The sequence below is a fragment of the Trichomycterus rosablanca genome, chromosome 9 (genome assembly GCF_030014385.1).
Source record: "Trichomycterus rosablanca isolate fTriRos1 chromosome 9, fTriRos1.hap1, whole genome shotgun sequence".
Taxonomy (NCBI): Eukaryota; Metazoa; Chordata; class Actinopteri; order Siluriformes; family Trichomycteridae; genus Trichomycterus; species Trichomycterus rosablanca.
The window spans coordinates 24,131,038-24,418,140 of record NC_085996.1 but is presented as its reverse complement, the minus strand read 5'-3'; the positions used below and the strand labels follow the sequence as shown (position 1 = coordinate 24,418,140).

The following is a 287,103-nucleotide window of genomic DNA, read 5'->3' as shown; positions in this document are numbered from 1 at the left end:
GCAATGAATCAAGGGCTTTGTTAGTTGCATTAGGTGTGCTTTTAATAAAACACATCAAATACCTGGACTGGTCAGGGGTTTGTTGACTGTCTTTTAATTGCACCTTGGCTTAGTCAAGAGAGTTGTCCACAGAAGTAAGATAAATTGCCTTGCACAAACAATGAATATGACACAAAAAAAAACTGCAAAGGCACAAACTGTTTCTAGGGAGTCTGCAAGTTCTTAGTTTGCAAGTTTAAATGTAAAGGAACACTGGCTACACTACCTGGACATGGCAGAAAGAGGAAGCTGTCATTGGCTGCCACCAGATTTCAGAGGAATCTCAAGTGACTGCAAAAGACCTGCAGCAAGATTTGGTAGCAGCAGGCACTGAGGTTTCAGTTTGCACAGTAAGGCACATACTAAATACTGAAGGTTTCCATGTACGAACTCCAAGACGTACACCTCTACTGACCTAAAAGCACAAGAAAAGTCAACTTCAGTATACTTAAAACTACATTAATAAAACAAGTTGTGGGATTCAAACAAACTGGAACCTTTTGAGCCTATGGATCAGCAATATAAAAATAAAGCTTACACTGAAAAGAACTGCCTGCCTACAGTGAAGCAGGGTGGTGGCTCAGTGATGCTCTTGGGCTGCTTTGCTTCCTCTGGCCCTGGAATCCTGCAGCGTGTGGAGGGCAAGATGGATTTAATTAAGCATCAGGAAACCCTAGAAGAAATCAAGTACTGAGTTTGAATATTTCAGATTGCAACTACATACAGTACTTCCACATACAGGGTGAGTCAAAATTATGTTAACACTTGAATGGTGAAAACCATTTATTTACAAAACATACTTTTATATGTGTAAGATGATTTACAGGACAGTCTCAACCTGTTCACCATCATGTTCAACACACAAAAACCAGGGAGCAACAGTACCATTTAAAGCCCGGACACACATTTTGTGGAGAACAGATCCATTAGTGTTAACATAATTTTGACTCACCCTGTACTTTTTGGATTATAGCCTTTATGTCATTTTACAAACTTGAAGTGGATCAGTTGAAAAAAAAATGCTATCGGGTACTCGCATGGCACAGAAGTCTATTACAGCAGCCCACCACCACTGTGATCTGGGTCTGAAACAGGCTGGCCAGATGTCTACACAGACATTGCCATGTCCCGGTGGAGTGGCACTGTGTCCAGGGTATTCCTGTTGTGTGCCCAGTTTTCCTTTTGTGAAATAGGACCTGATGTGACACTGACCAGTATAAAGTCGTTGATTAAAAAAAAGAAGAAAAAAAAATGCTATTATACATTTGATTTCAGAATTATTGCCCCCTTCCTGCCAAAATGCCATAACAACGATGATTCTTACCAGCCTACTTACTGTGCATGAGGACTAAATACACATGTACACAAGTACAAATGGAACACTGGATATTGGCATTTTCAGGTGATTGATTTTATAAATTGATATAATAAATTATTGCTTGATTGTTTTATTACCACCATTTTAAATTTTATTTTGAATGTTGTTACTGGAAAGGTGTTTCTTATAAAGCACAACCTTAAGTTGCTTAAATTAGCTGACTTCAAAAAGTTTACACATTTTTATATTTTGCTTGGAAACTGTGAGGGCAGGAGGAGTAGTAATTGGTCGTGTCTCGGAGACTGAGAGAGAGTTTTCAGTCCAAATTTAGCGCCATCTGATTTCCACCTTTTTGGAACACTTAGGCTTCAAGGGGAAGAAGATTTTCATGTGATGATGATGTGAAAGCAGTGGTGCATCAGTGGCTCAACCAAAACATATTTTTTGCTGATGGCATTAAAAAGTTGGTACGACGCTGAGAAAAATGCATAGGAAGGTGACTGTGTAGAAAAGTAATGTCATTTGTTTTTGAAATTCTTAATATGTAAATAGAGATTAAAAAAGTGCAGAAACTTATCGAAGAACCCTTGTAGATATGTGAACAGTTTTACCTGACTCACTCAAAAACTTAACACAGTGCAAAAGTCACTTTTTGTATTTAAGACTTGACATACCTTTACACCTAGAAAATACTTAATTCTAGGGGTGATTAAATCTGTTACAATAAAAGTAAGCCTATCACATCTGATTTGTAAATTATTAGAAAATGGCAAGGTTCCTGTTTATTACACAATAAATGCTAGCTTGTCTGCTATAAAGTTTTCAGTGTAAAAAAGGTGATTATAATAAATGTTTGCTGTTTTTAAATTATATTTAAATGATGTAAATCATGTCACATGTAAATCAGTGTGCTACAGTATTTACTATAAAAGTCATACACAGTGACCTTAGCTAAGGCTAGAGACACCTGAAAGTCTTTAGATTTTAATTATTTAATGTTCCCACTAAGCTCTTAGAGAAATTTCAGTATGCTGCCAACTTCTGGGTAGATAATCTGTTAACTCTACTCTTTAGAAGTTATAGTCCTTACTGGGGTTCAGAAGAGTCCTAGAATCCTAGATGTGGCAAGAAAAACATGTACATAAAACATACAAAATCAATTGTACATTTAGTTTTTTTTTATTATGGTGGTCCTGAAATAAAATGACACATTAAGGAATACTTAAACATAATTGTCTCTTAGAAAGTGATGAAATCAATATTTGAAGGTGTTCTTGACAAGTTTGTAAGTAAATTAAAAAGTTTAAAGTTAAAAGAATTCCAACCTAATCTTATGTTTATCCACTGTTTATGGCTATGTTTGTTTATTTGTTTATTAGGATTTTAACGTCATGTTTTACACACTTTGATTACATTCATGACAGGACAGATAGTTACACAAGATTCATCAGTTCACAAGGTTATATCAAACACAGTCATGGACAATCTAGTATCTCCAATTCACCTCACTTGCATGTCTTTGGACTGTGGGAGGAAACTGGAGCACCCGGAGGAAACCCACGCAGACACCTTCTTGCTGTGAGGCGACAGTGCTACCCACTTAGCCACCATGTTTATGTAACTATTCACCAGGTTTTTTTTCTAAAACACACTCCTGTGTAATGTTTGTAATCTAAAATGCTAACAAAACAACATCTCAACTTTAGTAAACAAGCCAAGTCTTCAAAAAGATTCTTTCAGAAATGGTCTTATTGTTTGACACAGTTCTCTCCACTGTGTTTTAATACACTGACACATGTTTTGCATCCTTTCGTACAGCTGACAGCTCACTGATTAGCAATACAAATTATAGTGTTATTTCTTACTTAGGTTGCTATTTATGTTAGCATGTATTTACTGAAACTGTATGGTTTTCTCTATTAATAAGCATTGACATCACTGTTATTTCCTTTTACAGAGACATCATCATCTGTCTTAACTGAACACTGTGTTTTAAATAAAAAAATAAATTGTCAATATATACTTTCAACCATCTGGCATTTTTTTCTAAGCCATGGAAGCTTACATTCATGATTATGACAAAAAGGCAATATTTACATAACAGACATAGTGATTTTCTGTGCTCCAAGCCTAAACCATTAGAAGATTCTTTTTTTTTTTAATCTTGGTTTCTTCAGATGTTATCTTGTTGGAGATGACTGCTGGCCTTATATGACTTATTTTGTAAGTGTTATGTTTTTATTTTAAGGTATGTGTTTTGATATTTAAAAATAGTTCAAGAACCCAGTAACAGGCTTTACTTCCAATAACAGTGTTAGTGTTTCCTGGGTTATCTGTTTGTGGTTATTCTCCAGTGTATCTGGGAGGTCTCTTCTCTATAAAAGCAGCCATTCCTTCTTGCCTGTCTCGTGTTGGAATAACCTGTAAACAGTAAAACATTAGAAGCAGCTCTAACACTTCAAATAAAATTCAACAAAAGGTCAAATGTTGAAATACGTGTGATGTTTAAGCATCGTTTTCTTACCCGAGCATAGCACATGCCCTCAATAGCCATTCCTGAGGCAATGTCCACCTCTATTCCTCGATTCATGGCCTCCTTGGCCATCCTGACTGCAATTGGAGCCTAAAAACAGCACAGCGGGAGATGTAACAGACTCAGATCTAATTAATAACGTTACAAGATGCTGATACTAAGAGCCTTGTCAGACTTTCATGCTGCTATAAAGTTCCCACTTTATCATGAATATGTGATAGCAATGCTCTGTTTAACTGGGTTTCATCAATGAGATATAAATAATCCACTCATCTCTTGCTCCATCAGTGAGGATTTAAATAGGCCTTTTCTCCCTGGCATTGTTTTGTCAAAAATGAGGACAATTAAAGTTTTGATTAATTATGTTTTGACACAAGGCATGAGTATGCCTTATGACTTTGTCCTAGATTCCAGCATAAAGTTTGTCAAATCTGGGAAGTCCTTGTTTAAAAGTGATCTTTCTGTCCTTTGGCAGATACTCTTATTTTAAAACTTCTAATATAGAATTTGTATGTCCCATATTTATGTAAAGTCTACAACAAAAAATACACATTTTTCCTTAAAGCCATTTATGGGGAAAATATAATAAAATCAGAATCAGTGATGTCATTGTGTCTCTGTAATGCAGTGGTGGGGGAGGGTGTAAATGATAAGCCATGTTTCTTCTTGTCTATGCTGCAATGTTGATTTTTGGAAGTTGTTATCTTGCTTTATCCAGACACAGTGATATCAGTGGTCCAGGTTTCATTTTCTCATTAATTGTTTTGAAGAACACTGAAGCAGTGTATTTTTACACACTTATAACTTGTAACTGTATTCCCTTAGTTTGTGCAACATCTGGGAAGTTCTTTGGCGGATTGGCTTTCCAGGGATTCAGTCAGTGTGGACACAAAACTATATACAAAGGAGTTTTAATAGGATGAATAGAGTTTGTCCAGGTGTTGAGATGGGTGTCAATGAAAAGACATTTCACCATCCCAGCACAAGTACAAAGAATAATCTTGATGCTTGTCTTCCCTGAGTCCTGAGAGTGGAAGGTCAAAGCTAACAGGAAAGATGTACTGGAGCTCAAGTGACTCAAGGTATGGTGCAGTTGATATTGCCATCAATTGAGAAGAGGTGAACATGCCAGTAAAGTGGCTTTGATAAAATAAGACCCAGAAGATCCAGAATAAGATCCAGAAGACGGACGAGTATTTTGGTATTTGAGACAGAGCCTCACACTGGATGTTGCAAGATGTTTTAGGTTTACATTCAACCATTAAGATCGGCTGTGCTGTGTATTGTTGCTTCCATTTATTCTATCATTCAATTTATGAGTGTAATTTAATAATCTGTGAAATCTGTGATTTTTTAAAAACGAGGTCCGTGAAATTAAGTACATTTTCCCGTGAATTTAGTCGGGCCCTAGTTATACTGTTAACATGTATAGGTGCCCGATACAATACAGATCATCTGTATCAAAACAGGGCAGAAACTTTTATAAAGCCTGAATTATCACATTGTTAAGGTCATCAGCTTTTTAAGCCTTGTCTCTAGTAATGTAACAATGCATTGCAATGCAGCAACATGAAATAATGCATTGTGGGGTTGGATATCAGGTCTGTTGATAATTCTACCAAGTGCACTTCACTAATGATTTTTAGAGAGATCCTCAAAATCTGCTTCCTTTGGCCATATGGACTTTTTTTAATGTATGTATAGGACCACATATAATTCTTATTTAATTGTTAATCTGACAAACTGAAGAACTGTACAATAAGAAATGTGCCAAAATGCACCATCACTTTGTGTAAAATTAAGTCAATCACTTACAAAAGTTTAATGGTTGTAACACTGCTGCCGAAGATTGCTAAATCAAGTCATTTTTGTCTGTTTACACTTTAGGTTTGTCATTATTGTGGTTTTTATTTTGTTAAGAAAATGTCTCATTTAAAAATGTAGTAATACGAGTAAAAATACTACTTTGTGATCATTTCTGTAAAACAAAAAGAGGGGGTAGTTATACAAGCCACTGTGTATACTGGTGATAGCAGTAGTATCGTATTAGAGCAAGTGTACATGTGTGTGGGTTTGACAGTGCGATCCACCTGAGGAAGAATTTCTCTGGCCAGGTTCAGAGCTTCTCTATACGCCGCATCCCCGCTCTGGTTCTGTGGAACAGTACGATTGACCAGGCCGAGCTCTAGAGCCTGCTGCCCATTCACACGCCGCCCTGTAAAAATCAGCTCCTTGGCCACGGCAAAGCCCACAGTCCGAGGTAAACGTTGACTTCCACCTTGTGAACAGAATGGAGAACACACACTTATAAAACCAGCTGGTGGAGCTGTTGTATGATGTGATTGTATTGAGCTTTAGGCTTGTTTGTCTGATTTTCTGCTTCTCCCTTTATCTGATGGTTAGCACGCTTTTCTATCATCTTTGTAAACACGGCGCTGTCTCTCACCCCCTTTTCCTTTTCCTAATTTTCTTACCTGCCCCTGGGAGCAGTCCTCGTGTCGTCTCTATCAGGCCCATCTGTGCTGTGTGTGCTGCAAAACATACACAGAGAACAGGGAGAGTTCAAGGTCTTTGGCTCTGCACATCCTTCTGTAAGCACCCCACAGGGACTGGGGGCTGAATAATGTGTCTGTGAGGTGAAAGCCTACGTAAATAAATATACACAGTCTACTAACATCTAACTACATATTGCATATATTTAAAAAAGCATGGTTCTCCTGTCACTCAGCTGCTATGACCTGCCCTTGTAGGGTCAAAGCAAGTACTTACCCGCCGTGCGGAGGTCACATGCAAGTGCCAGCTCCAGCCCGCCCCCCAGGGCAAAGCCGTCTACTGCGGCGATGGTTGGCATGGGTAACGCAGCTGGCACAGAAAAGATGCAGAACATATATCAGACAGATCATTTATCAAACCAGAAGGCAGCTGAGCTATTCCCGAGCAATAACATTCCGAAATCCATTCTGTTTCTGTACAACCGGTAACAACATGATAAGTATGTGATTACAAAAGAATGATGAATGATGAGTAAAAGCTTACTGTTTAAATTTCTGCAGAATGTACCTGTACTTTCACATACTGAAAATAAAATATCTGCTTAAACAAAAATTAATTATTCAAAAATAGGAATGTCAATAGTGTTGACTTGGATTTACCTATCTCATTCATTAGAGAGCGGAGACCATGCACAAACAGTTCAGCATCTGAGTTATCCATCTCTGACCTTTCCTTCAGATCTGCCCCTGTAACAAAAAATATGGCTTACTTACTAAATACTTGCCACTATAAATATACTCACTCACTTCCTTAACCTCTTATCCAATCAGGGTCGTGTGGGGTGCTGGAGCCTGTCCCAGCTTTTCAATGGGCGCAAGGCACACAGTAACACCCTGGACGGGGTGCAAGACCATCTCAGGGCAAACACACACACACACACACACACACACACACACACCCATTCACCTATAGGGCAATTCAGCGTCTTCAATTAACCTGACTGCATGTTTTTGGACTTTGGGAGGAAACTGGAGTTCCCGGAGGAAACCCACGCAGACATGGGGAGAACATGCAAACTTCACACAGAAAGGACCTGGACCGCCCCGCCTGGGGATCGAACCCAGGACCTTCTTGCTGTGGTGCCCAGGACCTTCTTGCCGTCCAGGGTGTTACTGTGTGCCTTGCGCCCATTGACTCCAGCACCCCCCCACGACTAATTGGATAAGCGATTAAGAAAGTGAGTGAGTGAGGTTTTCAGAATGCTGTCCCCTTTATGAAGGTCTTTGAGATGACATGCTATCTCAGAGGTAAAATAAAAGACTTTTTCTGTTTTCTGTTGTAATCATAGCTGACCTGCACAAAAGACTCCAGGCACCAGACTCCTGAAGATCAATACACGGACGTCTGAGTCATGATGCAGGCCTGACACCAACTCTCGCATCTACACAGAAATATAAAACAAGTGGGAGAAATATTGATAGAGCCAGAGAACTTGAGCCAAAAATGATAGGTTAAACAAAGAAAGTACGTTTCTCATATTGATTTAGTGTTGCTTTTGACCTGATATAAATTCTGATTTGCTCTACATATACTGATCAGCCATAACATTAAAACCACCTCCTTGTTTCTGCACACACTGTCCATTTTATCAGCTCCACTTACCATATAGAAGCACTTTGTAGTTCTACAATTACTGACTGTAGTGCACCTGTTACTCTGCATGCTTTGTTAGCCCCCTTTCATGCTGTTCTTCAAGGGTCAGGACCCCTATAGGACCACTACAGAGTAGATATTATTTGGGTGGTGGATGATTCTCAGCACTGCAGTGACACTGACATGGTGGTGGTGTGTTAGTGTGTGTTGTGCTGGTATGAGTGGATAAGACACAGCAATGCTGATGGAGTTTTTAAACACCTCACTGTCACCGCTGGACTGAGTATAGTTCACCAACCAAAAATATACAGCCAACAACCCCATGAGCAGCGTCCTGTGACCACTGATGAAGGTCTAGAAGATGACCAACTCAAACAGCAGCAATAGATGAGCATTCATCTCTGACTTCACATCTACAAGGTGGACCAACTAGGTAGGAGTGTCTAATACAGTGGACAGTGAGTGGTCACGGTATTTAAAAACTCCAGCAGCGCTGCTGTGTCTGATCCACTCATATCAGCACAACACACACTAACACACCACCACCATGTCATTGTCACTGCAGTGCTGAGAATCAACCACCACCTAAATAATACCTGCTTTGTGGGGGTCCTGACCATTGAAGAACAGGGTGAAAGCAGGCAAAAAAGGTATGTAGAGAAATAGATGGACTACAGTCAGTAATTGTAGAACAACAAAGTGCTTCTATATGGTAAGTGGAGCTGATAAAATGGACAGTGAGTGTAGAAACAAGGAGGTGGTTTTAATGTTATGGCTGATGAGTGTACATGATGTGTGACATAAAGAAAGGACATAAAAAAATAAAGAGTGAGTTTGTAAGAGGATGGGAGGGCTAAAGTCTGCTCGGCTTATTCAGTTACAAATGCAAACACACACAAAGATGTGATCTTACCTGAGCCACAAATACACGGCCTAAAGAGTTTCGTTTCTGCTCCCGACACATCAGGACCTCCACAATGCCTGAAAGAGATTGAGATTTACCAGGTATTTACTTTAAGAAGTCTTGCAGGAACTCAAAACAAACACCTTTAGTTATGTATGTACATTTAAACAGTCAGTGTTTATATTTTTTTGATTGATTTAATATCACTCAAGGCTTGAAGTTTCCCTTTTACATTCATGATTGTCATGAAACTAATACTGCTTAGAGTATAGCAATATATTGAACTTAAGGTGTAAAAACTAAAAGCTGTTCAAAACCACTGTGTCATATTAATAAGTGTGCAAATTTCCATGGTTTAGCTTTTTTGTTTAGCATTCTGACAAATGCTGGCATCAAGTGAGCATTAAGTCCAAGTTGAGTTTCAGGTCAGCAGCTCTCTAGTCCTGAATGGAGTCCTTAAGTGGGGGGTTATGGTTTTACATTTAAAGTTTACATACCCCTATCTTAGTAAGAGAAAAGCAACTGTTATTTTACTGTGACTAAATAATTAAAAATGCTTTTTTTTTGTTCATTTCCTTTTTATTATAAGTTTTAAAAGTTTTGAGCTTTCTAACACACACCAGGTGGTCAAAATACAAGCTTGTCCATACATAATAATACAATATTATTAATTGTGGTGTGTAATCATGTTGGTGGTCAGGATAAGACTAAACCAAGCAGAATGTACTGTAAATATATCTAGATAGATTACCACCAAACTAATAATCAAATTTACTGTCTTTGACCCAGTATATCTGTCAGACTCAGTATATTCCCCCAAAGAGGAGTTTCATTAATTTAATAGCAGAAAAAAACTATAGCTTGGTGAGTAGAGCTTGCAAAATTCAGTAAAGTCAGAGTCTCAAACTTAAATTCAATAACTAAATAAATGCACATAGCATTTTTGTCAAGAGACGTAAAATAGCTACCAAATTGAATGCAATAGGTAGCCAAGACATCTGATGGAGTGCCTTACACACCACAATTATTATTAGTAACCAGCATAAATAATTAACTGCTAAATGCATGGATGTTGCGTAACTACTCATATCCATTACTAAATTCAACACATGCGTAACCTTCAGTGTGAGGCTCTTTGATGCATATCACATCATGTGATGGCTAAATCCCACACAGCCCTCTATTAAGTTTTAAACTACATTTTGGAACTAACAGGACATACAGACAGACCACTGCTATGCTACAGAAGCCATTGCAAACTTATATCTGTACAGACATACTGTTTCCAGTTTATAGTTACACCTACCATGTTATCAGATACACCAACTACGTAAGTGTACTTCGTAGGTACAGTGTATCACAAAAGTGAGTACACCCCTCACATTTCTGCAGATATTTAAGTATATCTTTTCATGGGACAACACTGACAAAATGACACTTTGACACAATGAAAAGTAGTCTGTGTGCAGCTTAAATAACAGTGTAAATTTATTCTTCCCTCAAAATAACTCAATATACAGCCATTAATGTCTAAACCACTGGCAACAAAAATGAGTACACCCCTAAGAGACTACACCCCTAAATGTCCAAATTGAGCACTGCTTGTCATTTTCCCTCCAAAATGTCATGTGATTTGTTAGTGTTACTAGGTCTCAGGTGTGCATAGGGAGCAGGTGTGTTCAATTTAGTAGTACAGCTCTCACACTCTCTCATACTGGTCACTGAAAGTTCCAACATGGCACCTCATGGCAAAGAACTCTCTGAGGATCTTAAAAGACGAATTGTTGCACTACATGAAGATGGCCAAGGCTACAAGAAGATTGCCAACACCCTGAAACTGAGCTGCAGCACAGTGGCCAAGATCATCCAGCGTTTTAAAAGAGCAGGGTCCACTCAGAACAGACCTCGCGTTGGTCGTCCAAAGAAGCTGAGTGCACGTGCTCAGCGTCACATCCAACTGCTGTCTTTGAAAGATAGGCGCAGGAGTGCTGTCAGCATTGCTGCAGAGATTGAAAAGGTGGGGGGTCAGCCTGTCAGTGCTCAGACCATACGCCGCACACTACATCAAATTGGTCTGCATGGCTGTCACCCCAGAAGGAAGCCTCTTCTGAAGCCTCTACACAAGAAAGCCCGCAAACAGTTTGCTGAAGACATGTCAACAAAGGACATGGATTACTGGAACCATGTCCTATGGTCTGATGAGACCAAGATTAATTTGTTTGGTTCAGATGGTCTCAAGCATGTGTGGCGGCAATCAGGTGAGGAGTACAAAGATAAGTGTGTCATGCCTACAGTCAAGCATGGTGGTGGGAATGCCATGGTCTGGGGCTGCATGAGTGCAGCAGGTGTTGGGGAGTTACATTTCATTGAGGGACACATGAACTCCTATATGTACTGTGAAATACTGAAGCAGAGCATGATCCCCTCCCTCCGGAAACTGGGTTGCAGGGCAGTGTTCCAGCATGATAATGACCCCAAACACACCTCTAAGACGACCACTGCTTTATTGAAGAGGCTGAGGGTAAAGGTGATGTACTGGCCAAGCATGTCTCCAGACCTAAACCCAATAGAACATCTTTGGGGCATCCTCAAGCGGAAGGTGGAGGAGCGCAAAGTCTCGAATATCCGCCAGCTCCGTGATGTCGTCATGGAGGAGTGGAAAAGCATTCCAGTGGCAACCTGTGAAGCTCTGGTAAACTCCATGCCCAGGAGAGTTAAGGCAGTTCTGGGAAATAATGGTGGCCACACAAAATATTGACACTTCAGGAACTTTCACTAAGGGGTGTACTCACTTTTGTTGCCGGTGGTTTAGACATTAATGGCTGTATATTGAGTTATTTTGAGGGAAGAATAAATTTACACTGTTATATAAGCTGCACACAGACTACTTTTCATTGTGTCAAAGTGTCATTTTGTCAGTGTTGTCCCATGAAAAGATATACTTAAATATCTGCAGAAATGTGAGGGGTGTACTTACTTTTGTGATACACTGTATATAGTTTCTGACTGTACCTGTAACTTTGCACAGTGTCAGTTAGAGGTTAATTACAAGACAAAATGTATACTTTCAGTTTTCTTGGCAGTATAAAACTATTTGTGGGAAATATTAGTGGACAGATTTAGGAGTGGGAAGTAAAAAGAATGGGTATGTATTATAATACTAAGAATGATTTGTTTATATATATACAAAAATTATGGAATCACCACTCTTGGAAGATGTTCTTTCAATTGTTTAATTTTGTAGAAAAAAAATAAATCACAGACATGCCACAAAACTATCATTTCTCAAACTGTCAACCCTCTGGCATTAAGAAACAATAAAAAAAGAAACAAATATAATAGTTGTGGTCAGTCACAATTGCTTTTTTTTTAGATCAAGTAGAGGAAAAAAATATGGAATCACTCAAATCTGAGGAAAAAATTATGGAATCATTAGAAAACACTGCACCATTATTACTTTGTTGCACCACCTCTGGCTTTTATAATGGTTTACACTCTCTGAGGCATGGAGTTAACTAATGACAAACAGTATTCTTCATCAATCTGCCTTCAACTGTCTCTTGCTGTTGCCAGATCAGCTTTGCAGGTTGGAACCTTGTCATTGACCATTTTCTTCAATTTCCACCAGAGATTTTCAAATGGATTGAGATCCGGACTATTTGCAGGCCATGCCATTGACATTATATGTTTTCTTGAAGGAAAGTTTTCACGTCCTTTGCCCTATGGCAAGATGCATTATCATCTTGAAAAATGAAGTCATCATCACCAAACATCCTTTCAACTGATGGAATAAGAAAAGCGTCCAAAATTTCAATGTGGACTTTGGCATTTATTGAAGACCATCTCCCCTGTGCCTTTACCCGACATGCAGGCCCATATCATCAACAACTGTGGAAATTAACATGTTTTCTTTAGGCAGTTATCTTCATAAATTTCATTGGACAGACACCAAACAAAAGTTCCAGCATCATCACCTTGCCCAATGCAGATTCGCGATTCATCACTGAAGATCACTTTTATCCAGTCACCCACAGTCCACGATTGCTTTTCTTTAGCCTACTTTAACCTTGTTCTTTTCTTTTTAGGTGTTAATGATGGCTTTTGTTTGGCTTTTCTGTATGTAAATCCCATTTCTTTTAGGTGATTTCTTACAGTTCGGTCACAGACATTGACTCCACTTTCCGGCCACTTGTTTCTCATTTGTTTTGTTGTGCATTTTCTGTTTTCAAGACATATTGCTTTAAATTTTCTATCTTGATGCTTTGATGTCTTACTTGGTCTACCAGTATGCTTCCCTTTTACAACCTTCCCATTTTGTTTGTACTTGGTCCAGATTTTAAACACAGCTTACTGGGAACAACCAACATCTTTTGCGACATTCCACAATGATTTATCTTCTTGAAGGAGTTTTATAATCCTCTCATTTGTTTCAACTGACATATCTTGTATTGGAACCATGATTCATGACAATCTGCTTTGTGCAACAGCTCTCCGAGGTGTAAGCACTCTTTTTAAACTGAAGAATAATTAGCAAATCTAATCTGCTGCAGATGTTTTGTTTTTAAACTGCAAATTACAGAGTGATTCCATAATTTTTTCCTCAGATTTGAGCGATTCCATATTTTTTTCCTCTACTTGATCTAAAAAAAGCAATTGTGACTGACCACAACTATTATATTTGTTTCTTTTTTTTATTGTTTCTTAATGCCAGAAGGTTGACATTTTGAAAAATGATAGTTTTGTGGCTTGTCTGTGATTTATTTTTTTTCTACAAAATTAAACAATTGACAGAACATCTTCCAAGAGTGGTGATTCCATAATTTTTGCCAGGGGTTGTAGTATATTGTACAATAATTATTAAAACATACATATACTCTTTGTATTTTGTCACTTTTTTATATACATACATACAGACATATAGACACATCTTTTATGCAGCCACTTGGGTTTTCCCACTGCATGATACTGTCACAGTGAATTTACTGGCTTATGTAAGGATTTTGAGTTCCTTCACTAGAATAGATAATTGGGAGGGTAGGTAGACAGATAGACATTCACGGTCAGGGGCAGTATGGCTGATTGCATATGGCACTAAATGATTGATCAGAATGTTGCAGGTTCAACACCCCCATGTCCAAGCTGCCAATGTTAGGGCTTGAACCATCAGTTGTTGGATTGTATCTTGTCTCACAGCAAGTTGTTTTGAATAAAAGAAAACATAGGATGCATAAATGTTGATAGTTTGATAAGTTAATCACGTACATAGTAAGATGTTTGGAGTTCTGCCACTGACTTTGGAAACTGCTCTTGGTTCCTAATGTTCTGCAGCTCATGTTAAGCAAATACACTGCCTGGCCAAAAAAAAGTCACACACTAATATTTTGTTGGACCGCCTTTAGCTTTGATTACGGCACGCATTCACTGTGGCATCGTTTCCACAAGCTGCAATGTCACAACATTTATTTCTGTCCAGAGTTGCATTAATTTTTCCCCAAGATCTTGTATTGATGATGGGAGATTTGGACCACTGCGCAAAGTCTTCTCCAGCACATCCCAAAGATTCTCAATGGGGTTCAGGTCTGGACTCTGTGGTGGCCAATCCATGTGTGAAAATTATGTCTCATGCTCCCTGAACCACTCTTTCACAATTTGAGCCTGATGAATACTGGCATTGTCATCTTGGAATATCCCCGTGCCATCAGGGAAGAAAAAATCCATTGATGGAATAACCTGGTTGTTGTTCAGTATATTTAGGAAGTCAGCTGACCTCATTCTTTGGGCACATAATGTTGCTGAACCTAGACCTGACCAACTGCAGCAACCCCAGATCATAGCACTGCCCCCACAGGCTTGTACGGTAGGCACTAGGCATGATGGGTGCATCACTTCAGAAGCCTCTATTCTTACCCTGATGCGCCCATCACTCTGGAACAGGGTAAATCTGGACTCATCAGACCACATGACCTTCCTCCATTGCTCCAGAGTCCAATCTTTATGCTCCCTAGCAAATTGAAGCCGTTTTTGCCGGTTACCCTCACTGACAAGTGGTTTTCTTAAGGCTACACAGCTGTTTAGTCCCAATCCCTTGAGATCCCTTTGCATTGTGCGTGTGGAAATGCTCTTACTTTCACTATTAAACATATCCCTGAGTTCTACTGTAGTTTTTCTATGATTTCATTTCACCAAACGTTTTCATTCAAGTTTTTTTCCGACCACATTTCTTCCTCGAAGATGATGTTTCCCCACTGTCCTTCCACTTTTTAATAATGCGTTGGACAGTTCTTAACCCGATTTTAGTAGTTTCAGCAATCTCCTTAGATGTTTTCTCTGCTTGATGCATGCCAATAATTTGACCCTTCTGAAACAGATTAACATCTTTTCCACGACCACAGGATGTGTCTTTCGACATGGTTGTTTAACAAATGAGAAGCTACTCACTGCATCAGTTAGGGTTAAATAACTTGTTGCCAGCTGAAACATAATCACCCATGCAGTAATTATCCAATGGGAGGCTCTTACCTATTTGCTTAGTTAAATCCAGGTGGTGACCTTTTTTTGGCCAGGCAGTGTATATTGTGACATTGGTGAATATGGGGGATCACCCACATCGGACTTTTATTGGCGTATGATGCCTACTGTGGTTGTGGTGGTTGCTGTGCATGCAGCCACATCTGCCCTCTGAAGAACTTTCCTAAAACATTTAACCATGAGGTAAGATGGTTGCATTGCTTTCTACTGTATGTTCCTGAATACACGTTGCACCTACCATTGTTTTCACCTTCTAGGCGACTCAAATCCACTTCAGTAACGTCTCTGGGTCCCTCAGTGCAGAAAGCTCTCCTGTGTGCAGTGTTAATAAGCCTCATACAGTGTGTACTGCTGTCTGATCCATAGGATTGCTTCTGTGCAGAGCTGTGAAGTGAAGAGAAACGCCAATCCAGTTTACATCCACCTCTAACAAACCAACACGTTCCTGCTGTAAACCTCCGAAACACCGTCATGTTCTGCACTTTCGGTATGTTTCCACAGTTTAAACCGAGGAAAATAATACTGAACTGGATGACTCTAGGTTAGTTTTTGAAAGCTTATAGGAAGGACATTCCGAACTTGCAAAATTCTGGTGCCTGTTGCTCTTCCAGTTTCACTTGTTCACTTCCTACACACACACACACACACACACACACACACACACACCGCCTCAGAAACTTTGCACGTCAACAGTGACACAGCAAAAACGTTCTGATATTTAAATATTCTAATGTATTCTACTATTATTAATATACAATTATCTCCTTCTATGTTTACTAATATAATCATTTATTTCAGTACTTTGTGTATCACACTTTAAATACTGTATTCCCAAGACATTTGTGATGTGCTTGTGGAACGAGGTTTTACCAACAGAGGGAGGTAATGTTACAAAGAAAACTGCAAAACTAAACCGTTTAATACAGTTTAACTATCACACACACACACACACACACACACACACACACACACACACACACACACACACACACACACACACACACACACACACACACACACACACACACACACACACACACACACACACACACACACACACACACACACACACACACACACACACACACACACACACACACACCCCCCAAGGTCCTGGGTTCGATCCCCAGGTGGGGCGGCCTGGGTCCTTTCTGTGTGGAGTTTGCTTGTTCTCCCCGTGTCCGTGTGGGTTTCCTCCGGGTGCTCCGGTTTCCTCCCACAGTCCAAAGACATGCAAGTAAGGTGAAATGGAGATACTAAATTGTCCATGACTGTGTTTGATATAACCTTGTGAACTGATCAATCTTGTGTAATGAGTAACTACCGTTCCTGTCATGAATGTAACCGAAGAGTAAAACATGACGTTCAAATCCTAATAAACAAACAAATACTCAATGGAACAGTTTACCTCATTCATTACAAAAACAAGGACTACTCTAAATAACATTAGAAAAACCCCAGCAAACAAAAATAGCCAAGATATTTGATACACACCACAATTATTATTAGTAACCTGCATTAATAATTAACTGCGAAATGTATAGTTGTTGCGTTACTTCTTCTTCTTCTTCCTCGGCCTTTGTCCCGTTCGGTTACGGGGTCGGCTCTCTGCGGATCATGAGCCGCATTGATTTGGCACAATTTTTACGCCGAATTCTTGTCACAACCCTCCCTATTTTATCCAGGCTTGGGACCGGCACTACAATGCACTGGTTTGTGCATCTAGCGGCTAGGTATCTATAGGACAATTCAGTGTTTCCAATTAGCCTGGTGGCATGTTTTTGGACTGTGGGAGGAAACCGGAGCACCCGGAGGAAACCCACACGGACACGGGGAGAACATGCAAACTCTGCACAGAAAGGACCCACCGTGCCGCCCTGGTTGTTGCGTAACTACTCCTATCCATCACTAAATTCAATATGCGGGCTACCTAGCAGCAAGGCTCTTTGATGCATGTTATCACATGATGGCTAAATCTCACTTAGCTCTCTATTTTTTATTATACTGTACTTCAAAACTAGGAGGCTTTTATTTGGGCAGACAGACTGCTGTGCTACAGAAGCCATTAGAACCCTTTATCTGTACAGACACACTTCAATTTAGTACTTACACCTACCATTCTATCAGGTACAGGCACCACGTAAGTGTATTTTGTAGGTATAGCTACTGACTAGCTCATCAAAAAGTATTCTTAGGCACTTTCAGTTTTCTTGGAAGTATGAACCTATTTCTGGGAAACATTAGTGAAGGACCATTCTCCTTTAGCTAGCTAGACAGATTGAGGGTGGGAAGTAATACAGGATTGGTAACCACATTGATTCTTGGGTTTTCCCACTGCATGATATTGCCACAATGACATCACTGATAGAGTTTTCTTTGGCTTTTGTAAGGATTTTGAATTTCTTCACCACAATAGATAAATGGCTAAGTAGGTAGGTAGGTAGACAGGCAGACATTCACTGTTAGGGGCAGTATGGCTCAGAAAGTTGAGGGTTCAAGCCCCACCACTGCCAAGCTGCGAAATAATGGTCTACTAAGCAATAGGGCTTGAACCATCAGTTGTCGGATTACATCTTATCTTCATAGCAAGTCGTTCTGGATAAAAAAATGTTAATTTATGAATGTAGATTATTTAATAGCTCGGTCACATATGTAGGGGGCGGTACGGTGGCTAAGTGGGCAGCACTGTCACCTCATAGCAAGAAGGTCCTGGGTTCGATCCCCAGGTGGGGCGGTCCGGGTCCTTTCTGTGTGGAGTTTGCATGTTCTCCCCGTGTCTGTGGGGGTTTACTCCGGGTGCTCCGGTTTCCTCCCACAGTCCAAAGACATGCAAGTGAGGTGAATTGGAGACACTAAATTGTCCATGACTGTGTTTGACATTACCTTGTGTAATAAGTAACTACCGTTCCCATCATGAATGTAACCAAAGTGTAAAAAACATGACGTTAAAATCCTAATAAACATAATAAACAAACACATATGTAGGAAACTGCTTGGAGTTCTACCACTGACTGCTAATTCTGCAGCTCATGTTGAGTAAAGATATATACAGGGGTTGGACAAAATAACTGAAACACCTGGTTTTAGACCACAATAATTTATTAGTATGGTGTAGGGCCTCCTTTTGCGGCCAATACAGCGTCAATTCGTCTTGGAAATGACATATACAAGTCCTGCACAGTGGTCAGAGGGATTTTAAGCCATTCTTCTTGCAGGATAGTGGCCAGGTCACTACGTGATGCTGGTGGAGGAAAACGTTTCCTTACTCGCTTCTCCAAAACACCCCAAAGTGGCTCAATAATATTTAGATCTGGTGACTGTGCAGGCCATGGGAGATGTTCAACTTCACTTTCATGTTCATCAAACCAATCTTTCACCAGTCTTGCTGTGTGTATTGGTGCATTGTCATCCTGATACACGGCACCGCCATTGGATGCACATGGTCCTCCAGAATGGTTCGGTAGTCCTTGGCAGTGACGCGCCCATCTAGCACAAGTATTGGGCCAAGGGAATGCCATGATATGGCAGCCCAAACCATCACTGATCCACCCCCATGCTTCACTCTGGGCATGCAACAGTCTGGGTGGTACGCTTCTTTGGGGCTTCTCCACACCGTAACTCTCCCGGATGTGGGGAAAACAGTAAAGGTGGACTCATCAGAGAACAATACATGTTTCACATTGTCCACAGCCCAAGATTTGCGCTCCTTGCACCATTGAAACCGACGTTTGGCATTGGCACGAGTGACCAAAGGTTTGGCTATAGCAGCCCGGCCGTGTATATTGACCCTGTGGAGCTCCCGACGGACAGTTCTGGTGGAAACAGGAGAGTTGAGGTGCACATTTAATTCTGCCGTGATTTGGGCAGCCGTGGTTTTATGTTTTTTGGATACAATCCGGGTTAGCACCCGAACATCCCTTTCAGACAGCTTCCTCTTGCGTCCACAGTTAATCCTGTTGGATGTGGTTTGTCCTTCTTGGTGGTATGCTGACATTACCCTGGATACCGTGGCTCTTGATACATCACAAAGACTTGCTGTCTTGGTCACAGATGCGCCAGCAAGACGTGCACCAACAATTTGTCCTCTTTTGAACTCTGGTATGTCACCCATAATGTTGTGTGCATTGCAATATTTTGAGCAAAACTGTGCTCTTACCCTGCTAATTGAACCTTCACACTCTGCTCTTACTGGTGCAATGTGCAATTAATGAAGATTGGTCACCAGACTGGTCCAATTTAGCCATGAAACCTCCCACACTAAAATGACAGGTGTTTCAGTTATTTTGTCCAACCCCTGTATGTGGAGAATGTATCAAATACTAAATTCAGTATGCTCGTCACATGATTAATGACATGGGATCAAAATTGAAGTTCATTAACTGTATGATAATCTCTAAATATGGACTGAACCTGGAGCTGTGTGTCACCACCACTACCTCCAACCCCAAAGGTTTGAGAAAGGTTGACTATAAACAGTGCTAAACATAAGTTTGGCTATGCTAACAGAATTTTTAATAAATTAATAAAAATAGGCATATTGGCCAACCACAAAGTAACCAATTTTAATATTTCCCCCTAATTTTCCTAAGGTTTAAACCTGTCTTTGGATTACAGGTAGAGATTCTGCTTGTGCTTCTCGTGTCTACAGTGATTTTATTAACAACTGGTTTTGCAATGTAATTGTTGTACATACAGAAAAATCTAGCACACTCACACCCTATATTTGCCACTATAATATGTAGAATACACAAATATACAATATATATTATATTTGTTAGTATATACTGTGTATATAAATATAAACTTTTTCACATGGGTATTACATATGAATGTTCATGCAAATATTGTTTTGTTTTTTTATTTACTTTGTTTACTTTATTTTTAAGTCGATTTGAGTCATTGCTGCATTCACTGGGAAAAGAGCACCAGTAAAAGCAACCAAAAAATACAATGTATATTATTATTATGACAAAGAAAAGAAAAATACATACAGTATTATTGCAACAACTAACTTAAATGTATGCCAAAAGCATGCCAAACCACTCTTTGTCTCTCTGTTCTCATTGTCTTTTATAACCAAACTACACTGCTCAAAAAAATAAAGGGAACACTAAAATAACACATCCTAGATCTCAATTAATGAAATATTCCAGTTGAAAATCTTTATTCATCACATAGTGGAATGCATTGAGAACAAAATAACATAAAATTGATCAATGTAAATCAAAATTATTATCCCATGGAGGTCTGGATTTGGAATCATACTCAAAATCAAAGTGGAAAATCCAATTACAGGCTGATCCAACTTCAGTGGAAATTCCTCAAGACAAGTTAAAATGAGGCTCAGTAGTGTGTGTGGCCTCCACATGCTAGAGGTAGCATGAGACGGTGTCTACAACCCACAGAAGTTGCTCAGGTAGTGCAGCTCATCCAGGATGGCACATCAATGCGAGCTGTGGCAAAGAAGGTTTGCTGTGTCTGTCAGCACAGTGTCCAGAGCATGAAGCAGATACCAGGAGACAGGCAATACACCAGGAGACATGGAGGGGGCCGTAGAAGGGCAACAAACCAGCAGCAGGACCGCTACCTCCTCCTTTGTGCCAGGAGGAACAGGAGGAGCAGTGTCAGAGCCCTGCAAAATGACCTCCAGCAGGCCACTAATATCCATGTTTCTGCTCAGACTGTCAGAAACAGACTCCATGAAGGTGGTATGAGGGCCCGACGTCCACAAGTGGGGCTTGTGCTTACAGCCCAACACCGTGCAGGGCGATTGGCATTTGGCAGAGAACACCAAGATTGGCAGATTCGCCATTGGCGCCCTGTGCTTTTGACGGATGAGAGCAGGTTCACAGTGAGCATGTGACAGACTTGACAGAGTCTGGAGACGCCGTGGAGAACGTTCTGCTGCCTGCAACATCCTCCAGCATGACCGGTTTGGCAGTGGGTCAGTAATGGTGTGGGGAGGCATTTCATTGGAGGGCCGCACAGCCCTCCATGGGCTAACCAGGGGTACCCTAACTGCTATTAGGTACCAGGATAAGATCCTCAGACCCACTGTGAGACCATATGCTGGTGCAGTGGGCCCTGGGTTTCTTCTGATGCAAGACAATGCTAGGCCTCATGTGGCTAAAGTGTGTCAGCAGTTCCTGCATGATGAAGGCATTGATGCTATGTACTGGCCTGCCCGTTCCCCAGACCTGAATCCAATCGAGCACATCTTGGACATCATCCACCAATGCCACGTTGCACCACAGATTGTCCAGGAGTTGACTGATGCTTTAATCCAGGTCTGGGAGGAGATCCCTCAGAAGAACATCCACTGCCTCATCAGGAGCATGCCCAGGCGTTGTAGGGAGGTCATACAAGTACGTGGAGGCCACACACACTACTGAGCCTCATTTTAACTTGTCTTAAGGAATTTCCACTGAAGTTGGATCAGCCTGTAATTGGATTTTCCACTTTGATTTTGAGTATGATTCCAAATCCAGACCTCCATGGGATAATAATTTTGATTTACATTGATCATTTTTATGTTGTTTTGTTCTCAACGCATTCCACTATGTGATGAATAAAGATTTTGAACTGGAATATTTCATTAATTGAGATCTAGAATGTGTTATTTTAGTGTTCCCTTTATTTTTTTTGAGCAGTGTATTTTAAGCAATGCTAGATTTAACATTCCAAATAGAAGTGACAACTGGATTGAGCTGCTAGATAAACATAACCTAAGAGCATAAATGATGACTGTGCAGTACTGAAAGGACAGATTGATTAGTAAGTGGTGGGTGAGTCTTTAGAATTCTTTGAGAATATCTCTCTGATACTCAGCTCTTTCTCACACAAAGGCTGTCCATGGTGTCGTATGTACCGGGCTTTGCGTGCCTCCACCAGGGCCTGAGCAAAGTTTGGCAAGGTGTGAACCATCCTTTTATGGCTATTAGGCGCAACATACTGTGAGACACTAGAAGGGGTAGAGGGGGACATAGTAACTTCCATATCCTCTCTTTCTCTGTTTTTGTCTCCTGCAACTATCAGCTCATTTTCTCTCTGATTTTCTTCATACGAGAATGTCTCTGTTGTCTGTTCTGATCTAGGTCCCTGCCTATCTCTGTCCCTGTGTGCCTCCCTTTGTCCATCCCTGTCTCTGTTTCTGCCGTTGTCTCTGTCTGAAGCAGCTGGAGGGAGTGTAGTGCAGTTTGTGGGCTGCAGTTTGAGATCTGGCAGACAGAAGGGAACTGTAGAATTATCGACTCTGCTTTCACCACTGCTGATAAACTCCTGCACACGAGCCTGCAGAGAACAGACTGACTGCGGCTTTCCAGATCTGCTGGGAGAGAAAAGAAAGGAAAAAAAAAAGAACAGATTCAAACTAATTTCCCATAGCTCAGTGTAGAATTGGCTGAATAAAATTTGCTCAATAGAAAATAAAAGCCACAGAAATGTAATTCAAGTCTTTGAATTTGGGTGCTTGAGTTGCATTACTTGTAAAATGTGAAATAAATTGGTGTTGTATAACCTTCTTGCTGCTGCAACACCGACTCCTAGTGTCCGGTCCAGGTGTTAGCGCGGAGGTATCATACATGCTAAGACTCTGTAAGAATCCACTGCTGCATTGTACAAATGTGGCTGGCAGCTTCATGCATGTCAGAGGAAGTGTGTGATAGCCTTCGGCCCTACTCAGCCAGTGTGGCTTCCATGCGAATAGAACAGGGAAATTGTCATGTACACTGACGAGGCATAACATTATGACCACTGACAGTTGAAGTGAATAACACTGATTATCTCTTCATCACAGCACCTGTTAGTGGGTGGGATATATTAGGCAGCAAGTGAACATTTTATCCTCAAAGCTGATGTGTTAGAAGCAGGAAAAATGAACAAGCGTAAGGATTTAAGTGAGTTTGATAAGGGCCAAATTGTGATGGCTAGACGACTGGGTCATAGCATCTCCAAAACTGCAGCTCTTGTGGGGTGTTCCCAGTCTGCAGTGGTCAGTATCTATCAAAAGTGGCTCAAGGAAGGAACAGAGGTAAACCGGCGACAGGGTCATGGGCGGTCATTGATGCATGTGGGGAGCGAAGGGCGGCCCATGTGGTCCGATCCAACAGACGAGCTACTGTAGCTCAAATTGAATGGTATTGAAGTTAATGCTGGTTCTGATAGAAAGGTGTCAGAATACACAGTTCATCGCAGTTGCAGGGCTGTTTTGGCAGCAAAAGGGTGACCAACACAATACAGTGGACCCTTGGGTTACGAACGATGTTTTTCAATGTAACGTACGAACAAATTTCGGATTACGAACCGAAATTCGCGAAACACGTGTGTGTATATATATACAGTATATATATATATATACACAGTATATATACGTATATATATATACACATACAGTGAGCGGACTGCGGAGTGTTTTTTCTGTGTTTTCTTTATATTTTGTAAAATTCAATATTAAAATGGCCTCAAAGAAGGTGCAGGGGAAGCGTGGAACTGAGAAAAAAATTACTCCTGCTAGTATAATTACTCCTGCCAGTAGCTGCCACTGTGTATCAGACAGAAGGGACAGTGAGTGAGAGAGAAGAAGGAAGTTGGCTGAGTAAAGTATTCTTTCTTTTGTACAATTACACCTTCAAAATACAACACTGTTGAAATAAAGAAGGAAATAATAGAGAAATATGAGAGTTATTGTTGTTTCTGGTAGATACATTTTATTAAAAAAAAGAAGAAAATGTATTATGGTGTATAGTAAAGCACATGTACTGTATTGAAATGTGATTTGTGTTTATGTACAGTACAGTATTACTGTGTATTGTTTATTATTGTTTATTACAGTAATGTCTACTATAATTTAAGATTTGAGGGAAAATATACTTGTATTTATAACAAAAAACACAATTTAAGACATTAGAAAGGTTAGGTAAGGAGGTGGTTTGGGAGGTCTGGCACGGATTAATTCTATTTACATTATTTCATATGGGAAAAATAGATTTAACTTACGAACATTTTGATTTAAGAACAGCCCTTCGGAACCAATTAAATTCGTTAGTCAAGGGTCTGCTTGTATTAGGAAAGTGGTCATAATGTTGTGCCCAGTCAGTGTATATCCAAGTTAGGACAATGCAAATCCAAATGAAATAAAATGAAAATAAATAATAATAATAATTGTTAAATATGTTAGTTTACATTAAGGCTCAAAGTGGAGAAATAGAAATAGACTGCAATAAATAAAACCATCAAATAATTAACATCATATAATGTTTTAAGCAACATGAATTCAGGTACATTTTATTAACCTCCATATGTAAAAGAAAGTATACGACCTGACGATTTCTAAAAGGCAGTTATCTATATTAATTATTAAACACAATCCTGTCCCAAAAACAATGAAGCTGATTCCAGTTGGGTGATGACTCATCTCAACACCCGGAAGATACTGACGTAATATTGAGACAAATATTGCAGCACGGCTGTGCCTCTGTAACATGAAAATGGGTTTCATTGTCTGATATAAATGCCTGATACAATGCTATCTGTCTTTATCAGCCTGAATTCTCTGAAGCTAATAAGCCTGAATAGGTAATGCTATAGGGACAGGACAGCCTGACACTGACTAAAGTAGTCATCTAACTCAATCTCCATCACTTATGCAGCATACTTAGCCCACTGGTGTCAGGGCAATAAGCCTGGCACTGTAGCAGGGGAGGACTGCTGCTGAAATGACTTTCAACCCTGATTGTAATCATTGAAATCAATACTCCAGCTGATTTTCACCCTAGTTTTCCACCACCATGTCTCTAACGTAATGCCAGTTACCACAGACAATTTTTACACATTTGGTTCTGAGAGCAGAAACATAAAGACAAAAACAATATCCTCTAAAGCTTATTTAGCATGAATATGTCCTTGTGCACATAGCATACACATACACCAACCAGCCATAACATTAAAACCACCTCCTTGTTTCTAAACTCACTGTCCATTTTATCAGCACTTTGTAGTTCTACAATTACTGACTGTAGTCCATCTGTTTCTATGCATACTTTGTTAGCCCCCTTTCATGCTGTTCTTCAATGGTCAGGACCACCACAGAGCAGGTATTATTTAGGTGGTGGATCGTTCTCAGCACTGCAGTGATACTGACATGGTGGTGGTGTGTTAGTGTATGTTGTGCTGGTATGAGTGGATCAGACACAGCAGCGCTGCTGGAGTTTTTAAATACCGTGTCCACTCACTGTCCACTCTATTAGACACTCCTACCTAGTTGGTTCACCTTGTAGATGTAAAGTCAGAGACGATTACTCATCTATTGCTGTTGTTGCAGTTGGTCATCTTCTAGACCTTCATCAGTGGTCACAGGATGCTACCCACGGGGCGCTGTTGGCTGGATATTTTTGGTTGGTGGACTATTCTCAGTCCAGCAGGGACAGTGAGGTGTTTAAAAACTCCATCAGTGCTGCTGTGTCTGATCCACTCATACCAGCACAACACACACTAACACACCACCATCATGTCAGTGTCACTGCAGCGCTGAGAATGACCCACCACCCAAATAATACCTGCTCTGTAGTGGTCCTGGGAGAGTCCTGACCATTGAAGAACAGCATGACAGGGGGCTAACAAAGCATGCAGAGAAACAGATGGACTACAGTCAGTAATTGTAGAACTACAAAGTGCTTTTATATGGCAAGTGGAGCTGATAAAATGGACAGTGAATGTAGAAACAAGGAGGTGGTTTTAATGTTATGGCTGATCGGTGTAGTTCATACAGACCCTGACCCTGACCTCGAACACTTATTAGATTAAATCGAACGTCAGTTGCAAGCCGGGCTCCTCCGACATCGGTGCCTGGTGTTCCAACATTCCAACAGACACGGTGCAAAATCATGAAAAGCCTTTTAAAAGTGGTCCACAAAGGAGGAGAGTAGAGGGACCCTATTAGTGTCTATGGTTTTGGAATGTGTAAGTTTACACATACTTTTGATCATACAGTCCAGCTACAGCTTGCTACCACACTAATGCACAGCAGGGTTCATTTTTATAGAGACTAATATTCATATGCACAACAATGTCAGTGTAACATGAAGCAGGGAGAAAGCTGAAGTTGGGACAGCTTTATTTACAACACAGTTCACTTATAAACCTGACAGACAATAGCATATTTACAGTATGTAATGAATATAATTAGTGCACAGAGCTGCAAGCTGTGCAAACATAACATTCTAGATTAAATATTGCTCATGCTGTACAGAATATGAGACTGTTAATGTGCTGGTATAATTTTTGGATAGTTTAAATACCACTAATGCAAGCAGAAAAATGAAACAGACACAGTGTAAAAATGCAACTTTTGTCGTTATTATGTTTGATTAGGGGCACAGCTGGTGGACAGGGTGTCGCACAGCATCATGGGGACCTGGGTTTATCCTAGCTTCCAGTCACTGCCTGTAAGGAGTTTTTCCTATGTTTGCCTGAGATTCCTATCTCGACTATGAGACAGTCCAGCACTGAAAATACATTTGTCCGGGTCTTTTCTGTGTGGAGTTTGCATGTTCTCCTAGTGTCTGTGTGGGTTTTCTTCCAGGAGCTCCGGTTTCCTCCCACAGTCCAAAGACATGCAAGTGAGGTGAACTGGAGATACAAAATTGTCCATGACTGTGTTTGATGTTAAACTTGAACTGATGAATCTTGTGTAACCAGTAACTATCTGTTCTGTCATGAATGTAACCAATGTGTGTAAAACATGACATTTAAATCCTAATAAATAAATAAATAAATAAATAAATTCTATTCAGGGGCTGCATGGTGGTTAAGTGGGTAGCACTGTTGCCTCATGGCAAGAAGGTCCTGGGTTCGATCCCCAGGCGGGGCGGTCCGGGTACTTTCTGTGCGGAGATTGCATGTTCTCCCCGTGTCTGCGTGGGTTTCCTCCGGGAGCTCAGGTTTCCTCCCACAGTCCAAAAACATGCAGTCAGGTTAATTGGAGACACTATAGGTGAATGGGTGTGTGTATGTGGGTGTATGTATTTGTGTCTGCCCTGCAATGGACTGGCACCCCGTCCAGGGTATTACTGTGTTCCTTGCGCCCATTGAAAAGCTGAGATAGGCTCCAGCACCCCCACGCGACCCTGAGTGGATAAGCGGTCAAGACAGTGAGTGAGTGAGTGAGTGAGTGAAAATGAATTCTATTCAGGGTTGCAGTGGGTACAATTCACCAGGCAAAAGGTAGGAAACACCCTGGGCATGTTGCCAGTCCATCACAGGGCAAACACACGCACAAACACATTCACTTATATACTTAGGGCAATTTTAGTATCTCTAATTTACCATACTTGCATGTCTCTGGATTGTGGGAGGAAACCGGAGCTCCTGGAGGAAACCCACCAAAATTTTTGATATTTATCATCTTTTTGTTATTTATTTGTCTTTAAAAAATTTATTTCATTTTAACAGCTCCAGTTGCATTACGGCAGCTGCTGAATGTAACTAATAAAGTAACTTGTAATCTAACTTAGTTACTTTTAAAATCAAGTAATCAATAAAGTTACTGAGTTACTTTTAAAATAAAGTAATCAATAAAGTAACTAAGTTACTTTTAAAATCAAGTAATCAATAAAGTAACTAAGTTACTTTTTAAAGGTAACTATGCCATCACTGAAACCCACACAGACATGGGGAGAACATGCAAACTCCACACAGAAAGGACCCAGACCGCTCCACCTGGGGATTGAACCCAGGACCTTCTTGCTATGAGGCTACAGTGCTACCCACCTATGTAACTACATGCCACTCTTCATTTGCTTATGCACTCATTTATTTACCATTTAACTGATCATATATGTAAATAGCAAAGCTGGAATGAACTGAAGACCTGCTCTCCAGTTAGTCTAGTTTCTTTCTCTGGCTAGTTGAAAGTCTGCAGCACATAGAAGCACTAGGGATGCCAGCCAAAGAGAGAGGCTGAAGCTGTAATTTAGCAGATGTTGGCTTAGAACTTCACTCTCATAAAACAATGTGTTAAAAATAAGTGTGAAAAGATTAAAAGTGAAAAAGGGCCAAGAGTCAGCAGTTCATGAAAGACGATTTACAGATCTGGTGGTCCAAATTTAATTGTAATTATTGAACAGCATAACTCATCTGTAGGTCGCAGACTGAAACATTTTGTACCATTCAAAGGCTAAAAAGCATCATAGCCATTTTTATTACCATCATAAATACTGTGCTATAAGTGGCACAGCAAGTGGTGTGGGTGTCAAACAGCAACAGGGGCCTAGAAAACTAGGATCAAACCTCGCCTCTGATCACTGAAAGTAGCTAATAGTAATAGTGAAATAAGGTATTGAACAATTATTTAACATGCCTCCTTTTAAAGTGCATATATCTTCTTTAAATCTGACATTTTCACCAAATACCCCAAAGGTTTTGTGCATTTAGAAACAAAATATATATATATATTAGGGCTGTCAAACGATTAAAATTTTTAATCGCGATTAATCTCAGAATTTCATATAGTTAATCGCGATTAATCGCATTAAATAAAATCTGTGTAAATGTTATAGAAAACAAGGTATTTTAAGTGAAATGTGAAAAGTGGACGTTTCTACACGAAGTGAGTGTGTTTTGACCCTTTTGGGGCTTCCATAGTTCATGGACTAGCGTGCTTGACTCCGGTATTCAGTGCCGTAACAGATTGTTAATAAAGTGTTTTGCTCCCGACAACTTGTGAATATACCGTGTATTTATTTCTTTATTATGCAAGTGCATCCCTACGACGCTCAGTTATATTATTTTAACAAACCGCAAATGAACAACGGTGGCAAGTCCGACATTAAAACGTTTGTTCTACCAGTCAAGTCTCAACATGAACTAGAATCTGCGTTAACGGCACTATTATTTTTAATCGCGTTAAATTGAGATTGCGTTAATGCGTTATTATCGCGTTAACTTCGACAGCCCTAATATATATATATATTTATACAATGACCCTGAATGCGTCGTCTATAGTGATTCGACCCTTCACCGCTGACTCTGGTACGCACAGTATAAATAGTGCATTTTTCACCTGCACGAGTCAAGTTCATACACTTGATGGGCACTGTGTACGGAGGGACACACCCCCATCAGCATTATTCCTCAGCCCTGTGCAGGCGCCATCAGTCAGCCAGCAGGGGCCGCAGTCGCACCAGTTATGAGGACCTATGATCCGACTTTCTTACCCTCTAACCCTGAACAACAGCCAATCGTTGTTCATGCAGCCACCCAGCCCAGCCAGAAAGGCAGAGCTGAGATTCCATATGATGTATTTGAAACCCCAACTCTGGTGAGCTAGCGTACTTTAATGCCGCGCCACCTGAGCGGCAGCATAAATTTTATTTTTAACATCGTTTTGTTTAGGTGCTCAGGTGGCGCAGTGGTAAAACACGCTAGCACACCAGAGCTGATATCTCAGCGATCTCAGAAAACAATTGGCTTGTCACTTCAGGGAAGGGTGCTGATTGATGGCGCCTGCACAGAGACGAGGGATAATGTGATCAGGGTGTGTCTCTCCATGTGCAAAGCTGATCCACATATGAACTCGCCTTGTGCAGGTGAAAAGATGCAGTCGGCTACTGCACACGTGTCGGAGGGGGCGTGTGTTAGTCACGGCTCTCCTCAGTCAGACTGGAGGTCAACACTTTTAATAGAATGAATTGTACTCACAGAATGGGACCACAGGGTTCTGTTAGTTTAGTGTTACAAATTGTTTACATGGCACACTCACCTTAAATCAGCATGCTCAAGGCCAAGTGTAAATTGATTATGCTTTTTACCTTCTGCCTGTCTGACAGACTGGGTTTAGTGGGTGTCAAGAAAATGCATAGTGCCAAGAGTAAAGTTAGTAAATGAGGAATAATGGTCTGGGCTATTTTTATGGTTTTGGCTGGGGTTTCTTTCTCACTCAGTTCATTGGGATACTATAAAACACCTGCCAGAATGTCACAGCCATTCATTCAACTCACCTGTGTCTCTCTGCTTCCCTGCCTGAAGGTGGGATTATGGGCAATAATGTTTTTTTATAGGGCACAGCAGGGTGGCTATGGTTCTGACTGGTGGGTTGAAATCCCACAGTGTTTAAATTCCTCCACCGGTTACCTGAGGACAAAGTGATAAATACAAACATTGATTATAAAGGTAAATAATAACTGCTCCCTCAAACAGAGAGAAAGAGTAGAATACACACCACATATTCCTATACACACCTGCCTTCAGAGCAAGAAGATGTCTGTGTATCGCACGCTGTTCTCTGGTCAGTGTGTTAATGTGGTAACGTCTGACCTCATCTAATCGCTGTAACCCATCAGCCAGCCTGGCTTCAGCCCTCCGTTCCTCTCTCCTCTGAGCCTCGCTCGGCACCACCAACCAATCAGCACGACGCATGCTTCACAAACCATTGAACCAGATTCAGTACATTCATCTTCCCAGCCATCAGAATATAGATAAATTAACTTTCCTGAGTCATTAAACTCCCGAACAGCTGGAGCTACCAGAACTGTTTCAAAGGTAATACTGAACACATTGACATTTATATAATGCCTTTGTTTTTTTTAAATATGGCTGCATTTATTTCTCAAAACATTTTGCCTTGGCGCTCAGGTGGTGCAGTGGTTTAATGTGCTAGACCACTACACTTGTCATAAAGTGGTTGAATTCCTCGGTGTTGTTATTGAAAAGTGGAAGCGTTTAGGAACCACAGCAACTTTGCTTTAAAGTGGCAACCATGTAAAGTTACAGTGTTCAAGTGTTCCTGGAACAATGTTCTGTAAACACAGAATATTCCAGATTTTAATTAAATTCCTACTCAGAGTTGTGCAAGAATGTTCGACAGCTACTTAAAACATTATAAACAGATCTATGTACTACCAGTTATTATATAGTGGGGATCACTATTTATTTTAACGCAGTATGTGAATAATAATTTAATGCCTTTATTAAAGGGACATGTTTGCCTGTTATGAGCTAATACTAAAATGTTTACATTTAGGTTCTTTTAATTCCAGATTACTTATTGGATTTTTTATTGCAACATGTTGTAACTGTAACGGTTTGTGGGCTAGACGGACAGGAGGGGCGGACACAAACGCGGAGATGTGTGACAGAAACTATATTTAATAACAATAAAGACAAGACAGGGTAAACTGACAGAACAGGACTGAACAGGACTAACGGACAGGCGAAACAAAGACTAAACCGGCTAAACAGACTAAACAGGCTAACGGACAGGCTAAACAGGCTAACGGGGCTAAACAGGCTAACGGACAGGCTAAACAGGCTAACGGGGCTAAACAGGCTAACGGGGCAAACAAACAGGCTAAACAGGCTAACGGGGCTAAACAGGCTAACGGGGCAAACAAACAGGCTAAACAGACTAAACAGGTTAACGGACAGGCTAAACAGGCTAACGGGGCTAAACAGGCTAACGGACCGGCTAAACAAAGACTAAACAGGCAAAACAGACTAAACAGGCTAACGGACAGGCTAAACAAAGACTAAACGGGCAAACAGGGCAAACAGAGCAAACAGAGCAAACAGAGCAAACAGAGCAAACAGAGCAAACAGAGCAAACAGACAGAGTACCAGGAGCAGAGCAAACAGACAGAGTTACACTCAATAGTCTCCAACCAGCCTTTCCCTGAGCCTCTCCTAAATAGTAGCAGCTGGGGCTAATTAGCCCCAGCTAACCAATCAGGAGAGGGAGGCTGGCTGGAGACTGGGGAGAGAAGGGCGTGGCACACTGGAGCACAGGATCACCCTGAGGCTCCAAGCGTGACAGTAGGCCCCTCCCCGAAGGCACGACTCCTGGCGTGCCCAAATACAAAAAACAAAAACAAAAAGGAGGTCCTGGACCCTGAGGGGCAAATTTGAAGTCATTTAATATGCCTTGCGGTAGGCATGATAGGAGACCAGAAGCGCTGTCGGGGAGCGCTGACGAGAGTTCAAAAGCGCCGTCGGGGGGCGCCATCGTGGGAACAGAAGTACCATCGGGGGGCGCCAACACGGAAACAGGAGCGCCATCTGGGGGCGTCATCTCGGAAACAGGAGCGCCATCTGGGAGTGCCGACGAGGAAACAGAAGCACCTTCGAAGGCCACAAACTCTGGAACAGGAGCGCCATCAGGGGGCGCCAACTCGGGAACAGGAGTGCCGTCGGAGGACACCAACTCTGGAACAGAAGTGCCGTCGGAGGACACCAACTCAGGAACAGAAGTGCCGTCGGAGGACACCAACTCAGGAACAGAAGTGCCGTCGGAGGACACCAACTCAGGAACAGAAGTGCCGTCGGAGGACACCAACTCAGGAACAGAAGTGCCGTCGGAGGACACCAACTCAGGAACAGAAGTGCCGTCGGAGGACACCAACTCAGGAACAGAAGTGCCGTCGGAGGACACCAACTCAGGAACAGGAGTGCCGTCGGAGGACACCAACTCGGGAACAGGAGTGCCGTCGGAGGACACCAACTCGGAAGAGGCGTCGGGAGTCAGCTGCGGTGAGCCTGGCGAAGAGGCTTCGGGAGTCAGCTGCGGTGAGCCTGGCGAAGAGGCTTCGGGAGTCAGCTGCGGTGAGCCTGGCGAAGAGGCTTCGGGAGTCAGCTGCGGTGAGCCTGGCGAAGAGGCTTCGGGAGTCAGCTGCGGTGAGCCTGGCGAAGAGGCTTCGGGAGTCAGCTGCGGTGAGCCTGGCGAAGAGGCTTCGGGAGTCAGCTGAGGTGAGCCTGGCGAAGAGGCTTCGGGAGTCAGCTGCGGTGAGCCTGGCGAAGAGGCTTCGGGAGTCAGCTGCGGTGAGCCTGGCGAAGAGGCTTCGGGAGTCAGCTGCGGTGAGCCTGGCGAAGAGGCTTCGGGAGTCAGCTGCGGTGAGCCTGGCGAAGAGGCTTCGGGAGTCAGCTGCGGTGAGCCTGGCGAAGAGGCTTCGGGAGTCAGCTGCGGTGAGCCTGGCGAAGAGGCTTCGGGAGTCAGCTGCGGTGAGCCTGGCGAAGAGGCTTCGGGAGTCAGCTGCGGTGAGCCTGGCGAAGAGGCTTCGGGAGTCAGCTGAGGTGAGCCTGGCGAAGAGGCTTCGGGAGTCAGCTGCGGTGAGCCTGGCGAAGAGGCTTCGGGAGTCAGCTGCGGTGAGCCTGGCGAAGAGGCTTCGGGAGTCAGCTGCGGTGAGCCTGGCGAAGAGGCTTCGGGAGTCAGCTGCGTTGACCCTTGAGAAGAGGCTTCGGGAGTCAGCTGCGGTGAGCCTGGCGAAGAGGCTTCGGGAGTCAGCTGCGTTGACCCTTGAGAAGAGGCGTCCGGAGTCAGCTGCGTGGACCCTTGAGAAGAGGCGTCCGGAGTCAGCTGCGTGGACCCTTGAGAAGAGGCGTCCGGAGTCAGCTGCAAGGACCCTGGCGAAGAGGCGTCCGGAGTCAGCTGCGTGGACCCTTGAGAAGAGGCGTCCAGAGTCAGCTGCGTGGACCCTTGAGAAGAGGCGTCCGGAGTCAGCTGCGTGGACCCTTGAGAAGAGGCGTCCGAAATCAGCTGCGAAAACACTGGAGAAACGTCATTCAGCTGCGAGGACCCTGGAGAGGCGTCCGAAGTCAGCTGCGAAAACACTAGAGAAACGTCATTCAGCTGTGAGGACCCTGGAGAGGCGTCCGAAGTCACTTGGGAGAACACTGGAGAGGCGTCCGAAATCAGCTGCTTGGACCCTGGATATGCGTCAAAAGTCAGCTGTTTGGACCCTGGAGAGACTGGACTCGGCTGCGAGAACACTGGAGAGGCGTCCGAAATCAGCTGCTTGGACCCTGGATATGCGTCAGAAGCCAGCTGTTTGGACCCTGGAGAAACTGGACTCATCTGCGAAAACACTGGAGAGGCATCCGAAATCAGCTGCTTGGACCCTGGAGATGCGTCAGAAGTCAGCTGTTTGGACCCTGGAGAAACTGGACTTAGCTGCGAAAACACTGGAGAGGCGTCCGAAATCAGCTGCTTGGACCCTGGATATGCGTCAAAAGTCAGCTGTTTGGACCCTGGAGAAACTGGACTCAGCTGCGAAAACACTGGAGAGGCGTCCGAAATCAGCTGCTTGGACCCTGGATATGCGTCAGAAGTCAGCTGTTTGGACCCTGGAGAAACTGGACTTGACTGCGAAAACACTGGAGAGGACTTGGAACTGTCACGAGCTTTATAATCGGGCACTGGCACCCGGACCACATCCTCAGTGGGCACTGGGGGAATTTTAACCTCCCCAGTGGGCACTGGATACCGGGTATAAGCTGCAGTGGGCGCTTTGCTGCGTGAAAACTTGGCTCTCATGAGGCCCTCAAAATCCTTCACCGAGTTCAGCACAACTCCCCTGTCAGACCAAAGCTGCTTAGCCCACTCACGAGCAGCACCCCTCAGTCTAGACATCATAAATCGTACCTTGTCGATTTCAGTTGGCTGGGGGTCCAGAAGGTTCTGCAGGTAGAGCTGGCTCTGTAGAAGGAAGCCTTCAACACTATGGTTGCTTCCATCATAAGGAGCCGGCCTACTAAGCGGGAAGACCAGAGGAAATCTTATAGAGCCAAAGTCTGGGAATGAATAAACTAGCAACATCTCGCTGTGTCCTATAAGGGAGACTATTCTGTAACGGTTTGTGGGCTAGACGGACAGGAGGTGCGGACACAAACGCGGAGATGTGTGACAGAAACTATATTTAATAACAATAAAGACAAGACAGGGTAAACTGACAGAACAGGACTGAACAGGACTAACGGACAGGCGAAACAAAGACTAAACCGGCTAAACAGACTAAACAGGCTAACGGACAGGCTAAACAGGCTAACGGACAGGCTAAACAGGCTAACGGACAGGCTAAACAGGCTAACGGACAGGCTAAACAGGCTAACGGGGCAAACAAACAGGCTAAACAGGCTAACGGGGCTAAACAGGCTAACGGGGCAAACAAACAGGCTAAACAGACTAAACAGGTTAACGGACAGGCTAAACAGGCTAACGGGGCTAAACAGGCTAACGGACCGGCTAAACAAAGACTAAACAGAGCCAACAGAGCCAACAGAGCCAACAGAGCCAACAGAGCCAACAGAGCCAACAGAGCCAACAGACAGAGTACCAGGAGCAGAGCAAACAGACAGAGTTACACTCAATAGTCTCCAACCAGCCTTTCCCTGAGCCTCTCCTAAATAGTAGCAGCTGGGGCTAATTAGCCCCAGCTAACCAATCAGGAGAGGGAGGCTGGCTGGAGACTGGGGAGAGAAGGGCGTGGCACACTGGAGCACAGGATCACCCTGAGGCTCCAAGCGTGACAGTAACTCAAACACCAAAGTCAGGTAAATAAGGAAAAACACAGAATGACAAATAGTTTTCATTAATATCAGAGAGAACCATAATAACCTTGTGGTGATGTAAACTCAGTAAATGAGAAAAAGAAAGAAGACATGCTGAAAAAACAACAATATAATACAGCGATGCTCTATTGATGGCCTGGATCAGTCACATTTGAGTGATATTGCACTCTGGTTGTTTGGGCCACTGACAGTGAGGGATGGAAACAAAACGTAAAATGCCGATCCTTCAATAAACTTTAAAGCTTGGAGCTGCATCAGCTTTATTAACTTATATAAATAATCAACTAACAGTGTGTTGTATTGATACAAGCCCATTTTCCAGAGAAGTTGGGACATTTTGTACAATATAATAATAACAAAAATCTGTGGTTTTATTTATCCAAAAAGTACAAGGAAAGAATTTCAATGTTTTCACTAACCAACTGAGAAAAACAACAACAAAGGAAACCCAATTTTTTGTTATACGAAGAAAAGGAAACAAAAAGTCAGATCATTTATCCAAATAAATGCTAAAGCTTAATATGACTCAGAATATAAGAGAGCTCTGTATAGCAATACTAAGAAAATGCAACAACAACTGTTTACCTTACCGGCTGTACCGTACTCGAGGCAAAGACTCAGCAGCACTCTGAGTTACTGCTACTGTTGTATAATGCTGAGCTCAGGTGTGGTGCGTTAACTGTAATGAGCGTGGTAGCACCTGTAGTGGAAATGTAGTTTACCTGTGTGTCTAAATGCGCTTGCTTTTGCTGTTGATTGTGGGTCGACACGTTACAGTACGTTAATTAAAATGACAGGTTCAATTAACCATCTACTAACATCTTAAACTGGTAATTATCTGAATGTTTTTGTTATCTTGATTTCCAAAGATATTTGGAACAGGAGCTTTAGTATTTAGTGACAGTGTTTCACGTCTTCTTTCAGTTACTTTAATAACTCTTCTATAAAAACCTTAAGGCTGAGGATTTGCCCTGATTAAATATTTAGTGTTAAGTAATGATCATACAAAACAAGATCATTCATTTCAAGCCCAGTAGGCTTATGTACTGGTACAAACAGATCACAGTGGCAGCAATACCTTTAAATATTGCATTTTGTACTGGTTATCGGCTCACTTAAATGATTCAGTCAGAATAGGCAAAGAGTGTAATACATTAATTGCACATAGAGTTGAAAATTATGTGAATTGTTTGTGTACTGTAATATTGTAATGTTTCAGTGTTGATATGACATTTTTATTACTTGGGGTTTTGTGAGTGTGCTTACTGCCTAGCTAATATTAGCTGATAAAAAACAGGAATATTCTCACAATTTGTTAAGGGTTAAGACTGACTCTGTCCTCCTCACATTATTTCATTTTGTTTTGTTTCTGTTAAGTTGCTATTAGACACAATGCTTTTAGGTTAATATTTACTGGGTAGCTGCACTGTTGGTATAAGTGAAAAGGTTCCACAGGGCTCTCAACAACTAGCCCACTAGGCCCAAACACACCCTGGACTGGAAAACCAAGGCAGACACCAAAGAACATGCCAGACTAGTCACAGATAATGTCTGTGGAGGAGGTGAAGAACAAACCCAGGTCCCCAAGACGATACCAGCTGTGCCACAATGTCATGCCATTGTTTAGTGCCACGTTTCTCCACTACATTACATGCTTAGTGGTTGAAAACCAATTCCACACTTGGCAACACACTGTTAACCATTAATGAAGGATTGCTCTGAGAAGAGTGCACTGCATGCCTAAAACATTTGGAGCTAAGCTGTCTGGAACTGACCCTAGTGACACAAAACAGCTACAGTGAGGAAAGTGCTTCAGTCCTTGAGTTATGTACTGGAGAGTTATGTTTAATGCCTTAATTAAAGATTAAAGCTTTAGAGGTGCTTTACGCCCTATTTAGAGTTAATTTATCTAACTGCAGTGCAGTACATAAAAACAGATATAAAAGCCAAGTAGTAAAATGCTTTGAGCTGGTAAAGAACAAGATAGGGAAAAAACAAATGTGATAGGGAAAAAACAAATTTTATCAGCATTTGTTTGTCGCTTGCCCAGCAGGCAGTGGTAAATAAAATGTGTTAGTCCGGATCCAAAAACCTTTTCCTGTGTGCCAGGGCTAGTAATACTGTGCAACAAATTTGACATCTTTATCCAAATATCTGTGTTAAATATCATCTGTGATAAAGTACACTCTTTTCTATATGTGACATTAATTTAAACTATATTTCTATTAAAAACAGTCACAAAAGAGGGTCAAAAACATATAAAAACAAATCTACAACAAGCTCACTGGAACATACTTTTGGCCATAAAGTTTATGTTGAATTAACACCAATTAACAATTAAATAGTTAAAAACGTTTCCTAACCTTAAATTCCATGCCACTATGGAGAAGGTGAGACACAGATTAAATACTACTGTGATAAAAAACAACTACAACCTCCATATTCCTTAAATTGTTTAATAATATTTTGCACTGTAGTGGGAGAAATACGCAAATCTCCTTCAATCTTTCTTCAAGGAACATTGTTTTTAAACATGTTAGTAATTTTCTACCGCTTAGGTGGTGCAGCGATAAATTAAATACATCATATTGAATCTGAGCTCTGCCATTCGGCTGGGCTGCGCAGCTGCATGAACAACGATTGGCTGTTGTTCATAGGGTAGGATAAAGCCACATAGGGAGCGAAATACGACCTCTGCTGGCTGATTGATGGCGTCTGCACAGAGTCAAGGAATAATGTTGATCAGGGTGTGTCTCTCCATACACAAAGCTGATCCACATATGAACTTGCCTCATGCAGGTTAAAAAATGCAGTCGGCTACTGGAGGGGGCTTGTGAAAAAGGGAGAAAATGCAAAAAAAAAATTTACAGTAATTTTCTTATGCATTTGTTGGTGATCCTCTGCCTTTTGTACCAAATCATGATTACAAATACCCATTTACATCACCTGTTTGAAATCATATCATTTAGTTTTTTGTTACCTCATTATTAGTGCTAAATTGCCTCCATCTCAAACATTTGTGTAATGTGTTGCCTGTCTGAAATGAAGGAATGGATTTATAATACAAATGAGATGAATTTGATCAAACAAAACATGAAAAACACTACCTTGTTTCCACACTGTCTCAACTTTTTCTGATTTGTGGTTGTTTATAAAACCTATTGAGATCTGTCCCTCTCCCTGGATTAGGCTTGTTATGAAAGCTGGTGGGTAATGCATGTTTTGTGAAGCAATTCAGAATTACTACTTAAAACGCATGGAAGATACACTTTCATTGTGGCAAGCCATTAATTTAAGCAGAAATGAGGAGCAGCAGTGCAGAGGAAGACACATTAATTTAACTCTAATTAGCAATAATTATCTAATATCAAATCAATTACACATTGTCAAATGTATTGGCCTGTGGTTAAGGCATATTAATGAGGCCACATGGTGTACCTCCTACCTCTGTAGCAAATAATTTTTTTGTCAAAGTAAAGAAAGTAAAACTAGATACTTACATAGAACATGTAAAAATGCCACAGCAGATGTAATGGTTTGAAATCAAATGTGCTTGCTTCTGAAGGTCAGAAAACTCTCAAAAAGTCTGGGAAAAAATAAGTTTTATGTTAGTGATGGGTTTTTGCATTTCAGACATTTTAAGTAACATTGTCCTTATCTGTTCTTTGTGAATACTGTTAAATTGTAGAATTCAAAGTGGATCCTGGAATTACCAATGTATCAAGCAAATAGGGAATAAAGCATATGACATGCTGTTGTAGGAAAACATCTGGGTGGTGTGAGGTGACATGGTGGAGTTGGTTGCACTACAGACCTGTTTGTCCACCTATATTGGCTTTTGTTTTCCTACAAATTTAAGTTGACCTGTTTATAACAATTATTTCATGACAATTTCACTACTGTTAAAAGAATTGGGGTGGAAAGTGCCGTGTGACAGAAGCGCCTGGTATGGCTCAGCATCTGAGATATTACAGGATAAACCAAAGTCCAGGAGACTTAACCAAAGAAAAAACAATACTGTAGCTCAAAAGCCACTTTAATTAAATGAACAAAATAATTAAACTTATAAACAAAAACTAATAAAAATGAAATTAACAAATCAAAACCAAACCAATGCGGCAGCCCAAAGCAAGCCTCGGGAATAGAAAAGATGGGCAATTGTATTACTGGAGCAGAAACAATATATTGCAGAGATTTACAGTACATTAAACACAGGAAACAAAGGGAATGACTGGAGAACAGACATAAGAGTGCTTGGGTGCAACTACACCAGCTACTTACTCCACCAGCAAGTTAAAATTCAAATGCTTACAAGCTAAAGAACTCAAGATGCTGTCAATCAACCCATTTTAAAAACATGAGAACAGAAGGGTGCCTGTGGCAGCTGCAAAACCAGACCATTGCTACCATTTACTGACTGAGTTCCGGTAATAAACGTTAAAAAACTCTAGCAAGAGTGCTAGCAAGTAGGTTGAGTGTGCATCAAGGAGTCAGAGGACTGAGAGCTGAGTCCCATGAACACTTTTAAAGCATTGCACTCAGGTGTAGAGTTACATTTACTGAGGTGCACAGAATGCTTTGAACTGTAGTTCGGAAAGAACTATGTTTTCCATTCACCTGCTCCTCCCCTACCTTTCAGCCAGCATGTTCATGGCAGGTTGGGATGTTAGAGCTTGTGTGGGATGATGGCTGGCCCTTGATCACAGCAAAGAGCAGTTTGCTTGGTTAAGCTATGCTGGGTTCATGTATATTTAATATGTTTATTTTTAAGGCCTCATTAAAAGGCAAAGACTTTTCACCATTAATAACGATTAAAAGTGTAGATTACTACATTTCACTTATGAATACCAGGTGATTACATTGTGATTAGTATAGTGGATTAGATTGTAAGTGATTAGTTGACTTTGTGAACCTTATGTAAAAGATATCACGCAACAGCCACCAATCTGGTAGGTTGAGGGCTAGCACATACCTCCTCCAAAACACATGACATCAGCCACCGCCTCTTAAGCTGCAACTCATGAGCTGTGACTCATGCAATGTCAGTGGGCAAATTGATGTGCCTAATATTGCCCTTATCCAAATATGAGGTGACAGAGGTTTTAATTGGCTAGTGTCACATGCTTGATGGTGGTGACATTAAAGACATCCCTCTTACCTAATGAGCAGGGCCAATTAGCTACTACCTTCCTAGGCCTTAAAGATTTTAGAGCATGAACTAACAATGTCTGAATTATGGAGCAAATGCTTTTCTTTTGTGGTAGCCAAAGTTTGGATATTTTTAACTTTGGAAAATATTAATGCCATATATATATATTAAATATATATATAAATATAATGCCAAGCTTCCATTTTTCTCTATGAGCTACTCAGATTCTTGTGCAGTCACTTGTAATCTCACGGTTGGACTACTGCAACTCCCTGCTGGCAGGTGCTTCCATGTCCACTATTAAATCCTTGCAGCTCATTCAAAATGCAGCTGCCGGTCTGGTTTTTAACCAATCGAAACACTGCCACATCACCCCACTGCTGCGTTCTCGTCACTGGCTTCCTGTAGCTGCACGCATTCAGTTTAAAACACTGATGCTCGCCTACAAAGCCAAAAATGGACCAGCCCCAAGCTACCTTAGAGGTCTAATAAAACCCCGCTCTGTACCACGCAACCTCCGAGCCACCAGTCTCGCTCGATTTGATCCTCCACCCAGAACTCGAGGAAGACCGGCATCAAGGCTCTTCTCTGTACTTGCACTCAAGTGGTGGAACGAACTTCCTCTGTCTGTCTGAACTTCTGAGTCTCTTGCTGTCTTTAAAAAACTATTAAAAACCCAGCTCTTTACTAAGCACTTAAGCTGAGTTGTACTTACTCACTAACACTCACTAATACTAATTCATTTATGCACTTCTGTACGTCGCTCTGGATAAGAGCGTCTGCTAAATGCCGAAAATGTAAATATATTTATAAGTCATTAGGGACTGAGGACATGGATTTGCTCTGTATCAGTAAGGAGGGATCTAAAATACCTCAAAGAATGAATGCAGTTTTAAGAATTTAGAAAGTAATACTGTAAAACTATTGTAAAATATCATTGTGTTTTATCTTGAATATCGGCTTAGTGGCATGGACTACCTTTTCTGTGTTTCTCTAAAGATTCTACCTAAATTCTACCTATAAATCATTTTTTTTCTTATTCCTGTTCATTTGATGTTGGCATTGCTTGGTTTTAAGCTGTTAAATGTTAAAGTGCAGTGTACACCAGTATCAATAACAGTAAATCCTACTGAAAAAATGTATCCCATATCAATGTTACATGTTATAAAATATAAACATAAACAGAAAATAGATCAATTTAACTTACCATAAATCATATCATGAAGTGTTGGTCTAATTGGAAATCCACATTAGTTTGACCCTGATACAAAGAAGTCCTGAAAAATGTACTTGTCCACCAGGAAACATATCTAAGCTCACTGCTGCATTTAAAAATCTCTTGAATTAGTTTTAAAAAGTTGTATAACTCCACTGGTAAAGACAACAAACATCTCATATATGATAAGTAAAGTTCAAAAGCTGATGATTTTAATCTGGTTTACTGACTGACAAGGATCCAATCTAATGTGCAGAAAGTATCTTCCTTGCCTGCTGCTGAATGTTTGTTCTTTTCCCATATTCCCCTGCCTCCAGATGAGTTACCAGGAGTAACTGGGGCTCTGGGTAAAGAAATGTGGCCAGTCCCACTAGCAGGATCTCCATAGCAACCAGCAAACTATCTCCATGGACTGTGTCTAAAATTGCTAACACTGTTTAAAGTGTAGTTAATAAAAGCAGTCTTGGATTTTTTTATTCTTCTTTATTGGACAAGCATATGAGCAGGTTGGAGTTCAGTTATAGTCTTATGGAAAGTTAAAGAAGTTGTTTTTCAATTTAGACAATTATTTTTTGGTGTCTGGAAGTGCTGGTACCAGAGCTTATTGAAGCATAGACATGCATAGCCCACTTGTTGTCTGATGAAGTGAAGTTAGTGAAGCATTCATTAATGAAGTAAGACATAAGTTTACAGGCTAAAATTAAAGCATGTTAAGTCTATCCACTATGTGCTTTGTTTATATTTTGTAAATATAAACAAATGTATGATCTGCATACCAAGTCAACATCTTGAATTCCTCAAACCACTCCTGAACGGTTTTGCAATGTGACACGGTGCATTATCTAGCTGAAAGAGGCCACTGCCTTTAGGGATTATCCTTGCCATGAAGGGTGTACTACACAACAAGTAGGTGGTACGTGTCAAACAGGAATGCCAGGACCAAAACTTTCCCAACAGAACATTTCCCAGAGCATCATACTGCCCACACTGGCACATTTCATTCCTAGCTAAACAATGTGCAATGTAAGGGAAAATACCGTCTTCCATTCTTAAACGGTCCAGCTTTTGACTCTGACTGGTCTGCAGCTAATCAGACTCATATCAATCAATCAAGCTGTGATTTACTGTGTGTTTACATTCATAATTACAGTATTTAATAGATGCTTGTGTCCAAAGCAACTTACACTGTAAACCAAATACCTCACAGAACAGCTTTGGAATGAACTGGAACATTAATTAAAGGCTTTCCTGGCCAACATCAGTGCCCAACCTTGCCCAACCAAGTCTTGTAAGATACCTTCTCAAAAGTGTAACTGTTGTTATAACTGAAAATATCACATTAAGGGCACTCTAATTTAATACCATTTGTTTTAGAATAGGTTGTGAAACAAGCTCATGGTCAGGTGTCCAAATACTTTTGGCAATAGAGTGCATGTATGAGTTCTAAATTTAAGCTATCAGTTTAAATCTCTCACTAAGGGTCTAATCTGCCATCCTTATATGCCTAAAGACTAATTTAAGTTAGAATTCAGTTTTTTGTCATCATGCAAACAGCCTTAGGTGTGTGTGTGTGTGTTTGTGTGCAAAATTATATTTAAATTTGACTTTATAACTCAGTGGCATTCATCTGCATGTATTCTCCCCCAAGGCCAGTCATGCTACACACATGCACAGCAAAACTGACACACATGCGGAGAGTAGACTGTTTGAAGTAGAAAGTTAAATGAAGCTTCTTGGATTTCTGCTGCTTATCAGTGAACTAAGTGTGAATCTGTGCCAATTCTGCAGTTAGTTCTTCCCAGCTGCAGTGCATTTGGGCTTTTCTTTGGGGCTCTTTTTTTTTAAAGCATCAGAACATGAACAGGATGCACAGTGCATCTGGATGTGACTCAGTCAGTCAATACAGTCTTATATGCTGATAGGCCTGCGTGAATGAGAATTCCACATTGAATGGGAATACAGTTTATAATCAATTGTGTTTATAAGACGATTTAGAGCACATTTACCTTGTGTATATTTTAGGACTTGGAAGGAAACCAGCCTATTCAGAGTACCCACAAATGGCCATGAGGAGAACATAAAAATGACCCATGGGATCCCTTTTCTGCATGAATGTGCCTCTGTGCACAAAGCAAGGTCAATAAACAAATGGTTTGCCAAGTGTGGTGTGAAGGAACTACTTTGGACTGCACAGAGCCTTAACCTCAACCCTAATGAACACTTTTGGGAAGGAATGAAACAGATCGATCATAAGCAAGGACTTGTCATCCAATATCATTCAACTTAATTCACACTTAACCACACATATGACATAAAAAATGAAATATTATAGATGTGGCATTTTTGAAGTCCCATATTCAGGAATTGCCATAGCTGATCTAGTCTGCATACAAAACTTTTTTATGCCAGATACCCTTCCTGATGCAATCCTCACAGTTTTTCATCTGGGCTTGGGACCAGCAATGATAGCACTAACAAGTGCACCCCCCAATGTTTAGGCTGTTTCGCTTCCACCCCTGGACAATCATGTCACCCAGTTGGCCAACAGCATCCGTAAGATTTGAACCCCGGACGTAGGGTGGCCAGCCGTCCGGCTTTAGGTCGGACAGTCCGGTTTTTAAGCTGCCAGTCCTCCGCCCATGCAACGCTAGGACGGACACTTAAAAATCCTCCTTTTGGAGTGAACTGGTTACATTTTTGATCAGTATTATCTGTCATTGGCTCAGGTACATGTCAAAACAAATGCTTTGTATTTCATTGGTTTAACGGCCTCATTTGACTGCTTATAGTGCATGCTAGTCCGTGATCGGGTGGTTGAATTTCGCCTGCTCGCTCTGTTCTGCATACACCTCTACTTGAGTCAATTAGGCAGCTCTCATGCTCAGGAACGCTGTGAAAATGCCAAATATATCAAAAGTAGACACAACATTTGGTGAGTAAAACAGTAATTTGTTATAGAATTCTTGCTTAAATTGGTCAAAAACTCTGTTATATGGGTTATGGTTTCATTCTGTGTGTTGCAGTATCATGTCCCCCTGTTCCTGGTATGACGTCCTCCTTTTGGGGGTGTAATGTTCTCCTTTTTGTGACTATGAATGTGGCCACCCTACCAGGACGTCAGCAGTAGTGAGCTAGCGTACTTTACTGCTACATCACCTGGGTGTTCACTTAGTTCACTACATCACCTGGGTGTTCACTGGGTAGAGTATTCTTTTTTGTTTTTCTTTTGGCTGCTCCCATATTCAGGAATCGCCATAGCAGATGTGGTGTGTGTAAAGGCATTGAAAGTGCACTGACAAATGCACCTCCCAATGTCTAGACTGTTTCTTACCCCCGGGTATTAGCCAATCAAACGGCCGATAGCACAGCTAAGATTTGAACCCTGGATCCCTTACTACTTTTACTACTATTACTACTGGGCCCTCAAAATGCCCACTTAGCTAAAGACACATTAACAAACCTTACTGCACACCAGTGACGCAATGTCTTTCCTCTTCTCTCTGTCCTGGGGGGTGGTTAAGTTAGGAAAGAGACAAGATTGGGGTCGTGAATTCTTGCCAAAGCGGTCCAAATCAGGAAAAAAGTGTCAACAGAGGCTGACCTGCAGAAAAATCCCAAATGAAGCCCGCAGACCCAGATGAGTTGCAGATTTATAATGAGCTTCACATTCCCTAGAGAGCTACTTCCCTATTAATGAACACAGTCTGCTATAAAAAGAGCCTGGCACACTGAGAGAAGCCAAATTGAGCAGAATGCATCTCATCCAGGCTGAAAAAATAGCAACATTAAATGTGAGATTGAAGTGTATAAAAGGTCGAATGATACCAAGGTCAGGATGATAGGAAACTGAAAAAAGAAACTTGACTTTTGGTCTTGGTTTCTTTCAACGTGTTCTGTTTTTTTCATTTGTGCTTTCACTCTATACTGCATATTTCATTTCTCTGTGACATCTCTCTTTCATCCTCTCACTTTAGATCTTTTTTCTTTTTACTGTAGCAGAGTCAGAGTGTATTAGAATACATGGATACTACAACCCCAAATCAGAAAAAGTTGGGACAGTATGGAAAATGCAAATAATAAAAAAAACACAGAGTTTCTTACATTTACTTTGACTTTTATTTCATGAGATATTTTATGTTTTGTCTGGTCAACTTCATTTAATTTATTAATAAACTTCCATTCCTGCATTTCAGGTCTGCAACACATTCCCAAAAAGTTGGGAAAGTAAAGCATTTACCACTTTGTAATGTTGCCATTCATTTTCACCACACTAAAAAGACGTTTTGGCACCGAGGAGACCAAACGATTTAGTGTTTTTAGATTTTATTTTGTCCCATTCTCCCTGCAAACACGTCTTAAGATGTGCAACAGTACGGGGTCGTCGTTGTTGCATTTTTTGTTTCAAAATTGGGGACAGGTCAGGACTGCAGGCCGCTCAGTCCAGTACCCGTACCCTCTTTTTTTCACATGTATATTTTCATACATACAGCCTTTATACAGCACATTTTATGGTACAACTACATTGTATGGTATGGTGGCATGCTGGTAGATTGGGTGTTGCAAAGCAAAAAGATTATGATCATCACCTCTGGTTACTTTCTGTGAAGTGTCAGTGTAGGTTTCCTGTCACCTTTTTCAAATCAAACAAATTAATAAAAACAAAAGAAACGTATGTGGAAACGTATTGATTGGCTACTTTATACTGTGACTCAGTATGAGTGTGTATGTGTGAGTGTGTCTCATTTCTAAATGACTCAGAACTGTTGAAGCATTATAATCCTGAAACATAAGGTGCACTTGGTTTGTTGGCTGCAATGAAAACAAAGCTGTTATTAATGATACTTTTTACCAGATGGCTGGTCAGACATTCATGCATCTTTTACTGTACATAAATTAACCTACATTTTGTTAAAGGTTAAAGGCCTCCTTAGGCCGACAGCATCCCTGAGATTTGAATCTCAGCGGTAGTGGGCTAGCATACTGCTGCGTCACCTGGGTGTCCACTTAGCTAGAGTGTTATTTTTTGTTTTCCTTTCGGCTGCTCCAGGGCCGGAGTGGGCCCCTTTTTCAGCCCGGCAGTTTCATGCCCAAACCCGGCCCACTTTTTCCATGGAGGAGGAATTTGAATAAATAAAACAGCAGCTAGCTCTTACAATGCCCTTTTATTGGGTATATAACAGAAAACACTTCACTTAAACATGTTTAATTCAAATTTAAATCAGTTAAAGATTTAAAAGGTAAAAAATGGGATAAAGACGTATTTACATTTGTACAGGAGCAATAAGTTGAAATAAAAATTATTTTAAATTAAAATTGCATTTGTCTTCCAAACAGAGAGGTGCTCTATTGTTAGGTGTTAAAATAAATTAGGCTAAAGTGCTGACATCTTTCTGAATGTCTGAACAATTTAACACATATCATGTATATTCTCTACGTTATATTTTACATTACAAATAACTATCTTAGTTTAAATAACTCTGTTAGACTATCCTCTACCTGTCCCTTCAGTAGTCATGGCCTTCTTGGGATCATCAGTACAGTAGTGTTGGAACAAAAACATTCCATTAATGAGTTAGGTTATTTAATATATTACACTACACTACACTACACATGTTTATTATTTTCAGCTTGAAACTGGATATTTGTCATTAATGGTGTGTACTGGGTTCTACAAAATAAACTACGATAAGTTGACATTGCAAATGTTGCGCAATAGCCTTACAGTGACAATACAAAATTATTTCCATATTTCTCTTTACCGGCTGCAAATGGGGTCTGTCCTCTGGAATACAGGTCTATTCATTTGGCAGCTTTTTTTAACCTGGTCTTCCTGCCCTCCATCACCACTGACTGATGGTTTGTGCTATTCTGTTTACTTTTACCGGCGCTCCAGAAAAGACGCCTCGTGGGCCAAACCAACTTAAACATTTGGGAGGGGAGAATTCCCTCAGATGGTAGAATCCATCTAATCTACTGCGATGTAGGGGCTGCGCTGTCAGATGAATGGAGAATTAATGCAAGAAGAAGATTAGATAAGTGACAAATAAGTGTCAAAATTATTTTTCCCAACCGGCCCAAACTTGAGATTGACATGAGCCGGCCCATCGGGAATCCTCCCGAATCTCCCGATTAGCCACTCCGGGCTTGGGCTGCTCCCATATTCAGGAATCACCATAGCAGATGTGGTCCGCATATAGAACTGGGGACTGGGTGCCCAGTCCTTCTAGTTTTGGGTTTGGAAACAGCAATGAGCACACAAGGACATGTGCACCTCCCAAGGTCTAGATTGTTTCGTCTCCCCCAGACATTAGCCCTGGACATCCCTGTGCAGACACACAGGAATGCACAGTTGAGATTTGAACCCTGGATCTCAGTGGTAGTGGGCTAGCGTACTTTACTACTGGGCCCTCAAAGTGATTCATCACTTCATAGAACACATTCACTGCTCCAAAGTCCAGTGGCTATGTTCTTTACACCACTGCACCTGACGTCTGGCATTGTGTTTGCTGATGTTAAGGCTTGCATGCAGCTGCTTGGCCATGGAAACCCATGCCATGAAGCTTCCAGCACACAGTTTTTGTGCTGATATTAATGCCAAAAATGTTTAGATTTCTGCAGCTACTGAGTCAGTACAGAGCCTCAGAACTTGGTGACCCCACTCCAAGTGGCTTTATATGGTTGCCACTTTGTGGCCAAGTTGCTGTGTTTCATAAACACTGACTACAGACTACATGGCTAAGTGCTTCAATTTATACACATGTGGCAGTAGGACTGAATGAGACATCTGAATTCAATGTTTGAGGAGTGTGTCCCAATACTTTTGGTTATATAGTGTATAACGGGGGTACTGGAAAGTGAGGCAGTTACTTTTTTACTGCACTATAACTGACAGCCACAAAAGAGCAGGCACCAAGAAAGAATACTAATGCGTGGGGATTGACCAACCATTTTCAAAGCACATCATAACAGTTTTGTTGTTATAGATTTTATGGTAATACTGAGCACACCAAATCTGGACTATTTCATAATGTAAGTGGACACCCCTCCTAACTGTTGAGTTAAGGTGTTTCAGTCATTTCCATTAGACACAAATCCCAACAGACATACATGAAAGTGAAAGGTGGTCAGGGGTCCATATGTTCTTGGTTATGTAGTGAATGTTAGAACTGGTAATAGAGACAATATCAGGGTAAAAAGATTTAAAAAATGTTTACTTGCCTGTAGTGCTGTCACACGATTAAAATTTGTAATTTATCGCGATTAAAGAACCAAATTAATTGCGATTAATCGACTGCAAAAATAACTAAGCACAATTTGAAGTTATGCACATTTTTATTGCAAGAACATGTTAAGCAATAAAAAAAAAATACAATTATGATACAATTATTAAATCTAAATTATCTTTAGAAAGCCAGCCAATGCCTGTATAGAGTTGTTAACAGCTAGCCATCTTTCAGCCAGTTATTTAAAATGACAAGTCTTTACATTATCTGGCAAACGTGAGGATCTTTTTCTGTTCATAACCCTGCCACTGAAAACAGGCACTCGGGGTACTACAATGAACCATTTCTAGATGCAACACGTATAATGTCATGTAGACCCACATCGTTATCTATGTTAAAGCGTCTACAGTTGCGATCCATTTAACACCATTGTTTGTAATGTTCCCACGATGTGTATAGTTCATGGGCTTTCCATCCAAATTAATCTGAAATAAAGTTGTCTGAGCTCATTTAGCCTGTAACGCATATTTGTGCGCGCAGACGCCTGACGAGACAAAGGTGTGCTTTGACCAAAGATGATATTGAAGCGTCAATTAATAACTGTAATTTTGTCTACTCATGATTTCTCACACTTTTCGAAAACAAAAATTATAATTCGAAACACCCTACATTTCACAATATGTAGCAGCAGCAGCTAGAGTAATTTCTAACTTACGACCGCAAACTGGAAAAAGACCCGTTATCGTATATATCGTACCTATATAGTATAAACACAATGTTGCTACGTTAAAGCAGCGCAAATTACCACAGTGATGTATGTTTAAAGTGGCACAAACATAGCCCGATAAAAATTTCATTTCATTTCATTAATCGCGATTAAAATTTTAATGCGTAAATTAACGCATTTTAACTACAGCCCTACTTGCCTGCCATCTAAGGGTGACACTGGCTATAAGAGTGGGACAAGAAATTTCTGGCTGAATAAATAGGCAATGAATGCAAGTGACAACTAAATATTAATAAAATGTATAGGATAAAGACATTTTTGTCTCCCATATTTTTCATTTTGTAGAATAGATTTAAAATAGAATAGTGTGTCCAGAATGGTAACTGATTTTTTTTTGTCCAGAGAGACTTAACATTTTTGACCATTCAACATGCTGGAAGCATAAGTGTGTTTTAAGGTGTTAAGGGTAAACAGAAAATGAGGCTGGGTAAATGTCTCCCAACTGAAAAGTGCCATTGTGCCATGTAATAATAATAATAATAATAAACATATATTTGCAATGTCTTTACAGTAAAATTTTAGAGAGACTGTGTGTATTAGTGCAGTAGGAAAGTGTGTATATGACAAGCATAGTGCTACAGGCTGGTGGGTAATAAATAGGTCAGGACCCTTTTGTAATTCTGGATGTCATCTTTTATATAACAAGCTGGCTAAGAAGTACATGAAATCTTTACTGAGCATGCATCAGCCACACAGCTAAAACGCTCATACACATAGACAGAAAAAGCTTTTACGAATTCTTTGGGGGTTATTAGCTGCTCCTAAATGTATTATACGATGCTAAAACTGCAATAAACAGCTGTTTTTAAGGATGTCCCTATATATGTTTAGATACTTAGCACTGTTTTGAGTTCTATAAAACACCACAAATCTGTTTGGCGTAACAACAGTGTTTAACCAGTCAAGTATGGTGTGTGTGTTTGTTTGGTTTTTGCATCTTTTCCTAATTTAGTCATTTCCAATTCCCTATTACAATTCCTCTGTCTCTTGTACCACTCCCACTCTAGGCAAGGATGTTGCCTATTTTAACACATGTGAGGTCAGCAGTCACTTCTTCACACCAGTCAGTGGTGGATTTTAACAGAGAGCTGTAGTGCATACAGAAGCACAGCCAACTGGCACCTAGCCAGGTCGACTGCACCGCTGACACATTTGAAGTTTGAAGTTTTTAACTCACTCTCAACCATGCTTTATGATTTACTCATTCAAAAGCCCAGTTCAACCCACTGTTGGATCATAACTTTGCCCCAGTAGACTTTTGAATCTTGGTTTATGCTTTTATCTTATCATGTTACATACAGCTTCAGATGATCAAACAGCTGCTTTCGAGAGCTGGGATGCATAATGCATTTTGGGAAAGTCACCAGATGTCTTCCAGTATTTGTATGGCAAGTGCCATATCACAAGCCAGATCTGAACTCCTTATTTTTCTAGCATGACTGTACCTCTGTGTAGGTCCATAAAGCCTTCACAGAGCCCTGATCTGAAAACTTTTGAGATGAACTGGAACCATGATTTTAAACCACATCAGTGGTCAACCTTAGAAAAGCTTCACAAACACACTATAAAATGTTGTGGAGAGGCTTACAATACTATTGGAGGCTTTTATGGAAGGATGTCAATTCCAAATAAATGTTTTGGAGTGGAATATCCAGCAGTCCTATGATCAGGTGTCCAAATACTTTTGGCCATATAGTGCCGAAATATATCTTGCCGAAACATTGTGTCTTGTCTCTGTTAAAGCACAGAAGCATTTCATTTAAATGGACCACACCACAGGTAAATATGTTTGAACCAAACATGAACCATGTTATGGCTCTCACAATGGCTACCAGGCATAAGATGCACAGACAACCTGGGTGCTTTATACTTAATTGTAGGAATAAACCAAAGCAAAATATTTCTGCAGCTGAGAAGCAGCCCTGGGTTGTTTTTACTGAGCAGGATACTGCATCTGTAGCTTTGGCATGACAAAATCTCTAATATTCAAAGGTCTTCCCCCAGTTTCCCTCCTACTGCTGCAATCTGAGCGAGGAGTGACAAAATGAGAGAAAAAGAGAGAAGTTCTAAAGAAGAGAAACCAGATAATAATAAACCTGTGTCAGAGGTGACAAGAAGCGGGTATGTTTGTTCACCTGAGTTTATGAAAATGTCAGTTTTTTTCCGGCCTGTATGCTTCTTCCCCATCCTTCTTCAGCAACTGCAGGCTATCAGAGTAATAAGCCTTTCTTGCACAAGCATTCATGCATTTGCATAAGCTTGTGTCTGTGTCACCACAGGTATCTAATTTCACCAAACATTGCAAAGACCCTTCATATAAAGACAGATCAGACTCCCGGGACAGTCCCAAATATGCTTTCTGTTCAGATAGTTAATTGTCTCTACTCAGGTGGAAAGAACATATTGAAACCCCAGGAGAGTCATGAGTTATTTCAAGAGACCTTAAAGATGTGCAAAATCCACATTGTAACAGTACTGGATCATTGGCTTTATTATCAGCAGACTGTTCTTGGATTAATAGGACCCTAAGACATGTCATTTTTAACCTTAATAGCTGTTCTTTAAACTTTAAAAATAAATAAATAATATATATATATATATATATATATATATATATATATATATATATATATATATATATATATATATATATATATATATATACCGACTAGGCATAACATCTCTGACAGGTGAAGTGAATAACACTGATTAAATCTTCATCACAACACCTGTTAGTGGGTGGGATTTATTAGGCAGCAAGTGAACATTTTATCCTCAAAGCTGATGTGTTAGAAGCAGGAAAAATGGACAAGCATAAGGATTTGAGCGAGTCTGACAAGGGCAAAATTGTGATGGCTAGACGACTAGGTCAGAGCATCTCCAAAACTGCAGCTCTTGTGGGGTGTTCCCGGTCTGCAGTGGTCAGTATCTATCAAAAGTGGTCCAGGGAAGGAACAGTGGTAAACCGGCAACAGGGTCATGGGCAGCCAAGGCTCATTGATGCACGTGGGGAGCGAAGGCTGGCCCGTGGGGTCCGATCCAACAGACGAGCTACTGTAGCTCAAATTGCAGAAGAAGTTAATGCTGGTTCTGATAGAAAGGTGTCATAATACACAGTGCATCTCAGTTTGTTGCATATGGGGCTGTATAGCTGCAGACCAGTCAGTTAGGAAGGTGGTCATAGTGTTGTGCTTGATCGGTGTAAATAGGGGACACATCCTCCCAATATTCAGATATGCTCAAAAGGCAAGGTAATATTAGGGTCCAGATAATATATTTGGTCACCCCCAATATTTAGTTCATGGCTACAGCATTAATTTAAACCATACAATATTTAAGCAAAGTCACAAGTTTTGGCTGCTGGCCGACTCAGAGCTAATTTCCTGAGAAAAATGTAGTATCTCTTCTAATTTTGCCCTACTCCTCCTCAAAACTTAATTAAAGCTGCTTCAGAGACAAACATTCCCTTATCTGATTTTAGAGAATTAAGCACAAGTGTAGGGCAATGAGAACGAATATGAGAAGAGGAACAGGACAGATACAACTGCAAACCCAGCGAAATCCTATTTTACTTTTACCTTACTCATTTATTACCACCTCCAGTGTTTAGTTACTGCAAATACTAAGTTAATAGTTCACGTAGTACTTTGAAGGGAAAAGGTGGGGCACCAATGAGATGACAGAATAAAGAAAAAGAAGAGGGAAAAGACTACAAATAAGGACAAAAACCATTAAGGCTCCCAAGTGGCGCAGTGGGATATTCTGAACATTTCGGTTTGAATTTCGGCTCTGCTACTGGTCGGCTGGGCGCCATCTAGCAGGCACAATTGGCAGTGCCTACAGCAGACAAAATTGGCCACTGAGTCTGCTGGGTGGCAAAAGGCCAGACTTAGTGGATGGGATCTTTAAATGCTGTGCAAGAACCCTGGTTAGCAAACCGATACGCCTTTGCAGAAGTGGATGAGCCTTATGTGCAAATCCACCAAAGCACAGGCGAAAAAGAAGCGGTTGAGGACTGGCAACGTCGGAAGAAACTTGGAGCAGGCAAATATACAATCCTCGAACAAAATTGGGATCCCCAGCAGCAGAAGACTAATTGGCTATGCTAAATCGGGAGAAAAAGGGAGAAAATGCATACAGTAAATAAATAGAAAAAGAAATTAGAAGTTATAAAATTTAAGAAAACAAAATAAAAAAACAAACAAAAAAAAGGAAGGGAAACAAAAATATAAAAAAAAAAAAACACTATATAAAAAACACAAGAGAGGAAGAGATAACAGAGATTACAAGAAAACCATATCATGAAAAGTCAAAAAGACAGAATAAGAAAAAATAAGAGAAAGAAAAAAAAAATAAAGAAGATATAAAATAAGAGAAGACAAAAAATTATGAAAAAAATTAGAAGTCAAGAAGAAACATAAAAGATTACAAGACAATGTAAAAAAATAGGAGATCAGAGAAGATCATGGGAAAAATAGGTAAAAAGTAAAAATGCAGTAAGGTAACAAAATAAAACATGAAAAGATTAAATAAAAATGGGACAAAGTGAAATTAGACATTACATAAAAATAAAGTTCAATTAGCACAAGTAATATAAGAAACCTAAGAAAAAAACAAGACAAAAGAACAAATGTGAGAAAATTATGTAAGAAGACTAATAAGGATAATGTAATAACAAAAAATATGAGAAGTGAGAAGACTTCCGAAAGAAGTGAGTTCCAGTTATGGCGGGCACCATTTAAAACATATTAAGCACTGGTCCGCTGCAAATTCTGGTAAATACTACTGAAAACACTTGGTTCTGCAAAAAATAAAACAGTTATTTGTTTGGATATTGTGATGGAAGAGGGAAAAATAGTGAAGCAATCAAGGCTGACTAACTTTGGTACCAGTGCATCTCTGAAAGCTAGCAACAACAGCTGGGACCACAAATGCTCCTAATGATGCACAATTGGACACAAATGGATGCACAATGGCCAATAAACGCCATGAAAACCAGGTTTTCCTTCAAATTTGATGGGATCAATGCAACCACTGTAGAGAGACGGAAAGGAGTCTGAGGTTGGTAAACTTGCCAGAATCAGAACCATAATCTTTTTCTGGAAAAATGGATACCAGAGATACTAGAGGTTGATGCTAACGCTCCAGCAAAATCATTAATAATGAAGTTCCTCAATCACAGGGATAAACTGAAAGTCATCAGCACTGCTCAGTCTAAGAAAGGCATTTGTACAAGAATCGGCCAGTGAGATTTTACTTGGATCTGACTGCGGGAATACACAAATAGCAAAAAGAGGATGACTCAGTTTGCCAGCAGCTGTGAAGCCTGGGTATTTGACATGCAGTGATCCAACCATCAAGGCTCTTGGTAACGTATAAAGAAGAAACCTGCATTTTCAACACTCTGACAGAAGCACAGGACTTCATTGACAAAATCAAGGGAGAACGTGGTGAGAGCTGAACAGTAATCAACATAGAGAAAGTAACAGAAGAAATGAAAGGAAAGAGAAAGAATTCAGTAAGACCAGACTGTTGGTCAGAGTTAGGAAATCCTCAGTGTGGGCAATGAATGCAGAAGGACTGCGTGCAATGTGGGACAGCGAGTAAAGGGCAAAGCTTGGCAGACAATAAATCGATTCAGTTAATCTTCAAAATCCTACACCAACATATTTGGCCTCAGTAAGATAATGCCAGTCCGCTAATCTACAGTGCTACTCATTCCAATCCTCCAGGTCTCCATGTCAGATCATTTTTTATTCTGTTCCTATAGCAGACTTAAGCCAGGTAATAAAGTCTGCAGAATATTAATGATCTGGATTAGATGTTTTGAAAGTGTTACACCAACAAATACAGATTGACTGGAGGTCTCTGTAGACTGGAATTAGACCTCTGTATTTTTTATCCTGTGCATGTTTTCTGAAAATGAGAATCTTTTGATCCAGGCCACCACTGCTGCATTTTAATGAGAGATGGTTTTTAGCCTTCTGTGGATGCCAAGATTTTGGCTATAGTGCAAAAACAAATGTTTACGTAAGCTTAGATACAGTGTATCACAAAAGTGAGTACACCCCTCACATTTCTGCAAATATTTTATTATATCTTTTCATGGGACAACACTATAGAACTAAAACTTGGATATAACTTAGAGTAGTCAGTGTACCACTTGTATAGCAGTGTAGATTTACTGTCTTCTGAAAATAACTCAACACACAGCCATTAATGTCTAAATGGCTGGCAACATAAGTGAGTACACCCCACAGTGAACATGTCCAAATTGTGCCCAAAGTGTCAATATTTTGTGTGACCACCATTATTATCCAGCACTGCCTTAACCCTCCTGGGCATGGAATTCACCAGAGCTGCACAGGTTGCTACTGGAATCCTCTTCCACTCCTCCATGATGACATCACGGAGCTGGTGGATGTTAGACACCTTGAACTCCTCCACCTTCCACTTGAGGATGCGCCACAGGTGCTCAATTGGGTTTAGTCCATCACCTTTACCTTCAGCTTCCTCAGCAAGGCAGTTGTCATCTTGGAGGTTGTGTTTGGGGTCGTTATCCTGTTGGAAAACTGCCATGAGGCCCAGTTTTCGAAGGGAGGGGATCATGCTCTGTTTCAGAATGTCACAGTACATGTTGGAATTCATGTTTCCCTCAATGAACTGCAGCTCCCCAGTGCCAGCAACACTCATGCAGCCCAAGACCATGATGCTACCACCACCATGCTTGACTGTAGGCAAGATACAGTTGTCTTGGTACTTCTCACCAGGGCGCCGCCACACATGCTGGACACCATCTGAGCCAAACAAGTTTATCTTGGTCTCGTCAGACCACAGGGCATTCCAGTAATCCATGTTCTTGGACTGCTTGTCTTCAGCAAACTGTTTGCTGGCTTTCTTGTGCGTCAGCTTCCTTCTGGGATGACGACCATGCAGACCGAGTTGATGCAGTGTGCGGCGTATGGTCTGAGCACTGACAGGCTGACCTCCCACGTCTTCAACCTCTGCAGCAATGCTGGCAGCACTCATGTGTCTCTTTTTTAAAGCCAACCTCTGGATATGACGCCGAACACGTGGACTCAACTTCTTTGGTCGACCCTGGCGAAGCCTGTTCCGAGTGGAACCTGTCCTGGAAAACCGCTGTATGACCTTGGCCACCATGCTGTAGCTCAGTTTCAGGGTGTTAGCAATCTTCTTATAGCCCAGGCCATCTTTGTGGAGAGCAACAATTCTATTTCTCACATCCTCAGAGAGTTCTTTGCCATGACGTGCCATGTTGAATATCCAGTGGCCAGTATGAGAGAATTGTACCCAAAACACCAAATTTAACAGCCCTGCTCCCCATTTACACCTGGGACCTTGACACATGACACCAGGGAGGGACAACGACACATTTGGGCACAATTTGGACATGTTCACTGTGGGGTGTACTCACTTATGTTGCCAGCTATTTAGACATTAATGGCTGTGTGTTGAGTTATTTTCAGAAGACAGTAAATCTACACTGCTATACAAGCTGTACACTGACTACTCTAAGTTATATCCAAGTTTCATGTCTATAGTGTTGTCCCATGAAAAGATATAATGAAATATTTGCAGAAATGTGAGGGGTGTACTCACTTTTGTGATACACTGTAGCTTTAGTTGTGTTGTTTGTTGCACGTAAATCACACACACAGACTTCACACTCGACTCGAACTTGTTTCAAATGACTCGGACTCGACTCATGACTCATAAATATGACTCGTAAAAATGACTCGTAAGCAACAAGAGTCCCTAGCGTCAACATTAGTTACGTGTGACAATTATATAAATATAATTATTATTATTATAAATATTTTGCTCTCTAATAACGCTCCGGCCGTCTTAACCTGCAACGCACGCAATGGGTAAATGTACAGCCAGCTTCCAGCGTAGTGATGAAGCATCGCTCCCTACTATATATGTGTGTTTTATGTTTCAACATGTACAGCACTTTGGTTGTAAATGTGCTTTATAAATAAATTACTTACTTACTTACTTACTCCCTACACAGTTCGAAGTTCACTTCATTTGAACATCTTCGTTACCTTTGGATTGGAATCTCACTTAAAATGGTGGAATTCATAGTGCACTTCACAAGAACAACTGGGGTGAATGGAACGCTCCTACAGAATTGGCGCTAATGGTTGAAAGACCGCTTTCTGAACCAGTCAGACCTTCTGATTTAAATTTTTAGTAAGAAATGCTGTTATTTGCATTTATTCAGTTTGCGTCACACAGATAAATGTCAATGAAACGCTTGATTGGCTTTCTAACGTGTTCGTGTTTTACTTCACAACCAGGAAAAGCTTGGAGGTTTTTAAGTATAAGCACATTTACAAAATAAGGGATTCTATTCCTAATGGGACAACACACGGTTATAAATGTAATAGCATCTGGAAGACCATAAGCTAAGGTAAGCAGTGGTTATGATTTTTTTTGCTGTGTTTTGGATTTTGGCTGCTGTGCCGTGATTTATCGTGCGCTTTTGTTTAGCAATGAAAACAAAACGTATCAGTTTAAGCATTTAACTGGTACCTTCTTGTTATGGAAATTACATTAATTTGCACAATGACTAGGAAAGAAAAGACACTAAGTAAAACGACAAAATACAGTTGCTAATTTTACGTATTATTTGTTTATTTCTACGCTACATTTCCAGTATATGTTTTGTGTATATTATATTGACTCGTGACTTGACTCAGACTCTATTCTAAAGACTTGTGACTTGACTCGGACTCGTATTTAGTGACTTGTGAACATCTCTGCTATCTGCTTAACAACTACACATTAAAAATAACATGGACAATTACAGTGGACAATACAGTCAGTAGTCAAAAGTATCCAAATCATTTAAAATCATGACACATAATCAGATGCAGTCTAGAATAATTTTTTTAAGTATGGACACCTGTGTCCTAGCACTTGGTTCATTGTCTTTTTTGCACATGCAGACAGTTATCAAGTTACCAATATGTCGGCCCTAATATTTTAACTTTAAAGCATCATTACCTAACATATAATATATTACACTATAGCCTGTAGGCAAAGATCCTAGCAACAGCAAAATGAGATTATAAATTTAAAAGCAGATTATTAGTTGCCAGGAATCCTAGAGAACATAGATTGCCTTGCTTTTTGGATGGGATAGATTGGGACTCATCTCTGCTCTATAGACAACTATTTTTACTCTACCCAATTTCAGGCATTCTAAGGCTATGTATAAGGCTATATAGCAACACTGGAGGAAATGGCTCATCCTTTCAAGTTAGTAGCTGTTGTTTGTAGAGGAGACTTGCCAAATTTTTGCTAAATGTTAGCAAGCCTAACTACATTAGACATGGTCACATGATGTTAACAGCTGACTTAAGCTAATGTTAAAGTGAACTAATTTCAACTATAATTTAGAGGGTTAGCACTTGACATTACATTGAAATGCACTAATTATAAATAAACTTTGTGAAAACAAGCAATAAAGCTACAAAAACACCACATGGTTACTGTCCTGTTATTAGTATCTGTCCTTCACTACGCCCCTGTGTGATCTGAAATCTGAAACTCCTGCTTTCAGCTATACAGAGAGGAATAAAGAAAACAAATTAAATACAATGCATAAACAGCTGGCAGGTCTGAATCAGAGACAAAGGAGATAACAGATCTGTGGGTGTGTTAAATAGTCTTGAGGTAACCACAGACAATACAAGCACATGCACTCTCTTTTTCTGACCCCAAGCTTGGAGTTGGCAGGGAAGTGACGTTATATTGTAGGTAATAGTTGAATGCAGGGGTGAAAAACGGGGAGCTACATAGTACTTAACTCTTTAAACCATTACAAATCATTTACCAGCTTACAAACAAACAGATCTTCATGATGGTGATTTGTAAATGTTTGTACTAAGAGATGATTAAATTAGGAATAGATAGTCAAAATGGTAAATGAATATGGCTGGTTGGAAGCTTTATTTTTACATTCCTTTGTGCTTAGAACTAGGGTATTACTAAGTCGGTTTTAATGCATTCCAATGATTCTAACTGAAGTCAGCATACTAATATCTGAAAAGCAATTGTAGTCCAGTGGTTAAAGTGATTAAAGTTCTAAGCTGAAGAATGGAAGATATAATCATCTATTGTATTGTAAAACTTACACAAGCACAGAAAGTGTACATTCATGTATACCATATACATTGATCAGCCATAACATTAAAACCACCTCCTTGTTTCTACACTCCCTGTCCATTTTATCAGCTCTACTTACCATATAAAAGCACTTTGTAGTTCTACAAATACTGACTGTAGTCCATCTGTTTCTCTGCATGCTTTGTTAGCCCCCTTTCATGCTGTTCTTCAATGGTCAGGACTCTCCCAGGACCACTACAGAGCAGGTATTATTTGGATGGTGGGTCATTCACAGCACTGCAGTGACAATGACATGGTGGTGGTGTGATAGTGTGTGTTGTGCTGGTATGTTTGTTTGTTTGTTTATTAGCATTTTAACATCATGTTTTACACTTTGGTTACATTCATGACAGGACAGGTAGACCTTCTTGCTGTGAGGCGACAGTGCTACCCACTCAGCCACCGTGCCGCCCTGTGCTGGTATGAGTGGATAAGACACAGCAGCGCTCCTGGAGTTTTTAAACACCTCACTGTCACTGCTGGACTGAGAATAGTCCACCAACCAAAAATATCCCGCCAACAGCACCCAGTGAGCAGCGTCCTGTGACCACTGATGAGGGTCTAGAAGATGAGGGTCACAGTCATTGTTTTTGTCACCGATTTATCTTCACTGTTTTTTTAATTTTATTTTTAAGTTTTGCTAGCCAACGGTCCTTTTTTCAGACTGAGCTGGATAACATTAGGCATGCATGTGTGCAATGGTCAGCGAGACTAATCAAATATGCCTCCTGTGGGTGAAAAATTAATATCTTTAGTTTTAGAAGTGAAAAAATCTCATAATGTCAGCCCCCCTGGACAGGTACTCAAGTATGAAAACCCCTGGTCTAAAGCATTAAATATCCCAAAATAAAGTATTTTCATAACATTATACAAGATGAAAAAAGCATAATTGGACATTGGACATGAAGAAAGCATTGACTGGACTTATTAAGACATGTTTTTTCCACTTCCCTTGTAGTTCAACCTGTGTCGGCCTTCACTTGACTGTTTGGTAGCTGTTGAGCAATTGGAAGACTAGTGAAAATTAGTGAAATTAATAACTGGGAGCAAAAATTAATTTTAAACATTTCAACTCACACTTTTATTGCAATGAAAAACAAACAAAAATTTAATTCAATTTTTATTTTATATTTTATAATATAATATCATTTTAATTTAGGTTTCATGTAGGATTTTTAGTTTACTACAATGTTCCTTTTGTAGTTTACATTTGTATTGTATTTTAACTAAAATGCATACAGAATACAGTAAATGTCCCTCTGCAGGTGGGGATTTAGCTGTTCATTTATGTTGCTTAAACATTTTTTAACTATGTATAATATTACTTTTGACAGTTATATCAAGAGTTTATAAATCTAGACTTGGATTAAATTGATCTTAGTCTTCAGACATCAGTGAGTATTTCATTGCACATTTTCAAGTCAGAGGTCGTTTTTTTCCTGAGCTCAGAGTTTGGTTCAATGCAGCATTATGCATCATTATTTCTGCATCCCAGAGTGTGGAGAGGGAAGCCATTCGTCCAACAGTCCCGCCAAAACTATTAAACTATTTTCTTCACCCCTTAGTGCATACACAGACAAGCACACGGGTGCAGTCACTCGGTCAAACACAAGCCCTCATAAACACACTATTGCTCTCAGGGTCACCTATGTAGGTGTTAATGCTGTACTTGTGTGTGTAAGGCGTTGGGGTACAGTGCATACAGGCCTACTGTATCAAACAACCAACACACCCTTGGTACAACAGGATCTTCAAATATCCTTCAGTGCACCCCTTCATTTTGTGGCCTACTTTTTTTTCCAGTGTCTGAGTCATTCATATCAGGCCTCGTTCCCGCTCTGTTTACAATGACCTGACAGAGAGACAGTCAGTCTGACCCCTGATTCACTCCATCTAATCTCTTTTAATTACCTTCTAAACAAAATGTGCTTCATGTGTGCAACAGAAAGAGAATGTATAAGAGCATTATTTTTGTGTGATTCACTCAGCCCAGACATCGATGATCAGTGACCTGTGTGCACTGTGTTCCCTTTTTAACTCTGGGACCTGTTAAAGTGCCTTAATGCTCTGTATTAATATTAGCTTCCTCACACACAAATGCACACTGTGTCCAGGTTTCTAACCAGTTATAATGGAGTTGCAGACTCCTTATTACTACTTGGAAGTGGAAGAATCCAGCATGTTCTATGGATGACATGCTTTTTGTCCTTAATGTCCCCATTGCCTATTCTTCTTTTCACCTCTCCAGAAGAGTACAACACTGAGAGATCTATGATCTATCATTTAAAACTTAAAACTCCCAGCATATTTTTTGTGCAGATGCTGCTATTCTTGTTTCCTGCACTATCCAAACTGGTTAATCCATACTTGTCCAGTTATGCATTATCAAGTGTTATAGTTTTTACTCTTGTCCTTTTCCAGTCTGACATTACACCTGCATGCTGGGTTTGGTCAGGTCCCCATTGCCGTGGTTACTCACACAGCTTCGGATGGCATTTTTCTCATCGTCCTCACTGTCCACATCCTCACTTTTCCTCCTGCTGTAGCGCTCATAGAGCACCATGAATACACCCATGACCCAGGCTGAAACTGTGCCCGCTGAGAAGATGACAAAGCCAATGGCAATGAAGAACAAGTAGTCCCAGTAGCCCAGGCCCTGGTGGCACTCGGTGCGCAGTTGCATGCCCATCTCAGCCAGGCGTCGACCCCGCATCTCTACAGGACTCTGGCATACCGTCTGTCCCTCATCTGGAAGAGTGGAAAATACAAAGTAGTTAAAAAATTGCTGCCATTCATGCATTCATTATTTTGTGTCATTAATTTTAACTCCACCTTGATACAACCTTAAACCTTTTCTAACAAGTTCCTTACAATTAATATACAATTATATATATACAGTGTATCACGAAAGTGAGTACACCCCTCACATTTCTGCAAATATTTCATTATATCTTTTCATTGGACAACACTATAGACATGAAACTTGGATATAACTAAGAGTAGTCAGTGTACAACTTGTATAGCAGTGTAGATTTACTGTCTTCTGAAAATAACTCAACACACAGCCATTAATGTCTAAATAGCTGGCAACATAAGTGAGTACACCCCACAGTGAACATGTCCAAATTGTGCCTAAAGTGTCAATATTTTGTGTGACCACCATTATTATCACTGCCTTAACCCTCCTGGGCATGGAATTCACCAGAGCTGCACAGGTTGCTACTGGAATCCTCTTCCACTCCTCCGTGATGACATCACGGAGCTGGTGGATGTTAGACACCTTAAACTCCTCCACCTTCCACTTGAGGATGCGCCACAGGTGCTCAATTGGGTTTAGTCCATCACCTTTACCTTCAGCTTCCTCAGCAAGGCAGTTGTCATCTTGGAGGTTGTGTTTGGGGTCGTTATCCTGTTGGAAAACTGCCATGAGGCCCAGTTTTCGAAGGGAGGGGATCATGCTCTGTTTCAGAATGTCACAGTACATGTTGGAATTCATGTTTCCCTCAATGAACCGCAGCTCCCCAGTGCCAGCAACACTCATGCAGCCCAAGACCATGATGCTACCACCACCATGCTTGACTGTAGGCAAGATACAGTTGTCTTGGTACTTCTCACCAGGGCGCCGCCACACATGCTGGACACCATCTGAGCCAAACAAGTTTATCTTGGTCTCGTCAGACCACAGGGCATTCCAGTAATCCATGTTCTTGGACTGCTTGTCTTCAGCAAACTGTTTGCTGGCTTTCTTGTGCGTCAGCTTCCTTCTGAAATGACGACCATGCAGACCGAGTTGATGCAGTGTGCGGCGTATGGTCTGAGCACTGACAGGCTGACCTCCCACGTCTTCAACCTCTGCAGCAATGCTGGCAGCACTCATGTGTCTATTTTTTAAAGCCAACCTCTGGATATGACGCCTCACACGTGGACTCAACTTCTTTGGTCGACCCTGGCGAAGCCTGTTCCGAGTGGAACCTGTCCTGGAAAACCGCTGTATGACCTTGGCCACCATGCTGTAGCTCAGTTTCAGGGTGTTAGCAATCTTCTTATAGCCCAGGCCATCTTTGTGGAGAGCAACAATTATATTTCTCACATCCTCAGAGAGTTCTTTGCCATGAGGTGCCATGTTGAATATCCAGTGGCCAGTATGAGAGAATTGTACCCAAAACACCAAATTTAACAGCCCTGCTCCCCATTTACACCTGGGACCTTGACACATGACACCAGGGAGGGACAACGACACATTTGGGCACAATTTGGACATGTTCACTGTGGGGTGTACTCACTTATGTTGCAGCTATTTAGACATTAATGGCTGTGTGTTGAGTTATTTTCAGAAGACAGTAAATCTACACTGCTATACAAGCTGTACACTGACTACTCTAAGTTATATCCAAGTTTCATGTCTATAGTGTTGTCCCATGAAAAGATATAATGAAATATTTGCAGAAATGTGAGGGGTGTACTCACTTTCGTGATACACTGTATATATATATTATATATATATAATGTAGAATATGTATGGTACACCATTTTGAAACATTCCACAATAAGCAGATGAATTGATAACAGATGAGGAAATCATAATTGGGTATAAAAGGAGGATCCACAAGTCTCTGCCTTTATAAGCAATGACAGTTTGTAGCTTTGTGCAAAACTGCATGAGGCAATTGTCAAAAAGAACATTTACTCTAGAACCATCTTCTATTCATAATGGTATGAAAAGATCCAGAGACAGGAAATTCTGAGAAATCTTGGTCCATGTCAAAAAAATCACAAATGCACAGATTATATCTTATATGTAGGGATGTAATGATACACTCTACCCACGATGCAATTCACGATACTGGGTTCACGATACAATTTTTTTCTCGATTTTTTTAAACAAAATTAAATTGAAGACAAATTATGACAAAGTTTCCTTTTACTAATTCTCTTAAAAAATTAAATAAAATACTGTATTTGTGCTTATCTATTATTTATTGAAATAATAAATGCCCTTTTATTTTTGAGGTAAGTACAAACTATGCAAACCAATGCTGCACATTTCCCTTTTTGTGTAAAAAAAACTGAAATGAAATAAATTCCACATTAAATAAATAAATGAATAATACAAATAAATAAAGTATCCTCACATAAATAAATTTAGCTGAAATTTCCGAACCTGGCAACCCTGTAGTGACGTCAACCAGGTGAGGTGAATAGTGCCCTCTGCTATTTAAAGTGAATATCGATTCATTATACATGTAAACCGATTTACATCGTTACACATATGAATCGATTTTTAACTGTCTTGTGGTGCATCGTTACATCCCTACTTATATGTGTAAAGAATATGGCATAGATGTAACTTTCCTTACTCTCTTTCCATTACTCATCACACAAACACACATCACAAACATGACACGCAGCAGATGATCCAGGTCAGTAACCATCATCCTAAAGCAGCAGCCTGTAAGCTCAACAGCTCGACATATAATATTGACAGAAAGATCTAGTGAGATTACACACACACGCACATACACACACACGCACACAATACATTACATACATTAATACGCATTTCTTTTTTTAGTTTTAATGATGAATCTGCTCTTAGAATAGGTCATCAATTTAATGCATTTCTATAATAAATTGAGCAATACAAAGATGTTCACTTAAAAAAAAAAAAAGCAGGACAGAAATGACAAGAAGACAGAGCAAGCCAGAGAAATAGAGAGATGGGTGATAAATAATCTATGGGTCACACTGTCTGACTAGCCCTGGACTGAGGTAAGACTGTTATATGGGGAACATGGCTCAGGCTTTCTGAACTCTGCCACTGCTGCAAATCCAACACCCATTGTGTCAAACATTTCCATTGTACAGTGTTGGGCGTTTGCATTAAGAATTTCAGTCACACAATTGCTTAAAGAATGCATAAAATCAAGCTCACAGTCTTCACAGACAAACAGTATAGTCAAATGTAAGTGATGTTATTGTGAAGTGAAAACATCTAGGAGTAACAACAGCTCTGCCACACAGGCCACACAAGCTTATAGAATCAACGACTAAGTGCTGAAGCACAGATAAAGTTCTGATCATCTGTTCTCAGCTGGAACACAATGTCAGCACAAGAACTGATATTGGGAACAAGTCAATGATCTTGATGGATTGGATTTCTATGGAAGAGTAGCTGTACAATGCCAAGCATCAGATCAAATAGCATACACACTGCAGCACTGGATTGTGAAGCAGTGGAAATCTCTTCTTAAAAATAACAAACTAGCTATCTGCTAAAATTCAGGGAAAAGCTACCTGCTTAAATGCATAGTGCCAATTGTGTGTTTGGAGAAGGAGGATTAAAGGTCTAGAGTTAAACAGTTTGGCATTTAGTTACAGCGAAGCAAACTAACCGCTACAGCATACAATTGCTATCTACAAACTTACTTCTAGCTTGGCAAAAGTTTGCGGCAGACCTGTTCCACAATGAGATCTCACTAAAAATGGTTTGCTGAGGTTAGTTTGAAGAAAAAAAATCAAATGGTCTACACAGAGCCCTTAAAATGGGTAAATTGGGCTTACAACTCAACCCTGCATGTTAATGTTCAAGTGCATTCATACATTATGTATAACATTCAGTTGTGTAAAAAACTAACAAACGTAAAGATTGCAACAGTAAATTATAGGCAGCTCAGTTCAGACTTCAATATTTTTTCCAGAAATGTCTTCCAGCTATTTCTAAGAAACTTCATGTCCCATGATCATCTGTACAAATTGTACAAAATCAATTGTCGGTACAACAGAGTACATGGGACCTTTTAGCATTAGGTTAGGGTCAGTGTTTTTCCCCAACATTGGCAATGAACGGGTTTGCCATGGAACACAGGTGACAAACCAGATGTACATTATATGCAAGTGAACATGTTCATTAGAGAAGTAAGTAAATGTTTGACTTTAACTGTACAGCTATGATACTACTAGGTAAAGGTATACAGTGGCTATGTCTAATGAAAAGGGATGATCTACTCATAACACATCCACTGAGTATCATAAAATATATATTTTAAACTACTGCCACTGTTCTGGCCAGCTTTCATGGGCAGCTACACTCATGATCATTTTACTGTGTACAGACCTTAAATTATACTTTTAAACAACTCAACAAACCCAACATTTGCAAGACAGGCTTGAGATTAGTGTGGATAGCTGGCATGGAGTGCTCATTCCAATGATTACACATTATTACAAATACATTACAAGCATTTATTCACACATTTCATTTAATTTTAATCAACCGCTTTATTTTCCATTGGGAAACACTGGCCACAAGCAGGAAAACCCTGGACAGGACACCAATCCTTTGTATGGCTTCAGCCACCCCTTCTTAGACGTAGCCAATCATGTCTGTGTAGATGTCTGGTCGAATGATAGCACCAGCTGGTTGGCTCAGTAGTCTTACGCTTGCCCACCATTGCTGAAATCTGGGTTGGAATCTTAGTGGTGGTGGGCTAGTACACCACTGCACCACCAGTGTCTATTTATTTAAACATTTCTTTTTAAAATTAGACCAACAATAATGATGATAATGATTACAGTAACAATAAATAAATTACTAAATAAATAAAACTGGTTGTCAACATCTAAAAGTCAAATAATCAAAAGTAATTCAATTAAAATTATAACAGCTTTATGTAGGCAACCAGTCATAACTAAACTCATTTTAGACTCATAACCAGGACTGTTCATGATTATTACTTCAACATTTTTATCTCTTGGCTCTAAAGATATATTAACTAATCTGACACCTAAATTTAACATTTGCAATAAAAAAAATTAAACTGGCAAAAGAAAAGAAAAGAAAAGAAAAATATGATTATATTTGAAGATAACCAAAAACATCTCCATATGTACCCCCAGGTCCCGTTGTTGTTGTTATACAGATACTTGCTTGTTTGTTTGTATAATGTGAATCTCTGTCGTGTGTACTATGACTTTTGACTTTTTGATAAATGTAACTTGCTACTGAGGCCTTAATTTCCTTCGGGATTAATAAAGTATCTATCTGTCTGTCTGTCTGTCTGTCTGTCTGTCTGTCTGTCTGTCTGTCTGTCTGTCTGTCTGCCTGCCTGCCTGCCTGCCTACCTACCTACCTACCTACCTACCTACCTACCTACCTACCTAAAGATATAACCATATTTAAGCTTAGACTTGCTTCTCAGTGTATGTAAGAGCAATTACTTAGTGTGCCTTCAGGTTCAACCCCAGAGCTTTCTTCAGTGATGATTAAGTGAGGAAAATTTAAATATACTTTTTCAGCCCTCTGTGATTGCTTCACTCATGCTGTGCCAGCATTAGCGCAATCATTTAAATGCACATTCTATACATTTGGCTTTGGACTACAGATCGTTATAGGCTTTGGAGTAGACTCAGGTATACTCAGGATGTGTGCAGATACCTTTAATCCAAACATTATACATATAATATATATCTTTGCCCCCCAATTAAATGTAATTTAATTTTTAATTTTAGTATGGCATTTGCATTAGGACAATCTGGCATTAAACTAAACATCACTTCCTGTAAAGCCTGACTGTACATCACTGACCTGAGACAAAAATACAGAAGTGATTAAAGGATAAACCATTCTCATAATCAGTATATAGGGAATGAAGTTGCTTTTTAGCATCTCTGCCTGAGTGGAGCTGGTCCCACCACAGCCCTGACAAGAACAAATAATATGAGTTAATAGTTAAAAATACATAATTGAATTTAAAAGGTTGAGGCCTCTAATTAATACAGTTCAATTTCTGATAAATTAAGACTGCTAAGGATCCAAGCCCACCATGTAAATTAATGAATATGTATGGATGAATAGTACTGGTTGTGACATAAACTGCAGTCAGGCAGCAGACAGGGTAACCCTAAGGCTGATACACACATACACACACATGCCTAGGAGGAAAATTAACATCTAGCGACAACCCCACACAACAACCACAAGGCAAAGCCCCAGCTTGGGTAGAAGCTGAAGAGAATATTGGACACTTTAAGTTTAAACAGCAGTGAATGATTAATGTACATGAATAATTTAATCTGATAGATAGATTATTTTATTCATACTTCTTTTTATCTTTACTTGTTTCTATTCTTACTTCTTTTTATTCTTACTTTGCCCCTTCCTTTTTGAGTGAGTGGCAGAAATCAAATTATAATTAAATAATTAAATCATGTAATAGAAAAATATCATTAAACTTGTCGATGAAAACACTGTAAATCCTTTCTTTCTGTCTTTATCAATTAAATAAGAATTCAAGACAATAAACAATTCACAGATTATTCGAGTTTTACAAAATTCCAAATTTTTTCGGAAATGGACTTTGTACTCCTCTGATGAATCATGGTAAATTATCAGTCACAGGTATAATGTTAAGTGCTTTTGAGGGCATTACACACACTAATGCAGGATTCAACAAGCTTCAAGTGCTTCATGTGCATCACTCGCTTTTTGGTGGTGCTGCATATGCACGAACACGGCTCCACTACCCACACACCATTTACCTCCAATGAGCCAACATTTTATAATGAAAAGAAACACCAGACCACCAGAGTGTGATCTGAGTATCACATTATGACTATGCAGCCTATACCTCATGCAGTAATAATGTACATTAAGCTTACTCTAATAATAATGAGTTTGATTTCGATAGCGCCCTCACAATCTCAAGGTCACTGTACAAAAGAAGGGGAGGAAGAAAAAACACCCTAACAGACAGAAGGAGGACAGAAATACTGACTGAAAAGAAATGTCTTCAAGAGAGACTTCAAAGAGGAAACAGTCATTAAGAGATTTGGGCAAGGAGTTCCAGAGCTTAGGGGCTGTAGCACTGAAAGATCTTCTCTCCATTAAGGAGAGTCTAATAAAAGAAACAGTGAGAAACCTGCCACCAGAGGACCTTAGTGAGTGATGAGGTGTGTAGGGATGCAGGAGCTCTCCAAAATATGCCAGGGCTTAACAGCTTTGAAGTAATGAGCAGTATTTTGTGCTTAATAAGCAACATTACCTGCAACCAGTGTGGCTCCTTAAGAGTAGGGTTGATATGAGCAGATTTTTCGTTGTAATAGAATAGTATTGAATAAAATACCTTTATTTGTCATATATACATATACAGGTGTACAGTACAACGGAATTTTTGTTTTGCGTATCCCAGCTTTTTTAGAAACGAGTCAGAGCGCAGGGTCAACTATTGTACGGCACCCCTGGAACAGGGTACATGAACTGCAGAGTTTCGGATGTATTATATTTTATTGATTGTTTTTGCCAGTAAACCATAGTTAAGAGAATTGAATTGATTTAATAGTTTTTTACATGCACAAATGCCACTTAAAACTTTACTGTGCAAAAAAGAAGCCTTATGTTAACCATGTCCAGAGGCAGTGTCAACTTCTCTGGGCTCTGAGAAGTGGAAATGTGTACTGTGGTCAGATGAATCAGCATCCCAGGTCTTTTTTGAAATAAATGGACGCCGTGTGCTCCGGACCAAAGACAAAAAGGACCATCCAGACTGTTATCAGCAAAAAATCCAAAAGCCAGGGTCTGTCATGGTATGGCGCTGTGTCAGTGCTCTTGGCAAAGGTAATTTACACTTCTGTGATGGCAGAATTAATGCAGAAAAGTACATTGAGATCTTAGAGCAACATATGCTGCCTTCAAGATATCATCTTTTCCAGGGACGTCCATGCATTACATGTGTGCAGAAGAAGAGGGTACGGGTACGGGTACTGGACTGGCCTGCCCGCAGTCCTGACCTGTCACCAATAGAGAATGTGTGGAGAATTTTGAAACGAAATATGTGACAACGACGACCTTGTACTGTTGCACATCTTAAGACATGTTTTCAGGAAGAATGGGACAAAATAAAAGCTGAAACACTAAATCACTTGGTCTCCTTGGTGCCACAACGTCTCTTTTGAGTGTGGTGAAAAGAAATGGCAACATTACAAAGTGGTAAATGCTTTACTGTCCCAACTTTTTTTGGAATGTGTTGCAGGCCTGAAATGCAGGAATGGATGTTTATTAATAAATTAAATGAAGTTGAGCAGATAAAACATGAAATATCTTGGGTTCATCCTGTCTGCAATCAAATAAAAGTCAAAGTCAATGTAAGAAACTCTGTGTTTTTTAAGTATTTACATTTTCCATGCTGTCCCAACTTTTTCTGATTTGGGGCTGTAGTTTAAAGACTAGCTACAGAATTCACACAGTGTAAAACTTTGCTGAGGAGTCAGCACTGTTCAAGCTTACTGTAAGGGGCATGTTTCTGGTGGGACTCCCCATCACGGTCTTGGACCAAAAACTGACAAAGTGGCAAAATATGTCTACAGTGATCAGAATACAGAAACTTTCATATAAATAGGATCACAGCACTCTACTCAAGTCCTAATATAAACAGATAAACCTGAACTGCAGAGGAACCTAGTGTGACATCCTGCTGGGATGTTTTAGCAGCCATAATTAGGAACTCACAATATGAAGCTGCTTCTAGCAATGCTGGCACTAAAACCAACACTAATGCCAGTACTCCTGTGAGGTATGCCACCTTGAAATGACCATCCATCTAAGTTGCAAACTTCTCTGGCTAACAGAGCTGCAAACACTGTGTCAGAAAACATGCTGCTCATAAACCATCCAACTAACGTACTATTAGTGCAGGTGCTTAGGTACATATACACAACATATAGTTGTATGCAAAAATAGGTACACAACTCTTTGCAGATGTTAGTTTAAAGCTACTTTATATTTGATTAGTTTAAAAAAAAACATTTGGGTAGAAACTGTGGACACCCCACTAGATCAGAACTTAATAACACCTTCTTTGGCAGATATCACAGCTTGCAAATGCTTTTTGTAGCCAGCTAGGATTCTTTCTGTTCTTGTCAGGGAATTTTTACTCACTCTTCCTTGCTGTAAACCTCTGAGATATTACCGAGCTGTCTTGCATGCATTGTATGTTTAATATTTACCCACAGATTTCAGTAATCTTAATGTCAAGGAACTGTGAAGGTCAGTAAAAGTTACATCTTATGTGTCTAGAAGTTTAAGCTGAATTTCAAGGCATGTTTTACATCACAGTAGAAGCCAGTATTTTTAAAGCTTAGGTTTTTAGTCTGAATGTATGACAGCTGCTTTCCAAATTTGTTGATATTTGTACCCTCAAAATATTCTCAATTCACTACCACACTTAACACCTGGCAAGGCATTACTTTCATTAAATGCTGTATTTTTTTAAGCCGCTCAAGTGGCACAGCGGTAAAACACGCTAGCACACCAGAGTTGACATTTCAAACTCATCGGTTCAAAACTCAGCTCTGCCATTCGGCAGGCTGGGCGGCTACAGGAACAGCGATTGGCTTGTTGTTCATACAGGGTGGGAGCCGGAGCCGGGACCTCAAAACTGATGCAATTATGACCTCTGCTGGCTGATTGATGGTGCCTGCACAAAGTCGAGGAATAATGCATTGATCAGGGTGTGGCTCTCCGTACACAAAGCTGATCCGCATATGAACTTGCCTTGTGCAGGTGAAAAGATGCAGTCGGCTACTGCACACGTGTCGGATGGGGCATGTGTCAGTCTCGCTCTACTCAATCAGACGTGGAGATCAGCATCAGCAGAGAGGATACGACTTATACGTATTGGATACGACTAGATTGGGAGGAAAATTGGGAAAAATGCAAAAAAAAAAAAAAAGTGTATTTTTTACCTCAAATCATATCTTTGGAATGTATGCCCTAAAAGTTTCATTTTTGCTTTATTAATCAACATCAGCATGCTGTTTTGCATACCTGTGTCAGTAAAACCTTTCTGCAAGTAAATTGCTCTTATATAAGAGTTTTACCTTTTTGGTCAGCATTACACACAAGATTGAGGGATTTTGGAGTGGCAGCTCAGCGATTACAGTACTGGACTAGTAATCAGAAGGTTGCTGGTTTAAGATCTACCACTGTTAAGTTGCCACTGTTGGGTTCCTGAGCAAGACCCTCAACCCTCATTTGCTTGAATTGTGTTCAGTCATAATTGTACGTTGCTTTGGATAAAAGCTACTATTACTTAATGATATTTCAGAAAGCTGGGCACATGTTGATATATTTCTATATTTAATCCCTGCATAGTACTCATTACTTTATTATATTGTACATAGTACTCATTACTATTATATTGGTAAAGCTTTTTTTTTTATCCACTAAGAAGTTATTTGAAGTGACTATTCGTTCTTCAGGTTTTGAGTTCCTTACCCCATGTAAGTGGCCTGTGTATGTACACCGACCAGGCACGCCTCTTAGTGGGTGGGATATATTAGATAGCAAGTGAACATTTTATCCTCAAAGTTGGTGTGTTAGAAGCAGGAAAAATGGACAAGCGTAAGAATTTAAACGAGTTTGACAAGGGCCAAATTGTGATGGCCAGACGACTGGGTCAGAGCATCTCCAAAACTGCAGCTCTTGTGGGGTGTTCCCAGTCTGCAGTGGTCAGTATCTATCAAAAGTGGTCCAAGTAAGGAACAGTGGTAAACCGGCGACAGGGTCATTGATGCACGTGGGGAGCAAAAGCTTGCCCGTGTGGTCCAATCCAACAGACGAGCCACTGTAGCTCAAATTGCTAAAGAAGTTAATGCTGGTTCTGATAGAAAGGTGTCAGACTCCATGCCGACGGGTCAGGGCTGTTTTGGCAGCAAAAGGGGGCCAACACAATACTAGGAAGGTGGTCATAATGTTATGCCTTATTGGTGTACATTGATATTAAGGTTTTTGAACAGCTGAGCTGCCATGAATTCCAGCTCTGTACAAATTACAACATACAGTTTTTATTACCACTGAGTCAAAAGGAGAAATTTCAGGAAAACTGTTTGTAGTGATTACTGTCTGATACTGTATATGCTGTTGTATTGGTAATAGGGCTGGCACGGTGGCTTGATAGCACTGTCACCTCACAGCAATAAGGTCCTGGGTTCGATTACCAGATGGAGCGGTCTGGGTCCTTTCTATGTAGAGTTTGCATGTTCTCCCCATGTCTGCGTGGGTTTCCTCCGGGAGTTCCGGTTTCCCCCACAGTCCAAATACATGCAAGTGAGGTAAATTGGAGAAACTTAATTGTCTATGACTGTGTTTGACAAAAAAGACGTGAACTGATGAATCTTGTGTGATGAGGAATTACCTGTCCTGTCATGAAGTGTGTAAAACATGACGTTAAAATCCTAATAAATAAATAAATAGTATTGGTAATAAGTGTAACGGAACTATTTTGTTCACCCTCTGTACATTCTCTGCTCTGTCAGTCAAATTAAAGCTAATCGTTGAGTTTAATAGGCTTGGGGCTTTATTACTCACTGAGGCCATTAATAGTACTTTGTAACCTAATTAGAATACCAGTGAGATTGAAATGGCTCATTGTTCAAGTTCTAAATAAAGCCTTGCATGTGCACATGCTCATACACAGACAGGTACCCACAACAAACAGGTCTGAGGAAAAACACAGCATCAAACATGTATCAGATTTGGCAGATTTGACATTTTCCTTTTTTTCTGTCTTACAGTCTAGCACTTGCTACTAGACTATTGAAACATCTGTCATCCTAGACTATGTTTCTATTATCATGCAACTCACGTGTCCCCATTGCTTCTCATTGGCTTTGTTCTTATTGTTTCTCGTTAGTAGATCGCAGGGGTTTTGGGAAGTGCAGAAGCTTTTCTATTACACCTTTTATTTAATTAACTCTATATATAATGTAATGAATACAAATACTCACTCACTTTCTTAACTGCTTATCCAATCAGGGTCGTGGGGAGTGCTGGAGCCTATCCCAGCTTTTCAGTGGGTGCAAGGCACACAATAACACCATAGACAGGCTGCCAGTTCATCACAGGGCAGACACATACACACACACACAACACATTCACCTATAGGGCAATTCAGTGTCTCTAGTTCACCTGACTGCATGTTTTTGGACTGTGGGAGGTAACCGGAGCTCCCGGAGGAAACCCACGCAGACATGGGGAGAACATGCAAACTCCACACAGAGAGGACCCGGACCGCCCCACCTGGGAATCAAACCCAGGACCTTCTTGCTGTGAGGCAACAGTGCTACCCACCGAGCCACCAAAATACAATTATGCTTAGACAAAAAATTATGAACATTTAAAAAATGTTCCTCAAAGTAATGTATAAAAGGTGAGTGGAAAACGTTCTTAATCCCTGTAATGCTTTGTCTGTTTAGTAATTACAAATCATTTTACTATCATAATCATGCAAACAGTAGCTTTAGCTTCGCCTACAAATGCCATTATAGTTAAGTCATTAGTAATGACATTTTTCCCTAGCATTTCTATTTCCCAATGCCTCTTGTGCTGGTGCGTCAACCAAACAGAAATCACTGTTGCATCAGCATGGAGATGACTTTCAATCTTAGAGAGTACAATTGTTTGTCACATCAAAATTGCTACAGAAATACAGCGGTAAAAACACACGCTGGAACCAGAGCTGGGATCTCGAATACATTGTATTGAATCTCAGCTCTGCCTGCCAGCTAGACTGAGCGACCACTTGAAAAACGATTGGCCTGTTGTTCAGATATGGGCGGGACTAAGCCGGATGGGGTCTCTCTCTCTCATGACTAATGCAATTACGACCTCTGCTGGCTGATTGATGGTGCCTGCACAGAGATGAGAAAAGAGTGCTCTCAGGGTGTGTCTCTCGGTACACAACGCTGAGCTGCACTGCACTCGTCAAAGTGTAGGTGATAAGATGTATATGGCATGCTGTCCATGTGTCGGAGGGCACGTGGCTTAGCTTCGTTCTCCTCAATCAGAGCAGGGATTGGTATTGGTGGAGAGGAAGCATGACGTAATCAGACAATTGGACACGCTAAAAGGGAGAAAATGAATAAACTATATATATATATATATATATATATATATATATATATATATATATATATATACTGTATATATATATATATACAGTGTATCACAAAAGTGAGTACACCCCTCACATTTCTGCAGATATTTAAGTATATCTTTTCATGGGACAACACTGACAAAATGACACTTTGACACAATGAAAAGTAGTCTGTGTGCAGCTTATATAACAGTGTAAATTTATTCTTCCCTCAAAATAACTCAATATACAGCCATTAATGTCTAAACCACCGGCAACAAAAGTGAGTACACCCCTAAGAGACTACACCCCTAAATGTCCAAATTGAGCACTGCTTGTCATTTTCCCTCCAAAATGTCATGTGATTTGTTAGTGTTACTAGGTCTCAGGTGTGCATAGGGAGCAGGTGTGTTCAATTTAGTAGTACAGCTCTCACACTGGTCACTGAAAGTTCCAACATGGCACCTCATGGCAAAGAACTCTCTGAGGATCTTAAAAGACGAATTGTTGCGCTACATGAAGATGGCCAAGGCTACAAGAAGATTGCCAACACCCTGAAACTGAGCTGCAGCACAGTGGCCAAGATCATCCAGCGTTTTAAAAGAGCAGGGTCCACTCAGAACAGACCTCGCGTTGGTCGTCCAAAGAAGCTGAGTGCACGTCTTTGAAAGATAGGCGCAGGAGTGCTGTCAGCATTGCTGCAGAGATTGAAAAGGTGGGGGGTCAGCCTGTCAGTGCTCAGACCATACGCCGCACACTACATCAAATTGGTCTGCATGGCTGTCACCCCAGAAGGAAGCCTCTTCTGAAGTCTCTACACAAGAAAGCCTGCAAACAGTTTGCTGAAGACATGTCAACAAAGGACATGGATTACTGGAACCAAGATTAATTTGTTTGGTTCAGATGGTCTCAAGCATGTGTGGCGGCAATCAGGTGAGGAGTACAAAGATACAGTGTATCACAAAAGTGAGTACACCCCTCACATTTCTGCAGATATTTAAGTATATCTTTTCATGGGACAACACTGACAAAATGACACTTTGACACAATGAAAAGTAGTCTGTGTGCAGCTTATATAACAGTGTAAATTTTTTCTTCCCTCAAAATAACTCAATATACAGCCATTAATGTCTAAACCACCGGCAACAAAAGTGAGTACACCCCTTAGTGAAAGTTCCTGAAGTGTCAATATTTTGTGTGGCCACCATTATTTCCCAGAACTGCCTTAACTTTCCTGGGCATGGAGTTTACCAGAGCTTCACAGGTTGCCACTGGAATGCTTTTCCACTCCTCCATGACGACATCACGGAGCTGGCGGATATTCGAGACTTTGCGCTCCTCCACCTTCCGCTTGAGGATGGCCCAAAGATGTTCTATTGGGTTTAGGTCTGGAGACATGCTTGGCCAGTCCATCACCTTTACCCTCAGCCTCTTCAATAAAGCAGTGGTCGTCTTAGAGGTGTGTTTGGGGTCATTATCATGCTGGAACACTGCCCTGCGACCCAGTTTCCGGAGGGAGGGGATCATGCTCTGCTTCAGTATTTCACAGTACATATTGGAGTTCATGTGTCCCTCAATGAAATGTAACTCCCCAACACCTGCTGCACTCATGCAGCCCCAGACCATGGCATTCCCACCACCATGCTTGACTGTAGGCATGACACACTTACAGTGTATCACAAAAGTGAGTACACCCCTCACATTTCTGCAAATATTTCATTATATCTTTTCATGGGACAACACTATAGACATGAAACTTGGATATAACTTAGAGTAGTCAGTGTACAGCTTGTATAGCAGTGTAGATTTACTGTCTTCTGAAAATAACTCAACACACAGCCATTAATGTCTAAATGGCTGGCAACATAAGTGAGTACACCCCACAGTGAACATGTCCAAATTGTGCCCAAAGTGTCAATATTTTGTGTGACCACCATTATTATCCAGCACTGCCTTAACCCTCCTGGGCATGGAATTCACCAGAGCTGCACAGGTTGCTACTGGAATCCTCTTCCACTCCTCCATGATGACATCACGGAGCTGGTGGATGTTAGACACCTTGAACTCCTCCACCTTCCACTTGAGGATGCGCCACAGGTGCTCAATTGGGTTTAGTCCATCACCTTTACCTTCAGCTTCCTCAGCAAGGCAGTTGTCATCTTGGAGGTTGTGTTTGGGGTCGTTATCCTGTTGGAAAACTGCCATGAGGCCCAGTTTTCGAAGGGAGGGGATCATGCTCTGTTTCAGAATGTCACAGTACATGTTGGAATTCATGTTTCCCTCAATGAACTGCAGCTCCCCAGTGCCAGCAACACTCATGCAGCCCAAGACCATGATGCTACCACCACCATGCTTGACTGTAGGCAAGATACAGTTGTCTTGGTACTTCTCACCAGGGCGCCGCCACACATGCTGGACACCATCTGAGCCAAACAAGTTTATCTTGGTCTCGTCAGACCACAGGGCATTCCAGTAATCCATGTTCTTGGACTGCTTGTCTTCAGCAAACTGTTTGCGGGCTTTCTTGTGCGTCAGCTTCCTTCTGGGATGACGACCATGCAGACCGAGTTGATGCAGTATGTTGCGTATGGTCTGAGCACTGACAGGCTGACCTCCCACGTCTTCAACCTCTGCAGCAATGCTGGCAGCACTCATGTGTCTATTTTTTAAAGCCAACCTCTGGATATGACGCCGAACACGTGGACTCAACTTCTTTGGTCGACCCTGGCGAAGCCTGTTCCGAGTGGAACCTGTCCTGGAAAACCGCTGTATGACCTTGGCCACCATGCTGTAGCTCAGTTTCAGGGTGTTAGCAATCTTCTTATAGCCCAGGCCATCTTTGTGGAGAGCAACAATTCTATTTCTCACATCCTCAGAGAGTTCTTTGCCATGAGGTGCCATGTTGAATATCCAGTGGCCAGTATGAGAGAATTGTACCCAAAACACCAAATTTAACAGCCCTGCTCCCCATTTACACCTGGGACCTTGACACATGACACCAGGGAGGGACAACGACACATTTGGGCACAATTTGGACATGTTCATTGTGGGGTGTACTCACTTATGTTGCCAGCTATTTAGACATTAATGGCTGTGTGTTGAGCTATTTTCAGAAGACAGTAAATCTACACTGCTATACAAGCTGTACACTGACTACTCTAAGTTATATCCAAGTTTCATGTCTATAGTGTTGTCCCATGAAAAGATATAATGAAATATTTGCAGAAATGTGAGGGCTGTACTCACTTTTGTGATACACTGTATATATGTATATGATTTTTTTTTATTTTTTTTTTTATTGCTACAGAAACAATATGTGTAATGAGGCAGTGAGGAAGAGCTATACAGTGGACTCATTACCAAATTGAGTCTGGAACCAAGTGCAGTGGCTGAACAGAATCAGAAAAAAGGAAGCTTGAAAAATAAATAAATGTCAGCCACACTACAGAAAGTGTCTGAAAAGGGAAAAAAACTTAAAAGGAAAAAAGAAACAGAAAAAAGGAAAAACATTTATTTGCCTGAGGCGGGTGTTAGAGATGAGCACTCGACAGCATGAGCTAACCAGTTTAAAATTTTAAACAAGGCTAAAGGCTTTTATCGGTTCCTGTGCACACCAATCAGTTTGCAGAAAAATAGAAATAAAGAAGTAACAATCTTGCAAAAATAGTGAGCATGTTGCTGGTCGAAAATGTATCTACACATTTACATCTAAATGGCTGTAAATAAACTGCTCAAGTTTAAATGTTCTAGTAAAATTACACCACTTAAAACTAAAAGTTTTGGCATGCTCTGATTCTATTTTAGTCTTATAGTTTAATCTGGGACTTATCGAACTGTAGCACTTGGCACATGCTATTAGAATTGCAAACAAATATTCTTTTTTTGTTTTCATATTTTTAGAAAAGACTTCTTTCTTGCTACCAGGCCAAACCAACTTGTGTAACGCTTGTGAGAATGCAGACTGGAGTGGCACAGTGGCACAAGGGGTGGTGCTGTCATCTCACAGCAGGAACAGCCTGTGTTTGATTTCCCAACAGGTTAACCAGGATCGTTTCTGTGTGGAGTCTGCATGTCCACATGGTTTTCCTCAGGGTACTCTGGTTTCCTCCCACAAGTCTGAAGACATACAGTCTGGCCAACTGGAGATACTAAACTGCCTTAAAAGTAAGTGTGTGTGTGTGCCCTGTGATGGACTGGTGAACTTACCAGGGTGTTTCCTGCTTGTTGTCCAAAGAGTCTGACCCACCACAACCCTGGCCGGGATAAAGTAATGGTAAAACAGAAAATAAATGAATAAATTAATTCATAAATGCCCAGACTGACCAATCTTAGCCATGAAGACTTGTAAGTTCTTTAAAGCCACTGGCCCATTGGAAGCTTACCTTCTGGCTCAGTATTCAGTTTGGAGGAAGAGTCTAATGTTAGGTAGTGCAATACACTTTCCACCTCCTAACAATGCTCTGAACAGAACTCAATGCTCTGAAGAGAATATGGAAAGTTAAAGTATTCAATTTTTTGTATCTGTCTACTAACTCATACCCTTTTAAACACACCAAACCCACTATATTGAATTCTTTGCATTACTGATACTAATCAAAACCACTACAATTGAAATTTGGTGGGAGTCTATTGGGGTCTATTAGCCTGGTTAACCTGGTGTGATTGGTTGTACCGAAACCTGTTTATAATGGTTACTCTAAGACGCTAATCACTTATCCACCTGGTATTTTATAAATTTTATTATTAATAAATTATTTATTATTAATATCATTATTCAGAAAAAAATTCAAAGTAATCAAAATATTATATTTTAATTAATCCAGATTTTTAAATGTTATTTGCTTTAAGCAACACAAGAAACAGGGCACTAGAGAAAGCTCACCCATTTCTGCAGCCAACCATTGCAAGGAGATGATATAGTGACAAATGACATCACATATTTTTACTTGGTTGTTGGGGGTTATAATGTGCATGTGAAAAGCTGTTATTATATTTATATAAAATGTATATACATTTTGACTGGTTACGATAATCTAGGCACTGTATGGAATTTTAGTAAGTTATTTTAAGTAAGTACATTTATTTTGTTTGACGAATATGCAAAAGAGAGGCAAAATGTGTAGTTATTTTTACATAATGGATGGATGGATGGATGGATGGACTGATAGATAGATAAATATCTATTTAAGGACATCATACACTTCATAGTTGGATCACTCATAGTTAGGGGGTAATAATGGTAGCCAATTCACCAGTGTTTGGGAAGTGGAAGAAAACCAGAGCACCCACAGAAAAAACCCACACAGATATGAGGTGACCGGAGCAAAGTATTTACCCAGAGGGCCCACTCTACCAGCTGCACCATTATTCCATCAATCTGTACTCATGTTATATAAATAGAACCCAGAATTTCATCCAAGATTTCCATCTTTGGAACAGGGAAAAGCAGTCAGAATTCTGAAAATGGCCTTTAACGGTATTTCTAACATTAAGAGCCTTACATAATCCACCCTACATGGATCTCCACATGACTCAGAAAAACGGTATCTGTTCAAGTATCACAGTGCTGCTGGGCAATATCATCCGTGGTCTATCAGTGTGAACAATAAAGTATCCTAAAACCAAACGACTCCTTTGTGCATTGCAGTTGTAAAAAAACTGTGCAAGCAGAAAGCTGAAATGTTCAATTACTACGGGTGTGAAACAGTAATAGGTCCTGAAGAAACTCCCAGAGTGAATAAGTGCTAGATGATTTAGGTTGTTGTAGTGTTTTCAGTATATTGCACATACACACACACACTCAGCCTAGGGGGTTGTTATCGATACTGCTGAGGGTGCAGAAGTATGACTGCTCCATCACACAAACTAATGAATACCAACTCTGCAAGTGGAGCAATGCAACATCCACCCGAAAGACATTTACCTTAACAAAGTGATTACACAGTTCTTTCAAAGTTTGTTTCTTTTTGAAACAACTAAAGCATATCATTATAATCGCAATACATATTTTCATAAGCACATTTTAACCTAGAAACTACTATCTGAAAACAAATTGTTTATGCTTTGGCCACATCTATATTTTCAGTCAGTTTGCCAAAAGTCTTCTGTCCACAATGACACTTAAAAATAGAAAAAAACACTATGAATACACATGCTCTGTGATGCTGAAAAGGAAAAAAAAACACCACAATGTGAAGCATTGTTTTAGATGTATCCAAATTAAACAGTGGATGAAAAATGCAAAAAGGCAAAATGCTAATAAGTCACTGTTTCAGTCCAAGTCAGCAAAATTGCAGGCCAGTCTCTGACTAATCCAGCTCACAGTTACACCTAAACTCACTCTCTCACTCGAATGTACTGGGGTGATTTTGAGCAGCCATATGCATGTTTTTGGGAAGTGAGAGTAAACCATAATACCTGAAGGAAACATCAAATCAATAATGAAGGATCAAATCAATAATGCACGACATGATGAACTTGTGAATAAATTGTCTGTCATAAGTGTCATTTAAAGTAAAAAAATTATTCACATCACTATTTTTTCACAGCTGTTACTTGTAATGTGTGTTTTTTATTTTTTATTTTCCTAACAAATTTTCAGTTTTAATTAGAATTTAAATTGATGATTTTAAAGAAGAATTTAGAAGACAAAGTTAAAATAACCTGTGCTTTTGTTAAAGAATCATTTATATAACAAGACCTTCGTAGTTTAATTGAGGTGGGTATTTGTGCAGTGTTATGGATCAGATTGAAGAACACATTGTGCTTTTAATATCCTAATGAATATAATTATAGAGATGAGTGAGCTGATCCTATATGGGCACACTTTTGCTGATAGGTTATGCACCAGTGGTTCTCAATCACACTCCTGGGATTCTCTTGTCCTGCACAGCTCAGCTCAGTTTATCAAGGGCTTTATAGGTACAATCAAGCGTGTAGGTCAAGAGAAAACAAAAAGTTCATATAACAAGTTATTATAAGAGATAATACATTAAATTATAACATAGTTAGATGTAGCCCACTAATGGATTTACATAATGTAATAATCCATTAATCTTTTAAGGCATTTTTATGGAAAAACAATCAACCAAGCAGCTGCTATGCAAGTCATTTAATCATTAATTCATTGTCTGTTTTACCAACACTTCATCCTATATAGGGTTGTGGTGGGTCCATCTCACTGTGTAAGAGGCAGGAAATACCTCGGACATGCACACACTTATACCTAGGGGGACTCCAATGAACCTGACTGCATGTCTTTGTACTGTGGGAGGAAACCAGAGCACCTGGAGGAAACCCATGCAAACTCCACACAGAAAGAAGACAGACCGCTCTACCTGGGAATCAAAGCCAGGACCTTCCTGCTGTGAGGCAACACAGAGCCACTGTTCTCCCCTGCTGTGCAAGTACTTTGTTCATATCAAACTTTTACATTTTCTGTGCTTTAGACATTGAAGTTTAGTACACATTGTTTGCACCGTTTGCTACTAAAGTGATTAATGCTGGGGAAAATGTTACCAGGCACCAAATAACTCTGTTTCATAGTTACACGTGGTTGCTATAGACTCTGACTAATTCAGCGTACAATTACACATAAACTCACTCACTCGAGTGCACTGGGGTGGTTTTGAGCAGCCATCTGAATGTTTTTCGGGAAAGTGGGAGTACACCATAGTACCTGAAGTAAATTTACATGAATGGAAAAAACATGCAAACATGCAAGGACCCTTTTGCTGTGAGGCAACAGTGCTACCCACCAAGTCATCATGCTGCCCTGCTATTGAAGTGTTTTGTTCAAATCAAAGTTTTACATTTTCTGTGCTTTAGACATGGAGTTCAGTACACATTTTTTTGCATAGGGGGCAAGTGTAGCCTAGTGGTTAAGGTACTGGACTAGTAATCAGAAGGTCGCTGGTTTAAACCACACCACTGCCACGTTGCTGCTGTTGGGCCCTTGAGCAAGGCCCTTAACCCTCAATTGCTAAGACAGTGTATTGTCACAGTACTGTAAGTCGCTTTGGAAAAATGCATCTGCTAAATGCCCAAAATGTAAATGGATACAAAATATGCCAAACTCTATATGCATGCACACACACACACACACACACACACACACACACACACTTTTATCTGACTCAGCACAGACACCAAAGAAACAGAATTTGAATTATTATATGAAAGGCTGAGTAATTCAGGAAAAAAAAATAAAACAACTATTATTCTACAGTGGCATATCAGCAGTTTACAGTACTGTCCCTATAAGTGAGTCACACTCTACTATGACTACACAAATTTAAATAATAAACTGTTTCTTTATCTCCAAATACACACAAAACATACAATTATTACATAATTGCCCACTTGCAATTATTAAGCTAAACATGACTCATTTAGCTGACCGCAATTCATTTTCAGATTACACTTACATTTTCAAGTACTGGCAGACACTTGGTCTCATGGAACTTCATCTCCAACAGAAAGTCATAGTGGGGCAGGACCAAAGTCAGTTTGAAGTTTATTTAAAATAAAAAAACTATGCCTTATAAAGAGTGAGCTACAAAATAAATCAGTAATTCAAAGATGCGTTCAAACCCCATATCACTGTAGTAAATAGTGTTTCAATTAATGCGCTACCAATGATATAGCCACAATGTGGTTTTGGATGCAGCAAGAAAATGAATGTAAGCTACCATGGCTTAAGAAAATAAGAGAACATAAAAAAACATATTTTTTCTGCAAGCCACAAATGGATTAGAACTAATCCATTAGAAAAAATCATCGACCAGGAGATAATATTTAAAAACAGTGCTGTGTTTCAGTCGATCACTAAAGGATCCATACAATGAAAGTAAATACACTGATCAGCCATAAAATTAAAACCACCTCCTTGTTTCTACACTCACTGTCCATTTTATCAGCTCCACTTACCATATAGGAGCACTTTGTACTTTTACAATTACTGACTGTAGTCCATCTGTTTCTCTGCATTCTTTGTTAGCCCCCTTTCATGCTGTTCTTCAATGGTCAGGACTCTCCCAGGACCACCACAGAGTAGGTATTATTTAGGTGGTGGATCACTCTCAGCACTGCAGTGACACTGACATGGTGGTGGTGTGTTAGTGTGTGTTGTGCTGGTATGAGCGGATCAGACACAGCAGCACTGATGGAGTTTTTAAACACCCCACTGTCACTGCTGGACTGAGAATAGTCAACCACCAAAAATATCCAGCCAACAGCACCCCGTGGGCAGCATCCTGTGACCACTGATGGAGGCCTAGAAGATGACCAACTCAAACAGCAGCAATAGATGAGCAATCGTCTCTGACTTTACCTATACAAGGTGGACCAACTAGGTAGGAGTGTCTAATTGAGTGGACAGTGAGTGGACACGGTATTTAAAAACTCCAGCAGCGCTGCTGTGTGTGATCCACTCATACCAGCACAACACACACTGACACACCACCACCATGTCAGCGTCACTGCAGTGCTGAGAATGATCCACCACCTAAATAATACCTACTCTGTGGTGGTCCTGACTATTGAAGAACAGGGTGAAAGCAGGCTAAAAAAAAGTATGTAGAGAAACGGATAGACTACAGTCAGTAATTGTAGAACTACGAAGTGCTTCTATATGGTAAGTGGAGCTGATAAAATGGACAGTGAGTGTAGAAACAATGAGGTGGTTTTAATGTTATGGCTGATCAGTGTATATGCTCAGGGAATTGGCAACTACAGTCATATAATAAATAAAACTAGAATTTGTATAGCTCAGTATTAAACTATGGACTGTTTTTTTTGCTGTTTAACAATTATATTTACTAGAGTTCTTATAGGATATAGGATTCTTATAGGATCGTTATGTTATGTAATCTCTGTATTTTAATAATAGGTTATATATACAGTGTATCACAAAAGTGAGTACACCCCTCACATTTCTGCAAATATTTTATTATATCTTTTCATGGGACAACACTATAGACATGAAACTTGGATATAACTTAGAGTAGTCAGTGTACAGCTTGTATAGCAGTGTAGATTTACTGTCTTCTGAAAATAACTCAACACACAGCCATTAATGTCTAAATAGCTGGCAACATAAGTGAGTACACCCCACAGTGAACATGTCCAAATTGTGCCCAAAGTGTCAATATTTTGTGTGACCACCATTATTATCCAGCACTGCCTTAACCCTCCTGGGCATGGAATTCACCAGAGCTGCACAGGTTGCTACTGGAATCCTCTTCCACTCCTCCATGATGACATCACGGAGCTGGTGGATGTTAGACACCTTGAACTCCTCCACCTTCCACTTGAGGATGCGCCACAGGTGCTCAATTGGGTTTAGTCCATCACCTTTACCTTCAGCTTCCTCAGCAAGGCAGTTGTCATCTTGGAGGTTGTGTTTGGGGTCGTTATCCTGTTGGAAAACTGCCATGAGGCCCAGTTTTCGAAGGGAGGGGATCATGCTCTGTTTCAGAATGTCACAGTACATGTTGGAATTCATGTTTCCCTCAATGAACTGCAGCTCCCCAGTGCCAGTAACACTCATGCAGCCCAAGACCATGATGCTACCACCACCATGCTTGACTGTAGGCAAGATACAGTTGTCTTGGTACTTCTCACCAGGGCGCCGCCACACATGCTGGACACCATCTGAGCCAAACAAGTTTATCTTGGTCTCGTCAGACCACAGGGCATTCCAGTAATCCATGTTCTTGGACTGCTTGTCTTCAGCAAACTGTTTGCGGGCTTTCTTGTGCGTCAGCTTCCTTCTGGGATGACGACCATGCAGACCGAGTTGATGCAGTGTGCGGCGTATGCTCTGAGCACTGACAGGCTGACCTCCCACGTCTTCAACCTCTGCAGCAATGCTGGCAGCACTCATGTGTCTATTTTTTAAAGCCAACCTCTGGATATGACGCCGAACACGTGGACTCAACTTCTTTGGTCGACCCTGGCGAAGCCTGTTCCGAGTGGAACCTGTCCTGGAAAACCGCTGTATGACCTTGGCCACCATGCTGTAGCTCAGTTTCAGGGTGTTAGCAATCTTCTTATAGCCCAGGCCATCTTTGTGGAGAGCAACAATTCTATTTCTCATATCCTCAGAGTGTTCTTTGCCATGAGGTGCCATGTTGAATATCCAGTGGCCAGTATGAGAGAATTGTACCCAAAACACCAAATTTAACAGCCCTGCTCCCCATTTACACCTGGGACCTTGACACATGACACCAGGGAGGGGCAACGACACATTTGTGCACAATTTGGACATGTTCACTGTGGGGTGTACTCACTTATGTTGCCAGCTATTTAGACATTAATGGCTGTGTGTTGAGTTATTTTCAGAAGACAGTAAATCTACACTGCTATACAAGCTGTACACTGACTACTCTAAGTTATATCCAAGTTTCATTTCTATAGTGTTGTCCCATGAAAAGATATAATGAAATATTTGCAGAAATGTGAGGGGTGTACTCACTTTTGTGATACACTGTATATATAATGTTTGTTTTGTTTTGAAATAATGAGTTTATAATAATGAGTTTAAAATCATGAGTCTTTCCAACATGCAATTCTATTATTAGAGAACTATATAATATAATACAATATAATATGAGGCACTTAGTTGGTGCAGCAGTAAATTATGCTAGCCCAGTACCGCTGGGATCCTGGGTTCAAATCCTTACTGCCACTATTGGCTGGTCGAAAACCTACATACAGATTTGACCGGCTATGTATCCCAAGGCTTCGCAACAGACTGGCATCCTGTACGGGGTGTGTTGCAGCATTGCACCTAGCGTTTCCAGCGAAACCTGACCCACCACATCCTTGACCAGGATAAAGCAGTGGTAAAACCACAATTATTGGTTAGACAATGTTAAAACTTAAATCATAACAGGGCGCCCCATTACACAGAACACTGGCAAATTTTTATGCTGCAATGTTGGTCATAAATCTACTTCAAATCATAGCATTTACACACCAAAACAGAGACACAAACACCTACCAATCTGCTGTGGCATCTTTTTAGCTGTTAACCCTCTAGGGGTCGAGTCTGAGCACAGATTGGCTATCAGACAATTTGACAAACTGAAAAATTTAAGTCAGCCTGTAATGTTACTGGATGTGTAAATTTTTTAAGGAAAATGCAAAGGTAAGACATAATCGACTTTTCCTTTGCTTCCCTTTCGCACATCAATAAGGATAAAATGGGACAGATAGCAGCACAGTGGAAAGAATTACTGCACAAATAAGTTTTTTTAGCTAAACTCAGCTCAAAATTTTAGATTCCCCAATAAATACGTATATCTGCTTCTAGAATTCATGTCTGCTTTACTGAATTTACAATTGAAATGTTTATTCATGAATTTCATCATTTGTTGTTACATTACTGTAAAAAGTACCTGAGACATCACTGGTTTTTTTTGCTAATTTTTCACATGTAAATGTCTTCCACATCATAATAATATAAGATAAAGACAACAATAGTAAACACAAAATGCTAATGAAGTAATCACTTCATTAACTGGAAAAATTATTTATTTAAAATTAATATTACCTATGTATAAATTGCCCCACATAAACCTAATAAAATTGGTTATGTAATTGGTGGAAACATGCCTATGAGCCTTTAGATCATTGTCCTGCTGCATAACCCAACTGCGCTTGAGCTTTAGGTCAGGATTCTTTGACACAGAGCAGAATTCATGGTTCCATAAATTACGACAAGTCATCCAGGTCATGCAGAAAAAAGCAGCCCCAGAGCATCACACTGCCACCACCGTGTTTGTATGATGGTATGATGTTTGTACCGTGAAATGTGTAGTTAGATTAAAGCCAGATGTAAAGAGACCCATGTCTTTTAAAAAGTTCCAGCTTTGACTGATCTGTCCAGAACAGTATTCCAAAAGTCTTGGGGGTCATGTAGATGTTTTTGAGCCTATGTATTCTATTGGGTCAGCAGTGGTTTGTGCCTCACAACTTTCCCATGGAAAAGTTGACTGGTAGTTCAGTTCAGTCTGGTAGATTTCATTGATTTTGTGTTGCAGCAGTGTTTGAGTAATCATGCTTGGGTGTGGCTAGTAAAAATAAATCCAACTGTCAACTGAATTCGGTTAAGTGGTTGATTTAGTAGCTAAGGAGGCAGTTACTTTTTGTTACATTGAGCCGGGTGCACTAAACAGCATTTTCCTTAGATGAATAAAACCATCATTACAAAGCCTTTTGTGTTTTTTTTTAAATGTCCAAATGCTTTGGCCATATATTGTATGTTAGAACTTTTTCTGTCACTGTAAATTTGAGAGAGGTGATCCAGGTGCTTTTTATCTGACAATAAACTGCTACAGAATGTGTCAACTTGCACTTTTGTCTTATTATTTGTGACATATCTGTATACAGCATGCTGAAACATTATGTTTGTTTTGCACATTAAGGCATCTGCCTCAAGCCAAATAACAAAAATAACCAAATGAACAAATATGAAAATGCCAAGCTGCACCAAGCAGAAAAGTGTGTGGGGTACAAGTACAAAATAAAAATGCATATTTAATGTACGCCTATAATCATAGCAGTGTGTGTGGATGTACACTGGTAGAAATCACTGACCATATTTGAAACTGACTACACCAGAGGAAAATGCAACCTTTATATTAAACTATTTAATAATTATTGTCTTTAATTATGGTATTTTAATGAAATGGTAGGTTTGGTAGAAGAATTATTGGTAGCAGTAGTAGTGGTGACAAATAATAATAAACTACCACTTTTTTAAACTACCATCTCTAATTCCAATACCACTACTACTACTATTACTATCACTCCCACTACAACTACTAACATCACCACTCCCACTACTATTTTGTTCTCCAGCTGCTTCTTTATTTTGGGACTGGCTGTTTGGCCACCCATACATAGTCAATTATGTATTTGTAGATGCCCGACCGGCCGATAGTGGGCTATTACTAACACTACCAGTGATACCACTTCTACTACTACTACTAGTGCGACTCTTAGAACCACTGTTACTACTACTATTAAAATCAACACTACTAACTAGCCAACAGGACTCTGATCAGAATAAAATATTAGAGTCCAAAAAGTTTCCACACTTTTTTAAATTCTATTTATTAAGAATTTTAAAAACAAATGACATTACTTTTCTACGTAGTCACTGTCCGATGCATTTTTCCCTGTGTCGTAGCCACTGATGCAACGCTGCTTTCACATCATCATCACATGAAAATCTTCTTTTCCTTAAAGCTTTTTTGAGCGGTCCAAAAAGGTGTACATCAGATGGCGCTAAATCCGGACTATAAGCTCTCTCTGTCTCTTAGACACGACCAATTACTACTCCTTCCACTTACCACTCCTTCCACTCTCACCGCAACGAAAATATTGTTCAATTTAAAATGCATTTCTCAGACCTCTGCTTCTTCTGTACCTAGTCCCTACTAAATAACAGATTAACATGAGCTTAGGGAGTAAAACATGATGCTCCACTAAAAAGCAATCTGAAAATTGTCCAAGAGTTTCCTTCTGTACTTGCAATCTTTTCATCACAGATCATTACTGACTCATGCAGAACACATTTTAGCATTTACCTATGCTCAGGACAGATGAATTCATTACTACACAGATTGTGGTTGCTATCTGTCTGCTGACCTTTGTCTGGATCTGCAGGGTGTAAGCTTTTGCAGATTACACTAGGTCATTACCAAATGCCCCAGAGCACCTAAGACAGAAATGATGAATGACTATAATGTTCAATCCAGCTACATCAGGTGAAAAATAATTTCTATTAAAATTAATGATGAGAACTGTCAATCAAATATTTGAGCATTAATCATTATTATCAGGATTTGCTTTTTCAATTTGGTCAGTTTCAAAAAATTGGAAAAAACATTTCAAATGACCTGTTTTTACAGTAATTATTTTAAAATGTATTCTAATAGTATCAGACAGGTAGTGCTGCACAGTATCAGGGGTTTTAGCCATATGCATTTACATTTGTTGCATTTAGCAGACACCAGTAACCTTCTGATTACTGTAACCTTAGCTACCACTGCCCTTGTTTATAGGTTACATCTAATAGAGAGCTTGAGTTGTCAAATTTAATTCTCAGCAGTACTATCAACCTGGGCAGGTCATGTCAGAGTGAGGGAAGGTCAGATGCCATTTCTCCCCAAAAATGTGACCTTTGCTGTTTGGTTGAAGCATCTGCATGAATGGTAGGGGATTCACATAGCAAAATGTTTCTAGAAACATTAGCACAGCTCTTGAACACAATGTCTAATGTTGAAAAAAAAAAAAAAAAAAAAGAATCTAAAGGGTAACAGCAAAAAAGAAAATCTGTGTCAAGATTAAAAAAGAAAAAAAAAAAGATTGGCTATGTCTGAGGGGGGGGGGGGTAGCCATGGCCCTGCGATGGATCGGTGTCCTGTTTGGGGTGTGTTACTGCATGTCTCCTGCATTTAGAACCACCTGAGCTTTTGTGGTACGAGAAAAGCTGTTTATGCAAGAAATCCAAAAATTATCTTGGGCAAAAACATCTGTGCAAATCTGATAAGCAGCTATAAGAAGTGTTTCTGCTTATGAAAGAAAATTATATGTTATCAAGAACAGTAATTCACATGACTTTCTGATAAATGATGATGAATTAGTGTGTAATATAAAACACTGTAAGGAACAACTGTTTGTGTGTTTTTACTTTGAATAGGATGTGTTTTTCCTATGCAGGAACCCATGAGTTACAGTCGACCCTTGAGTTACGAACGGTTTACCATACGAACGTTTCGGGTTACGAACGATCTGTTTCAACTTAACGTACGAAGAAATTTCGGATTACGAACAGAAACTCACACGCAAATAAAACATGCGACGTCACGAACAAGTGGACTCTCTCTCTCTCTCTCTCTCTATATATATATATATATATGTATATATATATATATATATATATATATATATATATATATATATATATATATATATATATATTTAAACAGTGAGCGAACATTCGGATAGCGGATAGTGGACGTTTTTTTTTTTCCGGTGTTGTCTTTATACAGTATTTTGTAAAATTCACTATCAAAATGGCCCCAAAGAAGTTGCAGAGTAGTGCTGAGAAAATGAAAAAATCTATTACTAATCTATTACTATTCCCTTCCAAACAATAATCCCCTTCAATTCTTCCTCCCCCTCTTCCCTCCCTGCAAGCCAAAGATTTCAGCTTAAATGGTGAGTACAGTGTAAAAGTTATTGTTGTTTCTGGTAGATACATTTTATAAAAAAAAAAGAAGGAAATGTATTATGGTGTATGGTACAGCACATGTACTGTACTGAAATGTGATGTGTGTTTTTTATGTACAGTACTACTGTGTATTGTTGTTTATTGCAGGAATGTATATTCTATAATTTAAGATTTAAGGGAAAATATACTTGTATTTATCACAAAAAAAGACAATTTAAGACATTAGAAAGGTTAGGTAAGGGGTCTGGCACGGATTAATTCTATATACATTATTTCTTATGGGGAAAATAGGTTTGAAAATATGTTCAAAAAGTCCACACATTTTGCTCGCAGTATGTCATATGAATCAATATTCTACTGAAACAGATTATTACATAGCCTTAACTATCATTTAAATAGTTAAAGCGGTCATTCATTTATCCCTAGGGAAGTTCAAAAATCCTAGAAATCCTACTTATTTAAAATGAAGTCCAGGTGTTGTGTTCTTCTGGAGGTTTACAGTAAATTTAATTTAGAGGAACTGTTTTGCATGCAGTAGATTTGAATATTTACATTTTTTGTTCATACGCCCTCATTTTCCACTTAGCTCTCATGTTGTTGGACACATGAAACGTGCACTCATGCTCTCCTTTCCTCATGAATATGGAACAACTGTATGTTCACCTGTTCTTTGGCTTAATGCCTAGCTCCATGCTAGGGCACTGATCATCCAAAATTAAAGGTTTTATAGTGGAAGTAAGCGGACAGGGGAAAAGGCAGTACACAGATGCACAGTACAATTCAGAGACATGGTACAGTTCATAGAGAGAATAAAAACATATCATAGTGCGGGTACAGCACAAATTTATTTCATTTTGTTCCCTCATGCTAGACTGACTGAGCACTGTGTTAGTTGCACCTATCTGGCATATACATACAATTACTGGCAATAGCCTATCTAATGCGCTGACACCACCTGTACCTAATTAGGCAGTCAAAAGGGACCTGCATAGAACTCCCACTGAACAGATGTTATTTGGGTGGTGGAGTATTCTCAGCACTACAATGACACTAACATGGTACTGTGGTGTACAGTAGTGTGTGTTGAACTGGTAGTATACACCGATCAGCCATAACATTATGACCACCTCCTTGTTTCTACACTCACTGTCCATTTTATCAGCTCCACTTACCATATAGAAGCACTTTGTATTTCTACAATTACTGACTGTTGTCCATCTATTTCTCTACATACTTTTTCAGCCTGCTTTCACCCTGTTCTTTAATGATCAGGACCCCCACAGGACCATCACAGAGCAGGTATTATTTAGGTGGTGGATGATTCTCAGCACTGCAGTGACAATGACATGGTGGTGGTGTGTTAGTGTGTGTTGTGCTGGTATGAGTGAATCAGACACAGCAGCGCTGCTGGAGTTTTTAAATACCGTGTCCACTCACTGTCTGTTTGAGTTGGTTATCTTCTAAACTTTCATTAGTGGTCACAGGATGCTGCCCACGGGGCGCTGTTGGTTGGATATTTTTGGTTGGTGGACTATTCTCAGTCTAGCAGGGACAGTAAGGTGTTTAAAAACTCCATCAGCATTGCTGTGTCTTATCCACTCATACCAGCACAACACACACTAACACATCAGTGTCACTGCAGTGCTGAGAGTGATCCACCACCTAAATAATACCTGCTCTGTGGTGGTCCTGTGGGGGTCCTGACCATTGAAGAACAGGGTGAAAGCAGGCTAAAAAGGTATGTAGAGAAACCGATGGACTACAGTCAGTAATTTTAAAACTACAAAGTGCTCCTATATGGTAAGTGGAGCTGATAAAATGGACAGTGAGTGTAGAAACAAGGAGGTGGTCATACAGCCAACAGCCTTGTGTGATCAGAAAGTGTTAATTGACTAATACAACTAGACTTTCACTGTGATGATGAAAGGAAAATAGCTCCAGTCTCTACCTATTCAATAATAGGGCATGTGTTCCTAATAAAAAGGCCAGTAAGTTTAAACAGTGTTTAAAAATCCCGAAAACACTGCACATGTACCAGATCAACATGCACTATCATGTGTTTACCATGTTAGTGTTAATGCATCTGGTCTGTCGCATCGAATGGGGGTACCTTTTGTTAAATAAATGGGGTACAGTAAGGTGACAAAGTATTCAGAGTAATAAATCACTATTTGTTGTCAGTAACTGTATATGCTCAAAGTTAATCTGTATGGTAAGTGTAGCTTAAAAAATAATCAATGTATGTACATGTTAAATAGGTGTACAAACCCAAATGCATTTAAAAATGCATTTGCAAAGTTGATCAACAACATCAACAACAAATTCCAAAGTCAGGGTACTGTATGTCTAGTTTTGACAGCTATCTGAACAAGCCTAGTTCCAGTGTTTAAGGGGGGTTATCTCTTTATCTCTCTTTTTATGTCTCTTTCTCTGCATCAGGCCGAAGCAATCAAACAGACAACTGCAGCTTTAAACTGTCAATCAGAACAAAGTGCTGACCTAGCAATCATCTCAAAGCCTCCAAAGTGTAAAGTGTAACCAGACAGTTAAAAAAGTTTGAGAAATATAGTCACAACTGTGGTACCAACATAATGATTGCAATTAATGGGTAATTATGACACTCTGGTAAGTTCTCTAACCAAGCCCTTTGTTAGAATAATTGCAAATTAATATTGTTATCACAAATGTTGAATGTTTTTACTCTAGACTTGCAGTAATTTGACGCTGTAATGAGCTTTGTGACCTGCTGACTCTATATCTGCATAAACTGATAAGCTGTTAATATAAGTTGACAGATGATGAGCTTTCTACATTAGTGTTACTGTCAGTCTGACTGAGGCTGCGTATCGTGCAATACCCAATCTCCACACACAAAAAGTATTTGCTCTCAGTCCATTGTCAGATTTATTAAAATCTGACTGGTTCTTGAGAGGAAAGGGAAACAACTTCTTTCTCTGCTGTCTGTCAGTTTGATTAGAATCCAAAATCCTAAGGTCAGATAAGTGAAGGGCAATTGTATTTAATGGTGAAGCATATCTTAGCAAAACTCTGGAAAAAAAAATACAGAGGGAATCGGTTATAAAAGGTTTCCATAAAGCTTTGCCCTTAAAGGTAATGACTCATGTGAAAGAATGTGAGGGGTAAAGGCAGCCCACACTCCACTCATCCTGCCATATTTACAGCAGATCTACAATTTGCATCACAACACTGAATAATTTATAAAAACAATAAAAAAGCAGTTGTTTAGACAACATTTTTCTTTCTTTACTTGAGCAATAATTACCTGCAGAGGTAATGTAAGTAACAAAATTACTTATAATAGTATAACAATCTGAGCATAGATTGAAAAGACACTTTAGTCAGTTGTCTGTACCTAGCAATCTGGAATAAATGTCTTTGTTTACATATATTCCACGAGAACATGTTGTTCTGAATGTCCTCATTGTGACGCAGGTGCCACCCTTAAAATCAAACTCAATTAACCTGAGCATCTGGAGCTCCCACATGCCTCCCCCATTCACTCAGTAGTCATCAGTCAGATTCACTTATATAGTGGTTGCTGTGCCAGAGGTCATTAAACTCATTATCCTTGTTTCACAACACATACTTGCACTGCAATAAGCATTGTAATTTAGTAGAAGCAATTCTGAACCACAATGATTTACTTTTAAAGCATTTAGCTCATGACTTTATTAAAGGTGACTTACAATTTAAGCGAATGAGGGTTGAGGGCCTTGCTCAAGGGTCCAACAGTAGCTCTTTGGTGGTGGTAAATTTAAAAGGAAAATATATCCAATACTTGTTTAATTCCAGCATTTAATTCTAATGATTAGTTTTTAAAGTTTTGCACTTTTACAATTATAAAAAGTTCATAACCCTTGTTGGGCCTTGGGCCCTTATACTCCCATGTGTGTGCATTTTCAAACTATGTCCAATTAATTCAAAATGCAACAGATTGCTTACTTTCTAGACACATCTCAACGATAATTATATTTGGAGTGCTAAATGATTTTGTGAGTAAAAGATTTCAGTTTTGGGCGGGACGGTGGCTCGGTGGGTAGCACTGTCGCCTCACAGCAAGAAGGTCCTGGGTTCAATCCCCAGGCGGGGCGGTCCGGGTCCTTTCTATGCGGAGTTTGCATGTTCTCCCCGTATCTGCGTGGGTTTCCTCTGGGGGCTCCAGTTTCCTCCCACAGTCCAAAAAAATGCAGTCAGGTTAATTAAAGACACTGAATTGCCCTATAGGTGAATGTGTGTGTGTGTGTGTTTGTGTGTCTTCCCTGAAATGGACTGGTGCCCCATCCAGGGTGTAACTGTGTGCCTTGCGCCCATTAAAAAAAGATGGGATAGGCTCCAGTACAACCACCCCACCATTGCCAAGACCTGACATTTATTGCTTAAATAAAAATAATGAACTAAAACAGAAATGTATTTTAATAATCCCACTGTTACATGTACAGGCATATTAGTTTAAATAAATATTTCAAATTTGGAGAAAACAACAAAGCTGCAAAGAACACAAAATTACTCACAGGGGCTCAGGTGATATGAATCACCTACTATTTACCAAATCCACCCAGCAAACCCTGGTATTTAACGAACTACACACATACACAAAGTCTCTACAGTCTTTAATCTTACACAAGTATTTGGACACCCCCTTTAGTTACTTACTACTAAGTGTTTTTGGAGTCAACAGCACAAGAATTGTTCATCTTTATTCAACCTTGGCTAAACAGCTGCAAACAAGCCCTGGTTCCTCTTGTGCAATTCCACAAAATTACTACATTAAAGTGGTAAAACACTGTAAAATCATTGAAATAATTGAACACCACTTTTCCAAATCACACTATTTTGTGCACTGATGGCTAAATGTGGCTTTGGCAGATCCCAAAGGAATTGTATTTGACCCAATAATGGCAACTGGGGTTGAAGCTCTTGTTACCAGTAAAGGTAATCTTAAGATTAATGCAGTATTATTACTGCAGTATTTTAATTAGTACAAAACTGTGCTTCTGGTTGTGGCAAGTTTTGTGTCTAAAGAAGGACTTTCCTGTTTTAGATTTACATACTTCCATGCACAAAATAAGCTCCATGAAAAATATCTTCTATGGCATAGTGTCACCTTAAGGCAACTAACCACCTTTTTAATTTGACACCCTATTTTATTTTTATTCCAATGTCACATTAAATGTCTTCAAGCAATAAACAGAGGGGCTGAGGTGGGTGCCATTATTTATCTGTCAGTGGCACAGTCCTTTCAGAAAGCAAAGTTGTATAGGACACAGTGCTAGCAAAGGATGAGAAATATACTAAAACGTTTTGTCACCTCAAGGCAACCCTGAGCAATTAGGCTTTTTAGGGCAATATCCTGCAATGTGATGGGATGTGGAAATGGACACAAGGATGATCTATTGCCTAAAGGCATTTAATTAAGCAGGGTCAATCCTTAAGATACTGGGGATAGTAAGCTTGATGATAGTGACAGCGAGAATAGGCAGTTCCCAGAATCAGGTTTAAGGGGCAGTAAGGAAGTCAAGAGTCAATCAGAGAGTAACAAATGTATATTTAGAACATTTGTAAAGTAAAAGAAGCTTTGTGTGTGCAGCTTTGAGAGAAATCTAAACTATATGATTTGATTTAATGCTTCTGTATTAACCAACTGTGTGTCATGCAGTGATCTGACAGCAGGTTAAAAGATGGAATGACTTTTGCTCCTGCTGGTCAAGGAATAAAATAAGAGAATGGGTGGGGTATATCTGCTTAACTCACTGATCATGCTGTATCAACTAATAATAAGGTCCAAAAAGTGGTGACCACCTGACCGCTTTACAGAAGTGACTGTGATAGCAGTACATTTCCTCAAATGCATATATTTCTTATTTCACCTATTATATGTACCTATGCATTATAGGCATCCTAGGTGTTTTCTTAAACTTGTAGCACAAGAGAAAACAAACTAGTATCTGTTTAGGGGGTGAGGATAACAAAGTTTATAGATGGTTTGGTTTGAACTTGAAGTTTTTACTCACCATTTTGAACCTCAGCCCATCTAACAAATTAGACTGCAAGCAAGTCTTACTGATCAACATCATATTCTATTGCAGATTAAAGAAAGTTGATTCCTTCAGTCATGTTCCAAATGCTATTAAAAATAAATGACCTAAATCTATCAAAACAGCTGTTAATTGACAAGAATGCTAAGTTACAGTTTTATATGGTTGCCATATTAACATCAATGTACTTAGTAGATATACCATAATAAACAATAGTTTATATCTAACTGGTCTATGGAAGCATGGTGGCATAGCTGGTAGAGTGGGTCCTGCAAACCTGGGCTTGCTCATCACTTGACCCGTAAAGCAATGACTGTAAACATTTAAATGTGTTTAGCCCATTTAAGCATTTCTCCAAGTACTCTGGTTTTCTCCAACATAATAAAACAGACAGTGTGGAAAAGCTGACTTTAAATTGTCTCAAATTTAAATGAGTTAGAAAGTGAGCAAATGCAAAGAAAGTGAGTAAATGCATGGTGCCCTGCCCAGGGCATATTTCTGTATTGCTTCCAGTGCCAACAAATGCTAGCAGGCAGACTAACTAACTGCTAACAGTTGCTAACCCTGTCAATCTCCAATTTAAATATCGTGCTGTATTTTTCTCTTGTGATAGGTTCTCCAACCAAACAACTAACTCACCAAACCTGTTAGTGCAGTGCACTCTTATGACAGAGGTTTTCTTCTCATTAGTGAACGTATTCTACCAGCACTCACCATTTGCTTATTACTTGGGCACTGCATCAGAAAGTGGCCTGGCTGATTTCAGCATTGACACTCTTCTAACAACACAGACACTCTTCTAACAACACACACCTTACATGCCAGGTTGCATTGATTGCCCACGATGGCTTCCATGGCTAGCGCTTGCTTTTACACTAATTGGTTAGGCTAGCTGACGCTGTTGTTAAAGGCATGTTGGCTTCAGTGCCAAACACATCGTGCATTCAACGTTGATGGCAAGTAGGCCAAGCTTTTCCCCTCACCACTGTTGAGTGGTGGACCAAGTGACAGACATGTGTTGGCCAAGCACGCTCTCCAAACCACCTCCCCTGATTTTCGGTCAGATGTTACCTTGCTATGTCGTCCTTCTGTGGAAAATCTAGCAGGGTTTGCGGCACTGGTTCCTTCAACGACTAGCTGTCAAGAACATCTTAAATTGTTGGACATCTACCATCAAAATCCAGGCACTGTTATAGCAACACACCTTAGGCAGTTTGTGCACCTAATCTCTTTATTGCCGCTGCAGGTCAATAATCTCCAACTTCGAGTAAACTCTTCCCTCATGAAGCTTAACCAAGTTCCCTGCAGCATCCCCTTGCACTCTGTGTCAGCTCATTCGCCCAGTTTCCAGCATTGTGATGGGAATCAGCCTCAGTCCATTTCCTTTCTTTCAGTCTCACTTCTGACACCACTGTAACATAGTGGTTGATTAGAAGAAAGGAGTCTAGAATTAATTAATTTCACTAGGCAGAATGGTGGCCGCCCTGTGGGGGAATCAAACACAACTCCTTTTTGCTATGAGGTGACAGCGCTGCCCACTGTGCCACCCACCTTGCTGGCATAGCAAATGACTTTACATTAGGTAAAAGATGCACTACATATGATGTAAAAACATATAGGGTGTAGCATATGTAGAGCACCAAGGTATAGGATAAGAAGCTATTTGGAATTTGGTTTACTCCACATTACAGCATCAAAAGACATTGATAACAGAAAAGTGGCAGAATTGTGATGTCATGGCACTGTATGCCCAGGGTGTGATTATATTGTTGTATTTTACTGTGGATAGTAAACCCTTTTGTTTTTAAATAGCTTATTCTACACACACACACACACACACACATACACACACACTCAAATAAAAAATGGGGGGAAAGTTATAACTGCTTTAGTGAGTTGATGTAGCAGCAGAGCTATGACTGAATTGCGTAACAGGACATAAATTCACACTCATCATATCCACTTAAAAAAAGATAAAATTAGCTCTCTATTCCCAACAGAGACAACAACACCAAAACGTCAGAGCAGCTTATCAAGACAAAGAGAGATGTACTTTTAAAAAGACAGAGATGGTTTGTTCTAGGCTTTGCCCTTGCTTTTAAAAATTGACTTACTGGTAAAATTAAATCTACATGCGAAATCTAGGAAACATTTTCAAGACCTTTGTGATAAAATTGCACATATCTCTGCAAAAGAAAATAATTTAACTGGCATGATATACATACTTCTCAAACTAAAACCCATTCTATATACAGGTATATGTACACTGATCAGAAATAACATTAAAACCACCTCCTTGTTTTTACACTCACTGTCCATTTGATCAGCTCTACTTATCATATAGGAGCACTTTGTAGTTCTAAAATTAATTACATACTTTTTTTAGCCCCCTTTCATGCTGTTCTTTAATGCGTCAGGACCCCCACAGGACCACTACAGAGCAGGTATTATTTAGGTGGTGGATCATTCTCAGCACTGCAGTGACAATGACATGGTGGTGGTGTGTTAGTGTGTGTTGTGCTGGTATGAGTGGATCAAACAGGAGCACTGCTGGAGTTTTTAAATATCGTGTCCACTCACTGTCCACTCTATTAGACACTCCTACCTAGTTGGTCCACCTTGTAGATATAAAGTCAGAGATGATCGCTCATCTATTGCTGCTGTTTGAGTTGGTCATCTTCTAGACCTTCATCAGTGGTCACAGGACGCTGCCCACGGGGCGCTGTTGGCTGGATATTTTTTTGGTTGGTGGACTATTCTCAGTCCAGCAGTGACAGTGAGGTGTTTAAAACCTCCAGCAGCGCTGCTGTGTCTGATCCACTCATACCAGCACAACACACACTAACACACCACCGCCATGTCAGTGTCACTGCAGCGCTGAGAATGATCCATCACCCAAATAATACCTGCTCTGTAGTGGTCCTGGGAGAGTCCTGACCATTGAAGAACAGCATGAAAGGGGGCTAACAAAGCATGCAGAGAAACAGATGGACTACAGTCAGTAATTGTAGAACTACAAAGTGCTTTTATATGGCAAGTGGAGCTGATAAAATGGACAGTGAGTGTAGAGACAAGGAGGTGGTTTTAATGTTATGGTTGATCGGTGTATATAGAAATAACTCTAAACTTTTCTTCTAAGCTTTAATTTTGCTTTAAATGAAGTCTTTAAAAGTTGAATTTGTTAATATTTTGTTAATATTGTAATGTCACAATTACTCAACCCCTAAATAAACTGATCTTAAAACCTGCTAGTCTGCATGACCTAAAGTTGTGTTACAACCAGATTAAACCATTGAGACTCAATAACCACCATTAATTTGCTTCAGCTATGGTGTGTTATATAAACACCATTGAAATATTACAACCACATTGAAAACTAAGAAAGGAGCTGAGAAAGGAGATATTTTGACCGTGTGACTGGCATCATGAATTTACAGTAATAACAAGCCATTTTGAGGAGAAACGTTATGCATTGCGTAGTAAAATTGAACCTTGGTGATAACTGGACTTTCTAGGTAGACAGTGATCTTAACCACACTTCCAGGTCAATCAAAGCTTGGTTAAAGAACCATCCTTGAATAATCTGGAGTGGCTTCTCAGTATCCAGATTTAAATCCCATAGAAAATCGTTGGTGGGATTTAGAGAAAGCAGTTGTAACACAAAAGCCATCAAACCTCAATGAGCTGGAAGCTTTTGCACAAGAAGAATGGGTAAAGAGAGGTGTCAGAAGCTTTTCAGCATTAACTAAAATTGTTTATTAGAGGTTATCAAGGCGAAAGTATGTTCTACCAAGTACTGAGGCTGGGGTTTGAATAATAATGCACATGGACATTTGTCAAGAGAGCAGAATGTTATCATTTAGTTGTCAATTCGTGCGGCATGGTGACTTGGTGGGCACTGTCGCCTCACAGCAAGAAGGTCCTGGGTTCGATTCCCAGGTGGAACAGTCCAGGTCCTTTCTGTGTGATGTTTGTATATTCTTCCCATGTCTGTGTGGGTTTCCTCAGGGAGCTCCAGTTTCCTCCCACAGTCCAAAGACATGCAAGTGAGGTGAAATGGAGATACAAAATTGTCTATGACTGTGTTTGACATTTAAAACTTGAACTGATCAATCTTGTGTAAGCAGTAATTACCTGTTCTGTCATTAATGTAGCTAAAGTGTTTAAAACATGACGTTAAAATCCTAATAAATAAATAAATAATGTCAATTTAATGAATTGTCAATTTATCTTATTCTCTGTTTACTGAGATATCTTGCTATATGTATTAATTTATATACACATTACCATAACAGATTTTTGAGAGGGGTTGAATATAGTATATAGTAATATAATAGCATATAGTAACTGCTTCCTTCTAGTTAGGGTCACTGTGAGTCCAGGGCCTACCCAGAAATATTTACTGACATATCCATACTATCCATTAGAGGGCATCTAATGGATTTAGAATCTAGTTTAGAAGCTGTCTGCAAGAAAAAAAATCTTGTTCCCTGTTTCAGCACCTTAAAGATAAACTAAAGTCTGTTTCTGACAACATAAAAACTGGTGTTTCTTTTGACAGCAGGTGATTCTTTTTTGCTCAGCAGTCTCTCGTCCCATGGCAAAGTAAACCTTACTTGACCGTGGGCAGTGGAACCTATGTAAGAACAGCTTTTAATTCATGACAGACCAGTTTTTGTGGTTCTAGAATTAAATCTATTAATCTGGATGAGTTACTCTTGCCAAAGAGACCACTGTTCCATGTAGACTGATGATAAATTAATAGGTGCAGTCAAAATACCAATTATTTAGTCACAGGAAAAAATATGTTCTATGAATTAATAAAATTACTTTAACATACAGGTCATGCTCCCTACAAATGTGTGTAAACTTTTAGACATGCCCCAGTTTAAAGTTTCTTTTGATAGGTAACATTTTATTGTGAGTATAATGTTACTGTAACACATTATCCAAGATGAAGACATACTATCCTTATCCCCAACCTCAGCTTTAGTAAGAGCCACTTAAGATCAAATTAGCGACCTAAATAAAGTGATAAAGTGATCTGGGTGTGATAATTCTGATAAAGAGCCAGCACCTCTCAGTCTTAATGAGTTTATTATGCTGATCGCTCTTTCCGCAGTCCCTTACACACACCCACACACAGAGACATAAAACTAAAAGAAAATGGGTGCTTCTGAACTCTGGGTTGATATGCACACAACAAAATTCAAAGTGCTGAATTTACACCAATAAGTATAAAGTTACAGAGTTTGTATTTAGATGGTTGAATAAAAAGTATGTGGATATATTATTATGTCAGTTATCACTGTAGCTAAAATTGTATCAACATTTCTGTAAACTGAAAAAGGAAATTGCATTAAATATGACAACTAAATTACAATACAGGTATGTAGTGCTATTACAACTAATTTAGTGTTATAAAAATGTTGGAAATGGTCAGCACTATTGGAACAACACATAACATGATCATTCAGATGTAAACTTGGTAAAGCATATTTAGTATGAATTCTTTGTACTATGAGGTGAAGTAAACATTGCTTATGCGAGAAACTATTTAAAACTTTACATTGTTAGTCAGATAATACCTTAATTTTAAAAAAGCTCAAAACTCCCCCACACTATTTAAAAGCCAGTCACTACTCATTACTTAACAAAAAATTATAATCCTTTTTTAAAGTTTTGCTAGCAATTTTTCTGATTTTTAATGATAGAAATATTTAAAAGGGTATGAAAATACATCATGGTAGAGTACCGTAACAGCATTGTAATGGTCTATTTCCTGACGTTCTTATATTAAAAGGCATGACTATTTATATGTATGTATTATTACTTTATACTGTATACTGTTTTTTCTGCAGCTTTATTATTAATAGATTATCACCATATTTAATTAGCTAAAGGGATGGTTTTTTTTTATTATTACTGCCTAATTTTGACCCGGCAAATTACTCTTTGTAAACTGTGTACCCTTCAGCTGTTTCGTTTCCTTTGCTTACTTTTTTCTCTTTAGTTGTCCATTTTAGTCTATTTCAGTCTGATTTAGTTTCCAGCTGGTAATGAGCTCAGTGCTTATTTATTCTACTATAATGCATCATTTCTGTGTTCAGAAATCAATACAAAACCACATTGGTGTTGTATTCCTGCTAAAAATACAGTTAAATAAAGCTTATTATGAAAGCTTATTGACTGAATGTTGGATAGGGTTCCAGTCCATCACAAGGCACTCACATATTTAATCACGCATTCAAACATTTACTCAAACACTTACACCCAGGGGCAATTTAGAGCAGTTAGTACACAACCTGGAGGTTTTCAGGTGATGTGAAGCAGCAAGTAAAACTAAGTCTCACAGAATTTTAGAACTGGAGACAAGGATCAACCGAAGGCTCTCAAGACTCATGCTGCTATGTGGCACCCTCTCTAACAGTTGCACCACTGTTATAAATAATAAGATAAGATATGTCATATGGAGTTTCTTATAAAATTCATTTTAAAAATAATAAGCTGTGTTAATAAAATAAGTATCTTGTGGACACAGCGAACAGTGAGTCGGTCAAAACGGCAAAGAACTCGCTCCCTCTAGTTCTGTATTGTTTACGAACGCGTCGCTCTTTGTCTCGGCTCCTTTATTTTAGCTCTATTGTCAATAGATTATCAAAAGATTTAATAAGCTAAAGGAATGTTTGTTTTTATTGCTGCTTAATTTTGGACCTGCAAATTATTCTTTGTAAATTATTCTCTGGTAATGGGCTCAGTTGTTGCTTCTTACCTCTGCTCATTTAGTCTACTATAATGTGTAATGTCTGTGTTTAGAAATCAATACAAAACCACATTGATGTTGTATCCCTGCTAAAAAAAATACAGTTAAATAAAGCTTATTATAGAAGCTGGTTGACCGAATGTTGGACAGGGTTCCAATCCATCACAAGGCACTCACACATTTAATCATGCATTTATACAGGGCCAATTTGGAGCAGTTAGTCCACATCCTGGAGGTTTTCAGGTGAAGCAGAGCCCCTGGAGGAAAGTAATACAGACTAATGTAAAACTCAGTCTCACACTTAGACACTTAGAACTGGAGACAAGGATCAACCAAAGGCTCCCAGGACTCATGCTGCTATGTGGCACCCTCTCTAACAGTTTCACCACTGTTATAAACAATAAGATAAGATATAGCATATGGAGTTACTTATAAAATAATAAGCTGTGTTAATAAAATAAGTATCTAATAAACTACTGGCTTCCTTTATGTTACTGTAAATTTGCATGGTAATTGTGTGGGCGTCACAAGTGGTCATGGACCTTTTAATGTTAGTGATGTGGACTGCAGGCAGCTTGGATGTGCAGCTGGTGGAGTAGGTGTGTTGGTACTGGAGAGCAACATGGGCTTTTAGGACCTGGGACCTGGACTTTTTTTTTTTTTTTACTGTATTCAGATTCATATCACCTGCCAAAAACATGCAGAAGTTGTATCGGTTGTTTTAAATTGTCCCTAGGTCTGAGAGAGTCAGTGAGTGTGTGATAGCCTGTGATGTCCTGACGCCCTGTCCGGAGTTCCCAGGGCGTCTGTCTGTCTTGTGCCCAGTTTGGTGTTTTTCCCGTGTGGCGCTGAACCAGCTGAACAGTAATAAATGTGTACTGGGTAAAATAATGTCCAATATTCAATATGGTCTGCTGCAATGAACGGAAGAAGTATCGCTTACCTTGAAACTTGAAGCCCTCGATGTGCACCCACAGACACAGGTCTTCGGTGTCACAGTCACACCGCCACGGGTTTCCGCTGAGCCCGAGAGCGCGCAGAGCGGGCAGGGCGACCAACGTGCTCACGTTTAGCACCGTCAGGTTGTTGCGGCTTACATCCAGCACCTGCAGCGCTTCATTCTCGGCGAAAGCATCGGGATGGATGTCGGACAGATTTGGATTGTCGGTGAGCCGCAGCATGACGAGACTGGCGAGCGCACCGAACGTGCGGTCTTCGATGTGCGCCAGCGCGTTGAACGATAGGTCCAGGTAGGCGAGCTTGCGCAGGTTGCCGAACGTAGACTCGGAGATTTCGGTCAGTGAGTTGTTGCTGCAGTCTAGGTACACCAGGTCGGACAGGTAGTTGAGCTGCAGCGGTGGCAGCTCGCCGATGCGGTTGTTGCTCAGGATGAGCTGGCGCGTTGCGAGCGGCAGGTCAGAAGGGAAGGTGGTCAGGTGCTGACCGGCACACTGTACCACCAGCTGCTCGTCGCACACGCAGCGCTCCGGACAGCCCGCGCTCAGAGCTGGAGAGGGCGCTGCGCCCGCCGCCACCATCAGCACGAAGGCGAGCCGCAGACACTGAGCGCTGGCCTCAGCCAAAACACGCATGGTAGCTCTGACCGCCTCATGGAGCCCGCGCCGCCCGCGGAACTGCCAGATCGAAGCTCGCCAAGGCACTCGAGTTTCTTCGCAAGCTGGAGGTCACTTTAAGAGTCCCACAAACAGACAGGAGCAGCATTGACTACACCAGCGGGTCTGCAACACACTCTAGTTTAGTGATATTTAAATGCCACGTATAATCCCAAATTACTGGGTACAATTCGGCTTTGTTTAAATCCCATTCACGCATCACCTGTCATCTCTACGTTGTCAGGTCTGGTTCCCCCTTTCTCGCTGAAGCCTGGTGTCCTTTCGTCTCAGATCTGAGATCTCCAAAGTCCTTAAAGCACCCAAAGACCGCCACAAGACAGTTTAAACAGCCATATTCTGCGTGCGCAACTGTGTTTGCGTGCGTGTGTGTGCGCGCATGCCATAAAGAATAAAGACAAGGAAAAAGAATAAACATGCACGTTCAGTGTCAATTCTTTGTTTTTATCGCAAGCCTGTCATAAGTAAATATATAACCTGCCATCTGTCATGGACACAGCGGACACTGAGTCGGTCAAAACAACGGCAAAGCACTCGCTCCCTCTAGTTCTGTATCGTTTACGAACGAGTCGGCTCTTTGTCTCGGCTCCTTAAATTGTACGTTGCAACCGACTCGTGCAAAGCCAAATAGATCTCTAGACTTAAAATAAAAACATATAACGATTAGCTACATTCGAGTTAAATATATTTTTATCTATCGACTGATACAAAAGACTATGCAGCATGGAGGTTAGTACATCACCAGGGTCGTACCTGGTTTTAAACCTCACCTCTAGTCACTGTCTGTGAGGAGTTTGGAAGGTTCTCCAAATGTCTGCCTAGATTTTCTCTAGCCACTTCGGTTTTCTCTCACCCAATGGATCTACTTGTGTTTAAGTAACTGACTGTGCGAAAGGGGATGTCTGACAACTGGTTGGCCCAACATTGCCAAAACCAGTTTCAAGTTCGACCCAACAGCTAAGGCCACAGTGGCTCATGTGTCAAAGTACAAGTAATCTCAAACTGGTTCCAAGAACATTACATAAGATTCAGTGCTTGAATTGCCTCCCTAATCACCAAATCCAAATACATATAAACATAAATCAATGGATCAAACCTTAAATCATGGTAATGGGTGTATTTTATTTGGTCTGTTATAGTTCTTCCTAACAGATACACCAGGGGCTTCATTAGACCCAATTTACTGGGGCATGTGCCCAGAACTGAATAAGGTAGCTAATTACACAGTTTCTTTTTACATCTTCAAGTGTTCTATGTGTATGTCAGGAAAATGTGAATGCAGTTTTGGTAAATATTGGTGCAAAACCTAATAGATTTAAATGTTTCTGTTTTTATATAAGAATCAGCACAGTAACAAATTCCTTTAGTGTTAAATAATTCTTCATTTCTCATCCAGGGAAGAGTAACAGCCACTTTAGTGCTAATTTACTTAATCTATTTCGTGTTTAACAGGCTTTTTACCTGATGCACAGCCCCTAAGACTGATTGGCAAGCAGATAGGTACAGCTGTGCCCCATCTTAATTCTGTGTGTGTCCCAGTACAACAAGTAGTATAGAAACACCCCTGAGATCATATGTCGAAGATCATATGATCTGGAAATAATAGAGCACAATATTGCTATTTTTGGCTTGAAGAACCGATCATTATTGGTGAACTGAGCCCATTGAAATGAGTCACTAAAACACACACCACTAATTCCCACTTGAGATGGGAACAACAACACGCTTTCTCAAGTTCACACTTAAGTCCACGTGGAACATGATCGCTAAGAAGACAGAGTCAAGTTTCAAGAATCTCTCTTGGCCTGGTTTCTTAAAAAAGAATCACTCTGAATAGGAGCAGGAACCCAACCGGGCACGATGAGCCGAGCGGCTTTATTATTTAGTGCACGGCTTATCTGCGCCGCTCGACTCGTCTGTGTAATTTCATTCTGCAGCACGTGTGCCTGTCTGTCATCAGCCGGACTGTGCGAGCGGTCATTTCATTGTCACTACTGCTGCAAGATGGGAAAGCCAGACAATGGGATAGGGGTGGGGGGTAATTGAGAGATAATGGAGGTGTGGGTCAGCAAAGAAGACAAAATGGGATAGAGAGTGTGTAGATGCGTCCAGACAGATGTACTGCATAATGCAATTAAAATGAACAGCCTAACGTGCTTGTGGTATGCAATAACATTTCAATCAGGTCCAGTTGACTTTGGTTTTTAAGATAGCAGGGGTAAAATATCTAGTGTGTGTTCTGTGGTGCAAAAACAATTGGCCCTGGTTGTGGCATGCATCCAGAAAATGGCACAGGTCTGAATGCTTGGTAAATGCTGTGGACAGTTAATACAGACAGGTGCAATGTGATAAAGGAATTTATTTATTAGGGTTTTAATGTCATGTTTTACACACTTTGGATACATTCATGACAGAAATGGTTACTCGTTACACAAGATTCATCAGTTATTTTCATCAAGTAAGTCGAACACAGTCATTGACAATTTTGTATCTCCAATTTACCTCACTTGCATGTCTTTGGACTGTGGGAGGAAAGCGGAGCTCCCGGAGGGAGAACATGCACACTGTACAGCATGATCAAACTAACATCTCACCTCCATGGTATGTATAAAAACGCGAAAAAAGAGTAGTTAACTTTAACCTTAGCCTGACTTTATAAGAGATGTATAAACACCACAAGTACAAGTATAAAGTGGGACCAGATATGATCAGTCCTCCCTTGCCATATTTTTTGACAAGTGGTTACATTGTGGTGAACACCAAAAGAACAGTACAGACCAGGATGCTTGAGTCAAATAACACTGTTATCCTGGGAAAGGCATTTTGCTTGCATGGGTTGGGCCAACATGCCCCCTTAAAGTGAAGGGTCACAGAACACGTACAAGGTTATTCTGACTGGTCACTTGATAAAACATTTTTATATTGCTATAATTGGTTTCTTTAATCCTGGTGAGGTTTCCAGTAGGAATGTAAACAATGTGTAAATAATAAGAGAAGAAAAACCTAAAGTAACTGTAGCAAACCCACATTAATGTAGAGAACATGCTAAACGTCCAGGGGCAACCTGGTGCTGTGCAGCACCCATACTGTACCACTCTATACAAAAAGACATGAAAGAGTCAATGCATGATAAGACATTTAAGAAGACTGGAAATGGAATGCAGTAGAAATACAGTAAAGAAGAATGCCTTTATTTTCATATACAGTGGGGCCAAAAAGTATTTAGTCAGCCACTGATTGTGCAAGTTCTCCTACTTCTACACTTCAACTATGAGAGACAAAATGAGAAAAAAAAATTCCAGGAAATCACATTGTAGGATTTTTAAAGAATGTATTTGTAAATTATGGTGGAAAATAAGTATTTGGTCACCCACAAACAAGCAAGATTTCTGGCTCTCACAGACCTGTAACTACTTCTTTAAGAAGCTCTTCTGTCCTCCACTCGTTACCTGTATTAATGGCACCTGTTTGACCTCGTTATCTGTATAAAAGACACCTGTCCACAGCCTCAAACAGTCAGACTCCAAACTCAACCATGGCCAAGACCAAAGAGCTGTCGAAGGACACCAGGAAGAAAATTGTAGACCTGCACCAGGCTGGGAAGAGTGAATCTACAATAGGCAAGCAGGTTGGTGTGAATAAATCAACAGTGGGAGCAATTGTAAGAAAATGGAAGACATACAAGACCATTGATAATCTCCCTCGATCTGGGGCCCAACGCAAGATCTCATCCCGTGGGGTCAAAATGATCATGAGAACGGTGAGCAAAAATCCCAGAACTACACGGAGGGACCTGATGAATGACCTGCAGAGAGCTGGGACCAAAGTAACAAAGGCTACCATCAGTAACACACTATGCCGAGAGGGACTCAAATCCTGCAGTGCCAGGCGTGTCCCCCTGCTTAAGCCAGTACATGTCCAGGCCCATCTGAAGTTTGCCAGAGAGCATATGGATGATCCAGAAGAGGATTGGGAGAATATCATGTGGTCAGATGAAACCAAAATGGAACTTTTTGGTAAAAACTCAACTCGTCGTGTTTGGAGGAAGAAGAATGCTGAGTTGCATCCCAAGAACACCATACCTACTATGAAGCATGGGGGTGGAAACATCATGCTTTGGGGCTGTTTTTCTGCAAAGGGGACAGGACGACTGATCCGTGTTAAGCCAAAACCTCCTTCCATCAGTGAGAGCATTGAAGATGGAATGTGGCTGGGTCTTCCAGCATGACAATGATCCCAAACACACCGCTCGGGCAACGAAGGAGTGGCTCCGTAAAAAGCATTCAAGGTCCTGGAGTCTCCAGACCTCATAGAAAATTTGTGGAGGGAGTTGAAAGTCCGTGTTGCCCAGCGACAGGCCCAAAACATCACTGCTCTAGAGGAGATCTGCGAGGAATGGGCCAAAATACCAGCTACAGTGTGTGCAAACCTGGTGAAGACTTACAGGAAACGTTTGACCTCTGTCATTGCCAACAAAGGTTATGTTACAAAGTATTGAGTTGAACTTTTGTTATTGACCAAATACTTATTTTCCACCATAATTTACAAATAAATTCTTTAAAAATCCTACAATGTGATTTCCTGAATTTTTTTTTTTCATTTTGTCTCTCATAGTTGAAGTGTACCTATGATGAAAATTACAGACCTCTCTCATCTTTCTAAGTAGGAGAACTTGCACAATCAGTGGCTGACTAAATACTTTTTGGCCCCACTGTATACACACACCGGTGTACAGTACAATAACATTTTCTGGTGTAATAATATAGATTAATATATCCCAAGACTCAAGCTTTTTTAAAAGCTTAATGCCCTTGTTAAATGGTGCTAAGGTTAGTCATTTAAGTGGGCCCAGACATTAGCTGGTCAGTGCATTCGTGGCAGTCCTGGAACCAGGTGGGTGGTGTTCTCTGATCAATGTCAGCATACACTGAACGATTTCACTCATTAGTGTAACTTTCATCCTTGGGCTGGCGCCAGCGGCTCGTCTTGCAGGGGGAAGGGTGTCAGGTGAGGGTGAGGAGAGAATCTTCATTACTTTTTAATGCAGGGGTCACCTGTCAGTGGACTGCATTTCCATCCATGAAATAAAAAAGAGGGAGTTTTCTGTGGAAAACCACAAGGTTAGCATGATTTGTACCTTTACCCAGAGGCAAAGACGATGATTTACATAATATAAATGATCAGCCAGGTGAACAGAAATACATTCCTGTGCTGTCATAAAATAAATTATTAGATGATTTACATGCAAGTCTTAACAGCCTCAAGTGGTGCTGAAGCAGATTGAAATCATCCTATTTTTGTCCAGATAAGAAGCAGGCAACTATTCTTTGCTGTGAGAAGAGGAAATGCTGCACTGCTGAGATCAATGGTTCACAATACTGCATGAGCAGCTTCCAAGTAATCTCTGAACACGGCCACTAATTCTTTTTGCCATGTTTTATAGCAGAGATCTCTGAAACACTGTAAGGAATGGAGCTTACAGTGTAGATCTATCTGCCTTGGCTGCAGTTTTATGATATGAAGAAGTCATTTTTGTCTTAAAGTAGGGGCAGCATATCAACCACGACTTTGCTCTATTGCTCATGTTGATAATAGGATGGTTCCAAGGGCTATTGATCTGCAGCTGTTCTCTAACACCCTTCACTCTCCTACTCTAATGACTTTACAGACTGTACTGATGGTTTTACAGCAGCTGCTTAATGCTGTAAATGTATCACTGTTTTTCTGTCTGGGTTGATTCTAAAATACCTTCTGCTTCATTTATAAATTCTGTATAATTGTCTAATGCTGCTTCCCAATTTGTAAATCCTTGTCTTATGAAAGCTAAATCTTTGTCACTTTGCCTCTAAATATGTGATATGAAAAACAAAATAACTTTTGAACAATATTCAAGCCATAGTCTGGACCAATAACAACCCAAATTAACAGCCTGTGTGTCCAAACTTGTACTTTCGTTTAAGCCATAAGCTGCTGTAGCTTGCACCAGGGAAAGTGTGGTGTTAAGGGGTCTTCGGGTCTGAGATGGTGTGGAGGAGCTAGCAGAGGCGGCGAGAAAATTATGCTTTATGTTTTCTTAGCAATGTGTTTGATAATTGTAAAATTCAAAAAACAATAAGCAAAAAGATAGTTAATTATAGTCATAGGCAGAGTTAACAAAGATTAGTTGCCTGTAGCAGCTCTAAATCTAACAGGTTTATGAATTAATTAACAACAAGATTAAAGGATAATTTAAGAAATAGCCTTTAATCAAGGCTAGTCAAAATTTAGCTGCTGTGTGGGTGTCAGTTTGAACTTATATAGTTGTTTAAATGATCCAAAACACTCTTCTCTCATAGTCCTGTCATGTCTCCATTTGCCCTATCATCCTTGCAGAACTGTTCAATTTCATTCAAAGTTTATGGTGAGTGGCAATGAATTGCTCTCAGTATAGCAGGCATTGTTGTGCTGGAAGGTAAACTGCACATTAACCTTTAGCTGTATAGCAGAGGGATACATTATCACCTCAAGAATTTTGGTAAGCTTGGCAAAATCCATTCCCTTTCAATCCTGACCAATTGCCCAGTTGCCACTAAAGAGAAACACCCCACAACAGAATGTTACCACCACTATTACTTACACGTGCTGCAGGGTTGTGCACTGTGTATTTGGTTCTTGCCAAACAAAGCGCTCAGAAAATTATGGGCTCATCTGATCATAAAACTTTTTTGTCATATGGCATGAGTATCTTTCATGTGTCATGTGCACTGTGCACTGGTTTATATACAGTGCCATGAAAAAGTATTTGTCCCTTCTTCTATTTTTGCATATTTGTCACACTCATGTGTTTTAGATCATCAAAGTACAAAAAATATTTTTAAATGAGGACTGACTGAGGGGAACATTTTTTTTTTTGCAAACCACAGTGAGAGCCACAGAAGTAGAAAACTTAAAACAGTGCTGAACCTTTAATGGTTTGTACTGTATAGTTTCATGCTGCAGCCTATTCCAGAGCTATCATCCTTAAGGACTTCACTTCAACATGAGACTGCCCACATTTATAGGGTCATTCCAAAAATCACTTTAAAGGGCTTTTCAAAATCAGGTCTTATTAAAAGTAACAACTGTACAATTTAATGTGCATGTACCAAGGGTTTTGTTTAGTTGAACTCGTAACACTTTTGGACAGTTTCAAGGATAAACACTGTACACCATGCCCTTCTGTGCACTTATTTTTCTACCTCTACAAATAGATATGAGTAATTTTTAATCTCTACAGGTCACTTTTTTTGCTATTGCACTTTATAAAGATTTGTTGTATATTCATATCTATCTATCTATCTATCTATCTATCTATCTATCTATCTATCTATCTATCTATCTATCTATCTATCTATCTATCTATCTATCTATCTATCTATCTATCTATCTATCTATCTATCTATCTATCTATACCTTTATATTTTAATTCCTGCTATTTATTTCTATATTCATATACTTTTATTTTAATTCTGTGCTGCCACTTACATCATATACTTTATAGTTCACATCTATGTTGCTGTATATTTCGTTTGATATACTTTCATATCTTAATTCTATGATACTATGTATTAATGCTTTTTTTGCCTACTTTTTTAAATTTCGTTCTGCGTACACTTGTGTATAATGAATGACAATAAAGTTTGTCTAAGTCCTAGTTAGTTTTGTGTCCTGACATCCAGGCTGTGGAGGCTGTTATAGCTGCAACTGGACCTATAAAAGGCCTGCAGCTTACAATGTATGCACTTAGGTTACCTTATATTACACACACATTGCTTTGTATTATTCACATTGTAAAGCACTTTAAGTCACCATAAAATCACTGTATTGAAAATAAACCCCAAAATATTATTATTGACATCAAATATGAACTAAACCGTGGTGTGGCTGTTCCTGCCATATAATTTGCCAACACAAGTCGCGGTGACGGTTAACGCTTAGTTTAAATTGATTGGTTACTTAATAAAAGCAGCTCAGCCAATTGAATGTGCGAATTAAGGATGATAAACAAGCTCTGCAATGGCGGTTATATTTGTGTAACATCATGGAAGTTTCCAAAGGTGAAAAAACTTAGATAATGTGTAAAAACTAAGAAATAAACAAACATGGTAAACGATTTATAGAGGAGGGATGCTGATGGCCATCCTGACGAGGTAACATCTCGGTATTTCGTGTATTTTACTGATTACGTTGTAAATCTCTGTGTTTTGTTCTGTAAATGAAAGCAGATTATTTCTCTTTTTGGAGATTGCAGTAATTTGTTCACCTTCAAGATGTTAAGTGTGAGTCAGATCTGTTTCAATAACAAATGTATGTTTACTTTGACTGGATAAAGTCAGAATCAGAGTCAAGTTGTATTTTTTGTTATAATTTTGTTAAGCCTAAGGCATTAAAATAGGCTACATATGATTGTCCTTTTTATACTTTTAGGATTTATGATGACCATTTATTAATACTATAGAAAGTGTTTTAATATTTATTTTTAATATTTAAAAAAAATGTTAACATTCACAATTAAAACTTTTTTTGTAATAAAAAACAACCTTTGACCAGTTTTCATTCAGTTTAGTTTTGTTTGTATCTAAGAAAAGACAGGTTTTGTCTACAGCAATTACTTTAGACCTAGAGAACCTATTACATTTTAAAATATTTATTTGTTTGCCTTCCAGGCTAAAATCAAACAAAAAACACTTCCAGCTTTATTTACACATTTTTCAACATTCAAAAGAAGAGGGAAAAGGAATCCAGCTAATAAGTAAATAAACAGTAGAATAACAATTTGCTACAGACATCAATTTGTTTGGATATGTCTAGCAGTTTTGCACACCGGGCGGCATGGTGGGTAGCACTGTCACTTAAAGCAAGAAGGTCCTGGGTTTGATCCCCAGGCAGGGCGATCCGGGTCCTTTCTGTGAGCTCCAGTTTCCTCCCACAGTCCAAAAACATGCAGTCAGGTTAATTGGAGACACTGGGTTGCCCTGTGTGTGTGTGTGTGTGTGTGTGTGTGTGTGTGTGTGTGTGTGTGTGTGTGTGTGTGTGTGTGTGTGTGTGTGTGTGTGTGTGTGTGTGTGTGTGTGTGTGTGTGTGTGTGTGTGTGTGTGTGTGTGTGTGTGTGTGTGTGTGTGTGTGTGTGTGTGTGTGTGTGTGTAATTACCCATTAGAGTCCAGATTTCTTAGATCACAGTGACTGATCTCATGTCAAACAACAGACTTCTACAATTCAGTATACAATATAACTCTGTATAATAATAAAATCTAATAATATTGTTTCAACCGCTATGTTTTATAGAAGGTATGTTTGGTATTTTGGTTGCATGCTGTGTTTGAGTCACAGCCCTCCAGGCCCTCCTTGCTGTGAGGCGACAACGCTACCCACTGTGCCACCCTTTCTAAAACTAATAAAAAAATACATAGTAAATAAATGAACATTCCATAACCTTTGCCTATGCCACATTTAATTTACTTACTTGCTCAGTCTTTCATCGTGAACTACTTATGCACTATTTGGAACGGCTATAGGTATGCATGGGTTTATCAATTGTACCCACGTGATGCACTAAATGTCTTATTAAAACTGACTTTTAGCTTTATCATGAAACGTGTTTTAGAAGATACTTGCTGCTCTGAATTACAAACTAATCCTTTGGCTGGTAGGATTTTAGTCAGGTGCCACTGACTATTCGACTGCAATATATTCGCTTGACCTGTAAAATGCTGCCCCCTGGCTTCCACCAGCGTTGTATGGGAATTATTATGCACTGTTCCCATAATGCATTGTGCGCATAAAACGAGGAAAAAAAACCTCGCACTATTTAAATCTTTGTTGTTTCTAGAGGAAAATGCAATACGTATAATGTCTAAATTTGACCAGCTGTACTGTGTTGTTGTTTAAAAAGTACATTTTATTGGTGGTCAGCTTACCGTTATGTAGAAACTCATTGTCTGTGGTGTGGTAGGGATCTCGACAGCCGCTTAGTATACACTCTTGTTTCTCTTCATCTCGTTTAAATCTTTCGCCTTTTACTAAAGATTTCCGTGGGGAGGAACATTATGAGTATTAATTAATTTTTTGATGCCCTGCTTCACTGCGGGGCTTCCTATATTGTTCAAAAATAGATTTTAACGTTTGAAATAAGTTGGTTGTCATATTGGTCCAAACAGCTTTATAACCAAGGAAATAATTAGTAAGGTCAAATAGAACAAAAACACATTAGCTCTGTGTGGGTCTATCAGGGCTGTTCCGTGTTTGGGTGGATCAGTCCATGTCCATCAGGGCTGTTCTGTGTTTGGGTGGATCAGTCCATGTCCATCAGGGCTGTTCTGTGTTTGGGTGGATCAGTCCATGTCCATCAGGGCTGTTCTGTGTTTGGGTGGATCAGTCCATGTCCATCAGGGCTGTTCTGTGTTTGGGTGGATCAATCCATGTCCGTTGGGGCTGTTCTGTGTTTGGGTGGATCAATCCGTGTCCATCGGGGGTGTTCTGTGTTTGTTTGGATCAGTCCGTGTCCATCGGGGCTGTTCTGTGTTTGGGTGGATCAGTCCGTGTCCATCAGGGCTGTTCTGTGTTTGGGTGGATCAGTCCGTGTCCATCAGGGCTGTTCTGTGTTTGTTTAGATCAGTCCTTGTCCATCGGGGGTGTTCTGTGTTTGGGTGGATTAGTCCGTGTCCATCAGGGCTGTTCTGTGTTTGGGTGGATGAGTCCGTGTCCATCGGGGCTGTTCTGTGTTTGTTTGGATCAGTCCGTGTCCATCGGGGCTGTTCTGTGTTTGGGTGGATCAGTCCGCGTACATCAGGGCTGTTCTGTGTTTGTTTGGATCAGTCCGTGTCCATCAGACATAAAAATAGAACAAAAACACATTAGCTCTGTGTGGGTCCATTAGGGCTGTTCTGTGTTTGGGTCAGTCCGTGTCCATCGGGGCTGTTCTGTGTTTGGATGGATCAGTCCGTGTCCATCAGGGCTGTTCTGTGTTTGTTTGGATCAGTCTGTGTCCATCAGGGCTGTTCTGTGTTTGTTTAGATCAGTCCGTGTGCATCAGAGCTGTTCTTTGTTTGGGTGTATCAATCCGTGTCCATCAGGGCTGTTCTGTGTTTGGGTGGATGAGTCCGTGTCCATCGGGGCTGTTCTGTGTTTGTTTGGATCAGTTCGTGTCCATCGGGGCTGTTATGTGTTTGTTTCGATCAGTCCGTGTCCATCGGGGCTGTTCTGTGTTTGTTTAGATCAGTCCGTGTCCATCAGGGCTGTTCTGTGTTTGGGTGGATCAGTCCGTGTCCATCAGGGCTGTTCTGTGTTTGGGTGGATGAGTCCGTGTCCATCGGGGCTGTTCTGTGTTTGTTTGGATCAGTCCGTGTCCATCGGGGCTGTTCTGTGTTTGGGTGGATCAGTCCGCGTACATCAGGGCTGTTCTGTGTTTGTTTGGATCAGTATATTGGATCAATATATTCGCTTGACCTGTAAAATGCTGCCCCCTGGCTTCCACCAGCGTTGTATGGGAATTATTATGCACTGTTCCCATAATGCATTGTGCGCATAAAACGAGGAAAAAAAACCTCGCACTATTTAAATCTTTGTTGTTTCTAGAGGAAAATGCAATACGTATAATGTCTAAATTTGACCAGCTGTACTGTGTTGTTGTTTAAAAAGTACATTTTATTGGTGGTCAGCTTACCGTTATGTAGAAACTCATTGTCTGTGGTGTGGTAGGGATCTCGACAGCCGCTTAGTATACACTCTTGTTTCTCTTCATCTCGTTTAAATCTTTCGCCTTTTACTAAAGATTTCCGTGGGGAGGAACATTATGAGTATTAATTAATTTTTTGATGCCCTGCTTCACTGTGGGGCTTCCTATATTGTTCAAAAATAGATCTTATTGTTTGAAATATGTTGTTTGTTATTTTGGCCCAAACAGCTTTATTACCAAGGAAAGAATTAGTAAGGAAAAATAGAACAAAAACACATTAGCTCTGTGTGGGTCCATCAGGGCTGTTCTGTGTTTGGGTGGATCAGTCGGTCCATCAGGGCTGTTCTGTGTTTGTTTAGATCAGTCCGTGTCCATCAGGGCTGTTCTGTGTTTGGGTGGATCAATCCATGTCCGTTGGGGCTGTTCTGTGTTTGGGTGGATCAATCCGTGTCCATCGGGGGTGTTCTGTGTTTGTTTGGATCAGTCCGTGTCCATCGGGGCTGTTCTGTGTTTGGGTGGATCAGTCCGTGTCCATCAGGGCTGTTCTGTGTTTGGGTGGATCAGTCCGTGTCCATCAGGGCTGTTCTGTGTTTGTTTAGATCAGTCCTTGTCCATCAGGGCTGTTCTGTGTTTGGGTGGATCAGTCCGTGTCCATCAGGGCTGTTCTGTGTTTGGGTGGATGAGTCCGTGTACATCGGGGCTGTTCTGTGTTTGTTTGGATCAGTCCGTGTCCATCGGGGCTGTTCTGTGTTTGGGTGGATCAGTCCGCGTACATCAGGGCTGTTCTGTGTTTGTTTGGATCAGTCCGTGTCCATCGGGGCTGTTATGTGTTTGTTTCGATCAGTCCGTGTCCATCGGGGCTGTTCTGTGTTTGTTTAGATCAGTCCGTGTCCATCAGGGCTGTTCTGTGTTTGGGTGGATCAGTTCGTGTCCATCAGGGCTGTTCTGTGTTTGGGTGGATGAGTCCGTGTCCATCGGGGCTGTTCTGTGTTTGTTTAGATCAGTCCGTGTCCATCAGGGCTGTTCTGTGTTTGGGTGGATCAGTTCGTGTCCATCAGGGCTGTTCTGTGTTTGGGTGGATGAGTCCGTGTCCATCGGGGCTGTTCTGTGTTTGTTTGGATCAGTCCGTGTCCATCGGGGCTGTTCTGTGTTTGGGTGGATCAGTCCGCGTACATCAGGGCTGTTCTGTGTTTGTTTGGATCAGTATATTGGATCAATATATTCGCTTGACCTGTAAAATGCTGCCCCCTGGCTTCCACTAGCGTTGTATGGGAATTATTATGCACTGTTCCCATAATGCATTGTGCGCATAAAACGAGGAAAAAAAACCTCGCACTATTTAAATCTTTGTTGTTTCTAGAGGAAAATGCAATACGTATAATGTCTAAATTTGACCAGCTGTACTGTGTTGTTGTTTAAAAAGTACATTTTATTGGTGGTCAGCTTACCGTTATGTAGAAACTCATTGTCTGTGGTGTGGTAGGGATCTCGACGGCCGCTTAGTAGACACTCTTGTTGCTCTTCATCTCGTTTAAATCTTTCGCCTTTTACTAAAGATTTCCGTGGGGAGGAACATTATGAGTATTAATTAATTTTTTGATGCCCTGCTTCACTGTGGGGCTTCCTATATTGTTCAAAAATAGATCTTAACGTTTGAAATATGTTGTTTGTTATTTTGGCCCAAACAGCTTAATTACCAAGGAAAGAATTAGTAAGGAAAAATAGAACAAAAACACATTAGCTCTGTGTGGGTCCATCAGGGCTGTTCTGTGTTTGGGTGGATCAGTCGGTCCATCAGGGCTGTTCTGTGTTTGTTTAGATCAGTCCGTGTCCATCAGGGCTGTTCTGTGTTTGTTTAGATCAGTCCGTGTCCATCAGGGCTGTTCTGTGTTTGGGTGGATCAGTCCATGTCCGTTGGGGCTGTTCTGTGTTTGGGTGGATCAGTCCATGTCCGTTGGGGCTGTTCTGTGTTTGGTGGATCAATCCGTGTCCATCGGGGCTGTTCTGTGTTTGTTTGGATCAGTCCGTGTCCATCGGGGCTGTTCTGTGTTTGGGTGGATCAGTTCGTGTCCATCAGGGCTGTTCTGTGTTTGGGTGGATCAGTCCGTGTCCATCAGGGCTGTTCTGTGTTTGGGTGGATGAGTCCGTGTACATCGGGGCTGTTCTGTGTTTGTTTGGATCAGTCCGTGTCCATCGGGGCTGTTCTGTGTTTGGGTGGATCAGTCCATGTCCATCGGGGCTGTTCTGTGTTTGTTTGGATCAGTCCGTGTCCATCAGGGCTGTTCTGTGTTTGTTTAGATCAGTCCGTGTGCATCAGAGCTGTTCTTTGTTTGGGTGTATCAATCCGTGTCCATCAGGGCTGTTCTGTGTTTGGGTGGATCAGTCCATGTCCGTTGGGGCTGTTCTGTGTTTGGGTGGATCAGTCCATGTCCATCAGGGCTGTTCTGTGTTTGGGTGGATGAGTCCGTGTCCATCGGGGCTGTTCTGTGTTTGTTTGGATCAGTCCGTGTCCATCAAGGCTGTTCTGTGTTTGGGTGGATCAGTCCGTGTCCATCAGGGCTGTTCTGTGTTTGTTTAGATCAGTCCTTGTCCATCGGGGGTGTTCTGTGTTTGGGTGGATTAGTCCGTGCCCATCAGGGCTGTTCTGTGTTTGGGTGGATGAGTCCGTGTCCATCGGGGCTGTTCTGTGTTTGTTTGGATCAGTCCGTGTCCATCGGGGCTGTTCTGTGTTTGGGTGGATCAGTCCGTGTCCATCGGGGCTGTTCTGTGTTTGTTTGGATCAGTCCGTGTCCATCGGGGCTGTTCTGTGTTTGTTTGGATCAGTCCGTGTCCATCAGACATAAAAATAGAACAAAAACACATTAGCTCTGTGTGGGTCCATTAGGGCTGTTCTGTGTTTGGGTCAGTCCGTGTCCATCGGGGCTGTTCTGTGTTTGGATGGATTAGTCCGTGTCCATCAGGGCTGTTCTGTGTTTGTTTGGATCAGTCTGTGTCCATCAGGGCTGTTCTGTGTTTGTTTGGATCAGTCTGTGTCCATCAGGGCTGTTCTGTGTTTGTTTAGATCAGTCCGTGTGCATCAGAGCTGTTCTTTGTTTGGGTGTATCAATCCGTGTCCATCAGGGCTGTTCTGTGTTTGGGTGGATGAGTCCGTGTCCATCGGGGCTGTTCTGTGTTTGTTTGGATCAGTCCGTGTCCATCAAGGCTGTTCTGTGTTTGCTTGGATCAGTCCGTTTCCATCAGGGCTGTTCTGTGTTTGTTTGGATCAGTCCGTGTCCATCGGGGCTGTTCTGTGATTGGGTGGATCAGTCCGAGTCCATTGGGGCTGTTCTGTGTTTGGGTGGATCAGTCCGTGTCTATCGGGGCTGTTCTGTGTTTGGTTGGATCAGTCGATCCATCAGGGCTGTTCTGTGTTTGTTTAGATCAGTCCGTGTCCATCAGGGCTGTTCTGTGTTTGTTTGGATCAGTCTGTGTCCATCAGGGCTGTTCTGTGTTTGTTTGGATCAGTCTGTGTCCATCAGGGCTGTTCTGTGTTTGTTTAGATCAGTCCGTGTGCATCAGAGCTGTTCTTTGTTTGGGTGTATCAATCCGTGTCCATCAGGGCTGTTCTGTGTTTGGGTGGATGAGTCCGTGTCCATCGGGGCTGTTCTGTGTTTGTTTGGATCAGTCTGTGTCCATCAAGGCTGTTCTGTGTTTGGGTGGATCAGTTCGCGTACATCAGGGCTGTTCTGTGTTTGTTTGGATCAGTCCGTGTCCATCGGGGCTGTTCTGTGTTTGTTTGGATCAGTCCGTGTCCATCAGACACATAAAAATAGAACAAAAACACATTAGCTCTGTGTGGGTCCATTAGGGCTGTTCTGTGTTTGGGTGGATCAGTCCGTGTCCATCGGGGCTGTTCTGTGTTTGGATGGATCAGTCCGTGTCCATCGGGGCTGTTCTGTGTTTGTTTAGATCAGTCCGTGTCCATCAGAGCTGTTCTGTGTTTGTTTGGATCAGTCCGTGTCCATCAGAGCTGTTCTGTGTTTGGGTGGATCAGTCTGTGTCCATCAGGGCTGTTCTGTGTTTGTTTGAATCAGTTCGTGTCCATCAGAGCTGTTCTGTGTTTGGTTGGATCAGTCCGTTTCCATCAGGGCTGTTCTGTGTTTGGGTGGATCAGTCTGTGTCCATCGGGGCTGTTCTGTGTTTGGGTGGATCAGTCCGAGTCCATTAGGGCTGTTCTGTGTTTGGGTGGATCAGTCCGTGTCTATCGGGGCTGTTCTGTGTTTGGTTGGATCAGTCTGTGTCCATCAGGGCTGTTCTGTGTTTGTTTGGATCAGTCTGTGTCCATCAGGGCTGTTCTGTGTTTGTTTAGATCAGTCCGTGTGCATCAGAGCTGTTCTGTGTTTGGGTGGATCAATCCCTGTCCATCGGGGCTGTTCTGTGTTTGTTTAGATCAGTCCGTGTCCATCTGGGCTGTTCTGTGTTTGGTTGGATCAGTCCGTGTCCGTCGGGGCTGTTCTGTGTTTGGGTGGATGAGTCCGTGTCCATCGGGTCTGTTCTGTGTTTGTTTGGATCAGTCCGTGTCCATCGGGGCTGTTCTGTGTTTGGGTGGATCAGTCAGTGTCCATCGGGGCTGTTCTGTGTTTGGGTGGATCAGTCCGTTTCCATTGGGGCTGTTCTGTGTTTGGGTGGATCAGTCCGTGTCTATCGGGGCTGTTCTGTGTTTGGTTGGATCAGTCGGTCCATTTGGGCTGTTCTGTGTTAGTTTAGATCAGTCCGTGTCCATCGGGGCTGTTCTGTGTTTGTTTGGATCAGTCCGTGTCCATCGGGGCTGTTCTGTGTTTGTTTGGATCAGTCCGTGTCCATCTGGGCTGTTCTGTGTTTGTTTGGATCAGTCCGTGTCCATCGGGGCTGTTCTGTGTTTGGGTGGATCAGTCTGTGTCCATCGGGGCTGTTCTGTGTTTGTTTGGATCAGTCCATGTCCATCAGGGCTGTTCTGTGTTTGGGTGGATGAGTCCGTGTCCATCGGGGCTGTTCTGTGTTTGTTTGGATCAGTCCGTGTCCATCAGGGCTGTTCTGTGTTTGGGTGGATCAGTCCGTTTCCATCGGGGCTGTTCTGTGTTTGTTTGGATCAGTTCGTCTCCATCGGGGCTGTTCAGTGTTTGGGTGGATCAGTCCGTGTCCATCAGTGTTTGGGTGGATTAGTCCGTGTCTATCAGGGCTGTTCTGTGTTTGGATTCATCAGTCCGTGTCCATCAGGGCTGTTCTGTGTTTGGGTGGATCAGTCCATGTCCATCAGGGCTGTTCTGTGTTTGTTTGGATCAGTCCGTGTCCATCAGGACTGTTCTGTGTTTGGGTGGATCAGTCCGTGTCCATCAGGGCTGTTTTGTGTTTGTTTAGATCAGTCCGTGTCCATCAGAGCTGTTCTGTGTTTGAGTGGATCAGTCCGTGTCCATCAGGGCTGTTCTCTGTTTGGGTGGATCAGTCCGTGTCCATCGGGGCTGTTCTGTGTTTGGGTGGATCAGTCCGTGTCTCTCCAACCGTTGCAGTCAGATACGTACTGAGCTGCTACAGTGCTGCTCTCCTTCTCCTCTCCCAGCATGATGATCAGTTTTTGGCTGTTGGTGAAGGGAGCAGAATTTAGGGGTGACGTTTCTGAAATTTTTTGTATTACACCTCCCGTATGTGAGTGTATTTTGGACACTCAGTAAAGAAGTGCAGCTCAGTCTCTGTGGTGTTGGTGTTGCACTGTGTACACACTCTTTGTTCTGTGGGGAGCCAGGAGTTCTTGTAGCGTCTGGTCTCGATGGCCAGCTTGTGAGCACAGAGTCTGTACTTAGTCAGTGTGGTTCTGTGTTTGATGTCAGTCACTGTACTCATTTAGGGCCGAATAACACCGCATTTACTCTGTGTTTGGATTCTCCAATAACTAAAGTACTTTTCTTTTGAAGAGCTTTTTTAATTTTGTTGATGTTGATTGATTTAAGGGAAGGCTGGTCCTAAGGTGCATTGACTGTGTGTGTTTGTGTAGTGTCTGTGTGTGTTTGTGTAGTGTCTGTGTTTGTTTGTTTGTGTAGTGTCTGTGTGTGTTCGTGTAGTGTCTGTTTGTTTGTGTAGTGTGTTTGTGTAGGGTCTGTGTGTGTTCGTGTAGTGTCTGTTTGTGTAGTGTGTTTGTGTAGTGTGTTTGTGTAGTGTCTGTGTGTGTTTGTGTAGTGTCTCTTTGTTTGTGTAGTGTATGTTTGTGTAGTGTCTGTGTGTGATTGTGTAGTGTCTGTTTGTGTAGTGTCTGTGTGTGTTTGTGTAGAGTCTGTTTGTTAAGTCGGGTGGTCCTGAACAATTAATGAAAGGGGTAAAGTGTTACAGGTAGCATTGATTCCCTGTTAAATGTATGTTAAGAAGCGCTTATTATAAAGATGCACTTTGTTGGTTTTTTGTATTGTATATTCTCCTCTAGTACAGATGAATATAACAAATGATCAGTAATGTTTGTATAAAAATCTTAGCCTTAATTTAATAAAGTACATTGAAAAATATGTGGTTAACAAGAACGTGGCCTTTAGAAGACCGAAATTGTTTAGAGAAAATGTTTTAAATGTCACATTTCAGTGACATCTGGTGGCAAATTGCGCTCAATACACCTGTGTATATATTTTATGTCATGTAATGTTTTTGTAAAGCACTTTGTGATTCTTATCTGTGAAAAGTGCTATATAAATAAATTTTACTTACTTACTTACTGTTTGTTAATGCTTCAAAACATTCTTACATCAGACACTCAGTAAGATTGTCGAATTTTTGTAAAACCAATTATGGGTGTTAACGTTTAAACAACTTTGAAACTCCTTGTTCCCAGCTAACAATTTTTGGTTCCCAGAACGTTCCGGGAACGTTAGTTTTTGGTTCCCAGAACGTTCTGGGAACAGATCATTTTGGTTGCCCTTTGGTTCCCCAGGAAAGTTTTCTTTACGGAAATAGAACGTTCCCGTTTGGTTGTGCATTATAGTTGTGGGAACGTTCCCCTAACGTTCCCGTAACCTTAAAATTATTGAAACCTTAAGGGAACCTTGTACTAACCTTTAAATTATTGAAAACTTTAGACAACCTTGCAATAACACTCCGGTAACACCGGCAGCCCGTGTCGGCTCTGACTCTTTTTAAATGACTGCCCAGAATCGGGCCAAATACACTGGCCCAAATCCGGGTGCCAGATCTCCGCTGACTCTCCCATAACTGGGCCGGAATTGCCCCCAAAACACTACGATACTATTTATTTACCGTTTTCTTCTCCTTTCACATCCTCATAGATAAAATAGTAGATTTATGCTACAGATTAACTACAGATTGTGCAGTAGAAAGTATTTTATTAAGATAATTGCAGCAAGTAGTATAATAATAATAATCAGAATATTATAAATAAGACCAATTACAAAAGTGAACCAAAATGACAGCTATATGAATACTATATATAGAAAATAACATATAATTGCATATAAGAATAATAATTATAAAAGTAAACTATATATACAGTGTATCACAAAAGTGAGTACACCCCTCACATTTCTGCAAATATTTTATTATATCTTTTCATGGGACAACACTATAGAAATGAAACTTGGATATAACTTAGAGTAGTCAGTGTACAGCTTGTATAGCAGTGTAGATTTACTGTCTTCTGAAAATAACTCAACACACAGCCATTAATGTCTAAATGGCTGGCAACATAAGTGAGTACACCCCACAGTGAACATGTCCAAATTGTGCCCAAAGTGTCAATATTTTGTGTGACCACCATTATTATCCAGCACTGCCTTAACCCTCCTGGGCATGGAATTCACCAGAGCTGCACAGGTTGCTACTGGAATCCTCTTCCACTCAAGACCATGATGCTACCACCACCATGCTTGACTGTAGGCAAGATACAGTTGTCTTGGTACTTCTCACCAGGGCGCCGCCACACATGCTGGACACCATCTGAGCCAAACAAGTTTATCTTGGTCTTGTCAGACCACAGGGCATTCCAGTAATCCATGTTCTTGGACTGCTTGTCTTCAGCAAACTGTTTGCGGGCTTTCTTGTGCGTCAGCTTCCTTCTGGGATGACGACCATGCAGACCGAGTTGATGCAGTGTGCGGCGTATGGTCTGAGCACTGACAGGCTGACCTCCCACGTCTTCAACCTCTGCAGCAATGCTGGCAGCACTCATGTGTCTATTTTTTAAAGCCAACCTCTGGATATGACGCCGAACACGTGGACTCAACTTCTTTGGTCGACCCTGGCGAAGCCTGTTCCGAGTGGAACCTGTCCTGGATAACCGCTGTATGACCTTGGCCACCATGCTGTAGCTCAGTTTCAGGGTGTTAGCAATCTTCTTATAGCCCAGGCCATCTTTGTGGAGAGCAACAATTCTATTTCTTACATCCTCAGAGAGTTCTTTGCCATGAGGTGCCATGTTGAATATCCAGTGGCCAGTATGAGAGAATTGTACCCAAAACACCAAATTTAACAGCCCTGCTCCCCATTTACACCTGGGACCTTGACACATGACACCAGGGAGGGACAACGGCACATTTGGGCACAATTTGGACATGTTCACTGTGGGGTGTACTCACTTATGTTGCCAGCTATTTAGACATTAATGGCTGTGTGTTGAGTTATTTTCAGAAGACAGTAAATCTACACTGCTATACAAGCTGTACACTGACTACTCTAAGTTATATCCAAGTTTCATGTCTATAGTGTTGTCCCATGAAAAGATATAATGAAATATTTGCAGAAATGTGAGGGGTGTACTCACTTTTGTGATACACTGTATATATATACATTATAAAGAAGTACTGTTTGTTTGTTTATTAGGATTTTAACGTCATGTTTTACACTTTGGTTACATTCATGACAGGAACGGTAGTTACTCATAACACAAGATTCATCAGTTCTCAAGGTTATATCAAACACAGTCATGAACAATTTAGTGTCTCCAATTCACCTCACTTGCATGTCTTTGGACTGTGGGAGGGAGCCGGAGCACCCGGATGAAACCTACGCGGACATGGGGAGAACATGCAAACAACACAGAAATAACCCAGACCGCCCCACCTGGGGATCGAACCCAGAACCTTCTTGCTGGATCTTGTGACCTTGGCTGATGATCTACACCGGCTGTTAGATGCTGCAGAGTAGTGTTCATAGTTTTTACTCATGTATGAGAGGTGAATAAGCAAATGTGGCTCTTGAAAAGTGGACACTTGAATATCTACAAAAAATACAAGGGACAATCTTTGGGTTATAAAATTATATACGATCAGCCATAACATTAAAACCACCTCTTTGTATGTATACTCTTTTTCTATCAGCTCCACTAACCATATAGTTTACTAACCATTTACTGATTTTCCCTTTGGGATTAATAAAGTTATCTATCTATAGGTGCACTTTGTAGCTCTACAGTTCCACTGTCGTCCATCAGTTACTCAGCATACTTTGTTAGCCCCCTTTTACCCTGTTCTTCAATAGTCAGGACCACCTCAGAGCAGGTATTATTTAGGTGGTGGATCATTCTCAGCACTGCAGTGACACTGACGTGGTTGGTGGTGTGTTACTGTGTGTTGTGCTGGTATGAGTGGATCAGACACAGCATCGCTGCTGGAGTTTTCAAATACCGTGTCCACTCACTGTCCACTCTTAAATTATACACACCTGCTTTGTTGGTCCACCTTGTGGATGTAGTCAGAGATGGTAGGTCGTCTGTTGCTTATTATTGTATTACTATTATTATTGTTGTTGTTCTTGTTGCTTATTGTAGCTTTTAAGTTTACGTTATCCACAGTATTCAATGAACTTTAATTATTTAGCAGCTGTTGTCTAATGCTAGAAACTGTTAGCCTTTTAGCTAACGTTACCTGAAGTGTTTCAGTTCAGACTACCAGTTAACCTGAAACTCACTAGATAACATTACCATAAACAGTTTCCATTTCCAAATTGTTCTCTATCTTAATCCAAAACTCATTAATATACTTTCTGCTTACATTTTACTAAGTAAAAAGTTGTTAAGATTAAATGTTTATTTACCTCACACGAACGAACGATTCCTCTTCTTCAACGGCTCGCGTTGCACTGTTGCTATGGTGACGCTCGTTCTGCCGCCGCTGAATCAGAGACTGGACGCTGGGCCACAGCCGGACAACCAGCGTCGGCGCGCACGCGTTTCTACGAGCACCAGCCAAACCCAGCTGTGGTAACAATTGGGCCGGATCTGGCTACATTGATTCTGGCCGATTCTGACACTCGGCCGACTGTGCCGATAGAAAAGTGGGAACTGGGCCAGATGATTGTGCTAGCTGGGTTAACTTAGAAACCTTCCGGGAACGTTACTGGAACGATACTTTATACACATAAGAAATAAAACCTTATACAAGCTTTACCTAACGTTCTCTGTTAGTTCTCATAAAACCATGAGAGAACGTTAGGTTTCATAGTTTTATAGTTGGTACTTGTAAGTAAAGGTTGATCTACATGGACCGTCCCAAGCAAAAGGCTGTTTTTTTGGTAAGTTCCTACCAAAAAACTTTAAAGATCATAAGAAAACCTTCCGGGAACGTTACTGGAACGTTACTTTAAACACATAAGAAAGAAAATCTTAAGGCAACTTTTAGATAACGTTCTCTGTTAGTTTTCATAAAACCATGAGAGAACGTTAGGTTTCATAGTTCCCGGAACGTTCAGGTGTTACGGAGAATTCAGTTCCCCCTGTTTCCCCTTTAACGCGCATGTGCAAAAATCATGACGTTTTTTTCAGTCGCTTCGTTGAGCGTCGGTTTATTTGGAATATGTATTTATAGCGGTATGTTCTTTTCACATTTCATGTTGTATGTTAGGTAGTTTGTGATTAAATACATACTTTACAGTATTGAATGAACTACTGTCAGAGGTTGTATTGCTCCACCGCAAGTCAGAGGTTTTCACACTGCTGTCTTCAGCCTTGCTGTCAATCAACTAGAATTAACGTGTCAGATTTTTTTGTAAATAAATCCTAATACAGGACATGCTCTTATTCACACACTAGTTTAAGGTTATTCATCTCAGCTGCACTACCATTTACTTTCAAGAATAGTTTCATTCATGGTGATCTCTCGTTCATTTAAACTTCACAAACTGCATCCATGTGATTTAAAATTAACAAACAGTATGTAGAACAAGTTTAACCTATAGACCAGTCCATTACACTAACAACACAGGGGGGAACACATTTACCTGGAGACCTGGAAAAAATGGTTCCCCACATGTATATCACTGTGTGTGTAATTATAAAACACTACAGTGATGCTGGTGATGTATTTACCTGTTGTTATTATGTAGAACAAGTTTAATCTATAAATCAGTCCATTATACTAAAAACACAGGGGGGGGAACACATTTACCTGGAGACCTGGGGAATATGTTTCCCCACATGTATATTACCGTGTGTGTAATTATAAAACTCTACAGTGATGCTGGTGATGTATTTACCTGTTGTTATTATGTAGAACAAGTTTAACCTATAGATCAGTCCATTATACTAACAACACAGGGGGGAACACATTTACCTGGAGACCTGGGGAATATGGTTCCCCACATGTTTATTACTGTGTGTGTAATTATAAAACACTACAGTGATGCTGGTGATGTATTTACCTGTTGTTATTATGTAGAACAAGTTTAATCTATAAATCAGTCCATTATACTAAAAACACAGGGGGGGGAACACATTTACCTGGAGACCTGGGGAATATGTTTCCCCACATGTATATTACCGTGTGATTATTCTTTTTTTTTTTTTTTAATGCAAACTACAGGCACACACACATTTTAAGAACAAAATATCTGTATTAGAAATGAGTGTTAAACTAAATTATGCATATATTACAATTATGCAAATATATAATAAAGAAATCCACCTCAATGCAAATTAAAACTTAAATACATATTTATAGCTTAATAGAAATATATATATTTTTAAACGAAATAAAATAAAATCTGGGATGGTGCCCTGGGATTGACTAGCATCACATCCATGGTGCACTCCTGCCATACGTCCAGTTTCCCCAGGAACAGTTCTGGATCCTCCACGGCCATGACCAGGATAAAGCAGTTACTAAACAGAAATGAATGATTAATTTACTATCTACTTTTTAAATAAACTAAAAGAGCAACATAAAATAAAATACAGCAACAAGCAAACTTTTTAGAAATAACGTCCCAGTTAACCTTGGTCTAATCTTCAGTACATGCCGGACAATGAAGGTCTTCCTCTACTGGTGGGTTGCCAACACATGACTGGTGGTACCATCTGTCACATCCATCACAGGCTATAATAGATAGATCACTTTATTAATCCCAGAGGGAAAGTCAAGGACATATATAATAGCATGGTGCAATGAAAAAGCCAATAAAATTAAGGCATTATTACTATTTCTTTGGTACCACCAGTCATGTGTTGGCAACCCACCAGTAGAGGAAGACCTTCATTGTCCGATATGTACTGAAGATTAGACCAAGGTTAACTGGGACGTTATTTCTAAAAAGTTTGCTTGTTGCTGTATTTTATTTTATGTTGCTCTTTTAGTTTATTTAAAAAGTAGATAGTAAATTAATCATTCATTTCTGTTTAGTAACTGCTTTATCCTGGTCATGGCCGTGGAGGATCCAGAACTGTTCCTGGGGAAACTGGACGTATGGCAGGAGTGCACTATGGATGTGATGCTAGTCAATCTCAGGGCACCATCCCCAAACAAATTTGCACGTCAGATTTTATTTTATTTAGTTTAAAAAAAAAATCTTTTTATTAAGCTATAAATATGTTAGTTTTTCAAGTATTTAAGTTTTAATTTGCATTGAGGTGGATTTCTTTATTGTATATTTGCATAATTGTAATATATGCATAATTTAGTTTAACACTAATTTCTAATACAGATATTTTGTTCTTAAAATGTGTGTGTGCCTGTAGTTTGCATTAAAAAAAAAGAATCATCACACAGTGATATACATGTGGGGAACCATATTCCCCAGGTCTCCAGGTAAATGTGTTCCCCCCCCTGTGTTTTTAGTATAATGGACTGGTCTATAGGTTAAACTTGTTCTACATAATAACAACAGGTAAATGCATCACCAGCATCACTGTAGTGTTTTATAATTACACACACAGTGATATATATGTGGGGAACCATATTCCCCAGGCCTCCAGGTAAATGTGTTCCCCCCTGTGTTGTGAGTGTAATGGACTGGTCTATAGGTTAAACTTGTTCTACATAATAACAACAGGTAAATACATCACCAGCATCACTGTAGTGTTTTATAATTACACACACAGTGATATACATGTGGGGAACCATATTCCCCAGGCCTCCAGGTAAATGTGTTCCCCCCTGTGTTGTGAGTGTAATGGACTGGTCTATAGGTTAAACTTGTTCTACATAATAACAACAGGTAAATACATCACCAGCATCACTGTAGTGTTTTATAATTACACACACAGTGATATACATGTGGGGAACCATATTCCCCAGGCCTCCAGGTAAATGTGTTCCCCCCTGTGTTGTTAGTGTAATGGACTGGTCTATAGGTTAAACTTGTTCTACATACTGGTTGTTAATTTTAAAATCACATGGATGCAGTTTGTGAAGTTTAAATGAACGAGAGATCACCATGAATGAAACTATTTTTGAAAGTAAATGGTAGTGCAGCTGAGATGAGTAACCTTAAATAATAACACAGACTGCTTATTGTCCTGTACGATATAGTTTATTTGTATCTGCACCAAAACTTTATCTTGTGCCACAAAACGAGAAGAAACAAACTAGTGTGTGAATAAGAGCATGTCCTGTATTAGGATTTATTTACAAATAAATCTGACACGTTAATTCTAGTTGATTGACAGCAAGGCTGAAGACAGCAGTGTGAAAACCTCTGACTTGCGGTGGAGCAATACAACCTCTGACAGTAGTTCATTCAATACTTTAAAGTATGTATTTAATCACAAACTACCTAACATACAACATGAAATGTGAAAAGAACATACCGCTATAAACACATATTCCAAATAAACCGACGCTCAACGAAGCGACTGAAAAAAACGTCATGATTTTTGCACATGCGCGTTAAAGGGGAAACAGGGGGAACTGAATTCTCCGTAACCGGTGTTAGCGCTAATTTTTTTAACGAAAATAGAACGTTCCCATAAAGTTATGGGATGGTTCCCTAAAAATAACCATAGGGGAACCAAAATCTAACGTTACGGGAACGTTCTGTGTTAGCTGGGTTGTTTAGAGGCAATTTTCTATATGACTAAATAAGGTAGGTAGGTAGGTAGATGATTCTTTATTGATCCCAAAGAAAATTTAAGTCCCAGTAGCATTATACATCAATGAAGGTACACACTATAAAAATTCAACAATATAAATTCGGAAAAACAGCAAAAACATAACAACATATAAAATTGTAAGGTATATTTTTGCGGATTTTGTGCAGTTTTGCCATTCGATTAATTTAAAATCGTTTTGAATTAGTTGCAGTATTTTAATTCTAAAAACAAGTCACTGTTTATTAAAGGGTGATGAATCATAACCTCACAGTCTCCACATTTTAATAAGATCCTTTAACCTAAACATTGAAGCAACCATGAATTTTGATTTTATACATCTCCCAGCCATGTACTTTAACATTATGTTTTAATGCTTTTTTGCATATATGGGTAATTTTAAATATTTTTTATTCATAAATTACGGGATTTTTCATTACTGGTTTAATTTCAGATTAAGAGTGATTAGCTGTATTTTCTTTCATTTGTCGAATATCAGATAACATGGATGGATGGATGGATGAGTATTGTGTTAATATGTTGTATTACATTTATAATACAGAAGATTTATCTGTATTTATCTGTAATTTTTTAGGTGGATTTCAATAATGTAATAAATGACTTGGTGTATCTTGAGGGTGTATGTACGGCTAGTGTTCATTGTCTCCTCGTTAGTATAGTGGACAGTATCTCCGCCTGTCACGCGGAAGACCGGGGTTCGATTCCCCGACGGGGAGTGAAACATTTTTTTTGTTTTGTAGCATGTTAACTTCACATTATTTATAGATGTCGATCTCTACTAGTAGGTGAAATGTAATCATTGGACTGAGCTTTACAAGAGTTACTTCTCACTAGAAGGAATTTCTGTCTTTTTGACCTGAACTGCATTTTTAAAGTGTAAATAAATGGAACTTCAGTTGTTGCTCATATTAATTCAGTGGTTAATGACAAAGTGGTTAGTCGTTTTTCTTTTAATAAAACTTGCAAAGTGGTCATTATTGTTTATTACAATTTTAACATTATACACTTTAGTTTCATTTCATGACAGGATCAGTAGTTACAGGTTACATGTAATTCACCTTCACGGTCAATGCTGTATCTCCAATTCTTCTAACTTACATGTCTTGGATTGTAGAAAGAAACTGGAGCTCCCAAAGGGAACCCACACAGACACTGCAAGAACATAGAACCTTCACACTGTAAGGACCTAGACCGCTCCATCTGGGAAACAAACCCAGGGCCTAATTGCAATCTGTAGTTAAGCAGATCTGCATCTGTTTATTTGGAGTAACCAAATGCTTTGTTTTTATATTTGTATTATTATTATTTCCTTTATTTTTGCATATTTCCCACACCAATATTGTCAGTCAGGTATACCTAACTATTCGACTGCGAAATGCTGCCCCCTGGCTTCCACCAGCGTTGTATGGGAACCATTTTGCATTGTTCCCATAATGCATTTCGCGCATAAAACGCAAAAAATTGCACTATTTAACTCTTTGTTGTTTTTAGAATCATTGCAAAAAACAATTGCGTATGATATCCTAATTGTTACCAGCTATACAGTATTGTTGTTTAGCGAGGACATATTTTGGTGGTCAGCTTACCGTTTTGTAGGAACTTATTGTCTCGGATCTGGACGGATCTGGACAGGAACTCAGTATACACTCTTGTTTCTCTTCATCTCGTTTAAATCTTTCGCCTTTTACTAAAGATTTCCGTGGGGAGGAACATTATGAGTATTAACTAATTTTTTGATGCCCTGCTTTACTGCGGGGCTTCAATTAATGTATAAAAACAAAGTTTTAAGAAGTGAAAGTATTATGCTGATCCTCATAGTTTATGTTTAGATCTGATCCTTATAGTTTAATATCTGATCTCAATATGGGGTTAAATCAAGTTGTAGTTAGTCAGTACACTCTGTAACTTAAATAAATACTTATAAACCAGCTAGTGTTAGTATTTCTCAATATGCAGTATACCACCTTATTCAGATAAGAAACAATAATAATAGATAGAAACAAGGTAGACAGCTATCAACTAATGTTGCTAGGCTGTTAATGTATTTCCAAAATGTAGAGATCAATTTAATTACAGCTTTTTTATTAGCGTCTAATATATGAGCTGGTATATCTTTAGGGTTTATATCAAGTGTTCACTCGTCATCTCCTCGTTAGTATAGTGGACAGTATCTCCGCCTGTCACGCGGAAGACCGGGGTTCGATTCCCCGACGGGGAGGAAAAATGTTTTTTTTTTTTCATGACCGATCTGTAGTAGTAAGGTTTTTTTTTTTGTGAGAGCGCCTTACTGCGATTAAAAAACTGTTTTTCTTGTCTATAATGGTAACATATCTACATCTTTAGCCTAATCTATTTATAAGCATTTGCAAATCCTACCAAGTTTAAACACACCGTGACATTTCATTTATTTAATTAGTAAAAAATATTTATCTACAGATTTGGAAAACAAACATTTAATGCACAATTACTTTAAAATGTTTGTCAATGACTGAGCAAACCACTTTTGGTACCAAATTTCTGGTATAAGAAAGTAATTTAACCACATAGCACCTTAATCTGTATATTATGTCTATAGCACTCCTATCTGATAATCATGTTTATAGTACATTCAATAATATATTCACCCATATATCTTGTCCATACCACTGCCCGTATCATGTAAATAATGTATACCATTGATACTGTACATCTTGCACTTGCTGCTTATTGCACTTCTGGTTAGATGCTAAACTGCAATTCGTTGCCTTGTACTCGTACATGTGTAATGATAATAAAGTCGAATCTAATCTACTGCCCCTGAAGAGAACACTGAGTGTTATGTTACCTATACCACAGCCAATTTTACACAGAACAGATTTTTTTAAATGTTTTAGTTCTTTATATATAAATGGTATTATAGCACTTAAATCATACATATTGCATCAGTAACTTTCTAGTCCTAGTCTTCTAGTAGTACTCTAGACCTACTCTTTAATTAACTATTTTCAAACAACGTAGCGTAAATACTTACAATACTCCACTGCCTGGCCAAAAAAAAGGTCACACACACTAATATTTGGTTGGACCGCCTTTAGCTTTGATTACGGCACGCATTCGCTGTGGCATCGTTTCCACAAGCTTCTGCAATGTCACAACATAAATTTCCCCCCCAACTTGTATTGATGATGGGAGATGGGGACCACTGCGCAAAGTCTTCTCCAGCACATCCCAAAGATGTGATCTCAATGGGGTTCAGGTCTGGACTCTGTGGTGGCCAATCCATGTGTGAAAATGATGTCTCATGCTCCCTAAAACAATCTTTCACAATTTGAGCCTGATGAATCCTGGCATTGTCATCTTGGAATATGCCCGTGAATCCATTGATGGAATAACCTGGTCGTTCAGTATATTCAGGTGGTCAGCTGACCTCATTCTTTGGGCACATAACATTGCTGAACCTAGACCTGACCAACTGCAGCAACCCCAGATCATAGCACTGACCCCACAGGCTTGTACAGTAGGCACTAGGCCTCTCTTCTTACCCTGATGCACCCATTACTCTAGAACAGGGTAAATCTGGACTCATCAGACCACATGTCCTTCTTCCATTGCTCCAGAGTCCAATCTTTATGCTCCCTAGCAAATTGAAGCCGTTTTCGCCGGTTAGCCTCACTGACAAGTGGTTTTCTTAAGGCTACACAGCTGTGAAGCTACTCACTGCATCAGTTAGGGTTAAATAACTTGTTGCCAGCTGAAACATAATCACCCATGCAATAATTATCCAATGGGAGGCTCTTACCTATTTGCTTAGTTAAATCCAGGTGGTGACCTTTTTTTTGGCCAGGCAGTGTATATTACTATACTATTATATACTTAAAATAAAGTACAAAAATGTTACACTATTAAAATTACATGAATACCAAATGTGCAGACAAAAATGTGATAAAGATAAATTTTATTACAGAACAATATTTATATACATTAATAAAACCTTAATGATGCTGTTCTGTTGATTTTCCAGTGTACCCCTCTTCCAAGTAGATGTTAAAAAACATGTAATTTATTTTAGTATAAATCATTATTCAAACATATTGTGCCAGCCCATCAGAAATAATGACTTTTTTACTAGTACTGGTTGTGGGGGGGGAAATTAGCTCTTATTATCTGAATTAGTTGGGGAAATTAACCGTAGTATTTGGTAATCATAGCGAATTTAATAAGTGAACCACAATTTAGAGCTTCTTCTGCCATAAAACTGCCAGTTCCAGTGTGGCCATGACCACATTTTACAGCAGCTTTTAATAATAATCATAACTTCATTGATGACATTGGTGGGTCAAGTCATGTTGTGGTCGGTGTCTCAGGAAGAAAGCCCCACCGCCTGAGCAGCGCCCCTCGCTCGGCTGGAGGTGTATTAAAGTACTCTTTCTGCTGAGCTGAGTATTGCTCCTCAGTATGGATTATGTCCCTGAAGGTCCAGTCTTGCCAGCGCAGGTTAAACTCTTCCAGCAGCTCAATCCTAGCCTCTTGTGAGCTAACACAGTCTGGTGGATCTGTCTGCTGTAGAGCCTCTCCCACCTCTACACCCTTTAGTACCAATAGAGCCCGAATAGCAAACCAGCCACCCAGCCGAGGATGAATACACACGCCAAACATTTTCTGTAGTGGAAAGGACAAGAGGTCTTTAGGAATCAGGATTTAAGGGAGTTTAAACAAATACAAAAGTGAAATTAGTCTATAACATATGTTTTGTTTCAGAAATCAACCATTAATTTTCTAACACCAGTTACTAATTACTTACAAATGTCTATTGTTTGTTTGTTTGGATTTTAACATCATGTTTTACACTTTGGTTACATTCATCACAGACACACGGTAGTTACTCGTTACACAAGATTCATCACTTCTCAAGGTTATATCGGACACAGTCATGGACAATTTTGTATCTCCAATTCACCTCACTTGCATGTCTTTGGACTGTGGGAGGAAACCGGAGCACCCGGGGGAAACTCACGCAGACACGGGGAGAACATGCAAACTCCACACAGAAAGGACCGGGACCGCCCCACCTTGGGATCGAACCCAGGGCCTTTTTGCTGTAAGGCGACAGTGTTACCCACTTAGCCACCGTGCCACCCTACAAATGTCTAAAAGGCATTATTTAAAATTTACCCAGTGTTTTTAATACAGAGCGTCAACTCTTATGAACCATGAAAAATGCCTTAACATAAATATACTATAGCTCGTCATCATAAAAGTGAGACCGGTTGTACAGTAGTAAAGTTAGTAGTACCTATGCATGGAAAGAGTAGTTGCTCTATGTAAACGTCATATGCAGTACCATCGACTAGCCAGTGTGTGGTGCTATTGTCTTATTTATTAGAATTTTAACGTCAATGTTTTTACACACTTTGGTCACATTCATGACAGAATAGGTAGTTACTCGTTACACAAGATTCATCAGTTCAAGTTTTAATGTCAAACACAGTCATGAACAATTTTGTATCTCCAATTTCCCTCACTTGCATGTCTTTGGACTGTGGGAGGACACCCACGCAGACATGGAGAGAACATGCAAACTCCACACACTCATCAGCCGGGGAATCGAACCCAGGACCTTTTTGCTGTAAGGTGAAAGTGCTAACCACCGTGCCAGCCCTACTGTCTTATGTAAATTGGTTATTAATGCACTTGTGATTCTCTTCAAAGCGTCTTGTTTCCATTAAGACATTACAATTATTCAAGAGGTGAACATCACAAGAGGTATAAAGGAACAAGTTTATACCTCTAAATCAGTGAGATTAACAAGGCTAGAAGTGAGATTAAATCAGAGGCAAACTAAAGTGAGGAGGACTGGCCTATTTATTATGTTAAGGTGTTTCAGCTACAGTTATATAACGTATATGCTTCTAACTTTATAACAACAGTTTGGGGAAGGTCCTTTTTGTTTAAGCATGACGTGGTTCGATTAGTTTGGTATGGTGAAATCCCAGCAGCCTTCAAAGAGCCCCAACCTCACTGAAACCATTAAGATTGATTGAAACATTGATGTAGATGTTAAAGAAACATACACTACAACTTTGTCTACAGTAGAACAGCATCATTAGTACTGAGAGCTTGGACCTTTTGTTGCAGTGAGGTTTACTATACTTAGTAACCAAGTAATAAAGCACACTAAAAGCAGGCCTCATAAAGGGGCTCCTAAAAATGATAGTGAGCTGTTACATTTGTAAATTGTTACATGTTTATACAAAACCTAACTCAGAGCTTTGAACGTATGTGGGTAAACTCAGAATAACTGTAGTTAAAAAGGTCAAGTCAACACATCCTTTACCAGCAAGTACACAGCTGCAAAGTGTTAATGGATTCCATTTCTTTACCTTGTTTCCCCATGGTGGATCCTGAATGTCTGACGACTGGTAGTAGCGTGCAGCTCCTGCTACGTGGGCGGCAGTTTGAGCCAAAAACTTGGGCTTTCTGCTGGGTAGCATCTCATAGTCAAAACTGATGTTTACACAGTATCCAGGAAGACACTAAGACCACACAAGAGTATACATGTAAAAAATACATGTAATTACTGTCTCAAAAATACATGTCATTTATGCAAAACATTTATGGCAGTTAACTTATAACATCAGACTGACATACACAGAGCCCTGATCTCAACGCCATCAAACTATTTCAGAAATAATAACACAGACTGTGAACATGGCTTATTGACAAACACAAATACTAGCAGTGAATAACTGCAAAATGCTGAAAAATCAAGAGGGGGGCTGTCACACTACCAAAACCAACTCCATATTAAATCCCTGGTTTTGAAGTTAGCTGATATTTTCAGCAAGTTAGTGTGACTGAATAAAGGCTTTTTACATAGAAGACATTGACTTAGATTAGCTTTTTTTCTAGTTTTTCTTGACATTAATCACTTTTAAAAATAAAGAAGACCTCATATTGAATATACCTTAGATACACAGGAGTTAATGGCATCAGATACACATTGATCTATAGGATCTCTGATGCCCTCACAGCTGCAGCTCTGGAGGAAGGGCAGAAACACCTTCTCAAACATGGAAGGGGTGCTTAGGACCACCAGTGCCAGTGTATCTGGAGAATATTGGAGCTGGTGGGCCTGGGAAACAACTGCATTGTACCATCCAATCTGTACAGAAAGACATCAAGACAATTAAGATGCATGCTACATAAGCATGAGTGTCATAGACTTCTTAAGAATTATGCTTGTATCAATATGCATGTTAGTAGAATATCTAAAGTCACTTAAAGTACATAATATAAACATGCAGATTGTATGCAACGTGTTTACAGCCACGTTTTGTTAAATTATTTACGTTTTAAAACACGGCAGGACTTAATACACGGATATTAAATGAGTAGCAGGTCAACCTATCTAACACTTTGTCATTTATCAGCCTATAGAAAAAACATTATCTGTTTTAGATCAACATCAAACCAGTAAATAGCATGACCATACCTTAAAAGGATAAACTTCAAACCCTAAAGAGACTAAAGACTCTTGCAGAGGCTGAATAATATCTTCCACATTGGTACAGAGCGTCGCCATATTGAATCCACAACGGCTGGTGAGTCGATACCAAAAAGAGTCGATTCCAGGCATGTGGAATCAAATGCAGAGTCGGTGACGCAGTATTTTATCTGTACTATTTTATCTTGGACCTGGAGTTGGCATTGTACATACAGAGGTGTTCAGGTTTCTAACCATGCAAATTCTTGTGCACCTTTTATTTGTACATACCAACCTGAAATGTGTCAAAGACTTATGTGCTTAAACAATCAGACTAGTGAAACTACTGAATGGGCTGTGTACCACTTACTATGAACAGTAAAATGTTAATCTTTGGACTTTTTATTACTTATAGCTAAACTTTGTTGTAGCCACTGATGCATCATGATTGTTGTTACATTTATCATATTTTAAGCAGGCAGTTAGCCTTATCAGCTTGTCAAAGTTAACAAGTAATGTATTTAAACCTGTGAATACATTGTGAACAAAATTTCCAAATGTGTCTTTGTTTTTTGCATGATTTTGGATTTGATTGGAAGCTGTGCAACAAATGGCCTGTCTAAATCTGGTTTAGATCTGATCTGTATCTTAACTGGATGTATAAAGTATATGATTAAATCTGGGCCTGAACTGGGTCGCTATATATCAGTTTGGTATGTACTAAAAATGTGAATGTACTACATTTGTTACTTCATCCTTACTGTCACTCCCGCTGGTTCTTGACTGCTGGTTGTCCCACATATCAGACTTGTGTCAGCAGGTGGCAGGTCCCTCAGTTCTATTGCTCCCAAATTCTGAAACTCTCTCCTACAACCTCTCTATGATGGCACTTCTATCTTTGACTTCAAAGCTCAACTAAAGACTCTTTACTGCTCACTATTTTTCTTTTTTCAGGTCTTAGTTTTTTCCCTTCCATGTTGCTGTTTTGCCTTTATTGTCCTTCGGTATGTGATAGGTGCTACATTTATACTTTATTTTATACTGTTACTATTTTAGACCTACATACCTATAGATTTATTTACACATTTTACAACGTTCAAGTGAAAAGGACAAATAAATCCATGTAATAAGTAAATGAATAAAATCTAGAATAACAATGTTTAAAAAGTAATAAACGTACACTTAGGACTTTAAATGGTTAGGGAGTTATAAAGGTCACTCCTGAATTAACTGTAGCCTCAGACAGCTATGCACTTTCAACATTGTAGTAATACTTAAATACGTGTCCTAGAATATACACTATATTGCCAAAAGTATTCGCTCATCTGCCTTCAACGCATAAAAACTTGAGTGACATCCCATTCCTAATCCATAGAGTTTAATATAATGTCGGTCCCCTCTTTGCAGCTATAACAGCTTCAACTCTTCTGGGAAGGCTTTCCACAAGGTTTAGAAGTGTGGTTATAGGACATTTTGACCATTCTTCCAGAAGCGCATTTGTGAGTTCAGACACTGATGTTGGATGACAAGGCCTGGCTCACAGTCTCCGCTCTAATTCATCCCAACAGTGTTCTATCAGGTTGAGTTCAGGACTCTGTGCAGGCCAGTCAAGTTCTTCCACACCAAACTCGCTCATCCATGTCTTTATGGACCTTGCTTTGTGCACTGTTGCGCAGTCATGTTAGAACAGGAAGGGGCCATCCCCAAACTGTTCCCACAAAGTTGGGAGCATGAAATTGTATAAAATGTCTTGGTATGCTGAATCATTAAGAGTTTCTTTCACTGGAACTAAGGGGCCCGAGCCAATGCCTGAAAAACAACCCCACACCATAATCCCCCCTCCACCAAACTTTACACTTGGCACAATGCAGCCAGACAGGTACCGTTCTCCTGGCAACCGCCAAACTCAGACTCGTCCATTGGATTGCCAGAAGGAGAAGCGTGATTCGTCACTCCAGAGAACATGTCTTCACTGCTCTAGAGTCCAGTGGCGACGTGTTTTACACCACCGCATCCGATGCTTTGCATTGCGCTTGGTGATGTAAGGCTTGGATGCAGCTGCTCGGCTGGAAACCCATTCCATGAAGCTCTCTACGCACTGTTCTTGAGCTAATCTGAAGGCCACATGAAGTTCGGAGGTCTGTATCGATTTACTCTGCAGAAAGTCTGTGACCTCTGCACACTATGCGCCTCAGCATCCGCTGACCCCGCTCTGTCATTTTACGTGGCTACCACTTTGTGGCTGAGTTGCTGTCATTCCCAATCGCTTCCACTTTGTTATAATACCACTGACGGTTGACTGGAATATTTAAGAGTGAGGAAATTTCACGACTGGACTTGTTGCCCAGGTGGCATCCTATCACGGTACCACACTGGAATTCACTGAGCTCCTGAGAGTGACCCATTTTTTCACAAATGTTTGTAGAAGCAGTCTGCATGCCTAGGTGCTTGGTTTTATACACCTGTGGCCATGGAAGTGATTGGAACACCTGAATTCAATGATTTGGATGGGTGAGTGAATACTTTTGGCAATCTAGTGTATGTCATAGTATGATGTGCATGTAGAGAAGGTTGAGTTAGTTTGGAGGGATGCTAAATACCAAATAAACTATAATCTTTTTTCCTAGTACTATAAGTAGCCTAGAAAATGCAATAAAACAGCATAAAAAATACAGTGTTAAAAACAAATCAAAATTATTGTAAACATTATAATGAACCGCGGTTTTGCTTCTCCTGCCACGTGATATCATGTAGCGGTGACGGTTGACGCTTAGTTCAAATTGATTTTAAGAGATGACGATATAGTATGATTTTACAACCATATATTGATACTAAGATTATTAGCAAATAATTTGTTTGTAGAAGGGATTTTAATATGAAGTTATTCATTTTTTAAATATTTTTAAATAAATTAGTAATATTCATAATTACTCACAACTCATAACATTTTGAATTAACATTCTTTAACCACTATATGTTTTCTGTAGATTTTAATGTTCCTTTCTTAGAAAAGACAGTTATTTTATACGGCAATTATTTTTAGACCACACTACCTATGAAAATCATTATGGCCCTTTTAAAGGTTTACTTGTTTGCCTTCCAAAATAAAATCATTATGTACATGTTCATATAAAGAGGAAAAATGTTCATTAGAAAGGTGTGCAATATGTAGTAAAATCCATCTGTTTATATGCAATAGCCTAATCAATGTACGGTGCAGAGAAAAACCATTTGTCTGTCATTATTAGTATTATTATTATATCTTCTATTTTAGCATATTATTTAATTGTCTCATTTTTTTAAAATCCTTTTTAATAGGCTGCTTAAACTTTCTTGCATTTTCGACTGCGAGGGCTTGACCTGTAAAATGCTGCCCCCTGGCTTCCACCAGCCTTGTATGAGAATTATTATCTATTTTCCCATAATGCATTGTGCGCATAAAACGCAAAACAAACTCGCACTATTTAACTTTCTGTTGTTTTTAGAGCAATAATTCATTACGTATAATGGCCTCACTTTTACCAGCTTTACTGTATTGTTGTTTAACGAATTTTTTAATTTTATTTTTAAAATTGGTGGTCAGCTTACCGTTTTGTAGAAACTCATTGTGTGTGATCTGGACGGATCTGGACATATGCACAGTATACACTCTTGTTTCTCTTCATCTCGTTTAAATCTTTCGCCTTTTACTAAAGATTTCCGTGGGGAGGAACATTATGAGTATTAACTAATTTTTTGATGCCCTGCTTCACTGCGGGGCTTCTTAACATGTTGAATAGAAGAAAATATAAATGAATTAGAACTGTAGATGTGAGCTTTAGAAAATGTTGTAGTGATGGGACTTATGGATCTTCTAGAAGTGCGTTTTGGTTTGAATTTCGACAATAAATAGCTCTATTGATGCGAAACGGAATGGGTGGATTACAGCCCATAAAAAACTGCTCTTAAATAAAAATATATATAATTAAAACTCGGCTCCTTTCGTATAGAATCGGATCGTTCGCGAACGACCCATTATTAGGATGTGGGGCTCTAATTAGTAGTGCGTTCTTAAGGTGATGCGCTACAGTTAACGAAGTATTGTAAATACTCACTTTGTAACGGGTGAATAAATATAGTAAATAGCCAGTAATGTTTAAAAGACAGTGCAATGTATTGAGCTTGTACTGGTTCAATAAAAAAAACTCTTTAAAAGCTTTAATTGTTGGGTTCTGATAATATTTTCTGGTGTGTCTGTTTTCAGTACAACGCTTATGTGTTACAAATAATTAATATATAATTCTGTGTATATACAGTGTATCACAAAAGTGAGTACACCCCTCACATTTCTGCAGATATTTTATTATATCTTTTCATGGGACAACAATATAGACATGAAACTTGGATATAATTTAGAGTAGTCAGTGTACAGCTTGTATAGCAGTGTAGATTTACTGTCTTCTGAAAATAACTCAACACACAGCCATTAATGTCTAAATAGCTGGCAACATAAGTGAGTACACCCCACAGGGAACATGTCCAAATTGTGCCCAAATGTGTCGTTGTCCCTCCCTGGTGTCATGTGTCAAGGTTCCAGGTGTAAATGGGGAGCAGGGCTGTTAAATTTGGTGTTTTGGGTACAATTCTCTCATACTGGCCACTGGATATTCAACATGGCACCTCATGGCAAAGAACTCTCTGAGGATGTGAGAAATAGAATTGTTGCTCTCCACAAAGATGGCCTGGGCTATAAGAAGATTGCTAACACCCTGAAACTGAGCTACAGCATGGTGGCCAAGGTCATACAGCGGTTTTACAGGACAGGTTCCACTCGGAACAGGCTTCGCCAGGGTCGACCAAAGAAGTTGAGTCCACGTGTTCGGCGTCATATCCAGAGGTTGGCTTTAAAAAATAGACACATGAGTGCTGCCAGCATTGCTGCAGAGGTTGAAGACGTGTGGGAGGTCAGCCTGTCAGTGCTCAGACCATACGCCGCACACTGCATCAACTCCGTCTGCATGGTCGTCATCCCAGAAGGAAGCTGACGCACAAGAAAGCCCGCAAACAGTTTGCTGAAGACAAGCAGTCCAAGAACATGGATTACTGGAATGCCCTGTGGTCTGACGAGACCAAGATAAACTTGTTTGGCTCAGATGGTGTCCAGCATGTGTGGCGGCGCCCTGGTGAGAAGTACCAAGACAACTGTATCTTGCCTACAGTAAAGCATGGTGGTGGTAGCATCATGGTCTTGAGCTGCATGAGTGCTGCCGGCACTGGGGAGCTGCAGTTCATTGACAGAAGCATGAATTCCAACATGTACTGTGACATTCTGAAACAGAGCATGATCCCCTCCCTTCGAAAACTGTTTTCAAAATTTTCCAACAGGATAACAACCCCAAACACAACCTCCAAGATGACAACTGCCTTGCTGAGGAAGCTGAAGGTAAAGGTGATGGACTAAACCCAATTCAGCACCTGTGGCGCATCCTCAGGTGGAAGGTGGAGGAGTTCAAGGTGTCTAACATCCACCAGCTCCGTGATGTCATCATGGAGGAGTGGAAGAGGATTCCAGTAGCAACCTGTGCAGCTCTGGTGAATTCCATGCCGAAGAGGGTTAAGGCAGTGCTGGATAATAATGGTGGTCACACAAAATATTGACACTTTGGGCACAATTTGGACATGTTCACTGTGGGGTGTACTCACTTATGTTGCCAGCCATTTAGACATTAATGGCTGTGTGTTGAGTTATTTTCAGAAGACAGTAAATCTACACTGCTATACAAGTTGTACACTGACTACTCTAAGTTATATCCAAGTTTTATTTCTATAGTGTTGTCCCATGAAAAGATATAATAAAATATTTGCAGAAATGTGAGGGGTGTACTCACTTTTGTGATACACTGTATACATATGTTTATAGAATATAGTTATATATTGTCTGTAAATTTGCTAAAATATTTTTATATTTTATCTTTATTCACTTTTATTGTTTTACTGTCATATTTTGCTTTTATATTTATATATATAATATAATTTCTATATAATTTTATAATTTTATTATCGTTGTAATGCTTTGGCAACATTGTTTTTTTTTCACAGTCATGCCAATAAATGAAATGAAATGAATAAAGCTACTTTGAATTTTGAATTATTAAATGACTTAGTGTATCTTGGGGGTGTATGTACGACTAGTGTTCGTCATCTCCTCGTTAGTATAGTGGACAGTATCTCCGCCTGTCACGCGGAAGACCGGGGTTCGATTCCCCGACGGGGAGGAAAAACATTTTTATTTGGGCTTTGTAGTTTGTTGTTAATGTTATCTGCTCCACAAGATGACATTATTTTTTGCTTGCTTGGTCACTAGTGGATGTTCATATATTACTGGTTGCCAGTGGTCGTGGCAATTATGTGATTTTTTTTGCTGCCACAGTGAATATTAAATCTATTTTCTTTTTTAGTCTTTTCTACTGATTTACTGTACATCTGTGTAATTGTAATGACTACGTGAAGGCTATTTGTTGATCGTTTTGTGGAATTTTATTGACTGTGATCCGGTAGGGATCTCACCGCTGAGCTCTGTACACACTCCTGTTTTTCTAAAGTTCAGATAGTTTACGTTTTTGCCTTTTACTAAAGAATTTCGTGGGGAGGAACATTATGTTTATTAACTTGTTTTGCATGTATGTATCGACGAGTTAATATAGGACCTAGTGTATCTTGAGGGTGTATATAAGACTAGTAAACGTCAGCTCCTCGTTAGTATAGTGGACAGTATCTCCGCCTGTCACGCGGAAGACCGGGGTTCGATTCCCCGACGGGGAGGAAAATTGTTTTCGATCCTGTTTGCAAATGCCAATTTCTGCTAAATAGTACAGTTGTATTTGGAAAGTTTTAACACCTATGCTTACATTTAATCTTTCAGTTATTTTATTAGTAAAATAATTTAATTTATTTACATAGAAGACCAAAACGAACACATTCTGCACAATTACTTTGGAATTTGTGTCACTAATAAGCGAAGCTAATTGGTATTTTCAGATTTGTAAAAAGAAAGACACAACAAACCTGAGTGTGCACTACATAATAGTGTAGATTCAGTGATCTCGTTCATGCATTAGGAGCTTGTTCCCACGCCTTAACACTCCGTGGCCACGCATTATTAAAGCAATAAGCCACGGGAGACCGTGCGTTACTGCGATTTTAGTGCCTAAAACGTCTTTCCCCGTGATAAAATCATAGCAGTAACGCACGGTCTCGAGTGGCTTATTGCTTTTAAAAAACGGCGGTCAACATAAAATATAATAAAATACAACAATGTTCAATTTATAAATGTTTTTATTTACAAAAAGCGTTCTTCCGCGAAATCAGGTAGTCCGTTAACAGTGTTGCTAGGCAACATGAGGGCGAACATAACATTAGCAATAAACATTTCTCCGAAAACACTATTACACTATTTCTTGGACGAAACACCCACTTAATGATTAGGATTACTGTTTATATTAATCTGGACATTTCCATGTATAGTACATGAGTTAAAATAGTGTTCAACCAAGTTTGGACTTTTTCTTTTCAGTGGCGTATTAATATGGAATGATGTGAGGTGGTCATAGGTGGGGACTTTACAACGGCTTCGAACGCGGCTCAGCCAATCAGATTTTAGAACCGGAACTATCCGTTTTATAATTTGATTTAAACGGGGCTCAGTAGTTTCTTGACCGAGAGAGAACATGATAAAAATATGAGGCTAATGCTCACTATAAAACCAACTTTACCGCAGTCTGAATTAAATACCGAACGGCTCATGTTAAACTCAAAGTTGGCTTTACTGACCTGGTGGCAGTGAGTGTATAGTGTTGCTTGTGTGCAGCTCTCTCTCTCTCTGAGCACCCCAGTAGGTGGGGCAGTTTGTCGAGGTCCGGGAGGGTGTTCGGGGATATAGCGTTGAATCTGGGAAAGAATTACAGACTATGAATTACACTATCTTTAATTATTATTAATGGTTTGTGGTTTTAAATGCTTATCTAATAATCACATAGCATTGTGACTTGTGTTCTCTTAATATAATAACGAACCAACTGGAAATAACCGAAAGACCGCAAATTCCTTCTTAGTACTTTATTTCCCAGAATTCTCCACGACTACGTCTTAACAAACCGACGTCTAGGATTTAAAAGTGGCTCAGCAGTAAGTCAATTGTGTGATCAAACTGTAATATTCATTATTTATGTAGTAATGATATGACTGTTTCTAACGGCACGTGTCTTAGTTTGAATATTGTGGAGTAAAAAAACAGATTTACTTTTTAAAATGAAGCGTATTATTAGTTTAGCGATTTAACGGTTAGCTAGTCACAACACCAGTCAGCTGTAGAAACAATGCTAACTGTTACAACGTTAGCAAAAACGTAACTAAATATGCCCTAGCAGTCATGCTACCTTCCAGTGTTACTAACATTATCGTAAATAGAAGTTCACCAGCTAAACGTTTTTAACACTATGATCAAAAGGCGACAAATGCTGAGCAATACAATAAAATAATTATATTAAACCTTATGACGATTTCAGTGTGTAACTAAATATTTAAATTCATTTCATTTATTAGTTTAGGATGGTCACGAAATTATATATTTAGGGCACCAATGTGCAAAATAAACAGCAAAGGGATTTAAGTGAATTAAGATTGATCTGTCCTAATCACTGTATTTTAATATAATTTAAAATAGAAACATACAGTGCCATCAGAAAGTATTCACACCCCTTCACTTTTTCCAGACATATTTGAAAACCGATTTGAGTATAGTTTTCTTTTAAAAAAATCTACTCGAAATAGCCCATAATGACAAAGTGAAAACATGTTTTCAGACATTTTTGTAAATGTATTAAAAATGTAAACATTTAAACATAATAGGTACATAAGTATTCACACCCATGGCTTAATATTTTGTTGAAGCATCTTTGGCAGCAATCACAGCCTCAAGTCTTCTTGGGTATGTCTGTACAAGCTTGGCACACCTGTTTTTGGGCAATTTCTTCCATTCTTGTCTGCAGATCCTCTCAAGCTCAGTCAGGTTGGATGGGCAGCGTCTGTAGACAGCAATTTTTAAGTCTTTCCAGAGATGTTTAATTGGATTCAAGTCCGGGCTCTGGCTGGGCCACTCAAGGACATTCACAGACTGCTCCTGAAGCCACTCCTTTATCTTGGCTGTGTGCCTTGGGTCATTGTCATGTTGGAAGATGAATCGTCACCCTAGTCTGAGTTCCAGAGCACTCTGGAGCAGGTTTTCTTGAAGAATCTCTCTATATTTGGCTGCTGTCATCTTACCCTCTATGCGGACTAGTCGCCCAGTTCCTGCTGCAGAAAAACATCCCCACAACCCCACCACCATGCTTGACAGCAGGGATGGTGTTAGCCAGGCGATGAGCAGTGCCTGTTTTTCTCCAGACATGACGCTTGTAGTTCAGGCCAAAAAGTTCTATTTTGGTTTCATTGAACCTTTAGGAATCCTTAAGGTGCTTTTTGGCAAACTCCAAGCGGGCTGCCATGTGCCTTTTAGTGAGGAGTGGCTTCCATCTGGCCACTCTACCATAAAGGCCTGATTGGTGGAGTGTGTTAGCAATGGTTGACCTACTGGATGGTTGTACTATCTCCACAAGGGAACACTGGAGCTCTGCCTTAGTGACCATTGGGTTCTTGGTCACCTCTCTGAACAAGGCCCTTCTTTCCCGATTACTCAGTTTGGTCGGGCGGACAGACCTAGGGAGGGTTCTGGTGGTTCCAAACTTCTTCCATTTCCAAATAATGAAGACCACAGTGCTTTTCGGGACCTTCAATGCTGCCGAAATTTTTGTATCCTTCCCCAGATTTGTGCCTTGACACAATCCGGTCTCGGAGGTTTAAAGACAATTCCTTTGACTTCATTGCTTGGTGTCTGCTCAGATATGCACTGTCAACTGTGAGACCTCTTTATAGACAAGTGTGTGCCATTCCAAATTATGTTCAATCAACTGAATTTACCACAGGTGGTCTCCAATCACGTTGTAGAAGCATCTCAAGGATGATCAGTGTAAACTGGATGCACCTGAGCTCAATTTTTAGCGTCATAGCAAAGGGTGTGAAAACTTATGTACCTATTATTTTTAAATGTTTACATTTTTTCAATGATTTACAAAAATGTCTAAAAACATGTTTTCACTTTGTCATTATGGGCTATTTCGTGTAGATTTTTAAAAAGAAAACTATACTCAAATCGGATTTTGAATATGTCTGTAACGTAACAAAATGTGGAAAAAGTGAAGGGGTGTGAATACTTTCTGATGGTACTGTATGAGTGACAACATCATCAAGAAACTATTAAACTGCAATTTACCATTATAATTATAAAAGGCATAAAAATGTGCATTTAAATGTAAATAGTTTATAATTATGATTTGGGAAGTAAAAATATGTAAACTAAACAAGGCTAAAGAAGGCTGCATTAACAGTGACTTTCAGTGGTGTTCAGTGTAACATGTACATAGACAGGCACTGTTTGTAATTTTCTCGGTCCCATGGCCTTGTTTTATATACTTTCGGCATATTACACTTTATTTGACTTGTACTGTGTGTATTATTTGGGTGGTGGAGGGTGTCTCCTTTTTGTGATTGTAATATTGTATGTGGTTTCTATTGCAGATGAGCAGAATGAACTGGGATAATCAGTTAAGTTCCATTATCTCAGCAGCTGATGGCAGTGTTGCTAAAATACGAGTAAGGATCTTTACTTATTGTTTAGATCAGTTTCTCAACCGGTGGGGAGGGAGAAAGAAGAACATTAAATGAGAAGCCTATTGTAGCTAAATAAATTATTTAAAAGAATACCCCACTTAAACAATAAAAGACAATAGCACATAAATCTGTTTTTACTTTGCTTACTAGGAGGCATTTTTTTATTTAAGCATTTTCCAACCCTATTATTTATTTATTAGGGTTTTTGTCATGTTTTACACTTTGTTTACATTCATGACAGGAACGGTAGTTAGGTTCATCAGTTCAAATCGAACACAGTCTTGGACAATTTAGTGTCTTCAATTCACCTCACTTGCATGTTTTTAGACTGTGGGAGGAAACCGGAGCACCCGGAGGAAACCCACACGGACACGGGGAGAACATGCAAACTCCACACATATAGTAACCAGACCGCCCCACCTGGGTATCGAACCCAGGACTTTCTTGCTGTGAGGCGACAGTGCTACCCACTTAGCCACCGTGCCACCCTTTTTCAACCATATTTAACATTATTATATTGTACTTTGTCTTGAAAGGAGCGTCTTGCCATGCACAGAAGGCTTACTAGAGGAGAAGGTAAGACTGTTATATAGTTTGGTAATTTTTTATTGTTTATTTTCCTCTGACTATATTATCAAACCATGTAACCATATGGATTTGTACATGATAGCAATGTCAAATACTAACAATTGATGTGTCTATAATATACCTTCATGCAGCCTTCATAGGCAAACACTAAGTCATCCTGTAGAGCTTAGTAACTTCCAATTCGCTACTTTCTGAGGATGCCACATTTCCCTTAAGTTGGTTTGTCAAATTTCTGTTGTGTTAAACCTGACCTGGTTGGATGCAGATGCTTGGCTTACAACATAGATTAAAAATAGTCATTGTGCCATGTTCAAAAGTGTAAACACTCAACTAACCAGCAATTACAGCTTGCAAATACTTTTAGCCAACTAAAAGATGAAGACATTTTGAACCACTTTTCTGTGCAGAGTGCCTGTAGTGCTCTGATATTCTTGGCCTCAACCCCATGACTCCGAGATTAAGTCTCATGCAGTTACAGTTCCATATCACTGTTCTTAGTTTTGGATGTAGTGTTGTGTGTGAACAATTCTTTTTGCTAAAGTGTATATTAAACTCAATTGTGTTAGCTCATGCTTTTGCTTTCTTTTATAGATATGTATCCGGTGAGGGATCTGAATCGGACTGCAGGTTTGGACACCTTTACACCTCCCTCTCCCTCACAGACTGCCTCTGCACTTAGTGGTGCTGTTCAGTGGACTGATCTTGCAGCCATACAGGCCCAGCTTCGGAGCCAGAGCCAGGTCCGAATTATACCTTACACAACTCACAATGTTTAACAGTGTAGTAACAGGGTGTCTAAATGGATACTGGTATCCTGTTTCTAATAAAGTTGCCCATTTGCTTCATACTTTGACACATTGTTCTCTGAGTGGTTTGTCTTTTTGGCTTGCCACAATTTCAAATAGTGGTTGGGTTACCGTAGCCTCCTTGTCAACTTATACCAGTCTAGCTATTGTTCTCTGCACTCTCTCTTTAGCAAACTGGTTCTGTCTGCTGTTTGTTTTTTGTATCATTCTTTCTTAGCTGTTTTGACTGTTATGTCTGAAATTCCCAAATAATTAGCCATTTCTAACATTCTAACCACCGCCTGGCACCAACAATCATGATGTGGTCAGTGATCACAATTTACATTATTCTGATGTTCAACTGAAACATCAACTAAAGCTAATGTACAGTACTATGATATGTGGTTTTGCAATATACATTTATCTAGCACATCTGTACACATCTGTTAAATAATGAAATCACAGATTCTTGTTTGTAACACATTTTACAACTTACAATATCCCAACTTGTCTGCAAATGAGGTTTGTATAAAAATGCTATTGTATTTTTTATATACTGATATACTGATCTGTATTATAGTTATGTATATTTGTCAGTAACATTGATAATCATTATAAAATATTATTTTGCAGGCTATTGAGTCTCTAACACAGACCTTGCAGTCAGCTGAAAGAGAAAGAAAAGCTCAACAAAGACAAATACAGACATTACAAGGTAAACATTTACTCTAATTTTAATTATTACATACATACCCCAATACTTTGAAGAATGAAAAATGGCTTTATTTGTTATATATACAGTGTATCACAAAAGTGAGTACACCCCTCACATTTCTGCAGATATTTAAGTATATCTTTTCATGGGACAACACTGACAAAATGACACTTTGACACAATGAAAAGTAGTCTGTGTGCAGCTTATATAACAGTGTAAATTTATTCTTCCCTCAAAATAACTCAATATACAGCCATTAATGTCTAAACCACCGGCAACAAAAGTGAGTACACCCCTAAGAGACTACACCCCTAAATGTCCAAATTGAGCACTGCTTGTCATTTTCCCTCCAAAATGTCATGTGACTTGTTAGTGTTACTAGGTCTCAGGTGTGCATAGGAAGCAGGTGTGTTCAATTTAGTAGTACAGCTCTCACACTCTCTCATACTGGTCACTGAAAGTTCCAACATGGCACCTCATGGCAAAGAACTCTCTGAGGATCTTAAAAGACGAATTGTTGTGCTACATGAAGATGGCCAACACCCTGAAACTGAGCTGCAGCACAGTGGCCAAGATCATCCAGCGTTTTAAAAGAGCAGGGTCCACTCAGAACAGACCTCGCGTTGGTCGTCCAAAGAAGCTGAGTGCACATGCTCAGCATCACATCCAACTGCTGTCTTTGAAAGATAGGCGCAGGAGTGCTGTCAGCATTGCTGCAGAGATTGAAAAGGTGGGGGGTCAGCCTGTCAGTGCTCAGACCATACGCCGCACACTACATCAAATTGGTCTGCATGGCTTTCACCCCAGAAGGAAGCCTCTACACAAGAAAGCCCGCAAACAGTTTGCTGAAGACATGTCAACAAAGGACATGGATTACTGGAACCATGTCCTATTGTCTGATGAGACCAAGATTAATTTGTTTGGTTCAGATGGTCTCAAGCATGTGTGGCGGCAATCAGGTGAGGAGTACAAAGATAAGTGTGTCATGCCTACAGTCAAGCATGGTGGTGGGAATGCCATGGTCTGGGGCTGCATGAGTGCAGCAGGTGTTGGGGAGTTACATTTCATTGAGGGACACATGAACTCCAATATGTACTGTGAAATACTGAAGCAGAGCATGATCCCCTCCCTCCGGAAACTGGGTCGCAGGGCAGTGTTCCAGCATGATAATGACCCCAAACACACCTCTAAGACGACCACTGCTTTATTGAAGAGGCTGAGGCTAAAGGTGATGGACTGGCCAAGCATGTCTCCAGACCTAAACCCAATAGAACATCTTTGGGGCATCCTCAAGCGGAAGGTGGAGGAGCACAAAGTCTCGAATATCCGCCAGCTCCGTGATGTCGTCATGGAGGAGTGGAAAAGCATTCCAGTGGCAACCTGTGAAGCTCTGGTAAACTCCATGCCCAGGAGAGTTAAGGCAGTTCTGGGAAATAATGGTGGCCACACAAAATATTGACACTTCAGGAACTTTCACTAAGGGGTGTACTCACTTTTGTTGCCGGTGGTTTAGACATTAATGGCTGTATATTGAGTTATTTTGAGGGAAGAATAAATTTACACTGTTATATAAGCTGCACACAGACTACTTTTCATTGTGTCAAAGTGTCATTTTGTCAGTGTTGTCCCATGAAAAGATATACTTAAATATCTGCAGAAATGTGAGGGGTGTACTCACTTTTGTGATACACTGTACATGTGTACAGTACAATGTAAAGGAAATTAATTTTCCGCATATCAGAGTGCAGGGTCAGCCATTGTACGGCGACCCTGGAGCAGACAGGGTTGGGCCTTGTTTAAGGGTCCAACAGTGGCTGCATGGCCTGGATTCAAACCGACAATCCTCCAAATGATAGCCAAAAACTCTACCCACTAGACTACCACTGTCCTAAAAGTGGGGCTTTATGTTTCATTTTCAATGTTTATTTTTATTTACAATTAGCTTATACACTGATCAGCCATAACATTAAAACCACCTCCTTGTTTCTACACCCACTGTCTATTTTATCAGCTCCACTTACCATATAGAAGCACTTTGTAGTTCTACAATTACTGACTGTAGTCCATCTGTTTCTCTACATACTTTTTTTTAGCCTGCTTTCACTCTGTTCTTCAATGGTCAGGACCCCCACAGAGCAGGTATTATTTGGGTGGTGAATCATTCTCAGCACTGCAGTGACACTGACATGGTGGTGGTGTGTTAGTGTGTGTTGTGCTGGTATGAGTGGATCAGACACAGCAGCGCTGCTGGAGTTTTTAAATACCGTGTCCACTCTATTAGATAGTCCTACCTAGTTGGTCCACCTTGTAGATGTAAAGTCAGAGATGATCGCTCATCTACTGCTGCTGTTTGAGTTGGTCATCTTCTAGACCTTCATTAGTGGTCACAGGACGCTGCCCACGGGGTGCTGTTGGCTGGATTTTTTTGGTTGGTGGATTATTCTCAGTCCAGCAGTGACAGTGAGGTGTTTAAAAACTCCATCAGCATTGCTATGTCTGATCCACTCATACCATAACAACACACTGTATCACACCACCACCATGGCAGTGTCACTACAATGCTGAGAATGACCCACCACCCAAATAATACCTGCTCTGTAGTGGTCCTGTGGGGGTCCTGACCATTGAAAAACAGCATGAAATGGGGCTAACAAAGCATGCAGAGAAATAGATGGACTACAGTCAGTAATTGTAGATCTACAAAGTGCTTCTATATGGTAAGTGGAGCTGATAAAGTGGACAGTAAGTGTAGAAACAAGGAGGTGGTTTGGATGTCATGGCTGATCGGTGTATGCTCAACTTCTTATTCTGATGCCTGCATCCCCATTGTACGTGCTTTTTGATGCCTGTGTGGTTATTGTAGGTGCTTTCAACAGTGGACAAAAGTTAGAAAACAGAAGTTAATAAAACGTTAGGGCCACTTCCCAAAATGAGCATGTTGATGTCTATTTTAAGGGATATGTTATAAGTTGGGCTGATGGTAGTTACTGGTAGTGCACATGTTAAATGCAGCAGATATGATCAGCATATAGACCTGGGTGATTTTGATGAGGGCCAAATCAATATGTCCAGACGACTGGGTTCAAATACGTCCAAAAAGCAAAAAGTTCTTACAGTTAGCTGTGGTGAGAACCCACTGACGGTGGTCTTAGGAAAGTCTAGCTTCAAACTTCCAAAGTTGTTGGGAGGCCAAGACTCAATAATGCAGATAATTTAATAATACATTGCAGATCACTTTAATACTTGTGATAAGGTAAATGTGGGACACCTCACAGTGCATCAAACACCTTTGTGTATTGAACTTTGAAGTGCTAATTTATGTCCACCGTCAAAAGCACCTACAGTGGGCACGCAGACATGAATCGGACATCTGAGCCATGAAAAAATGTTGACAGGTTTTGATTAATGTTTTCTACAAGATTTTGTAGACCACTGGGCACACTTGCATCATGTGCTCACGGACAAGATGGCACCAGGATTGCAAAAGTGGGTGTCAAAACCCATTTTTGTTATTGAACTTGCATGTATTAATGGACAACCCATAATACATGATGCCTTGATGCATTAAATTGTCCAGACACCACAAAGTGTGACCCAGTGATTGAGGCAACCTGTCCTGCATGACAAGGTTCTGTGAACAGTAAACTTTTCTGTCATATGTGGTGTAATTACCTTAATTAATGTTTGTATTTAACCTCCTACCCTATGCCAGGCACTACAAAGCCCTGCAAACAGACACCAGCAGGCACAGTAACGGTTTTTTTCCCAAGTGCCGACAAACTCTTTAATAACTCTTACTGACTTGTTGTTTATATCCCACACTATGCTGCTGTTTACATGCCACTTTGCACCTTACATATACTGTATTGTATTATACTGTAATTTCATTTGTAATATTTCTGTATATCTATCAGGTTATAATTTGTTCTTTGTCTGCTTATTGTTTTGTCCATTTACTGTGTACACTTTCTGATTCTGATGTTTTCTTTTTAATATTGTAAAACTCTGTTGGGAAGATGTGACATCTGGGTAAATCAATAACTGTATGCTTCCAGAGGAAGTGAGTAGACTTGAGGAGAGACTGGAGGACAGCAAGACTGAGCGAGAAAGAGAGCACAACAGGAAGGCTGTGAAAGACCCTTCGGAGGAGAGACGGCTTGAGCAATTGAAGAGTGAATTGGAACGAGAAATGAGTGTGCTTAGAGACCACATTAACAGGGCCAGGTTTCTAGGCAACCAGGAGGAAAGGTCAGTTTCATGTAGCGTGAGCATTAGAGTTCAGGTGTGCTGTTGAAGGCAGCGTCTGTGGTGCGAGAGTTTTCAGGCTGCAATTAAAACATAAAAGTTTAGAAGTGAGGTGTGTGTAATGATCTCTGTCGTGTGGCTTCAGTGTGAACTTCAAGTTGTGCAGGGAGGAAGTGGAAGAGCTCAGGAGAGAAGTGGACCTGCTCAAAATCAAACTGAGTAAGTTCACTTTAGACCACAGGTTTCCAAATTTTAGACAGATCAAGAAACTCAAGAAAGTTCAACATAATGTTAATTCAACTACTTAAATACAAAGACAGCTGCCTCTGATACTACTTTACATAAAGCAGGAATACTACAGTACATGCCCCAAACCAGTAGATCTAATCTGCAAGCAACAACAACAAAAAACACAAAATCTAAATTTGTGCAAAGTAACTAAATCTCAACTAAGCACTTAGGATATACTTTCTAATACTTGGTTAAATTTCTTTATTAATTATTAATATGTGTACCCTGTAACTACCTGATGGGATGGTGTAAACCATGACATTATAAGTCTAATAAACAAACATCATTACAAGTCTAAACCTTTATGTTTTGTAACTTTTAGTATGCACTTTTGAATATAGTGTCATTTTTTTAAAATACATTTTAAAATTCCATTGTTTTAGTTTATTGCTCCACATTCAGGAGGCAGAGATTGGCTTATAAAACCTAAACTCACTTCGTCTTGCACTACTACTACTTTGCTCCCACATACTTTACAGTTTGTTCAGGCTGATCACCTTAGAGACAGTATGACCCTTTATTCAAGCACATTCAGCTGCCCTGTGTTGCATTATTGTTAAAGAATAACAGGGGCTGGCTTGATGTCTAGGTGGGTATCAACAAAAAAACAACACAAATTCAAAATTTGTGCAGAGTAAACAAATCTCAACTAAGCACTTAGGATATATTTTCTCATACTTGGTTAAATTTCTTTATTAATTATTAATATGTATTCTATTACTAAATATTTGTTTTGTGTCGGTCCTTATGTTGGTTTCATAATAACAATAACTATGATAATTATAATGTTAACAGTAATGATGCCTATAATAATTACAGTGATAATAGCAGTGATAATGTAACAATAATAATAATGAAAATAACAATGGTGATAATAATGAGGATAATAATAATTATAATAATCATGATGATTATAAGAGGCATAAGTAACAGTGCTATTTTTTTATCCCATGACCGTTTGTTTCACATAAGTTGTGAAAGAAGCACTGCTTCACTTCCACTTCTGTAGGCTTTAAATTAATGGCCACACACATCTGCCATTGTTGTGCTGTAGATCCTTTTTTGCTTTACCCATCAATTTATTTAAATTCTTAAAACATACACTGCATTGTAGTACATCTGTTGTGTTTTGAATGTTTTAATTTTTTTAATTTTTTTTTATTACTGTTCTGTGAGCTTTGTGTGAAAGATCCACTAAGCAAACCCATTTGTACATCAACTCTGCTTACACATTTGTTCTGTAGCGTCAGTGAAGAATAGCCAACTCAGTTAATAAACAGAGCTTACCTGATCGCCTATAGTAGTGTATGTTTGACTAGCATTGATTTTAAGCAAAAAAGTTGTTGAATTGTTTTCCAGCATGTCTGTTTATAGTGTTGTCATACATATATCCTCTGCCATTACATTATATTTACATATTTAACTCTGTTTGGTTGTATAGTAAGGCAGGAGGAAGATGTTTACCAACAGCACTCAGAAGCAAGGAGGCAGTGTGAACGTAGCTCCAAGGTATTGTTTCCCTCAGTAATAAATGAATAAATACACCTTTAAAGAAACAGTTTAGTTTTTCGAACTCACATTTTTAACATGTGTATTTATCATCTTACACGATTCATCTAACCTTTACCCGTTAGAGTAGAGTGAGACATGTGCGTTTTGGGGCACTCATTAAATGTTTATTGTGAATTGTTTATTTCATTGCATTGCTTCATCACCCAGTACCCAAATAATGATATTGCATTCACCATACACACCACACATATGGGTATGTCATTCTTTCAATTGAGGACAACTGTTGATAATTGTGTCCCTGCAAGCTCTATGGCAGCACGATGGCTTGGTTGGTAGCACTGTTGCCTCACAACAATGAGGTCCTGGGTTTGATACCAAGGTGGAGCGGTCCAAGTCCTTTCTGTGTAGAGTTTCTCCCCGTTTCTGCGTGAATTTTCTACCACAGTCCAATGACGTGATTTTGGTAAATCGGAGTCATGTGTACCCTGTAACTATCTGATGGGATGGTGTAATAGTCTAATAAACATACATCATTACAAGTCTAAACCTTTATGTTTTGTAACTTTTAATATGCACTTTTAAATATAGTGTAATTTTTTTTTAAATACATCATTTTAAAATTCCATTGTTTTAGTTTATTGCTCCACATTCAGGAGGCAGAGATTGGCTTATAAAACCTAAACTCTCTTCGTCTTGCGCTACTAATACTTTGCTCCCACATACTTTACAGTTTGTCCAGGCTGATCACCTTAGACAGTATGACCCTTTATTCAAGCACATTCAGCTGCCCTGTGTTGCATTATTGTTAAAGAATAACAGGGGCTGGCTTGATGTCTAGGTGGGTATCATCTGTGCATTAGGGAAGAACTAAGTAGTGGGAAAGAATTGGTATGGATGAAAATTTTATAAAGTGTTCTCATGTGTCTGACATTTATTTATTTATTTTTTAGCCATTTTAGACTTTAAATAGTTTACTGGCCCTAACTGTTTAATTGCTAACTGGGTCTTTCTTGCATATGTTTGCTTTGAGTCAGTAGGCATTCTGTTCTCTTCTCAGTACAGCAATAGGGTTTAAAATGTTTGTGCCTGGAAAAAAAAAAAAACACATACATACACACACACTACAAAGGCAGCAGATGGAGATTAATTTGAAAAGTAATTAACTTTTTGACCCTGATCAAATTTGTGCAGAAGTTGGAGAGCATCACAGATTCCTTCCACACACACAGCTTGGAACTAACCAGGATTATCTCGCAGGATCAACACACGCAGCAAGAAGTAAGAGATCTCAGGTATGTACACATATGTGGTATTTATATTAGCTGCAAAGATGCAGGATCTAGTTTAATGTAAATGCTTGCTTAAATTTCTTTGTTTATGCATTTGTGACCACGTTAAAAGACTTGCAGTTTCTGAACTGAAGGACCAAGTGAGAGGACTGACTCTGAGAGACAGACTCACCACACCTAAAATGGCACAAATATCAGGTAACACAAATTTACACAACAATGTGTGTGTTTTTTTTTCTTACTGTTTTGATTCTTTACCTGCTGCTGCTTTCTCTTTCAATGTGCTTCAGTGGCTGCAGTTGCTGTGGAGACCAGTCCCCGGAGACCGTTGTCGTCAAGGTCAGACTTGGACGACGAATTCAGCCCCACCCCCAGTCTTGGGGACGTGAGCTCAGATGACTTAGAAACATCCTGGCTGGGGAAATCAGGTGTGATTAGCTCTCAGGTTACACATATGCACTCACATACACTGATGATCACCTTTGCCACGCCCTTACAACTGTTTCTGCTTTGTTTTTTTTATCTATAATAAACAACCACATATTAATGGCTTAATCTATTCACATAAAAGCAATCTGACTCAGTTGACGCATTTGTGCCTCAAAATTGTGCTAGGTTAATTAAAGCGTGAATTAAAGGAGCATCACATGATTGAAATCCAATTGTTCTTTACAATAGATGAGGTGCCAATAATATAGTTCAGTCCATCTCTGTAGTTCTGTGTGGATTAATGTCAGATATGACTTCATAATAATCTGGCGCATAATAAAAGGATTACCAACACATCTGTAATTTCAACAGTATTTTGGGAGAAGTGGTGCACTTTCTGTAAGACATGAAGTGGTGCCAGTATAACAGAGATGTTTTTTTTTTCATGTCTGATGTGATTTGGTTTGACACTGGAATGATTTTACCAGTATGTTTTGAGCATTATTATTCCAGAATATGAACACAGCAGAACAATATTTTTACCCAGGGTACATCTAGACCAAGCTTTTTTTGGCTTTTTTTTTTTTTTAAAGCAACCCACATTTTGTCCATGATTTTTTGTGACCCAGGCAACACAATGCATCTTACTCTCTCTATACAAGATGTAACATAAAGCCTCCACAAGGGGGTGTTCGTGTACAAGTTTATTCAATTATTATTATTTTTCTCTGCAACCAATTTATTTTCTACACCATTCTACCTATTACTGATTTGTACCAGATAACTGTCCATACTATAATGGATCTTCACCATACTGAAGAGTTTGCAGCAGGTTTAAGGGAACATTTGTGCTTATTTTAAACAAAAGCTTCTCCAGATGTAGTTAATTTGGTAAAGGCTGACTAATGAGAGAATATAACATTGTTAGGACGTTTAACGCTAGGAGTTTTGGTTTTGTGCTACTGATGCCCATTTTTTTAACTCTGCTCATTGGAGTTTCATAAAAAATTTTTTAAATTCAAGGCCATGAATTTCAGCTTTACTAAGCTTCTTTACAGAGGAGCTCACTCAGTGTAGTTATTATATTGTTCGTATCATATAAACTGCTCTCTGTTCTTCTTTTCTGATGCTGTTTGTCCATAGTCCGTGTACCTTTGATCATTCGAAGTTCATTTCAAAAACCATTATTAAAAAGTGAGAAAATTGGCAGGTGTTGGTTCTGTTATTGTCTGTGGGAAATAAACAATAAACAGCTTCATTTTCCGGTTTCACAAAGTGATCATAAAATCAGACAAACAGAAATTAAATAAAGGGGGTCGTATTTTATTATATAAACCTGCCATGCATAATGCTTCTCGTGAGTGCACATGGTCACACACCTGATCAAGTGTATTGGTGCTGAGAATGTCTAAAACTGTGCAGGACTGTGTCTCCAGAAGCTAAAAATCACTGGGCTACAGCCTATCCAAACCTATATCAACTAAAGCAGTGGTTCTTCATTTGGCAAGCACTGACAATATCTGTTAAAGAACGATAGTACAGTACCAGAATCCCTTTCCATATTGTTTTATTTTATCACAGATAGTGCAAATATATGCACGTTAAATATACAAATACCAATACAAAACATAAAATAGCCTACCACTGTGTCAGAACAACAGGGGATGTGTCGTCATTTTATTATTATTTATTTGTTCTATCTTTAGCAAGACCCCTGCCCTATTGTCCTTGTCGTTATAATTTTTTAACCAAAATAAGAATTCAAAACAAGACAACTAATTTCCCCTTTTTTAAATAATGCTTTTTTTAAACTCATTATTTGGCCATATGGCGGTTACTTCCCTCCTCGTCTTGAATTCTCACACATCAAGGTCCGATTGTACTGACAAAGCTAATAACCCATAACAATATATGAGATTCTTTTCCCTATCTTTATATTCAACAATTATTATATAATCACTTTTTTATATACTAGGCTTACAATTATTTTATTATAGATAAACAATGGTTATGGAATACATCAAATACCTGTCATTGATATAACAGATCATGTATTTGAATTATTCTGGACAAACTTTTATTATCATTAATAGGTCAGCAATAATAATAGATCACAGTTTGTTCATTTTCTTTATTGTTTGAATCTGTCTGCCTTTAGTACAAGAACTGAGACATCAAGAACAGGATGCAGATTTGAGTCTGTCTGGAAGTGATGTCAGCAGCACTGCAAGTGGACTTGGGAGTAACCACAGTGACACAGATTCTTCAGAGCTCAGTCTGAGCGATCTTTGACACCGGATACAGGAAGTAAACTGCATTTACCTATACAAAATGACAATCCAAGTCATTCAAATAAATCTAACCATGTAAACGAGTGCACATGTGGAACATGTGTAGAGTACGTGTGATTGTTGAATATTGCGGCTGGGTTCAAGTCAGTCTTTTTATATTTAATTAATCAGTGGGAAAAGTTACATTTCCAGACAATATGACCACACTGAGCTCTTTGTATACTTTGTATAAGGTTTGTGTAAATTTTATTTTTATTTTTCTGAGTGTGGTAAATCGTGGTAAATATACTTTTTTTATATTTAAATGCCAAAACAGCTGGAAGACATGGACAATTTAGTTTTTCAGAAAGTTTGAACATTAATTAAAATACAAAAAACAGTGATCTTTGTCTATTATATGTACTATATACAGTGTATCACAAAAGTGAGTACACCCCTCACATTTCTGCAAATATTTCATTATATCTTTTCATGGGACAACACTATAGAAATAAAACTTGGATATAACTTAGAGTAGTCAGTGTACAACTTGTATAGCAGTGTAGATTTACTGTCTTCTGAAAATAACTCAACACACAGCCATTAATGTCTAAATGGCTGGCAACATAAGTGAGTACACCCCACAGTGAACATGTCCAAATTGTGCCCAAAGTGTCAATATTTTGTGTGACCACCATTATTATCCAGCACTGCCCTAACCCTCCTGGGCATGGAATTCACCAGAGCTGCACAGGTTGCTACTGGAATCCTCTTCCACTCCTCCATGATGACATCACGGAGCTGGTGGATGTTAGACACCTTGAACTCCTCCACCTTCCACTTGAGGATGCCCCACAGTGCTCAATTGGGTTTAGTCCATCACCTTCAGCTTCAGCTTCCTCAGCAAGGCAGTTGTCATCTTGGAGGTTGTGTTTGGGGTCGTTATCCTGTTGGAAAACTGCCATGAGGCCCAGTTTTCGAAGGGAGGGGATCATGCTCTGTTTCAGAATGTCACAGTACATGTTGGAATTCATGTTTCCCTCAATGAACTGCAGCTCCCCAGTGCCAGCAACACTCATGCAGCCCAAGACCATGATGCTACCACCACCATGCTTGACTGTAGGCAAGATACAGTTGTCTTGGTACTTCTCACCAGGGCGCCGCCACACATGCTGGACACCATCTGAGCCAAACAAGTTTATCTTGGTCTCGTCAGACCACAGGGCATTCCAGTAATCCATGTTCTTGGACTGCTTGTCTTCAGCAAACTGTTTGCGGGCTTTTTTGTGCGTCAGCTTCCTTCTGGGATGACGACCATGCAGACCGAGTTGATGCAGTGTGCGGCGTATGGTCTGAGCACTGACAGGCTGACCTCCCACGTCTTCAACCTCTGCAGCAATGCTGGCAGCACTCATGTGTCTATTTTTTAAAGCCAACCTCTGGATATGACGCCGAACACGTGGACTCAACTTCTTTGGTCGACCCTGGCGAAGCCTGTTCCGAGTGGAACCTGTCCTGGAAAACCGCTGTATGACCTTGGCCACCATGCTGTAGCTCAGTTTCAGGGTGTTAGCAATCTTCTTATAGCCCAGGCCATCTTTGTGGAGAGCAACAATTCTATTTCTCACATCCTCAGAGAGTTCTTTGCCATGAGGTGCCATGTTGAATATCCAGTGGCCAGTATGAGAGAATTGTACCCAAAACACCAAATTTAACAGCCCTGCTCCCCATTTACACCTGGGACCTTGACACATGACACCAGGGAGGGACAACGACACATTTGGGCACAATTTGGACATGTTCACTGTGGGGTGTACTCACTTATGTTGCCAGCTATTTAGACATTAATGGCTGTGTGTTGAGTTATTTTCAGAAGACAGTAAATCTACACTGCTATACAAGTTGTACACTGACTACTCTAAGTTATATCCAAGTTTCATGTCTATAGTGTTGTCCCATGAAAAGATATAATGAAATATTTGCAAAAATGTGAGGGGTGTACTCACTTTTGTGATACACTGTATACAATACAATACAAGTATATGTAATGGTTTACCTTGATAATGTATTGTTGCTAATGTATGCTCATTCCTGACAGGGGCAATATAATATTAACATACTAACTTATCACAGGTGATGCTATCATTATTGGATATAAAAGAAACATTAATAAAGGGCTTGTCATTTACAAGTAAGGACAGGTAAAGGTTTGCCACTAATACCATAATGTTACCATAATATTACTAAAATATTCAGATAATCCTTAAAAAGCTGTGCTTTTATAGGGAAAGGCCAAAAACAATATTGACTGCTTGTGCTCTTGCTATGATCTCTCTGATGGCAATGCATTAAATACCAACAGTCATCTATAATGAATATAACCTCTTGGAATCGGGAATTGGAAAATACTTGTCAGCAAATACAGTTTACAATACATCTACAAATGCAAGTCAAGACTAACAACACTAGGCGGAAGCCAGATATTAACAAAATACAGAAATGCTGCTGATTTCTCTGGACACAAGTTTACCTAAGATAAACAAATGCAATGTGCATTGATGCTGTTGTGTGATGCATAAACTTGTTTAAAGAAATAATCATTACAATGTTCCTCAAACCAAAGAGGAAAAGGACCATCCTGCTTTTCAACAACAGAAAGTGTCTCATATACTGTATGTATAGGAGTGTAAAAATACACATTTGCTAGATGGCAGCATTTTTAGATTCATGTTAAAAGGAATGGCAAAGTAACTTGCCTATGTTTGAACATTTTTAGAACATGTTGCAGCCATCACAAATAGATGTAATTACAATTTGATAAAACAGCAGCTCAGGTGACCAACGATTGGCTTGTTGTTCATACAGGGTGGGAAGCCTGATGGGGACCTAATAACTGATGCTATTACGATCTCTGTTGGCTGATTGGTAGCGCCTGCACAGAGTTGGGAAAAAATGCATTGATCAGGGTGTTGCTCTCCGTACACAAAGCTGATCCGCATATGAACTCGCCTCATGTAGGTGAAAAAATGCAGTTGACTACTGCACACATGTCGGAGGGGGCATGTGACAGTCTCGCTCTCTTCAATCAGAAGTGGAGATCAGCATCAGTAGAGAAAAAGTGTAATGCAATCAGGTGATTGGATATGACTAGATTTGGGAAAATGCAAAAAAATGGATAAAACATTAAATATTTTGTCTTTGTGCAGTTTTTAGCTAAATACAGATCAAAAAGTGTTTACAAATCTTTTATGTTTTTATTTTCATTCCTATCAAGTTCTGTATCGGATGGCCAGGTTCCTACACTGACATGATTGGCTGTGTCTGAAAGAGGGCGGGCTGAAGAGATTCCTCATTACTGCTGCAGTTAAACCCTCTGCTGGCTGGACGATGACATTTGCACAGGGAGTAAAGGAGATCAGTGCGTGACTATTGTGTGACATTGCCTTATGCAAGTAAGGAAAGGCAGTTGGCTGCTGCACATGTGTTTGAGGGTATGTGTTGTGTGCGACCATCCTCGGTCAGGGTATGGGTGTGCAGCAGTAGAGGAGAGATATCTGGGTATGACTAGATTGGGGGGAAAAAAGGGAATAAAAATACATTCACTGTACATGGGTTAATAATGTCTAAAATTGGATTACAGTGATTACATATTTAAATCACTGGGACTCATTAATGGCTTCAGTTATCATGTTAAATAAACACCATTCAGAGAGTTCAAAATCAAAGAGCTGTCACAAATGCTGAGAGAGATCATTTTATTGCACCAAAAGGGCAATGGGTATAAGATTTCCAAGACCATTGGGAGTTTTGTCTGGAAGTTCCAAACTTATGACACAGCAGCAAACTTTTGCCCAGAAGTCTTAGCAATCTCATCAGGACAAAACCTCTTTGTTACTGTAAAAGACTTACATGATGACCTGATGAAGACTGAGACAAATGTGTCAGTGGCAACCAAAAGAAGATCCCTGAACAACCAAGGACTTCATGGTCAGTATCCACAACACACGTCATTCTTGACCAAGAAGCACAGTAAGGGCCTGCAGAATGAATTAAAAGACCACAAAATTTTACTCATTTTTTCTTTTAATAATTAAAATATGTAAAACATACACTAAAAGATAAAATATTTATACAAAACAGCATTTTTGGCTCATAAAGTGACCCCCACCCACCCCCCACCAAAATAAAGTATGACTTTTCCTATTAATACATTTAAACAAATATAGTTGTATAGTGAGTTTGTTATTGTGTCACTAATTTCATTAAACCAGTAAAAGACAAAAAAGAAAATGTGTATATGTTTTATCTAATTAACTGGATGATAAATGACAGAAAGCTGCAAGGTAGCAAACTTGGGCTTGTAACAGCACATTCAGGTGACACAGCGAAATACACTATATGGCTTGTAACACTTCAATTCCTGATAAAGCTACTGTTTTAAGGAAACAGTAAAGCAAAAGGTGTTCTGCTCATGGGTTAAACAGTGCTTGTTATTTCTACTTCATTTAATTCATCTGTTTATAGAGCCTGAGGCAGCCACAGATATATGTTTGCCCAACACATATTTTGTCAGCCTGTAGAGAAAAACAAAACAATTCTGAATAAAAAATCACTAAAACCTTATTTAAATGTGTTCAATAAATAGTAAGTTAAACTCAAAACTCATTTAGTATTGCAAACTTTGATAATTTGGTATTTTTGTTTCAGCCTCAGATCTTCAACAGCTGAGTGAGTCAAATATACTTATAACAATATTGTGAAGCTACTCTGCACAATAATGGCACCAAGAAAGCCATGAGACATCAAGGTTTGGTGTAAAGTTTAGTTGCCTCATCTTCTGATCATAATTTACAGGATTTGTTTACTTAAGAGCACGCCCCGTAAATTCTCAACACGCACAGACTCGTACCAGAGGCAGATGCTCAAACATGTCAGCACATTCTGCACCTTCATTTATTAGAACTAAACTCAAATGATGGCATATGTCAGTTCGAGATCAAACTCAACTCTAAACATTATGGCACACACACAATATTATCAAAATCTTCCCACTAGAGCAATCCTAATCTAACCCCATAATAAAGTGCTAGCAAACAACTCTACCAAACAGTAAGGCATAGAAACAGCAGTGAATGCTTGTGAAAATTACACTGGATGTGACTACCTGAAACACACTCGTACATGTTGGTGTCCTACTTATAAGTTGATGTCTTATTAGAATCCTCTCTACTTAGGCAGCTGTTTATGTAGGCAGTAAGACAGCAAGGCGGCTCACTAGGTTTTCGAACAGACCCATTGTAACACCTGCTAAAGTGGTGCATGAGCATGGATCCTGGAGACCTGGTTTCTTTTCCTGTCTCTGGTCTGTAATTCCTCTTTTTAATCAATCTTGCTACTTTAATCACACACTATGCCCTATTATTTGAATATACACAAATACATGCACACATATTTGCAATCCAGTCCAATCCAATAACAAGCTGTTTTTTAATATGCAGTAAGGTTGGGGACCATCACAAGGATGGTATGATATGTTTCTAAATCCAGACACCGGTGTTTTTAGTAGCACTTGAAGCAAGCTTTAGCAATGATGACACTTATTTAACAATCTGATTGGCTTGTTGCCTGTTTAATGGGAATGTTAGACTTGAGAATGTTGGAATATATTTCTTCTCCTGTACATATTTCTTTACTTCTTTTCATTGGCTCTTCTACCTTGCGTTCACATAACATATCTATAGTCACGTCGACAAACGTATAAGTCAGAATGTCATAGTTATAATCAACCCTCAGCTAATATAAAAAATCTATTTACAGCAAGCAAAGACCGCAATGCATTTCTCAGCAAACAGTCATAAACAAAGCCACATTAGCAGCAATTAAAAGGCACACAAAACAACAGACAACAAATGTCACTGTAATACAAATTTATCTTCAGCTAATCTAGAGGTTAGAACTTTTGAATTAAAGGCACAATACTCCTTTGGTCTTCTTGTTTAGTTATTCCTAATGACATGGCTCATCATTCCACAACTTGCACAGAAAAGTTAAGTCAAGCTAAAGCCTTGAATCTTATTAAATAAATTGATTTGATGGAATTTGTTAGTAAAGAAACACATCTGGAGGATGTGGGTTGGGAGTGTATTTAAATGCTGATGCTACATGTCATTCATGAGTGTCTGTTAACATGCAAGGAAAACATAGACCAAACCAGAATTAAAAACTGTTCATTAAAAAATAATATTAAAATAAATATTGAAACAGATGTTTCTCTTTATAAATGGTGTTTCTACCTCATAAGCTACTGATCTGATGGGCTTTCTGTTCAGGAGTGTTAGGGAGCATGCTAAAAAAAGATTCTCTACTCTCAAAAATGGTTGTATTAGTAATTATTAACACAATTTTCCACATTTACCTCCTAGTCTAGTCATTTACAATTCCTGACTGTGAATCCACTGCTACTTGCACAGCTAGATCACCACACGCCCCTTCCAACACGTATTTAATCTGGGCCACTTCTTGTCACCTGCCAGTGTTGGGTTCCCACACAGAGCTGTATTGGATACAGGGAGCCACGCTAAGCTGCAAGTGACTCCCTGCTGTTTGAATATTTTGCATATAATGTATATTAAAGCCTAATTACTCTCTGATTCTGTAGAGCATAATTGATTTAAATACTAAACTGCTTGGTTTGTCTTGTTTGGTGTTTTTTCCTTTTTTAGGACTTGTCACAAATCGAAAGCTACTGCATACACCCTCACTATGAGGGATTTAAAACTGTACAGAAAAAGCAAAGCTTTATGTTCACTAAGCAATCCACATTAAAAATCATATTAAATATCAATTTTACGCTATTATTTAAGTCCATGTTCAAAATGAATTTAAGCCCCTGTATCACAAGCTCTGAGACACTAGCTGTATTTAGCTGACACATTGTAATTGCTTGGGAGAGCAACTCCCAGTATGTATAACACAAGTGTGACATGCTTCTACCAAATACAGATAATAGGTTAAAAGCAGTGGCCTTTAAATCAGGCGTCCTTGGGGCTTAATCCTTGGGGTTCCTCAGTCCAAACTTTAGTTCTATTCCAATGACAAACACACAAGTGTGAGTAATAAAGCTGTTCCAGTTTAGAAAATGAACAGAACAAAATATAAACAGGCTAGTTGTCACTGATAAGTGGAGTGGGCTTCTGTCCTAAAATATATTAAAAAAAAAAAAAAAAAACACAAGGAATGCTGGAATTAGAAGAGAACAGCTCAGAGGATGTCGTTGTCTTGTTCAAGGCTTCATGGCTTTCTGTCAGTCACTCAGTAGTTGTACATTGACAGAGGGGTGTCCTCCATCATATCATCCTACAACAGAATATAAAACATGATTAGATAATGCTTTATTCATTTCTTATACAGTGGTACCTTGAAACTCAGCGTCAATTGGTTCGTTTAGTTTAAAAGGTGTTAAATTTCAAGGTATTTTTTCCCCATAAGTATGTATTAATAAATTACTGTTAATGCGTGCCGTGGTCCTGTGAAACTGCATATATTTTACGCAAATGTAAAATAATGGAGTTGTTTTTGACATTTATACACTAAAATAACACCAATATAATATAAAAACACTGAAATACAATTGGAAAAGTTAAAAATCATCAATATAAAACAACATACAATAAAACCTGCACTTCTTTACTTTACTACTGTTTACCACTACTGTTTCCTTATGAATTGTTAGTTTGAAATTTTTATTTGAGTTTAAGGGAAACATTAAGCGTTAAGGGTACAAAATTCTTCAAGTTTCAAAGATTTTTTCAAAATACATTATTTCATATCATTAAACAAAACATGGTTACAGATCGCAAACTTGGGTAAAAACATATCCAACACATACCCAATTAAAAAAATGAATGAAAAAAAAGAATTACCCCCTTGACGTAATAATTGGCTACACAACTTTTAGCATCAAAAACTGCAACTAAACATAATGTTAGTCTTTTTAATTGCCCCACTGTCCTGCTGGGTTCTCTAGGTCCTGACACAGTAGAGCATCCCCACACCATAATCTGCTACATTCGACTGTAGACATAATTTTCTTACTATGAAATGCTGTACCTAATTTTCACCTGACACAATGAGACCGATTTTGATTTGGCCATAAAAATGTAGTCCTAAAGATCTGGAGATTTAGGGCAGTTTGTCACCTAGCGGTTAAGGTAGTGGACTAGTAATCGAAAGTGGACTAGTAATTCAAGCCCACCCATCGCCAGGTTGCCACTGTTGGGCCCCCTAAGCAAAGCCCTTAACCCTCAATTGCTTTCGACAATAAACTGTTATAGTACTGCAAGTCACTTTGGATAAAAGCGTCTGCTAAATGCCGAGAATGTAAAATGAGATTTTTCAGGTGCTTTAGTGCAAATGTTAAACAATCACTGATGTTTTTGTTAGCAGTGGTTTACTTTATAGAACCTTCCTATTAATCATATTGTTGCCTAGTTTATTTTATATTTTATATATACATACAAGTCTGGATCTCAGACATTAGACCTAGACACAACTGCATTTCTTTGAATGTTTTCAGGGATCAGGTTAAGTTATTGCTGAGAAGACATTTTAGCCACTTCTAGATAGATTTACATGAACGATTTCCAAATTACCTCCATCTAGAAACAATGGATCTCACTGTGGTACACTGAAGTCCTAGAGTCTTAGCAATAGTCCTGAATACTTTCTAGATTTATATATTTTAATAACCTTTTTAACCAGTTCTGCTTGAATGTTCTTAGATTGCAGCATGGTGTTCCTGTAGAAACTTTACCTGACAGCTTGACATTGATGGTAAGATAAGTGAGATGTATATGCATAAACTGTCATACTGACGGAATTTGTTTTACTGATTGAAGTAACATAAGGCTTTGGATATCACTCTCTGTTAAATGAATGAAACTGTTGAACAAAATGTGTTTTAGTTCAAGGTCCCCTTTGTGTAATGCTTAATTATCTAAATTTATTTTGTGTAATTAATATTCAATAAGAGGCAATCAGACAGCACCTTTTAATTTTTCATTGCACTGTAAGTTACCCACAGACATTACTAAACCAGAGGACACGTATATTGTAGACCCACCATGGGAAGATCCTGAAGGCGACGGAATTCTGGTTCCTCATTTCTGCGTCTGAATTTCAGAAATATCAGAAGTGAGACGATAGCGGCAGTCACCACAAACGCAGACACCAGGCCGGCCAAGAGAGGATCCACTGGTACGCTGGAATCTAAACATCACAACAGAACAGAAAGGCCAGGGCAGATAAGTTAAACACAAAAGATTCAAACATCTACACTTTGTGGACTAGGTGTTTCAGCCACACCCACTGTTAACAGGCATATAAAACCAATTATATAAAATGAATTATATAAGTCAACAGTATAGTAAAGGCCATTATCTTTTGCCCTGTGCACAAAGCGAGGTACAAAAAACATAGTTTGATGAGTTTGGTGTGGAGGAATTACAGTGGCCTGCAAAAAGCCCTGAGCCCTGGCCTCAACCCTGTCAAGCACTTTTGGGATTATTTGGAACATCACTTGTGAGCCAGGCCTTCTCGTCCAACACCAGTGCCTGACCTCACAAATGCTATTTTAACTGAATGGGTATGAATATACACAGAGTTCTTGGTTGTTACAGCAGCAAAGTGGAGTGGCATAAGCCACATTATTGTCTATGTTTGTAAAGCTTATGGTCAGATGTCCACATACGTTTGGCTGTGTAACATCAATTCTATAATTATAACTGAGCCTAGCTTATTAAGCTTGGAGAAGGTAAGTGCTGCATTTTTAGGCATTATCAGAGGGCATCATGTCCTGAACACATTGTAAGATGTTTGTGGATGAGACGCTTAAAAAAACATACCTAGAAAAACCAATAATGCTGCTTGTGCTGTAAGAGATAGTCAATGTGCTTACAAGAGACTAGTTTAACAGTCTGTTGCTGCCAATAAATTCTGGTTCAGAGCTTGTGGCTTTAAACTAGACGTTCAAACATTCAGGTAAAGCCTACATAAACCAGCTAACACAGAATCTCACGTTGTATACAACAAAAAAAGTATAATTGAAATCTAGTCTTTCACTAGGGCTCTTTTGATTTGGTCATGAACTTCCTAAAAAAGCAATCCTATAATAAAAATAAAACCAATAAAACTCTTAACAATATGTTAAATTGGTTTCCCACCAATTGTGACATTATTGTTAAGACCATAGTGTTCAGTAAATAGCATGTGGTTTAAGACACAGCTCTTCAGATCACAGGTGGCAGCAGTGCCTCTTAGAATAGAATGACTTTGTCATATATACATATACAGTTGTACAGTACAATGAAATTGTTTTTTCACATATCCCAGCTTGTTTGGAAGCTGGGGTCAGAGCACAGGGTCAGCCTTTGCACAGTGCCCCTGGAGAAGACAAGGTTAAGAGCCTTGCTCAGGGGCCCAACAGTGGCTGCATGGCAGAGCTGGGATTCAAACTCTCAACCTTTCAATTGATAGCCCAAAGCTCTACCCACTAGGCTACCACTGTCTGCTTTGTGTGGCCTGAACATGGAAAAGCGTTTTCTGGATTTAGTATGTTTCATATTCTTTTAGTTATTGGTTCTAATGATTTTTGGGACAGTTTGTTTACTCGCACCTTTATGGTGCAGCCTAAATCTTGTCATTGACCAGTATAAAGCAGTTAGTGAAAATTAGTAAAGAAAAAGAATATCTAAAACAAAAATGCATTATGTGGAAAAGTGGGTGCATTTTTATAGACAAACATTGGTAATAGAATAGGTCATATTGACTTTTAATGTTCCAGTCTTATAGGATACCATTATTCAAACAAGTTGGTTAATCTAATGTTTACCCTGCTAGTGCTTATGGTTAAGCTGAGCAGTTTTGAAGTTTAGGGAAGTTAAAGACTTGACCTCATACTTCCAGTAAAGGAAAGATATATTAATACAGAAACCAGTGGCACTTCAGCCAACTGTATGCTTTCAGCTTTGTTCTGTGGGGAAGTCCCTTTCACACAAAGAATAGTTTGGCAAGTGTGGCATGAAAAAAAAACTTGAGTGGCCTACACCACAACCTAATCCAACACATTTAAGAATGTCAGCTGGGAAGTAGGTGTTATAGATCAACATCAGTGCCATCCTCACTAACACTTTAATGGTTGAATGAAAAAGAGAACAATTCCACATTAATGCCCATGACTTTGCATGTGATGTTTGGGTGTCTCCACACTCGGTACCATGCATAAACACGTGTGTAAGTGTGTGTGCTATATTGACAAATGTTGGCAGTGGCATAAAGCTTGGTCTGTTCTTTTGTTTTGTCAGCGTCAGTGCGCCCCTGGCCCTCGTCAGTGTCAAAGCCTACATTATAATCATACTCTTGTTCTTTACTCATATGCACACATGCACACACACACACACAATCAGCGTTCACTAAGCTCACTACTGGTTATATTTGAGGAGCTCATCCTCAATTATAGAAAACTGTGGGTACAGCTGTGTTTTGATAATACAGTTGTGAATAAAAGATTATATGATGTATTAAAATGCATGCAATTATGCCACTTTTGTACACATCAAGGATCCACGCTCCAAAAAAAGACCAAACAAAGCTCAGCAGCAACAACCTGTTATAACAAGTACATTCAATCATCTTTAGTAACTGCTTTAACCTAATGATGGGTTGCAGGGGATTGAAGACTTTCCTGGAAACACTATGGAAGGTGGGAATTTAATGCCATTGCAAATTCCACTTCAGTTGTACAGCTGTACAGAACTGAATTTTTGGTAATTCATGCCAATAAAAATGTACAATGATCTATGCCAGGTTTATACAACATATACAGCAGTAATGTCATTAAAAAAAAACTTTGATTTATAAATAAATCAAGACTGGATTGTTTTACAGTAGGGATAATAATAGCCAGGTGATGTGCACTGCCTATTTTTTTTTTATCTCATTAGACCAAATAATCTGTTAATTATGTTTTTTATACATGTCATTTTGCAAACTTTAAGTAAGCTGTCATATATGTGTACTCAACAGTGGATTGCCACTCTGCCATAAGGGCCCAGTTTATGGAGTGGTGCAGAGATTGTCTGCTTAACAAGTTCCCTTGTTTCTACACTTTCACTAACACTTGTGTGGTTGAATAAAAAAAAGAACAATTACACATTATTGCTCATGAATTTGCATGCAATGTTTGGGTGTCCACACACTCGGTACCATGCATTAACACATGTGTTACACTTTCTAAAAGGGCAGTTGTAGCCTAGCGGTTAAGGTACTGGATTAGTAATTGAAAGGTCACTAGTTCAAGCCACAATACTGCAAGGTTGCCACTGTTGGGCCCTTGAGCAAGGCCCTTAACCTTCAATTGCTTAGACAATATATACTGTCACAGTACTGTAAGTCGCTCTGGATAAATGCATCTGCTAAATACAGTCAATTTAAATGTACATGTGGAGCACTTTGTGTGACCACTGAAGGCCAGCTCTAAGTTCAAGGTTGTGTTAAGCTTCTTCTGTTTCTAAATAATTTAGGCCACTGTGGTCATGGGGTCACCTAAAGCCTTAGATAGACAGATTGTTTCATATACTTACTTTTTCAAAACAATCACAGACTATATGTGTGTTGTCCAGAGATCTTGACTTTATTTCTGTTCAGGTTTTCCATTACACTTTAGGGTTTTTTAGTTTTGGGTTTTTTGTGGGAACTTCACATTTAGAGCAACGTTTTGGGGAAGGCCCTTTTCTGTTTCAGTATGACTGTGCACCTGTGCATAAAGACATAGTATAAAAGGTTTGGTGTGGAGGAACTTAATCATATAAAACCTTTGGATGTATTAAAGCATTAACTGCGAGTCAGGTTGCAAGGAGGGGGAGGGGGGAGCACAGATGCATATTAACGGCAATGCTTCTAGAATGCTCCACACTTGGCTAATCGTGCCAATCCCTACATGATAAAAAGCAATACTGAAGCTGGCTGTTCACCAGCAGAACAAAATTTCATATCTAAATGTTCCCTATTATTTCATGAATAAGCTACAACACAATGTTTATTTCTTGTGTAAATAGACATATAAGTGTTCTTCAAAAAGTTTCCGCACTTTTTAAAAAACTTTATTTATTCATATTTCAAAACAAATAACATCACTTCTCTACATTTTCCAAAGCATTTTTCCCAGCGTCGTACCAACTTTTTAATGGCATCAGCAAAAAAAATGTTTTGGTTGAGCGTGTAGCCACTAATGCATCGCTGCTTTCACATCATCATCACATAAAAAATCTTCTTTTTCTTAAAGCTTCTTTGAGCGGTCCAAAAAGGTGGAAATCAGATGGCGCTAAATCCGGACTATAAGCTCTCTCTCAGTCTCTTACTACTCCTCCCGCCCTCACCGTTTCCAACGAAAATATACAAGCGCAGAAACTTTTTAAAATTCCCTTGTAGCACAAAGTAAAGCTTTGCTAAATGTATGCCCCACCCTCCGTGACTGCATATTACCACATTATAACCATTACGCATCCTGTTTCTTTTTGTAGATGTGCACATGAAACATAAAATACAGGCAACAGCCATCTTATACTTGCATTGGCTTAGTTACCAGCAAATATTATTATGAAAATATTCATGAGGAAACTTACCATCATCTCCAATGTTTAGTTCAGACGGGGAGTCAGCATGAGTTTTAGCCGGGATCAACGTGCTGCTTCCAGGTTTTATATGCTCTGTGCTCTGAGTGATAGTGGTTGTTGATGTTGTTGTTGTTTTTAAAGCTGTTGTACCTTTTGTGCTAGCAGAGGTTTTAAGACTGGTTTGAGTAGCCACTGTAGTGGGTGTTGACGTGCTAGATGGTTCAGGGATGGAAGTTGTACTCTGAGACCTGGGTGAAGCAGGGAAAGTCTGGTTTGTCGTAGAAAAAGCAGGCGTGCTCATCGTAGAATTAGCTTTATGGTCGGTCGTGGTTACAAGGGTAATGGTGGTGGATGATATTTGGGTGGAGAGGGTCTGGTTATCTTGTGTTGAAAGCACAGAACTATTTTGGCTGTAGGTGAGGTTCCCAGAAATATCTGAAGTGTTTAGTGGTGTGAGTGAATCCGCTGTAGTCTTAGTAACTGCTGTGGAAGAGGCTGTAAGAGGAAATACACACAAAAAGAAATTTATTAGCACAGATACAAGATGTTGTAAAGTAGAGAGCTCAATAAAATATACTACTTCTAAAATGTCACTGTAAAAAGATTACAGAAGAATTACCACACGTCATTACTAATTACTGTATATTACATTACAGTGCACAATAACTTACCCTAGTTTGTTATCCAAAGTAAAAAATGAAAGATGCATTATTGAGACTGGATTATACATATAAAAGTTGCTAACTGTAGCTTTGGCTGCCCGCATCCAGCCCGCATGAGGTCAGTAGCAATTAAAAGTCAGACATAAATAAATGTACATCACACATGCAATACAACAGGATTGTTTTTATTCTGAGGGGACCACTACTTTATTAATTTACGTTAGTTTCAATTTACGAGTATGTGAGTGTATCCAGCTTCACCGTAATGTGTTAGCGACGACCCCCCCCCATTTTTCTCCCACTTTAGCGCATCCAATTTCTGCCCGTCAATCATCCTCTCACTAATGGTGGTCCCTGCTCCTGATTGGGGAGGACGAGGCTGCTCCACGCCCCCTCCGACACGTGCACAGCCATCGAACATCTTATCCCTTACACTTGACAAGTGCAGTGCAGTATAGCGCTGTGTACAGAGAGCCACACCCTTTACTGCACTCCTTTCCCATCTCCGTGCAGGCTCCACCAACCAGCCAGCAGAGGTCGTAATCGCACTAGTCTGAGAGAGAGTCCCCATCCGGCTTAATCCCGTCCCTATCTGAACAACAGGCCAATCGTTGTTCATGTGGCCGCTCAGCCGGCAAGGCAGAGCTGAGATTCGATACGATGTATTCGAGATCTCAGCTCTGGTGAATAGCGTGGTTTTTTTTGTTTTTTTACCGCTGTGCCACCTGAGCGGCAGACATGAACTTTTAAGTATTTATTTACTGAAATCAGATGTAAAGCAGTTTAAGGATCACAATTTAAATCTAGGTTTTAAATCACCATTACGGTACTAAACACACATAGAAATACAAGAACTTGAATGATGCAGAGCGCGCACATCTGAAGCTAAACTGTAAAAGTAACAAGGACTTTTTTTATTAGGTTTTATACATCCAGAACTGAAGCAGTCAGGACCAGCTTTTTGATATCCATAAAGAATATCCAACAAGAAGAAATGACTGAAAAACAGCAAATAAGCAATATTTAGCAATAGCACTTTGTGTAAAGGTAATTTGAAAACCTGCACATTTTTGTTCACACCTGTCCTGAGAAAGTTGATTAAATAGTGAAATAATGTTGATGTTTTTTGTTCTGCCTGCTTCTCATTTTCCTTGCCTGTACAAACGACTGCTTTTTATAAAGAGACACAATTAATATTGAGCAGAATTAAGTTCATCCTATTGGCCCAGTCCTCCGCAACAGTCCCAGTTTTTAATGTGGCCCCTTGGAAAATTTTATTTCCTACCCCTGATGTAGAGCAAGGCCAGATACCACATGTTGAATGCATGTAACCTTTAAGCCCTCAGACAGCAATGCATGAGAAACCGTCAAGTGACTGTGATAAATATAGTCACTTGAGCTCAGAAGTACTTCAGAAATACTCTTTCTGCTATTTTCTGTCATTTAGCACTGTGGCCAGATAAGTCCATGTTTCCGTTTGTTTCTCCATGCCAAATACAAAAAGGACTATCCATGGGATGTCACTTAAGTTACATCCCATTCTTAATCCATGGGGTTTAATTTGATGTCGGCCCACCCTTTGCAGCTTTAACAGCTTCAACTCTTCTGGGAAGGCTTTCCACAAGGTTTAGGAGTGTGTTTATGGGAATTTTTGACCATTCTTCCAGAAGCGCATTTGTGAGGTCAGAGACTGATGTTGGACGAGAAGGCCTGGCTCGCAGTCTCCACTCTAATTCATCCCAAAGGTGTTCTATCGGGTTGAGGTCAGGACTCTGTGCAGGCCAGTCAAGTTCTTCCACACCAAACTCGCTCATCCATGTCTTTATGGACCTTGCTTTTGTGCATTGGTGCGCAGTCATGTTGGAACAGGAAGGGGCCATCCCCAAACTGTTCCCACAAAGTTGGGAGCATGAAATTGTCCAAAATCTCTTGGTATGCTGAAGCATTAAGAGTTCCTTTCACTGGAACTAAGGGGCCGAGCCCAACTCCTGAAAATCAACCCCACACCGTAATCCCCCCTCCACCAAACTTTACACTTGGCACAATGCAGTCAGACAGGTACCGTTCTCCTAATACCGCTGACAGTTGACTGTGGAATATTAAGTAGCAAGGAAATGTCACCACTGGACTTGTTGCACAGGTGGCATCCTATCACGGTACCACGCTGGAATTCACTAAGCTCCTGAGAGCGACCCATTCTTTCACCAATGTTGGTAGAAGCAGTCTGCATGCCTAGGTGCTTGGTTTTATACACCTGTGGCCATGGAAGTGATTGTAACACCTGAATTCAATTATTTGGATGAGTGAGTAAATACTTTTGGCAATATAGTGTATGTGTGAAGGTGTATTTTAGGATTTTAGAGATTTTAGGGAAGTCCTTAGTTATTTTACAAAGACAATGCCGGACCTCGTTCTGCATGTGGTACATATAATAATAATAAATATAAATCCCATATAGTGTGCAGTGCTTTAAAGTTGTTTTGTGTTCGACATTAAATGACTTTGCTGCCATATGGTAGCACGTACTTGTGTGTATGCACGTGTGAGTGTGTGTGTCAGCAGATATCGCAGGAGTGTGAGGAGCACTGAAGAGGTGCTTTACAGCACTCGTGAATGAACAGAGGCACCAGACGCATCATCAGGTTTCAAGCTTTCTCACTTTCCCGTCAAATCTCACACTGCATTTTGTCACATGTCTCTCGTCCCTCCCACCCCACCCCTCTTCCTCCTCTAACCATCATTTACACTCAAGCTTTACTGAACCTCTATTGTAATTCTATGTGGCCAGGTTTGTTTGATGCCTTTGTTTTACATATGCTGGCTGGATAATGCTCACTAACACTGCTAAGGTTTGGGAAAGATCAACAGATTAGAGCAGACATGAATGCTGGGTTAAACTTTGGTTCTAATGTTTACTGGGTGAACTTTAGCAGCAGATTGTGTCTGACATTCCAACAAATTTGTTAAAGGTACATCATAGTGTTATTTATATACATTATCCATGAAGAACAGCCTGGCCACTCTTTGTACTGATACAACATAAACCAGACTGGACCTGTTCTTCATCAAAACGTTTGGAGACACATGCACCGCTGGCCTTATTCCCTTTTACAGTATAATTTCTATACTGATATGTTGGTGTGTGCTTTAGGCTGAGTAATAGGCTTTACCCTTATGGGAACATGTCTTTTAAAAAGATCAGCTTTACACATTCATCTGCTATTATAGTGTTTGCAGCAAAGGAGTGTAGTTATAAAGTAATTTAAATCAATAAATTGCAGGATGCTTAACTAAGGTAGAACAATACTTTGGATAAATGCCACCTGCAGAAAGGTGTAAGCACCAATAAATGTAAAGGCCAAAATAACTGATGCAAAAAAACAAATGAAAGACACACAAATTCACAGCCTGCAACAAAGAAAGTGGATAAAAAAGGGATAGCGCAGAAACAAAAACTGGAAGTCACAATAAGGCAAGCTACTTGGAGTGCCTGCGACAACAAGAAAAGAAAGGAAAGAGCAATGCACAAGCGTCGTCTGCCTGGCCACATCAAACGACACAGCCCGCACCCAGCATGGGTCCACATATGGGTTCCGCTTCAGAATAAGGCTGTCACACTGCCTCTGAGGCAGCTTCCTCATCCAGGGCTGTTCCCCTGTGATGCTTAAAGAGATAAAAATGTGCAGGCCACATATGCCAGCAGAACACTGGACCTGGCATTACGGGTCCAACGAAAGCAAACTGACAACAGAGGGGCTGGCAAGTCCGTGTCTGTGAGAGAGAAGCCATGACAAATAGAAACATTTCCACCTGGAGCGAATAAACACTCAATGAGGCGCAGGTAACTGTCAGTTAAGAGGAACTGACGTGTTATACATTTGCACCTCCATGCCTCATCAGTTGTCCAAATTTGGGAAGGCAGAAGGACATGATTCTGTAACAGTCTTGCTGCTAATCTCTAACCTCGTTTCAACTTTTGTTACTTACTACATTTTTACACTATGATAAAATATGAGCAGAATGAAGTCAGACAGGAAGATGCGATATAATTATAGTTATTTGATTTTATAATTATAGTAATCAAGGGTTGTGGGTTTGTTGTTTCATTTTTACATCCATTGCAACATTGGTTTATTGCTGTAAGACCCACATAACTGTAAGATAATTCACATGATTTATGTTAAAATGCTTTTTTTATATTTAAAAATAATAGGGTGCTCAGGTGACACGGTAGTCTATTACTGTAGCCCACCACTGCCTTGTGCTTAGTGTTTCCAGTGAAACCCACCCTGTGATAAAATCCAGTGACCTGCACAGAGCCCTGACCTCAGCCCCACTAAACAGCTTTAGAATGACCTTGAACATCAATTCACGCTTTCTTGATCAACATCAGTGCCCAGCCATACAAATGCTTTTTAAATTGGCACAAATTCCCAGAGACATACTTTAAAGTCATGTGGGAAGCCTTCTCAGAAGAGTGGCTGTTATTACAGCTGAAAAGTTCACATACAGGTGATCACATACCGGTATTTTAATCTTATTTGTTTTTGAAATGGGATGTCCAACAAACTGGCCATTAATTGCAACCAGACAGGCATGATTGTGTAACTGTGACAATCCCCCACTGAACTCCATGGCAGGTGGGCTTGTTACAGCATGTGATAATTATTAAAAATTATTAAACATTATTTGTGCTACCGAGCTTAACTGATAATCTTGGTAATACAATGTGATGAACAGATACATTAATGCTCTACTGATGGAAACTGACTCACAGCAGGTCGCTGTTGCAGTTTCCTACAAAATTAAATTGTCAGCCACACAGCCCCTGCCAGTGCACTTGTGCAAGCAGATTAGACCATGAAAACTGGGAGTTACATTGCTAAATAATATCTATACAGCCCCCGCAATCCATTCATTATTTAATTTATTTCTAATAACCACATGTCCCAAACAAGGTTGTTCTGGGCCCAGAGCCTACCTGGAAACACACTGGCACTCGCCTAAGTATAATTTGAGTAGCAAATCAACAAACTAAAATATTTTTGGAAGGTGAAAGCAAACCAAGGTATCTGGAAGGAAGCCCACGTGGAAACAAGTTAAAATCGGCATAGTACAACGTCCTTGTAGCTGCTTTACTGTGTCAGTGTCTGAAAAAAGCACCACTGCTTCAGACCATATAAAAATATCATAAGCAACTAAATTTAATATTACTATTTGGGAATAAGTTGACAATGAATCCACTTTGTTTTATTATGGGAGTTTTATTATTATTCAAATATTAAAGGGGTAAATAAAAGGAAGCTTTTGTGTTCGCTGACTCACACTAATCAGCCATAACATTAAAACCACCTCCTTGTTTCTACACTCACTGTCCATTTTATCAGCTCCACTTACCACATAGAAGCACTTTGTAGTTCTACAATTACTGACTGTAGTACATCTATTTCTCTACTTACTTTTTACCCTGCTTTCACCTTGTTCTTCAATGGTCAGGACCACCACAGAGCAGGTATTATTTGGGTGTTGGATCATTCTCAGCACTGCAGTGACACTGACATGGTGGTGGTGTGTTAGTGTGTGTTGTGCTGGTATGAGTGGATCAGACACAGCAGCGCTGCTGGAATTTTAAATACCGTGTCCACTCACTGTCCACTCTATTATACACTCCTACCTAATTGGTCCACCTTGTAGATGTGTACAGAGACAATCGCTCATCTGTTGCTGCTGTTTGAGTTGGTCATCATCTATACCTTCATCAGTTGTCACAGGACGCTGCCCACGGGGTGCTATTGGCTGGATATATTTTTGGTTGGTGGACAATTTTCAGTCCAGCAGTGACAGTGAGGTGTTTAAAAACTCCATCAGCGCTGCTGTGTCTGATCCACTCATACCAGTACAACACACACTAACACACAACCACGGGGCTAACAAAGCATGCAGAGAAACATATGGACTACAGTCAGTAATTGTAGAACTACAAAGTGCTTCTTTATGGTAAGTGGAGCTGATAAAATGGACAGTGAGTGTAGAAACAAGTAGGTGGTTTTAATGTTATGGCTGATCGGTGTATGCTGCATGTAAAGTTATTCTGTTTAAAGTGTATCTCTAACACACCCAACAGCTTTGCTATAATTGCAAAATGAAAGTGCATGGTAAACAGCAGCACCGCGACCCATATCAACCACACAGCAGCATAAAATCATAACCGCTGCTTACCTGAGCTTCTCTTCTTTAAATTGAGAAAAAAAATCTATATCCATGTGTTGTTTCATTAGGGATAAAATCCACTTTTTTGTAAATGTTTTCCTTCATGTTTTCAGAATATGTCCAGAATATATAAATCCATATAAAAGCTGAAAGTGGTAATTTGTTAACTAAGCTGTCATTCATACCTCTGGCCAGCTCACCTAAATGACACACTGGAGAAATCCAAAAAAAAATTCTGAAATTCCACCCAAAATCTAAATTCGGAAGCTCTGATTGGTTTATACAGCTGTTTATTAAGGCCCAAACATCGACTGAATCTCTGAATCAAATGCGTGCTGATCCATGGAGTTATTTACGCACTACACCGTAATTAAATAAAGTGAGCAAAATGAATGAATCTTTACCATAAATAAGAGAACAGCTCCGTTTGATACGGTCGATCATAACATTTTACTGGAGAGGCTAGAAAATACAGTAGGTGTTAAAGGACTCGCACTCTCTTGGTTTCATTCATATTTGACTGACCGCTCGCAATTTGTTTATGTAAATAATAAATGCTCAGAAACTACAAAAGTAAAGTGTGGTGTTCCACAGGGGTCGGTACTGGGACCCCTATTATTTACACTCTATATGCTTCCACTAGGTGAAATTATTCATAAACATGGCATAAAATTTCACTGCTATGCAGATGACACTCAGCTGTATATATCAGCCAAACCAAATGATACCGACACAATCAGTAAGATAGAAGATTGTGTAAACGACATAAAAAACTGGATGTCATGTAATTTTCTTTTACTTAATTCAGATAAAACTGAGGTTTTACTTGTTGGCTCTAAAGCTGCAAGAGACAAGTTGTCTAACCTGGTGCTAAACCTAAACACTTTCTCTGTTACTCCCAGCCCAGATGTAAAAAACTTAGGTGTCACACTAGATTCAGATCTTTCCTTTGATACACACATTAATAATATTACTAGAGTTGCTTTCTATCATTTGCGTAATATCTCTAAAATAAGAAATATACTATCTGCTAATGACGCCGAAAAACTGATCCATGCGTTTATAACTTCTCGGTTAGATTATTGTAATGCTCTTCTAACTGGATGCTCTGGTAGATCCATAAACAAACTCCAGTTAGTTCAAAATGCAGCAGCTCGAGTGCTAACTAGAACTAGAAAGTTTGATCATATTAGTCCTGTTCTATCGTCTCTACACTGGCTGCCAGTTAAATTCCGCATTGAATACAAAATACTTTTACTAACCTATAAAGCGCTACGCGGTCTGGCTCCACAGTATCTGAGTGAACTTATTAATCACTATAATCCAGCGCGTCCACTTCGTTCACAAGATGCAGGGTTACTTATAGTTCCTAAAATTAAAAAGACCACAGCTGGTGGAAGAGCATTTTCTTACAAAGCTCCACAACTTTGGAATAATCTTCCTGCCTCTGTTCGGGATTCGGACACAGTCTCAATGTTTAAGTCTAGACTGAAAACATATTTATTTTCTCAAGCTTTTGAGTAATATAGACAAAGGAGCAGAGCTTGGGGGTTCTTGGTCATAGAAACTTGTGGTGATCAGGGATGTTGGGTTGCTGTCGTTCTGCCTCTCTTATCCGATCACTCAGGTTTGATGACGGTGGGGAGATGGGCGCTGATGTCCTGTGAAAGCCTTCATGACCTTGTTACCTGCTCGCTCTCCCTTTTAGTTATGCTGTAATAATTAGGGCTGCCGGAGTCTAAAACTCTCTGTAAAACTGTTTTACTCAACTAGCATTGTACATTATTAACTACATTCTTTGTTGTTTTACTCCAAGGGCATTCTGGTGGGAACCTGTTTACCCGCCGAGGTTAAGGATTAAAGTCGAGACTGCCGTGGCGACGACACTGTTCCTGCCGGATGTGACGGGTCTGGAGTAATTTCCACCAAGAATGACAAGAAATCACTACAGACTTTATTGAAGATTATTTATCTATTTATTACCAGTTATAACTTTTAGTTCATTTAATTCTGTGTTTAGATGCTTTGTGTAAATTATGTATTTATTTAAAGTTTCCTCCAGACCACCCAAGAAGGATGGGCCCTGCTGAGTCTGGTTCCTCTCAAGGTTTCTTCCTGTAATTTTCAGGGAGTTTTTCCTTGCCACAGTCGCCCTCGGCTTGCTCAACAGGGGTTTTTGTATCTATTGGTCATGGATTTTGTAAAGTTGCTTTGTGACAATGTCTATTGTAAAAAGCGCTATATAAATAAAGTTGACTTGACTTGACTTGACACTAAAAAGTTCTCGGCTTAGGTTTGACAAATACATGGAAAAATCGTTAAACCTTACCTGAAGCATTTGTGCTTTCTGTAGTATCATTTTGAGTCTTAGTAAGGGTGACATTGGTAGAGAATGTTGTTGCATTTAAGGAGATATTGAGATGGGAAGTAGTTTCTACAGTAGAGAGGTTGTAGTGAGGCGAGGAGTTGGCTGGCACTTTCGGATCTGAAGTAGGTGTGGGTAGGCTGGATGTATGTTCACCTACAATCAGAATCACATTCATTATGAATCTAATAAGCCACGATCAATATAATAAACATACACTCATTTCACCTTATACACTTCCTGCAAAAATTTATTCTCGTGCACTCAGGTCAGAACACATTACTGACTGTGGCAAACATTAGAGCTTCATGAGGCTTTAATGTGACAGATGACTTGCATCTGCAGTAGAACGAAAATGACTTCCTGATGACTTCCTGAAGGCAACTGATAATAGGCTAATCCTGTTTTTGGTGATTGAACTGCACAGAGAGCAGATTCAGAAGGCAAATTATGAATGTGTTCAAATGGGTGTTTGTAAAATAGGGAGGCAGGAAAAAAAATTAAGAATAAGAAACAATACTGGGAAGGCTACTATTAAATTATAGACTTCTTTTTTTGCATTTTACCCAATTTTCCTCCCAATCTAGTCGTATCCAATTACCCGATTGCATTATGGTTTCTCTCTACTGATGCTGATCTCCACTTCTGATTGAGGAGAGCGAGACTGACACACGCCCCCTCCGACACATATGCAGTAGCCGACTGCATCTTTTTACCTGTACGAGGCGAGTTAATATGTGGATCAGCTTTGTGTACAGAAAGCCACATCCTGATCAACGCATGCGTCATCAATCAGCAAGCAGAGGTCGTAATTGAATCAGTTATGAGGTCCCTATCCGGCTTTCCACCCTGTATGAACAACAAGCCAATCGTTGTTCATGTAGCCGAACCGACAAGTTCAAAATGTCAGCTCTGGTGTGCTAGCGTGTTTTACCGCTGCACCACCTCAGCGGCCAAATAACAGACCTCTTGCATAATGTAGCATGATGTCTGTCTGCTTTTTTAACTTCACGTCTGTTTACTTCTGGCTAGTGCCTGCTACACATCTAGACACCTGATCTCTGCATCTGTTAGTTTCTATCAATTTTGTACACAGTGTTATTTCTGTGTATTTTATAGCATTTAATGTTGTATGTCATATTTTAGAGTAGTAAAGTAGAGTAGATTAGTAAATAGACCTGTAGGCAAATTATGCATTTTTAGCTAAGACGATCATTACTTATTACTACATTTACACCGAACGCACTGAAATTACTGCCCTACTTTATTTGTCCCTCTGCAGCTTGGGCTTGATGTGCTTGAGCATGTCTGCCTAATGTTTACTTCGAAACCATATATTTGTGTCTACTGACTCAACAGCGGCTGAAACGATGTAAAATAAAACCTTTTATTGGTGTTTTTTTAATACAATGTCGTCAGGTTTGGTTCTGATGTACTCAGACAGATGGACAGGTGGACACACTTTACACTTTTAAAACCAAATATACACATATACTCTAATTAGTCTTAGGTTTAATTATTAGATTCTTTTTGTGCACCTACACTTCTTTCCCTGCTGCTAGTTTCTTTGAAATAAAAAGCACATTTGCTCACTCGCTTGTTCCAATCAAAAACCGATACTGTTAATCCCTGTCAGGTTTCATCTATCAGCACAATCTGGCTTACACACAGTGGAGCGTACATGGTCATGAGTGCATCAGGTGAACTTTGAAGTCCTTTCTCAATATAAATCTAGAGCTTCATGTAAGAGAGGTACCTGATGGTCAATAAAGGCATGTTCATGTATTTACCCATAATACCCATAACGACCAAATAAAAAACAAACACTTTCCTACATTTTAAACATGTAAGTATCTTAGAATTATACATGTTTAAAATGATTATAAATTATGATGATCATAACATTTTTGAGTATTTAAACGTGCTAATTTGTGTTTCTCCTGAATATCAGTCCTATTAAAAGTATGTGGAAACCCTTTCTAATTATTAAGCTCAAGTGTTTAAGCCACACTAAACAGATACTGTATACAAAATCACTCACTCACTTTCTAAGCCGCTTATACCAATTAGGGTCAGTGGGGTGATGGAGCCTATCTCAATGGGCGCAAGGCACACAGAAACACCCTGGACAGGGTGCCAGTCCATGGCAGGGCCGACACAAACACATTCACACATTAACACACAAACACACATCTAAGGGCAATCTTAGTATCTCCAATTAACCTGACTGAATGTCTTAGGAATGTGGGAGGAAACTGGAGCTCCTGGGGGTAACCCATGCAGACACGGGGAGAACATGCAAACCACACAGAAAGGACCCAGACCACTTCACCTGGGAATCGAACCCAGAACCTTCTTACTGTAAGCCAACAGTGCTACCCACTTTGCTACCCTATACAAAATCCATTATAGAAAATAAGTGAATGCACAGGCCCTGACCTCAAATTGGAAAGCTGATTGCTAACCAGGATTTTGTGTCCAATATCAATGCTTTTTTTCAGACTTTTTTTAATGAATGGGCACAAATTAGCACATACACACTACACAACCATGTGAAGGTTGCAATGTAATTTAGGTTACTGTTGTTCTGTTTCTATTCCACCATTCTGTTTTGGCACTATTTGAGATGTACATGTATCCAAAATGACTTACAAACTGGTAGTGGTGAGGTCTAAACCACGACCTTCTGATCAGTAGTCCAGAACTTTAACCCATATGCTGCCACATTTCAATATTGCTGAGTTACTATAAAAACAGCCTGTAAAGTCAAGCTAGTCAACACTTGTCTGCCATCTTTCCTTTTTCTCCAATCACATCTGGAACTTCTGAACCAACTAATTTCCTTGTCCTGCCCTTGGTCACTGTCCCTTCCTGTCCTGTGGTAATAATTGAGAAAAGCCAGAGACTGCATGGTGCTGTAATTAGAGTAACTGATAGACATGCCGCTCTAACTGGCAAATCTCATCATTTATTTGCTCGTCTTTTACCTTTCAAATAAATATATGACTAAGACAACAGTTTCTATTGGGCAGGAGAACTTGAGTTGAATATTAGCTAAGCTGATAAATAAGGCATTGCAAACAGGTAATTTGAATCCATTAAAATCACCAATGTACAATGATATATTACATTTAAGCATTTAATAGAATTTCCATAGCGGCAAACATACTTGAAATAAACCAGAGATCTGCACAGAATTGGCAGCGCAGGTGGCACAGCGGTAAAACTCGCCAGCCCACCACTGCTGAGATCTCAAGCTGGCCTGGTGCATACACAGACAGGATTGGCTTTGTGTCTGTAGGGGAGGGACAATGGCTAAATCAGGAATTACAAACTCTGCTGACAGGTTAAGATGCATGAAAGGGGGGCGACTGATCTCGGGTGGCACTGCGTGGCTCTGTCTGTGAGACCCCGCCCCTGGCAGGTGAAAAAAAGTGATTGGTGGCTGCACGAGTGTGACAGCCTCAGCCGTCCTTGATCAATTGTGGGGGCTATAAGACAGATATAAGCTGGATATAAACTGGACACAAATGGATTGAATGAATATAATACAATTCCATTAAATTCCATTAAAAACATATTTGATTAAAACCTTTCATTAGAACTGTATTTGATTAAAACATTTACATTTATGGCATTTAGCAGACACATTTATCCAAAGCAATTGTGACCTTATACAATCAAAGCAATTAAGGGTTAGGGCCTTGCTCAAGGACCCAACCAAGTGGCAACCAGGCAGTGGTGGGGTATGAGCCAGCAGCCTTCCAATTACTAGTCCAGTATCACAATCGATGAGCTACCATTGCCCCTGACAACAATGACAAGATTTGATGTTTAAAGTAATCAACTACTGTTTTTACTATAAATACCATGTAAACCTGATGGCTGCAACACATTCAGAAAAATTTGGCCATGTTTACCACTGTGTTACAAAATGCTAAAAAGCAACTAACGGAAATTACTAAACTTAACTGCACTGTGCTTAACTGTATTAATTTAAGGTGATGTTGCGTATTTCCTTAGAATTTCTGCTCAGAAAGGAGCCATGATACTTTGTACACTTAACGCTCAATGTACTGCTTAATGTATTACCTGATCTTGTTTCTTTAAAAATGGCTCATGTTTATTGCAATTACTTACAACCCCAAATCAGAAAAAGTTGGGACAGTATGGAAAATACAAATAAGAAAAAAATGCAGTGTTCCTTACATTTACTGTGACTTTTATTTGATTGCAGACAGGATGAACCTGAGATATTTCATGTTTTATCTGCTCAGCTCCATTTCATTTGTTAATATACCTCCATTCCTGCATTTTAGGCCTGCAACACATTCCAAAAAAAGTTGGGACGGGGGCAATTTAGGACTAGTAATGAGTTGAAAAACTAAATAATGATGTGATTCCAAACAGGTGATGTCAACAGGTGATTGTAATCATGGTTTGGTACAAAAGCAGCATCCAGGATGAGCAAAGATAGCCAGAGGATCTCCAGTTTGTCAGCAAATGTGTAAGAAAATTATTGAAATGTTTGAAAACAATGTACCTCAAAGAAAGATTGAAAGGGATTTGCATATTTCTCCCTCTACAGTGCATAATATCATTAAACGGTTCAAGGAATCAGGAGGAATTTCAGTGCATAAAGGCCAAGAGCGCAAGCTTAAGCTGAACACCCATGATCTTCGATCCCTCAGACAGCACTGCATCAAGAACCGCCACTCAACAATAGCTGATATAATCACATGGGTGAGGGATTACTTTGGCAAACCTTTGTCAAGCACAACAATACGGAGTTACATGCACAAATGCCACTTAAAACTTTACTGTGCAAAAAAGAAGCCTTATGTTAACCATGGCCAGAAGCAGTGTTGACTTCTCTGGGTTCTGAGGCATCTAGGATGGACCATCACACAGTGGAAATGTGTATTGTGGTCAGATGAATCAGCATTCCAAATCTTTTTTGGAAAAAATGGATGCCGTGTGCTCCGGACCAAAGACGAAAAGGACCATCCAGACTGTTATCAGCGACAAGTCCAAAAGCCAGGGTCTGTCATGGTATGGGGCTGTGTCAGTGCCCTTGGCAAAGGTCATTTACACTTCTGTGATGGCAGAATTAATGCAGAAAAGTACATTGAGCTCTTAGAGCAACATGTGCTACCTTTAAGACGTCATCTTTTCCAGGGACGTCCATGCATTTTTCAACAAGACAATGCAAAACCACATGCTGCACACATTACAAAGGCATGGCTGCGGAAGAAGAGGGTACGGTTACTGGACTGGCCTGCCTGCAGTCCTGACCTGTCCCCAATAGAGAATTTTCAAAGGAAAAATGTGACAAGGACGACCCCGTACTGTTGCACATCTTAAGACGTGTTTGCAGGAAGAATGGGACAAAATAAAAGCTGAAACACTAAATCACTTGGTATCCTCGGTGCCAAAACATCTTTTAAGTGTGGTGAAAAGGAATGGCAACATTACAAAGTGGTAAATGCTTTACCGTCCCAACTTTTTTTGGAATGTGTTGCAGGCCTGAAATGCAGGAATGGAGGTATATTAATAAATGAAATTAAGTTGAGCAGACAAAACATGAAATATCTCATGAAATAAAAGTTAAAGTAAATGTAAGAAACTCCATCCCAACTTTTTCTGATATGGGGTTGTAAAATGCCAGAATAACAAGTTAATAAATAGTTTTATGTATTTTTTTACATGAATAGTTGGCACTCAGGTGGTAGAGTGGATTATGCTTGCCCATCACCGCTGAGATTTGAACTCGGCTATAAAGCCAGCCGATGTCTACAAAGACAAGATTGGCTCGGTTTGAGGGGGGATGGCTAAGCCCCTGTGATGAATGGGCACCCTGTCTGGGGTTTCTGTCTTGTAAGCTCTATGACACTCATGTAAACTCATGTTTGATAATGTATGTAACCTGGAAATCAGATTTAATTGTTTTCTACCTGTATGCGCACTCCCTGTAAAAACCAATATATTCCTGTATTAGCATCTCTCAAAGCTGCCATTCCTCAAACATTTTTAGTCCCTCTCTTACACATACATTTCATGTTCATATCCCAATAAAGAAGTGTGTATTTAACCTACTCCACCACACCCAGCTATCAGAACACAGCACCTCAGGTTAAGCCCCACAATAATGGCCCTGTTCTCTAGAGCCCCGCTGCACCACGACTTCCTCACTCCTGACGCAAATACACACTTAATGCAGCTCACACATGACCGCTGCCATGCACAACGACTGCATTTATCAAGAGCAATTACACAAGGTCAGTGCAAGGGAATAGGATTTTGAGAAACTCTGTACTTTGAGTAATAGGGAAACGAAAAGAATCATATTGTTTGAATTTGCTGCAAAGTACACATATGTCGGTCAGCATCATAGTCCCTTTGTATGTCATGACCAGTCAACGTTCTTAATTCAGACTGATAGAAACTGCACTGTTGCACAAATGTTTATAAGGCACATAGCAGCATTTACCAACATCGCTCACTGGTTTAAAATAGGTTAAACTTCAGAAGAGGAAGTAAAAAGGTCAGAAGTAGTTTGTCAGCTCTGTAGGTGTACTGAGGTTTAGTTCTGGTCTTTTCACATTTACTCATTCGTTATTTTTCCATACAGGTTCTCGATCTCATATACACTTAATCTTTGCAGGCTAGTCATGTCACTGCTTTTTTCATTCAGATAAAATCTGTGCTTTTCAGACCTAAATGAGGTGTACTAGTATGTACAACCCATGGACAGTAAAAAGGTCATGTGTATAAAATTTAAACCACTTCTTAAATGTTTTAGTAGCGGTAAATAACCTGATAGTCTTAAATGCACTTTATGTACCTGGCTTTAAATGGCTAATTATCACAAGACACGTTTTTGAAATGTTTCGTACACATGTAGCTATTATGTTGCGATTGTTTTAAAGCTTGTAAGTATTTATTTATTTATTTTAACGTCATGTTTTACACACGTTAGTTACATTCATGACAGGAACGGAAGTTACTCATTATACAAGATTCATCAGTTTACAAGTTTATTGTGAACACAGTAATGGACAACTTTGTATCTCCAATTCACCTCACTTGTTTGGTCCATGTTTTTGGACTGGGGAGGAAACCGTAGCACCCAGAGGAAACCCACACAGACACGAGAAGAACATGCTAACTCCACACAGAAAAGACCGTCCCACTTAGGAATCAAACCCAGGACCTTCTTTTTAAAATTGTATTTATACATTTTCTCCCAATTTTAATGTAGTCAATTTGTCTTCCGCTGCTGGGGGATCCCTGATTGCAGTCGAGGTGGGTATATTGCTGCTCACGCCTCCTCTGACCGCAGCAGCCCTTAGCGGAACCCTTTTTCACCCATGCATTCTGCACAGGCACCCACATAGTCCGGTCATCCCGCCCTAGTAGAAACGTGTTTGCTGCAGGCATTGCCAATTATGCCCGCTAGATGGCGCCCAGCCGACCGGAGGCAACGCTGAGAAAAGACACGTTTTTGAAATGTTTTGTACACGTGGCTATTATGTTGCACATGTTTTAAAGTAAAGCACACACTTTATATAAACATTTTAGCAATAAAATTGTAATTATTTTATATTTTAATGCATTTAAATAACACGGAAACCTTTGGACTTTGTTCCAGAGAGAGATTGAACTGTGGCACTTTACAATATGTTTGTCACAGAGCAAAAACTTTAAAAGAAAGAGTAACTACAATTTCTAAACAACTGAAACTACTTTGTACATTCTACACATTTATTATGTAAATGTATTATTTTGTACATTTATTACGTATCTTTATTATTTTGTACATTTATTATGTATGTTAAGTTTATTTAGGTTTTTTATGTTAAGTTTTAAGCTAATTTAAGGTAGTGCTTGAAGTTCCACCCAATCAAAATTTTTAAGGCCACTGGTTACTGGGGCTGCATGTCCTGCTAAATTTGATAAAAATGTCAGGAAAAAGGCCATTGCACAATATCTAGTATTATTAATATTTTACATTTTGGACCAGATATGTTAACTGTAAACCAATGTACAGAAATAGCTTGCACTGACTTAGACACATATAATCGGATGTATTTTTTAGTTTGAGTGTTGCAGTAGGAGGTTGTATCACATGACATTTTCTTGGTGGTGAAATGAATCATCCTGTTGAAAACATTTGAAGTCTAAATATCAAACAGTAAAAACATCAAACAGATTATTGTAGGCAGAGAAATGTTTTTAGGAAAAAAAAGACAAAGGTGAAAGAGAAGCTGTGAGATGTGGAAATCTGGTGTAAAAGACAGCACAAGCAAGAGAAAGAGAAGCAGCAATAATAAAGAGGAAAGGATGTTTCATTAAAAAACACACATACTATTGGTACATTACAATATGAGGAGGAATTTATAGGTAAAACTACTGAGAAAGACAAAACAACAGTACAGAGATGGAAGGACATGTCAACTGTACTGATAAAGCTTTGTTTCGTTCCGTTTAGTTGCGTCACCAAGGGCTGAATAACATCAGCACATGAGTAGCTGTGTAGAAATAGAAGCAAAAAAACACCTTTCAGATCATCTCCACATGCACATCAGCACACCTGGACAAAGCCATGAGGATTTGCTAATCACAGCTTTGAAGAGGAGTTCAAAAAAGAAAACAACCTCTGATGTGTTGAGCTTGCACAACTACACTGCACAGAACGGAAATGAGAAAGCAAATTGGTCGGAAATAGCTACAGTGTATCACAAAAGTGAGTACACCCCTCACATTTCTGCAAATATTTTATTATATCTTTTCATGGGACAACACTATAGAAATAAAACTTGGATATAACTTAGAGTAGTCAGTGTACAACTTGTATAGCAGTGTAGATTTACTGTCTTCTGAAAATAACTCCACACAGCCATTAATGTCTAAATAGCTGCAACATAAGTGAGTACACCCCACAGTGAACATGTCCAAATTGTGCCCAAAGTGTCAATATTTTGTGTGACCACCATTATTATCCAGCACTGCCTTAACCCTCCTGGGCATGGAATTCACCAGAGCTGCACAGGTTGCTACTGGAATCCTCTTCCACTCCTCCATGATGACATCACGGAGCTGGTGGATGTTAGACACCTTGAACTCCTCCACCTTCCACTTGAGGATGCGCCACAGGTGCTTAATTGGGTTTAGTCCATCACCTTTACCTTCAGCTTCCTCAGCAAGGCAGTTGTCATCTTGGAGGTTGTGTTTGGGGTCGTTATCCTGTTGGAAAACTGCCATGAGGCCCAGTTTTCGAAGGGAGGGGATCATGCTCTGTTTCAGAATGTTACAGTACATGTTGAAATTCATGTTTCCCTCAATGAACTGCAGCTCCCCAGTGCCAGCAACACTCATGCAGCCCAAGACCATGATGCTACCACCACCATGCTTGACTGTAGGCAAGATACAGTTGTCTTGGTACTTCTCACCAGGGCGCCGCCACACATGCTGGACACCATCTGAGCCAAACGAGTTTATCTTGGTCTCGTCAGACCACAGGGCATTCCAGTAATCCATGTTCTTGGACTGCTTGTCTTCAGCAAACTGTTTGCTGGCTTTCTTGTGCGTCAGCTTCCTTCTGGGATGACGACCATGCAGACCGAGTTGATGCAGTGTGCGGCGTATGGTCTGAGCACTGACAGGCTGACCTCCCACGTCTTCAACCTCTGCAGCAATGCTGGCAGCACTCATGTGTCTATTTTTTAAAGCCAACCTCTGGATATGACGCCGAACACATGGACTCAACTTCTTTGGTCGACCCTGGCAAAGCCTGTTTTCCGAGTGGAACCTGTCCTGGAAAACCGCTGTATGACCTTGGCCACCATGCTGTAGCTCAGTTTCAGGGTGTTAGCAATCTTCTTATAGCCCAGGCCATCTTTGTGGAGAGCAACAATTCTATTTCTCACATCCTCAGAGAGTTCTTTGCCATGAGGTGCCATGTTGAATATCCAGTGGCCAGTATGAGAGAATTGTACCCAAAACACCAAATTTAACAGCCCTGCTCCCCATTTACACCTGGAACCTTGACACATGACACCAGGGAGGGACAATTACACTTTTGGGCACAATTTAGACATGTTCACTGTGGGGTGTACTCACTTATGTTGCCAGCTATTTAGACATTAATGGCTGTGTGTTGAGTTATTTTCAGAAGACAGTAAATCTACACTGCTATACAAGCTGTACACTGACTACTCTAAATTATATCCAAGTTTCATGTCTATAGTGTTGTCCCATGAAAAGATATAATGAAATATTTGCAGAAATGTGAGGGGTGTACTCACTTTTGTGATACACTGTACATTGTCAACACTGAGCGTTTAAGGTCATATGAAAGACTGAATAATGTGGTTATTTGCACCTTGTTAAACTGATAAAATGATAAACATCGACTTTACTAGACTGACTACTTCTACACAGTAATAAGCTGGCTTACTTTGTCATAATTATATTTCACATGCCTTAGCCAACAAAGAGACCTTTCACAACGAGGTCACGTAACAACTACATGAGTGCAAATGTGTAAACCAGTCTGTGGTTTAATCAGATTTATAGTCTGACTGTAATAGAGTCCCCTCACAGCTCAGCTTTCAGCATTACTGTATGTAAGTGTAAGCTCAGATATAATTCAACACTCCTCTCCATGCAAACAAGTTCTTTGCCAAAATCAGAAAGAAATGGTAGCAGGTGCTTGGTTTAATTGTAAAAAGCTCGATTGTAGACAGTCTCATCTGTTTCTGCTTATTCTTTGTCCATGTGGTCAGCAACAAACTTCAGTGCATCTTTAAGATTCCGATTATGGAGCAAGGGCTTCTTTCTTGAGCCAACCTCTAAGCCCATGCTGATACAAAGCTTGCTTCACTGTGGACAGTGCCACCCTGTTCCAGTAGCTTCTAATTCATGGCTGATCTGGTGGTTACAACTGACCATTTGTAAAAATCTCCTCTCAATATGAGGTGGCGATTTGGGTTTTCTTTTGGCAAAGAAACCACTTTTTTATTGTAATGCTTTGACTTACTAACCCTTACTGACTATTAATGGTCACTTGTCTGGCACAGCAGTCCAATATGTTAGCGCAGAACCATGGAGAACTGGGTTCAAGTCTTAATAGTGCCAAGATCTGTTTGGGCACTGTACAGACACAATTAATTCTGTCTAGGGTAGACTGTTAAACCAAGTGGCTTCTTCTGAGCATTTATTGCTACTGACTAACAGGACAAATACTAAATTGCATTAAATGGGCTACAGCATGCATTACATAATGTGCAGAAGTCATTATTATTGTATATTCATAAGGCACAGCAATAGTTAAAACCCATTTGGGATTTGGAGTCATTGAGGAAGAAAACAGTTTACTGCAGTTTTGAGTTTCATTAAAAAGGGAACTTTGGGAAACAAACGGTACATACAATATTTAAAATATTATTTTGAACTTTTAGAAGCCAACAATTAACCAATAAATGTATTGCCAAGGATCACGTTGTTTAACATACTAATGTCATATCTCTACATAATGGAGATGCAACTGAAGAATGGCATATTAAACAGTTTAAAAGCTCTCCACAATTACACTGTCATTTACTAGATTAAAAAATAAAGATGCTACCACCTATTTATTAAATAATATACAAGATGTCTAAGAAATCAGATTACAGACTAACTCATGAAAATGTTAATGTAAAATTTAATAATCAGATTATTGCAAAAATCCAATGTTCTACAATTATCAGTTAATGTACTGTGTGCCAAGATGAGGCTAAAAAGAACAAGACATCAGCAGGCAGTCAGCATGGACAGAGAGTGTGACAAAAGGAGATTTGACTCTAAAAATAAACTATGATTGTTCACTGACAAGTTCAGAACAGTCCTGCTTACCCACATCCACAATGCTTAAACTGCACATAAAGTAAAGCCTTCTTTGCCCTGGCACATACAAATCTGCCCCATAAAACTCTCATAAAATAAAATATATTGTACAAAGCGAGAGGAAAAAGTAAGGATCAGTCACTGTTAAATCTTAATGGTAAGACAGAATAAGACTTGATATAAATACCACAGCATATGCAGAAGCTTGTGTTTTATTCAACAACACTCCCCAGATATCCCCTCTGACGCAACAGATACAACATTTCTCTGTTTATGTAGAGCAAGAAAGTCACACATGTCTATAGATCAAATAGATTTCTATTTTGGGTTAAAAGATGAGCATCATGTGCTTGATTTTTTCAAGACCATGTTCAGATATCCTTAGATATCTGAAACTACTCATTAACATGCAACTTAAACATGTCTAACATGCTGCTGAAGAACCCTAGAGCTTAACAATGTTTATTATTAAACGGAGCAGCTGAAGAAAACCAAATTAATTAATTGGCTCAGGAATATTCCAGATGTGGTTACATTGGCAGTAACAATAGTATGGAATTTTGTACTTCATCTAACCTATTTTAGCCTACATGAGAAGTGTCTGGGAATGACAAATTTAATTCAGGTATAAAATACTTACGGTTAGGCTGATTGACAACAGTTTTAAATTACAGTCAATCTAGTCCAGTAAGTGGTGTGACCTGGCAAGTTGTCTTATTACAATAGAGTTATTACAATAGTGTGTAGGAATAATGAGTATTTTAATGTGTTCCTTTTTACTCAGTCTTTCCCGTCAACAAAGCAATCAACAATTACCAGCAACAACATCTAGGAAGTTCTAAACAATAAAAATCATGCCAATACTTGCATAAACATCTATACCTACTGTTAATCAATATCAATTATGGAGCAAGGGCTTCTTTCTTTAGCCAGCATTTGAGCCAATGCTGATTTAAAGCTTGGTTCACTGTGGACAGTGCCACCTTGTTCCAGTAGCTTCTAATTCATGGCAGATCTGTTTCTGGTGGTTACAACTGACCATTTGTAAAAATCTCCTCTCAACATGAGGTGACAGTTTGGGTTTTCTTTCTGACCTTGGCAAAGAAACCACTTTTTCATTGTAATGCTTCCACTTGATCTCTATCTGTAGGTTCAAATTTAACACTTACTAACCCTTACTGACTATTAATGGTCACTTGTCTGGCACAGCAGTCCAATATGTTAGCGCAGAACCATTGAGAACTGGGTTCAAGTCTTGATAGTGCCAAGGTCTGTTTGGGCACTGTACAGGCACAAGCGGCTCCTGCTGACTAACAGTACAAATACCAAATTGTATTAAATGGGCTACATTGTGCATTACAAAATGTGTAGAAGTCATTATTATAGTACCTGCATAAACATCCATACCTAGTGTTGAACAGTTTACATACACTCTATGTGTATGTGTATGTCAAGTCAATCCATCTTGAGATTTTTATGACATCAGCAACTGTACTTTTTGTGGCTAAATGATTTCCATCCATCACAAATAGGTTACTAAGTTATTGAGTAGGTTTATTGTTTGAATAGATAGATAGATAGATAGATAGATAGATAGATAGATAGATAGATAGATAGATAGATAGATAGATAGATAGATAGATAGATAGATAGATAGATAGATAGTCCATCAAGCTCTTAGTTATTGAGTAGGTTTGTAGTTTGAATAGATAGATAGATAGTCCATCAAGCTCTTAGTTATTGAGTAGGTTTGTAGTTTAGATAGATAGATAGATAGATAGATAGATAGATAGATAGATAGATAGATAGATAGATAGATAGATAGATAGACAGACAGTCCAACAAGCTCTAAGTTATTGAGTAGGTTATTTGTTTGAATAGATAGATAGATAGATAGATAGATAGATAGATAGATAGATAGATAGATAGATAGATAGATAGATAGATAGTCCAACAAGCTCTTAGTTATTGAGTAGGTTATTTGTTTGAATAGATGGATGGATGGATGGATGGATGGATGGATGGATGGATGGATGGATGGATGGATGGATGGATGGATGGATGGATGGATGGATGGATGGATGGATGGATGGATGGATGGATGGATGGATAGATAGATAGATAGATAGATAGATAGATAGATAGATAGATAGATAGATAGTCCAACAAGCTCTAAGTTATTGAGTAGGTTATTTGTTTGAATAGATAGATTGATAGATAGATAGATAGATAGATAGATAGATAGATAGATAGATAGATAGATAGATAGATAGATAGATAGATAGATAGATAAATAGTCCATCAAGCTCTTAGTTATTGAGTAGGTTTATAGTTTGAATAGATAGATAGATAGATAGATAGATAGATAGATAGATAGATAGATAGATAGATAGATAGATAGTCCAACAAGCTCTAAGTTATTGAGTAGGTTATTTGTTTGAATAGATAGATAGATAGATAGATAGATAGATAGATAGATAGATAGATAGATAGATAGATAGATAGATAGTCCAACAAGCTCTAAGTTATTGAGTAGGTTATTTGTTTGAATAGATAGATAGATAGATAGATAGATAGATAGATAGATAGATAGATAGATAGATAGATAGATAGATAGTCCATCAAGCTCTTAGTTATTGAGTAGGTTTATAGTTTGAATAGATAGATAGATAGATAGATAGATAGATAGATAGATAGATAGATAGATAGATAGATCATCAAGCTCTTAGTTATTGAGTAGGTTAATTGTTTGGATAGATAGATAGATAGATAGATAGATAGATAGATAGATAGATAGATAGATAGATAGATAGATAGATAGATAGATAGATAGATAGATAGATAGATAGATAGATAGATAGATAGATAGATAGATAGATAGTCCAACAAGCTCTTAGTTATTGAGTAGGTTAATTGTTTGGATAGATAGATAGATAGATAGATAGATAGATAGATAGATAGATAGATAGATAGATAGATAGATAGATAGATAGATAGATAGTCCAACAAGCTCTTAGTTATTGAGTAGGTTAATTGTTTGAATAGATCTTTGTAATGGAAGCTGAAAAACTAGTAAGCAAACTAGCTCTATAAAAGTGTCTCATTTAATTATTTCCGAAATGTTCCATTTGTTTATTATTAGTTTAGAAACCGTACGTTTATTATAATGACTTGAGTAAAAGTCAGACCACATTTGGAAGGCTAATTACAGGGTTTACATGTGTTCTCTTGCAACTGTATGAGAGCTGATGTTCTGTCATATGGAAACACTGTTAATTACAGAGTGCAGTGAGGTCAGAGAGGGAAAGTCAGTCAGAGAGAAGATTTAATATTATTCTTCAGCTAAACACACGTGGCACTGATAAACCTATCATTTTTTCAACATTGTAGCTCCAAAACGCAGATGTTACATGTGCAAAACGTAGATGTTGAGTACGCAGACTCAATGCATTTAATGTTTATTAATAAAACTTAACAAAGAATTGAACATCATGTATACAGATCGCTATATTGAGCTCGTACCTTGTATGAAAGAACAGTAGCAGAAAATAACCAGCACGCAGAGATCAACTCTTCCCACTTTTCTCATGTCTGTACTGGAACCGATGAACAATTAACAACTGAAATCTGCAGATCAATTCAGCAAGCGATCAGTTATCCGTTTCTACAAAATAGTTAATTTAACTTCATTCAGGCAACTATAAAATTACTACACTAAATAAATAAGCGAAGATCAGGAGTAAAAAAGAGGATTATAAAAAATATAGGAGCTTTAGTTATTTCCAAAGAAGGATCGGTGTCTGACTGGTACACTTTCTCATTACAGAATGGAGCAGCTGAATGTAGTGATACTGTACAAGCGTTTCACTGAGCACAGAAATAGCGTGGATGGGGCGTGGCTAACATGATTAGGCACGCCCATAATCCCACGTGAATATATTGCACTGTCATGATACACGTGTATTAATATAGTCTTTTGTTTTACAGTACTGGTTACAAATAATTTAGCTTTTATTAAGATCTACACCTAAAACAAATACACATTCGCGGATAAAACATAAATCATGAATTGCTTTGTTAAATAATTGTTTATTAATTTATTTGGATTACACACTTTGGTTATATTCATGACAGATACAGTAGTTAATCGTTACACAAGATTCATCAGTTCACAATTTTAATGTCAAACACAGTCATGGACAATTTTGTATCCCCAATTTACCTCACTTGTCTTTGGACTGTGGGAGGAAACCGGAGCTCCTAGAGGAAACCCACGCAGACACAGGGAGAACATGCAAACTCCACACAGAAAGGACCCGGACCGACCCACCTGGGGATCAAACCCAGGACCTTCTTGTTGTGAGGTGACAATGCTACCCACTGAGCCATCTTTTTGCTTTTCTTTTTTTTTTAACCCTTTTGTCTAGTTTATTCCAAACCAGCTTGATGATTGTGCTGGCCATTCCATGATTTAAAGCATGCCATCTTATTCTTGTCTTCTGTAGTAGTTCTGACATCAGTGGCGGTTCTAGACCATGTGAGGTGGGGGGGCAGGCAGGGGCCAGAGGCTATGTTAGAGGGGCCAATTATTTTTTGGCCCAAATGTGCATTGTGGGCATTAAGAGGAAACAGTCGATATTCAATAGAATTCAACATTTTATTTATGCAGTTTTCAGTCTAAAAACCCCTTAAAACGGTCCGACTGGAAATATGGGTTACTTTGGTGTGCAGCTTTGTCGCCAAGTACCAAGCAGAGGCTTATATTGGGGTTTCAGAGAGACATATTCTGCTATCAATGGGACTCATTTTCTAGACAGGTCCGTGGTTATTTCAGCAAAACTATGCCAGTACACATTCTGCACGAGTTACAAAAGCATGACTTCAGAAACCTTGAGTGTGTAAGTCTGGCCTGTCTGTAGTACAGATCGGTCCCCTATTGAGAATATGTAGTGCAACATGTAGAGGAGAATCAGACAACAGTGACCACATAGTCTTTTATCAAGCAAAAAAATGCAACAGTTAGTAACATTGGTTTCCAAACCATTCCTTGTCTTCTTCTTTCTTCATAACTTTCGTCCTTTTACTGCACATGCCCAAACCATCCCAGGCTTGCCACTTATTTTCTGAAAGATTCCCTCATCATCACTCCCAACGAGAATCACAGTAGTTAAATCTCTGCCATCTTTCTCTCAAATTTGCAATTAATAGGAAAGATGAGATAATAGTGTTAAACATGCCTCTGTCCCAACTTTTTGGAGTATGTTGCAGGCATCAAATTCAAAATTTGGTTATATGTAATAAAACACTATAATTCTATTGTCTCACTCCAGTGGCAATTCTGTTTTACCAATCAGCAGTGTACACTATTTCTCTTCTCATATGGCCCACTTAAGTACACTTGATCCATGGTCAAGAGGGGCAACCAAATTTAGCATGGGTACTTAACAGTACTGGCAATGGAAACCATCATTAAAAACGTACCATATCCAGGGTGTCATGCAGTGGAAAAGGGGCATAAATCATAGTACAGCAGAACAATGTGTACCACTAATTCTAGTTTTCTTACCTTTGTATTGATAATATTTGACATTCCTCAATATAATAATAGCACTTGATCAATTAAGTACCTCAATAGTTGATCTACCCCAAAAATCAGAACATCAATCTTAAATGTTGAGTTATGTTTTAATAAAATATTTCCTTATCTATTTGAGGCACGTAGAGATCTTATTCAAACTACTCAAACTTCTCATACTCAGTTATGTTTTAGTAAAATATTTTCTTATCTGTTTGAGGGGTGAAGCATGTAGAGATTTTATTTATAGTCTGCACTTCAAAATATTCCATAATAGTTACGTGTTTAAAGCTAGGGCTTTCATCTCTATGTTTATTAAACTACTCATTTTCAAACTTCTCATACTCAACAAACAGTATGTTAAAGGGACATTATTATCCTGGAATACAAAATCATCAAAAAGTGAGCTAGAATAAAATAAAGCAGAGACGGTTAAGGGCCTTGCTCAAGGGCCCAACAGTGTCAGCATGGCAGAGCCAGGATTCAAAATCTTAACCTTTTGATTAATAGCCCAAAGCTCTACCCACTAGGCTACCTCTGTAGGGTGTCTTGGCTGTAATAAAACCATGCATCCCTTAGGCCATAGTCATAAACTGAACTTGGGGGACGAATCCTTAAAAGGTTTCCTGCTATTCTAAAACGTTCTTGCCATTACAACTGATGGGAACTGATGGGAAGGATACAGCAGTTACTGAAGACAGCTATATTGTGTTTACACACACGGGGTCGCCATTGGGTAAGAATCGCGCCGTGCTGCAAAAAAGAGAGAAAACCTCACATTCCCAGCATGCAATATGCTGGGTCGTTTAAAAAACCGCCTGCATAAAACAATTAATATTCGTATAATAACTGTAAGAATAATCGAATACGAAACACGTGTGTAGTAGGGTTCCATGAATCTGCTCTGGATGACCACGACGTGTCTGGATTTTTCTAAAAGCGGCGAATCTGGGAATTATTGGTCCGTTTTATTTGGCAAACATGTGTACTTATAGTTAACTATGAAGGATTCAGAAGCGGGTCTCTCTTCTCTAACGTAGTGCACTTGTGTAGGGAGGAGGGTGCTGTTTAGGACACAGCCTGTGAGAAAGCTTGCAGTGACGGACGGTTAGAAGGCGGACGGACGGGTTTAGTCCGCACCGGTGAAGACTGATGTCGGCAGGCTTTCATATGTACCCAAAGATGGACTGTTTTTGTGGACACTGATGCAGAAAACGGTCCTATAATGTGGAAAATGAATATTAATGTCTCAAAGAGACGCGGTTCAGGCGTAGCGCATTTACAGTAGAAGAGCAAAACCATGGTGTGTTTTTAGCTAAGCAATGTTAGCTTTACACTAGCTAGCCAAGACATAGCAAGACTCAAGACACAGCCAGCTGCTGGCACGTCGCTTGATGAAGTGACGCAGAAATAAAACAAATACAGTTCGGCAGGTGGAAATTCTGTGTTAATAGTTAGGGTAGAATTAAAATTGTAGCTGGTTTCAAAGCTGGTGACCCTCTGTCATGTTCGCACCCTCTGGCTCTTCACTGACTGAGAGCATGGAGACACCGGTGAGAACAGCGCCGAACACAGTGGACTTCACCGTGGAAAACGTAGAGAAGGTAAGTAAACACACTGATCAATAATCGTATACAGTACCTTCATCATTTTCTTTAAAGTACTACTACTAATAATAATATTTCTTCTGGCATAAACAACCAAAATAAAATAGCGCAATGTCATGCTGTTCCTTACACTGTCACATACATGTAACAGTGTTCCGCACAGTTCACGATAATTTAATTTCTTTATTAGTCGGTTAAAATATTACTGCTGATTAAATCTTCAACTTCTTGTTTTTCTAAAAGTCTTCAGCAACCTAAAACTCCACAATTTACCAGAAATTAAAATTGTTTCTCAAATTGCATGTAAAATTAGCATAAATAAATAAAGTTAAATTTTCCCATACACTAACAAAGCATATTATTTAAGAATATTACTTGAATATTACTCATGCACTAAAATGTATATCTTATCACAGTGCACTTTTTGCAATATTTTGCATCTTAACATGACATGCACATATTAACAAGTGAATTTAGGATGTTAGATAGATAGATAGATAGAGAGATAGAGAGATCCCATAGGGAAAGTCAGTTATTACAGCAGCTCCAGGTACATTAAAGCACACAAGTAATGTTGTACACACTATGTAATTGAATAAATAAAATAAAATAAAAAACGTAGGATGTTATATAAAAAATTTAAGAAGTCTTCTAGAATTAAAATTGTAGATGAGATATGTAATATTTGATATACTAAGCTTTTGTAAGTGTTAAATAATAACAGATATGTAGTATAGTCTTAATAAACAGAGTGCTAGAACATGCTCCATGAGTCTGTCCTGATAGTACTTTAGTGTTCGATGATGTCCCGAACCCGTGAAGAATTATACAGCGTGATCCCTGCTGGTATAAACAATCTTCTGTACCGTTCCTTGTTACAGCGGAGCTGGATGAGTCTGTTGCTGAAAGTGCTTCGCTGTCCGGCTAACATGAAGGGGTGTGATGGGTTATCAAATGGTTTTTTGAGTTTATTCAGTGACCTCCTTCCAATGTTAGTCCTACATAGGAGCAGTAATTTAGTTTGCACAAATAAAAGATTTTCTCATGAATTGACATCATTAAAAAACCAAGCACAGATGTCCCAAATTCAGTACCTTTTCTCGACCTCACCTAGAAAAAGTGTACCCCTATGGCGGTTGTTGATTATTAATTTATTAATGTTTTTATTCATCTCAAACCAAAACTTTTTAAAAAGTCTACATATGGCGTTGAGGTGGTTTAACTGTCTAATACTCTAGCCCACCACCACTGTGCTATCGACCGGACGTGCGCTCACATAGACATACTGTATGTGTCCACAGAGTATACATTTAGGCTGAGGGATGCTTGAAGGGGTTTCTCTTTACTGCTGAAATTGTGACCTCTGTTGACTGGTTGAGGTGTGTGCACTGAGATGTTAAGTAATGGAAAATAGTGAGTGACTCTTCATGCACTATAATGTCCTCTGTGTTAACTTAACTCTGGCAAGTGTAAAAAATGGTTGGCAACTGTGTTATGCACTGCCCTTCTTCAGCTCAGGGTAGGGGTGAAGGAAAGTTACTGGGTAATTGGATACAACTAGATTGGGAGAAAAAGAGAAAATGTGTACATAGAATCTTAAAATAAGTAGACATACAGTGGTGCTTGAAAGTTTAAGACAAAATATTCTTGGTTCTTTATTTATTCAGAAAAAAGTCCAATATTATACATCTGTGAGTCCTTACTTTCAGTATTTGGTGTGACCCCCAGCAATATCTGCAACTAAACGGTAATGTAACTAAATTATACCAGCATGTTGGCTTGAAGGAACTTTAGCACATTCTTCCATACAGAACAGCTTTTACTTTAGGATGTTAGTGGGTTTCCTCACATGAGCCGCTCGCTTTTGATCGTTCCACAACATTTCTATATGGTAGGTATTTTAAAACATTAGTGTAGTTATTAAAAGAGGATGAACAGAGCTTTACCCTTATACAGGGATATGATGCAAAATATTCTCATCATCTTTGTAAAAATTTTTTAATAATGATAATAATAAAGTTACGTACAGGTCCAGAGTTTGACATGCATTGAGATTCCATGCTGACACAAAACAACTTCCCTGTTTGAAACTGTAATGTGTATTAGTTTTGTCACTGATTATTTTAATTATATAAATGCTTAAAAGGTTTTCCTCTTGAGATTAGGCTTGTGCATGCACACTGAGGCTGGGTCAGATTGTGTTTCAAACTGGTGTTTATTCTTTGTACAAACTCTAGCTGTGTTCTCAATTAGAATCAAGCGTCAGTTGTTGAAAATGAATTAGAATTATATTTTTAAGCAACAACATAACCATACAATGAATTCTTTGTTGTCAGTTAACCGGTTAATCACTGACTTTCCTACATCTTTGTGCATGCATCAATTTTTTCTGTCCATTCCTGTGCACACCAGAAGCAAACCTGACAGTGTTTTAGTCAATGTGTCAGATTTGGTTTCGCTATGCTTAAGTGATGCACTCTGCTTTGGTTAGGATTCAGGTAGGCTAGACTGGCCTGTCAGTGCAAGGGGTTTGCTGTTCTCACTTTTTCCTCCATCATTGTATTCACATTTATGCTATGACCCCATTCCAAGACATCAATTAGCAATTTGCAGTTGGCTAATCTTGCCAAAAGGTCTTAAATGCTAGCGGTCTATGTCTAGTGACAGGCTTAATTGTTCCAGTCTTTTTTCTGACTGTAAGCAACAACAAAAGAGAAATATGATGACAGCACAAGAGTGGTTTAATTCTGTTTATCAGACCAGACCTGATATATACAGTAGAATGGCTTTTTAAAGGCTGTCTTACTCATAAAGTGCTTAATGTTTGAGCAATCTTTTGAATTATTTACTGTTTGAATGTGCTGGCTTTTGCTTTAATGGAGCAGAGTTACATTTTGGCGCATAGATTTTCTGCTGTTGAAACCATCCTCTCTTACTTGTTTTTTTCATCGATAGTCTTGTTTCACATAGTCAGTTATTTGCTCACTTTTCTCTCTTCTTTCTCTACAGTTTTACAAAGACTTTTGTTTGCCATTGTGTAGCTCTGTATCTGTAGTTCGGAAGGTTGTATTGTGTATTGTTCGACAAGATGTGATGCTTATGCGACGTGGCTGGTAGTGAAGGGTCAGATGCAGTACAGTTCAGACATTAATCTTTCAGTAGCACCACTAGATGCTGGATAAGTGAATCTACAGTCACCTTCACAATTATTGGCAGATGAGTAAAAAGGTTTTAAGAAATGAACCTTTAGCTATTGTTTAACCATTTGCTTTTTGTAGCCATTTTCTGACTTCTGACTTTTTGAATCATGTTCTCTTGTCTTTCTGATGTTTAAGAATGACAAAGTTTTTGACCTCTGTGTGACCTTATGCATATACCCCAGTGAAACAGAAACAGTGAATCATGGGTTACTGCTTGAATGTTACTAGACATTCTGAAGGAACACAACAAACACAGTAAATCCTTTTAAATGTTGAAAAATTCTTACAAACACGAGTACACACGAAAAGAGATATTAACAATTTCATGAGACATCATTTCATGGCAGTATATAAAGGTATATATTTGCTGAATGTTTTAGATAGCAAGGTTGCTTTATTTCACCTCCAAGTAGACTTGCATAGAAATGGTTATAAGCAAAATATGTTAAAATAAAGTTGCTTAATCTTGATACAAAAAGCATGCACACACACACACACAATTTTTTCGGTGGATTTTCCTCCCTTTATCTCCCCATATAGTCATTTTCACTTCCCTATTGTGAATGTGCTGACATTTATATGATCCCCAATCTAATCAAGGAGAGCCTGATTACCACACGCCTCCTCCAACTCATGTCCAATATGTGGTTGCTTGTTATCACCTGCCAGTGTTGGGTTCCCACACAGAGAGCCGTATCGTGTACAGAGAGCCAAGCTAAGCTTCATGTGATGCCTCCCCCCACTCGGTCGGTTATCAGTGTAAAGATTTTGATAAAATTTTCATACTTAACCATACCTGTATATTAAAGCAATAAGCCACGAGAGACTGTGCGATACTGCGATTTTATCACGGGGAAGGTTGTTTTGGCATGACGCGAAGTGCTAAAACGTCTTTCCCCGTGATAAAATCATAGCAGTAACGCACGGTCTCGAGTGGCTTATTGCTTTTATTAAACGGCGGTCAACATAAAATATAATAAAATACAACAATGTTCAATTTATAAATGTTTTTATTTACAAAAACACTTACAAAAAGCATTCTTCCACGACCCCAGGTAGTTCGTTAACAGTGTTGCTAGGCAACATGAGGGCGAACATAACATTCACTTTTTCTTTTCAGTGGCGTATTAATATGGAATGATGTGAGGTGGTCATAGGTGTGCGTTTATCAGGGATTATACAAGTTAGTTCCGACCTTACAATCTGATTGGTTGAGAAGCGTTCTAACTGTGCTGATATTCGTGATAACAGCACGGCCTTTTCACACCACAACTGTATTACTCTGCTGACGCGTTGCCAGTAACGACAAGCTTCATGCACACACGCGCACATGCAGGCGACAGACTTTTTTCCCTATCGCGTTTTGAATCCGTTATCTGATATACAATCTAGCGCACTGTGTAGGGAACATAACCAATTGTCTAATTCACTATCTAGTGCACTATGTAGTGAACATAAATCCGTTATCTGATATACAATCTAGTGCACTGTCTAGGGAACATAAATCAATTGTCTAATTCACTATCTAGTGCACTATGTGGGGAACATAAATCCGTGATCTGATATATAATCTAGTGCACTGTCTAGGGAACATAAATCAATTGTCTAATTCACTATCTAGTGCACTATGTGGGGAACATAAATCCGTGATCTGATACACAATCTAGTGCACTATGTAGGGAACATTAATGTGTTTGTAACGCGAACAGTTAGCTTAATAGCCCAGTTAGCAGCTCATAAAAGTTCTGTTATCACCCATAATCCTTTGGTGTGTGTGAGAGGTTTTTTTATTTCTTTTTTTTCCCTTCGGAGGTTCTTGCCTTTTTCTTCTTGTTGTTCTTACCTCCCTGAAATGAGTTTTTGCAACTTGGGATGTCTGCTTTGTAGAGTTAAACTTTATATTCGTTGTGGAACTACTTTTTGGCGGAAGGTATTGTCAATATTAAAGCACATTTATTATGAAATTCAGGGCTTCTTTGATTTATTTTCTTTCTTTATTTTGTAAAAACTGTTGTATAAAAGCAATAGAACACGAGAGGGAGTGTGTTATCGCGAGTAACATCACGGCTGTGATGATCTACGACACTCGCCTTCGACTCGTGCCTGCGACCGAATCACAGCCGTGATGTTATTCGCGATAACACACTCCCTCTCGTGTTCTATTGCTTAATTTTACAACGGCTTCGAACGCTGCTTAGCCAATCAGATTTTAGGACCGGAACTATCCGTTTTATAAATTCATACATTTACATAAGTGAGCATACATTACTGTAATGCATTAAATTAACTGTAAAACAATAATGGGGGGCTTTGCATATATTTAAACTGTCATTCACATTCCAATTCACAACTGCTGTAACTGAAACATCTGATCTTAATACTTGAGAATAGTGAGCAAATACTGGCTATATAGTCTGTCATCTGCAGTCAATACACAAAATGTATTCTTTTAGAATTAGTAGTTCACACATAATCAGTCTGGCTTCTGCGATAATATATTTCCAGTTTAAATGTTATATAAATCTTCCAGCCGTAAATTAAGCTAGCCCACTAACACTAGGATCAAGGGTTCAAATACCCAGAGTTTCAGTCGGCCAGTCGGGCACCTTCATGACTGGCGATGTATAAGGGGTGGTTGGCGGTTGGGCTGGCCGAGGTCCCAAGATGGATTGGTGCCCTGTCCGGGCTATGTTACTTCATTGTGCCCAGTGATTTCAGGTTAGACTGAACCCACCACAACCCTGACCAGGATAAAGCGGTGGTAAAACATGAAAATGAAAATGAATGACTATATGAATATTCTTTATTGAAAGGTTCTGTTGCTGCTTTATGGAAGTAACATGGATTTTGTTGAGAGAAAACAGCAAAATGTGGTGTATGAATGAACCTCTTTACCTTTGCTGAGTCAGTCGAGGCTCAAGCTTTACTAATTGCATCCTGTGTTGGGAGTTGGTAGTCCCTAGCAACTGTTTGTTTGTTTTTGAACTGACAGTATAAAACAGTCTAACAAATTCACTATGATTTTATTTATAATATCTTTATTGCTTCACCCATTGTCAGTTCAATATAGGTTTTAATTCAAAACATAACATACCATAACATAACATACAGGGTTTAAGTCCCCAGCTGTGCTATTGGCCCATTGGGTGTCTACGTACAGACATGATTGCCCATATGTAAGAGGGGGACTGGCTGAGGCATGATTATAGGTTGGCATCTTGTCTGGGCTCTGCTATTGCATTGCACCCAGTGAATTGAGGGATGACAGACCCACCATGACTCTGATCGGGATAAAGCAGTGGCGAAATCTGAAAATATAAAAAAAAAACACTTATTTCAAAGTACGGGCAGCACAGTGTCTCAGTGGGTAGCACTATCGCCTCACAACAAGAAGGTCCTGGGTTCGATCCCCAGGTGGGGTGATCCGGATCCTTTCTGTGTGGAGTTTGCATGTTCTCACCGTGTCTCTGTGGGTTTCCTCTGGGAGCGTTCAAAGGCTCAGTCCTAAATCACTGTTTCCTTTAGTGCACCCTCAGCAAACTGCTGTTTGCTCTGCTCATTACTTGCAGTGAATTTGTGATTAAGGTCAAATGGTGTACAGTGAATTCAGGATGCAGAACAATTGAAGTTGTGGGAGGATTTCTGGCCAAGGCTTAACGTTTCCATCATCCCAGAGATCCCTGCTGGTATACTTCGGATCTGATTGAAACAAGAGATTGGCTTCTAATGTATTTAGGGATCGCAGCTGCTCAATTTGGTTCACATGCCTGATTTGACACTATTTTCATAGCCCTTCACGACGCAACCCTCCTTATTGTTGTACTGCAGCTTTATGTCACTGTTGGAATTATGTTTTGGATGTATTTGAGTAAGTAAATCCAATATACATTAGAGCGAACTGCAGTTAATGTATGGTCATTATTTATTGCTGCATTGTTGTTCCCTCATCACATATTCATTCCTACATGCAAGAATGAAAGGTTAAGCAAGTGTTACAAATGCCATTTTTATGTCAGCCTTACACCCTGAGAAGTGCATTTAATCACTATAACCATGCACTGTCTGAATACTCTGCTTTTCTGAATGCCAAAAATGCGTCACCTTACACTGGCTTAAATTATTAGTTAAATTTGTGCATTCGAAGCCATGTCACTTGAAAAGAACGTGGTTCTCTGCTGTCTGACTTTACCATCTGATTTTAGGAAACAATAAAAAATGCTTGTTTATGCATAAACCCTGGACAGGAGTGTTAGGGGATAGTGTAGCAAATGGACAGTCCATCGACTGTGCTCTCCAGGGGGAGATGCCATGATTAATGGCTGTAAGACCAGAATGAAACACAAGGACACAGTGAGTCATTGCCAGCATCTCAATCTTTCTCTCGCTCTCTCTCATACACACGTCACTGTGAGACTTGACTGGGGTGTGTTTACTTCAGCCAGTGCCAGTGATCAGCACAGATTGACGTGAAAGTCGTGCAAGGCGGAGCTTGTCGAAATTTGGGGTTGTCATGGTAACAGCTGTACAGCTGCCAGAGGTGATATGCTTAATAAAATATTAATAACCTAAATTAATACATTATAGAAAACTGTAATCATGATAAACCTGGGTCCTCAGTGTCGCATCAGCAATTTACGCTAGTCCACTAATGCTGGGATCCAGGATTTCAATCCCCAGTTGTGGACATATATGGACGAAACTGACACTATGTGAGTGTCTGAATGGATTGGCGTCCTGTCCGGGATGTGTTACTACACTGCGACTGTTGACAGTTGAGCCACTAACCGACTAATCCATCCAATGTGTTTGCTTTGTGGTTATCACCAGTGAATGACTGGATCTGCAGAGCTGCAGTTTGTCTTGTTTTTTCTGTATCCATGTGATACTCCCTGTATCCTCTGATCCTCTGTTTTCTTACATCTTATAAAAGCATCCAGTGGATGAAGTAGCTGCTCTAAATTGGCCGTGTGTGAGTGAGGGAATGGGTGAGTGTGGTACCCTGCAATGGATTGATGTTGTGTTCAGACTGTATTCCTGCTTTTGGTCGAAGCGTTGAGCCCACAGCATCCCTGATCAGGATGTTGGTTTTTTACTTCTACAAACACAAATGTTTAACAAGGAGTTTATTGGGGGCTAATTTCTTGGTAAACTATCAGTATCTCTGCCAACTAACACCATCTCTCTCTCTCTCTCTCTCTCTCTCTCTCTCTCTCTCTCTCTCTCTCTCTCTCTCTCTCTCTCTCATATAGCACAGACTGAGCTCAGCTCTCACTGTCATCAGATATTAAAGCTGGCATCATATTAGAGCTTTACAATTGCTTTGTTTTTGTGCTAGTGCTCGGCTCTCCATTTCAGTGATAACTCAGTCTAATGTAGTCTGTTTAATTAACCATGTGTCGAGTCTAATTTGTGTTTTCTCACAGTATCTGAATTTCTTTATTCCTGTCTTTTCCAGGCTCTACACCAGCTGTATTATGACCCGAACATTGAGAATAAGAACCTGGCTCAGAAATGGCTAATGCAAGCTCAGATCTCTCCTCAGGCCTGGCAGTTTTGCTGGGCTCTGCTCAGTCCAGACAAGGTTAGTGTTAGTGTACCTTTTTGTTCTCTTAAACTTGTTTTTATTTGCTCAGCACTTGTCGCACTGAGTATTTGTTTCTTTGCTTTGGGTTTTTATGCCTGCACATTTTATTAGTTTACATTTACATTTTCAGCATTTAGCAGACGCTTTTATCCAAAGCGACTTACACAATGAGCTGAACATGATGAGCAATTGAGGGTTAAGGGCCTTGCTCAGGGACCCAACAGTGGCAACTTGGTGGTGGCGGGGCTTGAACCGGCAACCTTCTGTTTACTAGTCCAGTACCTTCACCACTGAGCTATCACTGGCCCTAAGTTGCAACCTAAATAGCATTGTTTGTTTTAGCATTGCGCTGCTGCTTGCACAACCCCCAGTCTAATTAAGAAGAGCTGGATCATTACACGCCTCCTTTGACACATGTCCAATTTGTGGTAATTTCTTATCACCTTCCAGTGTTCCCACACAGATCCATATCATGTACAGACAGCCATGCTAAGCTCCATGTGACTCCTCCCCCTACTTGCACAGGTGACCAGTCCTGGAGGTCCCATATTGCAGTGACAGCAGAAAAAGCCACCCATTAGACCTCCCCTCCATCAAACACGGCCAATTGTGTTTGTGTGGACGCCCGGCCAGGTCGCTGGCTCTACTGAATTTTTAACTCGTGAGTTCAGACACTCCACAGTTGTGCTAGCGTGTTAGACCCATGTGCCACTCAAGCGACCTCTATACAAATTTGTAAACATTTGACACTGTGGCTCTTTTAAAGCAGCAGCATTCAAATTCTGCATACATGCATAAACCTGGCTTACATTGTGTACATCATTAAATGACTTAGAACAATTTGGCCCATCTGGATAGGTTAACATTTTATATTATTTTAGTGGTTGCTAGTCTTCAGAGGCAGCGTTGTTAGTGTTGAATCAGCCCTAACCAATCCTTGCTCAAAAAGATCTAAGCCTTTTTTGTTCTCGGTAACTCGCGTAGGATGCCATAAAATGCTGTCTATGTAGAGAGCTCACTAGGTTTTCAGACAGACCCATAGCCTAGCCTAGGGCTGGGTGATATATCGAGATTTTATAAAATATCGATATATTTTCATACGCGATATAAGATAAGACAATATCGTCTATATCGATATAGATGTTGTGTTCCAATTAGATCCGACAGTTCGTCTTTCTCTTCTCCCAGTTAGTCTCTCGCCCCGCCCGCCCCACCGCCAATTCTTTCTGCCCTCAGAACATATTTCTGTAAGTAAAACTCCCATGATAGCATGGAGACGGTGGAGGAGCTGCTTAGTAAAAAGAATAATAATGGCTCAATTATTTGGAGATGGTTCGGATTCAGTGGTGGAGAAGTTTCAGATGAACAGCAGAATAATGTATTCTGTAGAGAATGCCAAAAACAAGTCCAGACAAAAGGTTCCAGCTCCGTGTACCTTTGGTCATTCGTTTTTCACTTCAAATCCCAAAGTTGAAAAACAAGAAAACGAGTCGTTATTCGTTTTAAAAACCAATATTGGAAAACGGAAATACATACAAGCGCATGCACACGCTGACATGCACGTATTTACTTCATATATAAACAGTGTAAATCAAGCACAAGTGTTATAAACAGTAATAATAACATAACGGTGCATCTCCTGTTGTTCTGACTCTTGTGTTTGTATATGTGATGTGCATGTATAGATATTTGCTATATCTGTAAAAAACATTATGGGGAGTGATTTCTGTACTGGATGTTGTACGTGGTCGTGGTAGTTTATACTGGATGATCGCCCGACGTCCGAGACTCATTTATTTATTTATCTTCTATTATAGTATTTCTTGTTCTTGGCCAAGAACAACCAAAAATTAAGAAACAACCAAAAATTAATAAAATTGCATGAACTAACTCTGTAGTAAACAAGGAGCAAACAGCAATTAAACAACTAATGAAGCTGTTAAATAATAATAAAGTGCATGAAGCAGAACGCTGATTAAAATGCATGAAATGTTGTAATAGTTACACAGTAACATAAACGATTAGTTCTGCCTGTATTACAGAACTGAGTTCTATACAGTAAAAGAAAATATTAATGTAAATGTTGTGGCGACATATACATAAAATAATGTATAAAGTCCAAACATGTGAGGGGGGTTTAACGAGAACACTACATTTAATGTCACACAAGCTCAGTGCAAAACAACAGAAGAACGTTCGTGAAGGAACGTTCGGGGGGAACGTTGGGGGAACATTCGTGAATGAACGTTGAGGAAACGTTGAGGGAACGTTCGTGTGGAACCCAAGTGTTCCCTCAACAATTCACCCAACCATTCCCAACAATCTAGCCAAAAATTCCCTCAACTGTTGAGAAAACGTTTGAGTGGATTTTTGAAAAAACTTTTACATTACACGACAGGAGATACCTTAGAAACAACTTTCTTTTTCTTAGAATAGCTCTTTTTTTTTTTTTAAGTAAAAATAGTTCTTGTTTGAAGCTTCCCCAGCATGAATTTTAATAAAAGTGCTTGTAAAAACTTTGGAACATGTAGCTTTGTCTCAGAAGTGTCTTTTTGTTATTACCTTATGGGATAAAAAAAAAATATCGAGATATATATCGTATATCACCGTTCAGCGAAAAAATATCGAGATATTATTTTTGATCCATATCGCCCAGCCCTAGCCTAGCCTCTAGGTGGTGCACTTGATGATGTGCTTTCAGTGCCGGACCGAAGCCTGAATAAAGGTTGCGTCAGGAAGAGCACCCGGCGTAAAAACTGTTCCATGTCAGGTATGCAGACCAGATTTACTATTGCGACCCCTATTATATGTATGGGAGCAGTCAAAAGAAAACATAAAAGGTAAAACATGAAAAAGATAAAATAAAACAGAAAATGAATCCTTTATTCGAAACTCTGCTTTAGTGTTATTTACAATGCAGTTTACACTTGGTTTTACACCTGTCTTCCTACTGACTGACTTCTCATGTAACCTCCGCTATAGCAAACCTTACAGGAACTGATTTGATCTGCTTATGAAGCCTCTCTTTACAGGGGCTCAGATCAAAGTTACCTGCATGATGGAATTTCTGACTCCTGCGATTGATCTCAGGTTATGAGCTTAAATGTGGGATGTAGGGTTCCATCAGGAGGGTTCCATCAGAAAGTGCATCCGTAATAAAAATGGCCAAATCAGGTGTGCAGATCAGAATGATCAACTATGGGATCCACTGTGACTTTATTATTATAATATTATAAATGAAAAAACAGTTTTTGTCCAGTTTAGAATCTCTGAATGCAGCTTGTAACCAAAGCTGGCGTATGTTTACTGAGGTCAGGTTGTGTGGAATTCTGCTCTTAATATCAAAATCATATTTTTCTGCATGCTTTAGTCATCTATTTACTGAATCTTGTGACCGATTTTGGTTGATGGAAACGTGATCAAGAAAAAGGGCGTTGAGCGGAAAGCCCCAAATTCTTATCTGCAACAATGATGGGATTGATTTTAGATAGGTCTAATTTTTTCTTTGCTTCATTTTTTCTCAGGTTGCAGAGATTCAGTACTTTGGTGCCAGTGCCCTGCACACCAAGATCTCACGCTACTGGAGTGACATTCCTGCTGAGCAGTACAACACCCTAAAGTCACAGCTCTTCTCCCAGATTGCACTCTTTGCTTCCGGCTCCAAAATTGTGCTGACACGGTTGTGTGTGGCGCTGGCTTCACTTGCGCTCAACACCATGCCCGATGCGTGGCCTGGTGCAGTGTCTGAAATGGTGCGTATCTTCCAGGAAGAAGGGGGCACTGTAGATAGCCGTGCCCGCTGCCTGGCACTGCTTGAACTTCTCACTGTACTGCCTGAGGAGTTCCAGACCAGCAGGTTGCCACAGTACCGCCGGGGGCAGGTCCGAGGTGCACTGGGGCAAGAGTGGGCATCGGTGTATCCACTGCTCCAACAGCTACTCCGCCAGGCTGACTCGCCGGCTCCGGTTAAAGCCCGTGCTCTTAAGTGCCTGTCCACCTGGGCAACGCTGGACGTGCCGCTCAGCGAGAGTGAATGTCTGTTAGAGGCCGGTTTCGCAGCACTTGGTGATCCTGAACTGTTTGATGCAGCTGTAGAGGCCATTGTTAATGCCATCTCACAACCTGACTCTCAAAGGTGAGCGAACACACATGAATATAGCGTTTGTCTCTCCTGGCAATTAGCCTAGATCAGAGGTGGGCAATTGAATTTTCCAAGGGGCCACGTAAGAAACTGAGATTGTTGTGGAGGGCCAATAGGGTGAACTTAATTGTGCTCATTATTAATTGTATCTCTTTATAAAGCAGTACATTGTACAGGTTTTGGTAAGCTGTTACTGTTATGAGTGGATGTATAAATGTATGATGACACAAAGCACAGGAGACATGCAGTTTCAGCTGGCAAGGTGTTAGACTGCATCTCAAACAGCACACTATGTATTATAAACCACTCAATCAGTAAACTTACTATTGGTGGAAAAGTAATTTAGCACCCTGTTTAGTAGATAGTGTGGTATTTGGAACACAGTGACTTCCTTGCTCCATGTGTGCTTATATATTAAATCAAGAAAATGCTTCTACTTTTTTTAACTGCTCCTGTGAGGGGTCGCCACATTCCCCCTCAAAATGCCTTGGTATTTGTGTGACGTGATTATGCCGTTCAGATGGTAAAGAATCCAGTTCCTGTCGTAGAAAAACATCCCTACATCTTCACTGACCCACTTTCGTACTAGACAAAGGTTCATGTGCACTGTGATTATTAATAATGCAAAATTAAAAACATACACACTACCCTAGCTTTTACTGTTGATTGTGCAGTGAGGCAAAAAGGAGATGAGCGAAACAGTGGTGTGATATTTTAGGAATGGGTCTGATAGAGTGGAAAACCTGCATCGACCAAGACATATTGGTACTTGCGTCTTCAGATTTGTGTATTTGTGAAAATATTTGTCAGGCTGAATGAAACCTGTATGTTTGGTTAAAGGAAGGTTGGTATTAATAAGTGGACAGCACACAACTGGAATTAGTAGTTGTTGATTGTGCAATATTGTTTTGAAGACTAAGAATTAGTGGTGTTATTAGCCTGGAGGCATGAAAACATAACAGAGCAGAAACAGACACAGCACAGGACAAAGAGAAAGAACCCAGAGCCACCGGTTGAGAGAAGAGAGAGGTTGGGAGACGGGGAAATATGTGTAGGAAGTGATGGCTGGTGGCTGGTTTTCTGGTGTTCCCATGGTGATAGAGCAAGGGAGTGATGTCTTAGGTTCTGGTTGGTGGTACAGACATAATAAGCTCACCCCCGCTGACCCAAGTGTGTAAAGGACTTAAAGAAGGAACATCATATACAGGTTAAACCAGGCTTAGTTACTGTTTTAATAAAACAGTCTCACTTGATATGATCTAATAGAGGAGTTAAATAACTAGTATCTAAGTAACTGACAATTAAAGCTACAAACTTTTATTGGAACAAAACCATCATTTTTGATATGATGTAGACACTTAATAATCCCATTAAACAGCCTTCAAGTGTTTTACTCCAAGTCTAGTTGCATCCAATTATCCGATCATATTTTGCTTCCTATTTACTGCTTCTGACCTCCATTCCTGATCGAGGAAAGCCGTGACTAACACATGCCCCCTTCGACGTGTGCGGTCTTCGACTGCATCTTTTCACCCACACAAGGCGAGTTTTTATCAGGTGTGCATATGAGTAATCAGTACAGCCATGATTAGCCACTTATTTGTGCTCTTATCACGGTCTTATTACAAAACTTATGTTTACCATCGTTAGGTGTTTTCTTTTACTTATTAATAACCACTCTAATTTGAAATTTTACTGCTCATCAAAAATAACATTTGGCACTTCCAAACACTTAAATCTTTTTTGTTTTATTATGTATTATATTTTATCTATTTTACAAATTTCCCCCTGTGGGATAATGAAAGTCTATCTTATCTCTCTCTCTTATATATACAGTGGGGTCAAAAAGTATTTAGTCAGCCACTGATTGTGCAAGTTCTCCTACTTAGCAAGATGAGAGAGGTCTGTAATTTTCATCATAGGTACACTTCAACTATGAGAGACAAAATGAGAAGAAAAAAATCCAGGAAATCACATTGTAGGATTTTTAAAGAATTTATTTGTAAATGATGGTGGAAAATAAGTATTTGGTCAATAACAAACAAGCAAGATTTCTGCTCTCACAGACCTGTAACTTCTTCATTAAGAAGCTCTTCTGTCCTCCACTCATTACCTGTATTAATGGCACCTGTTTGACCTTGTTATCTGTATAAAAGACACCTGTCCACAGCCTCAAACAGTCAGACTCCAAACTCAACCATGGCCAAGACCAAAGACCTGTCGAAGGACACCAGGAAGAAAATTGTAGACCTGCACCAGGCTGGGAAGAGTGAATCTACAATAGGCAAGCAGGTTGGTGTGAATAAATCAACTGTGGGAGCAATTGTAAGAAAATGGAAGACATACAAGACCATTGATAATCTCCCTTGGGGTCAAGATCTCATCCCGTGGGGTCAAGATCTCATCCCGTGGGGTCAAAATGATCATGAGAACGGTGAGCAAAAATCCCAGAACTACACGGAGGGACCTGATGAATAACCTGCAGAGAGCTGGGACCAAAGTAACAAAGGCTACCATCAGTATACACACTACGCCAAGAGGGACTCAAATACTGCAGTGCCAGGCGTGTCCCCCTGCTTAAGCCAGTACATGTCCAGGCCCGTCTGAAGTTTGCCAGAGAGCATATGGATGATCCAGAAGAGGATTGGGAGAATATCATGTGGTCAGATTAAACCAAAATGGAACTTTTTGGTAAAAACTCAACTCGTCGTGTTTGGAGGAAGAAGAATGCTGAGTAAACACCATACCTACTGTGAAGCATGGGGGTGGAAACATCATGCTTTTGGGGCTGTTTTTCTGCAAAGGGGACAGGACGACTGATCCGTGTTAAGGGAAGAATGAACGGGGCCATGTATCGTGAGATTTTAAGCCAAAACCTCCTTCCATCAGTGAGAGCATTGAAGATGGAACGTGGCTGGGTCTTCCAGCATGACAATGATCCCAAACACATCGCTCGGGCAACGAAGGAGTGGCTCCGTAAAAAGCATTTCAAGGTCCTGGAGTGGCCTAGCCAGTCTCCAGACCTCAACCCCATAGAAAATTTGTGGAGTCCGTGTTGCCCAGCGACAGCCCCAAAACATCACTGCTCTAGAGGAGATCTGCATGGAGGAATGGGCCAAAATACCAGCTACAGTGTGCAAACCTGGTGAAGACTTACAGGAAACGTTTGACCTCTGTCATTGTCAACAAAGGTTATGTTAGAAAGTATTGAGTTGAACTTTTGTTATTGACCAAATACTTTTTTTCCACCATAATTTACAAATAAATTCTTTAAAAATCCTACAATGTGATTTCCTGAATTTTTTTCCCCTCATTTTATCTCTCATAGTTGAAGTGTACCTATGATGAAAATTACAGACCTCTCTCATCTTTCTAAGTAGGAGAACCTGCACAATCAGTGGCTGACTAAATACTTTTTGACCCCACTGTATATTAGAATTTTTAAGGGCTGTTTTAGTTCCACTTTCAATATATAGTTTACTTAGGAATGAGCACATTGTAAGATCATTCAACCTCATACTCGTATGTGATAAGCATTTTGTGCTTCATGCACCACAACAAGGCTTGGCACATAATGCCACTTACCGCAGTGTTTAAGCTTTTCACATGATACTCGGCAAAACCGCTTTCTGCTGTCTGTGCCACTGAGCTGCACAAGCTTTTTTTTTTTGCTTTTTTTTCTCCCTAATTTTCCTCCCAATCTAGTTGTATCCAATTACCTGATTGCATTACGCTTCCTTGCTACTAATGTTGAACTTCACTCCTGATCGAGAAGAGTCATGACTAACACACCCCCTTTGACATGTGTGCAGTAGCCGACTGCATATTTTTACCAGCACAAGTTCGTATGTGGATCAGATTTGCACACAGAGGGTCACGTACTAATTTCCATTATCACCTATGCAGGCGTCATTGATCAACCAGCAGAGGAATCCCCTCTCTATAAACGAGCCAATCATTGTTTGTGTAGGCTCCCAGCCTGCCGGTAGCAGAGCTGAGATTCGAACTTGCCAGTTCAAGATGTCAGTTCTGGTGTGCTTGTATAGTATATTTAAATGCAGGTTTACATGGAATGTATTTTAGTGATGCTGTTCACACTAGGCAGTCAGTCACCAACACAAATTTAGACTGTCCCTCTAAAGAAATATCTGATTTCTTTTTGTGAATGCAGAAACAAAAGAGTCATACAAACAATGGATGACAGATGGGCTGGCGTAGTGCAGGAAGTAGGACAGACCTTCTGTTCAATGCAGCACTGTTAATGAGCAAGGCTGCCCTGTGAAGTTGCAAGTGAAGAAACACAGATCAGAAAGTAGACGCTGCTTTATCCAGCCATCCTAGGGCTGTGCTTCAAACCACATTTTATTTACTATACAGTGTGCCTAAGATAGCTGCAGTGTCCCAAATACTACACCATGTGCACCTTGATACAGCAAGTTTAGTCAGCAATGTTTTATGCTGAAAAAGAAACATAAAGCTGCAATAACTTATAAGTAAAATCTATTTTAAAACTAATATGTTGTAAACATATTCATGTTTTGGCCACACTTAGTGCTTTTAGTTGGGTTTTTTTTTGGTCTTCAACAAACAGCAGTTCATGTTGTCTAAGCAATAATGTAACACAACCCACCTGTCTTAAATGCTCCTAAAACATCCATCACCTACAGAGACATAGACTTCATAAGACATCTGAAAGAGCCCTATGGTCTCTAGTACCACAACATTAACAGCGCGTCTTGCATGGGCCAGTGAGTCCCAGCATAGGCACTTTGACTACTCTGCCACTACGCAGCACCATACACCAAAGCGTTTAGTGCTCTCTGCATTGTGACACATTCACTTTATTAACAGTATAAAAATGATCTGTGATTTGAGCCTCAGTAGCCATTCTGTTGTTATGTAACAGACACAATTGCCTTCATGTCCTTTGGCATCAGTGAGTCTTGGCTGCCCAACAACTTGGCAGGTGGTGGCTTGTTTGTCCTTGGACCACTGTCGGTAGGTACTCACCACAGTTACCTGTGAGCACCCCTTGCGATTTCAGATATATTTTTAACTAGTCATCTGGCCATAAAGATTTGACTCTCACAAAAAGTCACTCAGGTCTTTATGCTGATCATATACGTTTACTACGAGTAACTGCCATCAGCCCAACATTTAATACATCCCTGACCGTGACTTGCACAGATTTTATGAATTTGGCACTGGCATGTGCATTTTTGGGAGTTGGTCCTAATGTTTAAGCTCATCACTGTATAAAGAGAATATTCCAGTGTTGTTACAGTAGGCTGGTCTTTCAAATTAATTTTATTTTCATCAGGGTCGTGGCAGAACCGATTTCACCGGGAAACGCCCGGTCGGCGGCTGCCAGCACTGCTGCGCCACCCAAGCACCCTAGGCTGATTGTAATTGCCTTGATTGCAATTTGTATCCTGATCATGTCTTGTTTTAAATGTTAATGAATTTCTTCATAGCAATTCACTGACTGCACATGTAATTGAGCTGCATCTGGGCTGTTTATTTTCATTTCTGCATCTGAAAATTGGCAGGTATCATTAGCTTGATTAGACTCACCTGTGGTGCCATCTGATTAGGTTGCTGTTTGTGTGCTATATTGGAAAACTGACTTAGTTTGAAGCAGACAAAACATGATCTGCTCTCTCCACCTTCTTTTAAAGAGATGATCTATGTGCATTTTTAAGCAAAACACAGGACAAACTGGACCACAACCTTAATGTTGTTTTTTAAACCAGCAAACATGCTTTGCCAATTCTCAGAGAGACCAGAATGACTGCTTTTAATCCCAGTGGGGTTCTGAAACACATGCGTACGATCACACACTCTGAGCTGTAGCGTAACAGATGGAACTTGTGACGCCGTAGGACCAGACTTGGCGGCAGTAGGTGCTTGTTATCAATTTTTCAGTTTCCAAATGCCCCCGTGTTACATTTCCTGTGTTTAAAAGGCTGTTTAATGGATTTCAAATGTCATACGAATGCCAAGCTGTTCATTTTCCAAGACTTTATTCTTATACTTTTTTGGTGTCTGCGCTCTTCTTCTTCCACTGTTATTTCTCCTCTCGGTATAACCAAATACCGAGTTGCCTGGCAACTCGTCTGTCTCCTGGCATCTGAAGATAATTGCAGGGTTTAGGGGGAGGGAGTTGGGGAGTAACAGAGATGGAGGAGTGCTGTGTGTGTGGCTGTGCAAATAGCAGGTTTAATTTAAGTGTGTAAGGTCAACATTAGAAACCCAATCTAGGCTTTACTGATTTAAATGCATTGTTTTCTCAGAGCGAGCAGAAAGAGAGCAAAACATGTAGACAATGAAATGAACAGAAAAGCGCAGACAGACAAACAGGCATTATAACAGTGGCTGGTTAGCAGGAAGATGAGGCTACAGGTATTAAGCCCAGTATCTAGTCTGTAGATACTGAATAATAGTTTCTCAGTATGTCAAAGATTTAAAGGGCTTATTCTTACTTGTCTTATGTTAAAACCTATCCGACACTCCTCATAGGTAGGGCCCTACCAAATTCATGGGAAAATGTGTCTAATTTCACGGTTTTACAGATTTTTTTTTTAAAGTGCCACATTTCACTGCAGTCATAAATTACACTCAAAAACCGAACGATAGAATAAATAGAAGCTACAATACACAGCACAGCGTACCCTAATAGTTGAATGTAAACCTAAAACATCCAGCGACAGTGCGAGGCTACGTCTCAAAAATGAAAATACTCGTCTGTGTTTTGACCCCCACAGAATTGGTTGGGAGTTGGGAGTTCACTGGGTAGTGTTTTTAGCTGCTTTAGACTTCGACATCTTGGACATTTTGACTAACCGATTGCTAACTGAATTGCTGTAGGCTTGCTAGGACCACCTCATGGTGCATAGTAACCAGCCACATACATCAGGTTTAGAAGTATAATTGCAGCATAATGCAATTCTTTTAAATGCATTAGGAAAAAAAAAGCAAGAAACGGTGCTAAATCTTTACACATAATGTTAATTGTTATTCTGAGTTTCCTCTAGGTGCTTTTTTTTTTTTATCCTGCTTCTTCAGTGCATGTCTTGAGTTGTTTTGTCTGCTTTTAATTGCCTATTGAGAGAGGTATGTGATACTGCAGTGATTGATTCATTGATTTGCACAGGATGTATTTCCTGCCTTACATCCAGTGTTTTCTCAGGATAGATTTAGGTGCACGGTGACCCTGAACAGAGTGAATCAGTTACTAATGAATAAATCAGTTAAATGAATGAATAAATGTTAAATCGGAGCTTGCACAATCTGCACTTTCAAACAACATTTTATTGCAGCTCATTAAAAAGCTTAGCAAGCTTTGCATTTGATCTTAATGAGTGTTATTAGGTTCACAGAAGCATTCAGCTAAATCCTGATTACTGAAAGATAAATGTTTCAGTCTTGGTACTGAAATCTTACTTCCACATAATTACACTACATTGTCAGAGACTATCAGTTGTGGTAACAAGAGACTTCTGAGTTTGGTGCGTCATTAGAACAGTCACTCAGACAAAGACATTTGCAGCAGATGTGCTGAAGAAGCTCAAGATAATGAGGTAGTTGCTGGTGTTCCCTGCTGTTTGTACCTTGTTAACATTTTTGTTTTTGTGAGAACTTGTTGCCTTAATGAAATCATGAAGAAACCTGAACATTTAAGGGTGCTGAAGGGACCAGTGAAGCTGCATCACTAATGATTACGAGAAATGTTACAACAGCAAGAAGTTACTATGGCAATTGTTCACTTTGTTTACATGTGCAGAGTAGTTGGATACCTGCAAATAACCTAATTCGACCAATTAGCTCATCCACAGAGTTTCACTCATAAATAATCTAATAATTTTTTTAAAATCACAATTTAGTTCTGTAGACTGTGTAGTGCCTAAATAAGGATATAAATGGGCTTTATAACTTTGCAGGTGAAAATATAAATGGTTTTATCAGATTTTCAACATGCTTTGTTCACATACTCCAGTTTATCACAGTATGCCAAAACATGATGTTAAAATCCTAATAAGCTAATAAGTAAATAAATATCAAAGTATGCTGTTGACATACATAATTAGATGACTTCCAAAATTCCAGAACTTACAGATTATTACTGAGCTAGTTAATGCAATTTTTGTGAATCCGGTAAATGTGCTCACCAGCAGCTGATTTAGTTGTGCTGCGAACAAAGGCAGGTGACAAAAGTTCAGGCTTAGATTTTTGATTTTTTTGTTTAAAGTGTGACCACTGCTATGGGGCTCATCTAAAATCCACCAATAGTATGTCAGAAAAAGACTAAAAATGAATGTATAGAATGAGCAATTCAACGAGCAGTCATTTAAAACACCATCTTAGTTACTTTCAGTAATTTATACCAATATTAACAGGTTAACCTGATCTCTCCTAGCCTAATAGATATTCTTTATGCTTAATGTTATTTTTTTCTCTAAATCTGTTTACAATATTATTTGTAGTAGATGGTGAAATACCTAAATTTCTTTCAGTCTTGCATTGAGAAATGTTTTTTTTTTTTTTTTTTTTTGAGCTGATTAGCAATGCTCTTATAAAGTTAATTATAAATTAGTGAGCCACACTTATTTTTGAGTCTTTGGTGGATCCTCCTTTTAAACCCAATTATATTACCCTTACCTGTTACCAACTCACCTGCCTATTGTGGAATATTTTATAAACATGGGGTTCAATCCCCAGGTGGGGCGGTCTGGGTTTTTTCTGTGTGGAGTTTGCATGTTCTCCCCGTGTCTGCGTGGGTTTACTCCCGATGCTCCGGTTTCCTCCTACAGTCCAAAGACATGCAAGTGAGGTAAATTGGAGATACTAAATTGTCCATGACTGTATTTGATATAACCTTGTGAACTGAAGAGTCTTGTGTAACCATTGACTACCGTTCCTGTCATGAATGTAACCAAGGTGTGAAACATGACGTTAAAATCCTAATCAATAAATAAATAAATAAATTATAAGTATGGAATATATTTAAAATATAAATATTTTAAAGATTGACATGGATGTAACCACTGTGTTGACATGGCGTTAAACAAATAAATAAACAAACAAAAAAAATATAATCAAGTTAGCCAGCTTAAACATTAAAAATCATTACTTAGTATTTTTAACTCAGTTAAATACAGGTTAAAGAGAATTAACAAAACAAATTCTTCTGTCCCAGATCAAAAGATCAGATTTATTTTTAGACTTTGTTCTGGTATCAGGTGGGTCCTGTAAAGGGTTCTTACCCAGCAGGGTAAATAAAACAAACTAAATTGGTTCTGCTTGTCTTTCAGATATGTAAACACTTTGCTGAAGCTGGTTCCACAAGTGCTGCAGCTTCAGGAGCAGCTACGAGAAGCCGTACAGAATGGGGATATGGAAACATCCCATGGGATTTGCCGAATCGCTGTCTCCCTGGGAGAAAACCACTCCAGGTACACACAGACTAAAAACAACATGGCATACACTGGTTTGGCTGTAGGCATGACTGTTGAAATACCATTTCATACTGTGCGCATGTGTAAATGTGTGTAAAACATCCAAAGCATTTTTCATTAGGGATGGTATTGAATCAGCTGTCCTGACTGTAGACTAAATGTATTCAATCTCTTCAGCTTTACTGTCCAGACTTAGAGTAGAACTCGAAACAAGGGCACTAGTGTGTAGTTGTAACTGTCCTAATAATAGATGTGATGTAATTTACTGTCTGAACAATGCAGTGGGTGGAGAAAGTGACTAAATGGAAGCTACAGTACACAGCACAGCCTACCTTAATGGTTGAATGTAAATTTAGAAAATATTCGACCATGTTTTGACACCCCGCCTCTGCGTCCACAGAATCGTTGGTAACTTTATTTATCAAAGGCCTGTGTGGGAATGCATAAACTGCTGTTAGAAGTGCAAAAATGGACCCCTAAGCAAATAAAGCATCTATACTGTATAATTTAATCAACTTACCTTGAATGAATTATGTTTGGACAAAGCCAGGGATGCCTTTACCCACCTCCTGTTTCCCAGCGTGTATTCATAATAGTTTAGGTACCATGTGGTCAAAAAATGATTAGGTTAAATAATTGTATTACATGATCCTATTATAGCCAACAAATTTGAAGCAGCTTCAGTGGTTTGATAAACTGTAGAATGAAGGCGAGCGCTTTCTGTGGTTTTTCCAGGCACCAGATTTTAACATGGATAAAGCTGTATGGAAAGTTCTGAAGACGTAAAAGTGGATTTTTGCCATCTTTATGCTTCAAAGAATGGACATTATTGTAGAACCAGTAAAGCCATATTTAGATGGGATTAGTTTACCCATCTAGCTATTATTAGTGGTTTATTTCTACCTGAATCGTCCATGTCTGTATTTGTTTTCCTTTAACTCTAATATATTGCAGACCGAATTACATAGCTGTAGACCTTTTAGACCACTACTGCATATAATATAATATAAGTTCAAGGAAGGCAAATAACAAAGCAAACTAATGCCTAGTTCACACTGCACGATTTTTGCCCTGATTTTCGCTCGCCGACTGGTTGGCGCTAGATTTGCCGGCTTGGGAGCAACTTGACGTTCGCTCGGTGATCGAAACTCGGCTCTCAATCGCCATGTGTGAACTTGGCGATTGAAGAGAGATATCTAGCATTTCAAATATCTGGATCTGATTCGCCCAACTGGCAATGAGTGCTATGTTGAACAGCCCATGAGAACCAAGATACGGTGTGAGGGGAAATGCAGGGAGGAGATGTAAAAAGGTGGGACAGGAGCATAATATAGTTTATATCAGAATACATCGGTGCACACACAAGTTTTACAGTATTTCTGACCTTATCATTCTCTACAAAACATAACACCAACATTGCATTGCAAAAAATATTTATTAACCTCCAACTCATTATAGAACAATCCATGCTGTTCACGTAGCCAAATCCTCTCAGATTCATTTATTTTTTCTCCTTGATTTTAGTCTGCACAGCGCACAAAATTTTATCGCTCGCTTCTTGTTGATGTGCATTTTTGGACTTGGTATCATTAAACCTTTCGTCACTTCTTGCGTTTGTTTTCGTGACAAAACGTAGTTTGGGAGACCAGACAAGCTTGTCTGCGATTCCAGTTGGTGATAGATTGTGTCGTGTGAAAACCCCTATCGCCGATCAGTCGTGTGTGAAAACCACACCGACTTGAAAGACTCCCGATTACAAGAGATCCAGTTGTGTAGTGTGAACTGTACAGCGACCTGACAACTTGGAAAGTCGTGTAGTGTGAACTTGGCATAAGCGAAACATATTGCCTGTTACCTATGAGCTCTGTTTTAAATAATTTATTTAAAAATATATGGGCATTCTATTTACATTTTATCACTAAAACTAATCTTGCTGGTTCCACATGTTGCTGCCTGAATTTTCATAAATTCTTAACCCCCACTTTAACTTTTTAACGATGGAACCTTATTCAGCAATGATAAGTCATAGCAGCTATGACTAAGAATCGAACAAACAATCTTCATTTTGTCAGTTTCTTTTTTTCCAGTAGCAGTTTGTGATGACCTTTTTGTGATGTGCTTTTTTATTGGTGCATTTCTACAGGGCACTGCTAGAGCAGGTGGAGCACTGGCAAAGTTTCCTGGCACTGGTCAACATGATCATGTTCTGCACTGGTATCCCGGGACACTACCCTGTCAATGAGACCACCAGCTCGCTCACCCTCACCTTCTGGTACACTCTGCAAGTAAGTTTTCAACTTCGGTGTGCTTCAGTATGTTTGTACAGCTGGGTTTTTGGGCAAAAGATAAATGTTTGTTGTCAGAAGATTTCAGAAAGTCTGTTTCTATCTGCATTTGTTCATTAAGGAATGTTTTAGGATTAAGGCATGAGCTGCTGTTTTGTAGGATTACTAAACAACATTATTAAACAACAACAAAATGTATAATAACTAAATTATTACTAAATTTGTAGTGCTGCACCACAGAGAGGAGTACATATATCAAATAAGTAAATAATTTACTCAAAGACTCTACTTTGGCAAATTATATGTAGTCCAGATGCATGCTAAAACAAATACGAACTACTTCTTCTCTGTCTTTGGGCTGCTCTTGTTAGGGGGTCTCCACAGCGGAACATTTGTGTCCATTTTGCCCTGTCCTAAACTGAACATCCCCGTGTGTCACCCCAACCACCTGTATGTCCTTCGTTCATCCAGCTCTCAAAACCACCTTTCTACCGTTCTACCTCTCTCTACTGTAGAGCACTCATTCCCCCCTTCTTCCTCTTCAGCTCAACACTAGCATAGTTTCCACCGGTATCCTGCTGACCAGCATTACTAGCAGCAGTTCATGGTAACTTAGACCTCGACCGATCCAGTATGTAAATTAAAATTTTGATCTGCATATTTGATTTGGCACAGTTTTTATTATAGATGCACTTTCTGACATAATCTTCCTTATTTATTCGGGCTTGGGACAGGTACTAATACATGTACCCCCCATGGCTAGGTTAAAAACAAATGCAAAATGCAAACTATTATGGGCAAAAACATTTTTGTTTTTTAAATTCTTTGAAAAAGCTTTTTGTAAGTTTAAAGTCCAACATCTCAACAAGAGCTGGAAAAACTTTTCACCATGTCTTTTATCCCTGTTTTTGAAAATGTGTGTGTATGTGTGTGTGTTTTTCACAGGATGACATCATGTCATTTGAGGCAGAGAAGCAGGTGGTGTATCTGCAGGTATACAGGCCCGTTTATTTCCAGCTGGTGGATGTGCTGCTCCACAAAGCTCAGTTCCCTTCTGACGAAGAGTACGCCTCCTGGTCCTCCGATGAGAAAGAACAGTTCAGAATCTATAGGTGTGTTTGCAGTGTGAGAGAAATCTTGAAAACAGAAACACAGAACACTGCTGTTAGAAAGGGAATGTATGCCTATGCCACTTTTGGGTTTTAACTTAATTTAAATGTGACCTTGTAGGCTTCATAAAGAAATGACAATGACGTATTATTGACTACTCGGCAGAATTTTAGACAACTTTTAATAAGACAGCCCAGGACCTTGTGAGAGATGTCTTACATAAGCGAATGTGCCTTCAAGGGCAAAAGAGAATATTTTTTTGTTAATTGTCCGACTGTGTTGCAGGGTTGACATATCTGACACACTGATGTACGTCTATGAAATGCTGGGTGCCGAGCTGCTTAGTAACCTGTATGACAAGCTAGGCAGACTGCTTACCAATGTAGAGCAGCCAACATCCTGGCAGGTCAGAAAGTACACAAAAATACTGACATATATACACAAACACATCTTTCAAATCATGCTTGATGTTGTTCAATCTAACTTGCATCAACATAGGTTTTTATTGGGTACGCATTTCTTGCTGGTTTGTGCTCACATTTATTTTCTTTCACCAGCATACAGAGGCGCTGCTGTATGGTTTCCAGTCCATAGCAGAAACGATAGATGTGAACTACTCTGATGTCATTCCAGGCCTGATTGGCCTCATTCCCCGAATCAGCATCAACAACGTGCAGCTCGCAGACACAGTCATGTTCACTATAGGTTTGTATATGGAGTGTGGGAGAAACAATGCTAACATACACTAGAAGTATTAATACATAATGAATTACTACTAAGAATGTGTAGTAGTCATATCCCAGTGTTCCAAGAATACTGCTACAATTGAATGCTACTGGAATGTGGTGTACATGACAAGAAGTGCGTTAATTACGTTGTATGACCTTCAAAACCCAGTTCTAGCTGGTTTAGACCAGTTCCTATGTTCTAGATCTTGCACTGTCCTATAAGGTCACTAATGGGAGTATAAAGGGTGATTGATTTATTTCCTTCTTAAAACTAACATAGTAAGGTTGCATGTGTGTGCACACCCTCTTATAATTGAGGGATGTGGCTATGTTCAGAATTAACCAATCACATTTAAACTCATGTTTAATGGTGACGTCATTGCCTTTCCGGTTTTGTCTGTATAACAGCAGTTAAAGCTGAGAGGTATTGGTCGTTCAGATCTTGCTTTGGCCTTCATGATTCCCTTTTCTTTTTATATTTTTGTTTATGCATTTTCTCCCCTTTTGCTCCCGTTTAGCGTGTCCAGTTGCCTGATTGTGTCATGTTTCCTCTCCACCAATGCCGATCCCTGCTCTGATTGAGGAGAACGAAGCTAACCCACGCCCCCTCCGACACGTGGGCTGCAGCCGTATGCATCTTATCACCTACACTTTGACGAGTGCAGTGCAGCTCAGCGTTGTGTACGGAGAGACACACCCTGAGAGCACTCTTTTCTCATCTCTGTGCAGGCGCCATGAATCATCCAGCAGAGGATTGTAATTGTAATCGTAATTGCACCAGTCATGAGAGAGAGACCCCATCCGGCTTAGTTCCTCCCATATCTGAACAACAGGCCAATCGTTGTTCATGTGGCTGCTCAGCCTAGCCGGCAGGCAGAGCTGGGATTCGATGCGATGTATTCGAGATCCCAGCTCTGGTTCCAGAGTGTGTTTTTACCACTGCGCCACCTGAGCGGCCTTCATGATTCCCTTTAACTTTTGAATGTTAAATATAAAATAACTGACCATTAACACTTGCACAAAATTCCAGTACTTGGTGGTTGTGTTTAATGATTTCACATTTGCATACTGCTATAGATATGATTAATAGGTGGGCGAGTTTGGATGTGGCTGGCCGTTGTTGCTTGTTTGTCATAATCAAATTTGGCAGATGTGAAATGCTTCTTCTTTGTTTCCTCCTCTATATTGCTGTTTCTCTGTAGGAGCACTGGCAGAGTGGTTAGCTGATCACCCAGTAATGCTGAGCAGTGTGCTGCCGCTGGTGTTGCAGGCTTTAGGGAATCCAGACCTGTCTATCTCCAGTGTTTCTACTCTGAAGAAGATCTGCCGAGAGTGCAAATATGATCTGCCACCCTATGCTAACAACATAGTTGCTGTCTCACAGGTAATGCATGCAGACTGAAATGAGCATTTACACAGTTAGCGCTGCCGTTAGCTTGAAATTTAAGCTGACAGTTGTAGCAATAGTATTAATGGCTATTACTTTGTCTTTCCTGTTGACATTAACAAGTTTTTCTATGAAAGAAACCTACAACAGCCCTGTTATACAGGGATTAAATGTAGTTTTAAAATTACATGTGTTTACAATACAAATGACTTTTCTTAAAGTTTTAGGACCAGGTTTTTAAGCTCACAGTGTACAGTTTCATCAAGTGATCAAAAACTACATTGAATAAATGTAAAAAAAAATGCAATATGAACAATAAAACATATAGCAGCTAATGCATACTGTATTTTAAAGTGCAATAAAAACAATTAACATATTTTAAACATTCATTCAGTTAATCAGTTAATGTCTCAGCGGTGCTACCAGCTTGACTGAGCGCTCAATAGACAAAACTGTCTGATAGAGCAAAGAGAAACACTGACTTCTACTTTCTGCTCAAGGCTCTGACAAGTACAATAAAGAAATACACAGAGCATAGGATGATTTTTCCATGCTTTTTGGGGCTCCCTGTAAGATTCCACTTCTGGTCAGTGTAAAGAAGTGGTCAGCAGCTTCACATGTCACGGAGGAAGTGTGTGCTAGCGTGCACATTACATACTTCGCCTTGGATATATTCAATTTGGGATAATGTAATAAGGGGAAGATATTACATATGTAAGCAAAATAATAGTCATTGGAAATGTAGGATTGTGCCGTTGCCACCGGTCGGCTGGGCGCCATCTAGCGGCATAATTGACAGTGCCTCCAGCAGACATGTTTCTGCTAGGGCGGGATGACCAGACTGTGTGGGTGGGGTCTTCAAACGCTGTGTAAGGACCTGATTAGCAGATAGAGAGGCACCTGTGCAGAGTGCAAAAAGGGTTCCGCAAAGGGCTGAGCGCGGGTTGGAGGAGGCGTGAGCAGCAATATACCCACCTCGACTGCAATCAGGGATCCCCCAGCAGCGGAAGACAAATTGACTACATTAAAATTGGGGAGAAAATGGGAGAAAACACATAAATAAAAAATAGGAAATGTAGGCATGTGGGATTGATTGGGCTTTTCCAAATAACTGAAGTTTGTGAGTGGTCTGTTTGACTATATCACATGTACCAAGAGAGGCTAATTATTGCTTATTTGTCTGTTTCTTCATGTTCTTCCTCTCTCTGCTGCAGGAAGTACTTATTAAACAGATCCACAAGGTCAGTCACTTTCTTCGATACTTTTGCAAATCTCCACTGTTGACTATAAAATCACTCACTCTGTCACTCTCTCACTCTCTAGACGAGTCAGTGTATGTGGCTGATGCAAGCCCTTGGTTTTCTGTTGTCCGCACTGCCAGTGGAGGAGATTTTGCGTAACCTCCATTCTCTCATCACACCCTACATCCAGCAGCTGGAAAAACTGTCCCAAGAGACGGTAAGAACAACCATAGACATATTAGCATAGAATTAATAGAATACTGGAACAGTATTTTAAAGCCCTGGCATAGCATGAACGGAAATAAATATCGCTGTTTGTTCTTTGACGTTTCTGTTTCTTTGTTATTAACGTCCCTACAAAATCCTGCTTTGCTACACAGAGTACCAGTTGGTACCAGACATTTGCAGCTTTACTTTTTCAGTACTGGCTTTTAGTTTCAGTAGCTGTTAAATTAGGCTCTGACGGGACGTAGTGGTTTTCAGAGTTAGGGCTAACAGCACTGACTGCTGCTGATTGGTTAGTAGTGTCACAATTTCTGACACTATATACACAGACAAACTAAAAAAATAACACGCACCTTTCTTGTCTGGGGTGGTGGCTAGTGTGTGCCATGTTTTTTCCCCCCAAATGTAAGTCATGTCACAAGGATAGGGACAATATAGGGCAGATGGAATGTTTTTATTTGTCATATACACACAGCCATAACATTAAAACCACCTCCTTGTTTCAACACTCACTTTCCATTTTATCAGCTCCACTTACCATATAGAAGCACCTTGTAGTTCTACAATTACTGACTGTAGTCCATCTGTTTCTCTGCATGCTTTGGATGAGGGTGCTAGTGGCACTATTTTGTTTATGAGTTTATGTGCCAGCTAATATGTTATAATAATATTTGTATTAATTTGTATTGATAATGCAGTCACTAAGGTACTGGACTAGTAATCAAAAGGTCACTGGTTCAAGCCCACCACTGCCAGGTTTTCACTGTTGGGCCCTTGAGCAAGGCACTTAACCCTCAACTGCTTAGACTAGAGATGGACCGATCAGCGTTTTTGAGGCCGATTTCGATCGCGATCTCCTTTCAACGCGATCGGCCGATAGCCGATACCGATCGCGGGCGGGGCTATATGCCACGCCTGGCAACATTCTATTTTTAGCGCAAGCAAGACATGAAACATGGTCTAAACTGGTTTTTGGCCATTTTTTTACAAACTTATGTGAAACAGCATAATATCTTTAACAAAATTAGCAGTAAATAAACAAAGTAAATTAAACAAATACAGCCAGTACTGCAATGATTATATTTAGATCATTAATTAGTTTAAAACGAAAAAAGTGAATTAAATAAATGCAGTCAGAACTGCAATGATTATATTAACAGCATTAATTAATTTAAAACGAAAAAAGTGAATTAAATAAATGCAGTCAAAACTGCAATGATTATTTTAAGAGCATTAATTAATTTAAAACGAAAAAAGTGAATTAAATAAATGCAGTCAAAACTGCAATGATTATTTTAAGAGCATTAATTAATTTAAAACGAAAAAAGTGAATTATATAAATGCAGTCAAAACTGCAGTCATTAAACTCAAACTGGGTTATTTTAAAACGAAAAATGTTGATCTTATAGTAAATAGTTTTAAAACGAACTCAAATTGTTTTAAACAGTAAATTAAACAGTCAATACTTCAATAATTAAACGTTGCCTTTAATAAAACGAAAAAACAGTAAATCAAACAAATAAATTAAAACCATTAATTATTTAAAAAACAGTCAATTACATTAAACTTAGACCCTGGGTTATTTTAACGAAAAACTACAACCAATAAATGTAGATATTGAATTATTAAAAAAACAGCAAATTAAACAAATGTTTTTGGCATAGCGTCACAAAGTCTTAAATTGATTTTACATAAAACATAAAAGCAGCTATATAAAATATGGAACGTTAGAACTAAACAACTGGGTCTGTTATAAAGGGGGAAAAGTCCCGTCTGCCCAATGGACTTACTGCTTTTTAAAGTTAAACTTTAAGGGCATATTTCTTTTTACAAAGAGTAACATCTCAGCTTTTTGGGATGACAGTCTGTTCCTCTTTTCAGTCAGTATATTTGAAGCAAAGCTAAACAATCTTTCACTATCCACGCTTGTGCACGGCGCAGATAGGTAGGCTCGAGCGGCTTCGGCAAGAGCGGGAAAGCGGGTCTTGTTGCTTTTCCAATACGCTAGTGCCTGCGCGCTCCGTGGGATGGTAGTTTCTGAAAGATAGCAATGCACTTGGGATGCGATCGGACTGTTGCACTCATGAACCTTCATGCTTTCCTCCAGTATTTCACTGTACATTGTAGACAAGGAATCTATTTGTGATTTTTCTGTTGGCTTGTCTGTGTTTATCTGACTTGGTCCTGGCATTTCTTCACCAGAACACGGCTCCCTTTTTGTTTGCGCACTCAACACATCCATGAGCTGCTCTCTTGCTTGTGTTTTGAATTCACCGGAGAAATAACGGTCCTTGTATCTGGCATTTAAAAAGAACACATACGGTAAACGTTAAACCTGGCTAATAAAATAAATAATATCAACTCTTTTCTGTATATGTTCAGGCATAAAAGGGCAGAATTTAGTTCAAAATGCTATTTAAACAGTTATTTCCCCATCTCACCTCGGGTCAAGGAGTGTAGCCACACTATAAAGGGTCTCTGCCTCTATGGTGCTGAATCGCTGCTCGGTTGCTTCCAAAAGGGTAGTTTTTGATGTTTTGACACCATGATCGTTTTCAGAAGTTTTCTGGAGAAAACGTTTTAAGGCTCTGATGGAGGGTATCACGTCAGCAGCGGTAGCAGTGGAAGCGCTGATTTCTTTAGTTAGCTCTTCGAATGGGGAGAGCAACGACACCATGTTTTCAATTAGCCCCCCACTGATTTGCAGTGAAGGCGGCCGGCAGATCATATTCGACTCCGTAAACACCCAACACATGTTTTTGTTGCAGTAGGCTCTGTAACATGTAATAGGTGCTGTTCCATCTTGTCGGAACATCCTGTTGAAGCCTCTTTACAGGTTGGCTCAGCTGAGTTTGGATACTCTGAAGGCGTGAATAAGCCAGAGGTGAGTGTCTGAAGTGGCCAACAATCCGTCTTCCACTTGCCACAATATCACTGATGCTGCGTTGTGACAAAACCCCTTCATTCACTACTAGCTGTATTGAATGAGCCATGCACGGCAAACTTGGTAATTCAGCATCTTGCAGTGCTTTTGTGATGTTTCGTGCATTGTCTCTTAAGATGACATGTATTTTACTTTTTGGAATTGACCACAGCTGAAACATGCTGTCGAACTCTGCCATCAGAGCACTAGCTGTGTGAGAGCCTGTAAACTCTCGCGCATGCAGAACGGCGCTTTGTAGATCAAAGTCTTGATCAATCCACTGAGCTGTTAAGCTTAACATGGAGGTGGGACTGACGTCGGAACTCCATATATCACTTGTAAAGCTCAGTGATGTTATGTTATTTTTTAGAAGTTGGTCTATGTGGGTGTAAACCGCTTGATACAGCTCGGGAAGAGCGACTTCTGAGAAGTATTTTCTATTAGGGATGGAATAGCGTGGATCCAAGTGGGATATTAAGCGGCAGAATCCCATGTCTTCTACAACCGAGAAGGGCTGGTTATCTAGCGCTATACATTCCATCACTTTGGCTGTGATTCCTTTAGCTTTTTGGCTGTTGCCGCTGTACTTTTCGTACCGGTCAAATGTGGTTTGCACGGTTTTCTGGGTTATTTGTTTTGTGCTAGCTTCCCGTGCTAGCTCTGCTGTTTTCTGATACTCACTGTATTCAGCCGCGTGGTGTACTCTCAAATGCCGTATTAGATTAGTCGTGTTAAATCTCTTTGTTTTGGTTCCTCCACGAGGCACATTAGTTTTACAAATTTTGCAAAATGCCCTGGATGAGTTCGTCTCATTGACGGTAAAAAACTGCCAGACTGACGACATGTTTTCTGTCCGCACATACAGCCGAAGACCATAAACTGTTTCTTTAGCCGTTTGCAATCGGCTCTCAAAATCGCCTACATTTGAAAAATATCGGCCGATTTTTATTAAAAATATGCGATCGACGATCGGCCGATACATAGCCGATCGATCGTCCCATCTCTAGCTTAGACAGTATACTGTCACAGTACTGTAAGTGACTTTGGATAAAAGCATCTGCTAAATGCTGAAAATGTAAATTAGTTTTATCATTGTGACTTGGATTCTCCTTCGGTTGTGTGGAAAATTGACCTAGAACTTGGGACCAGCTATTAAATTTTGAATGTACAGGGGAAGAAATTCTCATGTTGCTGCCTTTTTATACCATAAGTGGTCTGTGTATGTTGATTATCCTAATCCTGCTCTGGCCTTGCTCCATGTGAACAGACCTGTGTATGTGTTGTGCGTATGACTATGGAACATTTCTCAGTGGGACCAGATTGTATTTCACTGGGTTCCAGAAGCAATGCGTCATCAGCTAAGCTAAAACTAATGAAACAATGTTTCTCACACACCAACACGCACTAAAACTTAGGGATATCTTATCTGTGTTATCACCAAACGCCCCCTCCGACACGTTTAATCTGTGGCCACTTCTCATCACCTCCCAGTGTTGGGTTGCCACACAGAGCTGTATTGAGCATGAAGAGTCACACTAAGCTCCATGTGAATTTTTCTTAAAATAAAATTCTTTTTTTTTCTGTCAGTTCAGTGCATTGTGATCTGTTTATCATTTTATATTATATTTGTGTATTGTAATGCTGCTGCCGCTGTTACTGAGCTGCATAGTCATTTGCAAATCTTTTGTTTCATTCTGTGCTAGTGGCATTTTCAATCTAGCACAATGTTAAAAAATATAAACGACATCATCATTACTTACATCTGTTATTTACTCAGCTGAATTTGCTTGCTCTTGTTGGAATTTGTGCAAGTTCAGTAGCAATTGTCTCGTATTGCTGTATATAACGAAGCAGAGAATCCCAGATTGTGCTAAAATTGATTGAGGGACCGGTTGGAAGAACTGTTACGTTTTAATTAAGAGTTTTGTTTTGGGTGATGCTTTTATTTATTTATTTATTCCTCCCGATTTAGCACAATCAATTTTCTCTTCCACTGCTGAGAGATACCAGATTGCATCCAAGGAGAGCACGTCCCTGTACACGCCTCTTCTGACACGTGTACAGCCCTCCTCTCCTCCCCACTGCATTCTGCACAGGCGTCTCTTCCGCCAATCAGGGACCTTACACAGCGTATGAAGACCCACCCACCCACACATAGTCCGGCCCCCACCCTGCAGATACAGTGGCCAATTAGTATCTGCTGCAGGCACCAATTACGCCCACCAGATGGCGCCCAGCCGATTGGTGGAAACACTGAGTTTAGAACCAAGGAGTTCATAAACTAGGTGATGGTGTGCTAGTGGAATATCCCGCTGCACCACCTGGGTGCCTTATTTTTTAAATTGTACGTGTAGTAGTTTTGGGTTTGATTCCTAGGTTGACAGTCAGGGTTTCTTCTGTGTGAAGTTTGCATTTTCTCCCCCGTATGTGGGTTTTATCAGGGAGCTTTGGTTACCTTCCACAGTCCAAAGACATGTTATTTATTATTATATTAGGATTTTAACATCATGTTTTACACACTTTGGTTACATTAGTGACAGGACAGGTAGTTACTGGTTACACAAGATTCATCAGTTCAAGTCTTTAATTTTAAACACAGTCATGCACAATTTTGTATCTCGAATTCACCTCACTTGCATGTCTTTGGACTGTGGGAGAAATCCCACAGAGACACGGGGAGAACATGCAAACTCAGAAAGGACCTAGACTGCTCCTTCTGGGAACCCAGGACATTTTTTTGCTGAGGCGACAGTGCTACCCTCCGTGCCACTGTGCCGCTCCTAAAGACATGTAAGTTTGGTGAATTGGCGATACATAATCGCCCGTGACGATGTTTGACGGGTGGCACGGTGGCTAAGTGGGTAGCACTGTCACCTCACAGCAAGAAGGTCCTGGGTTCGATCCCCAGATGGGGCAGTCCGGGTCCTTTCTGTGTGGAGTTTGCATGTTCTCCCCATGTCCGCATGGGTTTCCTTTGGGTGCTCCGGTTTCCTCCCACAGTCCAAAGACATGCAAGTGAGGTGAATTGGAGACACTAAATTGTCCAAGACTGTTCGATATAACCTTGAGAACTGATGAATCTTGTGTAATGAGTAACTACCGTTCCTGTCGTGAATGTAACCAAAGTGTGTAAAACATGATGTTAAAAAATCCAAATAAACAAATAAAATGTTTGACATTAAACTTGAACTGATGAATCTTGTGTAACTATCTGTCCTAGCTGTCATACATTTAACCAAAGTGTAAAACATGACGTTATGTTATATCCTAATAAACAAAATTTTACTTTCTTTTACATCTGCCAATTTAAAGTAAATAATCAGTATTTGCACCAGTAGTACATTTAGAATATCAGTTATGCACATTGGCTCACACTTTCCAACTGTAAGAAGAATTGTCAGGTGAACCTGAATTCTTCTAGAAGCTTCTTCCCTCTCAGACAAATTCTGATACCTTGACTAAAAAGATAAACATTATAGTGTTCTTTTTCAAGCATTCGACACCTCACTCATGCTATCAGAGTTTCTCACATGCTCTCTCTCTCTCTCTCTCTCTCTCTCTCTCTCTCTCTCTCTCAAACTCAAAAGAAGCTTTATTGGCATGATGAATAAGGACATTCGTATTGCCAAAGCAAGTTACAGAGAAATAATAAAAATAACAATAAGAAAGAACAAATATATACAGTTACTCACTCTCTCTCTCTCTCTCTCGCTCGCTCGCTCTCTCTCTCTCTCTCTCTCTCTCTCTCTCTCTCTCTCTCTCTCTCTCTCTCATCTACATAGAGAGCCAGTCCTCTTGTGTCTGTCTGGTTTTTAGTGGAAGGCATTACGTCAGACTCCGAGAGCAGGCTCTTTCGTTTAGCTCTATAAAACACTGACACCTTCTGATAAGATAAATAATGGCTTCTTGGGGCTATTTTTAGCCACCCTCAATAATTCCTCTGGAACAGCATTAGGTGCAGATATTATAGTGGCTGTAATAAAGAACAGTGACTTTGCAAGTCTGTCCTTATTTGACAGGTTACTGATGAATTTCCTTTAAGAAATAAATAAGGTTGAAAAGGCACATTTAAGAGCCTGTGACCACAGAAATCTGTTTGTGTTTAAATCAAAGCTTCTTTTATGTAATAAATATTATTCATATAATATTACATTTCTTTCCCTTTTTGGTGGATGGTGTAAACTTGCAGTGGTGCATCTGCAGCTTTTTCCATGACCTGTTCAACTCTTCCAGTCACTGTTTGCTGATGTTAGGTTTTTATTTCATGATTGGGCAAGGGGAGATATGACTCAGTCTCCCTTTTCTCCAATCACATAGCTGTTGTCAAGCTGCAACCAAGAACATTTACAACCTAATGGTTGTTTAATGAGGTTATTATTTCTCATATTTCCCTACCAGCTTACTGTAATTGGCTGTAATTAAAGGCCTGTATAGAAGTTTCTTTCAACACAAGTACAAAATCAACTTCTGTGCTTTTGTTTTTGTTTGTGTTGTCTCATCACTGTTTCTGTTACCACACATACTGCTAATAAGATATTGCAGAATAACTGTTGTAAACACTGTAGCCATTAGCCAAAGTAGCTGTTGTAATTATTAAGTGAATAGTATAATTTAATATTCATGTTTTGTCCTGGTCAGGGTTGCAGTGTATCTAGCTTTACTGGAATCACTGTGCACATAACCGGGCCTGTAGCCTGTTGACAGCCGGTGGCACCACTGGGAATTTAAACCCTAGTTCCCAGCCGTAGTGGCCAAATTCTTACCAAATTCTTTCCTTCCTCAAACACGGTCAGTAGTGTCTGTTGAGTATCTGACCAGGCTGGTAGCACAGCTGAGGCACAAACTTTTTAAACTGAGTCTTTACAGTGATTGGCTAGCACAAACTGGTATTTTTTTTTTGTACTAGAACAAGTCTAGTGACGAAGTGTACTTTTAAATGCTTTGCTGCATATACACCGACAAGGCATAACATTATGACCACTGACAGGTGAAGTAAATAACACTGATTATCTCTTCATCACGGCACCTGTTAGTGGGTGGGATATATTAGGCAGCAAGTGAACATTTTATCCTTAAAGTTGATGTGTACGAAGCAGGAAAAATGTGCAAGCATAAGGATTTGAGCGAGTTTGACAAGAGCCAGATTGTGACGGCTAGATGACTGGGTCAGAGCATCTCCAAAACTGCAGCTCTTGTGGGGTGTTCCCGGTCTGCAGTGGTCAGTATCTATCAAAAGTGGTCAAAGGAAGGAACAGTGGTAAACCGGCGACAGGGTCATGGTCATTTTGGTGCCAGGTGTACAGTCCACTACATAATGTCTACAGTGTACAGTTCCATTATATACATATAGTACATGTGTGGGAAACTCATTCATAATATACATATTATGTTTCTCAACATTTTGGATATTCTACCTATTAAGCTTAGTACAGTGGGTGCCAGGGCCTTTTCTTACACTGCACCCAAACTTTGGAACACACTTTCCCCTCATATTAGGGCTTTAAATTCTATAGCAGAATGCAAAACTGCTCTTAAAACCTTTCTTTTTAAATGATCCTTTTCTTGTTAAATGTATTTGATTTGGTGTTGTTGACTGTGATTGTGATTGTAAATATGTTGATTGATTATTTTATTATTTTAGATTTTAATGTTGAGTGTTTATTACGTGTTTACTGCTGATTGTGTACTGTAAGGTGACATTGAGTGTCATGAAAGGCACCTATAAATAAAATGTATTATTATTATTATTATTACATAAGGATTAATCATTTTGTCTGTATTTGTTTACACTGAATACAACTGCAAATACCGAGATGTTTGGTATTTGTTGTTGGATATTTCAAATGTGTGTTTATGAGTAATTAATTTGATTCACAACATCACTGATAATTTAAAAACATCACATCAACAGAAATGTTGGAACCATTCTTATTTTTCTTTTCTACTTCTCGCCGTCTATGCAGCCGAACCCCTCAAATAAACTGGCTATCATCCACATCCTGGGTCTGCTGTCCAACCTGTTTACTACACTGGACATCACCAAGCAGCAGGAGGAGGAGTCTGGGGAGACGGCCCCACCTGTCAAAACCAGCGCACCCCAAACCGGCCCCAACCCAGTGAGTGCAGTAGTTATATTGTGACATTCCTATAAAATGACCACTATTCATAAGGGAGACATTTTTGGTCATTTTAACAGATTGAGTACTTGAGTCAGGTAAATAGGAGATACAAAATTGTCCATGTCTGTGTTTGATATTGAACTTGAACTGATGAATCTTGTGTAATCAGTAACTACCTGTACTGTCATGTACCCAAAATGTGTAAAAAAAAATGACGTTAAACTCCTAATGCAATAAACTCACATGTATAATAGTAATAGCAATAATTATAAGTTTTATGTTAACATGTTTTTTCATGATTGTTAACCATGGCTGGTAGCGTAGGCTTTGAAGACAGGTAGCATTCTATCAGAGCTGTACAAGTTCAAAGCTTTGTGTGTAATTGTGTGTTTTTAGGTGGTGGTGGTATTGCAGCAAGTCTTTGCACTCATTCACACAGTCCTGAGTAAATGGCTGAATGATTCACAGGTTGTAGAGGTAAGACCTGAACCTTACTTTACAGAAACCACTTTAGAGTGTTAAACCTTCTTTCATTAAACAATCTCTCTCTTTGTGTGTCTGACTCACTCACTCAGGCTGTGTGTGCTATCTTTGAGAAATCAGTAAAGACCCTACTACATGACTTTGCTCCAATGGTGTCTCAGTTAAGTGAGATGTTGGGCCAGATGTACAGCACTATACCACAAGCTTCTGCCCTGGACCTGACACGTCAGGTACACACACACACACACACACTCAAAGTCTACACACCCAAACTGATATTTTGTTGAAGCACCCTTTGATTATATATCAGTATTCAGTATTTTTGGGTAGGGGTCTATCACCATGGCACATCTTGACTTCAGGTTTGTCAGATTACAAGAACAGCTCCCAAAGCATATTGCTGCCACCGTCATGCTTTACTGTGGGTATGGTGGTTTTTTTTTTTTTTTGGTTTTTTTTGAGACGTGTAGAGTTGTTTTTGCGCCAAACATACCGTTTAGAATTATGGCCAAAATAGCAGACCACACATAACACATTTTCCCATGTGCTTTTGGCAGAATTGATGTAGGTTTTTGCAAAATGTAGCTGGGCTTGGATGTACTGTATTTCTTGCCACCCTACCCCACAGCCCAGACATATGAAGAATACGGGAGATGGTTGTCACATGTAGTACACAACCAGTACTAGCCAGAAATTCCTACAGCTCCTTTAATTAGAGATGCATGAGTATCGATACTGGTATCGGGTATTTGCCCGATACTGCGCTCGTTAACTTGTACTCGTACTCGCAAACGAGGCTCCGATACTAAACATCCGATACCGTGTGCCTAGTGCACATTGCTGCGTTATGCCTAGTTCACACTACACGATTTTTGCCCTGATTTTCGCTCGGCGACTGGTCGGCGCTAGATTTGCCGGCTCGGGAGCAACTCGGCGTTCGCTCGGCGATCAAAACTCGGCTCTCGATCGCTAAGTGTGAACTATCCAACAACTCGATCCGACCGGCTCACCGAGCGTTCGGTGACTGGATCGAGTTTTCTAGCATGTCAGATATCTGATCCAATAGGTATTGGTATCGGTATCGGTATCGGCAAGTACAAAAATACATGTACTTGTACTCGGTTGGGAAAAATTTTTATTGATGCATCCCTACCTTTAATTATACTGTAAGTCTCTTGGCAGCCTGCTGGACCAGTTTTTTTTTATTTTTATTTTTTTTATCAGTTTTGGAGGGCTGTCCAGTTATTGATAACATCACTGTTGTGCCACATTTTATCCACTTGTTAATGACCGTCTTATTGTGTTCAGTGGTATATTTTGAATGTGGTTGCTTCATTCTAAACAAGCCACACCCCCAATTATACGTTTTTTTTTATTGTTAATTGAATTTTACATTAAAATACAGTGAAATTCTTTTTTTGCATATTCCACCTTGTTTGGAAGCTGGGATCAGAGTGCTGCCATTGTACTGGTAGCATGGCAGAGCCAGGCTTTGAAACCACAATCAACCACTGTGCCTTTATATATTCATTCATACTTTAATTATCCAGCCTTCAAAAGTCAAGTTCTGCTATATTAATATTCCCTCTGAAATGTCGCCTCTAAGTTAACCAGACGGTTGCTATAGCTGCATGCAGTGATGTCATTAAGTTTGGTGACATTTACCATTTGCATCTAATTATAATGGGTTGAGTAAGTCTGTGCTGGGGCTCTTTGGGTTATTTTTAAACAATGCCGCAGTCTAATACAGAAAGAGTACATACAATTGTAATGTAAACAAAAATTACAAATCCAATTTCTAGAAAAGCTGGGAGACTTTCTAAAAATGCAATAAAAACTAAAAATGTAATTTGTTATATAGCTTGAATTAGAATTGTACTACAGTACAAAAAAAACATTTTTAGTGTTCTCACTGACAAACCTAATTGTATTTTGTAAATATTAAGAAAGTAATAGAATGTGACACCTGCACAACACTTAAAAAAAGTTACAACAGAGGCAAAATAAGACTAAGCTTATACAAGTACCCCTTGTCTGTAAGGTTCCATAATTAGCGGTTGCACTGGTAAGAGAATTGTCAGTGTATTTGCGTAATATTGCAAAGAAACCCTTACAGCCTTTACAGTTCACAACAGTAAAAGATTAAGGTATAATCTTTGTGTGTAAAGGCCAAAAAGTTCACAGAAAGTTCTCTGGGCCCGAAAAAGACATCCAGACTGTTACCAATGAAAAGTGCAAAAAACAGCATCTGTGATGGCATGGGGGTGCATAAGTGCCCACAGCATAGGTGATCTGCAGAGATAAGAGACATACAGTAGTGTTAAAAAAAATAGCAGTGATTTTAAAAAAGTGAATAAAGCACAAAATCATTATAATAACTTTTATTTCCATAAATGCAAATGCACTGAAAATACTACACTTTTAATTCTAAATCAAAACATTAACAACATTTAGCCAGTTTGTGTTAATCCTTTACAGAAAGTTAAGAAAAATGAATATTAGGCTGTTCAAAAAAATAGCAGTGCCAGCATTTTTCTTTAAAAACTCAAAAAATGTATCTATAAACTGAAAATTTTTGAGGTTTCACTTTACTTTAAATTACTGAACTAATATTTAGTGGCATAACAATTGTTTCCAAGATCTGTGTTGCATGGAGTCGACCAACTTCTGGCACCTCTGCACAGGTATTCCAGTCCAGGATGATTAGACTACATTCCACAGTTCTTCTGCAATTTTGGGTTTTGCCTCAAAAAAACACGTTTCAGACATCAGTCCACCAGTTCTCTCTGGGATTGAAGTCAGGGGATTGGGCTGGCCACTCTATTACCTTAATCTTGTTTGTCTGTAACCAAGATGTTTTGGGTCATTGTCATGTTAAAACACCCATTTTAAGGGCATTTCTTCTTCGACATAGGGCAACATGATCTCCTCAAGTATTCTGATATATTTAAACTGATCCATGATCCCTCGTATGTGATAAATAGACGTAACACCATGGTATGAGAAACATCCTCATATGATAGTTTTGTACCACCATGCTTTACTGTCTTCACAGTGTACTTTGGCTTGAATTCAGTGCTCGAGGGTCATCTGACATACTGTCTATGGCCACTTGACCCAAAAAGAACAATTTTGCTTTCACCAGTCCACAAAATGTTGAGCCATTTCTCTTTGGACCAGTCAATGTGTTCTTTGGGAAATTTGAACCCATTCAGGACATGTCATTTTCTTAACAATGGGACTTTGCAGGAGTTCTTGCTGGTAAATTGGCTTCACTTAATCATCTTCTGTACTCACTGGGAGCTTCAGATGTTCCTTGATCTTTCTGGAGGTGATCACTGGCTGAACCTTTGCCATTCTGGCTATTCTTTGATCCATTCAAACAGTAGTTCCACGCTTCCTTCTGCATCTTTCAGGTTTTGGTTGTCACTTTAAGGCATTTGAGATCATTTTAGCTGAGCAGCCTATCATTTGCTGCACTTCTCTGTATGTTTTTTCCCTCTAAAATGAACTTTTTAATCAAAGTACGCTGTTCATCAGAACAATGTCTGGAACAACCCATTTTACCCAATATTTCAGAAGGAAATGCGCTATGACCAACCTGTGCAACATTTGCCACCCTCCTACCTTAAATAAGGGCCAAAATTGACACCCATTCTTCTGCAGAATGAATGACTTCACCAATTGAACTCCTCACTGCTATTATTTTGAACAACCCCCTTTCAATCAATGCTTCGATTACTCAGAATAAACGGCATGCATGTCCTAATTGTTGGGTTTGTTTTGTTTTCAATACTCTACTACACTTTCAAGTAAATTTTTTGCTATGTACAAATAGCATTTCTACTAAAAACTTTGATTTATCAAGTTAATGGTGTTGGACTGCTATTTTTTTGAACACCACTGTATGCTGCCATCAAGACAACCTTTTCTCCCAGAAATTCCATGTCTGTTTTAGCAGGACAATAAGTTACAATAGCCTGGTTTTGTAGACATAAAGTCTGTGTGCTTAACTGGCCTTCCTGCAGTCCAGATCTGTCTGTGGTTCATCATGAATAGGAGAATCAGACAACAGTGATTACAGACTGTTGAGCAGCTCAAGTCTTGTATACAGCAAGAATGGGCAAAATTTCTGCTTGTAAAACTGCAACAATTAGTAGCTTTAAAGAAGGTGATGTGACCCAGTTGTAAACATGCCTGTGGCCCAGCTTTTTTAAGAGTGTTGCAGGCATTAATTTTTACATTTTATTTATATTTTACAAACATAATTAAGTCATTGAGATCTTTGTTTCCCCCTCGTTGTTTGTTAAATAAAGTGAATTACCAACTTACTGATTTCAGTTTTTCATAGCATTTTTGGGAATTTAACTTTTCTGGAAATGGGGTTTGTAATTTGCAGCCTGTTGTGTGTTACCATCCAGCAAATAAATTGCTTTGATATCTTATTGTTGTCTTTAGATGGTGCACATATTTGCCAGCGAACCAGACCACTTCCCCCCAATCAAAGCCCTGTTTGAACTGGTCACCTCAGTCACCCTGACCATCTTCCAACAAGGTATGTCTTAATCTCTTCAGTGCTGATTGTATTTTTGTTTTGACTGTACTGAACCTGTTTTCACCCACTTTTTTAGGTAAGGATCCTTTATAGGTGACAAGACAAGCATACATGTTTCTGTGATTTGTGATGCATTTGTGATTCTTACTTAACATAAACACAATCACAAAGTGGTTTATGCTTCCCTCCAAAAAGGCTTTCAGACCATTCAGGTGGTCAGATGGGTGATTCCGTTTTAAACTATCAGAACAAGCAAAAGCAAAATATGAATTCTTTTAAACTGAAATGGACGCACAGCCTTGACACAGCCATAATGACTTGATGCCAGATTAATGCATGACTAGGTTTTATTTCTAATTAGTTTCTTATCTGTTGTTGGGCAGAGCTTCTATTTTGAGGAGTTCCTGTATGAGATGCAGTTGTATAGTCAGTATTAAAATGTCTTTTTTTTTTTTTTTTATCAGTTCACTTTCAAGATTCTCAACCCCCCTTTCACTCAGTTCAGTGGATTTTGAATTCCTTATACAATTACTTTTACAAAATCAATTGTAACAGGTGAAATAAATCAATTATATAAAGGATATACAAATTATATGCTTCCAACTTTGCAGCAGCAGTTTAGGGAAGTCCCTTTCCAGTTCCAGCATGATTGTGCCCCGTACACAAAACAAGACATGACCTCAGCCCCACTGAGCAGCTTTGGAATGAACTGAAACATCAATTAGGGCATCTTGACCCCTAATCAGTGACCAGACATATTACATAGAGGTCATTTTAATACCATTGTTATTTCTACTTTTGTTAACATGTGATGTCAAACAAGCTAATAGTCAGGCATCCAAATACTTTTATATAGTGTATGCCATATAGTGTATGTTATGCCCAATGTGTTCCTCCACTACTTCTTGACAAAAAGCACCAATGGGGATTCGAACCCTGGATGCCAGCAATAGTGGGCTATCATAAGTTACCACAGTGCCACCAGAGCGCTTTCTTTATTAATTCAGTGCAGTATGGTTGTTTTTTTATTTTTTATTTAGGGATTATTTTGCACTGAAAATACAATTAAACAATTTGTATTTTAACTAGGGCTGTCAAACGATTAAATTTTTTAATCGCGATTAATCTCAGAATTTCATATAGTTAATCGCGATTAATCGCATAAAAAAAAATCTGTGTAAATGTTATAGAAAACAAGGATTTTTAAGTGAAATGTTACAGTTAAAATGGTGAACACATTTTATGCTAAATGTACTGATGTTAAAAACTGCTGGGACAAGAGAAAACTGTTTTATTCACTCACATACTAGGCAGTAATACTATCCAGTGGTTTAATGGACGTTTCTACACGAACTGAGTGTGTTTAGACTAGGGTGGCCAGATTCATAGTAACAAAAAGGAGGACATTACACCCCAAAAAGCCAGACATCATATTAGGAACAGGGGGACATGCTACTGCAACACACAGAATGAATCCAGAACCCATATAACAGAGTTTTTGACCAATTTAAGCAAGAATTATATAACAAATGACTGTTTTACTCACTAAATGTTGTGTCTTTTCATATTTAGGTCCGTTCATCGCTGCCTCAAAAGTTTACTTTTTGGCATTTTCACCGCGTTCCTGATCATGAGAGCTGAGTGATTGACTCAAGTAGCGGTGTTTACAAAACAGAGAGGGCGGGCGAAATTCAACCACCCAATCACAGACTAGCTTTTAGAGGGCGGACCTTCTCCGATTGGCCAGTGGTAGCTCTATAAGGAGTCAAATGAGGCTGTTAAACCAATGATATACAAAGCATTTGTTTCGACATGTACCTGAGCCAATGGTAAATAATATTGATCAAAAATGAAACCAGTTCACTCCAAAAGGAGGATTTTGAAGTGTCCGTCCTAGCGTTACGTGAATGGAGGACTGGCAGCTTCTTTATTATGCAAGTGCATTACTACGACACTACGACGCTCGGTAACATTATGTTAACAAACCGCAAATGAAAAACGGTGGCAAGTCCGACATTCAAATGTTTGTTCTACCAGTCAAGTCTCAACATGAACTAGAATTTGCGTTAACGGCACTAATTTTTATAATCGCGTTAAATTGAGATTGCGTTAATGCGTTATTATCGCGTTAACTTCGACAGCCCTAATTTTAACAGTACTCTGCTTGTTTACCTCCCTCTTTTTACTGACTTACAAAGCCAAACCTACTATTCTGATCAACCAGTAGTGCTTTCAGCCTTCTGCTGTTAGAAGTGTCTTGGATGAAGCATAAACCAGGCTTTAACGTTTCATCCTGTATTATTTACTTCTGTCCAGATATGGCTGATCACCTTTCTCTCTTTCCATGTTTTTGTCACTTTGTTTACTGATTAACAGACATCACGTCTCTTTGTGCCTGTTTAACCATTATATCTCCAGCAGGTCCTTTAATTCCAGCTCTGAGGACCTTCCATGGCCTGTTTCCTTTATTAAATTTTTTGGTTTGGTCTTTTTTGGGTGTTTTCTCTAGATGGATTAGGAGGGGTGTAACTGGGTCTTGTTTGGAGTGTGGGAACAGCTAGGGGAGGGGAGATCTCTCTCCAGGTAACTAGGTATTCAGCAAACCCTAGAGTGGGCGGTTGGAGAAGTAAGTCTGATAAAGACCAAAAGCTACAAAATAACAAGTAGATTAAATGTCACAGTAGCAGGTGCCTCCTGGGTTCCCACTCCAAACCCATTTTTGTTCTTTTTTTCTCTCTTGTTATTTCTGTTTCAGTTTAATATTATTCTAACTCATAACTTATTCTGGTTTATGGTTTTTCATTTTGGAGATTGCCTTTAAAGCCTTACATGCTTCTCCTCTTTGTCTTCCCTCTTTTCTCACATGTGCAATTATTTCAACGAGATCCTTTCTGTTGCCTTTTCTTTCCACATGACTGTTTGATCTGTTTTGTTGCTGTTTGTATAAATTCTTCTTATTATTATTCTTATTATTTCTTAAGTTACATCTTTATTATATTTTAGGGCCCAGGGATCATCCTGATATTGTTGATTCATTTATGCAACTCCAAGCTCAGGTGTGTTTTTGGTTTCTTATTTCATTCACTTTGGGTTTCTCTCTCTCCTGTCACTTTCTTTCTCTCCCCTCCTCTTCTTTTCTGTAATTCCAGGGTCTGTTGTGACCCCCTACCTTTACTGGGCTCTGAAATAAACATAAAAACAGCTTAAGGATTGACACTGCTCTTTTTTATAGTCTTGGTTCAAACAGTTGGGGTTCACCCCTTCAGAAATATTAGTGGTCATTTTAGTGTAAGAATGCACATGCAACAACAAAGCAGTAAGATCCCTAGATTTTATTTTATTGTGGCTACATTAACATCTTCAGTCAACCACACCTTTGCTAACAAGTGTTTGCTAACAAATTAGTTATGCAAAACAAGTGATAGGCTTTCAACTTTGCAACAACAGTTTGAATATGTCATTTCATGTTCCATAAATTCCAATCAAAATGCTTTTTTGGACTGAATATGAAAAAAAATCTACAGGTGACATAACTAAATAAAACACATGGAGTTTTAATACTATTTTACCCCCTTTTCCTCCTGAACTATTTGTCGCCACTAGTCATTGCTAATTCCCCAAATGTTTAATTTTATGGGGAAAGTGAATGAGACATTTAAGGTTGACAAATTGATTGTTAAAATGAGCACAAGTTGCAGCCCCAGTATTCAGACTTATAGTGCTTGTAAAACTAGCTGCCTGAACTTTGAGTTGGAGCTTTTTGGAATATTGTTGTAGTTTTATTGACCTTAATTAGTGTCGCCAATTTGTCTTCCACTGTTATTTTTGGCTGACTCGTGTCCCCTACGATGCATGCGCAGTCCACCGACACCTTCTTATTCGCCCATATTTCAGTATATTCGCAAGTGAGATCAGTGTTGCACATGGAGAGTCATGCACTGATCTCCGCATTCCTTCACTTCTGTACAGGCGCCTTGGGCTACCAACCATGGTCCTTACACAGCTTTTAACTTTTGTTTAGTACTTGACTGAGTCAACTTTCAGCAGCTTTTACAGCCAGTCGTCAATTTGAATTAATCTCAGTAAATTTCGTACAACACTTAGAGGTCCTTTTGGTATAAGACGTTTATATATGATTAATCTTTAAACATAGAAACGTTGTTTTCAGCAACAGCCATTGGTCTTTTTTTGTTGCATTTTACCCCCTGTTCCTCCTGATTCATTTTTTGCCACTAGTCATCACTAATTCCCCAATTGTAACTTGGCCACTGCAGACCTATACCCTGATTAGGCAAAGGGATAAGAATAAGGGTACAATCAAGTGAGATGTTACCATTTATGTCTTGATTAGCATTAGTACATGCTTACAAAGTTATGTAATAAAAGCAGATACCTCATAACAGTTTTACAGCACACAGCTTTGCTAGTTTTCTAAACTTAGTCATGAGTAGCTACAGTTTATGGGGTCAAAATCTTCAGAATGTTCTAGTTCTGAAGCCCCTTCTCTCAGTGTCAGTCCAGCCTCAAAACTTAATCTTTAAATTTATTCATATTCCGAATAATTCATTTAATTTGGTATCCCATGTCTCTTAGTTTTGGATTTGGCTGGACCTGAAGTCCATCTGTTTATTTATATTTCTCTCTGTCCTTCTTTCCTACTGTCCCTTCCTTCTTCAGTATCTTCTCATCCTCAATGAGTTCTTTAATGCATTAGTTGTCTTTACATGTTACTTAGATTTCTGTTGCGTATTCAGTTCAACAAAACAGAGAACTAAACTTTAAAAAGAACAAAAGAGGAAAAGCAAATCATGCCACCTTTAGTTTGATTAAGTTAAATTTCAGTGTTTGATTTTTTTGCAGTTAAGTTGCTTATCTGATCAGTTTGCATTAAATAAGTTGATGTATATTTGGTTGTTTCTGTTGATTGGAAGAGAACTGTGAAAGTGTTACTTGAGAGGAAGGTAATGAGGTGGGAGTTGTGTGGACGGGCATTGCCAAAACCCTGAGGTGGTGTCATTCTTTATGCTATTTTCATTGGCTGTGTCTGATTTATAGGCTCTCAAAAGGAAGCCAGATTTGTTCTTATCTGAAAATCTTGATGTGAAAGCAGTGTTCCATTGTGGTAAGTTTCACAATGTCACATTATATTACTGATGATTTATGTTGATGCGGCACAGAGGAATTTCCACTATCAATAATAAAAAGAATTTCACCTACCAATTTAACAGTTTTTTGGCACCTGTTTGTAGGTGTTCTGTCACTGAAATTCCCAGAGGCCCCCACGGTCAAATCTACCTGCCTGTTCTTTGTAAGTATACAGCTACTGAAGAAACAGATTACCATGGCAATTAAAATATACATAAATCTTACAAATTCCAGATTTTATTTAATTAAACCTTTTATTGGCTTATCCAATTTACAAAGAGTAAAAATGTAAGCAAAAATCACTTTCATAAATATAGTCACAAAAATCAGTATTCAGGTGCAAGTAGTCATTAGTAGGCATTAGTAATAGATAAGAATCGAAATGTATATTGGAATTAGATTTGTATGTTTGACAGACTGAGCTACTGCCGCACTGCGCAGACATTCCTCCTGTGGGCCAGGTTGTGCAGGAAAATGGCAAAATTCTGCTGCTCGCTGTGTTGGAGGTCAGTGCATGTTTCTCATCTTCTAAAATGAATCCTATTAAATTTCACAATGATTCTGATGGGAAATATCTTACTCTTTCTAGGCCATTGGTGGCCAGTCATCACGCAGCTTGATGGATCAGTTTGCAGAGGTGTTGTTCTCCATGAATAAGCATTGTTTTAGTCTGCTCACTGTGTGGCTTAAAGAGGCCCTGCAGTCTCCAGGCTTCCCTTCCTCTCGCGTCTCTGACGAACAGAAGGACACCTTCAGCCAGCAGATCCTCAGGTACTGCTCACACACACACACACACACACACAACTTTACACAAGTCTTGTAACATTACCGTTTACTCAGTCGGTCAATAAAGACTACATTAAATTTAGACAAACATTTATGTCTTTTTGGATAGTCTTTGTGACATAATGCATCTTTTAAACAGTGATGTCACTTTTTCCATGTTAGTACTGTGTTGATTGACCATTTCCAAGCCCTGCTTAGCTCATGTCTATATCTTTCTCAAATCACCAAAAATTGCCACTCTCTATACAATCTTAACATTTTAGCATTATAGGTTTTATTTTAGTAATGCTGGCACCTAAATAACAGGCTGGTAGCTAGCAAGACAACTCACTAACTACATTAACAACATTAACAGAAATTTTCTTTAGGATTTTATATATATTATGTGACTGGCTCAAAGTTTTGTAGCTTAATAGGGAAAAAACAGCATAGGATGTATAGAACAGAACTTAAAGTTGCAAGTTTGTATACTTGTGTATAAAATTTAATGATAATATACAACAAAAAGTCTCAGTAAACAGAGAAAGAATATTTATTGTTAGACAAGCAATTTTGAAAACTTAAGTTGGTTCTCTTATGCTAAGCCCTAATACCTTCGACACCTTTTGTGGAATCTTCACCCAAGCTTCCAGGTTTGATGGCTCTTGTGCTGCAGCTGCTTCTTTTTAATTCCACCAAAGATTTACTATGCCATTAATTTCTGATGAGCCATCCCAGGATATTCCAGGACTGATTCCTTAACCAAGCTTTGCTTGACATGGAAGTGTGCTTGGGATTGTTGTCTTGCTGGACAGTCCCAGTTATTAACAAGGTTCAATTTAACCTCAGAAGACAAAACATTTCCCTCAAAATGCCTTGGTATTTCTGTAAATCCATGATACCAGTCACATGATCAAGATTGCCAGTTTCTGCAGCTGAAAAACATCATAAGATCATAAGCCTTGCCTTTCTTGTGCCAGACAAACTGCTGATCCATATGGCCAAACAGTTCCGGTTTTGATTTGTCACTCCATTGGACTGTGTCTCAGAACTCTGCAGGCTTATACAAATTCCATCTGGTGTATTCCAGTCTGCATTTCCTATGCTTCTTCAAGAGGGGTGTGTCATGGAGTTTATCCTTGAAGTCCTTGATTGTCATGATGTCAAGTCTTTTGCAGTAACACTGGGGTTTGTCATCATTGTCCTGACGAGATTGCTAAGGATGGAATTGTAGTCTTTTCCCATAAGATTGGAGCTTCTGGACAGTACTCCTAATGTTGTCTCCAGGAATGTTTAAGGTCTTGGAGATCCTCTTATACCTGTTGCCCTTTTAGTGTAGTGACATTTCCTTTTCTTCAGTTTTTGCGACAGTTTCTTAGTGTTCAGCATGGTCGCAGCACACATTAAACACATCTCTGAATAATGTTTATATATTGCACCGAAGTTGAAGCAAATTAAGGATGATTATCGAGTTCTCATTACTTTAATCATGTTGTACTGCATCTTTAGGTCATACAGACTAGCAGTAGGTATTACACTTAGCAATATTATGTAGGGGTTGAATAATTGTGCCATTATTCAATGTCAGTATTAACAAATACACTGATCAGCCATAACATTTAAACCACCTCCTTGTTTCTACACTCACTGTCCATTTTATCAGCTCCACTTACCATATAGAAGCACTTTGTACTTCTACAATTACTGACTGTAGTCCATCTGTTTCTCTGCATGCTGTTCTTCAATGGTCAGGACCACCACAGAGCAGGTATTATTTGGGTGGTGGATCATTCTCAGCACTGCAGTGACACTGACATGGTGGTGGTGTGTTAGTGTGTGTTCTGCTGGTATGAGTGGATAAGACACAGCAGCGCTGCTGGAGTTTTTAAACACCTCACTGTCACTGCTGGACTGAGAATAGTCCACCAACCAAAAATATCCAGCCAACAGCGCCCCATGGGCAGCGTCCTGTGACCACTGATGAAGGTCTAGAAGATGACCAACTCAAACAGCAGCAGTAGATGAGCGATCGTCTCTGACTTTACATCTACAAGTTGGACCAACTAGGTAGGAGTGTCTAATAGAGTGGACAGTGAGTGGACACGGTATTTAAAAACTCCAGCAGCGCTGCTGTGTCTTATCCACTCATACCAGCACAACACACACTAACACACCACCACCATGTCAGTGTCACTGCAGTGCTGAGAATGACCCACCACCCAAATAATACCTGCTCTGTGGTGGTCCTGGGAGAGTCCTGACCATTGAAGAACAGCATTAAAGGGGGCTAACAAAGCATGCAGAGAAACAGATGGACTACAGTCAGTAATTGTAGAACTACAAAGTGCTTCTATATGGTAAGTGGAGCTGATAAAATGGACAGTAAGCGTAGAAACAAGCTGGTGGTTTTAATGTTATGGTTGATCAGTGTATATCCTGCTACTATAAAACATAGTCATTCATCTTTGTTGTTTATTTGCTGCATCATTTAACTGAAGACTAAATTTAAAGCAAGAATCAGCTCTGCAGAAAAGTGTAGAGAATACAAATTCTTATTTTTAATGGAAAGCTGATTATTAAGCCAGCATGGTCTTCCTCGGAGATGCCTTCGGTCAGACAACACCTCTCTTACCAACTCATGGCCTGTGGCTCATGCACGATCAATGGGTGGGTCAGAGTCCTTTGGAAAAGTTTTAATTACATGAGCTTATGGATACCTGGGATTGATCTAGGTCTTATCTACAAAAAACAGTAGTAGAGCTTGGGGTACAGGTAGCCAGAGCCAGTGCTAATTGCACTGTGACTCTCAGCAGCCTAACAGTTTTTGTGATAGAAAAATGGGATATTTGTGTTAACAACTTGTGATTTACAGGGGTTGGACAAAATAACTGAAACACCTGGTTTTAGACCACAATAATTTATTAGTATGGTGTAGGGCCTCCTTTTGCGGCCAATACAGCGTCAATTCGTCTTGGAAATGACATATACAAGTCCTGCACAGTGGTCAGAGGGATTTTAAGCCATTCTTCTTGCAGGATAGTGGCCAGGTCACTACGTGATGCTGGTGGAGGAAAACGTTTCCTGACTCGCTTCTCCAAAACACCCCAAAGTGGCTCAATAATATTTAGATCTGGTGACTGTGCAGGCCATGGGAGATGTTCAACTTCACTTTCATGTTCATCAAACCAATCTTTCACCAGTCTTGCTGTGTGTATTGGTGCATTGTCATCCTGATACACGGCACCGCCATTGGATGCACATGGTCCTCCAGAATGGTTCGGTAGTCCTTGGCAGTGACGCGCCCATCTAGCACAAGTATTGGGCCAAGGGAATGCCATGATATGGCAGCCCAAACCATCACTGATCCACCCCCATGCTTCACTCTGGGCATGCAACAGTCTGGGTGGTACGCTTCTTTGGGGCTTCTCCACACCGTAACTCTCCCGGATGTAGGGAAAACAGTAAAGGTGGACTCATCAGAGAACAATACATGTTTCACATTGTCCACAGCCCAAGATTTGCGCTCCTTGCACCATTGAAACCGACGTTTGGCATTGGCACGAGTGACCAAAGGTTTGGCTATAGCAGCCCGGCCGTGTATATTGACCCTGTGGAGCTCCCGACGGACAGTTCTGGTGGAAACAGGAGAGTTGAGGTGCACATTTAATTCTGCTGTGATTTGGGCAGCCGTGGTTTTATGTTTTTTGGATACAATCCGGGTTAGCACCCGAACATCCCTTTCAGACAGCTTCCTCTTGCGTCCACAGTTAATCCTGTTGGATGTGGTTTGTCCTTCTTGGTGGTATGCTGACATTACCCTGGATACCGTGGCTCTTGATACATCACAAAGACTTGCTGTCTTGGTCACAGATGCGCCAGCAAGACGTGCACCAACAATTTGTCCTCTTTTGAACTCTGGTATGTCACCCATAATGTTGTGTGCATTGCAATATTTTGAGCAAAACTGTGCTCTTACCCTGCTAATTGAACCTTCACACTCTGATCTTACTGGTGCAATGTGCAATTAATGAAGATTGGCCACCAGACTGGTCCAATTTAGCCATGAAACCTCCCACACTAAAATGACAGGTGTTTCAGTTATTTTGTCCAACCCCTGTACAAATCATGACTGTCCATATTGGGCACTTTAAAACTTTCAGTTGCAGGTAGCTGGCTTAACCTTATGAGTATGTTTTTTACATCTAGGAATTAAGAATGATGAAGAGTAGGCAGGGCTTGGAATTGGACAGTTGCTGAAATATGAAATCGTTTTCTGTTTCAGTTTTTTAAGATACTAAATATCTACAGTGCTTGGTTTTAAATGTATTATTTTACACAGCACAGATTTATTTCACAATCATAAAGATTATATATCATATATTAAATGGATGTTTAGGCCCGGGAGTCGGAAGAGGGGCTTGCTCCGTCCGCTCCACGCATCGACCAGGTATTGCATTGCCTCCTGGCACGGTTTATAGGGCAGTTATAGCCTAGTGGTTAAGGTACTGGACTAGTAAGCAGAAGGTCGCTGGTTCAAACCCCACCACTGCCAGGTTGCCACTGTTGGGCCCTTGAGCAAGGCCCTTAACCCTCAATTGCTTGGACTGTATACTGTAAGTCGCTTTGGATAAAAGCGTCTGCTAAATGCCAAAAATGTAAATGTAAATAAAGACACATGATTGTGCACTTTACTGTTTTGTAAATATTTCAGATGCTGCTAAATTACATATCTGTATATTGTGTGTATATAATCTTATAGTTTGGATAATTTTGTGATTTTGTGTTTAATGTTTAATGTATACGTTGCTTGTACACTGTATCGTACCATTACTAGAGAGATACCATCAGCCGGAAACAAATTCCTTGTGTGTATCCACATACCTGGCCAATGATTCTGATTCTGATTCTGATTCTGATGAAAGTCCTTCACTTTTTTTTTTCTCATCCCGCTTTCTCAGGGAGCGTGTGAATAAGCGCAGAGTAAAAGACATCGTCAAAGAATTCACTCTGGTATGTCGAGGACTTCATGGCACAGAATACGCAGCAGAGTACTGAGTCTGAAGATGATCCAAGACTCCCAAATCCCAGCAGCCCCCCCTTTCCCCCATACTGGAAGCTCAACTCACAGCTGAATTACATCAGAGAGAAAGCATGCACTGTTCAGAGCATGCACTGTAAGGATCCGAGGAGGGTGCTCCTTTTTCCCTACTCTTTGTCTGACCAGACTGTTTTGGACCCTCAGAGGAGTGGTCAGTACTGCTCTTATCAAGAACCTAAATTATAAACCCTTTTTCTGACCTGTCCTTTGATCCCGTTCCATTCTTTCAGCATGTGCGTTGTTAACTTTGAGCCGTTCGTACTCCTTGATCTTCCGTGGCTCCTGGGCTGTTTTCTCTGTGATTTGCGAAATCTGTCAAAGGAATTGTGGTAGTTAAATATTTTATTTTTTAATTTGAGATCCTGATATGTAAAGTATATAGACTCTCACACATATGTAAAACAGTTCAATATCTATTAGGTCATTAGAGGAACGAGTAGAGGTATGAGTCCTTATGGCTGCTGCGGCTGACAGAGAGAGGGACCAATGATTTTCTCTGTGGCTTTATATAAATTTATATAATCTGTCGGTCTAACTATTGTCCATTTACGAACAAAAGCTTGTCATGGACTTGTCATGTATTTGATTTTTTTAATTGTTTATATAAATATAAACTTCCTAAAGGAAATTAGCTGTATACATTGGGCTGGTAAAAATGATCCTAGAAATACTGTACCATTTTATTGTGTAAATGTCAGAACTTGATGATCAAACAGTTACAGTCCTGTTTCAGTCATTTGCCCTGCATATGTTCTCTAGGAAGAGCTGCTGGGAGCCCAGGATGGCTGTGAAATCTATTTGCAGGGTCAGGGTAGTTTTGATACCTTCCAAACGTCCCATGAAGACAGGAGCAGGTAGATTTGAAACTAAGAACACAACACTATAAGGCCGAGCAAAAATCTATTGTATGTGTATTAGCGAGTGAGCATGTGCCTTTGTACACATGCGTGTGTGAGGGTTTTCAAAATTGAAGCTTCTATTTACTGTTGAGTGCACTTATCATATAACTAAACACAATCCTTATTACAAGTCCCCTTGTTAATTGCTGTTCCAGCCCCTAGATAGGACACTTCAGTGACCACGTGTCTATCTGTCCCTGTTTACAGCCTAGCTGCTGCCTGCAAACATGTAGCATGTGTGTTTTTGGGATGGGGGTGGAGAAATCAGACATGCAGCTACTGGATGTGCTGTGAGCATTCAGCGGGTGAGGATGCAATCCTATCCTGGATTTGTCTACCAGTGTTGCATAGATTTAATGGAAGGGGATGAAATGTACATGATTTCTTTTGTATCCTGTTTTAATTTATTAAATATATATATATTCAATAGCATTACGTGTGTGTTTTTATTGAATGAGTTTAAATTAGAGGAGTCATACTCAACCTTTGGAGAAGCAAATACTGCAGTTATTTGTGATTTTTTCCACACAGACAGGACCTGGACCGCTCCACCTGAGAATCAAACCCAGGACCTTTCTGCTTAAACGAAGTAAAGATTTTTGTGTGAGAATGAGTGTATTATCTACAATTCAAATCTAATATGATAAATAATATACTTTTCTACTACTAGATAGTATGTAGAAATGCTATATATACGTATATCACCTCTATGCAGAAACTCCTCAGTTTTCTTGGCCCAAAGCAAAAGAATGTCCTCTGTTCTCCGCCCTCAAAAAGTGTTTTCATATTTACAAAACACAATGTTGAAATTTAACAAATGTAAACGTTTTATTTATTTTTATATTGTTTTGAATGCACACTTTCTTTTGCACATTATTTTGGAGCTATTTTGACTGGGGCTGCTTTGCTTCTGCATGACCTGGATGACTTGTCATAATTGATGGAACCATCAATTCTGCTCGGTTCTCTACAAAACACCAAGGTTCGAAGAAACCTGAACAGAACTGGTTCAAGAACCAGGGTTCTTTTGATGGAAAAGCGGTATCTGTGTCAGAAAATTTTGGCCCACCAGTTCGTGACTTAATGTTTAAGCACATTTGGCTGCAGGACAATTATTCAATTAAAAATAAAGGTTTTGGAGTGGCAAAGTCCTGACTTGCATGTTATTAAAATGGCAAAACCTCGAAAACCTACCGGTGTAGAAGAAAGATTATAAAACGGATAGTTCCGGTCCTAAAATCTGATTGGCTGAGCCGCGTTCGAAGCCGTTGTAAAATCCCCGATAAACTCACACCTAGGACCACCTCACATCATTCCATATTAATACGCCACTGAATCGAAAAAGTTAATGTTATTTTCGCCCTCATGTTGCCTAGCAACACTGTTAATCGAACTATTTTGCGTCGCGGAAGAATGCTTTATTGTAAGTTTATACACAATAAATACATTTATGAATTAAACATTGTTGTATTTATTATATTTTATGTTGACCGCCGTTTTATAAAAGCAATAAGCCACTCGAGACCGTGCATTACTGTTACGATTTTAGCACGGGGAAAGAAGTTTTAGGCAAAACGTCATCCCCGTGCTAAAATCACAGTAACGTACGGCCTCTCGTAGTTTATTGCTTTAATAGTGATTATATATCGATTAGACTTTAGTCCTTTAGGAATACGCATGCGCAAATACGAAGGCTTTTTAGGGCCACTGTTAAAAAATAAAACAGGAGACTTCGACGAATGAAGACGTTATATTTTGAGAATAAAGTCGAAATATTTCGAGAATAAAGTAGGCTTATTGTAGAAGGCTGCCAGTTTAAAGGCGCACGGTAAAATATTAAAATATAGTAAAGTGTATTTTACCAAACCCTTAACGTTCCTCATTTTTACTTAAGGAGGCTGCTATTTACCTTTTGCACACCTTTTTGCTATAATATCGCGACTTTATTCTTATAACTTTACGAAATAAAGTCGAAATGTTTACGCCTTTATTCTCAAGTCAAATACTTAAATTCAACAGTAGCACTAAAACGCCGTTGGCGAAAAGTTTTCAGTCAGGTAGGCGTTAATACGCTTTCCCCACCCGTTTTCCGATAAGTCCCGCATTCTGAGCTCGAACTATCTAAAAGTTCATATTGGTGGAAAGTTCGCCAATCAGACACTGTTCCAGGATACTGGTAGCCAATCCCAGCCCATTACAGCAATACGGGTGGTAAGAGCTCCACACGTGGATTTAGCCCAGGTCTGCCAAACTGGTCAAGATCTCAGCATACTGTACGGGCTAAGTTGTCAGTTTGAACTCGCCCAGCCTTTTAATACCCGAAAGGTAAGATGCTTTAATATTAATTTTATTACAAACACATGGCACAACAGTGACGACGATATGGTCCTTTCTTTATGATGTGTGTGGTGCTGATATGAACGTATCTGTCTTTGCAGCATTGTTTATAGATGTTTTAAACTCTGTGTACACCTTTTAGACACTCCAATGTTGTTAATGTGCAGAGAAAATAGTTAACTATCCATGCACATTTTATCAAGCAGGGATCAAAACAGGGATCTAGCCAAGGTCTCAAAGACCCATGCAGACTACATGCTATAGTGCTACTACAATGTCAGTGGATCTGCCATTCCAACAATGGTCCACCACCCAAGTAATATCAGGTCATTGGGGGTCCTGTGAGCTCTGTCCACTTAACAAATGAACAAATGTCAGTAATGATTAAGTGTATATAAAATGCATCTATACAATTGGTGGGCTTGATTGAATGGTCAGTGAGGTTATATTCACTATATTTAAGTTAACAGCATCTGTAATAAGTGAGACAAGCTAAAACCATATTTTAGTGTCTGTGTGACAGTGTAGATTTTTGGAACAGTGAAATCTGGAATCTGAAGCCCACTTAAATTTTGCAGAAAAGCAAATTCCTCTGAAATCTGGCTAAACAGTTGCTCTTAGTTATCTGCTGATTGATTAGTGCTCTGTGTTCAGCATGTGAAGCAACACTCAAATGATCTGTTTGACCCTTTGTCCAGTCTTTCACTGAAGATTTTCAACAGTTCACAGATTCTACAACACTAACATAACAGCACCTTTTAACTCTGGCCAGTCCTTGTCTGATTAATTTGTCAAAGCAGCACAACAGTGATTGCTTCTTGTGACTGGTCACATAAAACAATTCAGTTGTGCAAGATTTTCATCTTCTTTCTTTTGTGTGTCAGGATCATGTCTGTTTTGCGGTTCTACAGAAGATCTGAGTCTGAAGGACGGCGAAACCTGCAGAGGATCAAGCAATTTTATCCACATGTCTCAATAAATATAGAACTCTGCTACAATGTTGAATTGAATGGTGAGAAGAATTCCAGGACAAGACTTAGATTTGGTGAAACCAAAATGGGGCTTGACTTAAAAGTGGTTGCCCTGAAATGTATTTTTAATAGTATTTACCTCTTTGAAATGAACACTGTTAAATGGATTGAAATGTACAGTATTATAAATTGAGTTTCACAAATATGCTGCCCTAGATGAAGTACCGTGAATAAATTTTGACTGGGACAAAGCTGGTGTGCCTTGAGTAAGTAACAGGTAATGTAAAAACGCATGTTTTAGGACTCCTAGGTGGCCTGTCTTTCCTATCAATCAACAGTGGGTGGATTCAGAAAGTATTCAGACCCCTAGAATTTGAGCTTTGTTAAATATATAGAAGACCTGGGCTAAATGCACTGCATGTTACATAGTAAATACCATCCCTGCAGTGAAACATGGTAGTGGAAGCATCATGCTATGGGGATGCAACCAAATACAGGAACATCCTTCTAGAAACCCTTCTTAATAGTTTAGGCAAACTCAGCCTCGTGTGACAGTTCACATCATGACACTGACCTGAATCAACATATACAGCTAAAAGAGCACTGGAGTGGCACTGGGGCAAGCCTCTGTATATATTGAGTGACCCAGCCAAAGCCCAGACCTAAACCCTATCAAACATCTCTGGAGAGACCTGAAGATGGCATTTCACAGTCTCTTGCCAACTGGTTGAATTCAAGTGCAGGCATAAAGCATGTAGAGATGCATCCAGTTGTAATCACTTCCAGAGGAGCTTTTTCAAAGTATTAAATAAAGGGCCTGAATCCTTTTGTGAATAAGAGATTCTAGTTTTTAATTCATTTTCTAATTATTATTATCATTTTTTTTGCTTTTTTCTCAGGTACTGACTCGTTAAGTGGGGAACAGAAGACTATCCTGTGCTGGTTGTTTGCCCCTTCTCAGTCTTCAGCTCTGTCAGATGAGCCTACACTCAAAGCCACAGCGCCAGGAGAAAGTCTGGTGGAAATTGGCCCCAGGTACAGAGTCCCATTTAAAAATGTTATATACTAATACAGCTCTAATCCTTAAGAGTTTTTTTTAGGTTTGAATGTAATAAAAGATTATTAAGAAAATTCTCAGAACTGTAAATGTTTTCCAAGAATTCCACCTTAAAAGTTAAAAGTAGATCCAAGGACAGATACAAATTATTCATAAAGCATCTTAACCCTTAAAGGACCTCCTATGGTGAAAACCTTTTGAGAGTAGAAAGGCTTTAAGAGGCTTAGGAGTTTCTTAAACAGGAAATATGCCAAGATGTCTATATACTATCTAGTGAATAACAGTGAGTTAATAAAATACTACATATTAGATCATGCAAGAATAATGTTGACATCTGCATAATTGGCAGTGCCTGCAGCAGATAATAATTGGCCACCGTATCTGCAGGGTGGGGGCCGGACTATGTGTGGGTGGGTCTTCATATGCTGTGTAAGGACCCTGTGCAGAATGCAGAGGAGAGAAGAGGAGGGCTGTGCACGTGTCGGAAGAGGCGTGTACAGCGACGTGCTCTCCTTGGATGCAATCTGGTATCTCTCAGCAGCAGAAGACAAAAATCGAGTGCACTAAATCGGGCAGAAAATGCAAACAAAAAATTTACTTCTGATTAGCACTTCATTTAGCACTTAATTTGCATTTCATGTGTTATTTTTTTTACAATATGTTACATTGAGCTTATAAACAAACTGTGCATTAAAATATACAAACCTTTGTTCTTCAAAGACTATGTGTTTCTATACAGTATATTACTTTTACTCATTCTCATTATACTGTATATATTTGCTGTTATTAATTCTTTGTAGGCTGAACTTCTCCACTGCATGGTCTACAAATGCTGTGTCCATCTGCCAGAGTGCAGGTCTGAGCCAAGTGACCAGGGTGGAACTTTCACGTCGGCACCTCATTAAGGTCAGTAGAACCTTTAAGAGTTCATTCAAGCTAACTTAACAAACGAGGCTAACTTTGCTTTACTCATCCAGGACTAAGCTAGCATATAACAATTTAATGTATTTGGAGCATAAAATTTTTTTTTTGGGATGGGGTTCCTACCTGCCTCTAAAGAATTTGGGTGGTACTTTAATAGATGCTCAGCCACTGAGGTTTTGTTCATGAGTGGGCTAAAAGTAGATACAGTGTCACAAATTGCATTCTACAGAACTTTTTATTTTATATATAAAAATGCAATTTATAAGATTTTTATCATGCACTACTCTCCATTTTTCTACCATCTGTCATGCAGAAATCTTTTAGACCATTCCCTCACTCAGACAGCCAATCGTGTCTGTCTGAGTGCTGGCCAATAGCACCACTGAGATTTGAACTTGGATCCAGAGTTTAATTCTTAGCCTGAACTGTTTTTAGTCATACATAGCATGAGAATAAAGACATCTTTTGTTTGTTTTGTTACAGGATGAGCAGAGTTTGCTGAAGAAGGACGGTGAGATGCAGAAGGTGATCAGTCTCTTGTATGACAGTATGACTGAGTGTGTCTACCACAATCCTATCACATCTTTCAGTGTGGATGTTCAGCCTCAGGAAGTGTTTGAGGTTGATATTCTGGGAAAAGGTCGTGCTGCTTTGGAGAAGGCCAATGATGAGCTTGGTAAGCTGTTTGCATGTCCCGTTGCATTTCTTGTCCTGTCTTGTTGAATTCAGATGTCATCATAGCAGTAGTAGCTCAGTGGTTAAGGTACTCGACTTTTAATCAGAAGATTGCTGGTTTAAGCTCCACTACCCCCAAGTTGCCAATGTTTATTCGGTCACAATTGTAAGTCACTTTGGATAAAAGCACCTGCTAAATGCCATACATTTAAATAAATTATTATAAAGGAACAATTACAGTGTTAATATTGTTATTGTGATTAATAATACATGCAAAAATGTATAAGTATTATTACTTTTTCATACATCTGACTTATTTTTACTCTAATTGTTGTTTAAAGGTCTTACTGTTGAAAATTAAAGGGAATTTAATAATGTGTTACACAATACAATATGTGGTTCATATACTATTTACTAACTAAGTAAATGTTAATAACATTATGGTTGCTTTAAAGATTACTGACTACATTTCCCAGACTTCCTTGTGCCATTTTACAAGGTGGTTTTCCTACAGTGTCATGAAAATTCTGTAATATTTACATGTATGGCATTCAGCGGACACTTTAATCCAAAGCAGCTTACAATTATGACTGAGTGCAATTCAAGCAATTAAGAGTTAAAGGCCCTGATCAGGGGCCTAACAATTTACCAACACATCCGAGGACAATATTTAGATTTCTATAGTGACAAGCTAAATGTCAGGTTTGTGAAGGAGCAATATTTGGAAACTTGTAAACGAGTCTTGATTATCTTGAGGGGCTTTTGCATATTTCAACGACCTTAAATCTGAATATTTACAGCGCCCAAGCATTTATGTAAAAATAAAGACTTGGTTAATCGGTTGGAATAAGTGTAAAACGCCCTTCAAAATACATGAAAAACAACTAGTTGTGTCTGTGTGTCTGTGTGTCTGTGTGTCTGTGTATCTGTGTGTCTGTGTGTCTGTGTGTCTGTGTGTCTATGTGTCTATGTGTGTGTGTGCGTAAATAGGATTGGCCTTTGACTCCTGGGACCTGGACTACTATACTGCATTGTTCCAGAGGGTAAAGAGAAACCCCACCAGTGTTGAATGTTTTGACTTGGCTCAGTCCAACAGGTATGTATGTACCTTTCACCTACCTAAAAACAGTAAACAGTATTATATTGCTCTATATGGTAACAATATTAAGGTATTGTGGTGTTGTTTCCATTTCGAAATGAGATGTACCAAAGCACAGTGCCACCCACCTACAGCCAACCTATGTACGGCATACCAAGAGTCCAAGGGTCAACCAACTTGTTATTAACCTTTTTTCAAATTGGCAAAACAGTCTTCAGTTGTGTAGGGAATGTCTCAAATTACCTCAATCTGGTGCCTATAGGAGGCATTGTATACAGTGTAATTTTTTTTTCTCTTGCCTAAAAAGTTTTTAGCATTTCTTAATCGCAAATTGATGCCCATTGATTAAACTTTCTCACCACACAGGGTATAAAATCATTTCACTGTAAAACCTACATTTTTGGGGGGTTTTATCTCTTAATCTAATAGTGCCATTGTCCCTATTGTAATTGTCTTGCTGTTTGTGGCCCCCATGCACTGGCTGAGTAGAACAAAGCCCTTCACGTATCCCCTCCAAAATATGTACTGTTATCACGTATTTCTTTATCTTGAGTCTCACAAAGGACTCGTACTGTATCTGAAAAGACATACCATGTACACCACAAATCATTTAATGCAAGTAATGATGCCTTAGGCAAGGCAAGGCAAGTTTATTTGTATAGCACCTTTCATACACAGTGGCAATTCAAAGTGCTTTACATAAAGAAAAAAATTTATTAAAAGCATTAAAACATTCCTGAGATCTAGAACCTCAGAAAGACTTCTTGCAAACATTTAGTTACAATTAAGAGAACATGAAATTCAAACAAGAGATAAAAAAAACAGCCAGACAGCAGAGGCAGCACAGCAAATTGTGCCTGTTTGGAAGCACATCCAGGTTGATAGCTTTGTCTGTGATTCAGACCTGATAGCTTGTAATATCGGCTGTTGTGGGCTACTGTTGAATGCTCCTATTGGTGTGTGTTAATATTGTTTCAAAACATGTCAGTACCCTGTGATTTAATATCTTTAAGAAGCCTTATAAGATACTATTATTAATAGCCATACTATAATTCCACTGTCTGTTGATAAAGTGATGTGTGTGTGTGTGTGTGTGTGTGTGTGTGATAAAAATATTGTCTATTGTCTTTTATTAGCTTGTTTTATTAGTGTTTATTTTTTCTGTGTTTTCTTACTATTATTCCTTTCCCAGTGAGCACAGTCGGCACTGGTTCTTTCGGGGCAAGATGGTGATTGACGGACAGCAACAAAAGGACACTCTGTTCAGCCTAATCATGGGTACACAGCAGCACAGCAATCAGAACAACGTGATTAAGTTCTGTGATAACAGCAGGTGAGAGCGAGTGTAAGACACCATGCATGGTTTGCAACACTGATTCACTCTCCGCATTGAAGTCCTTACCAGAGAATGCAACAGCAGCTTGTTTGTGTGTGTGCAGTGGCATTAAAGGCATGGAGCTGGAGTGCATGTTTCCTACTGACCCTGCACAGGCCAGCTGCTACGAGACCAGAAACACTACAAGACATGTCATCTTCACTGCAGAAACACACAACTTCCCCACTGGTCAGAACTTAAGCACAGTCACCCTGTTCTTGACAATAGTTGGTTATGCAATATATTTCGAATAAAGTATTCATGAATAAGTCTTGCTGCAATAAAAAAATAATTCACAATAATTATTTTATTACATGTGTTATTAATGCAGAGTGCCGAGATTCTGAACACCCTGGTTTGAATCTAAGCTCTGCTAATTGTCGGCTGTGTGCCATCTAGTGGGCAGCAGACAGTTATTGGCCACTGTGTCTGCTGGGTGGGGAAATGACCGGACTAAGTGGGTGGGGTCTGCAAATGCTGTGCAAGGACCCTGGTTAGCGGATAGAGGCTAAGAAGGGGTTCGCTAGGACTGCGCACACGTAGGAGGGCATGTAAGCAGCAATATATTCTCCTCGAACACAATCAGGGATCCACAGTAGCGGAAGACAAATTGACTATGCTAAATTAGGAGAAAAAGGAAGAAACTGCATAAATAAAAAGAAAAAAAAACTCATTTTGCAATAGGCAGATTAAATTCATACACAAAGACACACAGCTTTAAATACCTGATTAATTTTGCAGCAGATCAATTTGGCAGAGCCATGCTTTAATACTTGTAAATTCTTATAAGATTGTCTTGTGAGATGCACACATTCACATTATTGTGAGCTAACAATGCAATGATAACATGTCTGTTTTCTTTTAAACTGATGTTCTTTATGTCTAACAGTTCACATACAGGATGCCTGAAACTTAATCCAATACTTACCCTCCACAAACAGAAGCCAGATATATTCTTTTGGGTGCTCTCTTTTGTAAACCTTAATGCTTTGTACTTGTTTTATACCTGGCCCTTAGGTGTTGCCCCATTTAGCGGTGCTACCACAGGTACTGGTGGCAGAATCAGAGATGTACAGAGTGCTGGACAGGGCGGTCACGTGATTGCAGGGACTGCTGGGTACTGTTTTGGTAACCTCCACATACCAGGTGGGCCCAGCATTTATAAAGCTGGCTAACTGCTTTTAACAAGGCTAATTAAAATGTATTTTAAGTCATTACCTCCCTTCTGGTAATATTGAATTGCAGGTTTTGGCCTTTCATGGGAGGAGAAGGGCTGGGAATACCCATCTAGCTTTGCTCCTCCACTGCAGGTGGCTATTGAAGCCAGTGATGGAGCTTCAGATTACGGCAACAAATTTGGAGAGCCAGTGCTGGCAGGTACACAGAATTGTGTTGTATTTTTCCCCACACCAAAGTAACTACAATGAAAGAGGAGTTTACTAAACATTTTGTTTCTTGCTGCTTTTTATGATGTAAGGTTTTGCCAGGTCATTTGGAATGCGCTTGGCCAATGGGGAACGTCGGGAATGGATCAAGCCAATCATGTTCAGCGGTGGGCTGGGATCCATTGAAGATAAGCATGTAAAGAAAGAGGTGGCAGAGCCAGGTACAAATTTCAATCATTTTTACTGTAATTCAGTTAACCTAAAATCCCAGAACAGCTTTAGCACCTTGGTGTGGCATGGTATTGCAAATGATTAAACCTCTACTGAAGGGAACTGTTTATAATTTGATAATGGTAAATAGCGCTCTCCAACAGTTTGGTTTAACTTGGTTAAGATCAGGTTACTGTAAGGACCAAAGCTAATCGTTTACACCATTTTTATACTTATCAGGTTATTCAGTGATTTTTGAGAGAAATGTCATCCCGAAAGAGACCACTACCATTAGGAGGAAAACATTCCACCGTGATTATCAGAAGATTAATTAGAATAACCTTGTATTAATTTGCAGTAACTCTTCCCTCTAAAATGACCTGTTGACCCAAACCATGCAAGCAACCATGCAACCAACCATGCAACCACTGTATCCTGCAGTACACAAGCATCTGTACTTGTGGAAAAAGTAATACATTTTTCGTTTTTTGTTTGTTCTCATTACTGATTATTAAAACAAAAGTGCCAGGCAGCATTTAACCAATCATCACAAAAGATGCTCTGCCCAGCTGTCAGTCATGTATAAATGTCTGTGTATTTTGATTTGGAAAGCAGTAAAATAAACGTGACTGAACTAGGTCTGTTGGGTGAGTTTTAAAACTGGCTTCAGCTAAAAATGTTTGTGCACTTACAAATGTGGGTATACAATTACTGACTGTAGCCCACATGCACATAAGTCTGCATTCATAAATCATATAAATCAAGCTTTATATATAAATGTCGCAATTAATAATTATTATAAAAAATGTTGCATACCCACACACAAACATTTAGACAAATCAGACCAATGACCAGATGCAGCAACGCAAACTTGAGCTGCAAACTGAATTTGGTCATTGCAACAGAACAACAACCCCCCAAAAAAGTCACAATAAATTATCTAAGGTTATCTTAAGGTTAACTTAAGTCTGCTTTAAAAAAAAAAAAATAATACAATGAATGTGTTTATGTGGCTTAACTTGATATGATATCACTATATCATACAGTATATCAAGTTCTGTTTTGGTGCAGTTCAGATACCTTCAGTTTTTAATTTTAATTTTTTTTTTAATGTTCATTCATTTCTGGTTGCTTTCATGGAGTATATGGAGCTTAATGAAACACAGATTCACATTCACATTTCTAACACTGCTTTTCTAACATGAAGTTTTGATACAGCAGTAATAATAATAATAATAATGGTAATAAGTGACTGGTAGAAAGTAGAAAAGATACCTTATGTCTCTGTATCTTTGTAGTTCTCCTAGTGTACTATACAAATATATTAATCAGGCATTTATCCATTTACATGCCCTGGGTTGTTCTCTGCAGCTAGAAAGTTTTCGGACAGCAGCAAATCATGTATAGTTGTGATTACAGTGAACACTATGAAATAGGTCCTTGAATAACTATTTTTTCTTACTATGGTCCTGTGCTATGTTCTTTTTTCAAATTACTAGGTATGGAGGTGGTGAAAATAGGAGGACCTGTGTATAGGATTGGTGTGGGAGGAGGAGCTGCCTCTTCTGTACAGGTAAACACATACATCTCATCTGGATTTAATTTAAATTGTTGGACATCTTTTGTAAATGACTCTAACAAACATGCACAACATATCTAAATAATATATAGTGTTAAAAGTGCTAAGATACCGCTACAGAGATCCAGCTGTGCTATGGACCTGACCGGGTGTTCACCTGGCACATCTGGCTGGCTTGCAAATTAAGTCTTGCGAGCTGAAATGTTGTTGTCTGTTTACGTTTTTTATGTGTATGTCGTAGGTGCAGGGCGATAACTCTAGTGATCGTGATCTTGGTGCAGTTCAGAGAGGCGACGCTGAGATGGAACAAAAAATGAATCGGGCTCTCAGGGCCTGCTTAGAGAGAGCAGAAGGAAACCCCATCTGCAGTATCCATGACCAGGGTGCTGGAGGCAATGGTAAATCACATTTGTGTGAAATTATATTCATGATGCTGACCTCAATGCAATGGTCAGTATTTTGGTCCAGTACATTCTTTCTCTTACAAATAAGGTGGACATGTCTGGAAAACACAATAAAACACAGTTGAAATTATAGAATTAAAGCAAGTTTATTATACACCTGAGGGGGGGAAAAAAGTGCCTGAAATCACTCGGCCATGGCACATGAAGCTTAGCATGGCACCTTGCGTGGGAATTGTAACAGGTTGGTCGTGCCTCTCGAGTGAAGTGTGAGGTGAAGCCCTGCACCTGCAAAAATAAAAAAATAAAAAACAGCCCAAAAATTTAAACAAAGTATTAAATGTAGGGCACAAAACGATCCACTACAGTGGAAGCTGGATGGCAAATTACAGATATTGAAAAGTTCTTCCACAATGAACAGAATGGAAGAACTTGGCTAGTCACATCTTAATGGGATACTGCAGTACTAAAGTAAACAAACTCATAGTTTGTAGTTCTTCTTGTAACTGCTAGAAAAAAATTTCATCTGAAATCTTTTAATTTATCTTGGAATTAAAAAAACTAAAACAGACGAATATGATGTATTCAGTGCAGGAGAGAATGTATGGGCAGCATAACATTGTTATATGCCTGTGGTAAATAATACATTTTGCTATATTATTATTAGTGCAGTTTAAACGTGTATGTGTGTTCACTGTTGCACACAGTCAGTGAAAAAAGACCAACTGTATCTTCTTGTGTAGTACGAGTGGCACAGTGGCTTGGTGGGTAGCACTGTGGCCTCACAGTAAGAAGGTCCTGGGTTCAAGTCCCAAGTGGACCAGTCCGGGTCATTTTTGTGTGGAGTTTGCATTGTCTCCCCGTGTCTGTGTGGGTTTCCTCCGGGTGCTCTGGTTTCTTCTCACAGTCCAAAGACATGCGAGTGAAGTGAACTGGAGACATTAAAAACTTGATGAATCAGTTAACCAGTAATTACCTGTCATGTCATGAATGTAACCAAAGTGTGTAAAACATGACGTTACAATCCTAATAAAATAAAAATAGTAGTACACAAATATATAGAAAATGACGTTTTCTCCTTTGTACTCCCAATCTGTAGATGTACTGCCTTAAATAATGCATTAGTTAATAATTTAAAAAACAAAATACTGTTGATATAAAAATGATTTTGGTGTCTGCATTTGTCCTTTCTTGTAGGAAATGTGCTGAAGGAGCTGAGTGAGCCTGCTGGAGCCATCATCTATACCAGCACTTTTAAGGTTAGCTAAGCTTTAATGTACATGCTGGGCTGCTCTTGGTAAAGCTAATATATTCATAACCCCTGCACTGCTTCTTCCTGCAGAGAGGTGACCCCACCCTCAGTGTTCTGGAACTGTGGGGGGCAGAGTATCAGGAAAGTAATGCTTTATTGCTCCAGCCATCTGACCGCAGTTACCTGGAGAGGGTGTGTCAAAGGGAGAAATGCCCTGTTGATTTTGTAGGCAAAATTACAGGTGATGGAAAGGTCAGTGTGAGCGTTGCTTACTTCTATTTTGTTTGTAATAAAAATTGTAAATACGGGCTGTTTGTTTTATTTACCAAAATAATGTATTGAAAGACCTGAACGTGTAGTTTAATCTGGAGGTCTTTGTGGGATGTGCCCATTTCTGTAAGGTCCTACACAAATACCAGCTTTATTGATGCCGCATCCCATTCACAATCCCAAAGTTCTCTCTACCCATGGAGTCCTGCAGAAAAAACATTTGATGTATTACCAATGTCTGATCTGCCTTGTTAATGCTACTTTTAATGTTTTTAGTTTTAGCTTTTAGTTTTACCCTGTACAGCAAACTAGTTGAAGTGAATGCAACTTCTTCATCATTATAGTTTTTAATGCCATCTTTTTGCATTTTATTTACTGGAGTACATTTGGGGTTGTACCGTTACGTATAACAGTTCTATATTTATTACTTGTAGATAGTTCTTGTGGATGATCTTTCCAACCCAGACAGTGGCATGAACGATGGCAGGAACCCTGTGGATCTGGAACTTGATTGGGTGTTGGGGAAGATGCCTCAGAAGGTAAGGGCCAGGTTTTACCATTTTAAAGAAGGCGAAGAAGCTGGTATGCTTGCCACACTGTCCACTTTTGTCTGGTCCATTTATAGACAATATCTGCTATCATACTTGACCTGGAATTATAGTGATTGCCCTTATACGTTGATGGGCCAAAACATTAGGACCTCCCCAAAATATGTACACAAGTTAAGTTCTATTTCGTAACAGTGTGCCTATTAAATGCATTGCTGTTGGTAGTTACTCAGAGTTTACATATTGAATGCTGCATATATGGACAGTACAAAGACCTGAGTGACTGATCAAACCCTTCTGTGTTTGGGGCAGATACCACAGGACTCTTTTAGATGTCTTGTATAGTCCATGTTCTGACAGAATATTAGGCAGGCAGTGTTAATGTATTGGCTTATATGTGTAAAACAATCAGCTATATATCGATCATCACAATTTTTAGTTCCTTGACATCTGTACTGGTAGGGGTCATTATAACCATGCACAATGTTTTTTTGTTCCCTCAAGTGGTAAAAAATGTAAAAGGTAGTTGCATAATGAGTTTCAGAAATTCAGAAAATGCTTCTACTTTTTCTAAAAGTACTCAAACTTCAATTGAAGATTGGGCAGGTGTTGCTATCCCATTACATTGCACATTATTGGTAAATGAGTCTTGAAAGGCGGTGGCTCGGTGGGTAGCACGGTCGCCTCACAGCAAGTAGGTCCTGGGTTTGATTGCCAGGTGGAGCTGCCCAGGTCCTTTCTGTGTCGAGTTTGCATGTTCTCCCTGTGTCTTTGTGGGTTTCCTGCCACAGTCCAAAGACATGCAAGTGAGGTGAATTGGATACAGTAAATTGTCCATGTCTGTGTTTGACATTACAAACTTGTGAATTGATTAATCATGTGTAACCTGTAACTACCTGTTCCTGTCATGAATGTAACCAAAGTGTGTCTGTTTGTTTGTTTATTAGGATTTTAACGTCATGTTTTACACTTGGTTACATTCATGACAGGAACAGTAGTTACTCATTACACAAGATTCATCACTTCTCAAGGTTATATCGAACAGTCATGGACAATTTTGTATCTCCAATTCACCTCACTTGCGCGTCTTTGGACTGTGGGAGGAAACCGGAGCACCCGGAGTAAACCCAGTCAGACACGGGGAGAACATGCAAACTCCACACAGAAAGGACCCGGACCGCCCCACCTGGGGATCAAACACAGTGCTACCCACTTAGCCACCGTGCCGCCCACCAAAGTGTGTAAAACATGATGTTAAAATCTTAATTAATTAAATAAATAAAAATAAAAGTAACACCCAATAAGGTTGAATGGTCAATATTTTTTTTATTATTGCAAATAAGTTCAAATATCTGTAAGTTAAATATATCTGGGGAATTTTTTTTTAAACAAACTGATAAAGGAGTATATAATGGCATCTATTATATTGCATTATATCTATACGACTAATAAATCAGCATTTGAAAAACAGAGCCAGGTGGCCTTTACATTTCTCTTTCACTTGAGCACAATATTTACTGCTCACAAAGTAAACATGTCTGACTCCCTTTCTAGAAAGCTAGCATCTAATCATGTACATAGAAATTCTATCCTCCATCTCATGGATGTCCATTCTTTTAACCAAATAGAATCCAGTTTGAAATAAAATCTCATCCATTTTTTTCTACTGTGTATCTGTCTCTCTCTGTAGGAGTTTAAACTGGATCGTCTGGCTTCCTCTCTGCAGCCTCTTTCTCTCCCTGCAGGCCTGTCTGTTTTTCCTGCTCTGGAGAGTGTTCTCAGACTACCTGCCGTGGCCAGCAAACGCTATCTTACCAATAAGGTCTCACATTTGCTTAATTCTTTTAATTTAACATTAAATGCATGTTTAAAAGTATTATCCAGGTTAAAGCACTTTTCTAGATGATGTTGATTGAGGAATACAGTTAATTAGCTGCAGTCATATTTTGCCCTCTAGAATTCAACAGCTGCTTCTCAAAACATTATGGATCCCATTGGATTATTTATTAATGGCTGTTGCCTGTTATAACTGAAATTTGTCCAGATATGTAAACCTCATTTTCAATATTTCTCCTTTGTCAATGGTACCTTTACACGTATGCAAGTCACTGTGGCACTGATGCACCCCCAAACCATTACAGATGTTGGCTTTTGCACCTTTTACTGAAATCTATCAGGATGGTTCTGTCATTGGCACAAAGAATTACAACAATTTTCTAGAAAACATGTTGAAATGGGGATTTATCTGACCACAGCACACATTCCAACTGTATTTCAGTCAACTAAAGATCAGCTTGGGCCCAGAGTACTCTTCTATGTTGTTGTCTAGAACGGATGTAAGACTTTCTCTTTGTGTAATAGAGTTTTAGCTTGCATTTCTTGATGCAGCGGTGGACTGTGTTAAGTGGCAACATTTTTCCGAAGTACTCCCAGACCAACATGGCTCTATTTATTACAGTTGCTCAGCTGTTTTTTTTATGCAACACCATTTGGGCCACCAAGAGCACACGTATTTAATAGTGGTTTCCGTCTTTGCCCTACACTGACTGAGATTTTTTTTTTTTTTTTTTTTTTTTTATTCCTGTCAATATCCTTCCATTTATCACCTGTGTTCTGATGCTTTTTGTCTGTGTTATATGCTTTACATTTTCTGTATTTTTTTAAACCCAATTGCGTTATGCTTCCCCTCCACTGGAGCTGACCAGATGGTAGAGCTGAGATTCGATACAATGTATTCGAAATCCCAGCTCTGGTGTGGCTAGCATGTTTTATCGCTGCACCACCTGAGCGGCTAACGTTTAGACATTTATGTGCATTTCCCCTTCCCTTCTCCCCACTGCATTGCACAACTTCCTTTTTGGTTTTAGGGCGACCACAGAGTAGCACATGTCCCCTCCAACATGTGTAAAGCCTTTGAGTTGTTCTCCAATTTAAGCTCCTTTTTAATGATTTCACTATTTTGTTTCCTACAAGTATTTACCTGTGTAACATTCTAACATTTCTTGCCATGCAGCCAGTGTTTTTAGTATAGGCTCACTACACTCTAGATAAACCTGTTACCAAGGATAAATGATTATGTGGTTGTTTATCTATTGTTCTTGTTTCAGGTGGATCGCTCTGTAACTGGGTTGGTAGCACAGCAGCAGTGTGTGGGGCCCCTTCATACCCCTTTGGCTGATGTAGCTGTGGTCGCGCTATCACCCTTCAGCCTCCAGGGTGCTGCCACTGCTATTGGGGAGCAACCAATCAAAGGGCTGGTTTGCCCAGCAGCGGGAGCACGAATGGCTGTGGGTGAGGCCCTTACAAATCTGGTGTTTGCCCGAGTCACTGATCTTAAGGTAAAGTTTATTTGAATAAGAATAATAAGTGATATTAAATTAAAGATTGACATTCCATCTTGAGATGAACACAGGAATTCAAATTATTTTAGGAGATTATGGTTGCTTGACATTTTTAGGCACTTTTGAATAAAGATTATTTGGAACATAAACTTTCTCTTCCAAATAAACTTCCATAAACTTTCTCTCCTTTTTTTTTTTATTTTAGCTGCTTGACAGTCTAGGATCTAAATTGTCGAATATTGTGATTCATAATGCGGCACTGGGGAACACAATGACATTTAAATGTGTTTTGCTATTAGTTTTACACAGGCAAAGAATGTGGTATGTAGTTATTGATTTCGCTCTGCATATTTAAAATTAAATTCAGACTAAATTCAGTATATTAGCTGCAGGATACACTATAAAAAAGTTTTTTTTTTCTTAGTAAAAGGATAAAAATAGTACATTTTGTGGTTGCTTCTTGAAATAGCATTACAAAGGTATTTCTTTGATGTTGAAAAGAAGTATATTTTTAAACAAAAGGTTTTAGAAACCGCTGGTATTGTACCTGTAAAGGATTTAACAGGACAAACCTGATTAAAGAGTCTAATCTTAAATTCTGCATCTGTTATCTTTAGGATGTAAAGTGCAGTGGTAACTGGATGTGGGCAGCCAAGTTACCAGGTGAAGGAGCTTGTCTGTGGGAGGCATGTCAGGCCATGTGCAAGGTTCTGGGTCAGCTGGGCATCGCTGTGGATGGAGGAAAAGATTCCCTTAGCATGGCTGCTCGTGTGGGTGATGAAACTGTCAAAGCACCAGGTAGGTGTGTAAAAATACATACAGTAGATTACTTTGCCTGTGTGATTGGCAATACTGATCCATTTATAAAGTTTTGGTATTAGATCAGATCTAACGACTAGACACTGTGCTTCCACATGGAAAAGACCCTTTTAATACATTATTGCAATTGTATTGTTTTTTGAGACATAAATACAACTTACTCTACAGAAAGTTAAAAGCTAGCCCGGATTGGGACTACACCGAGCAATGAAATGCAATTTAATTAAAAGCTGAGGCCTTCTCATTTAACATGAATGCTCTTTTGAAAGCATGGTGACAAATGATCACAGACACTATCCACTACCCACTATAAATCTTGTGAATAGCCCTCTGAAAAGTGTGGAGGCGGTGGCGGCTCCATATTAATGCTAATAGTTTTTAATGGGATGTCTAACAGTACTGGTGTCCACATACTTTTTGCAAATAGTTTTTCTCTATGTCTAAAAACAGACACTTTATGTTAATAAAAAGCAACAGTGGCTCGGTGGGTAGCACTGTCGCCTCACAGCAAGAAGGTCCTGGTTTCGATTCCCAGGTGGAGCGGTCCGGGTCCTTTCTGTGACTTGAACTGATAAATCTTGTGTAACCAGTAACTACCTGTCCTGTCACGAATGTAACCAAAGTGTGTAAAACATGATGTTAAAATTCTAATTAAATAAAAGAAAAATAGGTCACAAGTGGTGTAAGGACCAGCTACTGTGTTCGTGCCAATATTGACACCCTATATTCTTATCTGGTCAGTATTGGTCATTTGCAAGAGTGTGGTGATAGTATGTGGTAATGTACTGCAGCTAAACCAGCTATTTATTGGATTTTTTCAGGCGCTCTGGTGATCTCTGTGTATGCTGTGTGTCCTGATATCACTGCTACTGTCACCCCTGATCTGGACAACCCAGAGGGTAAAGGTCAGTCTGTACATTTCAGTTCTCACACTATAGAAATAAAGCTCATGATTGACAAGAATGAACAATTAAATCCCTTTCTTTCTGATGGCAGGTGTACTGCTGTACGTTCCTGTTACTGCGGGTAAATACAGGCTGGGTGGCTCTGCTCTGGCTCAGTGTTACAATCAGATAGGAGACTGCAGTCCAGATCTGGATAACCCTGACATGCTTTCAGCCTGCTTTAACACCACCCAGACACTTATTCAGGGTGAATATTATTTTCAAAATACAAATTTTTGTTCCCTTTTTGTAATGATATTGAGAGTCTAATCATATGTATGTTTTTTGTCAGACCGTCTGCTGAGTGCAGGACATGATGTTAGTGATGGAGGACTTATCTCTTGTCTGCTTGAGATGGCCTTTGCAGGAAATCGTGGAATCGAGGTGGACTTGCCATTTGAAAATGTTGGAGGTCAGAAAACGACTGAAACTTTAATCCCACTCCTGTTTAGTAGAAATCTCTCATGACATTGTTTTTCTCTCCCTGTCTCTCCTAGTGATGGAGGCTTTGTTTTCAGAGGAGTTGGGGCTGGTGTTGGAGGTGTGTGAGAGAAACGTGGCAACTGTGTGCCAGAGTTACACGCAAGCTGGCCTGCTCTGCCACAGAATTGGTACTACCTGTGGCTTTGGACATGATGCTATGGTGAGCTTCTGTGGGCAGTCAAGGTTCCAATTAAAAAAATTGAGTGATGCAGCAAGAAGGATTAAATCTCTTTGGCTGAGAAACTTAATCTGTTCATTTTTTATGACAAAAACCCCCCAACATAAACCCAAAATAACTCCAGACTGTTCTTAAAAAAGGTAAAGGCGGTTGCATGGCCTAGCCAATATCTTGACTTCAGTCCATTTGTGTATGCATGGTGGATTTGTATAGTAGATTGTAAAATTAAAAGGCTATTACATTTACGTTTACATTTTTGGTATTTAGCAGATGCTCTTATCCAGAGCGATTTACAGAAGTGCTTCTATAGTAAACATTACCTTACTCTAGTTTAAGTAGACAACAGTCCAAGAACACAAATCTGCTAAAACATTTTTTTTCCTTGCAAAAAGGAAGTTTCTAAGTAAGTACATGTCAGCTTAAGTTCTTAAACCACATTTCCAGAAAAGTTGGGACAAAGTTGGGAAACTTTTCTGTTGGGAAAAGTTGCATTAAAAACTAAAAAATTATTGTAATTTATTAAATTGCTTAAACAGTTCAGTGAAAATATTTTTAGTGTTTTCACTGACAAACCTAATTGTATTTTGTAAATATAAAAATGCAATAGAATGTGACACCTGCAACACACTCAGTAGTTGGGACTGAGGCAAAATAAGCCTGAGATTGTACAAGTAACACTGTTTTGAGTGCAGCTAATCAATACATTACAATTAGAAGGATTAAGAAGTGTTATTGATTAATGAATTACCTTATTTAGAGGTCAGACATCGTGAATAACCAGTTGTTGTACTTTATAGGTCAGAGTAAGTCTTTGTGGACAGGAAGTGCTGTATGAGCATCTACCCACTCTCAGGACATTATGGGAGAACACAAGCTTTCAGCTGGAGTATCTGCAAGCCAATCCAGTCTGTGTACAGCAGGAAAAGCAGGGTTTACTAACTCGCACACAGCCCTACTTCAAACTGACCTTCGATCCTGCTGAAACACCCGTCGTTAAAGAGCTGGGTTAGACTCGGATGGAAATATTGTGTGATGATGTTCTAGAGAACTGCAAAATACAGTTTAATAAGTCTATTTTTTTACTGACTATAATTGATTTATTTGTGATGTTTGTCAATGTGTAGATGTGGACAAGCCTCGTGTAGCAGTCATCCGAGAGGAAGGTAGCAATGGAGACAGAGAGATGGCCGTCTCTCTGTTTATGGCTGGATTTGAGGTAAACAAACCAAAGCAGTACATTTTAGATAGGGCAACACGATAATGGCTGAAATTGTAATTGAGATTATAATTTGTTTAGTATTAAAAATAACAAGAATTATGCAATCAGTTATCATTATAATTATGGAAAAAACAGTATGTATTTTAAGACATAAATATAACAGTGTGTATCAATATAACAGTGTGGATTTGCACCTTAGTTGTTTATAGTTGAGGTCAAACATTAACATACACTAGTAAGGGACATGTACACCATGGCTAAAAGTATGTGGACACCTGGTGGCTATCAATAACCCCTCACCCCTTTTGTGGATGTAACAGCCTCAGCCTATCCCAAAGGTGTTGAATGAGAATAAGGTCTTGCTTTAGCTTTTGCCATGAAGTTGGAAGCATCATAATCATTTATTTTACAGAATTGATATTATAGACCTGCTGGCAATGGGTGAGGCTTCAACTCTTGAACTTAGTAATTAGAAGGAACATCCACAGCCGTTCGACCACATAGTGTACATGACTCCATCTGTATACATGTTATGTTAATTTGTCCTTTCAACCCAGTAGACCAGCAGGTGAATAAACTTACATTTTAATTTTCTGTAGGTGTGGGATGTCACCATGCAGGATTTGTGCTCCGGCTCCACAACTCTTGACCCGTTCCGAGCTGTGGTGTTTGTGGGTGGCTTTAGTTATGCTGATGTACTGGGGTCAGCCAAAGGTAAATTTATCTTTACATCACACTCAGAACGCCTTATTCTAAAATGCTAATGTAAATTTGCTGCGTTGAAGGTTTTAATTGTAAACTTGAAGGCATCATTGTGAAGCAGTGTTCTGTTGGATCTGCTCTTATTACATTTTGAACACGCATTTGAGACACCTTTTATAAAAAAAAAAAAAAAGTAATTGAAGGCCAATCAGATGCATTTTTGTTGCTTTATTTTCCCTATAAAAGACACTCTGACATGTCATTTTAAACTGTCACTTATTTCTCCTCAGGCTGGGCAGCCACTGTCACCTTTAACACTCGTGCCCGTAAGGAATTTGAGCGTTTTCGACATCGGAGTGACACCATAAGTCTCGGAGTGTGCAATGGCTGCCAGCTCCTCGCCCTGCTGGGCTGGGTTGGTGGAGCCGAGGAAGAAGGTAAGAAAAGAATCATAGTTTGAACACATCTAAATTGTCCTTAACATTATTGTTAGGCATAAATTATTAAAGTAAATATATATCATCACTACATATAGTTTAAGCTATCAGTATGATTACAAAAAAGGCTTTTGCATGGATAGATTTGTAGATTTTTAACAGTATCAATTCCTCTCCTTACAGTCTTTATCATTTATTTAAATGCTCTGTCTCTCTCATAGGGTCTGTGGTCACACTGACCCACAATAAATCAGGGCGCTTTGAGTCCCGCTTTGTGAGTGTTGGTATCTTACCCTCTCCAGCTATTATGCTGAAAGGCATGGAGGGATCAGCTCTGGGTGTGTGGGTTGCCCATGGAGAAGGTGAGAATTTTCACTGTTCTTGTTAAGGTGTCCAGTATTGGACATTGTTACTATTTGAAAGCTAGTTTACAAAACAAATGGTTTAAATCACTAGTATCCACCACTTAGAACAGCATGGGAGTTCTACTGACCTGTCCATCATGCTGCCTGTTTATTTAGAAACTGCACCATCTTGCAATACTCTTTAACCTTCTGAGCCCAGGCAGCTGGCATGTTTGGGGGGTTGCTGTAAAAGAAATGGGCCAGATTAGCATTCTGAAATGAAATTCTATTAAGTTCTTAATAGAAATTGGCTATTTTGTATAATGAATCATCATGCATGATTACAGTAAAGTAAGCTTTTAGAAAGAAATTTCCAGATCAAACTGGCCTTTTTTAATAAAAACTAAATTAAAAGTCCCCCCCTTTGCCCTTAACTATAGTCTGTTTTCCTGTACAGGTCTGATGCAGTTCCGATCTCCCGAAGCCCAGCAGAGGCTCACCAGCGCCTCTTTGGCCCCTCTGCGCTATGTGGATGACTCTGGAGCCCCCACTGAGGCCTACCCCATGAATCCTAACGGTTCAGCTCTGGGCATAGCAGGCATCTGCTCACCTGATGGGCGCCACCTGGCCATGATGCCCCATCCAGAGCGCACAGTACTGTCCTGGCAATGGGCCTGGGCACCTGCAGATCTCAGATCCTCACTGCAGTCCTCACCTTGGCTCAGAATGTTTCACAATGCTGCTGCCTGGTGTAAAACCATTACAGAGTAAATAAATATATCTTTGCCACTCTACTTTTATGTCTGTGTAAGTAACCTGGTACTAGCTAGTTGTGTACAAAGCTGTTTCTTAGCACATGAAACTTTTGTACAGTTAGAATTAAGTACTGCTTAATCTTACATTTATGGAATTGGCTTCAAGTCTGGTTAGATTTTTAATTTACATTTACATTTTTGGCATTTAGCAGACACTCTTATCCAGAGTGACTTACAGAAGTGCTTCTATAGTGAACATTACCTTAACTCTAGTTTAAGTAGACAACAGTCCAAGAATACAGATCTGCTAAAACCCTGTACATGTCAGCTTAAGTGCTTAGTAAAGAGGTGCATACACACTATTTGGCCAAAAGTATGTGAACACAGGATCATGAGCTTGTTAGACATCTCATCCAAAAATCATGAACACTAATATAGTAAAGAGTTATTACTTACAGGGGTTGGACAAAATAACTGAAACACCTGGTTTTAGACCACAATAATTTATTAGTATGGTGTAGGGCCTCCTTTTGCAGCCAATACAGCGTCAGTTCGTCTTGGAAATGACATATACAAGTCCTGCACAGTGGTCAGAGGGATTTTAAGCCATTCTTCTTGCAGGATAGTGGCCAGGTCACTACGTGATGCTGGTGGAGGAAAACGTTTCCTGACTCGCTTCTCCAAAACACCCCAAAGTGGCTCAATAATATTTAGATCTGGTGACTGTGCAGGCCATGGGAGATGTTCAACTTCACTTTCATGTTCATCAAACCAATCTTTCACCAGTCTTGCTGTGTGTATTGGTGCATTGTCATCCTGATACACGGCACCGCCATTGGATGCACATGGTCCTCCAGAATGGTTCGGTAGTCCTTGGCAGTGACGCGCCCATCTAGCACAAGTATTGGGCCAAGGGAATGCCATGATATGGCAGCCCAAACCATCACTGATCCACCCCCATGCTTCACTCTGGGCATGCAACAGTCTGGGTGGTACGCTTCTTTGGGGCTTCTCCACACCGTAACTCTCCTGGATGTGGGGAAAACAGTAAAGGTGGACTCATCAGAGAACAATACATGTTTCACATTGTCCACAGCCCAAGATTTGCGCTCCTTGCACCATTGAAACCGACGTTTGGCATTGGCACGAGTGACCAAAGGTTTGGCTATAGCAGCCCGGCCGTGTATATTGACCCTGTGGAGCTCCCGACGGACAGTTCTGGTGGAAACAGGAGAGTTGAGGTGCACATTTAATTCTGCCGTGATTTGGGCAGCCGTGGTTTTATGTTTTTTGGATACAATCCGAGTTAGTACCCGAACATCCCTTTCAGACAGCTTCCTCTTGCGTCCACAGTTAATCCTGTTGGATGTGGTTTGTCCTTCTTGGTGGTATGCTGACATTACCCTGGATACCGTGGCTCTTGATACATCACAAAGACTTGCTGTCTTGGTCACAGATGCGCCAGCAAGACGTGCACCAACAATTTGTCCTCTTTTGAACTCTGGTATGTCACCCATAATGTTGTGTGCATTGCAATATTTTGAGCAAAACTGTGCTCTTACCCTGCTAATTGAACCTTCACACTCTGCTCTTACTGGTGCAATGTGCAATTAATGAAGATTGGCCACCAGACTGGTCCAATTTAGCCATGAAACCTCCCACACTAAAATGACAGGTGTTTCAGTTATTTTGTCCAACCCCTGTATTTCATATATGTAATTGTATACACAAAAAGGCCCTTTGAACTCAGCAATAAAACAGGGTGTCCACATATCTTGAGATGTCAGTAATTTTTTTTGGAGAGTAAATATTTGAAACACATGCTGGCTTGTCAAGAAAAAAAATGTAGGAATCTTACGTTTTTGTGGGTTTTTTGCACAGCTCTGAATTAGAGTTCAACAGATTTTTTGGCATGGCATGATTTTTTTACAGTCCATAGATGAGGTCAGGATTTTGAAAAGGCTGTTACAAAACTTAATTACTGTAGAGCCTCATTTATACACACCATTCTGCATCCATAGTTCCTGAACATAACTCGGTCTTTACTTTGTCTGACTAATTTTTGACAGTCATAATAATTACTAAGAAATTAGGAGAAGTTAGAAGACAAAATATTGTACACCATCAAATTATTTATCTTAGTTTGTATATGTCTTAGTTGTCGCCTCAGAAAGAAGGTCCTGGGTTTGATCCCCAGGTGGGGCAGTCCGGGTCCTTTTGGTGTGGAGTTTGCATGTTCTCCCTGTGTCTGTGTGGGTTTTCTCTGGGAGCTCCGGTTTCCTCCCACAGTCCAAAGACATGCAAGTGAGATGAATTGGAGATACAAAATTGTCCAAGACTGTGTTTGACATTAAACTTGCGAACTGATGAATCTTGTGTAACGAGTGGCTACTCTTTCTGATATAAATGTAAACAAAATGTGTAAAACATGACGTTAAAATCCTATTAAATAAATAAATAGTTGGTATGTCTTTATGCCCCTTGTCACATTTAAATAAAATTTTTTTTTTTTAATATTATTATTATTAAAATAGTAATAATTATTATTTTTTATTAATAATAAATCATTATATTATTATTATGATATATTATTTTTGTTTTTGAAAAAGAAATATGTTTTACTTTTATTTAGGTACAAAAAACAGTTGCAAACTCATTCAAGACTTACAGGTATGTCCTTTACAAGACTAAACTTTATTTTATTTTATTTTTAATGCAAAAAGCATGGACTGAGCACGAATCGATGAAGAATAAAACATTATACTATCACATCTAAACTGTCAGTATGGCACAAGAAATGTATAAACATTAGAAAATGCAAATATAGCATACAGAAGATATTTACCAAACGAAATATTGAGAAAACCAGCCAGGAAACTGTACAGAAGGCTGTTTTCTTTAAGCATGAATCAAACTTTAAGCAATAGTCAATTAATCGAGCTGGCAAGTAATCTTTTGCATTCTGTTTCTGCCTAGTCATAATGCTTATAGTAAAGTCTTTTTAAGCGGGAGACATCATTGCTCTATCCTCCCTAGTCAAAATATCCTATAGGATTCTAATAGAAAAAATCCTATAGGAATCTTATTGGTTTTCTATCATATTTTGGAACCAATCCTATAGGAATCCTATTAAACATCCTATAGGAATCCTATT

General features: G+C 39.6%; 8 protein-coding genes, 2 long non-coding RNA genes and 9 other non-coding genes across 21 annotated transcripts; 12 read left to right on the top strand and 7 right to left on the bottom strand.

Annotated features, from left to right (window-relative positions):
- Window positions 1-2,517: 2,517 nt before the first annotated feature.
- echdc2 (enoyl CoA hydratase domain containing 2) lies at window positions 2,518-16,088 on the bottom strand. Of its 2 annotated transcripts, none has more exons than XM_063002130.1 (9): window positions 15,707-16,088; window positions 8,950-9,017; window positions 7,737-7,824; window positions 7,043-7,129; window positions 6,660-6,752; window positions 6,365-6,421; window positions 5,981-6,168; window positions 3,882-3,980; window positions 2,518-3,778 (listed from the first exon to the last, which is right to left on the bottom strand). In XM_063002130.1, exons 1-9 carry the CDS (start codon window positions 15,939-15,941, stop codon window positions 3,701-3,703), a joined length of 993 nt encoding a protein of 330 aa, XP_062858200.1. In that variant the 5' UTR covers window positions 15,942-16,088; the 3' UTR covers window positions 2,518-3,700. The 2 variants fall into 2 exon arrangements, with proteins under 2 accessions (XP_062858200.1, XP_062858201.1); XM_063002131.1 differs by lacking the exon at window positions 15,707-16,088 and adding an exon at window positions 15,460-15,538.
- Window positions 16,089-22,239: 6,151 nt separating this feature from the next.
- On the bottom strand, window positions 22,240-30,879 carry LOC134320634 (coiled-coil domain-containing protein 190). The gene is made up of 3 exons (XM_063002132.1): window positions 30,702-30,879; window positions 30,462-30,594; window positions 22,240-22,792 (listed from the first exon to the last, which is right to left on the bottom strand). Exons 1-3 carry the CDS (start codon window positions 30,877-30,879, stop codon window positions 22,240-22,242), a joined length of 864 nt encoding a protein of 287 aa, XP_062858202.1.
- A 31,920-nt stretch (window positions 30,880-62,799) lies between these two features.
- Window positions 62,800-106,978, bottom strand: LOC134320631 (leucine-rich repeat-containing protein 52). The gene is made up of 2 exons (XM_063002127.1): window positions 106,288-106,978; window positions 62,800-63,119 (listed from the first exon to the last, which is right to left on the bottom strand). The coding sequence occupies exons 1-2, from the start codon at window positions 106,934-106,936 to the stop codon at window positions 62,800-62,802; spliced, it is 969 nt and encodes a 322-aa protein (XP_062858197.1). The 5' UTR covers window positions 106,937-106,978.
- Window positions 106,979-116,969: 9,991 nt separating this feature from the next.
- Window positions 116,970-117,085, top strand: LOC134320950 (U5 spliceosomal RNA). The gene has a single exon (XR_010013759.1). It is a non-coding gene; the product is annotated as a U5 spliceosomal RNA (small nuclear RNA).
- Window positions 117,086-118,714: 1,629 nt separating this feature from the next.
- LOC134320952 (U5 spliceosomal RNA) lies at window positions 118,715-118,830 on the top strand. The gene has a single exon (XR_010013761.1). It is a non-coding gene; the product is annotated as a U5 spliceosomal RNA (small nuclear RNA).
- Window positions 118,831-120,174: 1,344 nt separating this feature from the next.
- Window positions 120,175-120,290, top strand: LOC134320957 (U5 spliceosomal RNA). Its single transcript, XR_010013765.1, has one exon. It is a non-coding gene; the product is annotated as a U5 spliceosomal RNA (small nuclear RNA).
- Window positions 120,291-130,577: 10,287 nt separating this feature from the next.
- On the bottom strand, window positions 130,578-132,802 carry LOC134320000 (uncharacterized). The gene is made up of 3 exons (XR_010013596.1): window positions 132,695-132,802; window positions 130,885-130,985; window positions 130,578-130,771 (listed from the first exon to the last, which is right to left on the bottom strand). It is a non-coding gene; the product is annotated as an uncharacterized LOC134320000 (long non-coding RNA).
- Window positions 132,803-133,638: 836 nt separating this feature from the next.
- Window positions 133,639-133,710, top strand: trnad-guc (transfer RNA aspartic acid (anticodon GUC)). Its single transcript has one exon. It is a non-coding gene; the product is annotated as a tRNA-Asp (tRNA).
- A 927-nt stretch (window positions 133,711-134,637) lies between these two features.
- On the top strand, window positions 134,638-134,753 carry LOC134320947 (U5 spliceosomal RNA). Its single transcript, XR_010013756.1, has one exon. It is a non-coding gene; the product is annotated as a U5 spliceosomal RNA (small nuclear RNA).
- Window positions 134,754-135,140: 387 nt separating this feature from the next.
- Window positions 135,141-135,212, top strand: trnad-guc (transfer RNA aspartic acid (anticodon GUC)). Its single transcript has one exon. It is a non-coding gene; the product is annotated as a tRNA-Asp (tRNA).
- A 1,699-nt stretch (window positions 135,213-136,911) lies between these two features.
- Window positions 136,912-140,555, bottom strand: mmachc (metabolism of cobalamin associated C). Its single transcript, XM_063002129.1, has 4 exons — window positions 140,466-140,555; window positions 139,938-140,135; window positions 139,354-139,506; window positions 136,912-137,632 (listed from the first exon to the last, which is right to left on the bottom strand). The coding sequence occupies exons 1-4, from the start codon at window positions 140,553-140,555 to the stop codon at window positions 137,315-137,317; spliced, it is 759 nt and encodes a 252-aa protein (XP_062858199.1). The 3' UTR covers window positions 136,912-137,314.
- Window positions 140,556-144,101: 3,546 nt separating this feature from the next.
- On the top strand, window positions 144,102-144,217 carry LOC134320951 (U5 spliceosomal RNA). Its single transcript, XR_010013760.1, has one exon. It is a non-coding gene; the product is annotated as a U5 spliceosomal RNA (small nuclear RNA).
- A 2,421-nt stretch (window positions 144,218-146,638) lies between these two features.
- trnad-guc (transfer RNA aspartic acid (anticodon GUC)) lies at window positions 146,639-146,710 on the top strand. The gene has a single exon. It is a non-coding gene; the product is annotated as a tRNA-Asp (tRNA).
- Window positions 146,711-147,185: 475 nt separating this feature from the next.
- trnad-guc (transfer RNA aspartic acid (anticodon GUC)) lies at window positions 147,186-147,257 on the top strand. Its single transcript has one exon. It is a non-coding gene; the product is annotated as a tRNA-Asp (tRNA).
- Window positions 147,258-148,475: 1,218 nt separating this feature from the next.
- LOC134320630 (trichohyalin) lies at window positions 148,476-163,424 on the top strand. The gene is made up of 12 exons (XM_063002126.1): window positions 148,476-148,619; window positions 151,107-151,181; window positions 151,736-151,775; window positions 152,379-152,527; window positions 153,206-153,287; window positions 157,343-157,535; window positions 157,678-157,751; window positions 159,265-159,332; window positions 160,527-160,627; window positions 160,737-160,822; window positions 160,915-161,052; window positions 163,212-163,424. The coding sequence occupies exons 2-12, from the start codon at window positions 151,107-151,109 to the stop codon at window positions 163,343-163,345; spliced, it is 1,140 nt and encodes a 379-aa protein (XP_062858196.1). The 5' UTR covers window positions 148,476-148,619; the 3' UTR covers window positions 163,346-163,424.
- A 7,142-nt stretch (window positions 163,425-170,566) lies between these two features.
- LOC134320860 (uncharacterized) lies at window positions 170,567-201,708 on the bottom strand. The gene is made up of 5 exons (XM_063002494.1): window positions 201,642-201,708; window positions 186,195-186,386; window positions 177,003-177,488; window positions 172,445-172,590; window positions 170,567-170,679 (listed from the first exon to the last, which is right to left on the bottom strand). The coding sequence occupies exons 1-5, from the start codon at window positions 201,706-201,708 to the stop codon at window positions 170,635-170,637; spliced, it is 936 nt and encodes a 311-aa protein (XP_062858564.1). The 3' UTR covers window positions 170,567-170,634.
- Window positions 201,709-204,803: 3,095 nt separating this feature from the next.
- On the top strand, window positions 204,804-261,071 carry ipo13b (importin 13b). Of its 2 annotated transcripts, XM_063002134.1 has the most exons (21): window positions 204,804-205,298; window positions 213,957-214,082; window positions 217,610-218,220; window positions 227,538-227,678; window positions 229,825-229,966; window positions 230,912-231,078; window positions 231,362-231,482; window positions 231,634-231,781; window positions 233,007-233,188; window positions 234,406-234,432; window positions 234,515-234,649; window positions 243,544-243,696; window positions 244,096-244,176; window positions 244,275-244,412; window positions 248,641-248,737; window positions 251,741-251,793; window positions 253,793-253,859; window positions 253,987-254,045; window positions 254,299-254,388; window positions 254,472-254,653; window positions 259,606-261,071. In XM_063002134.1, exons 1-21 carry the CDS (start codon window positions 205,200-205,202, stop codon window positions 259,700-259,702), a joined length of 2,916 nt encoding a protein of 971 aa, XP_062858204.1. In that variant the 5' UTR covers window positions 204,804-205,199; the 3' UTR covers window positions 259,703-261,071. The 2 variants fall into 2 exon arrangements, with proteins under 2 accessions (XP_062858204.1, XP_062858205.1); XM_063002135.1 differs by lacking the exons at window positions 251,741-251,793; window positions 254,299-254,388; window positions 254,472-254,653; window positions 259,606-261,071.
- LOC134320639 (uncharacterized) lies at window positions 251,731-261,192 on the bottom strand. The gene is made up of 4 exons (XR_010013725.1): window positions 261,129-261,192; window positions 259,946-260,057; window positions 254,463-254,656; window positions 251,731-251,918 (listed from the first exon to the last, which is right to left on the bottom strand). It is a non-coding gene; the product is annotated as an uncharacterized LOC134320639 (long non-coding RNA).
- A 1,687-nt stretch (window positions 261,193-262,879) lies between these two features.
- Window positions 262,880-283,988, top strand: pfas (phosphoribosylformylglycinamidine synthase). The gene is made up of 29 exons (XM_063001279.1): window positions 262,880-262,969; window positions 263,866-263,993; window positions 264,852-264,987; window positions 265,810-265,915; window positions 266,417-266,609; window positions 267,599-267,704; window positions 268,900-269,040; window positions 269,147-269,271; window positions 270,100-270,228; window positions 270,328-270,459; window positions 270,560-270,688; window positions 272,177-272,250; window positions 272,498-272,654; window positions 273,855-273,916; window positions 274,000-274,161; window positions 274,614-274,718; window positions 276,418-276,549; window positions 277,835-278,065; window positions 278,686-278,866; window positions 279,709-279,792; window positions 279,884-280,039; window positions 280,124-280,243; window positions 280,329-280,474; window positions 281,290-281,497; window positions 281,617-281,708; window positions 282,311-282,425; window positions 282,704-282,850; window positions 283,072-283,212; window positions 283,652-283,988. Exons 2-29 carry the CDS (start codon window positions 263,870-263,872, stop codon window positions 283,963-283,965), a joined length of 3,948 nt encoding a protein of 1,315 aa, XP_062857349.1. The 5' UTR covers window positions 262,880-262,969; window positions 263,866-263,869; the 3' UTR covers window positions 283,966-283,988.
- Window positions 283,989-287,103: the final 3,115 nt, after the last annotated feature.

Bases quoted from the DNA above. Each gene is read 5' to 3' on its own strand.
- LOC134320634 (XM_063002132.1), bottom strand. From the start codon at position 30,879: ATGCGTCGTGCTGATTGGTTGGTGGTGCCGAGCGAGGCTCAGAGGAGA. The intron at 30,595-30,701 runs GTGTGTATAGGA...CTTTGTCCTCAG, and splicing joins TCTTCTTGCTCTGAAGGCAG to GTAACCGGTGGAGGAATTTA. The intron at 22,793-30,461 runs GTGAGTTGAATG...CTCTCCCAGCAG, and splicing joins AGGGAAGCAGAGAGACACAG to ATCTGGAAAGCCGCAGTCAG.
- LOC134320630 (XM_063002126.1), top strand. From the start codon at position 151,107: ATGAGCAGAATGAACTGGGATAATCAGTTAAGTTCCATTATCTCAGCA. The intron at 151,776-152,378 runs GTAAGACTGTTA...TTTCTTTTATAG, and splicing joins AAGGCTTACTAGAGGAGAAG to ATATGTATCCGGTGAGGGAT. The intron at 159,333-160,526 runs GTATTGTTTCCC...AAATTTGTGCAG, and splicing joins AGTGTGAACGTAGCTCCAAG to AAGTTGGAGAGCATCACAGA.
- LOC134320631 (XM_063002127.1), bottom strand. From the start codon at position 106,936: ATGCGTGTTTTGGCTGAGGCCAGCGCTCAGTGTCTGCGGCTCGCCTTC. The intron at 63,120-106,287 runs GTAAGCGATACT...CCACTCTTCCAG, and splicing joins CGAGGGCTTCAAGTTTCAAG to ATGAGGGACAGACGGTATGC.
- ipo13b (XM_063002134.1), top strand. From the start codon at position 205,200: ATGTTCGCACCCTCTGGCTCTTCACTGACTGAGAGCATGGAGACACCG. The intron at 231,079-231,361 runs GTGTGTTTGCAG...ACTGTGTTGCAG, and splicing joins GAACAGTTCAGAATCTATAG to GGTTGACATATCTGACACAC. The intron at 231,483-231,633 runs GTCAGAAAGTAC...TTCTTTCACCAG, and splicing joins AGCAGCCAACATCCTGGCAG to CATACAGAGGCGCTGCTGTA.
- echdc2 (XM_063002130.1), bottom strand. From the start codon at position 15,941: ATGACGGTGTTTCGGAGGTTTACAGCAGGAACGTGTTGGTTTGTTAGA. The intron at 9,018-15,706 runs GTAGGTGCAACG...AATCTCTTTCAG, and splicing joins CCTAGAAGGTGAAAACAATG to GCATTGTGGAGGTCCTGATG. The intron at 6,753-7,042 runs GTAAATCCAAGT...TTTCTGTGCCAG, and splicing joins CTCTCTAATGAATGAGATAG to CTGCGTTACCCATGCCAACC.
- pfas (XM_063001279.1), top strand. From the start codon at position 263,870: ATGTCTGTTTTGCGGTTCTACAGAAGATCTGAGTCTGAAGGACGGCGA. The intron at 278,066-278,685 runs GTAAAGTTTATT...TGTTATCTTTAG, and splicing joins CCCGAGTCACTGATCTTAAG to GATGTAAAGTGCAGTGGTAA. The intron at 279,793-279,883 runs GTCAGTCTGTAC...TTCTGATGGCAG, and splicing joins GGACAACCCAGAGGGTAAAG to GTGTACTGCTGTACGTTCCT.
- mmachc (XM_063002129.1), bottom strand. From the start codon at position 140,555: ATGGCGACGCTCTGTACCAATGTGGAAGATATTATTCAGCCTCTGCAA. The intron at 140,136-140,465 runs GTATGGTCATGC...CTTTCTGTACAG, and splicing joins TTGAAGTTTATCCTTTTAAG to ATTGGATGGTACAATGCAGT. The intron at 137,633-139,353 runs GTAAAGAAATGG...TTTCCACTACAG, and splicing joins ATCCACCATGGGGAAACAAG to AAAATGTTTGGCGTGTGTAT.
- LOC134320860 (XM_063002494.1), bottom strand. From the start codon at position 201,708: ATGAGAAAAGTGGGAAGAGTTGATCTCTGCGTGCTGGTTATTTTCTGC. The intron at 172,591-177,002 runs GTAAGTTTCCTC...TGTGATGTTTAG, and splicing joins ACTAAACATTGGAGATGATG to ATTCCAGCGTACCAGTGGAT. The intron at 170,680-172,444 runs GTGGGTCTACAA...ATTCTGTTGTAG, and splicing joins GCCTTCAGGATCTTCCCATG to GATGATATGATGGAGGACAC.